Here is a 218,344-nt window from a genome sequence, read left to right as displayed (position 1 = left end):
TTTTTGAGACTACCGATATCGAGTTGCCTTTTCGGTTAACCGGACAGCTCTACTTCGGACCTGTAAGAACTTGCTGGTGCATGCGTTTTGAGGCTAAGCATAGCTATTTCAAACAGTTAGCTTTAAGAGTTGGAAATTTCAAAAACATTAATGCCACATTGGCACAAAGGCATCAAAACTTGCAGGCATACATCACATCGAGTGGTAATGATATTTTCAAAACCCATTCTGAGGTTCTAAAGAGCTCAAATGTAGCACTTGCATCACTTGATCCTAATGTAGGTCAAGCTTTGATGAACAAAGGTGTGTCAAAGAATGAGCAATATCTTTCAAAACTTGACAGAGTGAATTACAAAGGTCATTCATACAAACCAGGATGTTTTGTTGTCCATCATTATGAGAGTGATGACATTGTTTTGTCAAAGATTATTGCTATGTTTTCGCACAATTATCAGACATTACTGGTTGTGCAAATTTGTGACTCTGTTTATGAACCTCACTTCCGTGCATACAAAATCCTGAAAGTGGTTAAAGTTGAAGCTGTAAGATTTGATGAGATTTTAGATGTCTGTCCACTTGATCCATACAGACTAAACCAATTTGTGTATGTTGTACTAAAGCATTCAGTGCTTTTCAGATAGGCTGTAGTCTTTGTCATTTATCTGAAGATTACTCAAAATCAGGTTCAGTTACTAACATACAATGTCAAATATACACCAGTACAGTGTTATTTTTGGTGATCAAATTCAAAGCCGTCATTCAAAATCTGAAGCTTGTAAGTGTTTGAAATGGTATTGAAGGATTGAATCTTTTCACACACTGTAATGTTGACAACCTGATAATGCCCATTCTCTGAAAGCCATTTGAAAATTATGCATATATATCTTTGCTGCTTTAATCACCAGATGTAGATGAACAGTCATATCAGGAGAAACATCATTACTGGTCCAAAATTACCAGTCAAAAATTCAAGTTCATACAAACTGTATACCACAGATGTTCTAAGTGGACTTCAAGCCTAATTATGTTATCTAAGTTACAATTCATCCTTTATGAATAATTATAGCTCTCCCAGTTTTATTAATCCACTATTAGGCTATTAGCTCAGAAAAAGTTTACAACCTGATTAACTGACTCGCTATTTTTACTTCTGAGTTATATCCCATTCTTTTTTAGGTTATCTTTTGAAAGCCAAATTAAATTTTTTTCGTGGAATTAAATATGTATCTACTTAAAATCTTCAGTCAAGGTGTCTGCAGTATTTCTCCAGCAATGCCAACAAGCCCAAGGGGACAGCACATGAAATTAAGTCAAAAGTTGGGGGGGTGGGCTTATTACTGAACAAGAGCGTAAACATGGCCATCAATCTTGTCAACTTAAGTAGACCAAAAAATTCACTCTTTGGGAAAATACACACACCGACAGTGATGATGACATACTTCAAGAAACTCACCAAATTATCCTATTAAATTTAAATCTGTTTCTGGTAGCATTTGATTGTATATTAACATCGTAATCATCAAACCCCTGAGCTTGTGGTGAATTTTCCCTTTTTCAGTTTCATTTGACATTTCTATGACCTTATTTTACCTAAGAAACCTGTGCAGTGAAAGTTTGCTTTGATTCAGATACCATCACTGTATGTGAATGGATGTTGATATGGCTCTCAAATAGAGGCCCGGTACACTATGTACAGCATGAGACCGATTTGTCATTGATATGACTTGAGGAATCGTAAATTGTTATTTTTAGTAAAAATATTGTTTTCACAACTTTATTTAATACAGAAGGAAAATTTAAATGAAAATGTCCTCTTGATAAATATGTTTTAAAGCAACAAAAGACATATCAGTAGTTGTAATTTTCAACACCATTATAAGTTTTATAATTGCGGATTTTGCTCACTGGTTTTCGGAGTCGGCTATTAGTATTACCATACTGCACACAAGCCAATATGTAAACAGAAGTACGGTACAACTGACAGATTTAAAGTTGATATTACCCATGTAAGTTAAGCAATTGAAATTATCGCTTTCATTGCATTTTGGTTGTATTTCATTGTCGTCAGACAGGTGTTTAATTATCAGTCATAGCAAAATATTTCAACATAATAGGGGAATTGTAAACAGTGCAGGATAACAGGCATGTTCCATTAAACTGTTTTATGATATATATATTTGTGTGCAAAACTCGGAGTTTCAACAAATCTCTACACAGTTTCCCCAGGCTTGTTTGGTTTTATATACTACTATGTCAATTTTAGCTGTGTTCCCTTGAACTACTGTGTTTTGCAAATAACTGCCTTTTGGGTTTTACTTTTAACAAAACAAAACAAAAAAAAATTAAATTTTGATATTTTTGAGATGATCTCGACTCTCAGTTTTAAACCAAAATGAAATTCTTTCAAAATTTGTAAGGCTGGCTATATAATCATACCCTGATTTCATGTACAAGATTCCAAAAGAGCCTACAACATTTCATAATATTGAGTTACAAACTAATATTTTTGTGGTTATAGGGCTAAAAAGTTATCTCCCTTTTCAGCATTTCCTTTTTTTAATAATCTTGTCCAGATGTTCATCCCTCAATTTTGTCTTTGAGCTAATTTTTGAGAAAGTTGGAAGACTATAACTATAGTGTTTACAAAATTGTTTTTCTTATTTTTCAAACTATGTCTTTAAAACTTATACATCCAGTGATAAATCTACAATATATTTCACAAGTCTTTTTCAACTAGGTATTTTTAGAAATTCTTTGTTAATCATTCCCATCAGGATTCTTTCAGTACGTGGGACTTGGGACACGCATGTTGATTTTCATTGATGCTTTGCTTTATCATCAATTATTGCAGTTTCCCCTCATTGCAGTTCCATACATTCATTTCAGTAAGGAATTATTAATATATTTTGCAGTTATCTGGAACAGATCTATCATCAGTCTAACATTTATAATTTGGTCCAGCCAGTCCAGGGCCCTTTTGAAATATACTTTAATAATCAGTATGTCAATTTAATTAGGGCAATGCTTTCTGCTTCTAATTTTCAAATCAGTTGACAGTTGGATTTTCAAAAATCTTTTGCACTAGATATTGTGTATACATACATATTTAGAATCTATACACATGCTGTGCAATGTAATCAGGTTGTATTGGCACCTTAGCTGCAAGCTGATCACTAGATCTTACTTGAAAATAATTCATGAATAGAAGGAAAACATGACAATTGACTTGTTAAAATATTGATATTTTTATTAACAAAGAGAATCTTTTTCTTCAGAAATGGTGTTTCCATTTGCAAGTATTTATGTTGTTTTATGTGAAGATTTTGACTTGCTTGTTAAAATGAATGAGCTGTCCTCTTACACTGTTACCCATCACAGAAATGGGTTCTTATTTTCTTTTGATTGCTATTCATCATTTATCATATCAAAGTTGATACTGGAAGACAAGAAAACAATGTTCATTTGCTTTTGGTAAGTAAACTCTATACTTGTATGTAATGAATGGTCTTGCGATTACTGCCAATTAACTAAGAATGTTCCACTTCTATTGATTTAAATCATTATTAAGGGAATAATCCAATATCAGCTTCGCCATGTGTGTACATGTGATACAACTACCCAAACATGCGCTTTTTATATGCCCGTCAATTTGACGACGGGTATCCTAAACATTTTGTTTGTCTGCAGATCTGTTTAGTTTTCAACAAATTTCCTTCAAATATTGTTAGACATAAAAATAAACATTACCTTGTGATTTCCTGAAGGGCAGTTTGATTGGACCGTGTTTACTAGAGTTATGGTCATTTGGGTATTTGAATCTGGTACAATTACAGATAATTATAATATATCATGTAAATTATACAGAAAATGCTAGAACTTTTTAGTATATTTTCTTCAATTCTTCTCAAATTTGGTATGTTGCTTCACTAAGCAATGATTTTTAACATGTATTAAGGATTTTGTTGTACAGTCAAACCTGTGTATAAAGGACACTGGGGAAATGACAGAAGTGTCCTTTATATAGAGATCACTAACATTTTAAAATTAGTTATCAAATCAGATTCACAATTTTGATTCTTAGCCAATATGATAAAAATGAATGGTGTAAATTGTCATTGTTTACATACACCATGGTCACAGTAGAATTAATTAGTGTCAATGAAATTAAGAATTAAAGTGTCTCCATGCAGACACAAACCATACACACTTGTCTTCCACTTCAAGTAAGGCAGATATTAACTTATTGCTTTGATAGAATTTGTCATGTAGAAAAATACACAAAGTGGTTAGCTTAATAAATCAACAAAGATGAGATTAAAATAAAATGTAATATAAAATATATCAGGTTGTAATTAGATTTATCTTATACATGTACTATAATACTTCATTATGGACAGCCAGGATTTATTTCTGAGAGAAACTGTCTCCAAGTTTTGTATGGGTGTCCATTATGTAGAGGTTATCTTACATAGAAAATAGTGTTTCGGGAAATTTCTAAGTGTCCTTTATGGACAGGTGTCCTTTATAGAGAGTGTCCTTTATATAGAGGTAAATTATATAGTAAAACTTGTTGGGGGTTCCTGAGACTGTCCTTTATAGACAGGTGTCCTTTATATGGAGGTGTCATCTAAAGCAGGTTTGACTGTATATTCTCAACTTTCCGCATTAAACCTTTCGTTAGTTGCCAGTCTTGGGTATTGATATGAAGTTTTTGCCATTTTGTGCACAACTAGTCTACTCTTACAGTTTAGAATATTATTTAACCTGTTTTGCATTTACATTTGACATTGCTGCTTTAAATTAATCTGTGTAAATTTCTGCAAGGGCTATGATGGGCATATCATACATATGTGTCAGTGCTTCCAATTTCATAGTTGTAATTATGTCTACCCTTTGAATGAATGGAGACATTTTTTCAGTTCCTGGTTCTTGTTCTTGATCTTCTAGTCATCTTATCCTGGCCATAACTGCTAGTAAACCCTTAAAGATATCTTAATAAATCTTGAAATATGGGTACATCGCCTGAAGCCGGTGTGTGGTGTACTACTTTTAGATTCCTTTGACCTTGAGGTTCAAGGTAAAAAAAAGACTTTTTACAAGAGTTTTTTGTTTCGGCCTTAACCTCAAAACTTACATGATATTCTTAATGAAAGTTACTGTGCATCTTTATTCCCTAAAGCTGATGTACACTGTAATACCATTTGGGACTGCATTTGGTAACCTTAAAGTCTATGTGTAAAAATAAAGGTGAAATTTATAAGGCATATCCCAACTTGGAAGCCTTTCATACTCCAGTTGAAATAAGTTATGTTTTGGATTTCAGAGTTATTGTCCTTGGTGAGCAATGCATGCAAAGTTTCCTTATATTAATTATTGGCTAATAACTGCAGAGTTCAGGGTCTCAACTGTTATTGCCATAATACACCTGGATTATTATTTTATGCCATAAGTTACCTTTCATAGTATTTGTTGAATTATAATGTAAATATTTTTATCCTCTGCTGGGCACAGTTACTGATGGTTTGATGTTGAGCTCACATTATATCAAATCACACTCATCCTACTAAAAACAGAGGAGACGTGTGTTTTGTTCACCAGAACAAGTTTTTAGTTATTTCTGTAATACAGTTTGCATAGTTACCTTTATTCATGAATTTTTCAATTTCATGTACATTTTTTCTGAAAAGTAACTGACCTATTTGCGTGTCTTAAATATCTTGTTTGTATCTGTGTAATATGGAGTTTCTTCATGCTGAATGATGTTTTGTTGTATTTCTAAGTGAGAAAAATCTTTTTTTTTTTTTTTTTTTTTTTGCAACATGTACACATTTCTGATTGGTAGATAACCTGTACACATGAAGTGTTGGGATATGATTCTGACTTAATGTCTTACAGCTCAGTTTATTGTCATCTGACCCTTGGATTCTATTGGACTAAGATATACTCAATTGATTTCAGTTAGAAAAGTTTATTTAAAAAGGCACTGTATCATTCAGAAAGCATGTTAATTAAGGTCCATTACTGTGTATTCAGAAAGCATGATAATTAAGTTCCATATTATGCTGGTGCAAGATCCTAAATGAATAAAACCTCCAGGTGTATTCCTGTGAAATGATGATGGTCAATGTAAGAAAAGGTATCCAGATTGTTCAGTATGGTTTTGTTTAACAATACATGAAATGTACTTGTCAAATTTGCAATTGATACATGTACTTACATAATTTCAAAGAACATCACAGCTTCTAACATGTCATAAAGTATTGTTTAAATACAAGAAATTGTTTAAATTTTGACTATATTTGTGATTGCTGTTACTAATGGTATGCCATTTTACGAAGATTTGAATGTATATCGACTGCTTGTGAAAAAGTATTGTGTCAGTGGTGAAGTACCCTTTGTTTTTTTTCAGACATGGGTACCCCAGTTGATGTGTTAGTTTCTTTTGGCTTATCTAACAAAGTGTTGAGATTAAATGAAGAAGATGACATCAACAAGAAAGTAGCAGATGCATTCAATTTAGGAACTTCAAAACTGATTCTTCAACGTTATGACCAGGACTGGGAACAATATGTTGACTTCGAAGTAACAGAGGAAACACCAGTTAGGCACAAAGACAAACTGAAATGTCTGCAGATTTCTACACCTGTGAGCATTGCCAGTTCATCAGAAAATGACAGTTTTGTTGATAACATTTCTCAGTGTAGTAGCAGTGGCAGTTCATTGGACTTGAGTCCAATTGCATCTACCAGTAGCTGTTCATCAAGTGTGGATTCCAGTAATTTTAAGCAGTGGCCATTGGTATATTCCCTGCCCACACAAAATTTTTCACAAACTTTGCAAGTTGCACTTAAGTCCAAAAAAGACTTAAGTTGGTCATTAAAACACGAGTTTGTACAAATGGTGACAACTTCTATTCTGGAATATACGTACTACCCAACCAGTGCTCAACTTCAAGAGGTTGGCTTATGCATCATTCGTACATTCCCATACTTGAGAGAAACTATTGGTAGTGGATATGACGGTTGGAAAGAATCTGTTCGCAACCAGTTGAAGAATTTTAGAAGAAAATGTTCAGCTCCTGAAGTAACTGTAAGGAAATCAAAAAGGAAGTTGACAGAGGTGCAATCTCCTAGTGAAACTCCAAGAGAAAAAGTGCCAAATGAATCATCTGCAAATCGTCAAACTTACAGTGCACGTGGTATCAATTGGGCACCTTCAGTGTGTGATGAAAATGTAGTTGATTATAAAAAAAAGGCTGGAATACTTAAAGATGAAATGAAAAAGGTTCTCCGAGACAAAAAATTAGTTACTGATTTGATGGAAGAGACCTATGCCTTTCGCAGGTCATTTATCAATTCCGGTCCATCTATAGCTGATATTATATCAAGCTATCCTGCTCTTCAAGAAAACCAGGAGGTGCAACATGAAATGAAACGTCTGATGGGAAATGACTGCAGAGATGCATTCATGGAAAATGTCCACAAGTATGCTATAGCATTGATATCGCTTGCAAAAGAACGTAAAAAGAAATCATCCCACATGACACTTGTTCTTCTTGAATTGAAGGAGAAATTGGAGTCTGATCCAAATATTCTGGGAAGAGATGTTCATTACAACCAGTCCATTGCAGGCCTTCGTCTCCTTCCAGATCTTCTGGATGAGGATTTTGCTGAGTTTTTGACTGTTGTTCCAGTAAGTTTGATACTATATGTATACTAACTCTAAGAGGAACATGCAAGATGCATATTATCTATTCCCTGTCAATGAGAAAGGTCATTATGAATCTGTCAAGAGCTTGAAATTATGAAGTCCTGTAATTTTGTCACAACATATTTGATTTAGACCAAGCATATTATCAGTGTATATCTCTTCTTTGGTTTAATGTCTGTTGTCTTCCCATTAAAAAGCTTTTTCTTGAAACGGATAATTCTTGACAATTGAAGAGTAAGACCATCAATATTGATAGAAATTTGTGCTTGTTGAAATAGTGTTTTACTTTATAATGATATAGATAATATTTGGATTTTAATTATTTAAACAAATGGCTTGATTAGGCTCCTTATTCTCTAAGTTGGTTGGCTGATTAATGTCGATGATTGGCTGATTAATGTTTAGTTATTGCTGTAACAATTGTAGAAGTACAGTTGAGTGGTGAAAATAATCGGAATCTAATATGGTAGATCTAGCACATAATAGCTTATATCACTAGAGTGTTTACAGGTATCATTGTTACAAGTATTGCTTCATTCAGTTGCTTTATTTTCGTAACAACTTTAGATTTATGTGGTAGCTTTAACTTATCTTAAACTTTTAATTTTCTTTTTTAAAGGAATCTACAGACAAAGAAAGCCTTAAGAAAACAGGAGCTCCAGTACTTGTAGTTGTGGGGGACTTCCACTCTCGAAATTGTACATGCTACATTACAGGAGAAAGAGAATTCCTTTTGGACTCGGATGATGTTGTTGAGAGTATTTACCTTCTGATGTCATATTTTTTCATTTTAAACATCAAATACAAAAAGGAAGTTCAAAATACATTCTGCCTGATTGAAAACTTCTTCCATTTAAAATGCACCAAGCCAACAAGGAAAACCATCTCTCTCATGGAGAAACTAAAGAAAACCACAAAGATGTAAGTATATAATATATACATTTGAGTAAATCTTTATTTATACACTTGTATAAGTATTTGTTGAAAGTAATCAGCAAACTCCAAGGTTGAGCACACACAAACAAAAAATATATAACTCATGCAAGAAAATAATAGGGTTTTGATAGTCCAGGTGGCAGGGCCAGAATGGTATAAATTTTAGTTCACCTCCGGTAGAGAGAGGGAGCTATGTTGTTACCCTGGCATCACCATGGGTTACGGTATTGCTGCAAGTTGTTGAACATAGGACATAGTTCTTCATATCAACTGATGTAAAGGGACATTTTAATTTCTGATTGGGAAAATATGAACATGAAATTAGGAAAATACATAAAAATTCCTCTGGGGAAAGCAGCCTTTAGTTTATTCTCCCTAAACTTCAAACTTCACATGGTGCTTCCTCACCAAAAGTGTTTGCTTGGGATTGTTTTTCAGCTCCAAGGGTCAAAAGTCAAGGTCACTGTTACTATGAATAGAAAATAAGTTTTTTCATGATAACTTAAGTTCCCTGTGGCTCACCAGCTTAAAACTTCATAACCTGGTTCCTCACCAAAAGTTCATGCTTGCTATTCAGGTCCAAATGTCAAAGGTCAAGGTGACTGTTACTATAAATAGAAAAGGAGGTTTTTCGCGATAACTTAAGTTCCTTTTAGGCAATCAACTTCAAACTTCACATGGTGCTTTCTCACCTTGCTCTGTAGGCAACACATCCACTTCCGTGGAATTCTTGTTACTTGATAATAAATGCCAAATTTTAAATTGTATTTAATATTAAATTTGCTTTCACTTCCAGGTAACCCAAAGAAACATCTGTGAGCTACCTAGTGAAATCCTGGTATTGATATTCCGCAACCTTGGCCTTGTAGAGTTAATAAGAAATGTCACCCCAGTATGCAGCTTATTCCACAAAATTGTCCATGAAAACTCCACATTATGGCGCCATTTTCCGGGAGAAGACTTACTTAACAATGAGGAACCTCTGACATTTTCCCCAGAAACATTACAAATGGTGATGAAACATGCGCACATTTTTCATTGTGTAGAATTGCCTTTTTTGGTGTGGAACCATTCGGTACCTGAATTAGACTTATATCTCACCATTGGTCTTTCAAAGGCAAAATACATTGTGTGGTTAGATTTACATGGTGTGTGCTTGTCAACCTTAAGCTTTCTTGTGAACATGGAAAACCTTCACACCCTTATGTTGTCAAGCTGTGCCAATTTATGTAATGAAGATTTCACTGTATTGAGCAAATTGAGAAACTTGTTCATTCTTGATATTTCATATACACAGCTTACTGCAACATACATATGTGCCATTATGCCTCAAGGTATTGGCCACTTGGACTGTGCTGGAATAAAGTTCTGGCCAGATGAGTTGAGAATGTTGCTAGAAAAATTGTCTGACAGTCTTGTCTCTATCTCCCTGAGTGTTTATACAGAAGATTTTCTAGAGGCAGAATATAGGTCTTTACGCCGAGAGTATAATGAGACCATGATTTCTGTTTACCCTAGCTATTGGATAACGTAAAGAAGGTGTTAAATTGGAAGTTAAATGACACAAGACTATTCAAATTGAAATTGATCAAAATTTAGCACTTGGAAAGTGTAATAATTGTATTGAATATATTTTTTTTATAAATATGTGAGATGGATTAAGTATATCCTCAAGCATTTTATTCAAGTTTAACAGTTTGTCTTTTAAAAACTGGGATAAGCCTTGTGGTTCAATAATCTGGTATCATGTGCGATATTTTAATCCCCAACTTAGGCACTGAAGTTTTCTTCTCTGTCCATCTGCCTTTTATTTTCTGTTGATATTCATGCCAGGTGCAGTTATTATGAATGTATTTTTGTGATACAATGTGCATTTTTATTAAAGTTTATATAAGGCTCAACAAATGTTAAATGGATACAGTTACTGTATACCAGTATTGTATGTTGACTAACATGTACAATGGTAACTTTGTACTTGCTTTATTGTTTCATTTATCCCAATTCTGATATAAATTGATTTTATTGAATTTTGTTTTGTGGACATTTTTAATTGTTCTGGAAACAAAATTACGATCTGATGTGAAATATCTTTCACCGATCAATGCTTTTCACCAGTGTATACATGTATAATTCCTTAACTCCTTTAAATATGCCAACACCAGGCTGTTTGTTGTTTTTTATTGTTTAAGCTCTACATCATGAAGAATTTTAAGTTTCTAAAGTAACATGCTTGGGTATGCATTATAGGCCATAGGACAATTGATGAAGTAATCTTAGTTACTTTTGGTACCAAAATACTACAAAGAATCTGAATATTTAATAATGATAGATGTTTTCAGATATGAGAAGAAAAGGTCTTTTGACATAGATCTAATATTTCATTTTATTTGACTTTAAAAGTAAAAACGTTAGCCTGATTGCATTGAAAAACTATAGGATGTTAACATAATAATGGCAGTTTATTCCAGTGAAAATTTTTCACTTGTTTATATAATGTGCTGATTTTAGTTTCCAAAAATATTAGACTGGGTCTGTTTAGCTGCATAATTCTATCCAATAGTGAAATGTGCTTCTTGTTGTTAAATATTTGAATAATGGACTAAATAGTTTTAATACAAGCTGATTACATGCAGATGCTAGGTTGATAAATGAATGTCATATTGATAGAAATGTGGATACCAAATATCAGATGTGTTAAAAATCAATTAAGATACAATTTAATGTGTGATTTTTATTTTGCAATGATAATTCAAGAATTGAATTTTGTGTTTGTAGTAATTTTGTGATATTATTCTCCAGGATAAATTTCATTTTGTAGAACTTGGGTGACCATATTGGCTTTTGTGCCTCTTGTTATAAAAGATTTGAATAATGAACTATAAAATACAAGGAAATTACATTCTTTTGAAAGTTTTGAATATCATTTTGATTTAATTGGAGAAAATGTCCAAGATACTGGAAATCAAATGTGTTGTAATACAATTGAAAGTCGAATTTAAGAGAAGATGAAAGGTACAATTTCCTGTTTTATTTTTTGAAATTATGATTCAGTAATTGAATTTTGATTTGTAATAAATATGTGTAATTATATTCTGTATTTGTCATTGATGTTTATGGATTGGAAGGCAGGAACAAAACAACCAACTTTACACATACAGTACACTGTAGTTATCATGTAATGACTCTAGATGACCATTATTACTTGCTCAATGCTAATAGCTTTTAGGATAATGATACAGCAATATTCATAATAATTATATATAACATCAAACATTGCTTATCAGAACATATACAGTTGGAATATTGTTTGATAATAACATTGTATTAGCATATTTGGTTTTTTTTTCTGTTGTCAGGCAGCACATCTTTATCTAGTGCAATTTGATAACCCATTAGTGTACTTTTTTATTGGTTCAAATAGAGTGTACAAATAAATATACATAATGCAGTGTTCTAATACAAGTAATCGAGTGTATTTAGAACCAAATCAAGAAAAGGGGTGTTACATAAACCTTTATCTGGTGTATTTCTACACTGAAGAGGAGTTCTGTAAATCAGTGTCTGGTGTACATATTTATCTACACAAAAGAGGGTGTTACATAAATCCATATCTGGTGTATGTAAACACTGAAGATGGTGTTACATAAATCTAAATTAAGTGTACAGCTGCAATAACCAGTTAACACCATTTTTGGTGTTACGTGACGTGGTGTAAACTTCAACCTTTAGAGGTGGCAACTGGGTTGCCACCTTTTTTGGTGTAATCTCACTGATAATATTTTACAGTGTAAACAGGATGATTAATTCACACGTTTAGTACAAGTATAGAACGTTATGAAATGCTTCATGTACAAAGTTTATAAACTAGGCCGCACATCCACCTGGCGGAACTGGAGATAACCAGAGCCAGAGAGGACAAGACGTCCTAGTTAACAGGTAAGACAAGTAAGGCTAGGTTTCATGTTGACCTACATTGGGAGCCTCAAACCCATCAAGTGGGAAACAACATGAAAGTTCATGTCACTCATGACACCGGCCATTTCCATATGTATACTGCTGTGTTGTTCATTTCAGTAATCTTTCTGAAAGTTTATCTCGGACATCACGGAAGTCAGAATGAAACTTATTGATTTTTAGTTAATCTTATAGTGCCAGAAAGGTGGAAATCACATGGAATGAGTTTAATTGTGATATGATGATTATAATCCGATGTTAATTAACTTCGCATTGATCTCTTATTCAAATACAAAAGAAATCCTCCCTGACATTTCCTGTTTTAAAGATTCACATATGTAAGGTTTCAGAACTGGGAATTCCTTTTAACATTGTTTGAATAATCTCCTTTGCATTATTTTCTGTGTTCATCTCAATTTCCCTTAGCATTTTTTAAAAAGAAGCAATAATGGGTTTTTTTTTTTAAATAAAAGATATAAGACATGTATGATTTAACATTTGTGGCTTTGCGGGTGCTTGTTTCTATAGACATAAATCATTCATGTTGTATTTGAGATGAAAGATAAAGTGAAATTTCGTGTTTTACATACAGATTATCTTGTTCTGTCCTTTCATGAATTTGAAATCCTTCTAATTAGTTATAACAGGAAAATAGTGTACTGGCGCGCAAATGAAAGCACAAGTCAACATAAGATAGATGACACTAAGCCAAACAAAGAAGAAAGGAACAATACAGAAGGAAGCCATGGTAAACCAAGGAAATGCATAAGAATGACGGATATTACAGAAGACTACGTATGGTCGTTTCCTACTTTATTGAGGGTTCTGGCCTTTTAATCTCTAAGCACCAGGTGAAAGTGACGATAAACCGTGTGTTAATGTAGTATATACAATACGGGGATTAGTAGGTCCATCGATTACTTTTGTAATTCATAAAAACCCTGAAGAGTGATTGCTTTTATTTCCATTTTTTATACTTTTCTGTGTATAAGCAGCAAGAACGAAACTTTATGATTTAGGAGGTATCCTATAAGAAAATCAGCATGTCTTTGTGAAACATAAAATTACACAAAATTTTATTGCATGATATATACTTTCAACATATTTGTTAATCAAACCTTCATTGGACAATTAGAAAATAGAAACTGGAAGTTTTATTTCATCTTAAAAAAAACTGTGGCATAGTTTTAGGAATAGTGGAATCGTTTCTATCGAGAAGAATATCAATGATGTACACAGTTCCTGACAAGGTGTAGACTTCGGTGTGTTATATTTAACTCTATAGATTGATTATATATTCATTACAAGGAGACCAATGAAAAGTATAGGGAGAATAAGACCAGGTATTCCGGAAGAGTAAGCGTCTTCTGCTTCATCGAAGACACCCGCCTATTAAACCTTGATTAAACCAAGTAAGTAATGTCATGTTCTTAAATGAGAACTTGTATACAACAACGAGAACCAACAGGCAAACTAACGAGCATCAAACACGTCCAACTTCATATTGCGGAAATAAATAGAATATTAGAATATATGAGATCACTATGACGACCGTAACACTTCCTCTTAATTTCCATCAACTGCATTTTTTTTAAAACCCTGTGCTACGAGTTTGTCCGCCTGTTGACGACTTCTTGTGTGGAAATCATGATAACAGGCACAGGCCCTTGAATATCGAATCAACTTCGATTCGACATGTAAACACCATAGGTTGGTAATGAAGGAATGTAGCTATCCAGAAATGGAAAATTCACACAGAGAAATTGAAATCGTCAGGTGTATCATACAGCTTGGCGGAAAGCAGTCCATGTTGGTTACGTAGTAGTAAAAGTTCGTGATAAGCGCCTGATGAAGAAAAGTCAGCGCTGTTATGAATAAATCTACAATGAAGTCACTGTTTATCGATTTTTAAAGGTATTCAATATTATTTGCTACTTAAGGCCCTTTTTTCTGTCATTCTATTCGGACAACACATCTTCATTCTATTTCTAAAAAAAATTCTGTCGTAGCACGCTTTTTTCTCGAAAGTTGCCTTCCAACAAATTTTCATTTCAGAATAATTTTATTGCAAGGAGTTTCATGCAATAGGAATCGCGCAGCAGGCAAAGCCTATGAAAGATTGTTCGATAGAAAATTGAACTGAATACATATCTACTTATCTGTAAAAGCACACAAAGATAAATTAAGATAAATGTATAACTATTGTAGTATAGCATGTAATGATGAAATATTGAAAATGGAAAATGAAATAGGATTACTGAAGTTCTTGATCGTTATGTTTCATATTTAAAAAACAATCATATATGCTTCCACAAATTTTAATCTGTTGGTTAGTACAGAAAAAAACAGTCAATAAAATTCTACGATCTGTCCCGACCCATACTAAACAGTTGATAAATGGACCAAGCTTTGTGACAACATTTATATAAAAGTAATGATTTAATTTAAATGGTTTGTATCACTATTGAATCTCTGAACTTGTTTCACAATAGATATATTGGTGTTTTCATCAAGATTAGGACAGTCATATAGAAAGCTTTTAACTGTTAGTAGAGTAGCACCTATAAGAACAAAGAGGGAGTCATAGAGAAGTTGTTTTTGATTAGTACGAAGATGATACGGGAGGAAAGAAGTATGCAAAATCTTCTACAGAAAAACACATAAGTAGGCAGGGCTATCAGTAAGACAGGAATTAAAAAAATTAAATAACCTTAGTTAAATTTACCTGTATAGTTTCTTGGCGGACATGACGTCATATTAGCTCTTCTGACTCCATGGTAATTAAAGATATATAAACAATGTTAGTGGTCACTCGCATCAGGTTCATAAGGAAAAAACTGTCTGCTGAGCTCGAGTGAATGTCATTTTGGGAAACAGACAAGAAGGACTGTTCCACTCCGACATAAGTTCTGGAAAGGAGTTAGCAACATTAAGTGGAACAACAATCAATTATAACGATAATGATAGTTATCAATGGAAATATTGAGATAGAGTCGGATTGTTTAGAAGACGCGAGAACGACAATTATCAAGAAAGATCTTTAAAAATGCAATGTTTTAGTGTAAATGTCTTATTGTGTGTAGTTCAACAAGACAAGACTTTCTATATAAAATATGATGACTTGTTCCCTTTCTTCAGCCTGTAATTGTACGTGTTGCATCAAGCTGGATTAACTCCAACTTTAGTATGCATTGATCGGAATACATAAATATGATTATCATTCATAAAAATTCCCGCTACCTATACATTCCATTGGCGTAAAAATAAAACTCAATATGAAAAAAAAAACTAAAATATATTGATTTAGGCCCTTGTATACTTCGTAAAATAAGTAGGATACAATACCATAAGGTAAAAAAGAGGGGGGGAGGGGGGAGGGGGAGGGGGAGGGGGAATGTGCAATTAGGTATTTCCTTGTATCTTAGACAGGAATCTTAAACGAAACCATGAAAAAATCAAGCATATCACGTGATATACATTTTTAGCTCCCAGTACTTTCCGACGGGTTCTTAGCAATGTGTACGGGATTTTCTATAATAATGATATTTACTGTGTATAAGTAGAGACGACAGGTGATAACAAACAAGATGGTGGCGTGAAACACGAGGCGTCATTTGATTATTGTCTGTAGGGACACCATCGTCCTTTTAAATCAATGTGTTTCTATACGTCAAGTTTGATAGTAAATTACATTAATCGTTTTTAACCGATAATTATAGAACCACCGGTAAACATGATTTTCTCATATCCGCTCTGATATCAATTATATTCATGTTTCATGACAACCAATAAGTGTTAGATGTGATAATGGTGTGACAATCGAATGTCCTTGGTCATTCTTTATTTGGACACGAACGGCAAGTGCTCTCTTGTCATTACCTATGATGTACATGTTGTCGATATATAGCTGTAACGTTGTGTGATGATTGTATTTTATACTGAGGTGTTTATCACAAGTAGTGTGCCATTAGGCTAAAATATATATCTTTGAGTTGTATTTGTATTTTTGGAAAATGCACGAAATGCACATGTATTTGACGTATATTGATAACACGACGCTGTTGCATCGTCCGCCGTTAGACTTCAAAATGGTGTATTTCAGATCTGTCAAACAGTGGGAAAATATTCGGCTTTGCATTTTACTCAAACTTCCCGATATTTTTACCAACGCGTAGGAATGGATTATATTTACTAATAAGAGACAATGCCTCGTAATGAATACGTCGTTTGATAAAGACAACAAATGGGAATTATTTTTATTTCTTCTCATATAATCAGTTGATCTATTTTAGAAACAAACAGAAGTCAAAGAGAAATTTAACACCTTATTGAAGAAGCAATTGATTGGATGATCTAATCCGGTGATGAGAGCGATAAAATCTCGTGCACACAATGACATTTAAAGTGAGGTGAGAAGTCACGTGTACCGCGTCAGTGGACATAGACCAATAGAATCGTGTTACACAAATCCCTGTAGGTTAAACAATTTTAATGGAATTCTAATTCGGAAATTGATCACTGACACAAATATCTGTCCATTAGCTACATAGAAAAATCAATCTGATATTTAATTCTCTTAAAATTTTTATTTCTTTTTAAGATAAACATCCTTTCTATCACGTGTTTCCACGTTCGGTCAATATATCATTTTACATAATTTTCAGTTTTGTGAGGCAAAGTTTTTGTCGGCGTGTTGTCATCAATATTATTACACAGATACAAAAGTCTTCACGTGGGTTGTCACGTCTAAATTCAGCTGTATTACTTAAATTTTGTCTCGGGAGGTTGTAATCAAAAGAGCTGCCACGAAAACGAAGATATTTGATTCACATGATCTCATACCTGAAAGCATGTGTTATGTACTATTTCTGTTTTACTGATAATTGACTTTAATGAATTGAGAGTAAAAAGCTCTTAATAGAAGTATCTGTCATTCAATACTTTTGTAGTTTAAAAAAAAACGAATATGGGATTCGCCGAAGCTTTCGTGAACGAAGACCAGGTGATAATTAGGTTGTGAACAGTTTTAGGTTAACAATGCAATTCATATCTCAAATAACCAACAATTTCATTGGTTCGTATTTCAAAGGTTTTCGCACGAAGAAAAATAGAAAAATATCACGTGATCCCTCTTCAATTAAAAAAACAGAAAGAAAAAGCAAATGACGACAGGATTGAGGATTCGATCTAGGAACCTTTGGAGACGGGAGCAGGGATTTTACCATTGTGTTACCGTTACGTCATTGATTAAGTTTACCCATAAAAACGATCACCAACAATGGGGAATCCCCAGACATTTTACACATATGTAAAGCTGCTCACGGATATCAAGATATGTTTAAACTGTACATTTTCATAGTGTCAAATACATTCCAGTTTTCTTCATCAGAAAATCTGTCACCACTTATAATAGATCTGAACTGTTAATGAAACAGTGAAAATCTAAATTAATCGTGAAAGATTCAATATGACACGAAGTCTAATCCCCCTCCACTCTTACTTTGAAAAAGAGAAAGAGAGAGAGAAGAAAGAGAAAGAGAAAGATGGTGCGAGGGAGAGAGGGAGAAAGAAAGAAAGAAAGAGAGAGAGGGGGAGAGAGAGGGGGAGAGAGAGGGGGATAGAAAGAGAGGGAGCCAGAGAGAGAGGGAGAGAGAAAGAGAGAGAGAAGAAAGAAAAAGAGAGAGAGAGAGAAAGAGAGAGAGAGAGAGAGAGGGAGAGAGAGAGAGAGAGAGAGAGAGAGAGGGAGAGAGAGGGTGGAGCGAGAGAGAAAGAGAGTGAGAGAGAGTGAGAGAGAGAGAGAGTAGGAGAGGGAGAGAGTAGGAGAGAGAGACCTATAGAATCGAAATCGGAACAAATATGACACAATATTAAACATACAGGTAGTATGTAAAATTTATTATTTAAGGATGTAATATTATAATACACACTTGTGTACATATATTTTACTTCTACACTCTAACCATTCACACTCACCTTACTCGCATGAAAAACGAATCGCAGTAATATCCGTAACTCAGATCCAACAACATATGCAAGAGGATTTGACTTTGTAAAATATTTACGAAACAAAGCAACGTTTTGTCTGAAATAGTAATAGTTAAAGCTGTAGTTAATCTATTTCTTGATTGTAAAGTTTAAGAAAGACTTACTATCAACAAGACCTTCTCCAATTATCACTAAATCACGACGTTTGAAGATATAAAACCTGGCAACAGACATCAAGAAATTGATAAAAAAACATATTCGCGTGTTTATTTTTCTGTGACGAACCAAACAACGATAAAGTTTAAATTTTTTGTGAATTTAGGACATCGACATCTGCCCTTGAAAAATAGTCTCAATTAAATTTACATGATAATCAATAAACTGTTTTAACATGGGACACTCTAAGAAAAGATGAAAAATATCTTCAGTATGAAGCTGACAAAGAGGACAGAGATCACTATCCGACATCTTAGAGCGGTAGATTTTATCGCGAGTAAATATACAATTGTGATCAACTTTAAGATTTAATTCTACACAATATACATGTACAGTTTGAAAAAAATGTACAAACACGCGCCGCACGAGCAATTTGTAAATCTCACGTGTACTTCAGGCACGAACCGCGTGCCGGTCATGTTGATCATAACATGATGTGGTTGTAAACTGTTACGTGTGACAGGATTAACGTAACTTTTTAATGTTGAAACCCATAGTTGTGGTAAACATTCATTTATGGACAAATACATGTAGGATATTACATTTTTTTCTATATTGGGATTTACGTCACGTATACTCCCGTTTATCGCTGACATAGGAAGGTATCCGGGAACACATTCGCAAGTAAAATCTTTGAATTGCAATAAACCTGCTTCAACAAAATGACTGTAGTATAAAGTTTTACCATTTTTCACAATCATAGAATTACAAAATACTGGCTGACAATAAATATGTACAAATTCCCAATGTTCATGTCACCTACACTAGACAAATATATTTACATGTATCCTTCCACAAAGTGCATGAAATTTCAGCAGCATATAGTAATGCAGATTTAATTCTAAAAGCTTTTATCTTTAGGTCTATATCAGGACACTGTAATCCACCGTCACGCTTATCACCGATCATAATTTTATACGATACAAGATGCGATTTATTATTCCATAGAAAAATAATAAACGACTTTCTAAATTTATTTTTCATACCATCGGGTATACTCGTAACAGCAAGTGTGTACCAACATTTAGACAAAAACAAAGATGAGGTGACTGTAGCTCTTCCGTGTATAGTCAAATTTCACTGAGACCATAATTGTAAAAGTGTTTTAATTGGCTTAACTTTACCAATCCAGTTAAGCTCATCACAGAGAGCGTCACTTTTTCCCAGATGTACTCCGAGAATTAAAATAACATCTTTTAACAGTTTAAATTTATACAAGTTGCATTCATTTTCAGATATTTCTCCGCTACCAAGTAATTCATTATTTGATTTGTTAACTTTCTCACCAGACGATCGACTATATGTCTCCAAAACATTAAAATCTCCCTCAATAGATTTTTTGATTGAAAGGGTCAAAGTGGTATCATCAGCGTGTTGAAAGATTTTAGATTAATTCTCCGACATAGGAATACCACAAATAGCTTTATTCTTTAGTATTGTCTGTCCAAGAGGTTCAGCAACCAGGACGTATAGTAACGCAGATATTGGACAGCCCTGCCTTACTGAATTCCGGATCGCGAAAAAATTGGTTAAAAATCCGTTACACTTAACACTACTATAGATATCAGTACATATATTTAATACAATTTATGAAATTCGGGCCAAATCCAAACTTCTCTAACACTTTTAACAGATAACCATGGTGAACTTTTCCTGGTCATTTTAAAGAATATATCCTTCTAATTTATTCCTTTCAACCGAGTTAATAACGTCTCTTACACTGGTTATATTGTCCGCTATGTCTCTGCCCAATACACGACAACTTTGGAAAGGGGAGATAATTGAAGACAAAACCTGCTTAAGTCTATTTGATATGATTCTTGCTAGAATTTTATAATCAACGTTCAGCAGGCTAATAGGCCTCCAATATCTAAGGCAAGTTTTTTCACCCTTATTCTTATATAACTGACTTATAACACCCAGTTTTATTGATTTAGAAAGCTCCCCTTTTTCACGAATATTATCAAACAAATGCAAAAATATACTTTCAAAATCATCATAAAAATGTCTATAAAACTCTACAGTCAGTCCGTCTTTTCCCGGACTTTTATTATCAGACATTCCACTTAGAGCTGCTTCTATTTCCTCTCTACTAATAATATTATCACATGATAAACATTCACTTTCAGACAAATTTGTATCAATGCCTTGTAAAAAGGAATCAATTTCATATTCACAAACTTGTACACAAAAATACAAATCTCTGTAAAAGAAATATATTACATTTAGTAGTGAATCTGTATCAGGTCCTAAGTCACAATTTTTATTTGTGAAAAAATAGTTTTAAACCTTGTTTATACTTTTCCAGTCTTAAAAAAATAACTAGTATTCCTATCACCGTCAACCGCCCAGTTAGCCTTCTATCTCAAAATCGCCCCATTACACTTTTCTTTTTCCAACTTTTCGAACACCAGCAAGCTTAGCAGATAAATCACTTAATTCATTTTTAAGTCTATAGTATTCGGAATTAAATCTCTTCGTTCTGTTTTTACCATACAATTGTGAAACTTTTTAAATTTCATAATTTAGATTTTCCCACCAAATTATAGGGCAGGTGAAATACATTTCATTCTGTTTTTTTTATCAGATATAATATTTTTAATTTTAGACACAAACTCCGCTTCCAATAAAAATATGTTGTTAAGAATCTATAACCCTGGACCTTTCTCTACGTTAGTAAATTTTCAGTGACACAAACACATGGTCCCTGAAAAAAGTGTCATTATAGAACACATTTTGGATACAACTTAATCAGTTACGGGAAATAATCAATTCTACTTTGACACAAATTGTCTTTTCTGATTTGTTTGCGAGAAAAACAGAACAAACGTTATTTCTTCTTCTCCATACATCAGCTAAATTAAATGAATTCATTATATCATTCAACTTTCTAACACATTTATCAACAACATGACACGATGACCCAACTCTGTCTAAATGACTAAGAGTGGAATTAATATCTTCACCCAATATGATATTACCGTCCACATTACTCAACTTGGAGTTTACCAAATGAAAAAAAATTCAGATCTGTCATTTGGCGCGTAAATATTAAAAACATAGAACCATCAATATCAAATTTGACATGTAAAAACCGACCATCATAACCTTCAGAATTTATCACATGTTTTCTCACATTATCACTAATCAATATTGCTACACCCTGATGACCACTGTCGTTATTACAAGCATAAATTGTTCCATTCCTTTTGTCACTTCTCTGACTTACAAAAGTGTCAATCCAGTGCGTCTCTTGTAATAAAACAATATCACAATTTTCATTACACCAAGCAAACGTTTGTTGTATTTTAGTTATGTCTTTCAACCCATTACAGTTGAGAGATAACAAGTTAAACATAATCAATAATAATATATCAACGATATCTACTTTGTATACTTTTGAGAGGAAGTTCTGCGCCGTTTTCGCCGTGTTTGGACTTGTGAAGACGACGTTTGTGGTGGTCTTTTAATCTTTTTACTTCTTGACTTCTTTAATTTAAAAGATCATCCCTCTCACACTGGCTACTCTCCTCCGGACCAGGCATATCAGACTCACCCCCATTCCACAAACTTCAACCTCTCCACATTCTCATCATCTCCATCCATTGGCATCATCATCCTCGTCAAGAGCACGTGAGGCTTCAATAAAAGTTAATACTTGTATTACATGTATTACTAATTTCTGAGACTACTGTGTCCTCAACACGTGCATCAAAATTGTCCTGTAACACGTCCATGCTGTCACAGGGCTGTGCTATCTCATCCGTATCGGTCACGAGCTCGGGCTCGTCGGTAATCTGCAGGGTATCATTGCGATAGGGTGTTCCCGGAACGCATACACGTCCAGGACAATAGGTAGAAACATCAAAGGGAGGGTAATTATAGTCTGTTTCATATAGGTACGGTATTTACCTGATATATTTTACCTGTGGATCTACCTGTAATTTTTACTTTTACTGTAAAGTTACACGAAGGACATTAGTTACCAATATAAAAAAATTAATAACTTCACAGAAGAAACTTATTCATAGCACTAAAAGTTCCATTTAATGCTACACACAGTAGCGTATATGCTGATATGCTCTTAAGTCCACAGTTCAACCCAAGTGAAGTAGTTGGGATGCTGCATCGGCGTAGGTCATGATGTCGATGATGTTGTCCTCCAGTCTCTGTTTCAGAAGGGCAAGGCGAGCGTCAATGTTTCTGTACTTCTTGGGCCGAGATCGTTTGGTTCCTCGCGCGTCGCTGAAGTCTTGCGATCTCGTTGGTGGCCTGGATGTCCTTGAAAAATCTATAATGGTGAAGATGTTTGGATGGGCGTGGTGTACCAGCTTCTTAAGCTTCCCGTGCCAGGCCTCCAAGTGGTTTGCGTGGTCCGTCGGTGTCAAAGTGGTTCCACACTGGTCTGTCTCCGTCTATTCACTGGTCAACAACGTAGTCTGTAAATGGTATAACATCAGCTGGTAGGTCGGCGTGTTCAATGTCCTCTAGAGTTTGGAACCATACATCCTCAACTTGGTGCAGGGGTATAAGAGGCAAAACAGCTGCGCGGCGAACTAGTCTTCTGGTGTATTTGTTGTCACGGTAGGGAAGTTGCAGTCCAGTCGCCTGTGCCTTTCGCCATATGCATTGTGTAAAATGAAAAAAAAAACATCCTTTCATGCTGGTTCCAGGGAAGACGGTGCGTACGGCGTTGTGGACAGCTGTTTCGAAGTCGACGAATACAGTTGATGGCATCATGGGTATGTTGTTGTCGGTCATAAACGTCTGAAGAAGTGTGAAGAATCTGGTGTAGATGTGTTGGCTTTTCCCGGGTAGAAGGGCGTATACAACTGGGTACATGTATGGTTGTTACCCCCTTTTCTATTCCGGATGACTTCGGGCAAGCACAGATTAACTTGTCACAGTCAATACAACGCTCGTCGTCTACCTCATCGCCATCACATCGACAGTCAAAGGTACCACACGCGTCACACAGGGACATCTTACGGATAGTTTCTTCCTCTGCACGCTCAGGTGTAGACATTCCACACGGAAAATCGGCTCTGACGTCACCGCAGCGCTTGCCTGGCTCGGTCCGACAGTTACGAGCATAATGTCCCTGCCCCTTACACCTAAAACAGCGGAATTGTGGACAATCTCTGCATAGGTGGTCAATCAAATGGCACAGAGAACACATACGTTTCTGATTGTTGTGTACCACACGGTAATACGCGCTGTCCAACTTTACAGTATATGGTATGGACGGAAGTGTAGGCGGAAGCCTGACCTTGACAAATCTCGTGCCGTCCGCTATTTCAGTCCCAGGGTAATACCGTCTTTGGAATGGGGATAAAATCGCTACCTCTAAGCTAGTAAGCCTGACCTCAAGTTCACTGTCTTCAATCTAGGCAGGTATATGCAGAAAGGAGACAACAATCAAATATTTCACAACCTCCGACACATCACATTAACGTCCGTTAATGTTGACACCGTCTAACAATATCTGGGCCGACGCCCATAACCACCTCCCCCCACCCCCACTCCACACTCCCACTTTTGGGGGAGACAGGCAAATAGAGCACCTAAACCACAGTGATTGTCAACACAGTCAATAAAGTTCAAAGGCGTAATAACCTTGTTGTCACCAACATCGACAAAATAAGAACAGTCTTTCTTGTACGACCTGTCCTGGGTCCTGTTATGTCCGGGGCCGCCATTACGGCCAACGCCCTGGTCAGCTTCCATGTTAAGGAAATGGCAATGAAATACAGAAAATACTTCGCATTGTCAGTTTTCCCACTTTACAATGAAAACATCAATCAAATTATGGACAAATACGGTACACTTAGGCACCTGTGGGGCCAAAGAAGGCCATGATGACTTACGATTGAAGGTCCGCGATATGAACTACGTCCAATCCATCTCCGTCCTCACGCCAAGCCCCCGATCGGAGAACTTACCACTGTGCTATCGTTACACGTGAGGAATCAGAATTTTAAAACGTTATTACATGTGCAGTTCCCTCCAAATATTGAACACATTCGGTGTATTTGTGTGGAATTCGAAACATGTACCAAGGACACCATCAATGAAAACCATGTGTCCAGTATCTCCAGGACGACTTTCAGGTGTACAATAATTAATGATTATTGCTAACACCACAAAAATAAAAATATCTTTGTATTATCGAACACCACGTTTTAGACTAAACTTTCCCTAAAAGATATATACAAGTACGATCACATATCACTGAATGATAAAAAAAAACGGGCAAAATGGATTTTTTGGTATAATACCTTTTGTTCTTTCTCAGCTTCATAAAAAGGTATGATACCTTTTGAAGCATTTATTTTATCGGGTTCTACGTCCTCTATTACCACCTAACGGTCTTCCAGCGGACGAATCCTTTTGAGGCAAAACCACGCCCACCTTCCTTCCTTTAGTGTATTTCCTATACGGGTTTCATAAAGTCGTCTGTGTGGATAAACACAAATTTGCATACATGGTACAAAGTTTTACTTAAAATTCAATGCAGCTAATAAAACCAACCTATGGAGAGGTATTCGTGTTTAAAATAACCAACTATATGGCCAATTTTTTGCAAATAAAAACTGAAATATGGCGAGATTTTGAAGCTATTGGGTTTTGTTGTAGCGGATCTGTTTTACATACGTTCAATATACGTTACCTATACCGCGACACACAAAGGATATCAGGTAAAAATATTAAATAAAATTATCTAAACGGAGGTGAGGACCGAAATTTAATTCCACAATTTACAATATGTCATTCTCGACATCAGATAAGTATCTAATTTCCTTGATATTCTTAAATTAGTTCTAGTTGTATATATAGAATACAAAAGCATGTACTAAAACGTTTTCAGAGGAAGCCAAGTGTGATTTTCCTGGTCGTCCTTAATTGTCACATGAACAAAGTTCTCTCTAACTCATTCCTGATCCTAATTGCTTTTATGAATGCGCTCGTGCTACAGCGTACTTCCGTCATGGTACGCTGATGTATTATTCATCCATGCGGATCCTTGTAAACACATGGTAACAGTGTCTGTATTTGATATAATTTATTAGTGAATTTCCCTCATTTTCTGTGCATGAAATTAAACTATATGATATATGTGATTTCAACAGAGTATTTTAATCCGTTTATTTGACATTTAATTAATTTGTATGGAATGTATATGGACGTTAGAAGGCACCCGAGTCGACCAGTAATCGCTTAAGTTTCGCGGATGATATTTACCAGTGTCTTATTATTTCACGGATCGAATTTTCGCGACCAAGTTAATAGCTCGCAAAATGACAAAAACATCATTCCCATGAAAATAATCTACTAGACCAGTGTTAAGAGAGTTGTAAGTAATCATTTTGTTAACAATAGAATGATTATTTTAAATGTTTTGTAATCTATCTCCAGTTCACTCCTTCTAACGAAACATCATATACCACATCTTCTATCATAAAACAAAACAAAGCATGTTAAATCCCTCGATGCTGAATCGGATTTCAATTGTACACGCTATTGCAATTCAGAACTGAGATATCTGCTCATAAGGTGTCTCGAGACATATACCAATCAGGAAATATGATAGGACGACAGATTACTTGACAATAATCAAATGATTATGAAAGTAGAATTTATGTTTTCGGGATCATTCCTTTTAAAATGAAGATAATGAGTTTGAACGACTATCAACGAACGATGAAAGTAATTATGGCTTTCTAAAATAGCTTACGAAGCGGAATGCGCGATTGAGTTCGTAAATCATTTAGACATTGCATGACATTCTTATTTCATGTCTTATTTATCTGTTAAATGTGAATAATCAGGAGCACTAACCTCCCCAGCGAAAATTATATAGAGACAAATAACAGACAGACAGGCGGAGGAATAAAGAACCATACAGAGATAAATAACGAACGGACGAACAGACGAATAAAGTATATAGAGACAAATAACAGACAGACAGGCGGAGGAATAAAGAACCATACAGAGATAAATAACGAACGGACGAACAGACGAATAAAGTATATAGAGACAAATAACAGACAGACAGGCGGAGGAATAAAGAACCATACAGAGATAAATAACGAACGGACGAACAGACGAACAAAGTATATAGAGACAAATAACAGACAGGCAGGCGGAGGAATAAAGAACCATACAGAGATAAATAACGAACGGACGAACAGACGAATAAAGAATATTACTGAGACAAATAACGGACGAACGAACAGACTAATAGAGTATATAGATATAAAAAACGAACGGAGGAACAGACGAATAAAGAAATCGAACGGACGATTAAAAAACTATAATGAGACAAAAAAGACAGACAGACAGACAGACGGAGGAATAAAGAACTACATAGAGACAAATACCGAACGGACGAATAAAGAATTACGTTGAGACAAATAACGAGAAGACAAGCGAACGAATATAGTATAAAGAGACAAATAACGCACGGACGAACGGACGAATAAAAAAGTATAGACACAACAAAGAAACGAACAGACAGAAAACGGGGCGAATAAAGAAATAGACAGACAAAGAAACGAACAGACAGAAAACGGGGCGAATAAAGAAATAGACAGACAAAGAAACGAACAGACAGAAAACGGGGCGAATAAAGAAATAGACAAAGAAACGAACAGACAGAAAACGAGTTAGGCGTTATAAAGGCAAAACCGACAGACACAAAATATATAAACAAACAGACGAGTTAGGAGTTATAGAGGCAAAACCGACAAACTACAAGATATATAAACAGACAGACGAGTTAGGCGTTATAGAGGCAAAACCGAACAGACAAACTACAAAATATATAAACAAACAGACGAAACCGAATAAACAGGACGAGTTAAGAGGCAAAACAAAACAGACAAAACAACGATATATAAACAAACAGACGAGTTAGGAATAGACAAAACCGAAAACGAACATATATAAAAACGGTTAGGCGTTATAGAGGACAGACGAGTTAGGCGTTATAGAGGCAAAACCGAAATAGACAAACTACAACAGAACAGACGAGTATAGAAAACGGGGCAATAGAGGCAAAACCGAAGATATATAAACAGACAGACGAGTTAGGCGTTATAGAGGCAAAACCGAACAGACAAACTACAAAATATATAAACAAACAGACGAGTTAGGAGTTATAGAGGCAAAACCGACAAACTACAAAATATATAAACAAACAGACGAGTTAGGAGTTATAGAGGCAAAACCGAACAGACAAACTACAAGATATATAAACAGACAGACGAGTTAGGCGTTATAGAGGCAAAACCGACAAACTACAAAATATATAAACAAACAGACGAGTTAGGAGTTATAGAGGCAAAACCGACAAACTACAAAATATATAAACAAACAGACGAGTTAGGAGTTATAGAGGCAAAACCGAACAGACAAACTACAAAATATATAAACAAACAGACGAGTTAGGAGTTATAGAGGCAAAACCGACAAACTACAAGATATATAAACAGACAGACGAGTTAGGCGTTATAGAGGCAAAACCGACAAACTACAAAATATATAAACAAACAGACGAGTTAGGAGTTATAGAGGCAAAACCGAACAGACAAACTACAAAATATATAAACAAACAGACGAGTTAGGAGTTATAGAGGCAAAACCGAACAGACAAACTACAAAATATATAAACAAACAGACGAGTTAGGAGTTATAGAGGCAAAACCGAACAGACAAACTACAAGATATATAAACAGACAGACGAGTTAGGCGTTATAGAGGCAAAACCGACAAACTACAAAATATATAAACAGACAGACGAGTTAGGAGTTATAGAGGCAAAACCTACAAACTACAAAATATATAAACAAACAGACGAGTTAGGAGTTATAGAGGCAAAACCGACAAACTACAAAATATATAAACAAACAGACGAGTTAGGAGTTATAGAGGCAAAACCGACAAACTACAAAATATATAAACAGACAGACGAGTTAGGAGTTATAGAGGCAAAACCTACAAACTACAAAATATATAAACAAACAGACGAGTTAGGCGTTATAGAGGCAAAACCGACAAACTACAAAATATATAAACAAACAGACCAGTTAGGAGTTATAGAGGCTAAACCGAACAGACAAACTACAAAATATAGACAGACGGACGAACGACTGAATAAAGAAGACAAAATTGAGTTAATGATTTGATAAACGGACGAATTAATTAGTAAGTATTCAAAACACAGACGACAAAATGTAGAACATCAACCTAAATGATTTTATCTGTTATTAACTAATAAAAAAAATCACGTGCGTGTCGGACACCTGAAGGGATTCATACCACAAGTAATAAATATGCTGATGATTGCTATACTACTACAGATTCTTACTGTCACACAGTGACAACCAAAGTGCATTTCTCCCCTTCAAAGCAATTACTCCGATATATTACATCATATTGTCTACGGCATCTATCATGCAAGGAAACAGAATACATTCAATTTTGAAGTCGCAGCATTTAAATGGGAGATTTAGAATCTTCCATCTCCAACACAGTTTATTTTTAGAAATATTGAAAAGTTACATGTTCTGTCGTATATGTACTGAATAATGCAATTTCGACTGAGTTTATCAGATATACGATCTGTCTCGATTTGATTGATATTTTAGCCATTAAATGATAAGAAAATACAAATTAAAGAGTAAAAAAAATAATATATTTGATACATATATAATAATAATATAACGAACATCTAAAGTTTGGACCCGATTTCAGTGAAAATGGTTGTCAGTCAAAGTATACTTACTAGATTTTCCCCTCTGATTGTTAATTTACAAAGAAAACAAAAATTAAAAAAGAAATAATAAAAAAATAAGAAAACTTAATTGTAGTTACATGTATTCAACAAAAATCGGCCTTTAGATTGGCTATCAGTCCCCAGGTCTTTGGTTTTTGTACAGCTAAACCTGGAATTTAACCCCCCCCCCCCCAACCGCGCCCCTACCCTAGTCTGAAACTTAACACAAGACATATCCTAGTGATAAAACTAAAAACTCAATTTAATCTGTTATCTTAATATTTCAGAAACCGGGGACAGTCTACACTTTCTTTGAAGTGAAAAAGGTATCGATTTTTTTTCAAATAAATCTATTTACCATCACTAACAAGAAAATCCTAACGTTTAATGAAATCAAACGTACAAGCGATAAAACACTTAGATTTATATTTACTGTTTCATGATGTAATATAATATATAGATGTTCAATTTTATTAACAAATTTCTTCCGGTTTAGTACAGCAGAAACTACAACTATGAAAGAGTTCTACGCATTATATAAGAGTTGTCTCCCCTACGGATAAGCCCAGGAATACCCAGCTAGTGCCTATTATGTATGTTATACTGCAAACCTGCCCTTACATATTGAATGATGCGTATACGAATGAGACATTACAGAATCTTATAACAGAAAGCAGCAGTAGAGTTGTTTTTAAGGACTTGGGATGTATCGATAGAGATTTTATACTGCAGAAATCAAAACTTCTCAAAAAGATAGAAACACACATCAGAGAAATCCTGATACCAGAAACTGAGACCGATGTTAGGAAACAAATAGTGAATGGACAAGATAAATGTGTTTATTAATCTATGAACAACACATGTGTATAACCTATACAAAGTAATCGATTTCCTACACAACGAGACCAGTTAAAACCATTAGTGCCTGACATAACCAATTAACAGCGGAAAAACATTACAGTGCTAAAAGGTCGGTAAATGACGACTCGCCTTCGTGATAAAACGAAAGTCGATTCTAATGAAAAATTAAAGAAATCGTGAAAACTGACGGTACTATACAAATAAAGTTATGCAGTTAAATGCTTGTTTTGTCGAGGATCTATCAATAATTCTAAACTGTATTTTTTCATCTGCATAAAGTATATTGTTTAAAGGAATAATAGAAAAAAGTCGATGGCATCACAATGATTGATAATCCTGTGTTAGGGTTAAATTCGTCAGAAACAAAATGAGTAAAACGTTCATTGTGTTCTGTATGTTATCAGGTGTTTATAATTCGTGTTAAATGTTCATTGTGTTCTGTATGTTATCAGGTGTTTATAATTCGGGTAAAACGTTCATTGTGTTCTGTATGTTATCAGGTGTTTATAATTCGTGTTAAACGTTCATTGTGTTCTGTATGTTATCAGGTGTTTATAATTCGTGTTAAACGTTCATTGTGTTCTGTATGTTATCAGGTGTTTATAATTCGTGTTAAACGTTCATTGTGTTCTGTATGTTATCAGTTATCAGTGTTTATAATTCGTGTTAAATGTTCAGGTGTGTCTTCTGTATGTTATCAGGTGTTTATAATTCGTGTTAAATGTTCAGTGTTCTGTATGTTACCAGGTGTTTATAATTCGTGTGTTCATGTGTATATGTTATCAGGTGTTTATGATTCGTGTTAAATGTTCAGTGTCTTCTGTATGTTATCAGGTGTTTATAATTCGTGTTAAATGTTCAGTGTCTTCTGTATGTTATCAGGTGTTTATAATTCGTGTTAAATGCTCAGTGTCTGCTGTATGTTAGCAGGTGTTTATAATTCGTGTTAAATGTTCATTGTCTTCTGTATGTTATCAGGTGTTTATAATTCGTGTTAAATGTTCATTGTGTTCTGTATGTTATCAGGTGTTTATAATTCGTGTTAAATGTTCAGTGTGTTCTGTATGTTATCAGGTGTTTATAATTCGTGTTAAATGTTCATTGTGTTCTGTATGTTATCAGTTGTTTATAATTCGTGTTAAATGTTCAGTGTGTTCTGTATGTTATCAGGTGTTTATAATTCGTGTTAAACGTTCATTGTGTTCTGTATGTTATCAGGTGTTTATAATTCGTGTTAAATGTTCATTGTGTTCTGTATGTTATCAGGTGTTTATAATTCGTGTTAAATGTTCATTGTGTTCTGTATGTTATCAGGTGTTTATAATTCGTGTTAAATGTTCATTGTGTTCTGTATGTTATCAGTGTTTATAATTCGTTTATAACGTTCATTGTGTTCTGTATGTTAAGGTGTTTATAATTCGTGTTAAATGTTCAGTGTGTTCTGTATGTTATCAGGTGTTTATAATTCGTGTTAAATGTTCATTGTGTTCTGTATGTTATCAGGTGTTTATAATTCGTGTTAAACGTTCATTGTGTTCTGTATGTTATCAGTTGTTTATAATTCGTGTTAAATGCTCAGTGTCTTCTGTATGTTATCAGGTGTTTATAATTCGTGTTAAATGTTCATTGTGTTCTGTATGTTATCAGGTGTTTATAATTCGTGTTAAATGTTCAGTGTGTTCTGTTGGTTTGTATAGGGTGTTGTGTGAAACATAACCAGTCTTATATTGAATATTATCAACAAGTAAAAAAATGAAATACACTAGATTTACAACTCAGACAATTTAGATATCTCCAACATCAAAAACACACATTAAACATTGTCAATATCAACAACACACATTAAACATTGTCAATATCAACAACACACATTAACCAGTGTCAATATAAACAACACACATTAAACACTGTCAATATAAACAACACACATTAAACAGTGTCAATATAAACTACACACATTAAACACTGTCAATATAAACAGCACACATTAAACACTGTCAATCTCAACAACACACATTAAACTTTGTCAATATAAACTACACACATTAAACACTGTCAATATAAACAACACACATTAAACACTGTCAATATAAACTACACACATTAAACACTGTCAATATAAACAACACACATTAAACAGTGTCAATATAAACAACACACATTAAACACTGTCAATCTCAACAACAAACATTAAACACTGTCAATCTCAACAACAAACATTAAACACTGTCAATATAAACAACACACATTAAACACTGTCAATATAAACTACACACATTAAACACTGTCAATATAAACACCAAACATTAAACACTGTCAATATAAACTACACACATTAAACACTGTCAATATCAACAACACACATTAAACACTGTCAATAAAAACAACACACATTAAACACTGTCAATATCAAAAACACATTAAACACTGTCAATATCAACAACACTGTCAATATCAACAACACACATTAAACATTGTCAATATCAACAACAAACATTAAACACTGTCAATATAAACTACACACATTAAACACTGTCAATATAAACTACACACATTAAACACTGTCAATATCAACAACAAACATTAAACACTGTCAATATAAACTACACACATTAAACACTGTCAATATCACCTACACACATTAAACACTGTCAATATAAACAACACACATTAAACAGTGTCAATATCAACAACACACATTAAACATTGTCAATATCAACAACACACATTAAACAGTGTCAATATAAACAACACACATTAAACAGTGTCAATATCAACAACACACATTAAACATTGTCAATATCAACAACACACATTAAACATTGTCAATATCAACAACACACATTAAACATTGTCAATATCAACAACACACATTAAACACTGTCAATATAAACAACACACATTAAACACTGTCAATATAAACAACACACATTAAACAGTGTCAATATAAACAACACACATTAAACAGTGTCAATATCAACAACACACATTAAACACTGTCAATATCAACTACACACATTAAACACTGTCAATATAAACTACACACATTAAACACTGTCAATATAAACAACACACATTAAAAACTGTCAATATAAACAACACACATTAAACACTGTCAATATAAACACCAAACATTCAACACTGTCAATATAAACTACACACATTAAACATTGTCAATATCAACAACAAACATTAAACACTGTCAATATAAACTACACACATTAAACACTGTCAATATCAACAACACACATTAAACACTGTCAATATCAACAACAAACATTAAACACTGTCAATATAAACTACACACATTAAACACTGTCAATATCAACAACACACATTAACCAGTGTCAATATCAACAACACACATTAAACACTGTCAATATAAACACCAAACATTAAACACTGTCAATATAAACTACACACATTAAACACTGTCAATATCAACAACAAACATTAAACACTGTCAATATAAACAACGCACATTAAACACTGTCAATATCAAAAACACACATTAAACACTGTCAATATAAAAAACACACATTAAACACTGTCAATATCAACAACACACATTAAACAGTGTCAATATCAACAACACACATTAAACACTGTCAATATAAACACCAAACATTAAACACTGTCAATATAAACTACACACATTAAACACTGTCAATATCAACAACAAACATTAAACACTGTCAATATAAACTACACACATTAAACACTGTCAATATCAACAACAGACATTAAACACTGTCAATATAAACTACACACATTAAACACTGTCAATATCAACAACACACATTAAACATTGTCAATATCAACAACAAACATTAAACACTGTCAATATAAACTACACACATTAAACACTGTCAATATAAACTAACTAAACACTGTCAATATCAACAACAAACATTAAACACTGTCAATATAAACTACACACATTAAACACTGTCAATATCAACTACACACATTAAACACTGTCAATATAAACAACACACATTAAACAGTGTCAATATAAACAACACATTAAACATTGTCAATATCAACAACACACATTAAACACTGTCAATATCAACAACAAACATTAAACATTGTCAATATCAACAATACACATTAAACATTGTCAATATCAACAACACACATTAAACACTGTCAATATCAACAACACACATTAAACATTGTCAATATCAACAACACACATTAAACACTGTCAATATAAACAACACACATTAAACACTGTCAATATAAACAACACACATTAAACACTGTCAATATAAACAACGCACATTAAAAACTGTCAATATAAACAACACACATTAAACACTGTCAATATAAACAACGCACATTAAAAACTGTCAATATAAACAACACACATTAAAAACTGTCAATATAAACAACACACATTAAACACTGTCAATATAAACAACACACATTAAACACTGTCAATATAAACAACACACATTAAACACTGTCAATATAAACAACACACATTAAAAACTGTCAATATAAACAACACACATTAAACACTGTCAATATAAACAACACACATTAAACACTGTCAATATAAACAACACACATTAAACACTGTTAATATAAACTACACACATTAAACACTGTCAATATAAACAACACACATTAAACACTGTCAATATAAACAACACACATTAAACACTATCAATATAAACAACACACATTAAACATTGTCAATATCAACAACACACATTAAACAGTGTCAATATAAACAACACACATTAAAAACTGTCAATATCAACAACACACATTAAACACTGTCAATATAAAAAAACACACATTAAACACTGTCAATATCAAAAACACATTACAAAATGTCAATATCAAAAACACATATAAATTGTTGCAATGACAACAACACACGGTCAGTGACAGAAACGGACATTAAGACACTGGATGATAACATTTGGCCGCGGAATGCTTTATCCATAGGTAAAGGCCTTCAAATAAACATTATACAGGTTGCAAATTTTCAAAGACAAAAGTTGTACACGGTCTTCACTTGTGATTGACTTTGAGGAATGCCACAGGTTTAGAGAAAATGCAATGTTAACATAGCAAGTTGATACCCTAATCTAAAAATAGCCAAGCGATGTACAGGCAGCATTATCTATTTACAAACATAGCACACGATAAGATCCTGAGTCGCGCATATGGTCAACATCACCCAGGTAAACAACAGAGTAAACATCATACAGGTAAACAACAAAGTAAACATCATACAGGTAACCAACAAAGTAAACATCATACAGGTAAACAACACAGTATACATCATACAGGTAAGCAACAAAGTAAACATCATACAGGTAAACAACAAAGTAAACATCATACAGGTAACCAACAATGTATACATCATACAGGTAAACAATGAAGTAAACATCATACAGGTAAACAACATTGTATACATCATACAGGTAAATAACAAAGTAAACATCATACAGGTACAAAGTAAACATCATACAGGTAAACAACAAAGAAAACATCATACAGGTACAAATTAAACATCATACAGGTTAACAACAAAGTAAACATCATACAGGTACAAAGTATACATCATACAGGTAAACAATGAAATAAACATCATACAGGTAAACAACAAAGTAAACATCATACAGGTACAAAGTAAACATCACCCAGGTCGACAACAAAGTAAACATCATACAGGTAAACAACAATGTAAACATCATACAGGTACAAAGTAAACATCATACAGGTAAATAACAAAGTAAACATCATACAGGTAAACAACAAAGTAAACATCATACAGGTAGAAAGTAAACATCATACAGGTAAATAACAAAGTAAACATCATACAGGTAAACAACAAAGTAAACATCATACAGGTACAAAGTAAACATCATACAGGTAAACAACAAAGTAAACATCATACAGGTACAAAGTAAACATCATACAGGTAAACAACACAGTATACATCATACAGGTACAGATTAAACATCATACAAGTACAAAGTAAACATCATACAGGTAAACAACAAAGTAAACATCATACAGGTAACAAACAAAGTAAACATCATACAGGTAAACAACAATGTAAACATCATAAAGGTAACCAACAAAGAAAACATCATACAGGTGAACAACACAGTATATATCATACAGGTAAGCAACAAAGTAAACATCATACAGGTAAACAACAAAGTAAACATCATACAGGTAGACAACAAAGTAAACATCATACAGGTAAAAAGCAAAGTAAACATCATACAGGTAAACAGCAAAGTAAACATCATACAGGTAACCAACAAAGTAAACATCATACAGGTAAACAACACAGTATACATCATACAGGTAAACAACAAAGTAAACATCATAAAGGTACAAAGTAGATACTTCCCGATGGTAAATCAGACTACAAAGTCGTGAGAGAAATGACATGTACAATAAACCTTTGGAGGAAAACAACACTTAATATTCCAAGTCAATTTTATGTTTAAATTCCATATTTTCTCTTGATGCTTTTCCGCATCTACATAAAGAACCAAAATTAATTATTCCTTCTTGTCTTCAGTGTGCTCTTAAGCTCGACACTAAGGGGCGGCGCTAGTTAACCTCAAATGGAGATCCGGGGGGCGTGGTTCGACACTCCTCACATATAACAGTTTGTGACGTTTCCTTCTGTGCTGACATGGTTGTGTATTTTGGCAGTACGTTCCGGATGGCATGCGGGTTTTAAAATTAGTCTGTCTGATTACAAGGTGATAAACTCGGCTAACAGAGTGTCGTCGTTATGGTGTGACAGCCGTCTAAACGAGGAGACAAGATTTTTTTTTTCATTTTTTACACTTACGTCTAGAGAATCAATCAAGAAAGCGAAGTAATACAGGTATTTATTGTGCCATATGGTTCATTCATCTGTTTGTGAAATGTCGGAGAACATAAAAAGGGCTTCATTTTAAATCTAAATTCATTTTAGATTTAAATACGGTACTTGTTTTGATTCTAAAACTTAAATTCAGACTTCGACTTTGTCTGGTTTTATGATACAGAGGTAAGGTAAAGGTTAAAGAAAAATAAAAGATGTACGACAAAAACAAATGGCAAACACTTTATCAGGCTACAAGTGGGTCTTTGTTGACTCCACATGGGATGAAAATCACATCTGAAGCAGATATGATGCACCGAGACAATCAACAAGTACCTACTTGGGACAGACAGTCTGGCAGAAGAGTAAATCGCTTGTGACGTCAGATAATCACCATAACTACAAAGTCAGCAAGAATCTATTTAAAATATCAATAATTCGATACCAAAATCAAAACTAAGCAAACATCAGCTGCGCCATATGGTCATTCCGTCCACTTGAGAATCTTCCGGTCTATCAATGGGTAGAGAATGGGAATTCATATCGAGGTGAGCATGGTATAACACCTTAAGAGTCCGACACTAATTCTTGATTGTCACATGACTTCTAAGTTCAAGGCCAAGATTTAATAACTGAGAGGGAAACAAGTAGCACGTGACCTGTGGACTGTGACTTTAGACTTGGCATGGAATGTTAAACAAATATATAAACATGAAGAGGTTTTACTGTCACCATAGTGATATGTATCGTGAACTTTTAGAGTCACAGGTAGTGGTGATATGTATCGTGAACTTATAGAGACACAGGTAGTGGTGATGTGTATCGTGAACTTATAGAGACACAGGTAGTGGTGATGTGTATCGTGAACTTATAGAGACACAGGTAGTGGTGATATGTATCGTGAACTTATAGAGACACAGGTAGTGGTGATATGTATCGTGAAATTTTAGAGATACAGGTAGTGGTGATATGTATCGTGAACTTATAGAGACACAGGTAGTGGTGATATGTATCGTGAAATTTTAGAGATACAGGTAGTGGTGATATGTATCGTGAAATTTTAGAGATACAGGTAGTGGTGATATGTATCGTGAAATTTTAGAGATACAGGTAGTGGTGATATGTATCGTGAAATTTTAGAGATACAGGTAGTGGTGATATGTATCGTGAACTTATAGAGATACAGGTAGTGGTGATATGTATCGTGAAATTTTAGAGATACAGGTAGTGGTGATATGTATCAAATTTTAGAGATACAGGTAGTGGTGATATGTATCGTGAAATTTTAGAGATACAGGTAGTGGTGATATGTATCGTGAAATTTTAGAGATACAGGTAGTGGTGATATGTATCGTGAAATTTTAGAGATACAGGTAGTGGTGATATGTATCGTGAACTTATAGAGACACAGGTAGTGGTGATATGTATCGTGAAATTTTAGAGATACAGGTAGTGGTGATCGAGTCTATTACGATATTGTAAACATAAGATGACATATTTATAAACAATACTTTATTGACGGCCACGTGTAAATCTGTGTGATTCCAGACGTTTATTATATAAGTCTACTACGATGTGTGTGGCCAAGTCACATACATCACCTGAAGATGGTGGACAAGCTGCCAAGTTTCTTTATTTTGGTAAACAGTACATGGCTGCGTAAGAATGATAGCATTTGTATTTAAGGTCATTTGTAACGTCGCAACACGGCACTGTAGCTGCATAAAAGTAAACAAAACAAAATTTTAAATATTTCTCGAAAACAGACGTTTTTGTATATTTTGGTAAATCTATAGATTCGTAGTTAGGAAATACATCCTTTAAATGTAACACTGTGAAAATTAATCAGTCGTTATTTCAAATCTTTGGTTGTGTTTGATGTGGGCGTCGTTTATATCGGTAAACACCTGGGTGAATTATACGAGAACCAGCTGTGACGATAATATATGTTTGTGTGTTTATTTACGGACAGGAACGTTGTGCATTTCACCTGAAGGCAGATTAAATCAAATTCAAATACGATATATTAGAATGTAAATCAAAACATTCTTCCTTATGTATTTTTCTCTCCAGTACTGTTAAATCGTTCATTTTCGTGATATTTTTATTTTCGGTGACTTATATATATATATAATCTTAACACGTGAATTTAAATGTCCACGAAATGATCAACAACTAAGTGGCATGACTAGTACACTCAGCACTCGTTATAGGCTGTCCATATTAATGAAACCAAGTACCAGAAAATTACATGTTTTATCACCCGTAATCAGAGCATAACAAATGAATCGACATTCTTGACACATTATTTGGGTTAAATTAACCGTGCAATTATATACTCCTGTAAATACCACGTGATGCGGTACTCAGCTACCATAATACAAAAACCACAGGCTACATGTAAATATTTTATATTATATGAAGATATTATTATCAGGAAACAATGAAATATAATTTACATATTATAATGATATAAATTTTATATAATTGCGCTGGAAATGAATCAGAACAGATTACTTCAATGTTTTGATGGTGATTACATCTGATTGAAATCTTCTTTTATTAGCACGAATGTAAGTCAATTCAAATTATATACGAAAACTACCACATGTTGATACATTCATTTAAAAGGTTTTGGTCATGGTTTTTGGTTTTTGTTAAAATCTGTGACATCGTAATTCAAATATCTCCGATATAGCGCTATTCAAATATGTCATGTTAGCTACATGAGTGCGAAATTTAATGAGGTGACCTGTCACGTGGTACATGTGATGCCGATGAGTTAGTTCGACTGATCAGGTCTTATAACGCTTCCCGTATGTTCCCATTTTTTCGCAATACACTTGATTGACAGTGAAATATTCTCCGGTATCCAAGATGTAAGCAAACGTCTGTGTTAACATCCATGTTACAATTCTATTTGTAATAACAGCGCTTAATGTAATGATTATTACATTAAGCGTTCCGACTGGCAACGCTTAATGTAATAAACATTTTATTATATTCAGCGATGCAACTGACCCGCTTAATGTAATAATTTTGTTTTATTGCAATAAACGTGGAAATAGCAACGCTTAATGTAATAATTGTTACATTAAGCGTTGTTATTTCACTAAGAGTTCCAACACATCCACCAGTAAAAGACCTGGGAGACATTCTTAATATTTGTATGAGTTCCATCGTCCATATATCACTGATGGTAAGACACTTCTTTCTAAAATAACACTTAAATAAAAGATACAGACACTATGGCCTATTAACTTTAAATTAAATTTAGAAACATCTTCATTTAATGTTACATAATATACACTTGTTTATCAAATTAACGACGTTTTTCATTACGGTTAAAGCAATTTTCCATTTGATGAGAGTGATTTAATCTTAGATCGCTACACAGAGGACAATCGTACACTTGCTCAGTCTGCTTTCCATTCTATCGGAAATTACCCCCTCACCTTCACCCTCCACACTCAGTCTGCTTTCCATTCTATCGGAAATTACCCCCTCACCTTCACCCCTCCACACTCAGTCTGCTTTCCATTCTATCGGAAATTATCCCCTCACCTTCACCCTCCACACTCAGTCTGCTTTCCATTCTATCGGAAATTACCCCCTCACCTTCACCCTCCACACTCAGTCTGCTTTCCATTCTATCGGAAATTATCCCCTCACCTTCACCCCTCCACACTCAGTCTGCTTTCCATTCTATGGGAAATTATCCCCTCACCTTCACCCTCCACACTCAGTCTGCTTTCCATTCTATCGGAAATTACCCCCTCACCTTCACCCTCCACACTCAGTCTGCTTTCCATTCTATCGGAAATTATCCCCTCACCTTCACCCCTCCACACTCAGTCTGCTTTCCATTCTATCGGAAATTACCCCCTCACCTTCACCCTCCACACTCAGTCTGCTTTCCATTCTATCGGAAATTACCCCCTCACCTTCACCCTCCACACTCAGTCTGCTTTCCATTCTATCGGAAATTACCCCCTCACCTTCACCCCTCCACACTCAGTCTGCTTTCCATTCTATCGGAAATTACCCCCTCACCTTCACCCCTCCACACTCAGTCTGCTTTCCATTCTATCGGGTCTGCTTTCCATTCTATCGGAAATTCTGCTTTCCCTCACCTTCACCCTCCACACTCAGTCTGCTTTCCATTCTATCGGAAATTACCCCCTCACCTTCACCCCTCCACACTCAGTCTGCTTTCCATTCTATCGGAAATTACCCCCTCACCTTCATCCCTCCACACTCAGTCTGCTTTCCATTTTATCGGAAATTATCCCCTCACCTTCACCCCTCCACACTCAGTCTGCTTTCCATTCTATCGGAAATTACCCCCTCACCTTCACCCTCCACACTCAGTCTGCTTTCCATTCTATCGGAAATTATCCCCTCACCTTCACCCTCCACACTCAGTCTGCTTTCCATTCTATCGGAAATTATCCCCTCACCTTCACCCTCCACACTCAGTCTGCTTTCCATTCTATCGGAAATTATCCCCTCACCTTCATCCCTCCACACTCAGTCTGCTTTCTATTCTTCCTGAGATTACCCCTTCTTCTTCACCCCTCTTCAGTCATTCACCTCCCCATCCTACTTGTAACTATCTCTCTCCTTCTTCGCCTCCCCATTCTACCGGCAACTATCTCTCTCCTCCTTTGCCTTCCTGTCCTACTTGTAACTATTTCTCTCTTCCTTCGCCTCCCCATTTTACCAGCAACTATCTCTCTCCTCCTTCGTCTCCCCATCCTACCAGCAACTATCTCTCTCCTCCTTCGTCTCCCCATCCTACCGACAACTATCTCTCTCCTCCTTCGCCTTCCTGTCCTACTTGTAACTATTTCTCTCCTCCTTCGCCTCCCCGTCCTACCGGCAACTATCTCTCTCCTTCGCCTCCCCGGCCTACCGGCAACTATCTCCCTCCTCCTTCGCCTCCCCATCCTACCGGTAATTGTGTGTCTCCTCCTTCGCCTCCCCATCCTACCGACAACTATCTCTCTCCTCCTTCGTCTCCCCATCCTACCGACAACTGTCTCTCTCCTCCTTCGCCTCCCCATCCTACCGACAACTATCTCCCTCCTCCTTCGCCTCCCCATCCTACCGACAACTATCTCTCTCCTTCTTCGCCTTCCTGTCCTACTTGTAACTATTTCTCTCCTCCTTCGCCTCCCCATCCTACCGACAACTATCTATCTCCTCCTTCGTCTCCCCATCCTACCGGTAACTGTGTGTCTCCTCCTTCGTCTCTCCATCCTACCGACAACTATCTCTCTCCTCCTTCGTCTCCCCATCCTACCGACAACTGTCTCTCTCCTCCTTCGCCTCCCCATCCTACCGACAACTATCTCCCTCCTCCTTCGCCTCCCCGTCCTACCGACAACTATCTCCCTCCTCCTTCGCCTCCCCATCCTACCAACAACTATCTCTCTCCTCCTTCGCCTTCCTGTCCTACTTGTAACTATTTCTCTCCTCCTTCGCCTCCCCGTCCTACCGGCAACTATCTCTCTCCTTCGCCTCCCCGGCCTACCGGCAACTATCTCCCTCCTCCTTCGCCTCCCCATCCTACCGGTAACTGTGTGTCTCCTCCTTCGCCTCCCCATCCTACCGACAACTATCTCCCTCCTCCTTCGCCTCCCCATCCTACCGACAACTATCTCTCTCCTCCTTCGCCTCCCCATCCTACCGACAACTATCTATCTCCTCCTTCGCCTCCCCATCCTACCGACAACTATCTCTCTCCTCCTTCGCCTCCCCATCCTACCGACAACTATCTCTCTCCTCCTTCGCCTTCCTGTCCTACTTGTAACTATTTCTCTCCTCCTTCGTCTCCCCGTCCTACCGGCAACTATCTCTCTCCTTCGCCTCCCGGGCCTACCGGCAACTATCTCCCTCCTCCTTCGCCTCCCCATCCTACCGGTAACTGTGTGTCTCCTCCTTCGCCTCCCCATCCTACCGACAACTATCTCCCTCCTCCTTCGCCTCCCCATCCTATCGACAACTATCTCCCTCCTCCTTCGCCTCCCCATCCTACCGACAACTATCTCTCTCCTTTTTCGCCTTCCTGTCCTACTTGTAACTATTTCTCTCCTCCTTCGCCTCCCCATCCTACCGACAACTGTCTCTCTCCTCCTTCGCCTCCCCATCCTACCGACAACTGTCTCTCTCCTCCTTCGCCTCCCCATCCTACCGACAACTATCTCTCTCCTCCTTCGCCTCCCCGTCCTACCTGCAACTATCTCTCTCTTTCGCCTCCCCACCCTACCGACAACTATCTCTCTCCTCCTTCGTCTCCCCATCCTACCGACAACTATCTCTCTCCTCCTTCGTCTCTCCAACCTACCGACAACTATCTCTCTCCTCCTTCATCTCCCCATCCTACCGACAACTGTCTCTCTCCTCCTTCGCCTCCCCATCCTACCGACAACTGTCTCTCTCCTCCTTCGCCTCCCCATCCTACCGACAACTATCTCTCTCCTTCTTCGCCTTCCTGTCCTACTTGTAACTATTCTCTCTCTCCTTCGCCTCCTCCTACGCAACTATCTCTCTCTCCTCCTTCGCCTCTCTCTCCTCCTTCGTACCTACCGACAACTATCTCTCTCCTCCTTCGTCTCCCCATCCTACCGACAACTATCTCTCTCCTCCTTCGTCTCTCCATCCTACCGACAACTGGCTCTCTCCTCCTTCGCCTCCTATCCTACCGACAACTATCTCCCTCCTCCTTCGCCTCCCCATCCTACCGACAACTGTCTCTCTCCTCCTTCGCCTCCCCGTCCTACCGACAACCTCCTCCGTCCTCCTCCTTCGCCTCCCCACAACTATCTCTCTCCCCCATCCTTCCCTCTCTCTCCTCCTACCGACAACTATCTCTCTCCTCCTTCGCCTTCCTTTCCTACTTGTAACTATTTATCTCCTCCTTCGCCTCCCCGTCCTACCGGCAACTATCTCTCTCCTCCTTCGTCTCCCCATCCTACCGACAACTGTCTCTCTCCTCCTTCGCCTCCCCATCTCTCTCCTCCTTCGCCTCCCCATCCTACCGGTAACTGTGTCCTCCTTCGCCTCCCCATCCTCCTTCGCCTCCCCCTTCAACTGTCTCTCCTCCTCCTCCTACCGACAACTATCTCTCTCCTCCTTCGCCTTCCTGTCCTCCTACGCCTCCCCATCCTACCGACAACTACTTCTCTCCTTCGCCTCCCCATCCTACCGACAACTATCTCTCTCCTCCTTCGTCTCCCCATCCTACCGACAACTATCTCTCTCCTCCTTCGCCTCCCTACCGGGCCTACCTACCGACAACTATCTCTCTCCTCCTCCTCCCCGTCGCCTCTCCCCTTCGCCTCCCCATCCTACCGGTAACTGTGTGTCTCCTCCTTCGCCTCCCCATCCTACCGACAACTATCTCTCTCCTCCTTCGCCTCCCCATCCTACCGACAACTATCTCTCTCCTCCTTCGTCTCCCCATCCTACCGACAACTGTCTCTCTCCTCCTTCGCCTCCCCATCCTACCGACAACTATCTCTCTCCTCCTTCGTCTCCCCATCCTACCGACAACTATCTCTCTCCTCCTTCGCCTCCCCATCCTACCGACAACTATCCTCCTTCGCCTCCCCATCCTCTCTCTCTCCTTCTTCGCCTTCCTGTCCTACTTGTAACTATTTCTCTCCTCCTTCGTCTCCCCATCCTACCGACAACTGAATCTCTCCTCCTTTGCCGCCCTCTCCTACTTGTAACTATCTCTCTCCTCCTTCGCCTCCCCATCCTACCGTGAAGTATCCATCTCCTTTTCCTTCTCTCCCATCCTCCCACTAACTAGCTCCTTCATCCTGCTTATCCCTCCTGGAACCCCTCCCCCCGCCTCCTCCCCCATCCTCCCAGTTACTAGCTCCTTCCTCCTCCTTGTCCCTCCTGGAACCCCCCTCTCCCCTCCTGCACCATTACCCTTATCAAAGTTCCACGCACGCTTTATTCACTAGGCAATAGATAAGAATGAAAATACACTCATATGCACCTGCCCGAAAGTAGAACACACAAAACTATTTCATCAGACATAATGATGTATTCATTGTTTATAGTGGTTTATAACATAAAAGAAACCAAACTTTCTTTATCTGAAACTAGAGAATACCATCGCTGGTGATTATTGAGTGCTCAGAATTTCTGACCTTAAAGTGAGGGTTCGACATCACCGGGAAAGCCATGAAATCCTATCAAGTAGGGACTTCATTAAAGGGTAAGTTATTGTTTGGATATTCGCCCCACGACCTTATTTTGTAGCCATATCGGCACTCTACTGCATTAATCCTCGTAATGGACATCTTGTCTGGAGAAACGAACATCATGTAATGTCTATTTCACACGCAAACTGATTGCTTTCATTACGTATGTTTAGCCTGTGCTTTTCCCTCAGAAAAAAAGATGATAGATCATTATGTGTTAATAGTCAATTTGTCATTTGTTTATATCATATCTTCTCATCCTTACATAATGAGATTGGCTACTGAATTCGGTGTGTTTTGACATCACACGGGTTAACATTTGAAGCTGTTCAGAATAAAGACAGCTTTGACACAATGTATACCGTTGTTGTGGCTTAAATTATAATATATCACAATGAGAGAAATTCTAAGAGCTCCGGGTAAATGAAAGATTAATATTTTAAAAGTGGACACAATCCTGTTTGTTCGTACACAATTTCTTTGACGGAAATATCTCGAGAGTGTTTTTTGTCTTGGAGACTGGTGGGTAAATCCTGGTGAAGGAATCTAGACACAAGTTTGCTTGAACCTGCATAGCAAGTTTGAATCTTCATGAATTGGTCCATAGCTTTGTTCAAACATATATACCTGACATTCTTTTAAAATCTAAAATTTCTTGATTCATTGAATATGAGATTTTAGATTATGATTTAAATTTGGTTTTATAAGTTTTTGTAAGTATTCCAGTCTCGTCTTCTGGGTACGACTTAAGGTCACCAGCATCCCTGATGAGTTCTAGCAGTATAAAACCACTGTATGGAGTTTACAGGTACTTGTTTGACACATACTCTACCTAATTCTATTATTTATCTAATGATGATCACGTGATGATATCCATGGTTTCTTTCCATTAATACATCTAATTAATAAATAAAGAAGTAAGAGATATAAAGATATATTGACAAGATTTCCTTAAAAACTTCGATAATATTATCAAAGACTGTGTTTCCCTAAATAAAAAAATAAAAAAAGATCACTATATTCTTAGCTACAATAGTATGATTCTGAAACAGAAGCAACAGCCGAGATCATACGCCTGGTTGTACCGCGTAGTTTTATGTTTATCGAGGAGTTTATAGACGTAATGTACCACTTAAGTAGATTAAAGCTTTCCATGACAGAAAATACCCACCAAGGGATTGAACGGTAACGTAGTTTACTCAGAAATTTTAGAAATTGGGAAAAAACGAGTCAAAAAGACAAAAAACCGTGATGTGAGTTTTGTTTGGGTTATCGGAGTCTCGTAAAGAAATGAGTCTCTTAGGTAATTAACCGTGATGTGAGTTTTGTGTGGGTTATCGGAGTCTAGATTAGAAATGAGTCTCTTAGGTAATTAACCGTGATGTGAGTTTTGTTTGGGTTATCGGAGTCTCGTAAAGAAATGAGTCTCTTAGGTAATTAACCGTGATGTGAGTTTTGTGTGGGTTATCGGAGTCTAGATTAGAAATGAGTCTCTTAGGTAATTAACCGTGATGTGAGTTTTGTTTGGGTTATCGGATTCTTGGGAAGAAACGATACTTAAAACGAAATTAAGTATCATTCTAGCGCTAGCATAGCCCTTTACAGAAACTAAAGTCTGGAATGTGTCAACACTGTAAGAGCATGTGAAAAAATGAGTTATTAGGAAAGATTTGGTGTAGTTTTACACTGTCCTTTAATAAAGTATGTTACAGAGCAGAGTCTCTGAGGCTCTTAACCCCGGTACAATTATGTCGTGATTAATAAAGAGACAGAGATGAGTCACTGAGGGTCCTACCCCGGGTATAGTTATGTCGTGATTAATAAAGAAACACAGACGAGTCACTGAGGGTCCTACCCCTGGTATAGCTATGTCGTGATTTATAAAGTATGAGACAGAGATGAGTCACTGAGGGTCCTAACCCCGGTATGATTATGTCATGATCAATAAAGTATGAGACACAGATGAGTCACTGAGGGTCCTAACCCTAGTATAGTTATGTCGTAATTAATAATGTATGAGAAAGAGAGACAAGTGTAAATGTAGAGTATTTGAGATGGTGCATAACCTGTTCATTTTTTTATTGGTATGAGACAGAAGATGAGTGATCGTTGCTCTAACCCTATGCAGGTTACGTACAGTATGTTGGAGGCTAGGACAGATATGAGTCATTTTGGGGTATATATATAGCGTACAAAACAGAATAACTCCGGAACATCAGCTGCCTTTGTCGTAGTCTGTAACAGTGGCCAATACCTGTACCAAATCATCGACTTCTAAAGCTAGGAAAAAAATGCCCACACTACATTATTATCTTAACGAATTTGAACTCGTTCCTCCCCATCAAGCTTCGTTAGAAACACACGTGCATAATTAAGTCACGAGTCCGCGGCCGCTACAAATTGCTGGAGCATGGTTTGGTTTTGGACCCGGATATCAAAATACATACTGATGGAGTTAGGATTAAGTTTACCATTGGAATTGGTGTGTGTTGGCATATGGTCAATGGGAGGTTGTCGAAGGTTAAACCTCTAGACTGGACTACTCTGGTTTGTTAGCTTGCTTACATAAATATTTGTATAAACAATTATTAACTCTACCGGTTTTTAATTATAAGCATTGTTACAACGACGCCGAGAAGGACGCATAATACTTACTGATCGCGATGATATAAAAAAATTGTGATATTTCTCGCATTCTGTTTGGTAAGTCGCTATAAACATAAGTAATGGTTTGTTAGATTGGATCGTGGACCGATAAATATATAAACCTATTATTACCCACACATTCATTTAAAACTTGGAAGGTTGGAAGACGCCACCTCGGCTCATACCACCCATGTAACAGAAGCAGCATCAGCAGCTAACACAGGTAGACCTGACGTAATGACACTGGCTGAGATCACGACCAGTGAAACACGGATTTTATTCTTGTAGTAATTACTGGCTGCCCTCAACAGAAGAGAGAGAAAAAACACAGTTTACAAACAGATCTCATTGTTCTGTGGCATTGCAGGCCGCGCAGCAACATGGCCCTATAATATGATATTAGTGAGTGATAAAATGTTATCAATAAAATTAGTACCGGACTGACGACAGATATTGCCGGGACACAGTGTCATACGTCGGCACGCGGGGGTTCCAAGCATCAATATAAGCGTGTGGAGCGCGCGCGACATCTATACTTGTCTCTGGAGCTGATCAACAGTCGATCGATGCGAGTTCGATATCGAAATCTATATACATATACCGTTGTCGCTGTGACAGCGACACAGGGACAAGAACAGTGAGACTTGTATCTCGTATCTCTGTCTTAGTGTGTGATAGGGCAAATGAATTAGAAAAGTCGTCTCTGTGATCGAGACACGAAAACTGTAACGATCGATGGTTGGAAAACACAGCGTTCATCTGTTAACTCTAAACCAGTGCGTTGACGACAAAGGAGCACACGAGACGTGTGTCATTACAATGATGGAGACGAGTGTAGAGGACAATGATGACAAGGGATTCACATCGTTTGATTGTCGGGCTTTGTTTACCTGCATCACGTGTTTTACACGCGCCTGACACTATTTCGGCATTCGTCGTAGTCAGTTCTAAATCAGTGGTTTTTGCAGCACATATATTTCATCGGTAGAGGAGAGTTTTTTTGTTTGTTTGGATTTTTTTGCCAACAACCTTTACCTTGTACAACCGCAAAAATGTGTGATTTTATGGAAAGCACGTGCGTTTGTTTATATTTGGTATAGTGCAATAGTGTGAGGATGACGAACCGGAAGGGATTTTTAGCTCAACAAAATACATTTTTGGATACCATAGCAACCCGGTTCGACGGTACACGTAAGTAAATTATTGTTTACTATTTCCTTTTGTCCTCTCGGAGTGTTTTTAAAGCAATGCAAGTCATCATGCTTTGTAAGTCAGTGAACATGAAACCGAAACATATCACGGTAAGTCTCGCCACATGTGAAGTGATCTATTACGCCTAAAGTGAACGCACGTGCGTTTTTATAAACTATGGTGCAAAGGCTTTTAGCCAGCACAAATACTCCTATACTATTGATTAAAAACGAAAATGATTCTATAGCAGATAATGAAAATTCTCATGATATCACGTGCGGTGTATAAATAGGAATGACAGAGATATGTATCTGACGTGCATCTATTTAGAATCTGACAACAGTTTGAAAATAGATTTTGATTGTTTTGTGTAAATAATTATCGTTTACCGAGAAAACGTGTATATGACTACTTCTACAATTCTGATTGGTTGTTCAGCGTTGTTGATAAGAAATCATTGTGAACCATCAACTATTTTTACACATTAAACAGAGCTGTGTTACCTTAACGTATCAGACATCAACACAGTGTTATCAAATCTTGAAACAGAAGACAATAAATCGGAACAAAGGCTACTTTACACCTACATCATTCACGTCTTCTCAAAATATATGGCTGCCTTGTGAGAATTTGTCATTTACGTAATAACATGATTTATCATTAACCACATAACAAAGGAAAAATGCGGTATTATGACCCTATTAATTTTCTGTATACACTGCACGCGGGATGCCCGTGTAATGAAAACGAAAGTGTTAGTAGATCTTAGGTTTTATTCGTTTATTTAGGGTACGAAAGTAACCCATCAAATATCAAAATACTGCAAACGCCTTACGATACGGCTTATTAGATGCTTCATGATCATTCAAATACAATGTCACTTGGCGAGAATTATAACGTATTTCTGCTGGAGACATTTTCCATTTTCGTTCTATTCCTCCAGACATTAAAGTATCGTGATTTCGCCTTATTATACACTGTTAGGTTATACATCAGTCCTCCCTTGCACGTGAGGCTCATCTAGTCCTGAGTTACATACAGCAGTCGCCACGGATATCACCAACACATACAATCTATATACACTTGTCATCTGTCAGCCTGGAAATAGCCTCAATAATTCAGATTTGGTCTCATGTTTGAAGTCTAGCTGTCGTTTTAGTCTTGAATAATTCCATTATTTGCAATATGTGTAATCTACCAGTGTAAGCTTGTATGCTACATATCAGTAAATATCGTTTGTCCACAGTATCATTTATTAAGGTCTTTATATTTTTAAAGCCTATACAATTCCATATACAACATGTGTGTATGTCATTACCTATATACTTTCGTATATCTAGCCATCCAGTGCATTACATATGATTAATGCAAATGACCAATTAAACGTAATTATAAGTAAAAAAATTCTATAAACGTAAACGTACACCGTGTTTACATTACATAGACGCTCTTGTTCCTCTTTACTGGAGTCAAACCCCATCCCCGTCATATCCCTACCCCATCCCCGCCCCATCTTTGTCCCTACGCCGCTGCATCCCCGACCCATCCCTGCCCATTGCCGCCCCATCCATACCCAATCCCTGCCCCATCCCCGCACCATCCCCGTCCCATCGCCGCCCCATCCCTGCCCTGCCCAAAGGCGCCCCATCCCCGCCCTACCCCTACCCCATCCCTGCTCCATCCCCGCCTCATCCCCGCCCCATCCCTGTCAATCGCCGCCCACTCCCTACCTCATCCCTGCCCCATCCCCGTCCCATCGCCCCCCCCCCCCCCCCCCATCCCTGCCCAAAGGCGCCCCATTCCCGCCATACCCCTGCCCCATCCCTGCCCCATCCCCGTCTCATCCCTGCCTCATTCCCCAAATTACTGTCACAATAGCTTTACACCATTCTATGTATGCTTTACACCATTCTATGTATGATATAGATGGCTGTTTCAATATAAATGTTCCTGTATGTAAAATACTAAATTAGTGATGCTTTCTATATGTACAGAGCATCATACTGTTTCATATTCCGGTATCTCCTTTACCAATGTCGAGAAACAAAATTCATATAAAGTAATTCTGTACGGATTAATGACGATTGAAAATCAGTGTCTAATTAGAATAAAACGAAGCAAGCGTCGGTCTACCAGGCTGACGGGAACACACATTACTCAGACATAATCCGCAAGTAACGACATTTCGGCGACAGTTAGATGTTTTAAGCCCTTTTCCACCAGAGACTCCATTTGGTTCTGCTGAAATTAGATTTTGCATTGGAAACCTTCGATATTGATATGCGATACCGTCACTCGCCTTGACAGAAAACCATACCTCATAGGAACACTGTTTCTGGCCTTCTGTCAAAATGACACATGGTATAAATTGACAAAAACTCTTTCTATGTCAGGCATTGAAATTTTTAGCGTTATGTAATGGAATAAAATTTGATATTAATTTTTTTTTTTTAAATCACGCAACTTTTAAGGCACCATTCCATATCGCCTCATGACATTAGTGACTAGAATAAACTGAGATACACTTCAAAAACAAAACAAGCTGCATTTCTGATCAACGGGATGTAATACCGAAGTATTTCAAAATGTTTCTTTTGTGTGATAAACTCCTAAACACGTGTTGGGACACACGACGGATCCTGTATATATTTCAGCATCTGTCTCACACCAAACTGTTGAGTGATAAACAATACGGTGTAGTCATTGTATATGACTTAGGCTAATTAAAGTACGCAATAAATACGTAACCTATCGGAGGATCAGTCAAACGCCACCTGTCGCTGCAAACTGTCTCCCGGTACGTGCCTGATGCATCAGTTTGATTAATTCCGGCGCTAGAAGTCAGAAATACATAATATTTAAATACATGTATAACGATTAGACCTGAAAAAGATAACGACATAGGTTTTAATGGGAAGTTTTAATGAACTTTTTCTATGTGATCACGTAGTAACTAGACAGACAGACAGACAGACAGACAGACAGACAGACAGACATTCTCTATTTCCTCTTATTACAAGAGAGTTTGTCAATCAATCAATACATAGATGTGTTACATTTCAATGTATACATATATATTTTCTCAATCAAACATCGAAGTGTGACCCCGTAGTAACTAGATATATAACCTTTTCTGTGTGACCCCGTAGTAACTAGATATATAACCTTTTCTGTGTGACCCCGTAGTAACTAGATATATAACCTTTTCTAAGTTACCCTGTAGTACATAAGTGCCAGAAAGTTCGATGATATAACAGCCAATTGTTGTATTTGATAATAGTTAATTTGTAACTTCAATTTCTTCTCCTTCATTTTCTTTCGATCGTTCTGCCAAGTTCAGCATAAATGGGAAATTATCTGACTTCTATAATTGGTTTATTGCTGTCTTGGTCGGCCAATACAGGGTCCTGTATCCGTTCTGATCCTGACAGTAACCTGTATATATAGTAACTCCGCTAAATCCTACTTCCATCGCGTTGTAATGAGGTTGCATATCAACGAATCTGCATTCAACCGTAGGGAGAGCTCACCATGTAATTAGCAAATGGTTCGTAACGAGCTTCTGTGTGTGCTTCAGCGAATGAGAAATGCGTGTATTTATGTGTAGTATGCTGTATAACATAATCGATTGACCAATTTTTGTTCTCGTAATTACAATCTTTAATACATATTGTTTCATGTCTCTAATTGATTCGTATTTGAATCACGTTTTGTCAGCTAGGTTTCTCTTTCATTAAGACTTGCTTTATTTCGTAATCATGTTTTCTTTGGAGGGGGTGGATGGAAGAATAGGTCTTAACAGTCATATTTAAATTTACCTGTGATCTTCGGAATCCGACAATATACCTCCGATACGAATTTTATCTGTTAAATATGCAGTGTACAACAATCCCATATATATATAATTTGTAGATTCTGTCCTGACGCGATTGTGTCTAATGGCTTTGGGTGGCATGAATATGGCCTTCCGTTTATTGTTTAAGAACACAGTAGCAGCTAATACAAAGAGACAACGCCTCGAAAATGATCCTGTAGACAGTTCACGAGACAATAAGCCCGGAAACACATAGCATTATACATATCGTACCGCCATGAATATGATGGATATTCAATAAATACGATTGTTTTAATATATTTTACATTTTTTTTAAATATTGTTCAATCCTGTTAAATGTAGGGCTAGTTCACGTATTTACACAAAACGTACATTTTCTGTACATGTTACAGACAGGTAGCGATAGCCTGATCGAAGGATCGAGCGGTGACAATATTCCGTCCAGATAAAATCAATGTTTAACCGGGGAGACACGTAGCGATAGCCTGATCGAAGGATCGAGCGGTGACAATATTCCGTCCAGATAAAGTCAATGTTTAACCGGGGAGACACGTAGCGATAGCCTGATCGAAGGATCGAGCGGAGACAATATTCCGTCCAGATAAAATCAATGTTTAACTGGGAATAGTTGTAAAGCAGCGTGGCAACATCAAGTCACTTCCATGCATAATTCACCAAGTTTCCCTACATATTTCTGGTGTGAGAGGTCAATAGACCATGACATGCATAATCGCATTGTTAGTGATAATTAGTGATCTGTGACATTGTAACAAACCTGGTTTATACAAGGAAATATAGGTTGTCCGTTGGAACTTCTAACCGGTCGATACAGTCCCTGGAATGTTTTCCGGAATCTAAAGAGAGATTCAACTATCGAACGGAAATTGTTGCAATTATCCATATATATCATGAATATAATATTAAAATTACCCCAGAAAAATCGAAATAAATAGGGTCACGTGATGATGACACGATATGTAAATGTATATACTTGTGGTCAGGTAATTAACTGTGACTAAGTTACAATGTACAGAAATGTGGTCTTAATGATACCATTTAGTAATAGACATTTGATTACCATTAATAAGATAACCTTTCCACTCTCCACACTTGCGGGACAATGATTGATCGATGAAGGATTGGACTAGCCAACTTTGATTATTCCTGGCTGATTTGTATTTCAAGACACTAAGCCAACGGATCGTTCTATACCGTCAAGTTTGTGTCCATGGGCAAGTCATTTTGATAACATGCGATGAGCCTTCCGTATTGTGTTAATAGAGATAACACCAGTTACTACAAAAGGAATTTTCTCAAAATGATACTCTATCATGCTTGTCCGTCCAAACAAAATTTTAACGTAAGTGTTATGTATGTTAAGGCTGCTCGGTCCGTCCTTCATGTTTTGGACAATTTCAGACTGCCGTTCAATCTGCTTTGTCGTCTTTTGGGTATTACATTAAAATACATATCATGACAGCATGAAAGATGGCGTGGTCATTTGTATATCAGTTCAATACATAAGTTAATCTCGCTGGTGATGTACTTATTGATGGCGAGTGCTTGGTCATAGATCTAAACAGTGTATCTGATTGCGACGATCACGCGCAGGACATTCACAGAACGGATATGGCGACCTGGGATTATCATAAGTGTATTGATTTTACGACAGAGTGCGACGATTGGTCAGATTACCAAACGTAAGGGAAAAACAAACATTTTAGTAATCATTGTTGGTAACCAATTTTCTATCACTGTTTAAAGTCAAAATTTAAAATTACTTCAAATATTTTTTTAGAATCAAACCATGCACCAAAACAAGAAATGATACACATACTTTATCTGTTGATAACTTGAAAACTGTTGATATTTTTTTTTACTTTTGTAACATGAGTGTAACTAAGTGTATGACATAGAAATAATCACGTACTATTTGTTGTAATGCTGTATCTACACAAATGATTGGATTGGCAATACCGGCGCCCTATTTTCTGATAATATAAACCATTATTTTTAGAATAACTTTAATAATTTCCAATGTCAGTGACATGATATCGGCACATTTAAGGTCAAAATTTCAAACCGAGACGATGTCATCTTTTTTTCCTGTTTCCATGTAATTTGATCATCTCGATTAATTCCGTCAAGGTTCAGATTATAACCCAGCCTTCACGAAGTAGACCTAGATGTTCCGACTGACCACGATGTATCACGAGAACGACCAGAAAGGATTTACCTCTTATCTTTAATATCGACATTAACGTACCTTATGAGTTTTATGTCCGTACGTTCGGAACGCCTCGTTTGTACTCACCTGTTAATAACAGACTATTCAGCAGGGAATCTGCTATTGACTCCAATTCAAACATTCATCCTTAAATGAGATACAGTCCATTGTTTATTGTAAAACATTGCAAGCTGCAAAAGTAAACACTAGTCTGTGAGGTTTAATGAATGGTTAATCTAGTTTGTTTTAAGTTCCACCCGCATGTTTGAGCTAAACATACAGTTTATCAATAATGTCCTTGGTTATTAACCCTAATGGAATGTCACATATCGTTGTAGGTGGAATGTATAGGCGTTTTAACAGTCAAATCATACCTCTATAGAAAATAACGTGTTTGATAAGGAATACCTTCCCTTATACGTGTTACAGCATTCACTATATCATTTAACAATTTGGATATTTGAGATAAAAGTTATCTGTCAAGAAAAGTGACTTGTCTGGTGTAACCTGTTATCTGACCAGAAATCTGAATTGTCTGGTATAATCTGTTATCTTACCGGGAAAGTTACTTGTTTGGACTAACCAGTCATACGATGAGAAAAATGAATTTTCCTTTCCAGCCAATCATATTTTGACAAAAAAATCATAGTTACAGAGATTTGTTTTAAAGTGGCAACGATCTTTAAGATATTATAACTGTACATTATGCATGACGTGATCATTATGACGGAAATGATTTGATTATCAAAATAATTGATATGCTAAATGTACATTCAAGAAGATTTAATTTTGGGAGAGATCGAATTATACATATTTTCAGTATTTTGATTAATTTGCTCTTTAGATCCATCAATGAAGTGCCATTAGGGTTGATGCCAGTTTCGAATTCAAAATTCCGACAGGAAACATTCTAATGCACTGGTGTCGTATTCCTGTTATACAGACAGGTTTCAATATAGATTCTATACTTTACTCGTCCGGAAAGAATCCACATGCTAATGTTCTATAAATCAAGCCAGGAATGGACATACCTACACTCCAAATTAATTATTCACCACTAATCCTATGATGAACCACAGACATTCATATTCCTACAAGTATTATCAGCTTTGTGAATCAAAAGCAATTTGACAACTCATTCTTCTTTTTTTTCTAAGTCAATGACATAAACATAGATGTCAGCTGTAGGATTCAGTGTGTTCTCCGTAACATTGCATGTATACAAGCTATTTTTGGAGTGAAATTGAAACGCAGTTGATGTTTACTGATAAATGTGGCTCTACACACATATATAATGCATATTTTGTCGAGTTCACGTATTAACAAAACAGATCGGCCAATAGATAAACCTATCATCATCATCATCATCATCATCATCATCATCATCATCATCATCATCAAGGGTGCCGTTTACAAAATTTCATTTTTAAACAACTTTACAATAAAACTCATCTTGGGTAAGCAACAGTGATGGTATATATTCAACAAGCTTTAAGCTTGTATACTCTTTCTTGTTGGCGCCCGATTGACGAGCAAAAACACCCCAAACAACGGCCTGACAGAAAGGCGAAGCCAGTTATATTACTGCAGCAAATTAAAACACTCCATACAACAGCCCGACAGTAGGGCGAAGCCAGTTAAATCACCGCAGCCAATTAAAAAACTCCATACAACGGCCCGACAGTAGGGCGAAGTCAGTTAGATCACCGCAGCCAATTAAAAAACTCCATACAACGGCCCGACAGTAGGGCGAAGATTTAGATTACGGCAGCCAATTAAAAATCTCCTTACAACAGCCCGACAGTAGGTCGAAGTCAGTTAGATCACCGCAGCCAATTAAAACATTCCATACAACAGCCCGACAGTAGGCGAAGTCAGTTCAATCACCGCAGCCAATTAAAACATTCCATACAACGGCCCGACAGTAGGGCGAAGTCAGTTAAATCACCGCAGCCAATTAAAACATTCCATACAACAGCCCGACAGTAGGGCGAAGTCAGTTAAATTACCGCAGCCAATTAAAACACTCCATACAACAGCCCGATGGACATTACAAATACTGACACAGTGCAATCTCTCGCGACCGTCGTTTGTTCGATATCAAACAGTTTTGAAGTCAGGTTTGGGTTCAAGTAAATGTGTGTTTGAAATCAGACAAAGACAACTGATCGATAAAAACGGTTTTATTTTACAATTCTGTTTGATGTGATTTGTTAACGGGACAAGGTTATAAAGGACAAAACAGTTTGAATACGATAACGCATAGTTTTGTGACAGTAAAGATATCAGTGTTGAAGTGCAGTAAGGGCGAATATCATTACAACTTATTTTAGACCTGTTTGATATTAAGACCTAGCAAACAGGCGAGCCTCTAATGGAAGGCAATTTTTTCTCTATTGAAACATTCAGATAAAAGAGACAGAGTTTTTTCCATATGTGTTATGTTTAAATGTAGGTCTCAATTGTATATGTTCGCTTGGTCGGGGTTTACAACTACGGTCATATGTCAGGATGTCAAGGGAGACACTTACAGCCGGGGTCGTACGTGGACCGGCGTTACTAGTGAGACACTTACAGGCATGGCCGTACGTGGACGGGTGTTACTAGTGAGACACTTACAGGCATGGTCGTACGTGGACGGGTGTGACTAGTGAGACACTTACATGCATGGTCGTACGTGGACCGGTGTTACTAGTGAGACACTTACAGGCATGGTCGTACGTGGACGGGTGTTACTAGTGAGACACTTACAGCCGGGGTCGTACGTGGACCGCTGTTACTAGTGAGACACTTACAGCCGGGGTCGTACGTGGACCGGTGTTACTAGTGAGACACTTACAGGCAGTGTCGCACGTGGACGGGTGTTACTAGTGAGACTCTTACAGGCATGGTCGTACGTGGACGGGTGTTGCTAGTGAGACACTTACAGGCATGGTCGTACGTGGACGGGTGTTGCTAGTGAGACACTTACAGCCGGGGTCGTACGTGGACCGCTGTTACTAGTGAGACACTTACAGGCATGGCCGTACGTGGACGGGTGTTACTAGTGAGACACTTACAGGCATGGTCGTACGTGGACGGGTGTTGCTAGTGAGACACTTACAGCCGGGGTCGTACGTGGACCGGTGTTACTAGTGAGACACTTACAGGCATGGTCGTACGTGGACGGGTGTTGCTAGTGAGACACTTACAGCCGGGGTCGTACGTGGACCGGTGTTACTAGTGAAACACTTACAGGCATGGTCGTACGTGGACGGGTGTTACTAGTGAGACACTTGCATGCATGGTCGTACGTGGACCGGTGTTACTAGTGAGACACTTACAGCCGGGGTCGTACGTGGACGGGTGTTACTAGTGAGACACTTACAGGCATGGCCGTATGTGGACCGGTGTTACTAGTGAGACACTTACAGCCGGGGTCGTACGTTGACTGGTGTTACTAGTGAGACACTTACAGCCGGGGTCGTACGTGGACCGGTGTTACTAGTGAGACACTTACAGGCAGTGTCGCACGTGGACGGGTGTTACTAGTGAGACTCTTACAGCCATGGTCGTACGTGGACGGGTGTTGCTAGTGAGACACTTACAGGCATGGTCGTACGTGGACGGGTGTTGCTAGTGAGACACTTACAGCCGGGGTCGTACGTGGACCGCTGTTACTAGTGAGACACTTACAGGCATGGCCGTACGTGGACGGGTGTTACTAGTGAGACACTTACAGGCATGGTCGTACGTGGACGGGTGTTGCTAGTGAGACACTTACAGCCGGGGTCGTACGTGGACCGGTGTTACTAGTGAGACACTTACAGGCATGGTCGTACGTGGACGGGTGTTGCTAGTGAGACACTTACAGCCGGGGTCGTACGTGGGCCGGTGTTACTAGTGAAACACTTACAGGCATGGTCGTACGTGGACGGGTGTTACTAGTGAGACACTTGCATGCATGGTCGTACGTGGACCGGTGTTACTAGTGAGACACTTACAGGCATGGTCGTACGTGGACGGGTGTTGCTAGTGAGACACTTACAGCCGGGGTCGTACGTGGACCGGTGTTACTAGTGAAACACTTACAGGCATGGTCGTACGTGGACGGGTGTTACTAGTGAGACACTTGCATGCATGGTCGTACGTGGACCGGTGTTACTAGTGAGACACTTACAGGCATGGCCGTACGTGGACCGGTGTTACTAGTGAGACACTTACAGCCGGGGTCGTACGTGGACCGGTGTTACTAGTGAGACACTTATAGGCAGTGTCGTACGTTGACTGGTGTTACTAGTGAGACACTTACAGCCGGGGTCGTACGTGGACCGGTGTTACTAGTGAGACACTTACAGGCAGTGTCTTACGTGGACGGGTGTTACTAGTGAGACACTTACAGGCAGGGTCGTACGTTGAAGGGTGTTACTATTGAGACATTTACAGCCGGGGTCGTACGCGGAGGGCCGTTACTAGTGAGATACCAACTGAAGACAATGCCTCTTACGACACACAGTGTTATACCGCAGGCGTGTTATACCTCCTTTCCGCACGTGCTTCATGCGTATAAGTAGTAACCCGTCACAGTATGTATTATATGTTACTTCAGTAGGTTAATTGATATGTTAATCTGTCTATACAATGACAGTCTTAAGAAACCTGTGGAAATGTGGAAGATTATAATTCCAATTTATCTTAGTGAGTTTCAACATCAAATGATAAATATCCTAGCGTAATTGCACCTGGCACTAGGCGGAAATTGACCTAATTATGACTGACATATAAAAAAAGACAATAGGCATTGTTTCAATGTCGAAAAGATAAAGCTGAAGCTGTCTCCTGTGTGGATCGTTGGATGTCATATGATGCGATACCTGATTAAATGAGTCATCGTTCAAGGTTAAAACATTACAACAGGACTTTCTGTAGCTTACATGGTGACCTTTGCCCTCTGTGTTGATATCTCCATAGTTACGTATTTAATAGGAGGGAGAGATGTCGCTGTGAGAGTTTGGCGTACATAAAACAAAGATGAGGTCAATTTCGCCCTTTTTCTGCACGTTATAATGAATTTGTATTTAAGTATTTTTGCACAAAGTGAATGTGTGTGTGTACAAATGTTGTTATCTGCGATTAAGTTAAACTGAGTAATTATATATTACAGCTTTCATCACACTCTCTGGCAGAAACTTTTGGTCCAGATAACTTATCAATTATTGCCGACATCATCAGAAAATGTTATGACGTGAACAAGGAATGAAGTTTGCAGCCCTTACGCCGCTTGATTTACAGCACACTTTTATCGTGGTGATTTACTATCAAAATAAATCATGTCCGCCGATGTTGCTGATTCCGGAAATATATTGACGCAATAAAAATGTTCATAGAAAACTTGATTAGGATTAAAAACATGTGATAATCGATTTTTTTTTCTTTTTAAAAAAAAATCCCGTATTCGCTGTTTATGATATTCTAATGATATTTTATAATAATCATGAAACACGGACAAGACACATTTGAGATCATAAACATCTCGATCATGCAATCAAACCCACGTTAGTGTTGTTTCACGATAGGTACATTGTATATACAAACCAACCACCATTCATTCACGGAGCCTAATAATAACCTGACGATGTTACGTCAGATCCTCAGTGGCTTTGTAAGTTCATTTCATGTACGTAGAAACTGCAGTTCAAAGCCTTAGCACAAAACTATATTTCTCCTTAATATAATAATTATGTAACCTTTTTGATGGTTCTTATCGCGCAATGCTATTTTGAACGCTAGTTAATTTATTTCTCAAGTATTACCAACCTACATCCAAATGAACGTAGTCATACCTTTCACGAGAGGAGGCCCGAAAATGACAGATAAGGCCAATATAAGGACATATTAATTGACATTGAATTGAACCGAATTTACCTGCTGTGAAGCTTAACACACCACTAACACGCAGGTGTCATGCAACCATGACCGGATCACTAAGCCGCAAATGTCATTCAACCGTGATCATATCACTAAGCTGCGAATGTCAGTAAACCGTGACCATACATGTTTAATACATATATTGTAACACTGTTAACAGGAAGGTAATGTATTATGAAGGACATAATCTACTGTAATATCTTTAGTATACAACCTGGAGCTATCGCAGAAATGTTACGGTGAAAAGTCGGGATACTCGCGTGGGGTGTGAAGTCACAGGGACGTGATCATTGTTATATTCATGGTCACCGGAAGTAAACACAGGACCTCGTAATTGTTAATTCATATTCACGTGAAGTGATTGTACAGTGTAAGATCACAGGGACTTGGGAATTTGTAACATTTACGGTAGAGAGGAAGTAAAAATATCTGTATTTCATGATTAATTTGGACCTGCCCTGATAGAAACAGAATTTAATATGTAAGTTAACAGGTATAATGGGAAAAGGTTGAGCGCAGAAAACAAACAAACAAACAAACAAACGAGAAAGAGATGATGGGATGGATAGGTTAATGATAAGGAATCCCAATTTAAACCGATCGCTATAATATCACAGAAAACATAATATTTTTAGAAATCCTACAAATAGATAAAAAAAATCTTACAGAAGTACGGTAGAGTAAAATATAGAGCTACTGTGTAATGAGACATCAGAAAGTTGTTATATATATGTGGAGGTTGATGACCAATCAAGACACCAGAACCTGTAAGGATTCCTACCAATCAGAGTAGTTTGCAATCTTGAGAAATATCACCGACGCACGTGTACCTGGCATGTATACCATTGTGCTTTAGTACCATGACGTGCAGCCTTCTAAATAATTTTCTATTAAGTATGTGGCATAGCTGAAAATTTGCGAGCTAGTGCTCAATGCAGCTTAGAATATTACATCTGCTTTACTAAGCTCACAACGTAAAAGATTTTTGCAATTACAGCGAAATTATATGATTTGTATCATGCAATTACTTGTCAAGTATTGTGAAATCGAAACTAAACGTCCAACTTAGCACGCGGCTGAACAGTTCTAATAGAACGCAGAAAAATGAGGTAATTAGCGAGGATCGATCGGCGGGATCTTTTGGGTAATATCGTTAACGCACTACATTGTTCACCTGAACTTTACTCCAAAGATGAAATGGTCTAATTAGAGAATATTTAACCTGACGATTTTCGTGTAGTGAATGGAAGACAGTGGGAAGACAGGGGGTGGTATTGAATCAAAATGTAGAGTTAAAAATAAACGTCATACATTATGTATCATTTAACGTGAGGCGTTTAGGAAGAGACGTTATGAAAGATACAACCAGAAAGGTCGTTATGAAAGAATGAATGGGAAAGAGACATGATGAGGACAATAAAAAAGAGATGCTGTGATGGAGACAACGAGAAAAAGACATCGTGGAATAGACAATGAGAAAGAGATATGATGAAAGAGACAATGAGAAAGAGATGTTATGAAAGAGACAACGAGAAGGAGATGTTATGAAAGAGACAACGAGAAAGAGATGTTATGAAAGAGACAACGAGAAAAAGATGTTATGAAAGAGACAATGAGAAAGAGATGTTATGAAAGAGACAACGAGAAAGAGATGTTATGAAAGAGACAACGAGAAGGAGATGTTATGAAAGAGACAACGAGAAAGAGATGTTATGAAAGAGACAACGAGAAAGAGATGTTATGAAAGAGACAATGAGAAAGAGATGTTATGAAAGAGACAACGAGAAAGAGATGTTATGAAAGAGACAACGAGAAAGAGATATTATGAAAGAGACAATGAGAAAGAGACGTTATGAAAGAGACAATGAGAAAAAGATGTTATGAAAGAGACAATGAGAAAGAGACGTTATGAAAGAGACAACCAAGACGAGACGTTGGGAAAGAGACAACCAGGATGAGACTTTATGACGGAGACATTATAACAAACAACGATGTGGGACTTTAAGATAGAAGACCGAGAAGGAAACAACGTGAAAGAGAATTAAGTGTGAGACATTGGGAGGTTGTCAGAAAAATGGCCTCATAAAAACGGATTTGACAGAGAAGTGAAAAATAACAGATATTACAGAAGAGACGTTAAAAAAGAACACTGAAAGGGGTGTCAAGTAAGACACGTCGTGAGAATTGTTGTTGTATAAGGCTTTATAAGAGAACATTTATAAACAGATGTAGTGAGAGAGGCGGTTAAAGCAAGATATTGTGAAAGATATTCAAACGATGAGGTATCCAGAAAAAACAACGTTTAAACGTTAAAATTTAAGACGCTTAGAGGAGACACTGCGAAAGGAGCGTTAAAATGAAACGTTGTGAAAGCAACATAGAAAGGTAGATATCGTAAGACATGAGTAAAGCTTACGACGTAATATATGAGAGGATGACAATCAAATACATTAATAGTAAGATGACGTGATGACCAGATGTTTAGATGAAATAAAGGAATCGACAAGCTTCGAGGAAAGATTGATGACTGTTGACATTAGCGATATGTAACAACGACTGGGAACGACTTACAAGAATTCTATATCTTATGATATAAACCGAATTATGTATCATATGATATAAACCGAAATATATATTTAATGATATAAACCGAATTATGTTTCTTATGATATAAACCGAAATATATATTTAATGATATAAACCGAATTATGTTTCTTATGATATAAACTGAATTATATATCATATGATATAAACTGAATTATATATCTAATGATATAAATCGAATTATATATCATATGATATTAACCGAATTATATATCTTATGATGTTAACCGAATTATATATCATATGATATAAACCGAATTATATATCTAATGATATAAACCGAATTATATATCTAATGATATAAACCGAATTATATATCATATGATATAAACCGAATTATGTATCTAATGATATAAACCGAATTATATATCTTATGATATAAACCGAAATATATATCTTATGATATAAACCGAATTATATATCTAATGATATAAACCGAATTATATATCTTATGATATAAACCGAATTATATATCTAATGATATAAACCGAATTATGTATCTTATGATATAAACCGAATTATGTATCTTATGATATAAACTGAATTATATATCTTATGATATTAACCGAATTATATATCATATGAAATAAACCGAATTATATATCTAATGATATAAACCGAATTATATATCTAATGATATAAACCGAATTATATATCTAATGATATAAACCGAATTATATATCATATGATATAAACCGAATTATGTATCTTATGATATAAACCGAATTATATATCTTATGATATAAACCGAAATATATATCTTATGATATTAACCGAATTATATATCTAATGATATAAACCGAATTATATATCTTATGATATAAACCGAATTATATATCTAATGATATAAACCGAATTATGTATCTTATGATATAAACCGAATTATGTATCTTATGATATAAACTGAATTATATATCATATGATATAAACTGAATTATATATCTAATGATATAAATCGAATTATATATCATATGATATTAACCGAATTATATATCTTATGATATTAACCGAATTATATATCTAATGATATAAACCGAATTATATATCTTATGATATAAACCGAATTATATATCTAATGATATAAACCGAATTATGTATCTTATGATATAAACCGAATTATGTATCTTATGATATAAACTGAATTATATATCATATGATATAAACTGAATTATATATCTAATGATATAAATCGAATTATATATCATATGATATTAACCGAATTATATATCTTATGATGTTAACCGAATTATATATCATATGATATAAACCGAATTATATATCTAATGATATAAACCGAATTATATATCTTATGATATAAACCGAATTATATATCTAATGATATAAACCGAATTATGTATCTTATGATATAAACCGAATTATATATCTTATGATATAAACCGAAATATATATCTTATGATATTAACCGAATTATATATCTAATGATATTAACCGAATTATATATCTTATGATATTAACCGAATTATATATCTAATGATATAAACCGAATTATATATCTTATGATATAAACCGAATTATGTATCTTATGATATAAACTGAATTATATATCTTATGATATTAACCGAATTATATATCATATGAAATAAACCGAATTATATATCTAATGATATAAACCGAATTATATATCTAATGATATAAACCGAATTATATATCTAATGATATAAACCGAATTATATATCATATGATATAAACCGAATTATGTATCTTATGATATAAACCGAATTATATATCTTATGATATAAACCGAAATATATATCTTATGATATTAACCGAATTATATATCTAATGATATAAACCGAATTATATATCTTATGATATTAACCGAATTATATATCTAATGATATAAACCGAATTATGTATCTTATGATATAAACCGAATTATGTATCTTATGATATAAACTGAATTATATATCTTATGATATTAACCGAATTATATATCATATGATATTAACCGAATTATATATCTTATGATATTAACCGAATTATATATCTAATGATATAAACCGAATTATATACATATGATATAAACATAATTACATATCAAATGATATAAAGTATCTATTTACAACAATTTGGAAACAAGTTCTAAGTTTATATCAGTCACTTTTCTTGGCTCGGATCAAAGTGCTGTAGGAAGAATACTAAAAAAAACTCACGAGGTCGGACAGTGATCCCGTTTAAATTTTGACTTTTCTTTCGATCAGTTTGGCTTTTTCCTCCGTCACATCCTTGGCTTCACTAACAAGTACTAGAAGACGGAGGCAGCTGTATGATGCAGTTTAATTAACTGTTTGACTCTAGTGTATCTAACCCTAAATTGTATTTAAAAGTGCTATTCACTTGTGTGTCTTTTGTACAATCCTTCGAGAACAAATCATTGATGAAGAAAGCCGAAATTGTTGAAACCAGGGAGACGAATGCGGAGAATTAAATCTGTCCAAAAATATAAACGAGAGGGTGTAACAATCCAATTATGCTATGAATTTAATTATCTTATTGTACTGGTGGTTCCTAATTAAAGTCAATACATGTGTTTATACTTAACCTAGTTATGGTATAAAAGGTTTTAAACAATAAATTTGCCGAAAAAAGTTACAATAAGGAAGAGGTGGCGTGACAATAGTGAAGGGTAGAGAGGCAACTATTGAGAACATGAAGTGAAAATTAAAGTGACAATTAACAATTTTAGAACGACTGAAGTATTTTTGTCTTTAATGGAGATTGCCCGGATGCTAATATATATATATAGATGTCATTCTCTAGGTGAGTAATGTTTAGTATCAGAATAACGGTAGTCAATATGAAATGCCAACAGTATAACAGCATCAATAAGTCCAAGCGGAAGAATAATAATACAAAAATGTGTAAACCGCCGACATTGCAGAAAGAAAGTAGTCCAGTTTGACACGTAAATACATCATCATAGAAAAAAACTAAACAGCGTGAAACCACGCTCGCGGTAGCCATTAAACTTGTAGCGAGATATTGGGAACTCTTCTATGTGGGATGTTAAACAGCAGTTTATAGCCTCAGCAAATTGACGTTTTCTCCCAACTCCGAAATTATGAATGATACTTAATAGTGATTTAATGAACAATTAAGCAATATCGTGTAATTGCTGTAAAAGTTTTCTTCTGTTGATATAAGATATTTAGTTGGCGTTGTAATACACTTGGATTACACTGGCGTGGCGGTACAAAACACAACATTACAGCCGAGTAGAGGAAAACCACGGGGAAGGTTGTCGACAATCGAGAGGTGGGCTGTAATGTTCTGTGTTCAGCCTTAATGTGTAGGAGTATTTAATTAACCGGGACCTAGGACGTCTACTTGGTATCAATATATATATCAATTATCTTATTAGGAAGAGATGGTTCCTAATAACAGCCAGTATCTATGTCAGTTGGTAAAAGTCCAGACTGGGAATAGGCAATCGCTCAGCCTCTCTCATTCTGTCTGTCTGTCCGTCTGTCTGGTGTCTGTCAGTCTGTTTGGTGTATGCCTGTCTGGTGTCTGTCTGTCTGTCTGGCTGCAAATTTGTCTGTCTGTCACTACAAATATTGTGAGCAGTCAGAACAATTGTATGACAAGAATTCGATGAAACAGAAGACACTTGCTCTTCCGGAACACCTGGTCTTTTTTCTCCTTTAATTTTTTCAGGAATCCCGGCGTATTTTGATATTCCCATTTTATGTTGAATATGATTCTGTTCATATGTTGGTATTTTTTTTGTTTTGTTTTGAGTATTGTTTATTGAAATTACCATGGGACCTGCAAATACACCGGATATAAAGAAAATATATCAATAAACAAAAGCTTGCACTGTTTATTTCCTCACCAAATTTATTTTTCATTCTTCTTTCATATTTTTGTTTATTTACTTTTTCATGTTTATCCAACAGGAATATTAAACTGACACCTTATTATCTGATTTCTACATATTTAGATATTACATTCATGTATTAGTTTGTATCTGTTTTGACAATTAAGTCGTTAAAGGATTCTACATGTAACAGTTTAATTGATTTGATTGATTCTGGAGAGATTCCAATGACAAATTACTTAACGTATCCTTTTACGAATAAGGAAAAAGGACCAATCAACATTAACATTTGTTGTATTTTAAATAGCCTCATTGTGTCTCTATTTCATCAAGATAAACGATCTGTATACCGCCGTTTGTCTCTATAAGTACGCAGAAGTGCTGCAACAGCATTTTAGATTGAAACCAATAATTCAAATTTGAAAGACATGTAATTGTCTAAAAATCTGCTTTGTATTGATTTAGCTGATCTATTTGATTGATCATAGTGATATTTTATCGTAATATTGGTAGAATGCAACCAAATGTCCGTTGTTATTATACGGATGACTTGTGACTGGAAATGGCTGTGACAGAGGCAATTTGTAGACGCCGTTATGCAAGGCTATTTAGAAATTACAAGGTGGCACTGGAAATGTTTTAAAATAAAAACTCGAAAGACAAATGACGAATAACTAATGTCAGTTTTCGGGCTTGGATTCAATGCGTTAAAATGAGAATATCGCTCAGTTTTTCAAATTCATATTGATGGTTTCTGTTTAAAGTTGGCAATCCATTTTAACACCATAAAAGAATAAATTCATAGCAATTATATTGTGTAGATAATGAATGTAAAATGCATTGTCAATGGTAATTCATATTAATGATAAACTAGGAAATAAGAGGCACATACATATTCATACCCTAAAAGCATTGTAAAGAATTAGATATCTGAGAGCATAAATGTGTCAAAAGCATCTATAAGACCAAATTTGTGGAGTTGTTTCCCCTCTTTTTACCAGCATTCTTTACGACTTCCCAAAACTAGAAATAATGATTCTATTTGATATTCTTGTCAATTTGGAAACGGTTTCCTTTTTTTCCTGGATTTTCGTTCTAGTGAACAGTTTTCTTCAAATTTATCGCAATCATCTTTAAGTGCACATATTTAATTAGATTAACATTTCAAGGCTAAGGCATTTATCGTGATCTAAAATGTTTTGATTTAATTTTCTCTCCAGGGGTAATTGATTTAGTCTTCACTGAACTGTAATAAACTTGCAATTTACTGTTGAGGCTACTTTTTCACCTGTACTGCTGTTTTTATATTATCTTATGAGACTGTCGTCAACTCCATAACTGCATTAGCGTTTTGGTTTGCAAATTAGTCGAAAGAACATCAAACGAGATATGCATGCTAAAACACTGAAATATTTTGTGGAGTTTTAAAAATTACATTACATCGCCTCCATGATGTTCAGCCATGAGAGATCCAGCTGTTTGGAACAGAGAAAAAAAACACTCTTTAGAGGCGCGTGTCGTTCAGCATTGAAATTTGCCAAATACGGAATGCTTGATATTGACAAAATGAAAATGAACGTTTCTGAATTATTGATACTGAAAACTTGTCTCGATATCAATTATTTCGAAATTAATTATCTAAATAAATACACCAACAAATATTTATCAGTTTTACGGATGCGTTTATGATTTTTATGCCTATTAAAACTATTGAACATGTAAACTATATTTACTGTTGTAACTGTCCAGGCTATCACACATGTACTGGTCTAAACAATACAATTCCGTTACAATCAGTCGACTTTGACAAAAAATCAACACTAATTATTCTTCCATCTCCAATTGTGATAGACACTAATGCAAATTAAATAATGCAATTATCTCCCTTCTGAAGCACTCTTTATCACATCCGCTTTGGGAATTATGCGCAGTAGGAACTGTTCAAAATCCCATTACGCGATACTAATGTTAGATGACATTTGAAACTGACGTGGACGAGAGGAAAATGGCTCATTCTGTATCACTGAAGTGCAGGATATGGATTTTTACATTATTAAAAGATAATATTTTAATCTCAGAATTTGATTACATTGTTAACGAAAGGAAATTATCATTTAAGCAATAAGACGATTTTCATTATGATATTGTAAGCGATTAATATGTCCTTTAGATCAATGTATAAATAAACGGTAAGGTTTAGGTTGTTGGAATTTATCAATGTGGAAAATATAAAGAAATATTGAATATATGACGTAAGTGAAATTCTTACATATAAGCACATATATACTAAGAAAGTTGTTTATATCAATCGCTCAGATTTTCGCTTCTAACCAAACTTTTTGTATTTCTGTCTGAAGGTCTTGGAACTTCTCTGTTAACTTCGTGCATCAATCACAGTCATTTCACGGTAATATCCTCGTGAATGGCGATCAATAGAACCCGCGGACAGCTATATCAATGTAGCTAAGATGGTTTCATCTGAAGTACATAATTGTTACTGTTTATGTTCACATAAGAACATTGGGTTCCACCTAATTGCAGTATATGTTTGAGAAATCCGTGGTTGTGCGGTGTTAACTGTATTAGATGTTCCTTTGTTTGACTGTCTAATGTTTACGGTAGTTAAATCATACCTGGACATATACTGGGGCTTGATGAAAGCAGAATCCCTTAGTCGGTAGAGTATCGAAATTATTTAGGGATTTTTGGTGTTCCCCTTAATCACCGTTCAGGGCGGTTTGTGTTTCTGGGATTAGATCAAAGACTGTCATGTGATGTTGCTGGTAATACCTTTTTCCGAATTCGATGACGTGTGACGGGCCTCCCATATGTTGTTCAGTCATGTACTCACCAGTTATTATCGGTTCTTATGTACCAAACCGTCACAAATGACTTCTGTTGTTGATGGGTCAGTGCAGATTTTTTTTCTACAAACGCAGTAAACAAGGAAACGCCACAAAGAATATAAAATGCAAAAAGAAACAAAAATCGATCAATTTCATATGAGATGGAAACCTACGAAGGATCCAATTATCTGCATTCCTAAGTCATTGAGTGCTTGGTTTCTTGTTGATTCACTGTTTACAGGCGAACTGGCCCCATATCAAGACAAAACACTAATGAAGTGCTTCATTACGTACATTAGTATTTATACATAAAAACCAATCACTTAGATAGCTGTACTAACAACTACTCAATGTTAACTCGTTTATACTCTATTTCTGTTTGAACTCTTTCCTGTTTGATCAGACTCGCGGGGTGTCCGCGGCATGTAAACACTCATTCTATAGTATGGCTTCATGGAAGCGTTGGTCTGCAACAACCACAAATCAGTTCTACACGACCTACTAGCATCCTGCTGAATTTGATATCAACAGCGAAAACAAATACAGTGTATTGATCCGAGATAAATCGCTCCTCCATGTTAAACTGAAATTCCACCTGCGATCAGTTGACTTAATACAAATCTGTGGTTAACACGGGAACATTAAATGAATCGTTGACCGTTCATTCGGAAGGCATACCCATACATCTTGTGATAAAAGTGTAATGTGGTACGCGTCATTATGCAATCACATGACCTTTCAACGCGTTTTATAAAACGTAAATAATACCCTGATTTGTAATATAAGATAGCTGGTTTTCAATGAGGTGAATTTAAGTATTGATTAAATTAGAGGTTGTGATATTAACCGAAGTAGGTCAATCACAGTTCGTTGAAGCTAAATACTATAAAATAGTATAATACCTTGTAAAGACAAAACTACGATATAAAAGGTGGATGCTTTGTTTAGCACTGGACAACGACATTACCATCTAATTCTGCGTCGATAAACAGATATTGACTTCTTGTGAGTTCGTTACTGCAGCAATTTCACCAAACACGTGACGTGCCTCATCGATATAGGAACGGCATCAGTCATATAAATATTCATGGATATTAAAAGTTGGTATAAGATATGCAACGTTGTTTTAAACCTTTCCTGTATGGCATGCTATGTTTACATAAATCAAAGATCACAGACTTTTATAAACTAAATGGTTTCGTGTTCTAAAACATGAACTGTAAAATGCATCATAAGGCGACTGGAGATTCTCTCTAATTCCATATTCTTATCGGTATGTTGTCAAAATCTTTGAAATTCGAAATTCCAATTTAAATTTGGTAAAATAAGGACAACTCTTGAAAAAAAGAAAACTTTCGAGACAAAGTAAATAAGACCAGGTGTTCCAGAATAGTCATCACTTCTGCTTTATCGGCGACACACGCCTATTAAATACAAGTAAGTAATGTCACGCTCCTAAAGGGGAACCACGTTTATAACGACAAAATCACCAGGCATGCTAAAATTATACATCATATTTAGCTTTATATTAAAATGGAAATTGAGTATTTCCTTAAGGCATACCCCTACAATTCACAAGTGATCTAGGAAACTTGAACAGAAAACAAAATCAAGATGAGAATTGACAACAAGAGGTTTGCTCGAATTGTGATGTCTATCACAAATCAGTTCCATAATTGTGATTAAGACTATCGGTAACCATGACGGGATATTACAATAAATGCTGAACATACAAAAGTAATTTACACAGTTGTGTCCCTTGTTTGACTTTGCTTTCTGATACCCTAAGTGATTTATGGTGTAAGGATGTGTCTCCGTTAATGCTGATTACATATAAACGGTAATTAAGAAGTATCAGAGGTAAAACATTATAGACAAATATATAAAGATACATGCGGTTAGACTAAAACGTCAATCAGCCAATTACAAAGCCACAAGACTGCCTTTTTAGAAGCTGTTTGATGTATCTTTGTACCGGGTTGTTTGTGTGGGTTGTGTGATTAAGGTATGTTTTTATTACGATGATGTGTTTAAACTACATGCATTTCTACAATATGATTGACGGAGATGTGAACCAGATTTCTTGTCTATGTAGTACACAGGTACACCCAGATGTATATGTAATATGAAGGCTTTCCTAGTTTTGTAATATTCATTAGGCTTAATTACACTATGTCACATAGACATCGATGTGGAATGCTAATATCTGGTATTGTTAGTTTTTGGTTGAAACATTAATGTAGGTCAAAGTGGAACAAACTCAATCGGCTTTGTCAGGATTCGGTATTGAATATCATATTACCACTAACAGCTGATATTTCTAATCGTGTAATGTATCTTCTTTGTTAGAAGTTGTGTAGATTTATATCGCCAGTGTTTGGACACACACAGCATATCATTTATCCTAGCCTATTATCCTTATATCAGGAATACAATAGACAACAAATCGGGCAACATAATCAACCACGAATATATTTGAATGTTTTATTTTTTATTTTCAAAAAAGAATAAATTTGATGAAAATATCTAGCGGAGAAAAATGCTCACATGATTATTGGTTAAGGATCTTTATCCTTGCAATTTTTATTTATCGACCAAAGAAAGATCAGTATGTCTATCAAGCCATGAAATAATGACCAGCTTAATGAAATATGAAGTTAACAAAAGTGTTTAAGGTAACAAAGACTCGATCTACTGATAACAATAGGTTGATAAAAATTGTGGAGAAGTTTTATGGTCGCCAAAGTGATTTCATTGAGAAATATTATATTTCTTCGTGTTTTATACTCATTAGTTTTCCTGTGGTTTACGTTGTTGTATACATTGTTCTCATTTGAGAACGTGACATTACTTACTTGGATTGACCAAGGTTTATATGGCGGGTGTCATCGATGAAGCAGAAGACGCTTACTCTTCCGGAACATATGGTCTTATTCTCCTTGTACTTTTTTCATGCTAATGTAAATCGGCCTTTTGTTCATATCCTGTCCTAGTTCTAGGGACTTCGAGTTTGAATTATGTTTATTGCAAGGCTACCTAGGATTACGAAGACTCGGAAAATAGAATCATATTTATTGGAATTTCACAAAATGCAGCCTAAAGGCATGCAGTAACAATATTTAAGCTTATAATGCTTAGGGAAAAATCTAGAGTGCTAAGATCGATATTTTGCTTCAATAATCGTTTCGCAAACCCGCTCATGTCCGTTTTGATTGCCTTATGTAACACAATCACAACAGAAATCTAGAAAATTAAAACACAAAACTACGCTTTATGATGAGTGTAAGATTGCACAAACACGAGTGAATATAACGAATCTCTACTATAAAGAACATATGATGGCCCATACGTGCAATACGTTGTGAATTCATACCGTAAGGATATACACGTATTTAGAAATCTTCATGGTTCGGCGTTTTCTTGACACTCCTTTCCAACTTATCAAATTCTGTAGATTTTCAGCACTTGTTCTGTTCATTGTGGTAAAAGATTGGTAGATTTTCAGCACTTGTTGAGGTAATAGCAGGTAGATTTTTAGCAATCGTTCTGTTTATTGTGGTAAAAGATTGGTAGATTTTCAGTACATGTTGAGGTAATAGAAGGTAGATTTTTAGCAATTGTTCTGTTCATTATTTTGATAGATTGGTAGATTTTCAGCACTTGTTCTGTTCATTATGGTACAAGATTGGTAGATTTTCAGCACTTGTTGAGCAATCGTTCTGTTTATTGTGGTAAAAGATTGGTAGATTTTCAGCACTTGTTCTGTTCATTGTGGTAAAAGATTGGAAGATTTTCAGCACTTGTTCTGTTCATTGTGGTACAAGATTGGTAGATTTTCAGCACTTGTTGAGGTAACAGAAGGTAGATTTTTAGCAATCGTTCTGTTTATTGTGGTAAAAGATTGGTAGATTTTCAGCACTTGTTTTGTTCATTGTGGTAATAGAAGGTAGATTTTCAGCACTTGTTTTGTCCATTGTGGTAATAGAAGGTAGATTTTCAGCACTTGTTCTGTTCATTGTGGTACAAGATTGGTATATTTTCAGCACTTGTTCTGTTCATTGTGGTAAAAGATTGGTATATTTTCAGCACTTGTTGAGGAAATAGAAGATAGATTTGCTTTGTTATAAGGATTTTTTTCCACATTTTCTGAGAGTGTAAAAAGCGGAAAAAGATAACATGAAAATGGTTTTAAAACTGAAAATTGTAGATTGTTTCTAACGTAAACAATGCATCTCCGTATCAGAGGAAATGTTCATTTACAGTTTTCATCACACAATTAATCCATCAAGTTATATATCGTCCATGTCACTAGTTAAGATACCCTAGATCTTTTTTATTGGATGCGCAAGACTGAAATTGATTATGCTATCGTAATATAGACAATGACGGTACGTCATCAATTGAAAATGGCAGACTAAGATGGCCGCCTCCGTTTGTTTTTTCCCTCTACAGTTTTTACTTTAAAACCTTTTCGAAAAAAATGTTTGTGTAATGTGATAATTTTTAAATGTTGGTTTCAAGTATGATTTCATAAAACTCGTCTTGAAGTCTTCTAAGACTCGTATCACAGAATATCACATGAAATAAACACTCAGTTAAGATCCCATATCAATTTCATAATGGTATTGATGATATCATTAGCGTAAACGCACATAAGCCGAACAGTTTGAAAATCCTTTATATTTAATGCAGTGCAGAAATAGAAGTAACAAGAAAGAAATTGACTGCAGTGCAATAGTGTCATCAGGTGTAAAAAGTATTCTTTAATCAAGTCTAACTTCACTTTCCCATAAGTAACCAAGAAACGTTGTATCCACAAAGATTGTTTTTACAAACTCGGCTTATTATGTACAAAACGTTACTTCTAACCATGTCTTTTCATCCACCGATACAAACGTTTGGTTTTTAATATTATTATTGAACTACACTTTAATCTCATTGGCCAGAAACATTAGATGAGAAAGAATATGTAATTGATGTAATTTATGCATGTGCATTTGTTTTTTGTTTTAATATGTGCTGCGTACTCGTGCACAAATATCAAAGTTTCCACGCCACGAGATAAAATATAACTCATACCCATCAAGGAACAAAACAATCATCCTCTATTTGTGTATCTTTTAGTCCCGGGATCATCCAAGTAAAATAACATTCTTGCCAAAACGATATTACAGTGCACTTAAGCTCTCTCACTCCCCCTCACTCTGTGTGTGTCCCTCTCACTCACTCTCTCTCTCTCTCTCCCTCCTTCCCTCTCTGTCTCTAGCTCTCTGTCTGTCTATCTTTCTCCATTGCAGCACTACAGGAGATGTACCATAAGTATAATATATCGTAATGTTATTGTTCTTTTTTTTTTAAATTGGGTCGTTTATCATATATTGAAACAAAACTGGGACTTGATATTGGAACATGTATATCTTCAATTCTTGAGACAAGAGAAAAGACCCCTCTCAAGTCTTTTGTTAAGAATTAATACCAATAGTGAAAATCTGTGTTAGGAAGCCTAGGAGACACCAGTGGAAAACGAAGAGATCAACAGAAATGTCAAAATCTAGATGGGAAGGGGAGGTGCACAAGGTCCACAATTAAATAAATTTTGTTATTTTTGAACATCAGATAATTTTATAAGAATGTCAAGTACATGTGTATATCCTAAACAGTGCCATTATTCGAGTGAATTCAAACGAGGCGTGCTAGTTATAGCAAATCTCGGGGACTAAAAGTCCACCAGCAGTGTCTAAAAATAGATATAAACATAATTGTGATACCCGTGTTCAAGGGAAGACGTTCACATTGACGTGTTTAGACGTCTTACGAAATTTGGATTAAAAGTGAAGGTCTCCTCCTACTCGCCTCTTGAACATCCGCATTAAAGATTTGTAGCATCAAGTCCTTAAGAGGAAGAAACTGTGATAATAATGATAATAATAATAATAATAATAATAGTCTTTATTTATACTTGATAACAAATTTGAGTCAATGACTTGTATTACAATTTGGTCAAGTAAAAAAAATGCAATATCTACAAAAGTGTGATGCTGTTGTATTCCTTTCCGATAAAAATGTGTCTGTTACCAAAATCGTACTGAAGTGTGATACTCACCTGTGTCTTGTATACACACCTCAACTTCATATATCCGTGTTAAGAGTTCACAGTTTTAGATAAGGTCAGAGGTCACAGTCAGATTCATCCAAATAGTTACGAGAGATTTTCATCGATCACAAGGACTAATTTAATGGCTCGCAGATAAAACATACTCTTTGAAAATGAAGTTTATTCTTATTTAATCAACGACTACGTTAAAGTGATGGGTTTCTAGCACGATAGAAAGTAATTAAAACTAGCAATATGTGTGTAGTGTACCACTTTGGTGAAGTATCTGGACGTTTATTGCATCGCACGGTCTTAACACAGCTCAGATCATTACTGAAATTTAGATAGGATCCAACACTTCAGTTATCCTACCAGTAAGTGTGGTTAAAACCAAATTATTTCACTAAACTGCGATGAAATATACTTGAAAAAACAACAATGAAAATTGTACTGCATTCCCAATTTAACGTATGAATAATTTCGCTTGACATAAGTGATTAATTTGTTTTTATTTGCATTACTTTGTGAAATATTGGAATGCCACATTTTGCTTGTTATGTTGATATGGACACTATACCGCTTATGGATGACAACCTTGCAGCAAGGAATTACATTTTGACACCATAGGTTTTTCAGTTACATTATATCTTGTCAAAATCCGTCACACGTGACTTGAATATTTGGCGGAAAGAGATTAAGATAAGCTTCCCGATCAATGCGATAAGTTTAAGGTGAGAAGAATGTTAGAATAATTAAAACAAAACACTTTGAAAAGTCGTACTCTATTTTACTGTCGTCTTACGTGTGATAGCATAAACATCATTTGTTCTTCAGGCAACAAAATAGATATACAACATGTATTTAACGTAATTTGATAATTGGAAAGGACAAGTGCCTGGTGTAACGTAATTCAACATTAATTTGTGTTTGCAAATTTTACTGATGGTAATGGAAATTTGCGTACGTGTGAAAAAATCCGAGTTGATAATACAGACTTTTTTGTTTACCTTGTTCTTACTTAAACACAACACCTACAGGTATATTTAGATTAATCAAGATTTAGGTTTTACAATTCTGGAATAACGTGTCTTATTTCTCTTCTTCGTTGTCAAACGTATCCTTGCAAATATTTTATTTGTTGATGTTTTTGCTTCGTTTTCAGTCTAGTTTAAATGTCTTTACCCCTGCCACTATTTCCAACTTTATGTTATTTTTTTTGCACGTGGGTTTCATTGCCAACATGTGAAATGGTACCGGTTGAAAAAATTTCTACGTTCTGATTTATCCTGTGATATATCAGAGTGACTAGAAACGGGCTCCACAAAAGGGAATATATTTCATACTAAACTTGCTGGATTTGCAGAAATTTAATTCCATCTGTTGAACTCTTGTACAGCTCATGTCAAAACTCCATAAATGTTATTACAAAGTTATCCCAAAGTTGAAATATTTCGCAATCAAAGACCAACCGAAGCTATCAATTTTCTTATCAATTCTAATAACTTCAGTAACTTCACAAAAACTGCAGAAATACTTCCCCAGAAAAAGGATGATAGAAATATTTTCATTTCTTCGCCAACATACATCATGTGGGGCAATATCAATTTTACAAAGTTCAGTTTCTCAAGCTGTCAATTCTAATGCTATGCAATGTTTGTTTCCATTAGGTTCAGAAAGAAATTATTGTTTTTGTGTACTGAATGCAACATTTGTTGGGCTGTTCCTACCTTAAACATGTTTGCAATGTTAGAAATAATTTGACCTCGATAACATTTGAAATAACTTGAATATAATGTCAAAATATATGTAAATTTACCAGAGATATTATCTACCAACACGTCAAAAACAGCAAAGAAAAACCCTAAATGTCAACAAAATCACAATAAAAATCTACATAAAAGAACTCGAGCAACTTATAAATGAAAAGGTAGAATAAGACCAGGTGTTCATGGAAAGTAATTATCTTCCTTATCGACGACCCCTACCATGTAAATCTTAATCAATGTAAGTATTGTAATGCCACGTTCCCAAATTAGAACAAGGTCGACAACAACAAAAGCATTTAGCAACTAATGAGTATGAAAATATAGAAAATACAAACATGTCAACATAATCATAATCCGAATTCATATTCCATAAAACTATGGCAAAATATTAACAAAAACGATTTAAACAGAGACTCCTAGAAAAATACAAGGTGATTAAGATCGTGTGTTCAGGAAGAGTAAGCGTTTTCTGCTTCATCGGCAACACCCGCCATGTGAACCTTGGTCAATCCAAGTAATTTCTTATTCTCAATTGAAAACAAGGTTTACAAAAAGGAGACCACCAGACAATTAGAATTATGATTCATATCGAAAAATGAAATAGAACATTGTTCCAAGAGGTCATCTTGACAACCGTCTAAAACAAATGTAAAATATCAAAAGATTTAACTTTTTTATTTATCTTTTGATATTTTGTATTCGTATAATAATAATAAGTAATCATGAATTTCTACAATAAAGATGATACATGATCATTCACCAGCGCAGATAGCACTCAACGGATCAAACCTTTACTTAAAGCCAAGATGATAAAGAGAAGTACCGAACATGTAGAATATTAACTATCTCATACTTGTATTGTGTTTCACTCAAAAAAGAATTGACGGTATGCCGGCAATATGGTTTTAATTTTAGAACACTCGCGAGAAACATAAGAAAATCCGAACGATTGGGTCAGAGCCTTCATGTTAAAAAAAACACACTAGTCATGTACGTTATACACACATGACTATAATGGGTTACACGTGAAAACACGTGAAGTTGTATTACAAGTGTTCTTAACGGCACTTACCTACGGAAATGTCAAATAAGTTGGTTTATGAAAGTGAATACCTGAAATAAAGACGCTAGAATTTGACACGAGTGTTTAACACGATTTCCATGTCAAATCCTACAGTTCTTTCCTCTATTTGACAGGTTGGAATCGCAATAAACATTGTAAATATTTCTTCATTATCTCCAAATATAATGGCGTTTTTGTGGAGATAATCATGAACACATGGAAGTTTAAACTCTAGAGGATAACCTTGTTTGAAGGATATAGACTTAGAATAATGGAATTCCGCTGGAATGCTTTGAAGAGTTGTTAAACTGAGTTAAAATACATGTTTTGAAATAGATAATGTTTTGGTGTATTTCTTAATACGTCTTCAACAACTTAGCAGAAAATACATTAAGTAGTAATGTGTAATGGTTCGGGCTGGTTTTATTCTGACGATTGTCTGTGATCTTGACGATTGTAACGTTGGACGCTCGGTCGACAGCTGAGAGATCACAGGACGATATGTTATGCTATATTTACAAGTTTATTTACCAACGTTATATACCTTCATATGCATATGAAATAAATTCAAAATTATGTACACAAACTTGCGATCACACTCTCATGCATTCAAAGCTAAATGCCATTTTCCACATAAGTTGGTATCACAGCTGTCATGTGGTGCGCAACACATTTACTTGATGTCAGTAGATCAAACACATTCAGTTCCTCTTGGGGCCTTTACCATGTCACATTTCTACATTCCAATTCCGATGATTATGGTGCAAACGTACCCAGCATACCCTCCGCAGAAGGGGACAGCACTGATGTGCTGGAATGCGACCTCTGGCTCCGTAGATGACCTGAGGACCGCCACCTCACTGACAATTGTTGTCAGCGTTATACCGAGCCATCTTCTGTATATCTTGTGGACTGATTCAATTTATCAGTGTCTCCTTCATTTCTCTAACCAGCCCTTTCATGGAAATCTATAAGTGATGGCAAAGATACCTACATACTATTGCCCAAACTCTCAAGAAAAAAAGAACCTAGTTATGTCATGCCTCCTTAAATCATAATAGTTATCCAACCTGAATATATGTCTATATCTATATGATAGTTTGCAATGCCACCATCTGTGCACGTATTCAATCAATAATTAGCATAGGATATAATTACATATAACATAGTATATAGGGTTTATGTAATAAGAGATAACAAATATATATTATACTATTAACCTTTTATCGTATAATGGTAATTATAAGGAGTATCATTCACAATCATAAGATAGCTATCAACAGTAACGAACATCTACCGTAATTGTTACACAATGTGCCTCGCGCTTATTTGTAAAACCACCGATGTGTAACGCCTATGCATACCTATGACAGTGTTATCTTAATTACCTCAATAGATATATATAACGCACAAGAACTAGATCTATATAACATATACATGAACTAAATATTGATATTTGTGTACTATACTGGAGTTCTAGCTCAAATTTTACTACATACAGCATATGTAAACAAAAACGTTCCGCATGAACGAACCGCACCTTTATACTCAAGATAAACAGTACGTGCGCACAATAATTAGCATATTGCGGTCATTCACCAGAAGTTTTACAAAAGTATTGTGTATATGACTAAAAGTCAAATGGATACAATAACTACTTACCGCAACTCATGTATGTATGCGCCTGCTTCCGGACGGATTCTAACGGTAAGAGACATACACGGCCATTTTGATTTGCCGCATTCTCGTGTAGTCCCGTTTCTAATCACGTACGCTCTCGAACACGAATACTTACCTTTATTAACACGGGAATATTCAAAACTGACATGTCCATAGGTGAATGATAGAACAATGTACACTTCATAGTTATTACACATATAACAAAATAATGATAGTCCTGAATCCATATGCGATGGTGACACCGATTATATATTTCAGTCAAGCATATCTGAATAAAAACTCGTTCAATGTCTCCTATGTGATCGGCCAAAATGGTGAAAGTCGAATAGAAGACACAGAGGTGCTAATTAAGAATTGGATACAGTGTAGACTGATAATTAATACGTCCAATTATATAGCTGTTTCTTCCTTCTAGGAAACGATATCGATGCTCAGAGCCGAATTCTTTAAACTTAAAAGGACTCTGATAAAACCAAAAATGATATAGAGTAATGTCAAAATCTAAAGGGGGTTGGGTTGGGTGGGGTTGGGGGTCGGGGATTGCACTAGTACTGGTATATATATATATCTGATATTTTTAAAGAACGACAAAGGCATGTGTACATTTCTTGTCACTATTCGATAATAAATCAACACGTACACAAAACAAGTATATTGTGGGGATGGGGGTAGGGGTGAGGTTGTGGGGGGTGGAAGGGGGGAAGGTGATGCCCAGGGTTGGCTTGTTTTTTTATGTACATGTGAGTAATTACTGTTTCAGCAAATAGCTTACTTTTTGTGTGTTGAATTTGCTAAGATACTAACATTAAGCTATACTATTTTGTGAAGATATTGTGAACATTGCTGTGCATGTTTGCGATTATAACAACTAAAAATCAAGGTTTGGAAAACACTTGGCAAATGATGAGTGCACTAGTATCAAAGAAATGTGTTAATGGCTCCGTAATTTCACATTGTTAAAATCGAAGTGCTAGCGGCTGTGTATTGCCCGTTGGCGATTTATGAAAAAAATATAACAATATCGATTTTTGTATTCAAAGAACAGAAGGTGAAATCGTTAATGAGGATAGGTAATGAAAAACAACTTATCAGACAAATGGTTTTTCAATATTATCAAAATAGTTTACTTACTTTTTGTGATTATATTACAAAAATACTAAGCTAGTGATTAACAACATCTCTTAAATATTTTCACGTCCAATGATCGTTTTAACTATCGCGTAGTTGTAAGTTATTTCTGTATGTTCAATCTACAGAAACATGTCCATGGACGAACCTTGAAGAGATGACGGATTGTTCTCCAAAAATATCGTCATTACTCTATAACTGAAGCCAGAGTTTATTTCTCAATCTACACCGGCTGCTTTCCAGATGCGTCTGTGTTTTTAAGTAGGAATTATTATTTATATAGAAACATGGACCTGCCCCTAGACCCTGCAGTGATGTATAACCAGACCTCCACAGGACAGCTGTTTCCGATGAGACCGGGCTCACATAAACAAACATAGCCCTTTAAAATGCTTTTCTTCTTTTTTTGATGACTTCGGAGAGAATTTAGGAAGCCGATCATGTGTGTGGTATCATTGTTTGCTTCTGTGTCAGAATTGATCATATACATTCTACATTAAACTCGACGTTAAAATAGTACTATGTTCCTCTTAATGAACCAGGTTCGTTGAGCATCACGTGTCTCATGCATCACGTGAGCACACGTGCAATATAAGCACATTTCCCTGCTTCCGCACTTTTCTGTTTATTGTTGTTTAAGATTGATTTCAAGCTACCATTCGCTACGGTTTCTTATCAGTTTGATGTTTCACATAGTTTGACGTTTAAATGTTAGTTACAAAGCTGTCTTTTGTCTTGATTTCTCTTTCCAAATTCTAATTCTTGACACACACAGAAACCTACAACCCACTCAAGATGTGGTACATCTGACGTCAGGTATTCTGATAGCCTCCCTCGATTGATAATTACTGCTGTGTCTGCTAACCTCCCCTACGCTTTCTTAGTCGCTTAAGTATAAGTGCTATAAGTACCAGGGTGATAAAATCCTATTTTGCACGCATCGGCAAGTTGTATCAGTAAATTGCCTTGAATTAATCTGATACACAAAATTAACTGGGACCTAACAAAGATGGCAACTTAGATGCATGTGAGCTTGATAGATTAAACGGAAATGACGTCAGATCAATATATACTTTATTTGCCTAATTAAGTAGCCGTTCTATATTTAGTTTGGTTTGTATGGTTACACAGTACATATAGTTGCTGCTCCGTTGTACCAGCTTGATTCGAAATCAGTTTTGACGCTGCTGTACTCGATTCTTACATGCGTCTAGGTGATTCTGATCGCCTCATTGCACACTTCCGGTGTGGATTATTGCAGTAAACATTAGCTTTGAAGTCGCTGTCCTGATGACCTTCATCTGGAAGCCATGTCAACGTTATCAGAATGACACGAACTTTTTATACATTCAGTCAATATATACATTTATCAGTCGTTTTCATTGAAATTAAGGCCATTTCTATTTGTGTCTGTTAACAGTTTTTTTTTCAAATGTTGCTAAACGGTTTATTTATTTCCTCTTGACACACATGCGCCAACCCTTATTTCTTACTGATATAGAAAACGATTAGCATAACTACTCAAGCGTCATACATTGTATGTATTTCATATTATGCAATTATAGAGAACAAACGCTCTGATGACTGTGATACTTTGCATAATGAATTTGATGTGATTGCATTCCTTTCGCAATAAAAAAACGAATTTTCCTTCTGACTGGATTTCGCTTTTCATTTTTTTATTTAGTTAAAAAGCTGATGTTAATGGGTTTGTTGTCTTTGTGGGATAGAAGACGATGTTCATCTTCTACAAAAATTATATATTACTTGGATCTTCTATTATAAAGATACGTCTTATATATTGAATTGTCGTAGCGTGTAAGTATATTGATACAATGTGTTACCAGTATCGATTCGTTTTCCCGCAAACAACTACATGTATGGTATGTTTACCGTATTTTATTCTGAATTTCAATTTCGTGCAAAGTATCAAAAGCTGACGGATACCGTCACAGCAAGGGACCTCTCTACAGATGCAAGTTGATCAAAACCAGCAAAAAAATACCAAAATGTCAACACAATCCAAACTCTAATTCAATAAACCTAGAGCAAATATGAACAAAATAGGATTCACAAGGAGACTCCTGAAAAAGTTCAAGGATAATGAGATGAAATATTCCGAAAGAGTAAGCGTCTTCTGCTTTAAAAACCTTTGTCAATCAAAGTAAGTAATGTCACGTTCTCAAATGAGAACAAGGTTAACAACAACGAAACGAACTGATTACGTAAAACTTCCCCATAATTTCCATCAGCTTGCATCTATTGAAACCCTGTGTTACGAGTTTGTGCGTCTGTTGACGACTTCTTACACTAAAAATTACAGGAAAAGCACGGTCTTCATAATGATATAATTGGGAAATATTCTTTTTTTTCCTTCATTTTAATGGCTTCCAATGTCTTGCGGGCCTTAAGAACAATATTATATCCGACTCTTACACATATTCGTTTGCCTTCTCTAACAGTTCGACGTGCGACCTGTTCTATCCTCATTAGTATCGCTTTTGCTTTCATTGTCACTAGCTCGGTTCTCTTTTTGACGGCTTTGCGGTACTTTAACTTCATTTTAACTTACATGAGGATTGTCATCGATGCAGAAGACTATTTTTCTAAGTTTTCCTTGTTTAAATCCATGTTAATTTCCGTGTAGGCTGGTGTTGTGTTCAGTAAACGTTAATCATTCAATGCATGTAGTCAGTTAAGGTGTAAATTAGATCGAAATAACCTGTGCTTTTTTTCATTGAACTGTATATCTGTATCTACGTCTTCACTGCTTGTGTAAGAACATTAAAGTTTTCGATTTCGTAAAAACATACAGCTTAGCGACATTATAAAATGTCTTTTCTAATCCCAAATTAATGACTTTTTTACTTTCTTTGGCCGCAGAGTCGAAATCTATCGTCAAGTAAAGGTGAAATGGACAAGAAAATCCATTAAATTCATCTTAAATGTCGAAATGGAAATAAAGAAATCATGCTCGCGTGACCTAGATAAAAATTGAAACTGTACGTCATTTAATATCTTTCCACATTGCTATACGAATGTGCTTGACATTGTGTACATAAAACCTTAATGACATAGACACCGCCTTAATAGCTTCAATAAACGTCACGAAAACAAAGGTTAAAACACATCTTATGCAAGATACAAGATTTGTGTTGATAACTTTGTTGATCTAGGTCACACCATTCTGGAATCCATATTTATATAACATATTTCTGAGACTTTTCGGCGAGTTTTCTTGTTTACTATAGTAATATTGTTATAAAGGTCAGTTTGCCAATCCATCGTTTGTAAATGAGAACTAGCTTTTTATGAAATAGTTAAGTAATGTAAAGGATTTTTTAATCAAAGATGTAAATAAAAACAAAAAATGTCAAAAATGTCAACATAAAATCATAATTTCAAACTCAAATTCAATAAAACTAAGACAAAATAGGAACAGAAAATAACAAGGAACTACCAACATGTCAACAATAATCCTAAATTAAACAGAATAAATTATGATAAAAAGAAAGATTTACACGTAGACTCCTGAAAATGTACAAGAAAATTGGATGTGTTCATTATATATGGGAACTATTTCTTTATACAAAAAGGGTCCAAACATCTCTCTCTACAACAGCTAGTGTCTCCGATGTTCTAAAGGGATCCCTTAAGCTTACAGTATTTTTTTTATATGAGAGAACTCAATCCGACATGAAGTGCCTCATCAATGCTTTTAACAGAAACTACAGGACATGCCTGATATATATGGTGACATGACCTTAATTCCAAATATGTTTCTCTGCAATATATTTCCCTTTCCACACTTTCATTTCACTAAAGTGCTATGTGATTAGTAAAGAATCGACTGACTTTATTCTAAATAAAAGGCACAGTTAAAATGGCTGTTTGAAAGAAAGCCTAAGATATGTTGTATATTGATGGTGTGGACATGTTTGTTACATTTCACAGAAGAAAGGAGGCATCCGCAAAAGCTTACGTGAATTTATCAAAGATTTCACCAATATACATAAAGAGAGAATAAAAAAGAGAATAAAAGAAACAAATAATTGGATGACCATGTCATCAACGTTGCAGTATTTCCGGTTCCGGTGCCGTTTTCAGAAGCCAGTAACATACCTTTCCGTGCATAGCCAATACGACCAGGTCTGAAACTCGTCACTCATATTATTGAGATTTGGCAGGAATTGGATTTCTGGCGATAAGCAAATGATATTACCTAAACATTAAAGAAAGTTGCATTATTTCTTGAAATTATTGAGACAGAGAGAGAAAAAAGAAAGAAAGAAAAAACCCTCACAAACTCACATTACATGCATTGATGTAACTGTATAGGATTAATCGCTTAATATTATATTAAATCAATAACTGCTATACGTTTATTTCTGTGCTCAACTTTCGATAATCTATTCAATGTTTTGAAATGACTACAATATTAACATTCCATTAACGTACATTAGTGGTAACATGTACCACGTTGTACATGTATATTTTACCGTCTGTTACACTGTATGGATTTTGCTATAAAACCCTGTTACGTGGCGTAAGAATAGACAAACGAAGCGATATCAACACTTTTGATACATAAATGTTCATACATGTAAAACTAGCTATAACAGCTACAGGCTATAAAACAGTAATTTGACATAGAAGGTCTCCCATGCGACGCCATAGTAGTTTTAAAAAGCTTATGACGTCACAATACTCACTTGTATTACAACATAATAAGTACATATCTTTCAAATTATAACTGCCATGCACTTTTCATCAATCCTCTATGGGATCAGAAAGCTTTTGTATATTTCAATAATGTTATTTTAACGAGATATAAAGGGTCATTCGATATAGCACGTGTCCTTTTGAGTAGTCAAGACTTAGGGATTTATAAAACGGCTAAAGTATATGTTTAGTTTATTGAGGCTTTGCGTCCTATCAACAGCCAAAGGCATACTTCGCAGGATTGGGTGGTGGAGGAAAAACAGAATTCCCAGAGAAAAGAAACCACCGACCTGTGGCCAGCACATTTTGACTGCCCCACCTCCAGAGGTGGAGGGCTAGTGGTAAGGACGCTCAGAGGATTTTTTCCCCTTGAAGAGTTGTCCAACTCAGAGGCTAATATCAATCATTATGAAGATAGCACAGGTAACCGTGTAGTTATAGAAATGTTACACTTAAATCTTCTTCTGGTTATAAGAACTTCTATTCTATCGACAATACCAACCCAGATAACACTTTTGTATCTTTGTATTGGAGAACAATGCATTTGTACCTAAAAACACATGAACTGCATTAATCTTTAGTGGAAAATCACGAGTTTTTCTATAAACAGAGAACATTTCAGGATCATATACAAACCAAATAAAACATTGAAATTGACATAAAGATAGTTTCTATATCTTAACATATACACATCCGATGACTTTCACCCAGGAGTTTATTGGTTGTACCGGTCAGAAATCGATTGTGATGTCATAATGTGGACAATGATATTACGTCATGAATTGGAAATGGTCCAACAAAATGGCTGCCTTCATTTGATTTTGTCCTCCACATTTAACTTTTAAAACTTGTCAAAATTTTATTTTTGATTAAAGTGATGAGATTTATTTATCAACAATTAAAACTTCGTGACGTGTTTCATAACTTCTCATATGAAGCGAAAACTCATTTTAGATTTTACCATTATGTATGTATTTAGATACAGACGTGTGTAAAATATACGTATGACCAAGGTCAGAGTGACTCGTCATCTGCTTTCTAAAATTCCAATGTGATACTCACTGCAGTCGTGTTGATTCTCCTTTGTAATCGAGACTATTACGGGTAGACGTATTTAGGCGAAATAAGTGTTAAACAAGACGAAACTGTACAATACAATGACATGATCTGATATAAACATTCTCTTCACACATCTATTGAATAGAATACTGACAAATAATCAAAAGTAATTTTCATTGAAAATTGATAAACCGAATATAGATATCTACAAACACTGCTGTTGGCGATTTGACACAGTGTTAAGATTAGACGTTCCGGAACGTTTTAAAAGACGGGATAAAAATCCAAATCGGAGTCGTATATAATTCGTAAAACAGAATTTAGTGTCAAACACAGAACACGCATGCCAGCATAGCGCCATCTTGGGTGATCTAGCTTTCTGGTAATGAGTTAATGTCACGAACACTAATTAATGATTACATAGCTACTAAAATAATTATGATAGTGATTTCAATACAAGTATTCAGTTTCATGTCATGTAAATAAATCCAACAAATAAATCATACAGAACAAAGGTAAAGTCATTACGACAATATGACGCATTCAGCAAATTCATGTACTGTAATACAAATCCCTCTCCCTACAAACGTCCTTTATAAATATTGAAATATGTAACTCCTATTTCACTTTAGTACTGAGAAATGTTGATTGTGCCCACTACCAAACGCATTACATAATCCACGTAGGCGGAACAGTTTGATGATGATATACATTCGTTAGATTGCCTGCCTTTACAATGTCAGCCCATATCCCATGAGACTGCAGCGGAGTTGAATTTTGCTTGCCTTCCATTGTGCGTCATGAACGGAGTGACCGAAGTCAATGTCCGCCATACATCAATACACGCTAACGAAGATAAAGGCTACATCTGTACTACTCGGTGTGTGTATATATTACATATAAGGGGTCTACAAGGCATTTATTTGAAGGTCATGCGAACTTATACTGTGACCTTGACATTATGATGTCGTCAATAGCAACAATGCCTACATCGGCAATAGTTTGAATTAAGATAACACAACACTGTTTTGTAATATTGGTCTTTGAAACAGATTTTCACAAAGAAAAAGAAAAAAAAAAGACTGTAATTCATTCATAAACACATTGATAATACCCATTGTATATTAGGTTATAATAAATAAGCTCATTAATAACTATATGGCTTCTAGGAACCAACATATTGGAAGGTTGGGAATAATTCTGCAACACATGAATTTCGATTTAATGAATAACACAGTACAGTACCATAACCATTGTGTTCCATATTCCAGTATTTTAAGAATCTTTGCTATGACTAGGTTCAGCCATATAAAGATGGTCTAATTTTTTTAAGATGTTGTTGAATACATGACTTTTGTACATTGAATTTGAAAGATATATCATACTTTTATGATAATTTCGTGAAGACTTAAATAGTTGATGAAAGATTACCACTACGTTGTTAAAGAATATTATCGATATATTCCGAGTCTCATCATACGTGTTTTGAAAAAGTTGAGATACCCTTAAAAGCCAGAGAGGTTCGAAAGTACCTCGGTAGATAATGTCTAGACAGTCTCCATTAACAGTAATAAACTCGCGGGATGATAGAACTACAGCACGCTCTGGTGTTCCCGTGATGTCGTCTACTGACTACCATGCAATATGTACTATATTCCTTAAGGGGAAAAAAGACGACCGTTATCGAAATTCTGATCAATGGGTTTTTCCACTTTTATCAGGCCTACAAGGCATTTTATAATCCTGTTTCTGTCATGAGCAAAGATGAGTTTACAACGAGATGGGGATGTTAAGGAAACATTTGTATGTTCTTCTGTTTGATAATATGGAGGTTGTATGGAATAACGTGTATTTTATATCTAAGTAACGGTTCTAATGTTACATTATTCAACGTGTAAAATAAAGCAAAAGACGCTTACCCCTCTAAAACACGTGGTCCCTTCTTCCCATACCTTGTCTAGGGTCACCTGCGTTTTTCCTATTCTAAATAGTGTTTCATCGATTTTGGGTTTGAAATGATATGTTGTCAATATGCTTTCTTGTTTTTGTATAATTGAAGAGAACATTTATCGCGATGTATTCACTTTTCCACGTTGTTGTATAGCTTATGCTAATCGCAAGGGTCTTAATATTGTTAAATACGAGAATATTTAGTTGGATAAATCATTGCTGAAGGTTTAATTCAAACAACGTAAGGAGTCCTATTGGTTTAATATCTTGTCATTGTTATGTCCGGATGCTTGTCACAACCTTATCCCACAGGTTTCTCACTGTGGCGGTGTACTTAAATAACATATGTTTCCAAAAAGAAATAAACGATACATGCACATCTAAAACTATGTCAAATATTTTTTGTAGCTATGATATGTTGTTCATTTCAAGAATTTTTGTTTATTTAAAACAATAGTATTACATTGTTTTATCGTTTGTATTCACATAAACTCTACAAAAGGCACGGTTGAATAGCTCTTTAATACAAATTTGGAATTAAAAACAGTTGAACCTAGTGATAAATTCATTTACATCATACAGCAGATGTGTTCTTCTGGGAAACCTCAAAATAAAACAATGGGTCTATTTCATAATACATGGTTTCCAATGGATACCAGAAAGCTAATTTCTAGAATTAACCATTCTCAACGCTTGTACACACGAATATCAGTGTAAAATGTGATTTAGTTTGAAGCAAGAAAGCGATGTCCCATGGCCAATTTGTAATCACAGATGTAGTTTGTGAATGTATGTCTTCAGTTGGCCAGAAGTTATATACACACTGTATAATTTGACGACTGAGTAAATCACATGGCTACCTGGCTCCCATTTTCTAGTATTCTGAAGATTAAAACTTGCTAAATTAAGATCACCAACCTGTAGTTTTTATACAGTTGTGGGACTGCAAAACGTTTTTGTTCACATTTTGCACTAGCTGGATTGAATCAAAGTTTAGGTAATGATTCTGTTGACATGTTGGTATTTTCTTGTTTTTGTTTTTGAAAATACGATATCTGAATATTTACAGATATTACATGAAGCAGAAGAAGCCTACTCTTCCACAACACCTGGTCGTATTCTTCTTGTACTTTTTCAGGAGTCTCCCTTTCAGTCTTTCTTTTGTTCATGTTTTGCTCTAGTTTTATGGAATTTAAATAATGATTATGTTGCCATGTTAATCAGTTCTTTCTTTACACTAGTTCAATGAAGGATTTTTACATAACAAGATTCCGCTCCCAAAAGATTTCGGAATAATGTTAACGCAACGAGGTACTGGAATAATTGACACCACCTTTATATATATACATATACATATATATAAATGTACTTAACAAATAGATTGTCTGTAAAATGTCCCTTGTGGTGTGTTGTGTATATAGTCACACACGTTACGTATCATCCGAATCTGAGATCGCTAGACAAGATACTTCTTTATTATACAGAGTTGTACAATGTTGCGAGATCCAGTAAGATCATGTATCTATATAATCAATACAGGTAATAGAATATGTGGAGGGGATGGGCGGGGGAGGGGTGGGTTGGGGGGAGGGGCGGGGAGAGGGGGGTGGGGTGGGGCTAACATGATGTGCCGAATCAATGTATTAGAAAGTGGTATAGAACTTGTTTGGTTGAAAATTTTGATAAAATTACATTTGTGATATCAAAACGTAAGGCAGATTTTCAGTTATATCTTTGTTGGAAAAAGCAGCGTGTCCTACACTCTTTTAAACTTGGTGACACTGCTTACTTAGATTGGCAAATCTTTACATGGCAGTTGTATTCGAAGAAGCATCAGACAGTTTCCCTTCCAGAACCCCTGGTCTTATTTCTACATCTTTTTATCATGTTGATGCCCTAGTTCTGTCCAAGTTTGAATTATGATTTTGTTGACATGTCGATATTTGTATAGTGGTCCGCGAGAAATAATCAACATCAAGTGAGGATAGATCAGTATGTTTTTATGTGTTTATTACTGACAGTCTTGTGATACAGCTGTCGTGCCATCGCTGCAGACACTTCATCTTAAATATGCGACAGACATCACACATGACATTTATTTGTCATTTAACGATGTTGCAACGGAAACAAATACAGATAAGATGATATGCACTTTTTTTTTCAATCTGAGAGTTAATTTCAGTTACGTTAGTTTCATTTCTTTACCAAGAACATGTGACCAAACCAGGATGGGAAGACTTTGAAAATTGCCTATATATCTCCTGTTTAAGGTAGTATATGAACCTCACTAATTATCTGGTAATCAAACACAAACACCAATCTCTACAGCTGATTACATGTATGTAACAAACATTGCCTGTATACATTTATTTCTAACAGAAAACAATGTCGACCATACTTCAAGCATCCTATATGACGTCCCATCACACCATCATTTATCTATGATAGATAAAAAACTGTATCATGCATTTTGAATCTATTTTCGAAATACACTGTGTCTATATGTAATTCGTATCTAACGGTAATATTCTAAGACTGGTAAATCTTTTATTCTCCTTGTGTTCCGTGTAAAGTTTCCTCATTTCCATCTTTCGCCCTAGTTTTATTGGATATAAGTTTGGATTATGCTGGCGTGTGGATATCTTCTTTTTATTTTTATACAGTCCTTTATGCTTGTCATGACGTCACTTTTATGTGCACGTGCATGTACCACTAAGTGAGAGAAAGCACATATGTAAGCTACTTCATACTTCAGAATACCCTGAGAATGACTTGAATGTAGAACTATTTTCCATGGACGATGTCCGGTAACCAAATAACATGTATCTACTGAAAGAGCAAGAAGATAGATGCTTTCCTTTATGCGTCTATTTTTTAAAGCCCGATCCTTTCCAGTTAAGTTTACTCTCGTTTAATAATTTAACTGTTATGTCATTCTGTTACGGCGTTTTTTTCAAGTCTTGATGTTCAACTTTTCAATACCCTGACAATTTTTATGCTCATTTTGTATGGAGTGATTTCAAAACTGTGGCATTTGTGTTTCTGAAAGGAAGGGTTGTAAACGACTTTCAACATATTCACTGTCCTGTCACAGATAGCAAAAGACAATACGGTTGTTATGTTATTGCTCTTCCTTGACATAGCCCATGGCAAAGAGCATGCGTCATAACACAAAAACACGCAAACAGATATGCAGGGTTACTTAAACGCTTGCCTCATGGCCATCATGATCTGTCAAATGCTTCCTCTAGACGAGGTCGAGTTACCCGTGATCGTGACAACCACATCTAGTGACCGATGGTTAATCGATAATTCAAACGTTCAAAGAATATATATATATACTTTGTTCTGCTTAACAACATTGTTTTTGCCAGAAGAGACGTGCAGTCAGGGTCGCATGAATGCTCTACTGACATTTTTGTACTCACTATACCGTTAGAAAGGACTGCTTTGATTGATTTTTTCGCGTCACAGATTGAAATGTAATTGTAGTGACGCTCGTCATTCTTCTGGACCAACCTTGAGTAACGCGTTTATGATAAACCTTTCTATATGTTGTAATAAAACGGAAATAGATGTTTATCGGAGAGGCCAATTCTTGTCAAATTATTTTCCTTGTAAAAGCAAAACCAAGCAATTTGATAGTATCCTCATTGATCCGCTTTTCTGTGAAAATGTTTGGTGATCTAAGGAGTGTCTTCAGATGGTTCCATTGTCCATCCAACATTTGTCATTGGTTTAGAGACTACAGAATATCGTCCTTACTCCGTAAACTGCCAAGAATCATTTTGAGGCGGGGATTTTGTCATAGTCACTAGCTTCTTCACTTACCAGCATAAATATGGCCCGTAGAATGACATCCACGAGTAACTAAACTATTTTGTTTATACAACCAGGACACATACATCGGTCATATCTTGTTCTCAGCAACCAGATGAAAATCTCCTCGGACTGGAATCGAACCTGCTAACCTTGGAGCTCCAGCCGAAGTTGCAGAGTAGCGATCCTGGTGTCAGAATATGGGCTGTGACATTTAACAGGTGCTCTAGTATAACCTGACATTGATTGATGTCAATCACTAAGTAATTCAGAGAAAACATTGCAGTGTTATTTGTTGTTGAAATCTAAGAAAAGAAAAAGCACACCTAGTTATTACAAATGCAACATTCAAATATCACTTATTAACACAGATCAACAGTGTAACCATCACCACGTTTTCAATGATCTTGAGATAAATTTTGAATTTTCGCCACTAACGCTTTTAAACCTGTTTTATGTATGTATGTATGTATGTATGTATGTATGTATGTGTGTGTGTATGTGTGTATGTGCGCATGTGTGTGTGTGTGCGCGCGCGCGTGCGTATATATGAATGTATGAGAAAAATGAACAAACTTCAATATTAACAGTTATGGTAACGATAATATTTCTGCAGAATTTAATTTCGCAGATGCGTTACGGCTGTAAGTGATACACTTGCGTTGGAGTGATTGATCTATAAAAAAACACATCGTAAGTCCATCAAACCGTTAACCCAATAATGACGTCATCCCTGCGGTTTTAAAACGCCGTGACATTCCTTACCGTATGTTTCCTGTATCGTCGACAACATTTCGTAAAATCGGTCAAATCATGAAAACAAACTGTGAACAAGTATACAATTTATACTCTATATCAATCACTGTTAATTATCGCGGACTTTGAGAAGCGAGTAATTCAGTGTTTCCGGTAGGATCGGGGATGGTTCATTTGATGTGCCTTACATGGTATCACTCAATAGTTCAATGTGTATTCTATATCACTGTAACGTAATTACCGACACAGAAGTATACTGCGTGTGCCAGCAATGAGACATTAGTGAGGCCGGAATAATTTCCCTCAACTTGTACTACATTTCGGATTTTTGTGTTATGTATTTTCTATTTTATTTTGTTTTATTTTTGACCATATTTTTTTTATCTATTTTTGCTTAATTAGAGTTTTTATTATGATAATGTTGGTATTTTCTTACTTAGTTTAAGTATATCTATCTGTTTCCTCACATCCTAATGGAGAACGCCGTTCTCATATCACCGTTGCTCGAGAAAATGATCATAATGAAAAAGTGAAAGTGAAAATTTGTAGATACTTTTGTAAAAAAAAAAAAAAAAAAAGCCAGAATGATAAGAGCATGTATTCCGGAAGATAATTTTGTTATCCTCAATTGGGATATCACCGCATAAATATTGACAAAGTAAGAAATGCTGCTTTTGCAAACAAAAATAGGATTTAAAAAAAAAACACAATTTTTTTTTTTAAAAATCATTTTGCGTTCAATGTACGAGCACCGTACACATCTAACTTGATATCCAACATACCGTCATTTCAAATATATCAGTCTGGTGGCTCGGAGTGCCCGTCACAAAACCTTATTTACTAACCAAGGTTTACTTGGTGGTTATCGTCGCTGAAGTAAAAGACGCTTACTTTTTCGTAACACTCGGTCTTATTATCATACAACACAACGTTTAAGTAGCTGCATACTACGAAAAACTTCCGGAAAGTTTAATTGCCATAAATCCTGTAGGATCTCTTTAGAAAATATTTAAGGATTAACTTCAAAGAAAAAAAAGCAATTAATTTTTTAAAATTTTATTTTATTTTGTTATTTACCTTTTGATTTTGGACATAATTACAGCGAAGTTCATCATGACTTAGCATTACATATTTCTATTATTATACGACCATGGCACAGTTACACATTGCTGAGGTGGTGATGGGACCGCTTGACCAGCTGATAGGGATAAAGAGGAAATCTAAAGAAAACCATTTTGTACAAAGTTGGACTAATCCATATTGTCTTAAGTAAACGTGCGGCCATGAAACGTTGAAATATCCGCTTTACGTGACTGAAAAACAGCAGGAACATTCAAATGGAATTAGACATGCATATCTTTATTGGATGATATGGATACAACACTGGTGACAATCATTTGAGACGTTTCCAACCATTTTCGAGACTGCCAAGAGCAAAGTCTTAAACATTTTTAAGTTTATCTTTTCTGTTAGTTTTGAAATTGTCTATTACTTGTTTTTTCGTCTCTCTTTTCTTTCTAAAAATTATCTATTGCTATCTTTAGATATAGGATCAGACATTTACACTTCCAAATGACGTATCTTATCGCTAAATTTTATCCTTCTCTGATATTTTCGAAAAAGTAGTTCTGTTTACATTTATGTCAGTTATCGGGTAAATATTGATAATCATACACAGTTGTTTTGGTAGGTTTAATCAAGAGATACGTGTAAATTTTTCACTTTGTGGTTTAATATCAAATAAGAAGTAATGATGCTTATGCGTATAGCTGACGGTATCTGTATTGACTCGGCTCTCACTGTAAGAACATGACATTATTTAGTAGAAGAGGACGCTTACCCTCCAAAATTACCTCTTCATATTATCCATGTACATTCGCAAAGGATACATTTGAACTGAAAAGTAAAGTGCTCTTGGTCTACAGCAGCAAAGCAGACCTTAAAGAACCGCGCTCACTGTCGGCAGAGCTTCTTGTTATTAGGTCTGTTGAAGGACTTCAATAAATGAGATGTTTATTTTGATCTACCTTTCTACATTGGTGGAAGGATGCCTCAGGCGTTTTTATGACACTAGAAGCTAGATTTTTGCATATTCATCATTATTTTTAATTTTTATGTGTTTAAGGGGTATATATCCATCGAAAAGATTTTATGCATAAGATATTTGATTTTGTGGTCACTAAAGTTGGCTTTGTAATTAGTTTTGTTGTTGAAGTTAATATGTTCAAAGAGTTAAAATCACATTATGTGTTTCATAATTAGAACTATCATGGTTTTAGTGACCTAAAGTTGTCAATTTGTGTCTTAAGATGTCTGCGTTCGAGAGAATTAATTGACGCGCTGACGTAAAACATATTAAACGTTTTTTTTGTTAATTTGCCTAGATGTAAATTTCTACCTGAATTGAGATTAGAAGAGCGTAATTTAGAAAAAAATTCGAAGAAACTAAATTACCATCACTTAGAGTGAAAACATGTAACACGCTTGCATGCCACAGAATATTGGTTATTTGGAAATGTATAAAGGAAACATTCATATTCTTATTAAAACAGAACATGCACTTTACAATATAAAACACCAACTATAAATTTGCTGAAATGAATTTCACTGATGGATCTTCTGTGTACATATCAATATTCATTTGACGCTTTCCTGTTTTTCCTACTTTGTCGCCTACTGTATCAAAATCTTACAAAAAGAGGGGTTTACGTGAACAAGATATCTTAAAAGGCTATTATTGAAGTAATAAACAAATTCGTGTTTCAGGTTTTCAGTCCTACAGCTTAAATAACATGAAATGCTCTGAAAATTCTGTTTTGTCAGGAGTTCATATTCCTTTGCACGCGCTGTTGTAACATGCCACACTTTTATCTATTTACTAAAAATGGTTTTATCGTCTTCCTTTGCTTTAAGTAACTCTGAAACCAAGAAGGATATCAGCGAGTTTGTACAAGTAAACTCTGTTATCATCTTGTTTTCACTAGATGTTCTTCACCCAAAATGTTCCTCCATCCGAATACATTTCGCATGACAAGCTTCATGTGTTCTATATAGCTTCAGCCGATGAACAGCGATGTATTATCTCTATTCAGGTCAGGCTATTGATGAACAGATCCTTGAATGTGTTTAAACCTATATATTTCACCTATGAATTAGTATTTAGATCTGTGAAAATAAAACATTGTCTCAGTACAAATTGATATATTATCTATCTTAGTAGAAAAAGCCAAATATATCCGTATGTTACGTGCACGATGATAAATATAGCATGACAAGGGATGCAAAGCCGAATATAGATGTTTTCTACTGGTTTTCTCTTTTTATGTGGCAAAATCCAATTCCGGATTTCAATAACGAATTCGTCTCGAGACGCTAGTCACCGCCGTCAATTTCCACTCGCGTTTCCTGTTATTGTAGTTCCACGAACCATGTATAAATTGGTAATCCTATATGTTTGTTTCTATAAACCGGCATAGATGTATTTCGTCAGAACTCTGTACATGTAGAATGCAGCAAAATAAGGTTTTATAACAAAGCGTAAAAAGATGTGCTACTTTGACGTGAAAATTACGTCATTTTACTTCGTAAAAAAGCAGAGAAAAAGTTATTTCATTTCGATAACAAAATTTTAAAAAAGGTTGTTACATGAATGCTTTATGGTGAATTTGAATTAAAAGTGGTGCAGATTTGAAATCCATATACAGCGTCAAAATGAGAATCAGGGATGACAGGAGTTATTCACTCGATTTGATATGAGAGTGTTTCGTACGCCAGCATGAGCGAGTTTCAGGTTGACAACATCTTCGTCGAGTATTGTGGTAAGGTCTTCGAACAGATTATTTGCATACCTTTGGGATCTGGTTGCTCCCTTCAGTTGGCTGACTTGTTTGTGTTTACATCCAAGGCTGAATTTATTGAAGATCTTATCAAAACAGGTTGAAAAGACATTGCTAAGTCGTTTAATTTCACCTTCAGATATATTGCTGACGTCTTGTATTTACTTAACAAGCAATTTATTGAATACGTCCATCGTATTTATACACTAGAACTGGAAATCAAAGATACGACAGATTCTTCTACGCCAGCCTTATCTCGAACATTTCCTACAACACGGGCAACTTTCCATCAAGCTGTATGATAAACATGATAATTCCAGTTTTCTCTGTTGTAAATTTTCCATTTCTGGATAGGAACTACCCGGCATCACCATTCTATTTTATTTACATGTCACAGCTCATTCAATATTCAAGGGCTTGATCTCATTATCACGATTTCCGTGCAAGAAGTCGTCAGTTAACTGACAAATTCGTAACACAAGGCTTCAAAAGATGCAGGTTAATGTCAACTATGGGCAAGTGTTATGGTTGCCATAGTGATCTCATCAAGAAATATTATATTGGTTCCGTTGTTGTATACCTTGTTCTTATTTGAGAACGTGACATTACTTACTTGGATTGACCAAGGTTAACATGTCGTATGTCGTTGTTGAACCAGATGACTTCCAGGTCTTATTCTCTTTGTACTTTTACAGGAGTTCATCCTTTTTTGTTTCCCCCTATTTTTAGTTATCTTGAGTGTAGATTAGGGTTATGTTCACGTGTTGATGTTTTCTTGTTTTAACCATTCCTGATTACCCACAATTCCCCGCATCTAATATTGATTGACCAAACTCAACACTATGGCTTTTTCGTTTTTACATGTACCCAGTAAACACGCTCTAGCTAAAATGATGTTCCTTATAAAATTATTCTAATGAACTTTGATGAACTTATGTCCAGCAAAGGTCATTCTCATCAAGTAACAGAAAACAGCCCGCCTATGTTTTTTGTCTTAACCTTATTCTAACACCATTGCATTCCTCTATTAGAAGCATTGATGGAATAGTCGCATCTGATTGTTTTTAACACAACTTTTTTCACTAATAAACATCATCATAAAACCAAGAGACAACGATGTAAACAAGAAGAGAAGCCCTTACGCACGAGTTTAAATCTAATTGCCTCGTCGATCATTCGTAATGTGCCATTGAGATCGACTTCCATCTCCTGAACAATATCGTATTTCGCGGAGATCGATGACTAGGATTAACATGTAAAATCGTTATGTTGAGGCCGTAATGTATCAATTTCATCATTTTTAAGTGGCGATTCCACCAATTTGTCGTTTTTCTTGAGTTATCTGTCGGCGTAATATCTCTCCTAACACCGGAGCCGACACTGGGGAATACAAACTACTCGTGTTACAAAACAGTTACATTTAATCAGATTGTCATCAAATCCGGGAACATTTCTTTGGCTCAAGCTTTTGTACAATATATAAATATATATCTTCTATATCAGTTTTTTATTTTCATTTTTATATCCGCGTTAAAACTAACATCTGCCTATGAGAAAATACAAGAATCACGCCAATGAAAAAAGGAAAACACCGACATGCCAACAAAATCTTCAGTCATTCTTAAGTTCGATAAAACTAGAACAAACTATGAAATTTAAAAAAAAAAAAAAAAAAAAAACAGATAGGCTTGCACGGACCACATTGAAAAAGTACAAGAAGACAAGGTCATGCAGAGTGTAAGCATCTTCTGATTTATCGAACAAGTGCACTTTGTTAATCTTTGTCAATCCATGTTAGTAATGTCACGTTCCCAAATAGCAACAAGATAAATATTGACGGAACCACCAGGCATACCAACAAACATTACACACATCCAAACAAGGAAATCAAATATTCCTCAAATAATGATCTTTATCTTCGTCAAGCTGTATCTCTCCAAACCCTGTGTTGTAAGTTTGTCAGTCGCCGATATCCTGTGCGGACATCTTTATACATGGAACAAACAACGTGACCATCATGTGATTTCACGTTTCTACAAACATTAACTTCAATCGAATATGCACCGGTCTTGGATATATACATGTATTAAAAGTTCTCCTTAGCTTCTCACACATGTGAAAATTGCAAAATTTATTGAATTATGGCTCTTATGCACCTCCCTATTTAGACTTTGACATTTGTTCCGGTCACTTTGGATTTTCTTCGGTTACCTCCTAGACTTCAAAATTATTACATGTCCTCGAATGACGAAACAGCTGTATTGTGAAGATTAATTGATTGATTTGCTCTACTGTATCTATATTTGTTTTAAATTCATTTGTGTGTCCTTTGTGCAATCTTTTTCGGCATCAGTTCTACGATGCTGTTCATATTCATATTTTGGCACTACTGTATCTAATTCTGAATTTGTATGATTAGATGTCATTCACTTGTGGGTTTATTTGCACAATCTTAAATATATTTCAAACATGAAGACAAAGGTATATATGAGGATAAAGATAGAAGTAAACACTATCATTGCCATTTGTCATTTTAAGATATTGCATTGCAAAATATAAGAAATTGAGCAAAACTTTCACTTGCCCTTTCCATAACCTTAAGTTATTACTTATGATCCGCACTGTCGTAAAACCCTATCCATATCGTTGTCATATGACATGAGCCGATAAGAATTCTCGTATATACTGCCGTCTACATATGTATTAACTTCACTTTTATCAAAACTAAAAAAAAAATATGAAAATGATATATCATGGGTTTGTGAACTTAACTAATCGTGCGTTGATGTTCAGACATGTGATTTGGTGGTTTGGTTACCATATGTCGCCTTCTAGAATTTAATATCTTGGCTTCCAGAGCATCACAGGCAAGATCAAGAACGAAACAATTATGCGGGACATTTCAATTTGTTATTGGGTAACCTGTGATGGACTTTAAATTTGTACTGAGAATGTAAAGTCATTTTTGTATACTTTACGCTACCCATAGATTCATTGATGACCCTTTGTAAAGAATGAACTATCACAATTGTATTTGACTCTATAGATCCGTATGGAATATATCTCAGTAAATCACAACATGGTTATTATACTCCTCTAAATTGCATGGTCATGGTGGTTATGCAGTTCAATGTCTTAACATAGTGATATACAGCCTAGGAGCACTTTACTCTAAATGAGTGTAAATCACGCATGCGCTAATGTTCTAAATATGTTTCCGCGTCAAAGCTGCCATACGTTTAACACTAGATGTGACCGTTGATACTCGGAACATCTCTTCCGTCTCCATTACCGGAACATTTGTTGCCCATGATGGATAGGCCTGCCACTTTAGATGTGGCAAATTGGAGGACTTCTCAGTGCTGCCTTTTGATTCTGATAATGAATAGTCCACTGGGAGGAGTCGAGCACGCCCTGGACGTGTGACCGGTGTAGTGACGACAATTTCACATCAATCAATTTACGAAATGTGACGATTCAACACAAGTCTCCACATCGATTATGCAGTTTGCTTCTCCGGAAAATAAATGACATTTGTGATGGAAAATTTTGAAAATACAATTAAAAACTATTTACTGAAGAAACACTAAAATATCATATATAGAATTTCTTAAACAAAACACATATAAAAAAGCTGTTGAAGGTTTTTGAATTGTATCGTTATTAGGATTTCTGAAGCAGCATTTTCATTTTAAATCTTTAAATCTGTAATATAACACATTGTTATATTCGTATTTTGATAAGATATCAACAAACCTATCCCTAAAACCAGGCATTCCGGAAGAGTACTGTTTTTCTGCTTCATCGACGTCATTCTCCATGCAAATCTTGACCAAGTCAATAATGTCACGTTAACGGAACCAACATGCAAACTAAAGAGTGCCAAGCACATTCAGTTCTCAATGAGATTACCAGAACTTCCGTAATGCTTCCCTGTAATTTTCACCAACCTTCATCTTTTGAAACCCTGCGCAGCACAGTATATTTTGACCAAATATTAGACTTGGCATTAAAAATATCAATGATTTACATATATCATCTTAAAGGAAATTGATTCACCTGATCTGGCTAATCCGTCAGAGTAACAACCATTACATTGAAAGTGAATGTGAATGATTACCTCACTAATGCCTAAGATATATGACTGTAAGCTGACTATTTATTTCCAAACAAATCCGTATAAAAAGCACACATTAGTGAAACCAGGTATTTTTTGTTTCGAAGAAAAAGTTTAAAGATGTGGAACTGATTTGTTGGAAAAGGACAATTACTCTGCATGGGTTCACACTGGGACATACGCCAAACGCCATACGCTGGTATTGTTAAAAGTGAGGAAAATCGCACATCAGAAAGCATCTGTGACAGTGGCTAAGTTAAGTAGTCCATCAGTGGCCGGTTTGGACACCAGATCGATGGTTGCGTTCCAATGTGACAAAAACAAGACGTGTATAAAGGTTTTAGGTATCATGAAGTCCCCAGCACCTCTCCCATCACGCTGACATAATTAATAGCTACAGAGATTTATAAAAGCACGGCGTGTCGAAAAAGTCTCATAGTGACGAAAACAAAAATCTGAGGCACTCATCAATGTGCCATTGTTGCTAACATAACCGAAGATTAATTTACTTCGAGTGTCTGTTTCCAATTATGGAGTCTTTCCCTCTTACGGAAGTATAGCAGAGATATTTCAACCAGGAGGGCGAACATTCGTGAACGTATATTACTATTCAAGGATCACGACCCTCGATTTGAAATGTTTATCGCAACATCAAGAAAATACCAACATGTCAACATAATCAATCCAAACTCCAACTCCACAAAGAACGATTTACATGGAAACTTCTAAAACAAATATGAGGAGAATAAGACCAGGTATTCCGGAAGAGTAATCATTTTCTGCTTTATCGAGGACACCCGCCATGTAAACCTTGGTCAATCCGATTAAGTAATGTCACGTTCTCAAATGCGAACAAGGTTACTAATGATTTTATCAAATTTTCCGAAATGTTTTCCTTACTACGTCACACGTTCCTTGCAGAAAACTATTTGGATTTTGTTGTACATTTACTGTTGGCGTTCTGAATATAACCATACAATAACACATTACAAAGTAGAGTTTCAATGAGTAGTGAATAACACCATGCTATTTACAAGGAGATGTAGCCGGAAAGATATAACATGTTCAAATAATATCATAGAGTAAAGAAACGCTATTTTGATCATTTATATGTGTGTCACAGGTTAGGAGTTTGTCGGCACACCTTGTACTAATCGGTTACAGTGAATCTAGAAGAACTTGCAAAATGACCACGTGAACGGTAAGGATTCATCATCATTATGACACATCGAGAGATTCATAAAAAATCAAATTCGTGTCACTGTTGATTTGTTAATAAAATGATGAAGGGTCTAATAGAGATGAGGTGAATGTCGATTTTAATTGGAACTTGTTTTAACGCATTTACGGAACACAGTTACAATGTCGAGCACGTAATTTGCAGAGCCGAACATCCGCCAGAATTTGTATGCGATACTCTGTCGTCATACATGGATTTAATGTTACACAAAAAAAAACCCTTCATTTGATTAACAAGAGATCGGAAAACAGGAAACTGGAAATTCACCTCGGGCTTAAGAACCGAAAAGCGAAAAGTACATACCGAATACCAGCTTGTCAATCGAATAAGGAACATTAAATCAACGTAAACTTCAATAGCAGTGCCAAGGATATTTCACTACGGTTTCACCTATAAAACAAAATCTTGTTTTTCTATTAAGAATCAATAGTCTTCTATAGATAAAATAGTAGGGTTAAATAGAGGATTGTAGACAGGTATATAGATGTAGCATGTTATTTATAAAAACTTTAAATCAAAACTTGTATGCAAACGACGGACAGCATGTCATTACTTGTAACGCCAAAACGTACATATCCAATTAAACAGAGTGTAATATTGTCTAGATTTTGACATTTTCAAACTACCACTTTCCTACATTGCCTCCTTTAGGTTTCAAAAGTTAGGGTCTTAGCATCACCAACAAGTCTTGGAAGGACGGAACAGCTATAAGTTGCAGTTTTTTTCAGCGTTTAGTGCTGCTGTATCTAATTCCTGTGTTAAAATGTGCCATTTACTTGTATTTTTTGTTCAATATTTTCAAGGCGAAAAATATGATTTCAATCAAAATTGTTTTAAAGTCGTGAAACAGAAAAAGAGAGATGTGATGCCAACAATTTCTGGTATGATATTAGTTCTACATTAATGGCGTAGCAACAATGGACGGAGTTATTTCCCTTCATTACGATCTAGAGATCAGTTTGACAGCCGAGTTGAGAGGAGAGACCGTTTTAAGTTTGAATGTGAATCCCCCCCCTCCACCCACTTTCATATTAAATGTTTTTCTAATCGATACATATTAACATCTCATATGCCAACTTTAAGGCCATTGTTTCTGATTTTGTTTCTGATACATGCAAAATGTATTTCACGTGTCGATTGTACTTTTCAAACTCTCATGCATATTGTATTGTGATTGTGAAAAATTTAGAGTAAAGTAATACTCATCTGACAACACCACCCTCGTAACTCCTAGTTGTTGTTGTTTTTTGATAACTGTAGCGATGTGTAACTACTGGTGAAACCAAATCATGCATTGTTTCTCCGAAAAGAGTGCATGCTCTGAGCGCAGTCTTTTGTTCAGTAAATAAAGAGCACACTACAAAGCAAACAAAACTCCTGATTTTTAACAACAGAAAACAGTGTCAATAATTCATGCGAAACAGTATTTTATATACTGTTGTAAAACGACACCTTAAACTTCGTGTTTATCATGCGATTACAACATTTGCATACTGCACATATATTAACATAGGTGTTCATGCTGACAAGAAAAGGGTATCTATCTAAAGGGAGATAAGAGTAAGCATTTTAGATATACAATTTAATATGATAAAACAATAATACTACTAAATATTCTTTCAGCAACAGATATTCAAAAACGGGATTTTTAATGCAAGTTAAGTCTTCAGTTAATCAAAAAATCTGTATGGTTGCTTATCGTTTCTGTATATATTTATCAAGTAACTGTAAAGTGCTCACCTTTAGTTTTGATTTTCAATAATGCTGTCCAAAAAGATAACAAGCAAACTAAATAATAAAAAAATTAAAAAGCTACAAAAAAAAAAAAAAAAAAAAAAAACCAGCAAATATCAATACACTAAATACTCCAAATAGATGTGAACAAAAACGAGATCAACATTTACGTGTTATCTATTCCTACAACACTATCTAAACACAGGAAAAGGTTCTCGAAAAAAAATACATGGATTCTGTAATGGCCACCATTCCGTCTGCAGAACGGAAATAATTAAGAGTGCCAGGAGGTCGAACCTCTTCTAATTTAATTTTGAAACAGCGAAATTAAGAACAAACCTTCCGTATGAAGGAATGATATTTCGTGAAACTTTAATATCAGTCTGGTTTTTGTTTTCAGATTGCAAAAACACTTGGATAGGAACAAGAACTAAAACTGGGTGTATCGAATTATCTTTGTGCTCTAAGCTCCATGTTTGTCAGATGCGATATTTCCTCTCCAACTCTTATTGTCCGAGCTAATGAATCTAACATTGTAAATTACATGTTGCTACTTGGCTAACTGTACATAATTACAAAATAAGTCAAAGAACAAGAGTTTGGCTCGAAAATTATTTTTTACAAAACTGTGCAAGCTGCTACCCAAGGTTTAACCGATATTGCTAATTAAAATTTAGCCTCCTTAATCCCCTCTTACTGTCTTGCTTGCTATACTTCGTTCTCTGACACTTGTCCTTTATCAGGCACTGGTAGATAGCTGTCTGAAAGGTCTATAGTCTTCGGCAGCCGCAAGTGTCGATGGTTAACATTCTCCGATCGACATAGGCCCACAGTGTACATGTGCTGTCCATGAGGACAAAATTCGTAAATAATCCATTACAATAGCAGTATCATTTTATCTATTGCATAATTGTCGAAAGATAAAGTCTTACTTCAGACGAAATTACTCAAGAATTAGAAATGTATCAGTTTCATTTCACAAAATTATTCAAGAATACATCTATAACTGAAATGTGGGAACTGTGTAATTGTTTTGTTATCATCAACTAAATCTGACAAGATAATCCGTTTCTCTTGTCAGTAAGTATTTTACGCTAAATTGTGTTTGTTCTAATTCCTAACAAAGGTAAAGCAAACACACAAATCATCGGAAGTTCAGATCCCACAGTTATGTAAACAAAACATTCTTCAGGACCGCATTTTCTATCACTTTCCCCTTTTATCTCATCCAGCTTTAAAGTAAAACATTCTTCTCAGTACATGAACCAATCAAATTATTTTCCAGTGGAAGTGTGTTAGTAATTTGTTAATTAGGGAACACGTTTCCTGCTGTGTTTTCACTGTAGTCATGCAAAAATACTCGACATTTCCAGGAACCGTTCCGCATTATTTCCTGAAAACCTAATACAAATTAGAATTTACCTTTAGCACGACGAGGGCTTCTCTTTATCAATCTAAGTTCCATTTTTTTCCTTTTTTCTTTCCATTTTTTAAACGAATTTAGAAATTTAGTATTAGAAACAGTTGAACCATTTAATACTAAACAAATGTGCATCATTCTGATTTTTGTCCTTCTAGGAGTCGTCAGTGTTAATAAGTAAGGACCTAAATATTTGGAAATCGGGAAGGTAACTTAAAACTTTGAAAGAAACTAAAGGAAAAAAAACAATAAAAATAAGAAAAGAATAATAAATAAAGGAGAAAAAGAAGTTGTCTCACGAAATCTATCATGACTTGCTTGGTTAAATTTTAATGTCCACGAATCAAATGGGTCATTTTTATGGATGATGCCTTCACAAGCTTTTGTTGGTATAGTGTCATCACACTGAAATTTTATGATAAGGACACGGTAGCAGGACACTTCCATCCAATCACCTGATACTTACAACGGCTTAACAGTCCTTTCACATCCCATTATATGCTGAGGTACAAGCAGATCACGAGCAGGAGTTCGAGAATAAAGTTATCCTGCAACTGGCGCTGCCATTGTCGAAATACGCCTGCCACATATATTTTTGCTGTATTCGGCAGTGACGGAAATCGGCTGTATTTTAGCACATGCGTGAATTCACGAAACTGATTTCTCAATTTACTTTTAAGTTACGTTTAATGATATAAAGACCTGTTGCAATAAATGATTTTATATGTTGTAATGAATAAGCTTATTTACGAAAAATTATGAAAGTGCTGTCATATCCGTTTTATTTGGAACTACATTTCTGCACGGAGCGATCATTTTGGCGTGCGTCAACAGGTAAAATTATCGTAGCATAAACGTTAAGAAAACAAAGATTGAATAAAAAAAAACTGCTGAAAATTTGATTGTCTAATTTTGAATCAATGTTGCAGGAAAATACATGTTCAGCGTCTTAAAATATAAGCTCCATTTTGGATTTATCTCATGCAATACACTATACTTGCTGAATATACTTTAATCAGTTACAATTAGTTTGAATTAAAAGAGGACGGAAGTGCACTAGTGTTTATATAAGATGGAAGTTACACTGTTTGTGAGTCTCCATGCAACTCTCGTTTGTTTGTTCATATTCAAACCTGGTTTAATTAAATTTGAGTGTGGATTATGATAACGTTGACAGGTGGGTATTTCCACGTGGTTTTCGTAGTCAGACAAGTGTTATTTTTATTTTCGTGTTTCTTTTACCGGGTTTAACATCCATTCAACAGTCAGGTTCTGATGAGGACGGTAATTACAAGTACACCAGAGCAGGTGATCTCAATATCTAGTGTTCTTGCGTTATTATTGTGTTGTTGGATAAGGAAACCCCGCAGCCGCTTTTTATGTAATGTGAATCCGTTTTCTCTGTGCCATTCCGACACCCTGCTGTTTATATCATTAAATCGTTCAACCGCATCAAGAATGCTATACCTTCAATTAGAAAGGCAATATATTAGTTCAATCAGCAATACATTTGCTTTAGGTAATCTCATAGGTCTTAATGCTTACACATGTAGTTGATTAAAATATTCGTTTTATTGGCAGGTTTTTCTTCTGTTTCAAAATGTAGAACCAGCAATATAATGATATACAGCTGATTATTGTGTACGAAACTGAGGCAGGCAATGGTTGATACGAATGACTCGCCTGTGATATTAACACGTCAATAGATAATTGTTTTATTTTCTGTCACTAGTCCCGACTGACACCAGACTATTCGCCTGTCTGGTGTTAATAAATATTATATGATTTCCGTGTTGAATATACTAGCATTGTTTCGAATATTTATGGCGATATTTGAGTTTAATGTACATAACAATGGACTGAATTCTGTGTAATGTATACTAAAATGTCACGAAACAGGCACACTGGCTTTTCTCTTAATCATCTGGGAAATATTACTCATTCAATTCTATGTAATAATAACGTATTGGTTTTATTTATTACTCTAAGGATAACGTATTTTGATGGATCTATTTGGTTCCAGCCTGATTAATTAGAATAACAAATAAGATTATATGCGCCTTGATATGCTCCAATCATGTTAAAATGAATTTCATTTGATCTGGTGCATCATGTATACACACGTTAATTATACAGAATGTAAATATATTTTATCAATATTTATCTTTTCGTTGAAATTATCATTCCCTTATTCTGTATTGCCTCACCATCACGACACCTCAGTGGCGAGGCTGCCGAGTTTGTTTCAATAGTCTATAACAATTGTCTGTTCCATTTGATACCTGCATTATATTCTGTGTTTTTTTTATGTCCTTAAATTCTTCAAAGCAGGTCTTCTCATTTCACATCAAAACGTATATTTCCTAAATAGTACAAATGACTTATTTCGTGAACTTCTTACTAGCAACTCTCAGACAAAATGGAGAAGTTATCAAAGGGTTTTTAAAAAGAGAGAATGTTTTGCGTGGGATGCCATTGAAAAACATATCATAGATAGACTCTTAGAATACACGAAGTAGTTGCATCCAAACTATTTGGCCCAATATTACCAACATCTTACACAACGAATGATAGAAATTGTTAATTGAACTTGTAAGTAGTCGATATTTTTCATGTAAATTCATAGCACTGGGAACAACACCCTAAACAATTAAAGGAGATATGATGTGCATATGGCGTATCTTGGGAAGCTGGAATGTTGCTATCGAACGCCATTTCCATAGACAAAATGTTGGTCATCAAATAATATTTCAAAGTTAAATTTCATGCTGACATACACCATGCTCAAATCAAAAATGTTCAATTGATTTTTCATGTCTCTGAAAATATAAATAAAAGAACTTTGTATTTGTCAGTTATGTCAAAATCCCAGGATCAGATATGTTCAATAACTTGAGAGTTTCTGCATAATGACCACACATAACTTTGTATTCAAAGGTGATATTCACTTACGTGTCTTTCGGACAATTTTACCATGTTCATTTGACACAACAACCATTTGATGCCGAATTCCGGGTTCAAACTCACAGGCATTTGAACATTGTAGTTTTTTTTCTGAAATAATAATAACTCTCTGTCGCTGCTGGCAATGAACGATACTTGATATTGAAAAAAAAGTTACTGTCCAAGTTCTTGGTTGCTATGCAACGTACGATACGTTGTTGTCAGATAGCGTAGAGTATAGATATGCATCGCTATCTAACAATTTCTATTTAAAACAATATGTGAAGTTAGAAGTTATCTTTAAATTGTTGTGTTATCAATGCGGAGTTTAGCTTTTAAATGCCAATATTATCCATCTTTCAATGAGATGAGCCTTTGTTAAGAACTTAAAAGCGATATCCAACATGATAAAGGTGGTATCTGACATTAACTGATCTATTAAACAACAGTCAGATACATGTACTCAGTTTTTATGCTGGTCAAGAAGTGCTGACCAGTCTTTTAACAAATGTTTTTATAGTGTATCTGAGATCTTTTCTGTTGATCGAGAGGTCTTTGGCTTGTGAATTAAGTGTCAACTTACTAAAACCTTAATTACAAAAATTATTTCTATGCAAATGAAAACAAAACAAACACCAGTATAAGGTGTAGGAATGTTTATTGAAAATAAAAACAACAAAAACAAACAAATTATCAAACAACAAAAGCAATCGTGAAATAATACTGATGACAAAACCTCGTAAAGAATTCCCATTCTCACTCTCCAATTACTACTTCACCGATTTGCCCCTTTAAGAAGAAGGAAAGAACTATGCTACAGTTGGCAGATCTAGGCCGACGACTTCATCGTAGTTATTTGTCTATACGCAGCCATACGTCGTTATCATTCAATCAGTGAGAAAGACGGGGTATGGTAATGGGAAATCGACATTTATATTATTGGCTATAATTAACTTATTGCTGAATAACGTCTAGGTATGGAACCATATAGTTTACAAACACCAACAATAGGTCTGGTTTTAGGAATTGTTTTATTTATTAGAATGTAGTGATTTAGACGGAGCAATGATAAAAGTCTGTTTCAGAAGTCAATAGTTCTGTCTTCCGTTGATTCATTTATTTTTTTTTTAATCCATGATCATATTTAAAACATATTCAAAAACAAGTACCAGAGAAAATCAATTTCATTTGTCGAAACCAACACTTAACAACCTCAACATTATATACTGTACAAGTCTAAGAGTCATATATTCAACATATATCCTTTTACTAATCCCTATATCCAATATGGAGCCACTCTGTCTATCTCCCAGTTCCACTATTATGTCGTTTCTGTTACAAATTCAAACTGATGTTTAACACTATAACAAATTTCCTAAAAATATCTTTTAACACGTAAAAGCTGAGTATTTTGTGAAAATGAAGACATATATCGCATATTACACTCTCATTTAAGTTAATATCTAAAAAATGCTGAAATTAAAACTCAGTTTTTTTAAAACAAATGTTTGGTTTATTTTGTATTGCATTGAAAGTTACACGTATACTTTGTTATATGTGTAATGGTAAATACCATTACTATACAATTATAGTAATGGTAATATCGATTAACTACTACGGTGTTAAGTGTCTGTTGACTACAATCAGCAGAAATAGACACGGAGCAACCCCTAGAGCCAATATTCCATATAATATCCGATAAAACTGGGCATAAAGATTTGAAGTGACACGCCTTGTCAGCTTTGTTATTTTTCCACCCAAATTAACAAAGAAATTTGTCTCTTATAAATCCATTTTTTAATTGTTTTGATAGGAGCGGGAAAAGACAACATAACCATCACGTATTTCGAAAATAAACTTTTGCATACGCCGAAACAAATTGTTTCTAGTGAGCTTAATGTGGTCTAAAACCAACCCCGGTGTGAAAACCCGTAACGCACACTTTATCACATATTGGGTTGTATTATGCATTGACCCGCCTTAAGCTGACAATGATAAGGTTCATTGACACATTAATTCCCTTTTGATGGCATGCAATGTAAGGTCTGTTATATTTGTTACTGGGACACAGTATATCTGCAGTTGATATGCATCTCATTCTCATCAGCAACTACTTGGACAGAAACGTAATGCGATAGATTGGTTTTCACTGCATTATCCGACACATACATGCAACGTTGTGGTGATATCAATAGAATTAATGAACTCGCCCTTTAAAATGAAAGTCGCATCCTATTCTAGACAAACGTCCCCTTTGATATGGCATTTTAATTAAGTAAACAAATCTCACCTGCCGTTCAAAACAATCTTTTAATGTTGTTTCTACTTACAATCAATACTCAATCTGATTTTGCCTTCTTATTTGGGGTTTGAGCAACTTACTTTTAGAAACTTGCATAATTGAAACCTGCTTTAAATTTAAGAATGTTGTTGAAGGAGAACAATCCCTGTAAAGTTAAACTCTATTATCGGAAATTAAACATCAAAACAGCCGAGTGTTAAAAGATGATAATGATATATATATATATATATATATATATATATATATATATTCGTATACATCAAACACACAAGACTTTTTAATTGAAATTTCTTTCTTCCACTTTTAGAGCTCTTCTAGACAGGTATAATTGGAATAATTTGGTGTAAAGTGCAAATAACTTTGAATAGCCCACAGAATGTGAATGCGTAGAGTTGTCAGTTGACTAATTTAGAAAGAGGTCAATTGGGATTAGATCTAAATGAGAAACCTCTTCAGCTACTTAGTTTATTGCAAATGGTGGTCTAAGTTTAGATCTTGCTTTAAAACACTTTCACATGGAAAACACACAAGACAGAGTAAAGCGGCCGTTTTTGCAACGAATTTGTTAGTTTAGTAATCTTAATTGTTTTGCTAATGCGAAAGGACTTAACCTCTTGATATCATTTGCAAATGTGTTAGTGCTTGCGTACAATTTACACTGAAAGAAGGATAAAAGTGCATATATCAAGGAAAGGTTGAAAAATCACAGATTTAATGTATAAACTCTTTCACGACTCTATTCTTTATTAATGTTGATTATTTTGTGTTATTGGTATTTTCCCTATTTTTGATCGCTAAGGTTTGTTTAGTTTTTCACATGTATCCGTATTTCCATCACAGGTACATTCAACTGAAATTCAAGCAGTCCTGTGTTTCAACATGTAGTCTTCAATTAAGATTGAAATTACCCTGAAACAAAAATAATCATTCAGCTAAATACCATATCGCTTGTTACCTTCCTAATCACTTCGTAATTGAAAGTGCATTGGTTGACAGCACTTTAAAATGTCAGTACATCAGCATACAGTGAAAGCCCCCATTCCTGTCAAGCACAATGTCGGATTTCTGAAAAAAATATCATTTTGCGGGCACGTGGCTACATTGATGAAAGATACCACAGAAATGAAATATCTGCAAAATGCCACGTCAATCACGAATTCATTAGATTAAGAAAATTGATGATTTCAAAGCATACATATAGTAAAAGTTTGAGATACTCTATAGACCTGGTTTTTCCTTACCCTTTTTCAGGATTATCCGTGTAAATTTTTCTTTTGTTCATATTTTCCTTAGTTTTATTGAATTTGAATTGGATTATGATAATGATGGCATGTTGTTATTTTCTTGAATACTTCAATTTGATATCGCTTTAAATAAGGAAATAAAGGCCCGTTCTCATTAAGAGTGTCTAATTATTTAATATGAGAAATCTCTTTTGATTGTATTTTTATCTCGATTCCCACATTTAATAAAAAAAAACAATAAAACGCGAAAGACAAGCTGAGATACTGAAACACATTCAAGGTCAGTTTAGATCGATGTAACGACCACCAAAGCGACAGCCTGAGATAAGGAGAACAATGTAGTGTAGTCGAATTAAGAGCCAGTGATGGAATTAGCTATTCCGGAAGAAGCCCGGATTGCTTTCTGCACCACGTTTGCCATCGTTTGCTGGAAGATGAATATAGGTCAACATCTTCTTAATAAGTTCACATTGACAATCGTTACTCATCTTTAACATACACATATCTTAGTTTTGATGATGAAGTCTCCTGCTAGCGGAACGAGGAATGTGTTAAATAATCATAGTTTGACTCCCTCCAAACGTTACATCAAATATCCCCATCAGATATTTAAAAAATACTTTATGTAAATTCACGTGTTTTAATAAATGTCCATGTGCCTACATACATTTTGATGATGACCGCGGGAGTTGGTGTTTACTGTAAGGGTTCCAACAGTTATTTGAACATAATTATTAGTATATTTTGACTGTTTCCTCTACTAGTTAATTATTAAACTAAACTACAGCTCACTTTTCAGTAAAAGAAATCCATTCAGATACCATAATGCAGTTGAAAACCGCCCTAAAGGAAAGAGCCGACGATGCATTGGACTAAATCTATATTAGATTTCAGTTAAAATATCAATCACTATGTAATATGCATTATCGTTTACAATATGTTTAAATATTGAATTTTGAATTATGTTTCAAATTCATAAAAAGGCACAATTCATTTCAATTCGATATGAATAATACATAATTCATAATGAAAAATTAATTTATTTCAACCTGATCAAGTGGTTCATGAAGAGTAATAATTCTTTATCCGCCATAAAAAAAAGATATATGCCTTTCTTTCAAATACCTTTTCAAAAACAATCAATGCATCTGGTATTGATGATTTCGTATATGACGATGTATGAATTTGTTATAACAAAAAATTGACAACGAGCATATTGGAATGAATGATATTTAGTGAAAAGGCCTGCTTTCAGGTTATCTGCATCGTCGTATGGTGAATGTGATCGAAATGAAAAGAACTATTCCATCAGAGCTAAGGATTCCGCTGCTTTACTTCCAAAGCATCCTGCTGCAAAGTTTGATTTTGGTTTTAAGCATAGCACGATTTGTCTTGGATTTATGAATTTTTTTTTTCTGTTAGAAATACAAAAGAAATTAACAAGCCTGGGTCTGTAGTATTGTATTGTAAAGTATTCAAGACCAAATACTATCTAGATATGTTGATGTGTGTTTCACTTTTTATCGTTGAAGAAGGAGAGATAGTATTTAGAAAGCATTTGTGAAGCTGAGTAAGCTTGGTTGCTATTGCTAATAACGCTGGAGCAATGATGTATCGGTTGCGCAGGCTTTGGCAAGGAGACGAAGCACATTTCTATTATGCTTGAGCGAAATAAATGACGAAAGAGGATAAAACGCATACAAACACAAAACGCTTACGTTAGGTTTTATTAAACTCCAGTATCGTATATCCTACTTAGTTATATGGAGAAAGAATTCCAGCAAAGCTTTAAATTGAAAACGGTGCGAAGATTTATCCTTATATAGCCTCGAAAACTGCAAATACAGAAAGTAGGCAGTGTAATATAAATGCATAGTTTGCCCTCTTCACTTAGAGAAATCAGTCTTAAAACATCCCTTAATCTTTTTTTTTACAAAATCATTAAAGCTTTGCATAAGAACAAAATAAATCGGGAACATTATTCTTAAGTTTTTTAATGCAACAGAAAAGAAGTTTTCGTATACTAATAATGTAAAATGGACACCAGTACTCTATTAACTAGAAAAAAACCTGACATGATATTTTTACAGAATCATTAAAGCTTTGCATAAGAACAAAATAAATTGGGAACATTATTCTACAGTTTTTTAACGCTACAGAAAAGAAGTTTTCGTATACTACTAATGTAAAATGGACACCAGCACTCTATTAACTAGAAATAAAACCTGGCACGATATTTTTTCGAAACATGTGTAACTAGTTGAATAGTTGACCTTTGAACTTAAGGTGTCATAAAATTTGGTCTAGGAAATAGTTTTTTTCACTTTGTTGTATCGAGGAATAATTGTCAATTGAGGTTTTCGAAACTACGTGGGAAGGTAAAAATCACACATGTCAGTGTGGTTGAAGGTTGTATTAGTAAGTTTCCAGAATCAGTCATTTGATAGTGATGATGGCGGTCAGTACCAGCATGAATGTCTTACTATTCGTTTTGTTTCGTTGTATATTTGACTTTTGATTTTCTTTAAGTCGACTATTTTATCATTGGTCAAGTACACATTCGTAAAACCTTCACAGATATAAGCTAAATATCGACCTATGATGTGCCCTGTTTATTTTGTATGACATCACAATATATACACTACTTATCGCACGAGCCTCATTTAACATGTATCACTATGGTGCTTTACAGACGTTCTTGCATTGAATGACTTGATATAACTTTCACAGGAAAGAAGATTACTATGTATTACAATATTCTATTTGTGTGCAGGGGTATGAATATTTCTCATTTTTTGTTTAGACGTTAATGCATAAGAACAATACTTCTGTAGTTTGTACAAGAAGCCTTGATAGTAAGTGTAATATCACAAACATTCTTTAATGTATCTTTACACCAACGAGAACTAAACCTGCATAATGTGTATGTTATATCTGTTATAGCGATGGACTCAATTGAAGGTGAGTAAACTGCACTAACCGTCTACAAGAAATGTTCAGTGGAGTCCGTTCTACACTACCTTGTATAGAAAAATCGTGTTGTTAAATCTACGTAACGTTACACTGTCTCAACAATGAATTGTTTATTAGTAAACTTAATGCACTTGATAAAATCTTTGAGTTAATCATTATACAAATGGCAGTATGTATGTTTGTTTTTTTAGACTTTCCCCAAATATAGATTTGGTCGTCTGTTAAAGGAGAAGGTCGACCATGGAATACCCTTAATGTTTTATGCATTATTGTGTAAAACAATTGCTCAATAATCATATGCAATAATCACTCTGCTATCTCTCAAAAGTTATTGTTTTTCACCAGTTCGCATTTCAAGTGTACATTTTCACTTATTATTTCAGTTTCAGTTCTATTTCGTTGTACACTATTGTGTTTGTAAAGTCAAGCACTGCGTAAATTGACAGAACAATCATAATAAGATTCATTCACATGTATATTCAATGCAATAATAGTTAAACTGTTTTTCATTTATGTTTATGCGATAAGGATCACTCATTTACCTCAATTTCGTATATATATGAATTTGTGGTTATATCTACGTTATTTTATTATAATCATTCACACAGTGTAATAAAATGATATCACAATGCCAATCATGTCATGGCAAGGAAACAAAAAATGATATCACAACAGATATTGATTTACACATAAGGTAAAGTTGTATTTTGATAATATATCATGGCAAGGAAACAAAATAATATCACAACAGAGATGAAAAGCCACTCTATAAACACCAAAAGTAAAGTTGCACCCTAGCATAACTTACCAAACATATACCATGTTATAGGTGTAAAACATATAATCTTACACAAAAGAGTTATACAAATGTATCAAGTTATGCCGTATTACAGGAGAAATATTTGTCAGTAAGAATCATCTCACAACCGAGATCATTTAGCATTGTATCAACACAAAATGTTGCTTTTACAACCGAGTTGAGACATATATAGCCACGGAACAGACCCATGTAAGACTGAATTCTTTTATGGTAGAAAAACTTGTTGGATGTGGAATAGTCATTATAACACAATCAGTAACTGTTGGTTAGAGATGTAGGTAAAGATTTTATCAACCTGACATATACTCTTAAAACTAAAAAAAAAATCAAGGTTTATTTTTTTGATAGTGAGTAATTACAAATTTGTTTAGGAAGCAAATGCATAATTAAGTCATTCAGGATTTTATTGGGTGAGGAGTATAGCATATATATATATGATAAGCAATACATTGTTAAAGATAGATATGTGTCTTTAATAACATATTGCTTATTTCGGTAAGAATACAAATGCATAATTAACAATTACAATAATTCACTAATGACAAAATTTTAAGAAATAATACACAAAGTCATACATGTTTCGATTGGTTTATTGATAGAATTTAAAACGAATGCTTGAAACAGATTTCAAAATTCGTTTAGAGTAGAAATAAAAACTATTGATATTAAGGCTAGTTTCTATAGAAATATAGTGGACTATTTTGCACATTGGTAGTTTTCTGTTCAGCTGTCATCACAAAAACATGGTATGTGAGTTCATTTGGTAGAGACAGATGAGATACGTAAACGTGCGATGGCCGTTTGAGCCTTGTCTAGTCTTGACCTTGCTTTCTATAGGATCCATCCGTCTACCAAGGGTTTTATATCATCCACACACCGTCATTAACAACACTTATAAAGCATAAAAGCCACTTGAGACTCGGATCAGGAATAAAGAGTCTGAGAGATTCAGATCGATGAACATTTACAAACACGCAAGGTAATCAGATCAATCATTTTTTGTTCATATCTGATCCTATTAATAGACACCATATTTACCTCCAACGACCTCCAGACGACGGAGAGTGATAGAAATATTTAACTTATCGATTGGTATAAAAAGTGGTGTGAAATATTAATTTACTATCGTCTTTGTGGTGAAACGTTTAAGACAATGCATTATTTAATCAGATTTGTGCATTCTGTCCCCATTTGATATTCCTTAGCTCCCTTTGGACTAAAATATTTTACCCTTAACATTACTGATAACCATTTAAAGATAAAATGAATCTTTCATATCTGTTTAAGTTATTATAACATGTTTTTTACTAATTGCATTTCTTACTATAGCGCAATAAGGTATATTAATATACAAATCCCGTTCTTTTATTTATGATACCAAAATACTAAAACAAAAGAGTTCAATGCGTATACTGTACCTTTCATACGATGAGTGATGTCTGACGTTGATTATAACTTAATGCAAACTAAAATAAGTCGTTATCGACAGTGTAATCTATCAAATAGAACAGCCATTTTGACGTGGAACTATCGACGTTCTTATGCCTACATTACTGGCGTCATAATGATCACGTGATGTATGTCATTTCTGGTATCTTAAATTATATTTCTTTCTAGTTAGTTTATATAATGGCATTGTCGTGCGAACGTGAATACACACTGTAGTAAAGAGTAATCAAATGTTGGCTATCTGACAAGTCCTGTCTATCTGAACCTGAAATCCTATATACAACACTTCGACTCCTGAATGGCTCACTAGTTCATGGACTCCATTACGCTCGACAACTATCCAATTGGATGTCATTTCCGAGCTGTCGAGAATCTCCGATTTGCCGGACGGATGCTGATGGGACGGAGTAACAGACTTCTTATTTGTTCTTTTCAGTATGCGAAATTCTGCTTATCTCCTTACTGTACGGAGCAATTGGAAAATGTGGACTTAACACGCCGTGTGAAACGTATATACGAACCGTGAGGGGAATATAAATGACTAGAAATCGTGTAGGGAATAGTTTATCAGTAAATTGCGCGTGCTTGTGATTCCTAATATCGCTTCGATAAAGCCACTGAAAAGGGACGAAATAAGAAGACTGTTTCGCTAATGATTTTACATGTAAATGAACCTATAACACGATGAATACTAATATGTTGATGTAACTAACGAAACATGAAATAAAAACAAATATTCCATAGTATTAAGATTACATCATTAGTGATGGACATAAATGGTTTTTAGCTGCCAAAAGCTATTTTTTCCTCACAGATTTCCGACTTAAAATCATGAAACGATATTCATATTTCAAAATAAATCATAAAATATATTATGAATTAGATTTGTTGCCATGCTTTAAATGACATACATTGTTTCTAAGTCGCCTCCTAAGTTTCAAAATATTAGTCCATTAGCATCAATAACGAGTCCTAGAGAGAGGTGCTTTAATGATATTTTGTCTATTGTGAAAGCACCTTTTTATCAATGCTCAAACACCGTTGCTATTTCAAACAAATCTGTTTTAATCAGAAACATGACAAAGCGATTGTATTTAATTCATAATCATTATGATTTTTTGATCTGATTATTTTTCCGATAATATTGAAAAGTATATTTACAATTTGAATCAACGCAGTTGATCTAAGACAAAAGTATCACTCGAAATTTCAGATATTGACTGCCTCCTTTTGATACCAGAGATAGTTTCTTTTAGATGAAGTCAATTACGTGACAGAATTAAAGAGAACATTCCGTCGATGAATGTTAATCTCCAATACCAGCAGCGACGGCAAGATACACGGGACATAAAAAAGTACGCAATGAGATCTCTCATCTCCAGGTCTGATGCTAGCGTGTCACCGCGCAATCCAGCTCTCCGCTGACACCTCTAGTCTTTATGTAATGCATTGTTAGATTGACGATGGGAAAATATCGTACTTAAAGGAAAGCGACATTATTATTATTATTATTTGAAAATTACAAAAGCAAATTATTTCAATATCGTTGCGTTATTCATTCGGTTGTTTTTGTATACAAATTACACCCTTGTGAACATACTTACAGGTGTTTTATGAAATATGTAAGGAAATATAAGATTAGGATATTTTACCACAAGTTTAATTATAATTTTTTTGATGATATCATGGTATAGTGTTCAGCAGGTGGAGACATTTTTGACTAGTCATTTTGATGCCACAGACTCTTAGGTATGGACAAGAAACGAGTCAAATCGTGTTTCTCCTTGGCATCTGTATTGTTGTGCTGTATAAGATATTGAAATATAGGTGCAATATATAATATAGATATACTTATATTGATCTCAAATATTATAATGTGATCTCATGTAAATGCTAAAACATTACACTTCATCATCACTGCGCCAAATATTTATTTTTTTTAATAATACTGAACAGTTATTCTAGAACCTTCAATTTAAAGCATATGACTTGTATTTATAATAGTTTATCATTAAGTATGAATCTGTCGAATAGTGGTCAAGGTATATACTATATTGTCAAGATATACAGATATCGTCACTAGAGATTGTAGTGAGCAGGATCTCTTACTTGATTATTGGCCTCACAAGCATTTGTATTGAATTATCCCAAAGTTTTCTAATTATTTTTTTTCTAACTATGCCTATAGTTTTCTGATTTTTCTCATACTTTCTTATCATTCCCATAGTTTTGCTGATTATTACAATAATTTCCTGATTGCGGTGTTCGTTCATATTACCTTATACCTTAAAGCCTGTAAACTTTTGTGCAAATCACAATTTTCCCAATACGACGTTATTCAAATTGTTTTTTGTTACCGATATTTCAACAACTCCTTTCGTTGAGAAAATACTTCTTCAAGGTTAACTGTAAAATATAGGTGTTATTGTAGGGTAAGCTACAAGTATATCATAAATCTACTGTAGCGATGCCATTGGTGTAATTCTTACCTTACGGGAGTTTAACAAAAAGACATAGACAATAGAATCCTGTAAATTAAACCCATTTCCAACTCAAATCAATGACACAGAACATCTCTGAAGAACACAAAGAGTGCCGTGTTGTATCTGAAAATGAATGAACATAATAATACCATGATATTTAAGGACTGTAAGCGTAGTATATAGTAGGCACATTTGTCTTACGCATTATGGTCTTATTCACATGCATTTGAAAAACGAGATCTAGGTTGTGAACAAATGACATATTTACATTATAGAGAGAAGGGTAAAATACATTTCCTCAAAAAAACCGACAGGTTTGAGAATCAAATTCGATCAAATCAATGCAAAGTATCAAAATGACTAATTTACATGGAATTCCTTAAAACAGTGATAATGGAGTCATTTTTTACGAAGAAATAAGAATTTTCTGCCTTGTTCCAAACTTTTTCATTGTTGGCCATTCCAACGACGAAACAATTATCGCTTACGAGAATCGAAAGCTTCTGACTTCATATCACACCAAGGAAAGTAATATTTTCCAATGAGATCATGATAATGACCATAAGACTCGCCCCCTGTATCATTCTGCATACTGAAAACTCTGTGTTGTGAGTTAACTGATCAGATTCGACAGTTTCCAAAGGAAACTTCTGTAATGAGAATGAGCCTCTAGATATCAAATCAACAGTGACATGCAAAAAACGTCTATATGTGTACGTTATGGAACATGGATGTTACTTTCGAGCAAACAAAACTTCAGAGCAGGCAAATCCAAATATTTTCACTTTTTATCATATAACTTGCTGAAAAAGGTGCCCCAGTAGGTATAGCAGTAGGTAAATATCGATTAATATGGCAGACTAAGAGTCTGGTGCTTCCTTTTAATTTTCAAATCATGTCGGTGGTTAGATATGATGAACATTGTCAAACCTCACCGTTCTTCCTCCGTTATTCCGAAATGCCTATATCTATCGTATAATTCAACTATATTTTTTTCAAACGCTTCAAAGTCTATTGTAAAGACTTTTCGACCTTTCAGCAAACATCGCATGTTTTAAAACCACTCGAGTAGGTATTTATTGATTGCTAGTTATCTCTTGATTTATAAGGTATTGTCGATACAACAAATGTTCACTAAGTAAGTCCATAATGATAAAATCCACGAGTACGTTTCAACAGAACATATCTGAGATAAAGTTCATGTAAGGTGAATAAATAATGCATGGAAAGCAATTCTTCTTCTTTTGAACAACAATGTGTGTTTAGCACGCGTCTTAGATTATAGGGCAATAACTCTATAATAACGTCTTATTTAAGCAAATGAAGTAATCTGAATATCAGGCCTCGGTTATTATCATGAAGAAAACTAGGTTGGCTTGTCGTGATAAAGTATTAGTTTCAACACTGTTATTGCTTTCACAAGCCGTCGTTCACCTGTTAATGAAGTGATACGGTGCGTTTAGGTTATAAAGATCAGAAACCAAAAATTCGACATATCGTACAGGTAAGAATGTATATAACGTTGGCATGTTTCATGTCAACGTACGCAACATCCCACTAACTCTTTAATAAAACGAGAAAATTTCCAAAACACAGGTTTCGACGAAAAGTGTTTTTGATTTATGATTATGATGCATCAAATAGATAATTACTGACGTCGCTGTTACGATATTTGTGCTATTTTTGATATTTGATGAAAGAATGTAGTCGAAAAGAGAAATGGAACAAATTGAGAATTTTGACGTACGATTTGTAAAGAAAACTTCAATTCATTTTATGGAGGAGCTACACTGAGTGTGTACTTAACCTACACAAGATCTGTACCTTTGATTGCGTAAATAACGAAAGGCTAAATGCAGACATTGCCTGCGCTACTCTTACTCGTTTACCCCTGGGGGAAATCTGTTCAATAGTGACCGATGGAGGCCTCTACTCGGCAGAGCAAAACACAAACACAACTGTTAATAGTGTGCTATTGAACAGATATATTACGTTAAAACATCGCTTCATTTCGTTTCTTTATTTCAGCAATCATCAATACCAATGGAAGTGTTAAAGACAGCGTGGTCGAATTGACAAGATGACTTATTATCATCTTAAGTATATGTCGGAATGTTTGGTCTATACTCTGTTTACCAGTTTGGCACACTATTTCCGACCTTAGTGTACATAGGATCATAGTACTGCCAAAAAATTTGGTCGACTCCTTACCATCTCGTACACTACGAACGTCAATGCTAGAACGCTCCACACTTGCCATTTGTCGGATGAACGTGACCGTGTAGTCATCTAAACGTCACACTCTCAACTTCTTCTGGTTGTGTTATAAGAACTTATACAACAGTACAAACCATACAGGGTTGCATACTTTGCGGAAAACATACATTCCAGTAATTTTAACTGTGGGAATAAAATACGGGATAGTTATCTTGTTGAATGAATACTGCACAGGGATACATTTCAGTTACAGCTTCTATTTCATAATCAGGAAGTATACTAAAAGTCTCCTGCGAGACATTCCGAAACACGTCATAAATAGTATAGACATAAACCTGAAGAATATTTTAGAGCATCAGGGCAATGTCAATTTGGTATGTGTCTTGGCGGAATCGGAAGCAATTTAAGTCGATGTCCGATTGGATAGGAGACATACGCTAAACACGTACAGACTTTTCCTAACGCATCTGATAGAATATGTTATCTCGTGGTTTCCGTAAAAACCAATAAACCCAGACAGATTCCAAGACAGATGCCGAGTCCCCGAGCTTTAACAGCTAGGGTTAAAGATATTGACAATAGTGTTAGACATTGTATCGGAAACTGTTTACCAATATAGATATTTTGAATCCAAATAGGATATATCTGGACTAGTAGTAAATACCTCACGTATTTGGATTCGGCAGCAATGAGTTACATCTATCTTACGTGTCATTGCCAAGTACATGTTTTCCTACGAGAGGTCACTGTGCTGCACTAACGAATCATATCTATGATATGTTGATGATATGTTGGACATTCTATTAATGTATTCAGGTACTGAAATATTTACTCATTATGAATATGAATTTGAAAAATTGTGTTTTTTTTTTTTTTACAAATTTAACAGCAGAATTTGAATGCTACTTACAATACTTATTTTCGTGTTGACCAATGTCCATGGTCTTTCAAAAGTACCCTTAGGTAAACATTTGATTTTGTGAATAAAGATACGCGAGAAACATACTCCAAACAAATATTCTTGTAATAGATTTAAAAGGTCGTGGGTATATAAATTCGTGGACTAAGAGTAGCCGTGAAATCAATTGAAATAAATACATGACGAAACTTCATGGTTTTACAGTATTGTAAAAGTCGACGCGGAATGAAAATTCTGCTTCAATATAAGATGATTATTAATCTTCCGATTTCAACAAACCAAGGTTAAAATAAAACATTCTGAATATGTTATCACATAAATCTTGAAAAATATAATTTTATTGGTTAAAATCTTGACTTACGTGAATATTATTTGAAATCTGCATCAAGATATGGGACGATAAGGATTCCGTTATTTCGGGAAGGTCGTTAGAAACCGAAGAGCCTTGTATAAATAAAAAGAAACATAAATGTCGGCTCTAATACTACAGACTGGACCTCCAATCAGTCATGGAAATCACAGCAATCTGATAATATTAGGCCTGGGACTATACGATAAGTTTCTGAATCGTATCTAGATCCGAAAATACACACGATCGATTTCAGATTGCGGGTCCCTGATCTAGTGCGGCGCAGATTCCGATTAGCGACAGAACAATCGAGGCAACACGTAATTGTCAACAGCGCCGTGCCATTAGCGGGAAGCTTGAGATAGTGTGTTTTCAATGGTCGGATAATGGTAGGTGGAACTTTTGGGTCACTAACTCCACCACAAGCTCGCATACAATAACAAATAAAACAAGAGTCTCGTACCTAATAGGTTTGTGGATAGGATTAGCTGGGGCACGACTTAATTAGTGTCGGTATATGTTGGAATTCCTTGATAAGAACTCTTAGAAAACAGATATGTCTATGAAATGTCATTAACTAACCCATCAGGTTGTAGAAAGCGACTGCCCGCAGACGGCAATTTGTCTTTTTCTTTCCTTTTTCTCTTTTTTTTTGTATCGAGGAAAGAAGATATAAATTTTGAAAATTAATGTAATTTTAAGTTATTCTAGTCTGATCAGGTGGATGTCTTTCTCTATTTCGTCATCCTAATGTTTTGTTTATTTACTAAGTCGACGACATCAAACCTTAAATCAGAATCATTACTCTTTGCAGTGTATGCTTGTCCATCTCCCCGTCTTGGTTTGATTTTTCTTTCGGTCACTTTGGATTTTCTTCAGTCGCCTCCTAGGCTTCAACATGCATGCTCATGGCATCACAGACGAGTCCTAGAAGGACAATAAATAATTATACAATATGTTGACGTGTTAATCATATGCTCTATTTATCTAACTCCAAATTTGTATTTAAATGTGCTATTCACTTATGTGTCTTTTGTATAATCTTCGAGATTGCTGGTAGTAGACATTGCTGACAAAATATTAGTTCTGGAGGTTTGTCCTAACCTACATGCCTCGTTTAATTTCATTCGAATAGTTGCACGAATCAGAATGCACATATATATTTGACTTCGTTATAAATTGATCAGCCATATGGAAATGACGTGTTTTATCGAATTGTAGGTCTTGTGCATCTCTACGTCTATATTTTGACTGTTCTTTCAGTTACTGTTAATTTTCTTCAGTCGCCTCCTAGGCTGTACAGTTTAGGCTCTTAGCATCACTGACGAGTCCTAGAAGGACAAAACATCTGTATGGTGTAGTTTTAATCATTGTTCTGTTGTAATATATCTGACTCTGTAGTATTTAAAAGTGCTCTTTACTTTTGTGTCTTTTGAACAATCATATCACGACCGGACGTCATCAAAGCGGTTAGATTGTGCTGCCTTTTACAATTTTTTAGATATCTTTTGTTCATATTTTGTCCCAATTTCATCGAATTCAAGTGTTACATAAATATTATGTTGACATGTTGGTATTCTCTCTTTGTTATTATTGACATGTAGGTATTTTTGTAGTCTATGATAAACGTAACATAAATGTTCAGATGACACATATATATGACGTCACAAAGGCGGAAATTATGTTTTTGTTTAATTGTTCATAGATTTGCTTTGATTTAATAAGAATATGTATGATACAGAAATGGGGTTCAGAAATGTATATAGGAGAATTGAAGCTATTCTGAATTGCATTAGTGGCTATTTTAACGACACCACAAAAGTTTACGTATATTTTGCATCTTAGAGATATTTCTTTGTCCTGTTGTGAATTTCATAGCGATATGAATGCCATACATATAGCAAAACATTTTATTCCTGAGATAATTACACAACCTCAGTGGACTAACAACGAAACGTTTGGGGTAAATTTCAATTAAAGTTATTTGACCATTACTCATTAAAGCTACTAAATAAATACTACAATTTTATATTATAAAATTCACTTAAGAATAAAATTTCCAGATTGTGTAGTATTGACTTAGTGTTGACAATATACCAAAGAACAACAAGAAAGTACTAACATGTTAACATCATCATAGTGCAAACTCCAATTTACTAAACCTACAGCTAAATATAAACAGAAGAAAAAGACGGACTATCCTGATAACACCTGGTCTTATGTTCCTTTTACTTTTTCAGGAGTCTCCATGTAAATCTTCCTTTTGTTCACATTTTGCCCTATTTTAATTGATTGTGAGTTTGGATTATGATTATGTTGACATGTTGGTATTTTGTGGTTTCTGCCCTAGTTTTATTTAAACTGAGTTTGGATTATGATTATGTTGACATGTTGGTATTTTGTGGTTTCTGCCCTAGTTTTATTTAAACTGAGTTTGGATTATGATTATGTTGACATGTTGGTATTTTGTGGTTTCTGCCCTAGTTTTATTTAAACTGAGTTTGGATTATGATTATGTTGACATGTTGGTATTTTGTGGTTTCTGCCCTAGTTTTATTTAAACTGAGTTTGGATTATGATTATGTTGATGTAGACATGTTGGTATTTTGTTGTTTCTGCCCTAGTTTTATTTAAACTGAGTTTGGATTATGATTATGTTGACATGTTGGTATTTTGTGGTTTCTGTCCTAGTTTTATTGAATGTGAGTTTGGATTATGATTATGTTGACATGTTGGTATTTTGTGGTTTCTGCCCTAGTTTTATTTAAACTGAGTTTGGATTATGTTGGTATTTTGTGGTTTCTGCCCTAGTTTTATTTAAACTGTTTGGATTATGATTATGTTGACATGTTGGTATTTTGTGGTTTCTGCCCTTTTTATTTAAACCAGGAGTTTGGATTATGATGTTGGTATTTTGTTGTCTCTTCCCTAGTTTTACTGAATGTGAGTTTGGATTATGATTATGTAGACATGTTGGTATTTTGTGGTTTCTGCCCTAGTTTTATTTAAACTGAGTTTGGATTATGATTATGTTGACATGTTGGTATTTTGTGGTTTCTAGTTTTATTTAAACTGAGTTTGGATTATGATTATGTTGACATGTTGGTATTTTGTGGTTTCTGCCCTAGTTTTATTGAATGTGAGTTTTGGTTATGATTATGTTGACATGTTGGTAATTTTCAGGCCTCTACTCAATATTGTTTTCCAGGAGTTATGACATTCTATCTTCTTTTTTTTTGTTTTTTGTTTTTTGTTTTTTTTTTTTTTTTATTATTATTGTTTTTTGTCTTTGTAACGCTTACTTAAAGTCAATTTGACTGATTCTTAAAACTTGTTTTATCTTTTGAACTATGTTATATATCAAAGAACATTATAGAATAAGTAATAGTATAATGCTAAATTACATTTGGCATATTCATGAAGAGGTACGGCCCTGGTGTCGAGCTAATTATAACTAATGACAATAAATCCTTTCTCGGTGTCGGTTTACTCATAGTGGGCTCTCAGTAGGACCATTAAAATGCCGTTAAATATGCATTGCAGCTCATTTGTGCGTCGCACTCGCAGTCATGGCTCAGTGTGTCTATTCTTCAGAGATCAAGCTTAGATATAAATGTCTAAGTTAGGAATTCCATGGCTTGTTCTGTTTGGTTTAACAAAGCCGGACAGAAGTAAAATTTGACAGTTTCAATACGCTAGGCGAACATGACTGCTCCCTAATGCAATCAAAATGGCTAACGTCGATAGGATCGGGAAAGTACGCGTTAAACCTTTGTGAATGGAGAACAGTGACTTGTTAACTCACAACTTAGATATTAGAGGACACGACACACGATTAAAGTATTAGTACAATGTAATCCATTTTTGACAAAAAGGACTTAGGAAAGCAAGTCTTGTGCAATAACAACGTGAATCTCATCATGAATTGACTGATGTTCAGGAAAATGGAAACTGGCACTTTGTCTATGTCGTTAAAATGTCATCACTCCCATGGTAATGAATGCATGTTTTAAAGCCATGTTGTCAACAGTGTGCAATATTCATGTAATCCTTGGGGTGTAAAATTATCATGATGAACGACTTTTCTGTTTATTGCTGTTTATTGCTGTCATTAACATTCAACGCCTTGCGAAGATAAAAAAGACACTGTATGTAAACAAAATATATTTATGTGAAAATCACACGTTTGTTACAATTCTGTGTATTTCATTGGCACTTAAAGGGAAGTGAAGTTGAATGCACACTATGACCAAATCGGTGAATCGGGAACACGTAGGCTTTAGCGACGAATGATTTTGTTGAAAATTGAGTTGGTTGCAGAATCTAACGAAAGTGATTTAACCTGACAAAAAAAGTCACAGCGATCTAGTACGATACTATATATACTACAGGTGAATCAAGTGACATGTTATATATATCATTCACATTATTCTGTTTCCACGTTTATGTTCGCTAGTATACCTGAACATTTCATCGTTGTCTTCTTGTCGTGAACATGATAACATCGCTAAGTCGGGTTGACCAATATTTATATAGCAGGTGTCATGGAATAAGCAGTAGACGCGTATCCTTATTGAACACATGGGTTGTTTCTAGTTGAACCGTTTTTCATGTGTGTCCGTTGCTCAAGCTTCGTAGATTTTGAATTTGAATTATGATTCTGTTGTCTTGGTTTTATTTTTTATCTTGTTGACAAGTTTCATAAAGTTGTATCAAATCGAATTGAGATTAAGCTCCGAAAATATTTATAGGCTTGTGACATCGTCTCAAATCCACCACGGTATATATGTACGTATCGTTATTCATTTTCAAACATTGCCGGGTTGGCAAAAAAAAAGAAGAAGAAAAAAAACAAACAAAAAACAGAAAATACCAGCATGTCAATATTTTTTACAACCGAAACTCATATTCAATGAATCAAGGGCAAAATAACAAAGAAAAGACTTATACAGAGACTCGTGAAAAAGTACAAGAAGAATAAGACCATCTGTTCTGGAAGAGTAAGCGTCTTCTGCTTCATCGACGACACCCGCCATGTAAATATTAGTCTATCTCAAATGACACAAAGGTATACAACAACGGGAAAGCAATAGAAAAATATAGGTCACCAAATGAATAAGGTTGAAAATATCAATAAAATACGGGTAGAAAAAGTGTGTCCCGATAATATGTACATAATCACATGATGTAATACATCAAACGATTGTAGATGTCCAGAAATCCAGCAATGGTATAACACCGTTCTGTTGAAGCAGCTGGCTGATGGAAGAAAGGACATGAACATACAGTAGTAACAAAATATAGGTCGTTATTCGGAAGCACAAGACGTACTTAGAATGGCGTTGAGTGATGGAAGATTATTTAGTTACATGACGCTTTATTTTATAAAGCAGATGGATTCCCAGAATGTCAGATAGCAGACGACCTAAGTCACGTGCAAATACGTCATCAGCGCCGCATGTCAGCTTCGAAGATTATTGTCAGCTTGACTAACTACATAAAAAATAATTTGATTTTTCTATCCGAAATGTAATGTACAAAATGTGTATGGAATATATGAATGTAGATGGGTCAGTATTTCACTTCTTTTTTGTAAAGAGAATAAAATACTATTGATACCTTTATACTTTTACTAGACACAAATGTGACAGACATGCGCACGGTTCGCACTTTTACAATACACCTATGTGACAGACATGCGCACTTTTCACAGTTCTACGAGATACGAATGGGAGAGACATGCGCATTTATCAAATTTTTACATGCCCTAGACACGAACATGCGCACATATCACACTTTGATTAGACACTAATGTTACGGACATGCGCACACAACAATTCTTTTAATAGATACAAAGACAAAAGCAATGTGATTTTTAAACATTTAAATATACACGAATGCGATGGGTATGCGCATTTACTATCTAACCATATTTAAACCGTCTAGAACCGAATCGGCGTGAATACTAACGATTTATAAGTTGAAATAACTTGTGCCCAGTCCATTTACAACTTTGTCGAATAAAACAGTTTTAAACTAAACTAAACTAACCATACTTTGGAAGAGTAGAGACGTGATTTGTTGGATTGAGTGCTATGTAATATTCACCAGAACACGCTGCCAGGTTGTGTCAACAATGCCAAACATCTCCGTCTGAGAAAGGACGAGGTGGTCATGACCACATAACAGCACACTTGTATTTCAAACGAAATTAGCTGAGCGCAATCCAATTAGATCGGTCCCGAATCGCAAGGAAGAATAAGGTCAAGTTATTTTTAGATATGAAAATAGAACAGTACGGAAATAAAATAGATTCAATTTAGATGTTGATTTGATGGTCGCCTTCTGTGGCCATACTGCTCAAATATCAGAAGAACAATATGGCGTTTTGTTTGGTTTGGTTTTATCTTGTTTAACTTCTATCAACATTATTTAAGGACGGCCTCAAGTTGTATGATGAAAGTGACAGTGTAGTCATCACATCGTCACATTTAAATCTCTACTGTTATTAGATGAATGTGACAGTGTAGTCATCAAAACGTCACATTTAAATCTCTACTGTTATGAGATGAATGTGATAATGCAGTCATCGAAACGACACAGTTAAATATCTACTGGCTGTGTTACATTTGTGTTAGATGAATGTGAAAGTGTAGTCATCAATGTGACAATATAGTCATCAAAACGTCACATTAACATCATCTGGTTGTGGTATATACACTTTTATCATGTGTATGTGCTTTAAGAAGACTACGATGTCTTTTTGTAAAAGTTCGGAACCTTAGTCGACTTTACAGTAGTACCAACACTGAACAACAAGAAAATGTCAACACAATCATAATCCAAATCCGCATTGAATAAATCTAAGCAAAATATGAACAAAGAAACACAGAAATTCATGAAAAGTACAAAGATAATAAAACCAAGTATTCCTGAAATGTAAGCGTCTTCTGCTTCATCGACGACAGGCGACTTACAAATATTGATCAATCCAAGGAAATATTGGTTATGTTCTAAATGAGAACAAGTACCACAGCAACGAGACCAGGCATATCACCGAGCATCATAACCGTCCTGTTGTATATAACACAAAAACAGATGACGTTTATTTCCCATTACTTCCCAGCAAGGCTCCCGATTGGTCACTTTATACACTACTTTGATGCTTAACGTTATACAGGAAGTAGTAACTACCATTTTATATAGACATATCTCAACCAAGGGAAAAATGTAAAGCCTAACAATGACAAACGCTCATATAAAACGTAAAAAAAATGCTGTATGTAGGGAGACGTTTAGAAGATTAAAGATCGTTAGAAGAGAATATAACGGACAGACAAATTATATGTATAAAAAACATTAGTCAATCTTAACCGGCAACAGCGGTCTCTTTAAAAGAATTTTTCGAGTGAAAAAAATAACAATAACCATCACATGCTACTAGATTCAATATTAGATCCATCTGTGATGGTTAGAATTATTTTTAATGTGATGAAATTCTGGTGGAATCACACATTTCTCACAAATCCTTGTGAGGAAATGAGTTTAAGATACCATTGACCTAACACATTTACTCGGGTCGTGATTCTCACAAATAACAGAAAAGTCGAGAGGAGGTCATATTTAAGACATGTTTGATCAATAAGTTATTCTTACGAAGAAATTGTCTTTATTTCCTATAAAAGAGATTCGTTGCTGGAATGACAGAAATGGAGTGAATGTACAAACATATGTTCGGAGAATAAGGTTGATCAAGTGAGTGAAAGGGGGTCAACAGGTTATAGTGGATTACTGCCTTTCATTTCATTGATGAATTTACAATATATTTGCAATATTTGGGTCAGATATTTGCTTAAGCAAACATTCATTAGAAGGGTCATTGTTCTGAGCGAACATTGCACCGTATAACTATATATGCATAATAATGACTTTCGGCGGAGTCCGTTATATTTAGAAACATGAATCGACCTTGATCAAACACGGTTTCTTCTGAACAAGCAAGAGATTACTTCATCTCTTTGGGGGGACTAATAATCGGAATTTAAAATTAACTCTCAGGAGACTTTCCGTCAATAACCTAGTTTGTTATGTTTGTTAACTGTGAATGTATGCAGGGATTGAGGACAGTGTTTTCTTTACAATCACCATGAATGATTGAGTTTGAAACCAAATCGCTTTGACAGAATAAATGAAAGCATCTCTGCGTTAGGAGAAGTGATAATCTCTATGATGTTTAACAAGCCTATCGAATAGGCAATATACATTCTCAACCAAGCCTGCCGTTTCCGTAATATTGAATACGGATTTAGTGGGCATAAACTCATCAATAACAGAAGATGAAACTCAATATAAAGACCAAATAACTAGTGGTGTCTTTGACAATCTACAAAGAAATTAAAATCGTTTTCTTTTAACGATCTTATATATGGCTATACAGTCGAACTTCGTCATTCCGAAGTCGGCGAGACCGTCGTAATATATTATCAAAGTATTCGAGTAAGGTCGAAGGTATGGTGAAAAATTTGCCCGGGGCATACCAAATACTTCGAATTAAACGGGGTCTTCGTGTTTGAGATAACAAGGTTCGACTGTAGTTGAAAATTAGACACTTAGTGTATGTAAGAGATGTCACTGTATGATAGTGTGACCTGAAATCATTGATGGGGGGGGGGGGGGGGGGGTGGAGGGCTGTATTGGGGAGTATTACACTACGATAAACAGAGTATTAATGAATGGAGTACTATCAACGAAATATAGTTCTAATGAACTAGTATACAAAAATGTGTTGGGAATTCGTTGAATGAACAAAAAATTGTCACGAGTGATTAATTTTGCGGTATGTGTCTTTTGTATACATTTCAGTAAAAATATATATATATATATATACCATTTATACAGATATATTAATCCATTACACAAATCTGTGTTAGAGACACGTGTATCAATATATACACTTAAGATATCCCATACCGGAACTAATAACAGCATCCCCGCTCCTATCACCAATCCAACATGTAAACCCTGTAGGCCACGTCAGTCAAGGACGTCTTGAAACAATTCAGATTTCGTAACCTTTAATGTCGTAATTGATTTTGAAGTTTGGCATTTCATTAAATCAACTACTAAAATGCCGCAAATTGGAAGGATTTCAAAAGGTTTGGGTACGAGTCGGCTTGGATTACCGATCTCAACATATAATCAACATGGTGTCACTTCACAAATGTCTCAAGTAAGAGAAACACACAGAATTGTTTACAAAATCTACCGACAACGAATTATATCTGTCCAGGTGTTTCACATTTGGAACACCATTCAATATTTCGTGGAAAACATTTGGACAGAAAACAAATGTTTTCGCGTAATCAATGCCAAATTCAGGGCATTTAAAAATAAAACTGTTCGTTGGACATCAATCGTATGAATTTAGATCTACTAAACATGAGATGTTTTGTTTGCTTTAAATTTCTTATTCCGTTGTATTGACAGGTTGGTATTGACAGGTTGGTATTGATAGGTTGATGTTGAAAGGTTGATGTTGACAGGTTGGTGTTGACAGGTTGGTGTTGACAGGTTGGTATTGACAGGTTGGTATTGACAGGTTGATGTTGACAGGTTGATATTGACAGGTTGGTGTTGACAGGTTGGTATTGACGGGTTGGTGTTGACAGGTTGTATTGACAGGTTGTATTGACAGGTTGGTATTGACAGGTTGGTATTGACAGGTTGGTATTGACAGGTTGATATTGACAGGTTGGTATTGGCAGGTTGGTATTGGCAGGTTGTATTGACAGGATGGTATTGGCAGGTTGTATTGACAGGTTGGTGTTGACAGGTTAGTGTTGACAGGTTGTATTGACAGGTTGATATTGACAGGTTGGTGTCGACAACTTGTATTGACAGGTTGGTGTTGACAGATTGGCATTGACAGGTTGGTGTTGACAGGTTGTATTGACAGGTTGGTATTGACAAGTTGGTATTGACAGGTTGTATTGACAGGTTGGTGTTGACAGGTTGTATTGACAGGTTGGTATTGGCAGATTGGTATTGACAGGTTGTATTGACAAGTTGGTGGTGACAGGTTGTATTGACAGGTTGGTATTGGCAGGTTGGTATTGGCAGGTTGGTATTGACAGGTTGTATTGACAGTTTAGTGTTGACAGGTTGCTAATGACAGGTTGATATTAACAGTTTGGTGTTGACAAGATACATTTCCGATTGTTTTAAATTTCAAATTAAAAAAAACTACTTAAAAGTACTTAATTTCGCGCAAAAACGTTTATCGCAATTCTTTCAGTGCGAAAAGCGCTAAAATACCACTAAAATAGGTATGTTTTCAGTATTTCATTGACAACTGATTTGAAATTGAACCTGTATATTTCGGGAACATATAAATTCCTGCATTATAAGGTACTCTTTTATCATGAAATATGTATTATATATTCAGTATGTGTTTGCTACCATGGTATAATTGTTTACGGAAGAAAATGTTCCTAAGTTGTATAACAATTGAATTTTCAAATATAATATGTTTAAACTGCGGTACATGCAAAATCGACACAAATAACATTACCACGAAAACATATTTTTGTCATTATAGCGGAGGCTGATGTTTCCTTGTTCATCAACCCAACGCTTCCTATAAGACTAGTAGTTTGAAAACACTCTATCACGTCATCAATGTCACGTTATCAATGTCATGTCATCAGCGTCACGTCATCAGTGTCACGTCATCAATGTCACGTTATTAATGTCACGTCATCAATGTAACGTCATCAGCGTCACGTCATCAGTGTCACGTCATCAATGCCACGGTATCAATGTCACTTTATTATTGTCACGTCATCAGCGTCACGTCATCAGTGTCACGTCATCAATGCCACGTTATCAATGTCACGTCATCAATGCCAAGTTATCAATGTTACGTCATCTGTGTCACGTCATCAGTGTCACGTTATCAATACCAATACGAAAAGGGAATGATTATTGTTTCTAAATATTCAAAATATTTCGGTTCTCCTTGGACCAGAAGCAGCTAATCACCATTGTTGTAATTTCAATGTGACTACTTACATACACTGATATTCGACACCTACATGAATTTACGAATGATTTCGTAGCTAATTATTATTTTTGGGTTCGGCGGCCATCATGCATGTTTGAAAAGAATTCTTGAGGTTGTCTTGTGATCATACTTTTAAATTATCGATGAATTATCATTAGATTAAAATCACGAATCATCTCAACATTTACAGTTAAACATGTATCGTGTTATCGGACAGAACACACAATGATATTGTACAATTTGTAACTAACAAGGATATTTACACTATTGACAAACCCAATGACAGATTACGGACAATGCACTCACTATGTCACAAATAAAAACCTCTTTCAATTGAAAAAAAAAAAACTCAATGTTAGGTGAAACCAATATTTAGTAGAGTAAAACACCTGATAATTCCACCGATAAAAAGTAATTGGTGACAGCTATTATCAGCTTGTCGGTGACGTGTTTTTTACTTGCGAGTGAACACACGTGTCCGGCGCGAGCAACAGATGATGTTACAGCGGTTGCCATCCCTACAACAGTAGTAAGGTATCTCTTATGTTATGCATGGTGTATCATTAACATCAAACGTTGACAGGGATGTAGAATTCAAATATTTTACAAAATCAATATTTGAAGACGAAATATTCACGTGGATGAGACACATGACTGCACGTGATATAATTAGCTTGTTATGGATATGTACGGTTTCTGATGGAAGTTAATGAGGCATTTGCTTGCCATTACTGTGAGGGTACTTACATATTCCTGATCGACATCCGACTCCGGTTAATCCCGCGATAACATTGTTATATGTCAGATGCGCGGATTTTGCCTCAGTTCATCAAGGTCATTGTTCATGTGCTTTTCAAGGTTATTTGGGACACACAAAGATGTAGTTCTATGAGTTCAAGTGCATTTACGTCAGAGTAGGCATGCATAATTTCAACAGACATTGTATTAGCCCATTTATGCTTCTTACATAGTTTATTGCTTCAGGTGTTCAGGTCTTCTAAAAATACCATGGTCCAAGATATATTCAACGTTAAGAGAGCATCAGAAAAAGACGTTAAAAAACATAATGACATACCAGGAAATGAGTTTCACAGACAGATCATACGTCCTGGATGCAGTTTTACAAAAGTCTATTGACACGTTCTGGAGGCAGTTTTACAAAAGTCTATTGACACGTCCTGGATGCAGTTTTACAAAAGTCTATTGACACGTCCTGGAGGCAGTTTTACAAAAGTCTATTGACACGTCCTGGAGGCAGTTTTACAAAAGCCTATTGACACGTCCTGGGGGCAGGTTTACAAAAGTCTATTGACACGTCCTGGAGGCAGTTTTACAAAAGTCTATTGACACGTCCTGGAGGCATTTTTACAAAAGCCTATTGACACGTCCTGGAGGCAGTTTCACAAAAGTCTATTGACACGTCCTGGGGGCAGTTTTACAAAAGTCTATTGACACGTCCTGGATGTAGTCTTAAAAAAGTCTATTGACACGTCCTGGAGGGAGTCTTATCAAATTCTATTGACACGTCCTGAAGGGAGTCTTATCAAAGTCTATTGACACGTCATTGAGGGAATCTTACAAAAGTCTGTTGACACATCCTGGATGGAGTCTTATCAAATTATATTGACAGATCCTGGAGGGAGTCTTATCAAAGTCTATTGACACGTCCTGGAGGGAGTCTTACAAAAGTCTATTGACACGTCCTGGAGGGAATCTTACAAAAGTCTGTTGATACGTCCTGGAGGCAGTCTTATCAAATAATATTGACAGATCCTGGAGGGAGTCTTATCTGTTGATACGTCCTGGAGGCAGTCTTACAAACTTCTACTGACACGTCCCGGAGGGAGTCTTACAAAAGTATATTGACACGTCCTGGAGGGAATCTTACAAACGTCTATTGACACGTCCCGGAGGGAGTCTCACAAACATCTATTGACATATCCTGGAGGGAATCTTACAAACGTCTATTGACACGTCCTGGTGGGAATCTTACAAAAGCCTATTGACACGTCCTGGAGGCAGTCCTACAAACGTCTATTGACACGTCCTGGAGGGAGTCTTACAAACGTCTATTGACACGTCATTGAGGGAGTCTTACAAAAGCCTATTGACACGTCATTGAGGGAGTCTTACAAAAGCCTATTGACATGTTCTAGAGGGAGTCTTACAAAAGTCTATTGACACGTTCTGGAGGGAGTCTTGTAAAATTACAGAAGCTCAGTGACAGGACTTTTTCTAAAAAGCTATTGGTTTAGCGGTTGCGTTTTAAAAGAAACAACCTTCTGATTCGTCAGGGGACGGATGGAAGGGTTCAATAGCGTCGGAATTACAGAGGGAGTTTACGAACACGTAGGAGAGGATCCAGCAGATATGCCTTACTCAGTAGGAGGATGTAACTGAAATATCTGTTAGCATCAGAAGTGATTCATCAATTCTCATACAATTGAATTTCATTCGTTAATATCTTTGCTCACAGTATTTAAGAGAAAACACCCAGGACTGGTAACTAACAGGGATTTCCGAACGCACGGAAGTCCCGAAGGAAAAGCCCAATTGAGTGATACAGTTGTAGAGGTTAGCTAGCGGACATTTGTGCTCAGTATTTGATAACGGGAAATCTGATTTCTGTATAAGTACAATGAATCAGTCAAACAGTAAAGTAAAAAAGCAGTGGGCATTGTGTTTTTTTATCATTGCTGCCCGATATAAAGGTACGTCTGGATGTTTAAGGCACAAGTGGTCAAGGCTATGTAATTACACTTACAAGCATCGTTGTCCTGGTCTGTTGAGTGTTTATAACAGATAGACAGACGACATCATACAAAATCACGTGTAGTATACCGTTGATTGATATTTTCTCGGGCTAATTTCTGTCTACCAGCTTTATGTTTCTATAGCCATTCACGTATACCTCATCAACTGAATGGAGGGAAAAGCATGATACCACATCCGGTTCCAGTTAGAGCTCACATACCGGAACACCAGTTTGACATACCGATATGTCAATGTCTGTAGTGATGTATTTCCGGCTCCAGGTATAGAAGCCGAGTTTACCCAGACTAACGATTGACTAAACGTCTAGTCAAATCGATCCTATAGACAAGTTAGTTAAAGCTAGAATGAAGACTTGTTTACCTAGGTGTCAATTTAAATGCGTTATACACTATTTACAGTCGTCTAGTGCAAACACCACTTTCTTCAGTGTGTACGCTGTTTTCCACTGTCTGTAACGGTATTGACATGATAAATTGATTTTTGTCCTTCAGTGTCGTTTGTTTAACGACCCCAATTGATGTCTACGAATGCTTGTATAATTAAGTTAGGACTGATTGAGACTGCCTTTCAATGAGATACGAGAATAATGTGTTTCGAGCCATGTTAGATAATTGAAGTTGAAATAGCTAACTTTCTGTTGTTAAACACGACAACAAAGTAACCCCCCCCCTAACGTATAATACAACTTTCTGTTGTTAAACACGACAACACAGTGACCCCTCCTCCCGTATAATACAACTTTCTGTTGTCAAACACGACAACACAGTGACCCCCTCCTTCCCGTATAATACAACTTTCTGTTGTTAAACACGACAACACAGTAACCCCCTCCTCCCCGTATAGTACAACTTTCTGTTGTTAAACACGACAACACAGTAACCCTCTCCTCCCGTATAATACAACTTTCTGTTGTTAAACACGACAACACAGTGACCCCTCCTCCCGTATAATACAACTTTCTGTTGTCAAACACGACAACACAGTGACCCCTCCTCCCGTATAATACAACTTTCTGTTGTCAAACACGACAACACAGTGACCCCCTCCTTCCCGTATAATACAACTTTCTGTTGTTAAACACGACAACACAGTAACCCCCTCCTCCCCGTATAGTACAACTTTCTGTTGTTAAACACGACAACACAGTAACCCTCTCCTCCCGTATAATACAACTTTCTGTTGTCAAACACGACAACACAGTGACATAATACAACTTTCTGTTGTTAAACCGACAACACAGTCCTCCTCCCGTATAATACAACTTTCTGTTGTTAAACACGACAACACAGTAACCCCCTCCTCCCCGTATAGTACAACTTTCTGTTGTTAAACACGACAACACAGTGACCTCTCCTTCCCGTATAATACAACTTTCTTTTGTTAAACACGACAACACAGTGAACCCCCTCCTTCCCGTATAATACAACTTTCTGTTGTTAAACACGACAACACAGTGACCTCTCCTTCCCGTATAATACAACTTTCTTTTGTTAAACACGACAACACAGTAACCCTCTCCTCCCGTATAATACAACTTTCTGTATAATACAACTTTCTGTTGTTAAACACGACAACACAGTAACCCCTCCTAACGTATAATACAACTTTCTGTTGTTAAACACGACAACACAGTAACCCTCTCCTCCCGTATAATACAACTTTCTGTTGTTAAACACGACAACACAGTAACCCCTCCTAACGTATAATACAACTTTCTGTTGTTAAACACGACAACACAGTAACCCTCTCCTCCCGTATAATACAACTTTCTGTTGTTAAACACGACAACACAGTAACCCCTCCTAACGTATAATACAACTTTCTTTTGTTAAACACGACAACACAGTAACCCTCTCCTCCCGTATAATACAACTTTCTGTTGTTAAACACGACAACACAGTAACCCCTCCTAACGTATAATACAACTTTCTTTTGTTAAACACGACAACACAGTAACCCTCTCCTCCCGTATAATACAACTTTCTGTTGTTAAACACGACAACACAGTAACCCCTCCTAACGTATAATACAACTTTCTGTTGTTAAACACGACAACACAGTAAACCTCTCCTCCCGTATAATATACAACTTTCTGTTGTTAAACACGACAACACAGTAACCCCTCCTAACGTATAATTCTACTTTCTGTTGTTAAACACGACAACACAGTAACCCTCTCCTTCCCGTATAATAAAACTTTCTGTTGTTAAACACGACAACACAGTAACCCCTCCTAACGTATAATTCTACTTTCTGTTGTTAAACACGACAACACAGTAACCCCTCCTAACGTATAATTCTACTTTCTGTTGTTAAACACGACAACACAAGGACCATCTGCTTCCCGTATAATACAACTTTCTGTTGTTAAACACGACAACACAGTGACCTCTCCTTCCCGTATAATACAACTTTCTGTTGTTAAACACGACAACACAAGGACCCCCTGCTTCCCATATAATACAACTTTCTGTTGTTAAACACGACAACACAGTGACCCCCTCTGTCCTTAATGATATAATATACAGACCAATTGTACTTTCAAAAACGTAACAACAACTTCTTTTTTCTTCTAAATCATCTCGCTAACGTCAACGATTACTAATCAAATCACCTGTTCTACTCATACGAAATGGAAATAAGGCGTTAAACGTCACCGTATAACACAGGCATTAAGGCGGACACGTACAAAGTAACCACACATATCTATGTGATTAGTGGATGGGTGGAGGTTTGTACAGTAACATTCATAATAATTTGAATTGATTAATCCAGTGTAAATTTTATTACAACAACCTTTTGGAACACTCTCATCCCTGTTCACTATATTGTGTTTCTGAACACGAAACGTCTCACTGAAAAAAGCAAAACATGAAAAGTGGTCGTAAAATCTGTGTCAAGGTGGTCCTTCAAGTTAGTATCGTGTTGAGGAATAAAGAAGAGACAACAAACTTGAAAGGGAAACAGTTTCCATAACTCAATTACGGTGCGTCTTGTCGACATTGCCGGAGATTAGATATGTGGTCTGCGGCGCCCAGTCTCTTTCTGAAGAGTTATTATTCTGTCAATACATCGCAAGACATCATATAATTTGCCGAGCGAGATCATTTCCATGAAAGGTTTACAGCCTTCTTCGTCAGCATGTGTTGCTTTTTTAACATCAATTTCGCCATGAAGATTTTTATTGGAACTGGCAATACTCAGCAATTCTGAGATAATAATTGTAATTACGCGCAATTAACCTCTCTATTGTATCCTTCAAACTGTTCACAGCGCGAGCTGTGATTAAGTAAACCGTCAGATTTATGTGTTGGATAAACCGGAAAAAGCCAAACTGGGACACTGCCACTCACTGGACATAACTGCTAGTCTAGGATTTACTTCTTTTTATTGAATATAATTAAATACACACATGACAGCAACGTAACAATATCTTTAAAGAACATAGACTTTCAAACCCGGCCTATAAAGCTCAGACGTATATCGTCCCTTTTTGGCAGGTTGTATCGGCGGCAAGTAGTCAAGAAACCACAGACATGTTGCCGGAATGAAAACGGAGAGAGAGAGGGGGGGATAAAATCGGATATTATATAACTTAGTTATGACGCTACCTTTCCCACATTTAAATACTTTAAGTGATATTACCATACCGAGCTACATACATGCTCTAGTGAAGTAAGTAAGATTGAATCTTTACTTTTCATGTAAATACAGTGTTAACCAAACAACTGGTCAGTTGCATTCACTACAGTGTTTATATTCGTGTTCGCGGGTATGAGATGGGACAGATCAGTTTTGTAATATTTCTATATATCTAGAATTTTCTTTCCCTCAACACCTAACCTGCTGGTTTTAGTAAACGTTAATTACTTAGATTGACCAATCATTACAAGGCCGGTGTCGTCAATGAAGCAAAAGACGCTTTACCTCCGGAACACAGTTTCATTACTCTTACACAATTTTCAAGGTCAAGGCTTTCCGTGTACTTGTTCCTTCTGTTGATATTTTGTCCTACACGTATAGTTCTAATGACTTTGAATTCGACCTACGATTTCCTTAACATGTTTATATTCGTTAATAATCATATTCCATCGTAGATGTTTTATCTTATTGTTTTCATCTACAGTATTTTACATTGGTTTTTGTCTTTATCGTAATGGACACATGCAATTTACTATTTAAGGCTAAAGGGAGATAACTCGCGTTGCATGTACATAAATCGTTATTTGTTTTACCTGATCCTGAAACCGAAGCTATACATCTAAGTATTTTCCAAAGGATAAAAAAAAAAGAAAAAAAAATAGAATAAAGAAATTGTCACAGTCTCTTTCCAAATAAGTTCAATAAGTTAAATGTTAAAATGTATATTAACTGTATGATAATCTGTATTACAGACAGTAACTTCGTGCTCGGTAACGCCCAGGCAACAGGCTGTCCAATTGTTTACTGTTCCGACGGTTTCTGCGAACTGACTGGATACTCCAGAGCGCACGTGATGGGGAAAAGCTGTTCCTGTAAATTTCTCCGGGGACCGAAGACGAATGAAACTGAAAAGGAAAAGATCGACAAGGCACTGGAAAACATCGAAGAAATTAAAACAGAAATCTTACTTTATCGCAAAGGAGGTAAGCATTGAAAAAATAGCAAACTCATAATTTCAGCTAAAGGTGTCGGTTTTACTGTTTTGCATCATAAAATCAGAAATGGACCATTTACTTTGTCACACGGACGATTCACTTTGTCATACGGACGATTCATTATGTTACACGGACGATTCACTTTGTCACACGGACGATTCACTTTGTCTCACGGACGATTCATTACGTCACACGGACGATTCATTTTGTCACACGGACGATTCACTTTGTCACACGGACGATTCATTACGTCACACGGACGATTCACTTTGTCACACGGACGATTCATTACGTCACACGGACGATTCATTTTGTCACACGGACGATTCACTTTGTCACACGGACGATTCACTTTGTCACACGGACGATTCACTTTGTCATACGGACGATTCATTATGTTACACGGACGATTCACTTTGTCACACGGACGATTCACTTTGTCTCACGGACGATTCATTACGTCACACGGACGATTCATTTTGTCACACGGACGATTCACTTTGTCACACGGACGATTCATTACGTCACACGGACGATTCACTTTGTCACACGGACGATTCATTATGTTACACGGACGACTAATCGTTTCACACAGACGATTCGCTTTGTCACAGTACATGTACCTCTATGATTAAGACACCGTTTTTACACTTTACAAGAGGTTTCAATTATTCAGAAATCAGATGATTGTTATCCCAATTGTACCCCCGCCCGACACCACAATCTTAAGTGTTGGAGAAAACATCCTATATGCGTAGTGTATGTAAAATGTTCATAGCATGTGTGTTGAGGTCACGCGATCATGGCTGCCACACTTAATTGTATAATATACTTTTTATATCGATTCAGGGATGACATTTTGGTGTTTGTTGGACATCATACCTATCAAGAATGAAAAGAGTCAGATAGTGTTATTCTTGGTATCCTATAAAGACATCAGCCGAGATCGATCTTCGTCTACCGATGTACCGGAAAAGGAGAGTAGTGATGAAGAGGACAGCGACGGTAGGTTGACGCGTTAAATGTACACACGATGAAATACGATGGCAACAAACATACTTCACCATGTGTATAGTTTCTATCAACTTTAGATGTTAGACAAAAGTGGTGTACATCGTCCTCGTTCTTCTTCTGTAGTACAGCAGTAATGCACTACTCATCATATATCATACGCTTCTCCTCTTTCTATGGTCATGGCCTCCTCCTACAGTCAGGCGCTCCTCTTTCTCCTACAGTCATGCCCTCATCCTTCTCCTACAGTCATGCACATCCTTCTCCTACAGTCATGCACTCATCCTTCTCCTACAGTCATGCCCTCATCCTTCTCCTACAGTCATGCACTCATCCTTCTCCTACAGTCATGTCCTCATCCTTCTCCTACAGTCATGTCCTCATCCTTCTCCTACAGTCATGCACTCATCCTTCTTCTACAGTCATGCCCTCATCATTCTCCTACAGTCATGCCCTCATCCTTCTTCTTTAGTCATGTCATCATCCTTCTCCTACAGTCATGCCCTCATCCTTCTCCTACAGTTTCTATCAACTTTAGATGTTAGACAAAAGTGGTGTACATCGTCCTAGTACAGCAGTAATGCACTACTCATCATATATCATACGCTTCTCCTCTTTCTATGGTCATGGCCTCCTCCTACAGTCAGGCGCTCCTCTTTCTCCTACAGTCATGCCCTCATCCTTCTCCTACAGTCATGCACTCATCCTTCTCCTACAGTCATGCACTCATCCTTCTCCTACAGTCATGCCCTCATCCTTCTCCTACAGTCATGCACTCATCCTTCTCCTACAGTCATGTCCTCATCCTTCTCCTACAGTCATGTCCTCATCCTTCTCCTACAGTCATGCACTCATCCTTCTTCTACAGTCATGCCCTCATCATTCTCCTACAGTCATGCCCTCATCCTTCTTCTTTAGTCATGTCATCATCCTTCTCCTACAGTCATGCCCTCATCCTTCTCCTACAGTTTCTATCAACTTTAGATGTTAGACAAAAGTGGTGTACATCGTCCTCGTTCTTCTTCTGTAGTACAGCAGTAATGCACTACTCATCATATATCATACGCTTCTCCTCTTTCTATGGTCATGGCCTCCTCCTACAGTCAGGCGCTCCTCTTTCTCCTACAGTCATGCCCTCATCCTTCTCCTACAGTCATGCACTCATCCTTCTCCTACAGTCATGCCCTCATCCTTCTCCTACAGTCATGCCCTCATCCTTCTCCTACAGTCATGCACTCATCCTTCTCCTACAGTCATGCCCTCATCCTTCTTCTTTAGTCATGTCATCATCCTTCTCCTACAGTCATGCCCTCATCCTTCTCCTACAGTCATGCCCTCGTCCTTCTCCTACAACTCTTGACATTTCAATTTTCGATTTTTATGATATAGAAATACTTGATTCTGTTGTAGCAGTAAAAGACAGTGCTATCATGATAAATAGTGTCACGTAAGATCTGTTTTATATAACACAGGGATTCAACACAATTGTTCAACACCGCGGTACATATTCTGCTATACAATGTAGGGACTGTGGAGTTGAAATTCGCTGCCAAGTCCCTGTGGTATAAGGTTATGTCAGAAATTTAAAGCATGTCTGTAGACTTATATAGAAATGGCATGTCAAATTGTTGTCGAGTTGAAATGTTTGGAGCATTGTCAGCATATCAAGGTAACCTTAATCAAAATCCACATAGCTGATTTTATGGCAAACTTTAAAAACAACCACTCATTTTTTTCTAATCAGAGAACTTTAAAATTAATTAATATTGATATCCCGAAATGTTTTGAAATAAAACAGCGATATCAGTTATTGGAAGCTGGTGCAAGTTTCCTTAAAACAATACCTTGACCTTTCACAAACTGTGCGATATCGTGTCCTACTTAGACCCGGAAACTGACTGACGTGAAGGACTAAGCTTTTGATAGTGTTCTTTTCTTTAAGCCGTAAATGATTAGATGAAAAGTCGATAATTTAAAGGCGAAGATCTTTTTTACTTTAGATTTAAAAAGCAGACGAATGAATTAAACTAATCAATGGGTATATTGATTTGCGTGTAGTTTTATTTTCAAGAAATATTAAGACTACCTAATTATGCATTGTTTGTAGTCGGCACTGATGTGATATAGAATTGATATAAAATCAATACTATATCTTTTTCTTTTCTTTTCTTTCTATCCTATGATAGCATCTTTTCCTCCTTTTTTGACAAATCATTTAAACTTACAATTGTACGTCTACGAATTACTTATCTTCATGTTTATAGTATAAATATGTGTCACGTGCAGTATATTAATTATTTGTAATTTTATTTATGGAGAAGAATTCCTAGAACTTGTCATTTTTCCATTTACCTGCTACTGATAACAAAATATGTTTAAATCAAACATTAAGAAAATGAAGATTGCCCATTTAAACTGAAGTTGAAATAAAAAAGAAGACAACCAATAATGTACCTGTTACTATTTTTAACCATTTATCATATGTTTATGTAGATTTAATTTCTTCAGCCTTCCCGAGCTGTTATTGAATAATTGAAGCAATTCACACGTTCAGTATATTTCTTTTATCATAAACAATAATTATACTGAATATAAATGTGGACTTCTTAAACCGTACGTTCATACAATCACTTGAAATTTTATCCATGACACACATTCAATGTTTCAACTTAAAGAAAAAATAATCAGATTGAGAGAGAAGATTCGATCTGTACAGGAATTCAGTACATAATGCAAGGAGCTATTTGAAGTAAAATCCATTGTTGCGGGTCGCCTCACTATAGACCTATACCAATGGTATTCTCTAGTACACGAGGCAGTAGTTGTATGAAAAATACAAGTTTAAATTTAAGACATATCAGGTGAGGAACTAGCAGTGGTGATAGACAGAGTGTTCCGAATATCCTTACAAAATGATGACGTCTTACTGTGCGAAATAAGATTAACTTAGCATTTTCAGAATATTGAACAAAACGTACAAGGATATAGTGATTGTTGATATTTGAACTTCCGGTTTAAATTCCTTTACTTTTGCCAACAGATGACCTCGACGAAAATTTTCGTCCGCCAAATGTGCGATGTCGGGCAGACATGCCGTCCAACTGCAACTATCAGCGGAGAAGAAGCAGAGCAGTTCTTTATCATCTGTCAGGACAATTTGAGAAACAAAACAAAGCCAAAAGTAAACTTCAAAAACTCAATAAGGTACGTGGATTACTGAAATTCTCACGGTACTTGTGTATCAGCGATTTTTTCCTTTTCCTCAATGGGCAACACATTCTCAAAAAAAGTATTGTTATATTACACCAACGAAGAAATTTCTATTAAATAATCTGCTGTTATTGCTTGGCCAAAATTCACGAAATCTGTTAATGCTAGAATCTTTTTGAAATCAGTAAGATCTGTCAGTGGTGACAGTGAATCCATTGTAAACGCTATGTTTCTGTTAGTAAAATAACCACTTTTATGTTTCACAGCTCACAGAATCCATTTCCGGTAAAATGCCAGAATACAAAGTTCAGGAAGTGAAGAAATCCCGTTATGTGATTTCGCATTATGGGATATTTAAGATCGGCTGGGATTGGCTGATCCTGTTGTGTACATTCTACACCGCTATCATGGTGCCATATAACGCTGCTTTTACCCGCGAGGACAACTACAGAAGCTCCATACCGTCCGACGTTACCGTGGAAGTTCTCTTTATGATTGGTAAGTCAAACGTCTCAGTATCTTTCCGTGGATTTAAAACTATTTACACCAAGATGTCATCGATGAAGGGAAAGACGCTTACCTCTCTGGGATATCTGGTCTTATTTTTCTTGTACTTTCTCCACTTAGAATATTTCTTTTGTTCTGTTTCTGTCCATGTTTTATTATCAATGCAGTGTTTACGTGTTGTTATATTCCGGTTGCCATGGAACTATTTCTTATCCTTTTCGAAAACAGCAAGAAAAGACCAACATATGAACCTAATCATTATTCTGGCTCAAATTCAATAAATGAATAAATTCAGGCAAAATATGAACAACAGAAAGATTCATACGGAGATTCCTGACAAAAATACAGGAAGAAAAAGACCAGATGTTCAACAAATATGAACGTCTTTTGATTCATTGACGACACCCACCATGTAAATCTCCGTCAATCCAAGGAAGCGATTCACATTCCCAAATAAGAACACGGTGTACGGAATATAGTGTTTCTATATCTATGTTTAGAAGATTGTTTTCCTTTCAGCTTTCTGTTTGGTAATTTTGAAACGATTCGTTACGTGACAATTCTACACTTCTAACAACAAAAAAACCGTGATAAGTGGGTATCTAAACAAAAAGTAAAGTACATATTATGAATCGTGCCACATACAAATAACTCAATCTAGTGTCTTCAGTAACACTGAATTATGTATGAAAAAAATCAGGCCAAAGCACCAATGAGAAAAGACGAAAGGACGCTAAACTGAGGTAAAAATGATGCCATTTTCACTTTACATTGAGACGGTTTGGTTTTTACCTCGGTTGAGGTCTTTTCGTTACTTCGCTTTGGCGGGTTTTCGTCTTTTTGTTATTTCGTGTTATCTCCCGTCGTCTTTTCGCGGGAAACAAACATAAACGAAAATATGATACATCAGCTATATGCCACCATGCATACAGGTCCCGAGGCTCCTAATGGAAATATACAGATGAAGCTTTTTGTAACTTGATCACCTTTCCCCGTGGGCTTCCATAGTTTTATGTAGCGTGACGTCATATATATTAGAGGTAAACCAATCACACACGCCACTCCAACGTCTTAACCCTAGAATGAGAGACAAGGAAATCTCACACAGGTAATACACCTGTTCAGGGTAGGAAAATTGTGTTTCCACAAGTGAAACACCGGATGAAATAAGTACACATATAATATTGTACCTTTTTGTCAGTGTCAAATAACATACGCTATTACGGAAATTGTTCTCGTATTTATCAAACGAAATAGAACGCATTTCTCTTCCAAATGTTTTGAGATTTTTTTTTATCTTTTAAAATTTTTTTCAACAGATATTGGGTTAAACTTCCGGACCTCCTTCGTTAGCAAGAGCGGTCAGATTGTATATGACGGCCGCATGGTGGCGCTTAACTACATCCGGGGCTGGTTCGTGCTTGATCTCCTGGCTGCTATTCCATTCGATTTTTTATATACAATTGATATTAGTACCGTAAGTAAATTTTGACTCTTAGGCTTGGATAGCTATTCATACTTGTTACGATCGTCGTTTTTAATGTTAACGTTCCTACAGAGACTATTGATCAAGACAGAAATATTTTCTTTAATTTATGGTACATTACTTGTAGAAAACTACCAACAAAGTATTTATGAAAAAAAATAGAACAATATGAATAAAAATGATGTTCAATGAATCTGTTGAAGATAACTATAAGTCCGTGGCGATGTGCGATTTCCCAGTATCTGCTATACCCAAAGTCTTGTGTCTATATTACCGGTTTAGCCTCCAATATTTTCTGATGTTAATATCAATATTTTAGCTACTTTTTGACTGCTATTCTAAATAACATCTTTATTTACAGAATACTCCAGTACATTTGCTCAAGGTCGCCCGTTTGCTCCGACTTGCCCGTTTACTCCAGAAAATTGATCGTTATTCTCAGTACAGCGCTATCGTTATCGCTTTACTTATGCTTCTATTCGCTCTCACCGCTCATTGGCTGGCTTGTATCTGGTACGCCATCGGTTTCCAGGAACTTCTACACAGTTCCCCACAATGGACGACAGGTAAGTCAGTCGTTTGCGGGAAATTCGCAGATATTACAACAAGCTAATTCCGGACATAACGTGTTCTAAATTATACCGTCTTTACGTTATAATCTCCTTCCCGGTAATCACAACATGACATATGTTTCTGGGTATATTATCTGTACCAAGAACAACAAAGAAAGACATATATCCAGTTATATAATTTTATCAATTGACGAATAACAGGGTAGGCATGGTAACAATAATATCAACAATTTTGTATAAACATGTTTATCACATAAACAGTATCATCATTAAAGCCAGAAAGGTGTAAAACATATAAGTACGATACATGACTGACATTCTGTTTATCATAGCAGTTCAGCACCATCCCAAGTTATGACTCTAGAGAGACGTATGGATAAGCCTACAATATGTATGTTGATTAGATATGAGTTATTCTTATAGTGAACAGTTCAATTAGGCCTACGTATGATGAAATCTATCAGGTCTTAGTGTATCAGACTATTGTTATATCTCATAATATCAATTATAATGAAAGGGAAGAATAAAACATTATATATGTTCCTATTTGGACTATTGACTGAACACACTAGAACTGTCTTATCAGTTGTCACAATTTTCAAATCAGTCGGGACGGTTAGGTATGGCCAAAGCACGTGACCATGCATCTTCTGATGGTTGAAGTTTGTAAGGAATGGTAAATCTCCTGTTGTAATCAAATGTCAATGTGATGGTTGGAAAATAACATAAGATGGAAAATGATGTAAACATTTATGTTAATATTACAAATTGGGAAATGGTTCATATACAGAGGTAAATGTGACGCACTCGCCGATGTTCCGATCGGACTTGAAGAAGGTATGGTGGCAACATTTTCCAAGTGTTCAATTCCTTCTTATTACTCTGAGGTTTGACAGCCGATGGAGTCAGGAATTTCGGACACCTGTCCGATCACTTTTGGTCTAAGGAATTCTGGTTTTCCTTTCACTGTTTGCCCCTTTGGGCACTATCATTCACGCTATCAAGAGTGATTAATATAAGACAATATATCTTGTTTCACAATTGTTAAAATATCTATATATGATTATTTATTTCTTTAATTAACATACTTGTACTTGTTCTTGTCCTAATGCTTAGGCTGGCTGTTTGAGCTGAGTGAACGTCTTGACAACCCAATCAACGCAAACAAGACCAACAGACCCGGGTTAATGACGGCGTATATATCTGCTCTTTATTTCACCTGCAGTAGTTTGACAAGTGTAGGATTTGGGAACGTCTCCGCTAATACCAACGCCGAGAAAATCTTTTCTGTGTGTGCCATGCTTGTTGGTGGTAAGTTGATTTCGAAATGTCTTTGATATTTTTGTTCAATAGTTCTTCATTCCTCCTTCTAGTACTGTTCATGCTGAACACCAACTATTGCAAAGACGTTTTTGTCTTTAAAACTGCTACTATACGTGTAAAATGCCAATTTGAGAAATTTTATTTGTGTGATAATACATGTTATTTGCCCCTAGCTATGCTCCACGCCGTCGTATTCGGTAACGTCACAGCTATCATACAGAGGATGTACGCCCGTCGAGCCACCTACCATTCCAGAACGAAAGACCTGAAGGATTTTTTCCGCACCCATCACATCCCGAAACCTCTTAAACATCGTATGCAGGAATATTTCCAGACCATGTGGTCCATGAATAATGGCATGGAGGCAGGGGAGGTAACTGGAATTGATATACCTACTTATATAATAGTTGAATATTGTATACTATGTTTCAGAGTTAATTAAGATGACGTCATGTCTCAAATTGATAGGTGTATATCCGTGTTAATGTTCTCTCGTAGATCGCTGACACATCGGGGCTATACCGTGGCTATACCAGGGCAAAATTTGTCGATTTCTGACGACGGTACTAACACTGATATGTACATGTTCTCCCACACCGCTACGGTTGTCCATTTTGCGGTGGCGCCCGTTATAACATAAAAATGCTTAGGTGTCAGCAACGTTGTATTTGTTACACATCATCACTTACATCGGTAGAGCAGCGTAGAACACTGGTATCACTACCAGAACAGAGTCATTTTTCAAGTCCCATTCCATCGACGATCGACCGATTTCATGTGCTCTAGTTTATTCCTCGTGAGGTTTATCAGTAGTGCGGGACACGGTTTTTATCCAACACTGTTCTGAATATATACTGGAAATTCTTCATTGGCATTTCGAAGCCTTTGTCATAATGATATTCCTCGGCATTTGTGTAAGTAGCCATGCTGTATTTCCATTATCTAACAGTCCGAGATGTTATAAGCTTGAGTCAATGATACGGTATAAGATCATAAAGTTATAGGTATTTTAAGTGACGTCTATAGATTCGGTATATAATATCTTTAGAATAGTTTGTAATGTTTTTACTATTTTGGTGATAGAAACATTGGAATCCTTTCTTAAACAGAATCAGAAGATCGATGATATAGATGTATACACTATAAAACATGTTCCAAGCTGTTATAAAACATGATTAATAAGTAAAAAAAAAAACAAAAACAAAAGAAAAAAAACAAAAACAAAAAACAAACAAAAAAGAACCCCAAAAAACAAATAAATAAAAACGAAGAAAAAAAGAAAAATGCAAATGCTACAATTCACACACAAACACACACACACACACACACACACACAAACACACACACATACATCACCACCACCCACCCACACACACACACACACCACCACCACCACCACCACCACCACCACACCCACACACACCCACACAAATGAATCCTAAAAAAGCTTATTTGGTTTTTTGCAGATCCTGAAAGATTTCCCAGACGAAATGAGAGGCGAAATTTCATTACATCTACATAAAGACCTACTGTCTCTTGCCATATTTGAGAACGCGACACAGGGTTGTCTAAAGGCCATCTCCCTGCATACCCGTAGAGCATTCTCCGCCCCCGGGGAGTTTATCATTCACAAAGGAGACACTATCAATTACGTGTATTTGCTGTGTAGCGGTTCCATGGAGGTCCTCAAGACAGAAATGGTTGTGGCGATACTCGGTACGGAGACAGTGATAACAATTTTGTTATATTTCAATTTCTTCTCATTTACATGTTGCGATCAATAAAAAATGCTGTTTCCAGTCTCATTTATCAATTTTCAGTTTAAATTCGATTTGTCCAGGCCAAATTGAATATATGACAAAATGAATCCTATGATTGTAAAACATGCAGCTAAAGATTTCGAGAGATGCAATTTGATGAAGCTTAGAGTAGTTTTGTAACGTGATAATATCGTATTTCCTTCTGGTAAGTGTATATATTCCGTGCTCACGTCTGATATGGGCTGTTTTACAACGTCTGTCTTTTTAGAATGTGATATTGCTTATATCGATTAGGTGTTGTCAATTAAGTAGATAACGCGTAACTTCTGATCTTGTTCTCGTCAAAATTTTACACTATTCTAATTTTATCTATCTCTACAATGTACCATCTTTATAGGTCCATAAACTTCGGCTGCTGTGGGTCTAAGGAAGTCATATTACCAACATCAAACAGTTTCACGTACAAGATGTCTGATTTTCTATACATTGTTATATAACCTTAAGTTTGCATGTTGGTTCCGTTGTTGTTTACACTGTTCTTATTTGAGAACGTGACATTACTACTTGGTATGACTAAAATTTATACGGCGGGGTTCATTGATGAAACAAAAGACGCTTACTCCTCCATAACATCTGGTCTTATTCTCCTTGTACTTTTCCAATGATTCTCCGATATTCATCATACATTTAATTATGTGGTACCCAATTCTCTTCGACTTTGTACTTTTTATTATTATTCTCAAATGTTCATCATTATTTTGTTCCTATTTTGCCCCAATTACCTTAAACTTTGAGTTTGATCAAAAATCATGTTGCCATGTAGGTATTTTCAGTGTTTACCTGTTCAATGGTTAGTAAGCTTGATAAAGGGGCATATCAGCTTAGACATTTACAATGAACAATGTCCGTCATCATTATTCTTCCTGTTATATGTGTTTCACAATAAAACACAACCTATATATTCATTGATATCCTAACCGTACGTAGGATTAAATCATTAATTACATTGTTTTTATAGGAAAGGGCGATTTATTCGGGACAGATATTAACCTGGAGGACCCGATTGGGATATCGTGCTGTGACGTCAGATCGTTGACGTATTGTGAACTTCAGGGAATCAATGTTAAAGGTTTAGCTGAGGTCCTTAATCTATATCCAGACTTTGCTGAAAAGTTTTCTCAGGATATCCGCCACGATCTCACCTACAATTTGAAGGAAGGAACTGACGAATCCGACGTAAGTGGATATAAATATCTTATAACAACTTGTTGGGAACCGATCATTTCCAAAACTAGTCATTTCTGATATTATCAAATTACTTAGTGACGTCACTGTTATACTTTATGACGTCACTGATAGATTGTATGACGTCATTACCGGCATTATCAGATGTATATGTAAGTTAGATAACTGATCATGTTAAAATGACGTGGTATCAACGTCACCAGTTACTCAGACTTCTAGTTTAGTAACGTCCTTTAATTACACTTTTTCAGCGACCTGTTCTCAACGTGTGTACTTTAATTTTTGTGATTTGGTTATTATATTACATCGTGAAGACATCATTGTTTGTGTTTTATTTTAAAATGTAATTTACTTTTGAACATAACTGTGATTGACAATTAATCAATTTTTCTGAAATGATAAAGGTACATTGTATGATTGGTTACGTCATAAATAACAATTAACAGTTCGTTTTATTCTATGTTTAAACCGAAAAAAAAATTAAAAATAATAAACAAATAAATCGGTAAAGCGACACACATGAGTTTGACGTCAGCGCCAGTCATGCATCTAAATCGCAATTCTGCCAGCTTTAGAAACATTGCCACCGAAGGTCACCGCGTGACGTCAACTGTCAAATGACATAATAATTGTATGTTTACAAAAGTGTCATTCATTGTTTATCACCCTGGAATATTCTCATCATGAGTTTAAATTACAAGTCTTGTCATTGATTGTATTGGTAGTCAAAACAGAAACACAATCAGTATTCTATTCAATGATTACTTATACTTAATCATTTCAGGTTTACAGGGTGAATATGTTTGTATTTACTGGGTGAATATGTTTATATTTACATGGTGAATATGTTTGTATTTACTGGGTGAATATGTTTATACTTACAGGATGAATATGTTTATACTTACAGGGGGAATATGTTTATATTTACAGGGTGAATATGTTTGTATTTACAGGGGAATATGTTTGTACATACAGGGGGAATATGTTTATATTTACAGGGTGAATATGTTTGTATTTACAGGGTGAATATGTCTATACTTACAGGGTGAATATGTTTATATTTACAGGATAAATATGTTTATACTTAGAGGGGGAATATGTTTATATTTACAGGGTGAATATGTTTGTATTTACAGGGGAATATGTTTGTACATACAGGGTGAATATGTTTATACTTACAGGGTGAATATGTTTATATTTACAGGGTGAATATGATTGAATATGTTTATATTTACAGGGTGAATATGTTTGTATTTACAGGGTGAATATGAAGAGAAGTTACCCATTACTAGGGTAATGACTTTACCTTCGATATCAGAAGATGATGAGGAGACAGATAGTGATCACGTGTTCCATCGGGCAGATAACTCCAGCAGTCCTAACTCGCAGAGAGATGGTGGCCGCGAGTCCAGTCCCTCCTCTCCACTATTAGCCGACAAATCCTTTACGTTCACTATACCAAATGGAGACATAGATAAGCTCAGCAGGTATACAGAATACTTACTCCGCGGTATATGTGATTTATCAGTTTAGTTTATACAGATGTGTTATGTCATTTATCTTGTCTGTATGATCAGCGAAATCATCTCAGTTATAGTTTAATTCCTGGAGCTACTGATGATTTGTGTTGTTATTATAAAAGCAAGGACAGTGAAGGGGAGACAACTCGTTGATTTACTCTGGTATCTAAGTACTTATGAACAAGAGTCAATGTTAATATGAATAGTTATATTGATATATAATGAATGATAAGTATTCCTTATGTTTTCTTTAGTGTGGTACACAGAGATCTGACGAGTCCCCCATCAATCAAGAGAGGCCACGTCACGAGTTCCAGTCCCGCAACAAAGCGGAATTACAGCACACCATTCCGTCGATCTTCGCTCAGGAAGCAACGTAACCTCGCCAACGCGGGTAATCCTGTGTTCTTTTCGTAAAAATAGGTGGAACCACTGTCCGAATTATTCTGTAGGGACCGCGGTGGTCGAGTAGTCAAGACGTCTGACTTTAACCCCAACCCTGCGAGGCCCTATTACTTGGACATTAACTTATGATTTCAAAAAAGATGTCTGACCTATTTATCACTAGACCTCCACTAGTTTTAGACCTACCTGGTGTAGCTGACAGGTGCCGAGGTCGGTGATTTTTCTCCTGAAATCCAAGCTTTTCTCCAACATCCAAACCTGGCACGTCCTTTAACGACACTGGCTGTTGATAGGACGTAAAGCCAATAACAAACTAACCAAGCATTTGTATACTGTTGTAGAGTCGATATATAATCTTCTGTCTCAAACTTTTAGTCTGTTTCAGGTGTGTTTCCTCTTTATATAACTGTGAAATTTAGATTCGGTTTCTGAAGATCTTAAGAAAGAAAATAAGATATCCGACATCATCAGTTTATCAAGGAGAAAAGATTCGTCATGCAGTACTAGGTGACACCTTGGTGATAAATAATCTGTATTATATTTGAATTCTAGACACCAGATACGTTTATAATATCAGACAAAATGTTACTTAAGTAAGACAGAGCTAAATATAGTTCATTTTCTAGAATATTAAATATGTTTTTTTTTCTGTTTTTGATTTTTCATGAGTTTCTAATGTTCTGTTTCATTATATAACAATTCAAGTGTAAATGAGGTTAGACCTATAACTATTCTGACTACTTTATTTTCCAATTTGTCCGAATCTACATAGCTACAACCATCTAAGACTTCTCTCCCATATTCCAAACAAGATCTTAGGATTACAATATGTAATTCAGACTTAATTCTCTATTTAATGTCAGTTCCAATTTAAGTTGAAGAGACAAATACGTTTAAGCTGAGATTTCAACATTTAAGATATACATTTCCCAGTTTTATGTTTCGGTCTTAGTCCTATTTGTTTATGAATAGCCTTGCTCGTTAACACTGTGTTACATCATCATGTCTGGTATCTGTCGCTTCTATGTCATCATCATATGTATTAACCCCACGATTTTTTTTTCCTTTTTAATTTCGTATATCTGATAACTTTTGAAGAACGTCAAGAACATCTTTATTTTTTAAATAACATGTTTTCAAATGATATTTGAATATTAGACTGGATAAATTAAATTTGAAGTTATATTACGTTGAATGTTTTTGTTTACGAACTGATATCTTTATGTATCGAATAAGTTCGAATAAAATATGACACATCATAAAATGCATTTTATGACTAACTCTCGCCCTCAAATGACATTGGGTATGAATTTTAGTCAAAGACTCTTATAAGATTGGGATTGAGTTTTGTAAAGCATCAGAATCCAGTTCTTTGCAATGAGTGTGCCATATTTGACAGTAGACACTGCATTATATAGTACAGAATAAGCGGGAAATGGATAGATGACGTAATTTTATTTCTTACTGTAAGAATACATATATTACTACCAATTATTGTTGTTTTCTTCTTTTCGTTTTCAGCTGAAAAGGGTACCGGTTTAGAAACACTATCAACTTCATTGCAAAACCTACAGACGGATTTCGAAGGCACGAAATCGAATATTTTCCAGATAGAAAGGAAGGTGGATACAATAGGAAGTGAATTATCACATATGGATGAACGATTGAAATCTCTAATCGAAATTCTCACTCCAAATCCAAGTGTTCATTCGGAATCTCCTCCAAATACACCTTTTACACCTTATACAAAACCCAAATTTTCCTTCGGATCTCCAACGTCTGAAGATAATGTGATAGATATGCCCAGTCACCAGAGAGGGTGTACACTAGACGTGCCTTGCTCTTCCGGTAAGAAGGCCAACTCCCAAGGAACAAAGACTAGAACTTCGTTGTTTCCCAAAATTCATTTAGACAACATTCCTTCCAATAATAGTGATGACTGGCGTGCAAAAGCCAACAAGAGTTGTGATAATATTTACCTTAATAATAGTGAACACCAAATTTTGGAACGTCGCCATAGTGACGGTCCTCCAGACCGTAGATTACAGAAAGAACTCAACGGAAGTGTCTATGTTCCCCCAGAGTCACTTCCTCCTCATGTACAATGTCAATTTGAGAAACAACCGAAACTAATAGGTGGTTCAGCTCATGTTCTTCCTTCACACCCGGGTCATTCCTATCGTCTGCCACAGGCACATCCGGGTCATTCCTCTAGTCCACCGCATTCCCACGAGGGTCGCTTACAAAGTCCCGTTAAGAAACTTCCAAATAATTCTTTTGGCCATCCTCCATCTCTCAGTTCTCTCGAATTTGTTTGTGATATAGACACAAAAAAGTTACAGCGAATGAACTCGGTTGAGAGTGAGTATAAACCTCCTACAGGTGACACACAGACAGTACACACCATAAGCACAGGAGATTGTAGCAAACCTCCAAGAACTGTCAGAAGAATACCAAGGAGTATAGTGCTTCAAGGTCAACATCTTCCCAGTGCTAAAAATGTCCTAGAAACAACCGACTTATAGGCAAAACATCTCAAACTTATACCATATAAAGAAAAATTCCAGTGAAGGGAGATAACTACGTCATTACTCTCGCTCACAGTATTAATGCATCGGCGATGTGTTAGCATGCTTTTTACCGTAGAGAAATATACAGTATTGCTGTGAAGGTTCGAGCCTCAAATTACTAATATACACATGCATTTTAACATGGTAATATTGGTATCAAAATATCATTAAATATCGATGCGCATTTTTCGCAATGATAATTTCATTAAAAACATTTAAGGTAATTTACCAAAACGTTTAATTTGTTTGTTACTTTAACTATTCAAAATAAAATCTGATGTCATTGATTACCGTCAGAACACTTTCAGGAAAGACCTTCAACGTATAAAGCTTTCGAACTGAAAATCGATAACCAAGCTGTCAGCGACTGTGATTTTTTTATATCAGTTTTGAAATGATAAAAGCTTTATTTATCGTGTTGATAATCAGCACTCGTGTATACTCTGTTTGTCGCAACCATTATAATAAATCAATCTATTTTGTTTGCATTCTGAAAACGTTTTGATGACTGATACACTCTATGGAGATAAGAAAAAAAATACAAATCTATTTTACATTGCCAAGTGTTCGTTCTCGATTTTATAATTTTAACATTCTGCTGGCAGTTACAATTAGAAAAGTAGATACTTCTAAAAGAATTCAGCAGAATCTTCAAACATCACCTGACATTGATACTGGTTAGGTTTAACATGTTTTAATCATGAACGAAACTTAATTTCATATCGTTGATCAATCTGTAAGTAAGCTAGGGAGCACACCCTACACAGTTCGTTTTGGAAGTTTTGGAATGCTTATATGCGATATGTAATACAGCTTATGAATATCAGTGTCATTTCATGATCCCGATCATTTTCTGAAATGTCTGCTGTATTTTATTTATTTATTTTGTTTTAGCATTTGAATCTTCTGTTCTGAAATGTCCCGTATACATAGATTAGCATAACACGATCTAAAACACATTAAAATGTGGAGAGTGTTTCCAGATGATATATACAGAGTTTGATATTTGACTATTAAATACTGTTTTTAGGTTGATAAAGATCTCAGATTTGTCTTATATGTAAAAGTATTTAACAATTTTTGCTTTTAGTTTTTTATCTACATCTTACAGAGAAGCTAGATATGACAGCGATATTCGCAAATTTATTCAACATATATGTATTTCAGGAAATCATTTTGGCGAGGATTTGTTTGTCAAAGGATTTCATCTTCAAATGTTGTTACAAAAATGCCTGTCTTGATGTATTATTCATATATGAATACTTAACATGCGTACATTTATCAAAGATTGCACGAGTATACAGCTTTGTCCACGTGTCATATCTTACATCAATAGCGTCTAAAAATAACCAATAGATTTCCATGAAAATCAACCAATCTATGTACAGTCATTGTAATATAGGTGTGTAGTTGTTACTAATATTTCCAGAAAGCGTAGAAATTACAATGTGTTACTATTTTCATTTTGTCTTTAATGACAAGAGTAAATGTTTTAAGCAAATAGGGAAATAATTTAATATATTGTCATGTATGCATTATTCTACAAAGTTTACAAATTTGAAATCTAAAGACAGTGTAATGTTGTGTATCTGCACTTTTCTAAGAAGCTATGAAAGACAAATCTAATTACGCTGTACGATTAGAAAGTGAAATAAAATTTAGTTTAATATGATAGGAAAATAAAATAATATAAAATATTCAAGTATGTTGTAGTTGGTAAGATAGATGACACGATGATTATGTCATGTGTGCTGTGATGGGTTTGAGAGATATTAAATTCGTAGTGGACTGTGATTTGTACAGTAAAATATAAACTATTTAACATTTAGTGAAACTGCACTTGATCGTTTGAAATGACACTAGATTAATGAATATTAAAATTTTAAAATGTTTGTCAATTGTCATTAGTATGGAATTGACATAATACGACTGACCCCGGACCCACGTCATAATCGCAATATCGGTTACATTCTCCTGGGCACTTGTGCTGCATCTTCTAAGCATCTTCAGATATTCATAGCCAATTGAAAGACGACATGTAAGTTATAGAAACTCTTCTGTGAACGAAAGCAAATAATTTTCAGCGAAAACTGTTTTTGAAACGACAATCTTGATCGAGTCTAAATTCTTCTCCGCCTCTTGTGGAACAAATCAAATAAGTGGTGACTTTTATCATTTTAGACGATAACGCCCTCGTCTCGTACGCATGGGAAAATAAGCGATAGATGTTTTTAAAGTGTGATTAGATAACCACTTAAGTGTGATTAGATAACCACTTAATTGTGATTAGATAACCACTTAATTGTGATGAGATGACAACTTAAGTGTGATTAGATAACCACTTAATTGTGATTAGATGACCACTAAAGTGCGATGAGATGACTACTTAAGTGCGATGAGATGACCACTAAAGTGCGATGAGATGACAACTTAATTGTGATTAGATAACCACATAATTGTGATGAGATGACAACTTAAGTGTGATTAGATAACCACTTAATTGTGATTAGATGACCACTAAAGTGCGATGAGATGACTACTTAAGTGCGATGAGATGACCACTAAAGTGCGATGAGATGACAACTTAATTGTGATTAGATAACCACTTAATTGTGATTAGATGACCACTAAAGTGTGATGAGATAACCACTTAAGTGTGATTAGATAACCACTTAATTGTGATGAGATGACAACTTAAGTGCGATGAGATGACCACTAAAGTGCGATGAGATGACAACTTAAGTGCGATGAGATGACCACTAAAGTGCGATGAGATGACAACTTAAGTGCGATGAGATGACCACTAAAGTGCGATGAGATGACAACGTAAGTGCGATGAGATGACCACTAAAGTGCGATGAGATGACAACTTAAGTGCGATGAGATGACCACTAAAGTGCGATGAGATGACTACTAAAGTGCGATGAGATGACAAATAAAGTGCGATGAGATGACAACTAAAGTGCGATGAGATGACCACTAAAGTATAATGAGATGACAACTAAAGTGCGATGAGATCACAAATAAAGTGAGATGAGATGACAACTTAAGTATGATGAGATGACCACTAAAGTATAATGAGATGACAACTAAAGTGAGATGAGATGACAACTTAAGTGCAATGAGATGACCTCTAAAGTGCGATGAGATGACAACTTAAGTGTGATGAGATGACCACTACAGTGCGATGAGATGACTACTAAAGTGCGATGAGATGACAACTTAAATGCGATGAGATGACAACTTAAATGCGATGAGATGATAAATAAAGTGCGATGAGATGACCACTAAAGTGCGATGAGATGACAACTTAATTGCGATGAGATGACAACTTAAGTGCGATGAGATGACAACTTAAGTGCGATGAGATGACAAATAAAGTGCGATAAGATGACCACTAAAGTGCGATGAGATCACAAATAAAGTGTGATGAGATGACAAATAAAGTGCGATGAGATCACAAATAAAGTGTGATGAGATGACAAATAAAGTGCGATGAGATGACATCTAAAGTGAGATGAGATGACTACTAAAGTGAGACAAAATGACCATTAAAGTGCGATGAGATGACCACTAAAGTATGATGAGATGACCACTTAAGTGAGACAAAATGACCATTAAAGTGCGATAAAATGACCACTAAAGTATGATGAGATGACAACTAAAGTGAGATGAGATGACCACTAAAGTGTGTTGAGATGACCACTAAAGTGAGATGAGATTACGACTAAAGTGCGATGAGATGACCATTAAGTGTGTTGAGATGACCACTAAAGTGAGATAAGATGACCACTAAAGTGCGATGAGATGACAACTAAAGTGTGATAAGATGACCACTTAAGTGTGATAAGATGACCACTTAAGTGAGACGAAATGACCACTAAATTGCGATGAGATGACCACTAAAGTGTGTTGAGATGACCTCTGATATAAGAAACGTTTCGTGATCAATATGTTTGGTAAAAGAAATAACATTGTACCAATGATTACTTGAATGCTTTGTTAAATGCTTTGATTGATCAGATAAAAAAAAAACTTTTTATGAATTATCCGTGACATGTACAAAGTTAAGTGAACTTTGATTGACGGAAGAGATGACCTTGGGTAATTGTTTTTAAAATATAATTGGTATGAGGAAAAGCTTGTATAAATGCTTTTGAAACTATGACCAGGTAATATAAACAAAGTTGTATAAATGTTTGATGAGGTGACTGCATACAAATGTCTAATAAACTAGTATTGGTAAGTGAGATAACATGACCTTGTATGCACGTGTAGTGAGCTGTAGTTGGTAAGTGAGATAACATGACCTTGTATGGAGGTGTAGTGAGCTGTAGTTGGTAAGTGAGATAACATGACCTTGTATGCATGTGTAGTGAGCTGTAGTTGGTAAGTGAGATAACATGACCTTGTATGGATGTGTAGTGAGCTGTAGTTGGTAAGTGAGATAACATGACCTTGTATGCATGTGTAGTGAGCTGTAGTTGGTAAGTGAGATAACATGACCTTGTATGCATGTGTAGTGAGCTGTAGTTGGTAAGTGAGATAACATGACCTTGCATGCATGTGTAGTGAACTGTAGTTGGTAAGTGAGATAACATGACCATGTATGGATGTGTAGTGAGCTGTAGTTGGGAAGTGAGATAACATGACCTTGTATGCATGTGTAGTGAGCTGTAGTTGGTAAGTGAGATAACATGACCTTGTATGGATGTGTAGTGAGCTGTAGTTGGTAAGTGAGATAACATGACCTTGTATGGATGTGTAGTGAACTGCAGTAGGTAAGTGAGATAACATGACCTTGTATGCATGTGTAGTGAACTGTAGTTGGTAAGTGAGATAACATGACCTTGTATGGATGTGTAGTGAACTGTAGTTGGTAAGTGAGATAACATGACCTTGTATGCATGTGTAGTGAACTGTAGATGGTAAGTGAGATAACGTGACCTTGTATGCATGTGTAGTGAACTGTAGTTGGTAAGTGAGATAACATGACCTTGTATGGATGTGTAGTGAACTGTAGTTGGTGAGATAACATGACCTTGTATGCATGTGTAGTGAGCTGTAGTTGGTAAGTGAGATAACATGACCTTGTATGCATGTGTAGTGAACTGTAGTAGGTAAGTGAGATAACATGACCTTGTATGCATGTGTAGTGAGCTGTAGTTGGTAAGTGAGATAACATGACCTTGTATGGATGTGTAGTGAGCTGTAGTTGGTAAGTGAGTTAACATGACTTGTATGCATGTGTAGTGAACTGTAGTAGGTAAGTGAGATAACATGACCTTGTATGGATGTGTAGTGAACTGTAGTTGGTAAGTGAGATAACATGACCTTGTATGCATGTGTAGTGAGCTGTAGTTGGTAAGTGAGATAACATGACCTTGTATGGATGTGTAGTGAACTGTAGTTGGTAAGTGAGATAACATGACATTGTATGCATGTTTAGTGAGATGTGGTTGGTAAGTGAGATGACCTTGTATACAGGTTTAGCGTACTGTGATTGGAAATTGAGATGACCGTGTACACGTGTACATGTGCTTTAACCTAAAGTTATCTCAATCAATCATGTGTGTTTCTACCCTGATGTGTTCATTATAAATGTAATGGTATACTGTCTTTCTCTGTGCCCTGTTACTTCTCTAAAGAAACAAGGTTGATGTATACTTGCCAAGATGATAATACAATATATATTTGTTAACTAACAAAGAAAAAGTACATTTCACGAGTGAAGTTGGTGTTTTGAATTTGATATTTTCACTAGTATGAAGCACAAGTGTTTCTCCTTTCAGATTTGATATATAATCATATCTTCCGAGAAAGCAAGAACCGTTTTATCAAGAATTTTTTTCTGTATAGATGTATTATGTATTAACTTTAGAGTAAATCACTACATGAAACAGTATAAGAACCCTGTGGTACATCACTAACGTAATAAGTCAGAACTATCATAACATGACATATAACAATGCTGATGGTCTATTATCATTAACAGTAAACCATGTTCAATTTTGCGGTCAATCGTCAATTTAAAACGGCAATATTTCCACAATGATTTTTCGCACTTGTGTGTCACTGGTGTTTAAGGTAAATTGATAACTACTTTTAATCGCTGTTCATTAGTTTCTTAGTTTTAAATCGGATTTTGTATACATTGTATTTACTGAAATTTTTTTTGTCTTCCAGAGAAATTATCACTTGAAAAAAATGGCTGAGGTTTGAATGCATTTTGGCACCGAATGGAATGCTGACGAAATTTGTAACATTTGCAGTCCATTTTTTATAGATCTCTCGTTTAAGAGATCTGTTTTATTTTTTTGCAAATCAATAGTCAATATATTCTATGTGAGATGACAAATTAATGCTTGCCGGTAGTTTTATTTGTAATCAAGCATGCTTTGTTTTCATTGGAAACTACAGAAGGGCGCAGAATACATAGTTATCGATTGATCAATCCGAATAATAATTTATGTTTTACTTGGAATGCTTTATCAGTAGATGTGTATTACAATGGATAACGAGAGGAAACATTGATACCAGAGCAAAATGTCCAGATAAATTGTACAGAAAATCTTTTTTTTTCATTTTATTAATTTTCATACAATGATTATTGAAAATGATATATAAGAATGAATTTAAGCAAGCAAGCTACAAAATGTTCTTCGACGCTGCATGGATCTTATATCACAGAAATAGGAAATCTTTTAAGTAAAACAATTCTGTTTAATATACTATGTTCATTAACCTCGTAATTTCTGATGATATTTTGGAACATCTCTTTGGGAATACGATGGTTTAAAAAGATCAAAAGGCTTGTAATCAACAGACACGGGACTTAGTTTTACTGTTATCAGAACTCGGCGATAATTTGTAACAGATTTGTCGTATACTGAATTTGATTTTATTTCGTTTTAAATGTAGACAATTAGTATTTTTATTATGTAAACAGTTTTCCACATTCCAAGATCTTATTTGTGAATATCTTGATTTTCCAGATGAAACGATACTCATTTTTGTTGTGATCAGTAAAAGTCTGCAGTCGTTTTCTTGTGATCTGTAAAAGTCTGCAGTCGTTTTCTTGTGATCAGTAAAAGTCTGCAGTCGTTTTGTTGTGATCAGTAAAAGTCAGCAGTCGTTTTGTTGTGATCAGTAAAAGTCTGCAGTCGTTTTCTTGTGATCAGTAAAAGTCTGCAGTCGTTTTGTTGTGATCAGTAAAAGTCAGCAGTCGTTTTGTTGTGATCAGTAAAAGTGATCAGTAAAAGTCTGCAGTCGTTTTGTTGTGATCAGTAAAAGTCTGCAGTCGTTTTGTTGTGATCAGTAAAAGTCTGCAGTCGTTTTGATGTGATCAGTAAAAGTGATCATTAAAAGTCTGCAGTCGTTTTGTTGTGATCAGTAAAAGTCAGCAGTCGTTTTGTTGTGATCAGTAAAAGTCTGCAGTCGTTTTGTTGTGATCAGTAAAAGTCTGCAGTCGTTTTGATGTGATCAGTAAAAGTCTGCAGTCGTTTTGTTGTGATCAGTAAAAGTGATCATTAAAAGTCTTCAGACGTTTTGGTGTGATCAGTAAAAGTCAGCAGTCGTTTTGTTGTGATCAGTAAAAGTGATCAGTAAAAGTCTACAGTCGTTTGGTGTCATCAGTAAAAGTCAGCAGTCGTTTTGTTGTGATCAGTAAAAGTGATCAGTAAAAGTCTACAGTCGTTTTGGTGTCATCAGTAAAAGTCAGCAGTCGTTTTGCTGTGGTCAGTAAAAGTCTGCAGTCGTTTTCTTGTGATCAGTAAAAGTCTGCAGTCGTTTTATTGTGATCAATAAAAGTCTGAAGTGGTTTTGTTGTGATCAGTAAAAGTGATCAGTAAAAGTCTGCAATCGTTTTCTTGTGATCAGTAAAAGTCAGCAGTCGTTTTGCTGTGATCAGTAAAAGTCAGCAGTCGTTTTGTTGTGATCAGTAAAAGTCTGCAGTCGTTTTGCTATGATCAGTAAAAGTCTGCAGTCGTTTTGTTGTGATCAGTAAAAGTCAGCAGTCGTTTTGCTGTGGTCAGTAAAAGTCTGCAGTCGTTTTCTTGTGATCTGTAAAAGTCTGCAGTCGTTTTGTTGTGATCAGTAAAAGTCAGCAGTCGTTTTGCTGTGGTCAGTAAAAGTCTGCAGTCGTTTTCTTGTGATCAGTAAAAGTCTGCAGTCGTTTTGTTGTGATCAGTAAAAGTCTGCAGTCGTTTTGTTGTGTTCAAAAAATGATAAAAAAATCTTCAGACGTTTTTTTGTGATCAGTAAAAGTCAGCAGTCGTTTTGTTGTGATCAGTAAAAGTGACCATTAAAAGTCTTCAGACGTTTTGTTGTGATCAATAAAAGTGATCAGTAAAAGTCTGCAGTCGTTTTGTTGTGATCAGTAAAAGTCTGCAGTCGTTTTGTTGTGATCAGTAAAAGTGACCATTAAAAGTCTTCAGACGTTTTGGTGTGATCAGTAAAAGTCAGCAGTCGTTTTGTTGTGATCAGTAAAAGTGATCAGTAAAAGTCTACAGTCGTTTGGTGTCATCAGTAAAAGTCAGCAGTCGTTTTGTTGTGATCAGTAAAAGTGATCAGTAAAAGTCTACAGTCGTTTTGGTGTCATCAGTAAAAGTCAGCAGTCGTTTTGTTGTGATCAGTAAAAGTGATCGGTAAAAGTCTGCAGTCGTTTTGTTGTGATCAGTAAAAGTCAGCAGTCGTTTTGTTGTGATCAGTAAAAGTGATCAGTAAAAGTCTACAGTCGTTTTGTTTTGATCAGTAAAAGTGATCAGTAAAAGTCTGCAGTCGTTTTGTTGTGATCAGTAAAAGTAAGCAGTCGTTTTGTTGTGATCAGTAAAAGTCAGCAGTCGTTTTGTTGTGATCAGTAAAAGTCAGCAGTCGTTTTGTTGTGATCAGTAAAAGTCTGCAGTCGTTTTGTTGTGATCAGTAAAAGTCAGCAGTCGTTTTGTTGTGATCAGTAAAAGTGACCAGTAAAAGTCTGCAGTCGTTTTGGTGTCATCAGTAAAAGTCAGCAGTCGTTTTGTTGTGATCAGTAAAAGTGATCAGTAAAAGTCTGCAGTCGTTTTCTTGTGATCAGTAAAAGTCAGCAGTCGTTTTGTTGTGGTCAGTAAAAGTCTGCAGTCGTTTTGGTGTTATCAGTAAAAGTCTGCAGTCGTTTTGTTGTGATCAGTAAAAGTGATCAGTAAAAGTCTGCAGTCGTTTTGATGTTATCAGTAAAAGTCTGAAGTGGTTTTGTTGTGATCAGTTAAAGTGATCAGTAAAAGTCTGCAGTCGTTTTGTTGTGATCAGTAAAGGGCTGATGTCGTTTTGTTGTGATCAGTAAAAGTGATCAGTAAAAGTCTGCAATCGTTTTGCTGTGATCAGTAAAAGTCAGCAGTCGTTTTGGTGTGGTCAGTAAAAGTCTGCAGTCGTTTTGCTGTGATCAGTAAAAGTCTGCAGTCGTTTTGTTGTGATCAGTAAAAGTCTGCAGTCGTTTTGCTGTGGTCAGTAAAAGTCTGCAGTCGTTTTGCTGTGATCATTAAAAGTCTGCAGTCGTTTTGCTGTGATCAGTAAAAGTGATCATTAAAAGTCAGCAGTCGTTTTGCTGTGATCAGTAAAAGTCAGCAGTCGTTTTGCTGTGATCAGTAGAAATCAGCAGTCGTTTTGTTGTGGTCAGTAAAAGTCAGCAGTCGTTTTGGTGTAATCATTAAAAGTCAGCAGTCGTTTTGGTGTGATCTGTAAAAGTGACCAGTAAAAGTCAGCAGTCGTTTTGGTGTTATCAGTAAAAGTCAGCAGTCGTTTTGGTGTAATCATTAAAAGTCTGCAGTCGTTTTGGTTTCATCAGTAAAAGTCAGTAGGCGTTTTGTTGTGATCAGTAAAAGTCAGCAGGCGTTTTGTTGTGATTAGTAAAAGTCAGCAGTCGTAGCTTTCTCTATACAAACCATGCAGTGATTGTATATTCTTTTGAAAAATCTGTAATTACCCATGTACAGTTCAGTTTTTATTTGGCACTTAGTTGTAAATAAGAATTTCTATTGATTCCTGTATTAATGCTATAACGATATTTCAACGATTGGGCTCACAAAATTAACATTATAATCAATCGATGTGTTTTGATGAGCAAGTTGGGTAATATTAAATAAAAAAGGCATATTAGGATTATCAAACAGGGAATGTTGATGTGAAGGAAGATGGATTATTATTAAAATGCATAAAGTAGATACAGATTATCGATATACCGTACGATTGGCTATTTTCGCTGGGATGATATGTTTGCTATTTTACGGTACATTATAATAATCGCGATAATTTAATCCGTGCAATAATGAGACACGTGTATGAGATTCCTCTTATAAACAGATCCCGATATTGTACTTTTTGACCCGTGACAATGACCACCTATATGGTTAACACAGAGAACAGAAGTGTGAATGAATGTCTTATATATCTGACCAGTATTCATTTGGGAAGTCATTTAAATGTCGTCATGTTTTCCAGTTATACCGAATCTTGTTTTTCATATTGTATATCCTCTTAATATTTTCGTGTATATTAATATTTTACTAGAATGTCGTATTTCTAGTACTGTTCCAGTATATTGAAATTTTAATGAGATTTTTTAAGTATAATTATATAATCTTTGCGACAGTATGAAATTGTTCCGTGGTTGGATAAGATCTTCGTTATCATTACATTGTATATATATTCTACATAACATGTAGCCTGTTAATCGACCCGTTCGGTTTATTGTCTCTCTTTTGTTACACTTGTTAATACAATAAAACTTTATTCAAACTTAATCGTGTTAAAATTTTATTGCTGTGTCTACAGACTGTTCAACCATAAGCATTGTTTATATGGCATCAGCCTAAATCAATAAACAGTGTTCTTGACCATTAACTGCCTTGTGAATCATATTTATGTATTGAAATTATCTACTAAAATATGATTTACTTCAAACATGAAAAAATAAACGATAACTAAGAAAATCTCGCCTATTTTCATGCGTCTAGCAGAATTATTTATATAATTGATGGTCACATGAAAATTACCTGATAATGAAATGTTAACGTTATGCTATTTGCATGATTAATCTTCGTTTAAAAAGAAAACTGTCACGGTTATAATTGCTTTATTTTAGAAATACAATCTCAATGGGTTAGATATTTACATTTTATTTAATTTTTAAAAAGATTTATATTCGGAAATAATATCTAGTGTTTTTAGTTACGTCTCCTTCATATTTAGTTCGTGTTAAAGTAATGTGTAATGTTTGAGTATGACTAATATTAATACCATGAAATAAAGTTAGACTATGAAACACTTTGTTTACAAGTAATGTAAGCATGTTATCATTCAAAACAGGATCTAATAAGTCTTAATATCCGATTGTCCTACAGTTATCACCATCGACATCTGGTTTGAAATAAGTTGTGACGGGAAATTGCCCATTTTATACCAGCCGGAAAACATTTTTACGTTACAGCTATAAATAAAAATATGAACAATATATGCTTTGAAGTACTACTAAATTTTGGTGGGGCTAAATTTCCGAGGTTTTTCAAAAAAAAAAAAAAAATTAATAATAAAAAAATATTTTGGCCACTTGTGAATTAATATATATAAATAGGTCCAAAGATCCTCTTATACTCATTATTAAAGGTCCTAGACCTATAGATTCGTGGATCCATACAGGTAAATAGATCTATGGATCAACTAATGCTAATTATTACAGTTCATAGACATAAATTCGTGGATTAAGATATCCAACAAAATCAAGGAAAAGTAATAACGTGGCGCAAATCAATTATCTTACAGATACAATATTTTAAATGGATCAACATATCAAGAGTTTAGTGTCTTCTTTATTTCTGTATAAACACCTTTTCTCGGTATGGTATTTTCCGGGGTTTATATGGTTTTTCTTGTGTTTGAGACTGAATATACTCCTGCTCTATAGAACATTGAAAATAAAACAAAAATAGAAAAAAATAACTTTGTTTCATGACTTAAGTAAAAACGAAAAAGAAAATCTCGAAAAGCCAACAGAATATCTTGTGAAAAATTCTGTTACTACTGATTCGGAATTATTCCTTGACAACAGCGCAGAAAATTCAACTCCAATAAAACTAGGACACTCTATGAACACACGATTTACAAGGTTAACTTTAAAAAAGTTTAAAGAGAAAAATATCAGAGTTGTGGTAGAACAAATGTGTTCTGTGTCGTCCATGATACCCTCCGTGTTATTAAATCCTGGCTCAATTTTGGTAAATAAAGTAACGTTCCAAAATGAGAGCAAGATAGAACACCACGGAATTAAGTCTCATAAAAATAAATAGAACATTTCTCAAAAAGATAACTATTTCGACCGTCAAACTTTCCCATGTCTTTTCATCATCCTGCATCTTTCGAACTTCTTCGTAGTGAGTGTGTCTGCCAGTTGTCTGCGCCTTGAATGAAGTACAGTGCGGCAGTTAACCAAAGTTAAATCACAGTATGATAATAAGTATTTAATCAGCTTCGATATCATGACCGCCAGTTTACAGTTATCGGTTTAACTCCAACTACATAGAGATTTTACATTGCACATGACCTTGCAGAAATGTGATTGGCTGAATTATTGCCATTGTGACGTCATAAAGAAATAGGATCTTACCTTCGTTTTATTTCGTATGAATATTACAATTTATGCAACTCGTCATGAAAGTATCTTGTTACCTCACAATCCATGATGAGTTACATCAATCCCATATAGATAGGAACTCATATGGCATGCCGTCAACATTTTCATGTTATCTGATAGCTTAACTGCTAATACAGCTGGAAGTGTTGATCAAATTTGCAAAGTTCAAGCACAGTTTTAAACACCTCCCAATATAAAAGCAAACCCTGTCTTAATCGGGAATCATGTAATTATTGTATGTAATACCTGATACATCCTGAAACAGGAATACAGAAAACAGTTAACAATTGTTAAACGTGAACTCAATGTACACTCTAATGACACCACACAAGAAGACACAGGGACGGGATACAAGAGCTTGTTACCAGGAAGACAACAACGAATTATCAGTTTTAAACACACACGATCGCTGTTGATATGAAGTGTTTCATACATATATATATATATATAATGCATGTATGTCACTGGTATGCACTTACACAGTTTGTTTATATATAAAAGTGCTCTCATCCCATTGTATATACACCATCACTGGCATTCAATCGATATACCACCCAACACGACATCCGAACACCAGGAAAAGGCAACAGGTAGGTACAGCTTAAATGTTTATCTATGGTGTTTTTTTGTTTTTGTCGACTGGAAAAATCTTAATGAGACATGTAGTGTTTTTTATTAATTCATTTGTTGACTTTTTCATTAACAAATACTGATATTTATTGTTACAATTTGAGTTCAAAATACATAAACCAGGATCAAAAATTCAAAAAGTAAAAAGGAAAAGTTCCTTAAAAAAGATGATATTGAAATAAAACTGAATAAAAAGACATATTATTAAATATATGAAAACTGATTATTATGTTATAATATTGAAAGCGGTCACTATAAGTCAGATTCGACAAAAATATACTTAACGATACTTAACACAGATGGCTCAACAAAACAGCAACTCGGCTAAATCTATTCCTGTGAGAGAACTATTTTGAACGGGACAGTTGCTTAGATATCCTGAACCGTTCTCTTGTTAGAATTAATTAAACGTAGTATACATGTTATAACAAATCTTAGGAAATTAATATTAACTAGAAGTATCTACCGTCCCTAATCTCAAAGCTTGTACAAGAGACACAGAAATTAATTGTATTTTATGACAAAAAAATGAATAAAATACTGTAGAGCCAAATACTTAACAAAACCGCATGATAAAGCGGTTCTAAGACTCGTTAGATATATTGAGGACCTTAATTGTTGAACATTAGGAGAAAACCAAGCTATATCTTAAACAAAGTTATCAACAGGCAAAACAGGCACGAGAAAGATGTATAATGGAACATGGAATGTCTGGCGAGAACATTCAATTTCAATCTCTTTTCGGTTGGCCGTGTGATGAACCGTTTTTATTAGAATATTCAAATATGTAGGAAGAATGGATTTAAAAATAATTCATTTGATATATATTTAAAGAAATCTGACAGCGTTTCTCCAATTCGAATACTGTGCAATGGAATCTATTTTCAACACTGTTATTTCCGAGTGAAAGTCTCTTTTACGTGTGGAAATATAATTACATAGTTCAGTTGTTAAAATCAATTTTATTAACAATGTAAGTGAAATATATTGATTTGGATTACACATGATTTCACATGTTCTAATAAAAAGGCATTGACGGATGGTATTTTTGTTATAGTGACCATGAGTACGATGAGCTATTTGCACTCCAATGCAACAACACCTAACCAGTATTGCAGTATCAATGACATCATCAAGAGGAATGCAAGAACCAGCTCTGACACAGAAGCATTCATCTACCGCCGTGCCGATGGATCTCGAGAGACCATCACTTTCCTTGATCTCTTTGAGAAGGCGAAATGTGTGGCAAGGTATCTTATTGCTTCCGGTGTACAGAGGCTGGATAATGTTGGGTTGTTTGGTCCAAATACCATATCTAGAATAGTGGCGGAATTTGGTATCCTCCTGGCTGGAGCTGTCGTCTTGCAACTCAATAGCGACGCGAAAAATTCCAGCGACCTTGTTGAATTTTTAGAAAAAACTGATTGTCGAATTGTCTTTGCCGATCCTGGCGTCGATGATGTTTTACTTCCGATCGTTCGAAATCTGGAAAACAAACCTGGCAATGGAATTCAACAGAAGTATAAATATATCTTTTTAAGGAAATCAACATCAAATATCGTGCACACTCTCCTTGACGATGTCCAAATTGCATCTAGTTCATCCGCAGAATTGCCGGAAGTATACCCTGAAGATGACGCCTTGATATTTACTACTTCCGGCAGTACTGGTAAACCCAAAATGGTTGTTCATAGCCACTTTAATTTCACTGGTGGCTATTTATCTAACAATGATAAGGCGAAAACGATGAAGCGATACTACAATGACCGCCCGTTTTGCTGGATTGGTGGATCAGTAGCTACGCCAACGGTGTTAGGAGGTACTGTAGTTTTCACAGACTCCAAATTAGGAACAACGGGAAAAGCGATAAATGAAATTTGGAAAATCCTAGCAGAAGAAAATATTGACTGTGCTATGCTGTTTCCTTATCATCTGTTCGACCTTATTGACAAACAAAACATTATAGCAGACGACGGGTTTCGGTTAAAAGTTATTACGACCAGCGGACAAATTATAAACAGTTGTTACACTCAGGTTATAGACAGATTCTGCAAAATGCTGTTCGTCGGATACGGGTCAACAGAAGTCCTCGCCATATCGAATAAATCTCTTCATCGTGGAGATTGCTTCGAAACCGGCAATGTGGGAAAACCCTCAACCGGTGTTGAAGTGAGGATTGTCAGCGAAAATGGAAGAGTTGTACCGATCGGCGAGGAAGGAGAAATTCAGGTCAGATGTTGCTCTTTGATGAAACGTTATTATGGTGACGAAACTATGACAAATTCGGCATTTACCACGGATAGACCTAACTGGTTCAGGACAGGAGATATTGGTTCGATTACCTCATCTGGTGATCTGGTCGTGCATGGGAAAATCAAGGAAAATATCTCTCGTGGAGGACGGAAGGTGCTGCCAGGAATGGTGGATGACGTCATAAAGACTCTCGACGGTATACGACATGTAGCTACGGTGGCGGTTCCAGATGTCCGGCTGTTTGAAGAAGTGTGTGTATGCTATGTATCAAAAGATGGAGTGGATCTGACTTCATCAGATGTTCAACGTCACTGTGAAAATAGTTTTTCTTCAGAAGAATCTTCGGACGCAGTTGGGTCAATGCCCAAGTATTTCCTAAGGTTTGACGAGTTTCCGATGCTTTTCAATGGAAAGATTGATAAACAAGAGCTTAAACGACAGGCGGCAAAGCAATTAAATCTTTCTTGAGGTTAATGTAAAATGTTCAACATGAAGAAGGTTTCATGCTCTATAGAATAACTCCTAAAGAAAACATTGATGATAGCAATCACAAGAAAAACATTATCCGATATGTATATATTTTAAATTTACGTCGTCACAATAAGAATATAACCAAGAATAAAAACAGCTTCCTTAAGACTATGTGAAGAATTGTGACTTTTGAAGCAATATTTTATGTATACAGTTTCTAACCATGGAAAAGGAGCCAGGAAGACGATTTAAAGTCATCAATTTGTGTATTGAGTATATAATGATTTAAGAGTGATTCAACGATAGAAACAGTAACGGAGAAACATAACATCACCGATAACTCTAAACGACTAGCATAGTGTAACAGAATATGGCTTACAATCATTCATCTTTACACGCCTGTTTTAGCCTTAGTATGCTTATATATACATTTTTTTTCTATTTTTAATTTGAATCTGTTATCTTAAGTTTTTTATAAACTATGTTATTATATATATGTATATAGTTATCGTAGGCATGAGATATCGGGATTCTGACTGATAAACCAACTGGAGAACATAAACAAGTGTCAGATAGTACTGGTGTGTGTGGCACGTATGAGATAGGGCTGGTGTGTGTGGCACGTGTCAGATAGTACTGGTGTGTGTGACACGTGTCAGATAGTACTGGTATGTGTGATACGTGTCAGATAGTACTGGTGTGTGTGACACTTATCGGATAGTACTGGTGTGTGTGGCACGTGTCAGATAGTACTGGTGTGTGTGACACGTGTCAGATAGTACTGGCGTGTGTGACACGTGTCAGATAGTACTGTGTGGCACGTATGAGATAGGGCTGGTGTGTGTGGCACGTGTCAGATAGTACTGGTGTGTGTGACACGTGTCAGATAGTACTGGTGTGTGTGGCACGTGTCAGATAGTACTGGTGTGTGTGACACGTGTCAGATAGTACTGGTGTGTGTGACACTTATCGGATAGTACTGGTGTGTGTGGCACGTGTCAGATTGTACTGGTGTGTGTGACACGTGTCAGATAGTACTGGTATGTGTGACACGTGTCAGATAGTACTGGTGTGTGTGGCACGTATGAGATAGGGCTGGTGTGTGTGGCACGTGTCAGATAGTACTGGTGTGTGTGACACGTGTCAGATAGTACTGGTGTGTGTGACACGTGTCAGATAGTACTGGTATGTGTGACACGTGTCAGATAGTACTGGTGTGTGTGGCACGTGTCAGATAGTACTGGTGTGTGTGGCACGTGTCAGATAATATTTATGTGTGTGACACGTGTCAGATAGTACTGGTGTGTGTGACACGTGTCAGATAGGACTGGTGTGTGTGGCACGTGTCAGATAGTACTGGTGTGTGTGATACGTGTCTGATAGTACTGGTGAGTGTGGTACGTGTATGTTAGGACTGGTGTGTGTGGCATGAGTCAGATAGGGCTGGTGTGTGTGGCACGTGTCTGATAGTACTGGTGAGTGTGGTACGTGTATGTTAGGACTGGTGTGTGTGGCACGTGCCAGATAGTACTGGTGTGTGTGGCATATGTCAAATAGTACTGGTGTGTGTGATACGTGCCAGATAGCACTGGTGTGTGTGGCACGTGTCAGATAGGGCTGGTGTGTGTGACACGTGTCAGATAGTACTGGTGTGTGTGGCACGTGCCAGATAGTACTGGTGTGTGTGACACGTGTCAGATAGGACTGGTGTGTGTGGCACGTGTCAGATAGGGCTGGTGTGTGTAGCACGTGTCAGATAGTACTGGTGTGTGTTATACATTGTATGTGTGTCATCTACTTAAACAACACACCGAGTAAATATTTCAATGTAAAATCTTTTTTCATCATGAACGTTTCATATAAAAATAACTTAGATCTGATTATAGTGAATGAACGGTGAGGCCCTGTAAAACAAATATTTGTCTGAAATCATTGAAACAATATCAGATTAATCAATATGTATTAGGATTTAATTTTGTATCCTTTCGTGGAGGATTTTGATGAATCATTACGTTTTTCACATATATTATCCTCTCTAAGTATACGTTATACACATTTGCTTCTCTTAATAGTTCGTTTTAGTTCCTTATATTCGAGTTCAAGATTACACTTGATTTCTTCTCAAATCACTCAGTATTGAAAACTATCAAATGTATATCGTTTTGGAAATAAATTCATCTTCCGATCAGGTCATTTCGAACAATTATGGTTTTACTTAGTCGCTTGTTACGTTTCAACAATTTATGACTGTAACATAATTTCCAGAACAACGAACTATATGTATGTTGGAGTTTGATCCCGTGGCGTTACAATATCGAATTTTAATTTTTGATTAAAAGAAAGAATTGATTTGAGTGTTTTGTACAATAGTGATAGTTTGATAAATAACTGAAGCGATAAATAGATATTCTGTATGTACCGTCACGTTTGTTGATATCAAATGTCAAAAATAAATTGATGCATAGGGACATAACCTGACATTACTTAGTTGGATTGACCAAGATTTACATGACGCATGTCGCCGATGAAGCAGAGGTCGCTTACTCTTCCGGAACACCTAGTCACTTTTTACTTTTCCAGAAGTCTCAATCTCAATCTTACTTTTTTATTTTGTCCTAATTTTACTTTGATTGTCTTGACATGTTGGTTATTTTTTATCAGACCATATGATTAACCATTAAAGAGATGATAGCGTATGAGATTTTTGTTTTTTTGTTTTTTTTATGTCTGGACGTCATCTAACGCTCTTATTTAAAAGATCATGCAGCAATACTATTAGTCACTGCATAAATCTAATGAAATATTTAAAAACGTTACAACAAACATGAACACATTGTGGAAATCGACACAATGGTTAGGGATGGAAATTAACATAATGGTTAGGGGTGGAAATCAACACCATAGTTAGGGGTGGAAATCAACACAATAGTTAGGGGCGGAAATCAACACAATAGTTAGGGGTGGAAATCAAACACAATAGTTAGGGGCGGAAATCGACACAATAGTTAGGGGCGGAAATCGACACAATAGTTAGGGGTGGAAATCGACATAATGGTTAGGGGTGGAAATCGACATAATGGTTAGGGATGGAAATCGACATAATGGTTAGGGGTGGAAATCGACACAATAGTTAGGTGTAGATACGATAGTAACTATAAAGGCATATGGATCATGGATACAAAACATAATCTGTTGATGTTGAGCTAAAACACGTCATTTAGGATATTCTATAAAAATGTCGCAGTTTGAAGCCTTAGTGTATTCGGTGTGCAGGCATGTTGTCATATACTATGTCCTTTTTATTATCTTAATGCTGTTCCTTCTGGTGTTCTGCGACGATTCAGTTCTGCATCATGTAACGTTGATAAAAAAAAAACAGAAACATGCATGCAAGCTCCTCCTAAACACTTCTTTTTCTCTGTAATATCCTTGCAGTCTCTCATTGTTATCAGTGCAAGATTTGTAATTTTATATAACTTGTAATCTTCAAAACCTCTTTTGGATAAAATCACGATTCGATTTCATTAACACACAAATTGCAGGATATCATACGGTTTCGATATAAAACATGAGATTAATGTTTGTGAAGCGATAACTTTTTCAGTATTCAGTTTCCTCAAATTACCTAACAGCATAAACAAAATAGAAAATTAAACATTAAACGTAATTTGATTTTTTTTCATCATTTCGTACAATGTTAGTAAGTTACTCTGGTTAGCAAAGACCTCTATCACTGAAAGCTGTTTCGTCCTTGTAGGACTCCTCAGCGATGTCATGGGTTTTAAGGTTTAAGACAAGGAGGCGACTGAGGGACATCTAAGGTGATCGAAATGATGGGGAAGTGTACTGGCTGAGAAGATATAAATCACAATGACATTATATTTCTGCTTCCGGTGTTCTCGTTGGCTTGTTTTTCAGTAGACTGTTGTAGCAAATACTCTTAAGAAGGAATTGTTGGCAAATATTATAAAAAGTTTATTCGATCGAAATTGGAAACACTTAACCCATTATATCAATTAGATCTTTGGTCCCTACTTGGCATTGTAATAAATGTGTGATCTAAACATAGATTTCTAAATATGAAATGAAAACAAATATACAATATAGACAAAAATATAGGTAAAAAATGGAGGACAGTTAGTAAGAAAGAAATTTCCTTTGAAGATTAAAACAACACCCCAAAACGGTAAACATTGGATTGATTTTCAATTTTACAACAACTGTGTTAAAGTGAAAAATAAAAGTGCGATATAAAACCTTTTTGTTTATTTGAATTTTTTAAGTAAACATACTTAATGATTTATTCATTCAAAATAAATATTTGTGACAAGTCTTGCTTTGTTAACTTATTTTGGTTATTATACTTCTACCAATTGATCTTCACTCAGCTAACATTTATAAATGTTTAATGAATGAGTAAGGTGGGAGGTCAAATACCTCTACTCAATCACTGATGACTTGAACATGAATGTAGGTGTATACTCAACAGACGAAGACAATATTTGATTAAGAAAAGAAAAAAATGGCACAAAACATGTTCTACACCTTGTGACCTCCGTAGAGAAATATAACAAAGACAACCACTGGCCGGTTTTGTTGAGGTGATTAACAGCTGTTTGTTTTACACCGAGGGATTTTGCTATAAAATGTTATTATATATATGCCAATTCTACAGTTTCGAGTATGGAATATCGTGAATTTTTTAACCATAAAAAAATAAACAAAAAGACGTTTATAATAGGAATCCCTCGTAATGTTATTGTCTACTGTTGCTATGACACAGACTACGAAAGACAATTCAACCTCAGTTGTGGGCGTATTAAGTGAAATCAATAAAAGATATATATGGGTTGGAGACTTTTTCCTATGATTAGGAAAACAGAAAACAAAATCGTTACACTTTTGACGACATTTTTTTTATTTCACTAAAATGTGAAGAGAAACAAATTGACTCTAATTCCATACAACAACGTTAGTTATGGAGACAATAGCATTGGCCCTACAATTACTCGTGAATGTACGATGACGGTGAAGATTAATTTAAAACAGCGGTAGGATATAGCTTCAGTATATGTGTAAAGGGAAAAGTTTAAAAGAGCATAGCATCTGCTTACTCATTACACGAATCACTTAATCCGAACGAGAATTAGGACTTAAACATATCATCAACAAAGAAAAGAAGTTATATATTTCAGAATTGATTGGGTGATAGGCGAAATACCGTTTAACCAGTTATTTTTGCGGGAATGGTATTTTCGCTTCTTCGCGCTACATTAAAATGATCGCGAAAATTTAGTCCATCAAAAAAGAGACGCGTGCGTAAGATATCCTTTAAAGTCCAGAACGCGACAGTTAGGTTTGTTAAAATATAATTCGATCGTTTTAAAAGGAATCGCGAAAATTTTGTCTCGCAAAGTTAACCAGCTATGATATCTCTTTGTATGTATTACTTATTCTCACAGACAGAAGATAAAGTTACGTTGATAATTATGTACTAAATATTGAAATACAGCGTAATCCAAATCCAAATCAATATATGTATTTTCAGATTGAATATAAACTTTTCTTCCGATATCAGAAAAAAAGACATTCTGATATCATTAAATACAGTGGAGATATAGCCTATGGGCTTCATTAAACATCTGTGGCACGCTGTAGCTCTATAGGAATAGAAAATGTTTTCTCACTCTTACAAGAATGATAAAATATATCCATCTTGAAACAATATTATTGCCTTTCAAATGTGAGTGAAAACTAAAAACTTAATCTCAATATCTACATTTTTTTTCTATCACATGATTTCAATTAATCTCCATCACCAAATGCTTCCTTAATTCATTTAATTGATCGAACGATATTATCTATCTGCTTTAGTACTGCTTCCGGTTTCCAGACCATCAAAATATAAAGGCAACAAGTGTGAAAAGGGAAGTAACTCTGTCAAGTTTCTTATTTGAATTCTCAAATTCCGATCTTAATAGAGTGTCGTCGGGCGCATGATTGAAATCAGAACCAAATCATAATTTTTTTGTCAGCCTCCTTACCATACCTTAAAATTATAAACCCAGGTGTACATGGATAATAAGACCAGGTGTTGAGGAAGTATAAAGCGTCTCTTGCTTCATCAACAACACCATCAATGTAAATTTTGGTCAATCTAAAAGAGAACAAGACTAACAAGGAAGGAACCACATCACACAGTAACTAACCCTTTTAGTGATGATCATCTATTATAAAATCATCACCATGTGAATCCCGGTCAAATCAAGTAAAAATGTCAAGTTCCCAAAACGAGAACAAGGGGAACAATATCGAAACCACCAAGCATATAACGTGTTTCAGACACTTACAACTCCACGTCTCCCAAAACCATGTGTTTTAAATATCATTTAACAGTCGTAACTATTTATTTTATAGATAATCCAACTAATCATAGTTTCGTGGTGATTCTAAATTCTATGTTGTATTCAGTCTAATCGATTTACAACACATTTTAATTGATTATAAAACCTGTACTTTTCCTGAGCACCCCATGTGCAGACACGGATCATTTACAATGAAATGACACCGATCCGTGCTAAACTGACATGAAACACTGATCTACATCAAAAAGCTTGTAATGTTATGCAATAATTTCCTGAAATTTAATCCGTTGAAGTTGAAAGGTGTAGATATAATTTCTGATTATTTATCCCTCAATAGATACTCCCTTGGCCTACATTTATATGCCACAATTTATCTCTAATATACACACAAAAGTGTCTTGGACTTGGACGATATCATTCCCAACCTTGCTGCCTGTCTCCCGTCACACCATAGCTATTTCACAGATGAAAGAGGAGACAGTGGTTGCAACATCAATGCCATCACCCCACCGGAATCCTTGGTCTGGAACGAGGAAAATAAAATCTTCGTCGTCCAAGTGGTTGTTGGGTTCTGAGCCATACCAGTTGACGTATGACAAATCCGTGCCGTCCTCAAATTTAAATGTCCCCTCGCTGTTGCGGTCTGACCCTTGAATCAGTATTACAAAATGGCAGGTGGCATCAGCTGTAAACCAAAGGAATGATTAGGAAAATGTTCTTCCGGGTTTTTATGTTTGCCGGGTTTTTATGTTTTCCGGGTTTTTATGTTCTCTCTTTTTTATTTTTTTGTATTTTTGTCATTTTCTGCTGAGATTAACGTATTACATAAAGAGCTTATGGAATAATTTTGTCTGTCTGAAATATCATTCCTGTTCAATCTTATTCACTTATACAGCACCTATATACTTTAACGCTCAGTATCGATGTGGCAATATTGATACGCATCGATGTTAGCATATGCATACATTATAGTAGAAAGTATGTCTTCAAAGAGTTTAAAGACCACAAAAGTGTTATTATATGAGTAGGCAAACAATGAGAGTTGTTCCATTCTCACTTGAGTTTTATCAAGTAGACAAACAATGTGAAAAAAATAACCGCAGTTGTATCCTTGTCATTCGAGTTTTGTCAAGGAGGAAAACAAATCCCGCAGTTGAATCCTGTCACTTGAGGTTTATGCGTCGGTATTAAATCAATAATTCAACTTCTGTTTTCTATGACTACCACAGCTGTATTTCAAGAGTAACATATTTAGTTTCTAACATAATTTAATTCAACTTAACTTTAATTTAATAATTTAACTCATTTAAAATTTATCAATTTCATACATTCTTCTAATAGTCTTACATTTTTTTTTCTGTAACCTTTATTCATTTAAAAAAAACAATTGCGAAGCAAATTATGTCAGGTTATATTCATCCAGAAGGAAACACACGAGAGGTGTTGCTATGGAGACAAACCAAGTAACAAGGAAAAGCGATTTTATCAGAAAGGTGACCTTGTATCTAGGATCTTGAATGAACTGCAGTGGCCTCAGTGGGAGGCGAGATGATCACCACTGTACAGCTCGACCACTTCATGCTGTTACTCCGACGTGTACATTATTTACTGAAATGGCGTTGGAATGGATTTTCAATCGCTTTATCACAAAGAATAACTTCTACTTTTTTGAAAGCCATCCCAGACAAAAGATGATCAGGACTGATCTCAGAATAATGTCGATCGTGTCTCCTTTTAAGACATATATCGTTGCCGGCAGCTTAGGATGAATGTTTCATAAATCAATATTAAAACGTCGTTTTTGCTGTCAAAGCAAATAAAGGTGGGACACTTCTAATATATGAATATTTTCAATCGGTTTGCTACACACGCGCGTTCTAAGAACTAGCTACATCAATCGGCATATACACGTCACAATGACCTGCTTCTGGTGCGTTTGTCATGATTTTTAAAGCCATGTCAACATCAATACCACATTTCATAAAACAAAGTAAGTTTAAATTGATGCAGACATATGTACAATGTAGATATATATATATAGTAAAATCTCGATATACATGTAGGTACGTTGTCTCTGTGTCACTATGTGTATAACGTAATCAATAGCAATGCCAGGCTGTTTATTCCCCGCATCTTTTGTTTATGAAAGATCTTATGATTTAGGGTCAAATTGGGCGAAACTATTGCTAAGACTTAAAAACGGTTGTGTTATCAAATACGAAAGTTTTTAACGGTATACAGGATGATCCTGTAATACTACAGATACAGTCGTCTCTAACGGTATACAGGATGATCCTGTAATACTACAGATACAGTCGTCTCTAACGGTATACAGGATGATCCTGTAATACTACAGATACAGTCGTCTCTAACGGTATACAGGATTATCCTGTAATACTACAGATACAGTCGTCTCTAACGGTATACAGGATGATCCTGTAATACTACAGATACAGTCGTCTCTAACGGTATACAGGATTATCCTGTAATACTACAGATACAGTCGTCTCTAACAGTATACAGGATGATCCTGTAATACTACAGATACAGTCGTCTCTAACGGTATACAGGATGATCCTGTAATACTACATATACAGTCGTCTCTAACGGTATACAGTATGATCCTGTAATACTACTGATACATATACAGTCGTCTCTAACGGTATACAGGATTATCCTGTAATACTACAGATACAGCTGTCTCTAACGATATACAGGATGATCCTCTAATACTCCAGATACAGATACAGTCGTCTCTAACGGTATACAGGATGATCCTGTAATACTACAGATACAGTCGTCTCTAACGGTATACAGGATTATCCTGTAATACTACAGATACAGTCGTCTCTAGCGGTATACAGGGTGATCCTGTAATACTACAGATACAGATACAGTCGTCTCTAACGATATACAGGATTATCCTGTAATACCACAGATACAGTCGTCTCTAACGGTATACAGGATGATCCTGTAATACTACAGATACAGTCGTCTCTAACGGTATACAGTGTGATCCTGTAATACTACAGATACAGATACAGTCGTCTCTAACGGTATACAGGATGATCCTGTAATACTACATATACAGTCGTCTCTAACGATATACAGTATGATCCTGTAATACTACAGATACAGCTGTCTCTAACGATATACAGGATTATCCTGTAATACTACAGATACAGTCGTCTCTAACGGTATACAGGATGATCCTGTAATACTACAGATACAGATACAGTCGTCTCTAACGGTATACAGGATAATCCTGTAATACTACAGATACAGATACAGTCGTCTCTAACGGTATACAGGATGATCCTGTAATACTACATATACAGTTGTCTCTAACGGTATACAGTATGATCCTGTAATACTACAGATACAGATACAGTCGTCTCTAACGGTATACAGGATTATCCTGTAATACTACAGATACAGCTGTCTCTAACGATATACAGGATGATCCTGTAATACTCCAGATACAGATACAGTCGTCTCTAACGGTATACAGGATGATCCTGTAATACTACAGATACAGTCGTCTCTAACGGTATACAGGATTATCCTGTAATACTACAGATACAGATACAGTCGTCTCTAACGGTATACAGGATGATCCTGTAATACTACATATACAGTCGTCTCTAACGGTATACAGGATTATCCTGTAATACTACAGATACAGTCGTCTCTAACGATATACAGGATGATCCTGTAATACTACAGATACAGATACAGTCGTCTCTAACGGTATACAGGATGATCCTGTAATACTACAGATACAGTCGTCTCTAACGATATACAGGATGATCATGTAATACTACAGATACAGATACAGTCGTCTCTAACGGTATACAGGATGATCGTCTCTAACGGTATACAGGATTATCCTGTAATACTACAGATACAGTCGTCTCTAACGATATACAGGATGATCATGTAATACCACAGATACAGATACAGTCGTCTCTAACGGTATACAGGATGATCCTGTAATACTACATATACAGTCGTCTCTAACGGTATACAGGATGATCCTGTAATACTACAGATACAGTCGTCTCTAGCGGTATACAGGGTGATCCTGTAATACTACAGATACAGTCGTCTCTAACGGTATACAGGATGATCCTGTAATACTACAGATACAGTCGTCTCTAACGGTATACAGGATGGTATACAGTATGATCCTGTACTACTACAGATACAGTAGTCTCTAACGGTATACAGTATGATCCTGTAATACTACAGATACAGTCGTCTCTAACGATATACAGGATGATCCTGTAATACTACATTTACAGTCGTCTCTAACGATATACAGGATGATCCTGTAATACTACATTTACAGTAGTCTCTAACGGTATACAGTATGATCCTGTAATACTACAGATACAGTCGTCTCTAACGATATACGGGATAATCCTGTAATACTACAGATACAGTCGTCTCCAACGGTATACAGTATGATCCTGTAATACTACAGATACAGTCGTCTCTAACAGTATACAGGATGATCCTGTAATACTACAGATACAGTAGTCTCTAACGGTATACAGGATTATCCTGTAATACTACAGATACATATACAGTCGCCTCTAACGGTATACAGGATGATCCTGTAATACTACAGATATAGTCGTCTCTAACGGTATACAGGATGATCCTGTAATACTACAGATACATATACAGTCGTCTCTAACGATATACAGGATTGTCCTGTAATACTACAGATACAGTCGTCTCTAACTGTATACAGTATGATCCTGTAATACTACAGATACAGTCGTCTCTAAGGATATACAGGATGATCCTGTAATACTACAGATACATATACAGTCGTCTCTAACGATATACAGGATTATCCTGTAATACTACAGATACAGTCGTCTCTAACGGTATACAGGATGATCCTGTAATACTACAGATACAGTCGTCTCTAACGGTATACAGTATGATCCTGTAATACTACAGATACAGTAGTCTCTAACGGTATACAGGATGATCCTGTAATACTACATATACAGTCGTCTCTAACGGTATACAGGATTATCCTGTAATACTACAGATACTGTCGTCTCTAACGGTATACAGGATGATCCTGTAATACTACATATACAGTCGTCTCTAACGGTATACAGGATTATCCTGTAATACTACAGATACAGTCGTCTCTAACGATATACAGGATGATCCTGTAATACTACATATACAGTCGTCTCTAACGGTATACAGGATGATCCTGTAATACTACAGATACAGTCGTCTCTAACGGTATACAGTACGATCCTGTAATACTACAGATACATATACAGTCGTCTCTAACGCTATACAGGATGATCCTGTAATACTACAGATACATATACAGTCGTCTCTAACGGTATACAGGATTATCCTGTAATACTACAGATACAGTCGTCTCTAAGGATATACAGGATGAACCTGTAATACTACAGATACAGTAGTCTCTAACGGTATACAGGATGATCCTGTAATACTACAGATACAGTCGTCTCTAACGGTATACAGTATGATCCTGTAATACTACATATACAGTCGTCTCTAACGGTATACAGGTTGATCCTGTAATACTACATATACAGTCGTCTCTAACGGTATACAGGATTATCCTGTAATACTACAGATACAGTCGTCTCTAACGGTATACAGGATGATCCTGTAATACTACAGATACAGTCGTCTCTAACGGTATACAGTATGATCCTGTAATACTACAGATACAGTCGTCTCTAAGGATATACAGGATGATCCTGTAATACTACAGATACAGTAGTCTCTAACGGTATACAGGATGATCCTGTAATACTTCAGATACAGTCGTCTCTAACGGTATACAGTATGATCCTGTAATACTACAGATACTGTCGTCTCTAACGGTATACAGGATGATCCTGTAATACTACATATACAGTCGTCTCTAACGGTATACAGGATTATTTTGTAATACTACAGATACAGTCGTCTCTAACGGTATACAGGATTATCCTGTAATACTACAGATACAGTCGTCTCTAACGATATACAGGATGATCCTGTAATACTACATATACAGTCGTCTCTAACGGTATACAGGATGATCCTGTAATACTACAGATACAGTCGTCTCTAACGGTATACAGTACGATCCTGTAATACTACAGATACATATACAGTCGTCTCTAACGGTATACAGGATGATCCTGTAATACTACAGATACATATACATTCGTCTCTAACGGTATACAGGATTATCCTGTAATACTACAGATACAGTCGTCTCTAAGGATATACAGGATGATCCTGTAATACTACAGATACAGTAGTCTCTAACGGTATACAGGATGATCTTGTAATACTACAGATACAGTCGTCTCTAACGATATACAGGATTATCCTGTAATACTACAGATACAGTCGTCTCTAACGGTATACAGGATTATCCTGTAATACTACAGATACAGTCGTCTCTAACGATATACAGGATGATCATGTAATACTACAGATACAGTCGTCTCTAACGGTATACAGGATGATCCTGTAATACTACAGATACAGATACAGTCGTCTCTAACGGTATACAGGATGATCCTGTAATACTACAGATACAGTCGTCTCTAACGGTATACAGGATGATCCTGTAATACTACAGATACAGTCGTCTCTAACGGTATACAGGATGATCCTGTAATACTACATATACAGTCGTCTCTAACGGGATACAGGATGATCCTGTAATACTACAGATACAGATACAGTCGTCTCTAACGGTATACAGGATGATTCTGTAATACTACAGATACAGTCGTCTCTAACGGTATACAGTATCATCCTGTAATACTACATACACAGTCGTCTCTAAGGATATACAGGATGATCCTGTAATACTACAGATACAGTCGTCTCTAACGGTATACAGGATGATCCTGTAATACTACATATACAGTCGTCTCTAACGGTATACAGTATGATCCTGTAATACTACAGATACAGTCGTCTCTAACGGTATACAGGATGATCCTGTAATACTACAGATACAGTCGTCTCTAACGGTATACAGGATGATCCTGTAATACTACATATACAGTCGTCTCTAACGATATACGGGATAATCCGTCTCTAACGGTATACAGGATGATCCTGTAATACTACAGATACAGTCGTCTCTAACGATATACAGGATAATCCTGTAATACTACAGATACAGTCGTCTCTAACGGTATACAGGATGATCATGTAATACTACAGATATAGTCGTCTCTAACGGTATACAGGATGATCCTGTAATACTACAGATACATATACAGTCGTCTCTAACGGTATACAGGATGATCCTGTAATACTACAGATACAATCGTCTCTTACGGTATACAGGATGATCCTGTAATACTACAGATACAGTCGTCTCTAACGGTATACAGTATGATCCTGTAATACTACATATACAGTCGTCTCTAACGGTATACAGGATTATTTTGTAATACTACAGATACAGTCGTCTCTAACGGTATACAGGATTATCCTGTAATACTACAGATACAGTCGTCTCTAACGATATACAGGATGATCCTGTAATACTACATATACAGTCGTCTCTAACGGTATACAGGATGATCCTGTAATACTACAGATACAATCGTCTCTAACGGTATACAGTACGATCCTGTAATACTACAGATACATATACAGTCGTCTCTAACGGTATACAGGATGATCCTGTAATACTACAGATACTGTCGTCTCTAACGATATACAGGATGATCCTGTAATACTACAGATACAGTCGTCTCTAACGGTATACAGTATGATCCTGTAATACTACAGATACAGATACAGTCGTCTCTAACGATATACAGGATGATCCTGTAATACTACAGATACAGTAGTCTCTAACGGTATACAGGATGATCCTGTAATACTACAGATACAGTCGTCTCTAACGGTATACAGGATTATCCTGTAATACTACATATACAGTCGTCTCTAACGGTATACAGGATGATCCTGTAATACTACAGATACAGTCGTCTCTAACGGTATACAGTACGATCCTGTAATACTACAGATACATATACAGTCGTCTCTAACGATGTACAGGATGATCCTGTAATACTACAGATACAGTCGTCTCTAACGATATACAGGATGATCCTGTAATACTACAGATACAGTCGTCTCTAACGGTATACAGGATGATCCTGTAATACTACAGATACAGTCGTCTCTAACGGTATACAGGATTATCCTGTAATACTACAGATACAGTCGACTCTAACGATATACAGGATAATCCTGTAATACTACAGATACAGTCGTCTCTAACGGTATACAGGATGATCCTGTAATACTACAGATACAGTCGTCTCTAACGGTATACAGTACGATCCTGTAATACTACAGATACATATACAGTCGTCTCTAACGATGTACAGGATGATCCTGTAATACTACAGATACAGTCGTCTCTAACGATATACAGGATGATCCTGTAATACTACAGATACAGTCGTCTCTAACGGTATACAGGATGATCCTGTAATACTACATATACAGTAGTCTCCAACGGTATACAGAATGACCCTGTAATACTACAGATACAGTCGTCTCTAACGGTATACAGGATGATCTCAGCATGACCCTGAAATGATACAGATAAATGTACGTTGGACTTAAAATTAACTTGAAAGAGAATCATACTTAAGAAATCGGCGATGTGATCCTGTATTTCCTGGGATGTGATCCGCAGTAATTCTCCGCCTTCTGATTGACATGTCGACATAAAATCATACGAGTTTCTCACTCCTCCAAGGTGTAGTTTGTAGCACAGTCCTAATTGTCTGTTGTGTATATAGCCGGCATGGAATGGACAGCCCTCTAAAGAAAATGTACAGTATTAAATTGCTCCATAACACAACAATGAATGTAGGAAGAGAGTTATTTTGCACCTCGTCATGAGACAGGCATTAAGAACAATATTAAGGTTGACATACAAATGTGCATATTTCGTCTTTTGAAAACATAATTTCAAAACAAGTGAGGTTACGGCTATATATGCATAATATGCATGCAGACTCCTGAGAAACTAAAGAAAAATGACATGCTCAAGGAGATGTACGTTTTATCAATGATCCCTGACATATATATCCTGATAAATAAAAAATGCTAGTGTTTTATTTTCAGATAGATCGGCAAGAAGTAAAACATTATGTGGTATATTTACCTGCACTGAACACAACAAAAGATCCATGATACATTTGCTTCTACTTCAGTGTAGATTCCAGGGATGTAGATTTTAACATTAAGGAAGTATTATTGTTATTTATGTTACGAGTTTTCATTAAAGGTATTATGAGGATTAAAGTACTCAACTATACAAGTTAAACTGCGTCATACAACTGTTTCGTCTTTCTAGACGAAACAAACTCGTTGGACATTTAGTATCCGAGGTTTGCTGTAAACCTACATACTACATTTTAATTCTGTCGAACAGTGGCACATATACACCTGTACTTGACGCTGGTCAGATTTATAAAAATTGCGAAATTTAATAAATCTTGGGACTTGTTTTAGACTTCCTGTCGATAACATTTGATTTCCCCCAGTCGGCAAATATGCCTCGAAATTGAACAATGTAACTTTGTGTAATTATTGGTAAGAAATATATCAATTAATGTCAAATTAATCGTATAATTCGAAAAAAAATCTAGAAATAATGTGAAGGAGATCTGGAGTCACAAGAAAAAGAAATCTAGAAATAATGTGAAGGAGATCTGGAGTCACAAGAAAAAGAAATCTAGAAATAATGTGAAGGAGATCTGGAGTCAAGAAAAAGAAATGAAGATCTGGAGAAAAGAAATAATGTGAAGGAGATCTAGAAATCTAGAAATAATGTGAAGGAGATCTGGAGTCATGTGAAGGAGATCTGGAGTCACGAGAAAAAGAAATCTAGAAATAATGTGAAGGAGATCTGGAGTCACGAGAAAAAGAAATCTAGAAATAATGTGAAGGAGATCTGGAGTCACGAGAAAAAAAATCTAGAAATAATGTGAAGGAGATCTGGAGTCACGAGAAAAAGAAATCTAGAAATAATGTGAAGGAGATCTGGAGTCACAAGAAAAAGAAATCTAGAAATAATGTGAAGGAGATCTGGAGTCACGAGAAAAAGAAATCTAGAAATAATGTGAAGGAGATCTGGAGTCACGAGAAAAAGAAATCTAGAAATAATGTGAAGGAGATCTGGAGTCACGAGAAAAAAAATGCGAAAAAGAAATCTAAAATAATGTGAAGGAGATCTGTTCTAGAAATAATGTGAAGGAGATAAATAAAAAAAATCTGAAACAAGTTTGTTAGAATCTGATGTAATTATACTCGGGCTGTAAATAGTTAAATTATATGATAACTAAATCTATATAATCTTAATATTCGTAATGTTTTGAAAATAAATACATCATAGAAACTTAATTTGGTTAAAAGGAGGTCTTCCGAAGGATGGAACAAAAAAACCCCATAAAAAACAAAACAAACAAACAAAAAAGACAAAGTTAGAATTGATAGGAGTATTCGTTTATTCTATGATATTGTAATACATAACGGTACAGTTACATGCTAATGGGACTGTCATTCCATCATATCAATTATAAAGAAACTGAGAAGGACAAAACTCGAAAGAAATTTTGTGCCACGAAGTTGATATAATTGTGTTATCGACAAGATTACTGAAATAAGATATGTATATCGGTACCTGTATAAACATTGTGAAACATCCATCCAGGGTCGGGGGATAGTACAGTGTTGTCCACGAATCCGCCATGGAAATGATGACACTGACCAGATTTAGTAAATATGGACATACAGTTGATATTTTGTCCACAGAGTAATAAACACACAAACATGGATGTATTCCCTGACACCACAAAGTCAGCAGTAGTCAGCGGATACATGTCCGTTATACCATTAGTGGTAAATCCGTAGTAGGATGTGGAGCTAGTGACCAGTCGGAAAAAAAGGAACATCCGACACACTGCACCTACTTCACGGTTGGCATTAAACCTCATTTTGCTGGATTATACAGTTAAAATTTAAAAATCTACAATAAGTTTAAAATCAAATTACTTGATAGTTTTCTAAAGTCACTGAAATGATTTCTGTAATTCCTATGGTGTATAAAACACAATTACTGTTAGTTTATAGAACCGTGTTAATATATCTACCTCCCTCTAATTACGTATAACACCAGAACTTAGGCATTATGTTATCATTAACACAAGGGAGTGACGAGTGAACACAGACACTTGTAATCAGAGAGTAAACTATTAAACCAAACTTCCAGGATTTTCCAATACTCGTGAAGTTGCAATCGTTTAAGCAAATATATCAAATTAGTCCTAATCCCTTTACCTAATAAATGATTTGAAACAACACATGTAATTATATGAAATCGCCAACTGTCCTATAAACCTTTCATGGATTGAAACTTATAGAAGTAAAAAATGCTGCAAAATTGATCGTCAATTTGAAAACCTTAATCTCCGATAGTACCCTGACCGGCAAGACAACTGAGAGAGAGCGCGCAGTCACACCTGATCGTCAGTTTGAAAACCTTAATCTCCGATAGTACCCTGACCGGCAAGACAACTGAGAGAGAGCGCGCAGTCACACCTGATGGTCATTTTGAAAACCTTATCCTCCGATAGTACCCTGACCGGTAAGAGAGCGCTGTCTAACTTAGCTTGGTAACATCGCTCGATATTCCACTTCGACTAAATACATTTTGTATTTCAACAAGATTTCCATGCAGCCATATGATACATACCCCATATAATTATGACTCATTGCGTCGAACTAAAAGCTGATCTGTTCATTTACAACATGTTGTAAACACATGAAGCAGACAAACACATTACTTTGACTCGCTTCTAATATGCCACTGCTACAATATAATGTTGTAAACACATGAAGCAGACAAGCATTACTTTGACTCGCTTCTGATATGCCACTGCTACAATATATTAATATATATTATGTGAAAGCCACTTAAAGCAAACATGTATTGCATTAAATCTGCATTACATGGACAATCTTAACGCTCGTATTGACTGCTTTTTAACAATCTTTTACCATCGTCTGCCTGATGCTGATCCCAACAGAGGGGTGTATGTTTGCACTGAAACGAAATAGGACTTTAAGAGAAACGTATATCTAATGCTGTTAATAAACATTAAAAACGTAAGTTTTCACGAGGAAGAACGCTCTTCATATTAGACAGAAACACAAGACATACGATTTGCTTTTCTCTTCCGAATACCTTGATGGTATGGCTTGAACATTCCCGCCATGGCTAAGGTATCACATTTCAGCCGATTTCCGTATAAAAAAAATTGTAAAACACTGAGTTCTTTTTTGTATTTTTTTCTATTTTATGCGTGTTGCTGAGGCTGAAAAATGCCATGCTAGGTGATAATATTCATAATTCAAGGAGATAAACAGATCTACGTTAGACAAATTGCTGTCTTTTACTTAACAAGGAAGGAATATTATTTTATTAGGAATATCAAAGAGATAAAAAAAAAAATCAAAATGGTTTTACCTTTTGCTGATTGTAAAACTTCAAAGTTTAGATGACCAGCAATCATTTCTTTGTCATATTTCATTAATATTTTGTCTAATCGTACAAAAGCATCGTATATATGCGTCATAATTTATAGCAGGTGTTTTTTATAAGAACCTACTCATGGTCACTTCATGACTTATGGAACATCCCATGACAATGGGACTCCACCTCAACAAACTCTGTATCATCTCGACTTTAAATACGAATGTTTTAATATACATACGCCGTCGCCCTAAACCTTTCCTCGTTTCTAAAACCTCTGAAGCTAGGCACCTTTTGATCTGTTAAAAGTGTCATCAAGTTTACTTTCAGCTTTAAAGAAAATGGCCATCATAGGGAACGGAACATCTATAAATCTGTTTTTTACAGAATCTCCTCATATCACACAATTTCTGGAAGGCTTTGCAGACTTTATCTATCTATCCGGACATATTTGCAGTCGGAAACGACCCTATGAAAAGGTCCCGCTTAGTGCGAAATGTTCCTTTGGTAATGTATATTGCATTTGTGAGGTCACGAACGATGTTAAAAAGGAAGGGTGCAGTTTTTGCAAAATAAATATAACTTTTGAGTTTCTGAGTACATCATATAAGACTCTTTTCTATATGGGTATGTATTTACCATATTTTGTGATCCCGAGGGTGGAATATCCCTATCCTACATACCCATATAGAAAAGAGTTTTTTTCTCCCATTTCTAATCTCATATTATCAAATATTTGCACTCACCTCGCGGTAGCCATCTCTGGACGCCGCCATTTTTCATATTTCTATTTTTTTCCTTGGGCCATATACATTAAAAAAATGCTGAAATAGATTCTCCATCCCCGAATTTTGCAAACTATGTTTGCGGTCGAAAACATAATATGGACTGTGAATGTAAACATCCAACGTCAGTGTTTAACTGTTTTTTCTTCAAGCGGGCTGGGTCAAATACCCTGTCAAATATGTCACCCAGAGACATGCGTATGCGTTCAAATATAGTGCCTTAAAACACGCAATAAAACAACACTTTTCTTTTTAATATTTACTATTGCTCAATGTATAATATATCAAAAACACTTTTTACATCTTTGAACATGTTGGTCAAGTTATTAATACTACTTCACTGTCAATAGTAATCTTACAAATCTTACACATTTATGAATGGAATTCTTGGTTTGCTTGTGAGATGACGTCACTTACGTCACACATTTCGCGCCACACCGACAGGAGGAAAGTTAGTCATTGTCACTTTCAATCACACGTGGACGACGGCGGAAAGGCCGAGTCCCCTGGGTTGGTGATGTTGATATTTATAAAACAGTTTTGTTAATACGAGCCTGCAAACAATGACTCCAATCGACTATGCGTGTTTGTGGATGAAGCGGATGACGAGGACATAGTCGACTACATGGCCACCTTCATCTTATAACACAACCAGTAGAAGATTAGAATGTGACAGTTCGATGAATACATGGCCACCTTCATCAGACAAATGACCAGTGTGGAGCTTACCAGCACTGATGTACGTAGTGTACGAGATGGTACGGAATCAACGATCTTTTTCGGCTGTACTATAATCCTATGTACACTAAATAGTGTGACGAGATGGTAAACAACTATTGGTTGTGTTATCAGTAAATGTTCCAAAAATAAAAACATGAAAATAAAAACAAATTACCGTTGATTTGTATATTAAACGTTTTTGGCCACCCATGGTTAATAGTTCCTTATTTTTACTTATGGTCGAAAACGTTTCTACTGTCTATGTGCTGAAAGACCATATTACTTGATGGATAGAACAATGTGAAAAGAATCATCATATTCATCCAAGATGTAGAAACAAACTGATGAGCTGGTTGCTCTTCTCTATATATGTTGAAATACACTTCGCTAACGTGGCCTTCGCTCAGCAAGATCAATGTATAAACACGTAGAACCTAACGAAAGGATTTCTTGTAATTTTGTTTGTAACTCATTTACTTTTGATATTTACAAATCAGTTTGATAAATGCACTTTATCAGTCCCATTTTAATGTCTATATCTTATATTTTCTAATATTCAAAATATTATGTAAAACACTAAACTTTATCTGTCCCATTGTGTTCATTACTTAAAAAAGAGAAATTCGTCCTATCCATGCCATTCTACTGTGTTATGTTCATATTTGGAAATTCTGAAATTTATTGAATTATTCATCCATCTTCCATCTAGATGAAAACAATACCTTTCGACTAATTTTGATTTCTCTTAGTCACCCCCTCGGTTTCATCACTCAAGTCCCTTGGCATCACTAAATAGACATAGAAAGACAAAAAACGCTGTTTGATTTAGCCAATTGTAGTTTATTGGTTTGAGATTTGTATTTAAACTTGATATAGGGCATGTGCTTTGTTCTATCCTTTCAGATTGCAGGTGATAAAAACTGCTGGCGAACTGTAATCTCCGGGGTTTACTGTAACCTGCATGACACGTTTTAATTCGTATGAATAGAGGCGAAGGAAAATACAAATACTTCGATGAATGGAAATCCATTGACTTAAACACCTTCTCATTCTGAATTTGATATCTTTTGACCAAACCTGATTTCTTTTTTCAGTCGGCTCTTGGCCCTTTGACATCAATGACGACTTACAAAGACGAACAATCTGTATGATGCAGTCCACTTAATTCTTTGGGTCGATATATTCAAAACATGTATTTAGATAATATTAATTGTATATCTAAATGTCTTTATCACGTATGTCCTACTTTTAAGTTAACCATTAGGCTTTCCATATTTTAAATTAAAGCTATTACTCTGTTGTGATTCTATTATACGTCATTAGGTTCTGATGATTTTTCGTCTTCGTTCTAATTTGGTGTTATCATTCCTATGTATTAATTAGTATTAACATGGGATATTTAATATTTTTTCTCTTATCAAAGCCTACCTATGTTATCAATATTTTTTTCTCTTCTAAAATCATTTTAAATCCTCACTTCTTTCCTTGATATTTTTTTGTTTTGATTTAAGTAACTTATTCCTCCGGATACACATGTTTACTGTCTCACTGTTGTTTCCTTTCAACCGTGTTATCATTCTCGTTAGTCTGTTCTTCATGTAAAAAAATTCAAATAATCGTCTTTATTATTCAATATTATAGTTAATTGTTACTTTTCATCCTCCATCTGTTTTCTCTTAATTATTTTGACTAATTTGGACCTTCCTTGCCTTGGTCGTTTCCTCAGTTTCAACAATATCGACCCTTAACATCACCGAAGAGTCCTGGAAGGACGCACCAGCTGTATCACGCAGATAGATCTTTAATTATAGTTTTGCTCTGTTGTGTTATACCTACAATACTCTATCAACAATCTATATTATCATATCTTGTTATTTGGGGGTTTTTCATTAGTTTTTTTCTAATCCACTCGTTGTTGACTGGTTACATTTTAATACAAAACATTGCGTTCTGTAGGTTTTTTCCCATGAAGCCTTTCATTACTAATGCGCATGCTTTAATTCGATCGCAAGATATTGAATGCACCACCTGATACGGAAACAAATATAGTTAAAACTTATACGGAAGTCTTCCGGTCTGTTGCAGATGAATACGTGGTTTCTGTTTGTTAGTTGAAAACATGACAACATCATAGATCAATTACGGATTACATACAAATAACACAATACATGTTGCATCCGTTGGTGAGCGCAACAGGAAACATCTCTTAAAACACGTGAAATCAAAGCATTGGTCATGGTCATCAATGTTTAGTGTGTAAGCACTGAAATCATGAATGTTGTCACAAAAAACCATTGTTACACTTAATGTGAAAATTTCTTTTTTAATGTCAAAAGATTTTTTTTAAATCTGGTGTGTGCGAAGGATTAATATTTTACTGTATTTTTGTTTAATCAAAGCATAAAGCCTTCTGATGAATCCATATTAATGAAATTGCAGGAATAAAATGGAAGAGGTTATATATTGATATCAACTGATATCAATTGAAACTAAAATATTTTAGATTTTTCATAAAAGTTTTAATATACTCTAAAACAAAATCCTGTATCGTTGTAGTGTAGGCCTTAGTCATGTCTGGAGAGTGTTCTGGTGCGTGGTTCGACTCTCCATATTTGCGACGGTTTGTTTTATTCCAGGAGGCTGGGGAATGGACAGGTCATGGTTGTATCTTTGACAAAATACGTACTTCTCTGGTTGCCTTTTGTATGTTGTTCAGTGAGATAGTCGCTAGCTATATGCTCTAGCTCCTTTCGATTTAGATCTTAGCTGTTCACAGGGCAAAATATCCAACACAAATCATAAAATTGTAACGTAAAAATACACCGTACATACATGTATGCGGGTTTTGTTGTTTTATTTTATTTTTTTATATATTAATTATTTTTGGTGTGGTTTTCTTGCAAGGAAACCAACGTGGACTACTTTCCACCAAGTTGTATAATAAACGTGATGATTTCAATATTCCTAATGTGGGTTTTCCATTTCTGAATAGTAACATGCCTGCATCTCCAACCTATGGTGTTTGCATGTCGCAGGTGATTCGATATTCAAGGACATGTTCCTGCTATAACGATTTTCTTGCTAGAAGTTGTCAAATGACGGACGAACGTGTAATACAGTTTCAAAAGATGCAGGTTGATTGCAATGTACAACCCAAGCTATTAAAACAAACACTGAAATTGACAGGATATACACTTACATAATGTGTGTAAAAGTGATAAATTGCCTAAATATTCTTAATTGTGAAATGCTTCAAATGATATACAAGACTACAAAAGCTACACTCTGACTATTCATATTAAGGTAGATAAATATCAGGAGGTAACGAATGTATTCAGATAATTAGCGATAAACATGTTCTACAACGGATAAATCTTTAACGTTATTGTTTTTACTGGATACTGAGAATGCAATAGGTGATGAAGAAATTTACCATTAAATAATATCTAATCAGATTCCTATTTCATATGTTATCATACATAATCACTTTCCTACTATAAAAATGGAAGAAACTGGTAAGAAGGGTTTTTCCACAGTTTAAAAGTAACATGAAGCCGTTAATTTTTGTAAAATGCCTTTAATCATCCATTCAAAATTTTAACCTTTTATCTGATATTTTTCTCTTTATGTTCGCCATAGTGATCTCATTGAGAAATATTCTATTTCCTTGTGCAGGACGTATCTGATGCTCGTTCGTTTGCCTGTTGTTTCCGATGTTGTAAACTTTATTCTCATCTGAGAATATGATATTATTAAGTTGGATTTACCAAGGTTTACATGGCGTGTGTCGTCGATTAAGCAGAAGACGCTTACTCTTCCGAACACCTGGTCTTATTTTCATTGTTACTTTTTCAGGCAGGCATCTCAGTGTAAATATTTCTCTCGTTCATATTTTGCCGTAGTTTTATGCAATTTGGGTTTAAATTGTGATTATGTTGCCATTTTGGTATCTTCTTGATTTTTTTCCTAATACATTTAACCATAGGTGTGACGCCAATTTTCACATATTAACTTTTGACCTTATGCCATGTCAGTTCTTAAACACCAATGTTTGACCTAATGTCAGTTCTTACACTTCAGCCTAGAACATTATGTCGGACCCTAAAATTCAATCTTTGAAACTTAATATCAGTTCTTAGCTTCAAACTTCGTCCATATGTCAGTAACCAGACTTTCCACCATAAGGCTGATATCAGTTTTTTTTTATTTCATCCTTTGACTTTACGTCACTTCCCACATTTTCAACCGACGGGCTAATAGCATCGATAGCTGACTCATGAATCTCCTGTGTTTATATATAAAATGAAGAAACTTGGATATCAGCATATTACTTTGGTACTGGAAACGATAAATTATTTGTCGGTCAGCCATCAGCCGGTGTGTGCTGCCACCAATCCGTTTACTAAAGGATGATTTTTTTTCGTTTGTTATTTTTTCGTTTTTTGTTTTTAATGAATTTCTTTAAATGCTTCAACTACTTAGCGACCATAAGATGTTTTTTCTCCGATGTCTGACATTCAATAAACAAAACAAGAACGGGATTCTCTTTTCATTAAACGCATAAGTATATTTACTGAGTAAATACTCATGACGTTTCAATTATTGGATTATTTTTTCAATAAATAAGCTTATACATCCCATTTCCTGATCCGTTTGCCTTAAAATTGAACAAAAGACACACAAGTAAATGGCACCTCTTTTTCATATCTTTATATAAGTTCAATTCATAAATATCTATTCATTTATGTTTTGTGGGTGATGAAATTCGTCCATATTAGCCTATTCCAATAGAATGAAACATTACCTGAATTCCATTTTAGTTGTGCCTAAAGGATGTGTAAACAGGTCGATACCAATGCAATAAACGATCTAAAAAAATCGATTCATTTCACCTTACTTTAGGCTGAACTCCTCTGTGAAGTATTGAAAATCCATACTTTAACTCTTGTTTTTGTAGGTGATTTTTTGAAAGGTTTGATTGTAGGAAGAAGATTAAAAATCAATATGTTGCTGCACTACTTCTTCCAGTACAGATGTCAGAATATAAGTAACAGGGAATAATTAATTTCCATATATTATTCTTTTTACCTGATTAACATCCATTCTCTGGTTATTTCTTGCCAACATTTAAAAAATAGTTTTTCGTTTTTCGTTACAAAGTAAGCTTTAAACTGCAAAGCAACAAAAAACAAAAGTAAAGTTCCAAAATGACATAAACCTGCTTCTAGTAATTTAAACTTTGAAGATTTATAGTTTTGATCGAAAAAAAATCAAGGATACTTTTCATGATTATAAAGAGGGGGTCGTTGCGTCTTTTAGAATTTTCATCCAAGAAACAAGCTGAAATATATATGTTAACCATGTAAGTACAAGGTCAGACAATGACATCGGTTCGAAATGTTCCTCAGTTTGTCATAGAAAATTTAAATACACTGAACTTTGGCCACAGTCCCGTCCTTTTCCTTCTATATTGTCATGCAAATTTAGGTAATCAAGATGTACCCTTTGGACTAGCACACTTGTTGGCAGTAGTTTCCCTCAATAATCCTTACAGAACGAACAAAACTATTAATCAATATTTACATTTCCGGTGTGTATCCTCTATATAGACCTACCAACGAAATTGACGTTCACACTTCGGTAAACCTTACGCGTATGAATACATTGGCCTTCAGTAACTTGAAAGCAAGCACACTTGGCAGTGCGCATTGATTTTTTTCTTCAAAGTTCTAACATTTAATAAACCTTTATTAAAGTAAATATGTTTAATAAACATAAGTATAATGATAAAAGGAAAAAAATGTTGTAAATTTAGATAGGAAATAATTCAAATAAATGATGCTATATTGTGAAACTATATTTGCTTACGTCTTGTGTATGACAATTGTTCTCGCCAAATTGGAGTCAGCTGTTCGGCTATTCCATCAGATGTCGGGTATTCTCGCCTTAGCATGTAATGTCCAAACAATTGAAACCGGAATTTTTTAATGCGGTATTCTCAAAGAGGAAACCAAAAAATGTAAATTTTATTTTTTTGTTGTTTACTGGTGTGTAAACTGCATTTTTTTACAGATATCTTAACAAGACGCGCTAACGCATATGATTTTAGGCCAAATTTGAGTGAAAACTGGTAGTTTCCACGCCGACAGGTGGCATCTAGTGATTTGTGACCGTACTTTAACTTAAGCTTGGTCACATCGCTCGATACTCCTCTTGACTGAATACGTTTTGTATTTTAACATAAGTTAAATGCGGCCATATAATACATACCCAATATACTTACTCATTGCGTCAAACTAAAAAGCTCGTATTGACTGCTTTTTAACAATTTTTTACCAGCGTCTGCCTTAATGCTGACCCCAACAGAGGGATGTATGTGTACACTGAAACGAGATAGGACTTCAGGAGAAACGTATAACTAATGCTGTTAATAAACATTAAAAACGTAAGTTTTCACGAGGAAGAATGTTCTTCATATGAGACAGAAACACAAGACATACGATTTGCTTTGCTCTCTCGAATACCTTGATTGTATGGGTATCGTATTTATACCGTTTAGGAGCATGGCGTTCTTCACTTGTTGTAAATGGATTAATGTCACGCATTAGAAAACATAGTTTTTCTTACCTTTAGAAAATTTCTAAAATGTGTGATGAAGAATATTTAAGTTCATGCAGTCCAGATTAATTTTATGAAAATAGGAAAATCTGAAGAGGTTGATTTAATGGAAACGATTGGTTTCTATGCAATTTCCCTTGAGTTTCTTCTATGTAAAAACGATGTTTCCTACAAACATGTTTTCGTCATTTCACTTACTTTACCAGTGACCAAGCCGTTAGAAATTAAGCGAAACTGTCTAGAAGGACACACTTCTTTGCATTGCAGTGATTTAAGGAAATCGCACGCCTTAATAGGCCAGTTAGTCAGGGGAATATATATATAAAACATGTTTAGATTTCTGTGCTCTCCCTTTTATTGAAGACAATATACAACAAAACATTAATGGAAAGAACATGCAGTGATCAACCAAATTGTTATGTACATGATGCTCAATAGTTGCATTCATGAAAACATGGTTGAGGTTGATGTGGCACAAAAACATCATGTCTCATAATGAAAAAGTACATAATTAAAACACTAAATTAACGAAAGCAAATGCAAAAAAATCAAGACATTACAACAAAATCAAAACAGAAACAAAGAGAGAGAGGAACAAAAAATCAAAAGGCAAGTTCTGAAGCAGCACTTATATTAATGATGAAAAAAATTACACAAACAAGAAACATCAAGAAAACACCAACACAACAACATCATCATAATTCAAACTCAAATTCCATAAAACTAGGGCAAAATATGCAAAAATAAAGATTAACACGAAGAATCTGGAAAAGTACAAGGAAAATAGAACCAGGTGTTCAGGAAGAGTAAGCGTCTTCTGCTTCATCGATGACGCCCTCCATGTTAACCTTGGTCAATAAAATTAAATAATGTAAAACTAAGTAGATATGTCACTGGCACATAATTTGCAGTCTTAATTTCTGCAGACCAGCATGCAAAACTACCTTACTGTATATGCTGAAATACACATAGCTCATGTTGTCTTTACTCACCGAAACCAATGTATAAACACGAAGAATCTAACGCATGTATCTGCTATAATTTTATTTGTAACTTATTTACCTTTGATCTTTACAATTCAGTTTGATAAATACACATTCTCCGTCCAAATTTAATATCTATAACTTATATTATCAAATATTCAAAATGTTATTTAAAGCACTGATTTTTTTTATCCAATCGTGTTTATTGCTTAAAAAAGAGAAGTTCGACCTATCCATTACATCCTTCTGTGTTCATATTTGGAAATTCTGAAATTTATTAAATTATTCATCCATCTTCCATCTAGATGAAAACAATACCTTTCGACCATTTTTTATTTCTCTTAGTCACCCCCTAGGTTTTATCACTCAAGTCCTTTGGCATCACTAAATAGACATAGAAAGACAAAAACACTGTTTGATTTAGCCAATTGTAGTTTATTGGTTTGAGATTTGTATTTAAACTTGATATAGGGCATGTGCTTTGTTCTATCCTTTCAGATTGCAGGTGATAAAAACTGCTGGCGAACTGTAATCTCCGGGGTTTACTGTAACCTGCATGACACGTTTTAATTCGTATGAATAGAGGCGAAGGAAAATATAAATACTTCGATGAATGGAAATACATTTACTTAAACACCTTCTCATTCTGAATTTGATATCTTTTGACCAAACCTGATTTCTTTTTTCAGTCGCCTCTTCAACACATTAGCCCCTTAGCTGAACCAGACGAACAATCTGTATGATGTAGTCCACTTAATTCTTTGACTCGACTTTATCGCATTAAAAATATGTATTTAGATAATATTAATTGTATATCTAAATGTCTTTATCACGTATGTCCTACTTTTAAGGTATTCATTAGGCTTTCCTTATTTCAAATTAAAGTTATTACTCTGTTGTGATTCTATTATACGTCATTAGGTTCTGATGATTTTTCGTCTTCGTTCTAATTTGGTGTTATCATTCCTATGTATCAAGAAGTGTTAACATGGGATATTTAATAATGTTTCTCTTATCTAAGCCAAGTATGCGGGTTTTCGCTCCATCTTTGTATGTAAATAATACGTTGCTGTATTCATCCTAACTATGTTACCAATGTTTTTCTGTTCTAAAATCATTTGAAATCCTCACTTCTTTCCTTGGTATCGTTTTTTTGTTTTTTTTTTTTTTTTGTTCTTGCTTTGATTTTGATTTAAGTAACTTATTCCTCCGGATACACATGTTTACTATCTCACTGTTGTTTCCTTTCAACCGTGTTATGATTCTATTTAGTATGTTCTTCATGTATTTGTATTTCATAAAAAATTCAAATAATCGTAATAATAATAATATTATAGTTAATTGTTACTTTTCATCCTCCATCTGTTTTCTCTTAATTATTTTGACTAATTTGGACCTTCCTTGCCTTGGTCGCTTCCTCAATTTCAACAATTTCGACCCTTAACATCACTGAAGAATCCTGGAAGGACGCAACAGCTGTATGACGCACACAGATCTTTAATTATAGTTTTGCTCAGTTGTATCCAATTTGAATTAAGTATTAAAAGGTATTTTCCGTTAATGAGTCTTTTGTGTTATACCTACAATACTTTATTAACAATCTATATAATTATATCGTGTTATTTGGGGTTTTTTTATTAGTTTTTTCTAATCCATTCATTGTTGACTGGTTACATTTTAATACAAAACATTGCGTACTGTAGGTTTTTTCCCATGAAGCCTTTCATTACTAATGCGCATGCTTTAATTCGATCGGAACATATTGAATGCACCACCTGATACGGAAACAAATATAGTTAAAACTTATACGGAGGTCTTCCGGTCTGTTGCAGATGAAAACGTGGTTTCTGTTTGTTAGTTGAAAACATGACAACATCATAGATCAATTACGGATTACATACAAATAACACAATACGTGTTGTATCCGTTAGTGAGCGCAACAGGAAACATCTCTTAAAACACGTGAAATCAAAGCATTGGTCATGGTCATCACGTTAAGTGTGTAAGCAATGAAATCATGAATGATGTCACGAAAAACCGTCGTTACACTTAATGTGAAAATTTCTTTTTTAATGTCAAAATATTTTTTTTAATCTGGTGTGTGCGAAGGATTAATATTTCACTGTATTTACGTTTGATCATTAAAGCATAAAGCCTTCTGATGAATACATATTCGTAAAATTGCAGGAATAAAATGGAAATTGTTATATATTGATATCAACTGATATCAACTAAAGCTAACATCTTTTATTTTTTTCATAAAAAGATTCAATCTACTCGAATACAAAATCCTGTATCGTTGTAGTGTAGGCCTTAGTCATGTCTGGAGAGTGTTCTGGTGCGTGGTTCGACTCTCCACACTTGCGGCGGTTTGTTTTATTCCAGGAAGCTGGGAAATGGACAGGTCATGGTTGTGTCTTTGACAAAATACGTACTGCTCTGGTTGCCTTTTGTATGTTGTTCAGTGAGATAGTCGCTAGCTACATGCTCTAGCTCCTTTCGATTTAGATCTTAGCTGTTCACAGGGCAAAATATCCAATACAAATCATGAAATTGTAACGTAAAAATACACCGTACATACAGGTGTGCGGGTTTGTTTATACATTGATTAAGTTTGGTGTGGTTTTCTTGCAAGGAAACCAACGTGGACTTCTTTCCACCAAGTTGTATAATAAACGTGATGATTTCAATATTCCTAATGTGGGTTTTCCATTTCTGGATAGCAACATGCCTGCATCCCCAACCTATGATGTATACATGCCGCAGCTTATTCGATATTCAAGGCCCTGTTACCGTTATTACGATTTTCGTGCAAGAGGTCGTAAAATGACAGACGAACTTGTAACACGAAGTTTCAAAAGCTGCAGGTTGATTGCAATGTGCAACCCATGCTTAAAAAACAAACACTGAAATTGACAGGATATACACTTACGTAATATGTGTAAAAATGAGACAATGATGTCAGGAATAGACATAGTAAGCTCCTATCGCTACAACGAAATAATTGGTTTTTAATAGCATTATGTGAGATGTTCCTTTCTGTCATTCTATTGCACTAATTGACATGATTGATTTCAAAAGGGACAACTCTTACTGACAGTAAGGTGTGTATAGAGATCACAAGAGCAGGCCTGAGTATACCAGTTGTTGAGCAGACAACCTCTAACTATCAGCTAAGCTAAGGTCATATAGTAGACTATTCCAAACCTGGATCACCGTAAAACAAAAGGGTCTATTTCCATGTGTGTAGGTGTTCACCTTTAAAATCTTCACTAGGTTACTTATATTGTCTAATACATAAAAACACTTTCCTTTTCCATATGCATTTTCTAAAATATGAAGTGATCGGATTTGTACATTTTTCCATTCCTAGTATTTGTTATTGTGCAAAAACGCATGACATTCGGCAATTATCAAGATTAGAAAAATTAAAAGTTGTCCATTTCACTCCCGTTAAGTTTGGTCAAATAAGCCAAACTAGGAACCAAGAGAACAAATTTGAAACCCAGTCTGAAAATACTGAACCCTTACCTGAAATTGTCAATGATTGTCCTCACTCTATAAATAATGTTGTGATTACTCAACAAGATGTTAAGGATCAATTATTAATATCAATATTATCAATATTAATCATTTATGTGAAAAGGTTTTATTACATGGTTGTGTTCTTTGTAATGATATACAAAATAGAGTCATCCTATCTCATGTTTCAGATTTTATTTCACGTTCTAAGAGATTCCCATTTTTCAATGCATAATGTACAATCATTCTAATGATACATGACTTTATTTCCAATACGAAGAATTATCTAATTCCTATTTATCAATTAAACCCCCAAGTTGACTACTACTATAGCAGTACTACACATACCTGATGTATTATTATGAATTATCATCTCTTACATTTTCCCTCTTATACTAGAATTAAATACAATGTAAGCCTGGTCTGTGCAGCTAAGATGGCTATTTTCACTTAAGTAACTATATGAAGTAATTCCTTCTTATTTAAAAAAAACAATCCTCATATTATAAATAGCACTTGTTGTAACCTTACTTACAAACTATGTATATCTATTTGTTGAAATTGGGTTTTAAACCCAAATAGTTTGGCCAGTGTGTTGTGCATATGGACTTTATGTGGCCTTATCTGCTGGGAGAAAAATCTAATTTCTACAAATATTTGAACTCATCAAGCCAAAATTAAGACTATGAAACTATCTCAGACGAGATGATCTTGATTAATGCTCAAACTCAATAGTCATAACATTGGGTTACTTCCAGATATAATCCTGAACTAGTTTGTTTACAATAAGGAGTTACTTCCCCTTTCTTTAACAAAATTATATATATATATATATATATGTTTGTTTGTTTACCTCAGGTTGTCACCTGAAGGAGAGGACTTAAATAGGCAATGAGTGATGTCCAATTCCTTTTGACATTTGTCAATAAAATTTGTTGAAATTGAACCCAATCCAGAACTTATCATGAACTAGCGATAAGTATTTACAACTGTCGGAATCAAAGATGGCCACTTGTGGGACATTTTGTTAATTTAATCAATCCCATCATGGACAATGTATGAGGATAGCAATTTGAAACAAAGTGTAATGTTGTAACCTGTCGACCATTTCATTGTTATTTTTTCTTCAGTTTTTGGTACACAACTAAGAAAATAAGCCGGAAAAAAGAAAGACCAAGTACCTCAACAAGAAAAAAACGATGTTAAACTTTCATAATTCAATATGGCCACCTGTCAGTCATTTTCGTTTTCTGATTCCTTACAAAACTTATCACGCACATCTAAGGATCAAACGTGTCTTCTCAAGAAATAAAGACAATAAAAGGTATAAAAGAACGGACGATGGACCACGGAGGAAAAGTGATTTAAACAGTGCACACAAACTAATGACAACACAGGATTTCCAACATCTCAAAATCTTTTCAATTAGGAGTTTTTGCAAATGTATTATAGCATCAAATTTTTTCTCGCACAGTCACAGACATTACATAAAGGTTATAACAAAGCTGAAACAATACAGAAACTATTTGAAAGCCTTCCTGATACTCTTTTGAAAAGTTATTTGCCAACATTTTTTTTAAATCGATTTAAAATTATTGACAATATCATCCTAGACATTTAATCAATGATTCCGAATAGGAATGTAAATTGATTATGCCTGTAACAGAAGTTTCAACAAAGAACCAAGAGACATTATACATAAATAACACCCTATATATATCACAACAGTGTGAAAGAAATGTATCTCTTGAATGTAAAATTAAACAATACGGTATACGAATGCTTTTTTCTCTTGAACAAGTAATTTCAACAACAAAAACGCAATTTTGAACATATTGTATCCTCCCAAAACACATATTGTTTGTTATGTTACCGCACTACGTTACCTATAACATTGATAGAAGTGTTAAGTTACCACACTACGTTACCTATAACATTGATAGAAGTGTTAAGTTACCGCACTACGTTACCTATAACATTGATAGAAGTGTTAAGTTACTACACTACGTTACCTATAACATTGATAGAAGTGTTAAGTTACTACACTACGTTACCTATAACATTGATAGAAGTGTTAAGTTACCACACTACGTTACCTATAACATTGATAGAAGTGTTAAGTTACCACACTACGTTACCTATAACATTGATAGAAGTGTTAAGTTACTACACTACGTTACCTATAACATTGATAGAAGTGTTAAGTTACCGCACTACGTTACCTATAACATTGATAGAAGTGTTAAGTTACCGCACTACGTTACCTATAACATTGATAGAAGTGTTAAGTTACCGCACTACGTTACCTATAGCATTGATAGAAGTGTTAAGTTACCGCACTACGTTACCTATAACATTGATAGAAGTGTTAAGTTACCACACTACGTTACCTATAACATTGATAGAAGTGTTAAGTTACCGCACTACGTTACCTATAACATTGATAGAAGTGTTAAGTTACTACACTACGTTACCTATAACATTGATAGAAGTGTTAAGTTACTACACTACGTTACCTATAACATTGATAGAAGTGTTAAGTTACCACACTACGTTACCTATAACATTGATAGAAGTGTTAAGTTACCACACTACGTTACCTATAACATTGATAGAAGTGTTAAGTTACTACACTACGTTACCTATAACATTGATAGAAGTGTTAAGTTACTACACTACGTTACCTATAACATTGATAGAAGTGTTAAGTTACCGCACTACGTTACCTATAACATTGATAGAAGTGTTAAGTTACCGCACTACGTTACCTATAACATTGATAGAAGTGTTAAGTTACCGCACTACGTTACCTATAGCATTGATAGAAGTGTTAAGTTACCGCACTACGTTACCTATAACATTGATAGAAGTGTTAAGTAACCGCACTACGTTACCTATTACATTGATAGAGGTGTTAAGTTACCGCACTACGTTACCTATAACATTGATAGAAGTGTTAAATTACCGCACTACGTTACCTATAACATTGATAGAAGTGTTAAGTTACTACACTGAGTTACCTATAACATTGATAGAAGTGTTAAGTTACTACACTACGTTACCTATAACATTGATAGAAGTGTTAAGTTACCGCACTACGTTACCTATAACATTGATAGAAGTGTTAAGTTACTACACTACGTTACCTATAACATTGATAGAAGTGTTAAGTTACCGCACTACGTTACCTATAACATTGATAGAAGTGTTAAGTTACTACACTACGTTACCTATAACATTGATAGAAGTGTTAAGTTACCGCACTACGTTACCTATAACATTGATAGAAGTGTTAAGTTACCGCACTACGTTACCTATAACATTGATAGAAGTGTTAAGTTACCGCACAACGTTACCTATAACATTGATAGAAGTGTTAAATTACTACACTACGTTACCTATAACATTGATAGAAGTGTTAAGTTACCGCACTACGTTACCTATAACATTGATAGAAGTGTTAAGTTACCGCACTACGTTACCTATAACATTGATAGAAGTGTTAAGTTACCGCACAACGTTACCTATAACATTGATAGAAGTGTTAAGTTACCGCACTACGTTACCTATAACATTGATAGAAGCGTTAAGTTACTACACTACGTTACCTATAACATTGATAGAAGTGTTAAGTTACTACACTACGTTACCTATAACATTGATAGAAGTGTTAAGTTACCGCACTACGTTACCTATAACATTGATAGAAGTGTTAAGTTACTACACTACGTTACCTATAACATTGATAGAAGTGTTGAGTTACCGCACTACGTTACCTATAACATTGATAGAAGTGTTGAGTTACCGCACTACGTTACCTATAACATTGATAGAAGTGTTAAGTTACCGCACTACGTTACCTATAACATTGATAGAAGTGTTAAGTTACTACACTACGTTACCTATAACATTGATAGAAGTGTTGAGTTACCGCACTACGTTACCTATAACATTGATAGAAGTGTTAAGTTACCGCACTACGTTACCTATAACATTGATAGAAGTGTTGAGTTACCGCACTACGTTACCTATAACATTGATAGAAGTGTTAAGTTACCGCACTACGTTACCTATAACATTGATAGAAGTGTTAAGTTACCGCACTACGTTACCTATAACATTGATAGAAGTGTTAAGTTACCGCACTACGTTACCTATAACATTGATAGAAGTGTTAAGTTACTACACTACGTTACCTATAACATTGATAGAAGTGTTAAGTTACCGCACTACGTTACCTATAACATTGATAGAAGTGTTAAGTTACTACACTACGTTACCTATAACATTGATATAAGTGTTAAGTTACCGCACTACGTTACCTATAACATTGATAGAAGTGTTAAGTTACCGCACAACGTTACCTATAACATTGATATAAGTGTTAAGTTACCGCACTACGTTACCTATAACATTGATAGAAGTGTTAAGTTACCGCACTACGTTACCTATAACATTGATAGAAGTGTTAAGTTACCGCACTACGTTACCTATAACATTGATAGAAGTGTTAAGTTACTACACTACGTTACCTATAACATTGATAGAAGTGTTAAGTTACTACACTACGTTACCTATAACATTGATAGAAGTGTTAAGTTACCGCACTACGTTACCTATAACATTGATAGAAGTGTTAAGTTACCGCACTACGTTACCTATAACATTGATAGAAGTGTTAAGTTACTACACTACGTTACCTATAACATTGATAGAAGTGTTAAGTTACCGCACTACGTTACCTATAACATTGATAGAAGTGTTAAGTTACTACACTACGTTACCTATAACATTGATAGAAGTGTTAAGTTACCGCACAACGTTTCCTATAACATTGATAGAAGTGTTAAGTTACTACACTACGTTACCTATAACATTGATAGAAGTGTTAAGTTACCGCACAACGTTACCTATAACATTGATAGAAGTGTTAAGTTACTACACTACGTTACCTATAACATTGATAGAAGTGTTAAGTTACTACACTACGTTACCTATAACATTGATAGAAGTGTTAAGTTACCGCACTACGTTACCTATAACATTGATAGAAGTGTTAAGTTACCGCACTACGTTACCTATAACATTGATAGAAGTGTTAAGTTACTACACTACGTTACCTATAACATTGATAGAAGTGTTAAGTTACTACACTACGTTACCTATAACATTGATAGAAGTGTTAAGTTACTACACTTCGTTACCTATAACATTGATAGAAGTGTTAAGTTACTACACTACGTTACCTATAACATTGATATAAGTGTTAAGTTATCGCACTACGTTACCTATAACATTGATAGAAGTGTTAAGTTACCGCACTACGTTACCTATAACATTGATAGAAGTTTTAAGTTACCGCACTACGTTACCTATAGCATTGATAGAAGTGTTAAGTTACTACACTACGTTACCTATAACATTGATAGAAGTGTTAAGTAACCGCACTACGTTACCTATTACATTGATAGAGGTGTTAAGTTACCGCACTATTATCTTTGATATAAGTTATTTTGAAAATGTTAAATAAACTCAGATATAAAGCACCACATCTGTCCACAGAATTACGGTTTGTTTGGATAATATTGTGTAACGTTGTAACAGCAGCTAGGTTTATTTACGGACGGCCTGGTGGTGTATCCGAAGTGATTACATGCGTTTTGGAAGACTGCGATATGATTGCAATAGCCTCCCTTTGGTACACCAACTTAATAGTGTTATCTCATTGAAACATCCTGCCATACTGACGACAGCATAGAACATGATATCCAATCCGGACAACGGCAAAAACGATTGTAAAATATACAAACAAACAGACCCAGGGAAATTTAATTGAATGCTTTTTTATTTGCCTCGACAATTATTGGGCATTATTAAGATAAATAGAAATCTAGAATCTAGAAATGTAGAATGATGTTTTGAGAATATTAGTTTTAATTCTTACCTGTCATGCAAATCCTGTGATATAACTAAAACATAAAGACTGTGTAAGTTTATCATTAAACAGGCCTACACCAGGTTCATCATTCAATGTTTTGGGTTACTATGACAACACAGGAGGCGGGACACATGTATGTATAGTCTACTGATACACCTGAAATCACGAGATCATATAAGCCTACTTAACTACCAACACCTTAACATAAACACACAGTGGAAAAACAGAAGATAATCAATTGAAGTATGTCGTAACTTGTGTGGTATATTTTAATTCCTTCGGATAGTGGTATATCTTAGAATCTACACATGTACTTGGTGTTCTTCTAAAAATGATAAAATATATAAAAATCACGAAGTTTATTGAGATATCGGACTAGTGCACCTCACAATATAGCGTTTAATATTTCATTTGATCACTTTGGATTTGCTGCAGCCCCCTCCAAAGCTTGGAAATGTAGGTCGTCAGTAGCAATGGCGAGTCCTAGAACGTCGAAACACCTGTTTGATACAATGTAAATCATTTTGACTTTAGCTTAATCCATACTATAACGTGATATTCAATCTCGTGTCTTTTGTGCCATCTCCTGGTGATGTCGTCTTAATCATGTCGAAAGTTACCTTATTCAAAATTACATCAAACGCTTGGAACTATGAACCGATCTAAGTTTTGAGAAAATGGTTTTTAAGTCATAATTTTCCTCAACAGACACGAGCGACAATAAAACAAACATTTCACGTGTGAACATGAGCAGTCGTTTGAGTATAGTGCCTGTCAATGTAGTAATGGTCGTTTTCCGTTTCGGATTAGTAAACAAGGACGGCAGAAATCAAAGCGATTTATATTAACATCTTTATATACACTGCCTTATAAACAAGAAATCTAACGATCATATTTCAATATTGCGGTCTTTTATTATTGATCTTATCAGAAAACATTTGTTCGTGTATAGAATGTATAAAGCTTCCAACATATTAAGTCTTTGAATTAGATTTTGTACCCAATCATATTCCTAAAATAAATGCACAATAGTTTCCATTTGAGAGTTACAGAGGCTGTAAAGAGGACAATGTACTTGATTTACTTAAGAGTTTGTAGCTAAATTCGGTGGAAGTTTACATATTGCAAAGGTTTGAAACTGTTCCATTACCTTTTACAGAAAACTAATTTCAAAGTTGTTATTTTAAATATTCCGTCATAAGAGAAACCTGTTCTTGTTTTAAAATCACAACTTTGTTGATGTCTGTTTTATACCATCAGGGATAAATTACTGACTTACAAAAGGATATCGATCTGTCGTACAGGTTTTTATAAGAGTTAGCTCCCTTTACATGCTTTTAGCAAGCCCCTCGTACATTTTTTCTGAAAATTGTATAACATTTCTTTTAGCATAACTATTTTGTAAAGTTTTATGTCTAATAGTTCAATAATTTCACCAAAAGAGGATATTAGATGCCTAAAGACAGGTAATCAAAGAATCAACAAAGATTTGGACATCAATCATTGAAAATTATTCAGGATGCATTCTTTAAAAACTTGTGATATCTCTCTATTAACTTTATTAAATCAATTATCCAACGATTTTTAGCAGCTCTGTGACAAAAAGAATTGAATCAGTATACCTATAATAAATGACATTCCGTAAAACCTATCATCGATGAATGGTCTTCATGCTATAAAGACAACCACCGAGACGATGTTGTCCTTGCCCGTCTCCGGATGGGCCTAACTTGCCTTACACAATCATTAATATTGAAAGGCGAAGATAATCATCGCTTCATAGAACGTGACGAGCCATTCACCATTAAACATTTTTTTTATTGAACTGCAATGGCCTGTCTACTCGAGATAATTTTTATCGTAACGTCACAAGTCCAAACATCCTTTTTGAAATTGTTCAGATTTATAAAATTCTAGGTTATCTGAAAGATGTTTGTCTATATAATAGAACATGACTTACCATTTTAATCTTTTGTGATAATATTACCATATACTATTTTTAGCATTTGTCTTTTACCATTTAGTTTGTTTGATGTTATTTCCTTCTGGATCGCCGTATCTTTCACCGGTTGATCACCCTAATGACCTTTGATGTGTTGACGGGCCGTTAAGATTTGATAATGATAATTATTTTTAACATTTACTTTCCTATTCCACTGACAATATAATACTATATTCATAGGTACAGAAATAAATAGATTATTTAAATAACAAGAAAATGCCAACATGTGAACATTCCAAACTGAAAACAAAAACAATCAGGACAAAACATTTACGAATGAGAGATTGATAAGGAGACTCGTGAACACGTACAAGGAGAATAAGACCAGGTGTTTCAGAGTAGTAACCATCATCTTCTTCATCGACTATACGTCTCCAAATGAGAACAAGTTATACAACAACGGAATTAACAAGCAAACTAACGAGCATCAAACACGTCCAGTTGTATATCTCACAAAGATATATATATGTTTTTAATAAGATCACTATGACGAGTTTAACCCTCTCCTCTAAAACTTCCGTCAATCTTCCCTCGAAACTCGATGGTTTGAGTTTGCCAAAAGTTTTCGACATCTTGAACGAAAATGGGGTAACGGCAAAATGTCAAATCAACTGCGACTTGTAAACAATAAAGGTTGGGTATTCGGGTATGTTGTCATCTAGAAATGGAAAATTGAATCCTTACGTTTATCATACACTCCGTGTAAGTTTCGTAATTGGAAAAGATCGTGATAAAATTGCTCTGATAAACACAACAAATAATAGCAAATTAAGCATTAAAAGCATGAATGATTTTTTTTTAATTATATTCAGTGAAACATTTTAGGTCAGATTCAGGTAATCATTTGCAGGTCTGATTCAGGTAATCATTTGTAGGTCTCATTCAGGTAATCATTTGTAGGACTGACTCAGGTAATCATTTGTAGGTCTGATTCAGGTAATCATTTGTAGGACTGACTCAGGTAATCATTTGTAGGTCTGATTCAGGTAATCATTTGTAGGTCTGACTTAGGTAATCATTTGTAGGTCTGATTCAGGTAATCATTTGTAGGACTGATTCAGGTAATCATTTGTAGGTCTGATTCAGGTAATCATTTGTAGGTCTGATTCAGGTAATCATTTGTAGGTCTGATTCAGGTAATCATTTGTAGGTCTGATTCAGGTAATCATTTGTAGGTCTGATTCAGGTAATCATTTGTAGGTCTGACTTCGGTAATCATTTGTAGGTCTGACTTCGGTAATCATTTGTAGGTCTCATTCAGGTAATCATTTGTAGGTCTGACTTCGGTAATCATTTGTAGGTCTGATTCAGGTAATCATTTGTATGTCAGATTCAGGTAATCATTTTAGGTCAGATTCAGGTAATCATTTGTATGTCAGATTCAGGTAATCATTTGTAGGACTGACTTAGGTAATCATTTGTAGGTCTGATTCAGGTAATCATTTGTAGGTCTCATTCAGGTAATGATTTTTAGGACTGATTCAGGTAATCATTTGTAGGTCTGATTCAGGTAATCATTTTTAGGTTTGACTTACGTAATCATTTGTAGGTCTGATTCAGGTAATCATTTGTAGGTCTCATTCAGGTAATCATTTGTAGGTCTGACTTCGGTAATCATTTGTAGGTCTGACTTAGGTAATAGGTCTGACTTCGGTAATCATTTGTAGGTCTGACTTCGGTAATCATTTGTAGGTCTGACTTCGGTAATCATTTGTAGGTCTCATTCAAGTAATGATTTGTAGGTCTGACTTCGGTAATCATTTTTAGGACTGATTCAGGTAATCATTTGTAGGTCTGACTTCGGTAATCATTTGTAGGTCTGACTTCGGTAATCATTTGTAGGTCTGATTCAGGTAATCATTTGTAGGTCAGATTCAGGTAATCATTTGTATGTCAGATTCAGGTAATCATTTTAGGTCAGATTCAGGTAATCATTTGTAGGTCAGATTCAGGTAATCATTTGTAGGTCTGATTCAGGTAATCATTTGTAAGTCTGATTCAGGTAATCATTTGTAGGTCAGATTCAGGTAATCATTTGTAGGTCAGATTCAGGTAATCATTTGTAGGTCAGATTCAGGTAATTATTTGTAGGTCTGATTCAGGTAATCATTTGTAGGTCTGATTCAGGTAATCATTTGTAGGTCTGATTCAGGTAATCATTTGTAGGTCTGATTCAGGTAATCATTTGTAGGTCTGACTTCGGTAATCATTTGTAGGTCTGACTTCGGTAATCATTTGTAGGTCTCATTCAGGTAATCATTTGTAGGTCTGACTTCGGTAATCATTTGTAGGTCTGATTCAGGTAATCATTTGTATGTCAGATTCAGGTAATCATTTTAGGTCAGATTCAGGTAATCATTTGTATGTCAGATTCAGGTAATCATTTGTAGGTCTGACTTAGGTAATCATTTGTAGGTCTGATTCAGGTAATCATTTGTAGGTCTCATTCAGGTAATGATTTGTAGGTCTGACTTCGGTAATCATTTGTAGGTCTGATTCAGGTAATCATTTTTAGGTTTGACTTACGTAATCATTTGTAGGTCTGATTCAGGTAATCATTTGTAGGTCTCATTCAGGTAATCATTTGTAGGTCTGACTTCGGTAATCATTTGTAGGTCTGACTTCGGTAATAGGTCTGACTTCGGTAATCATTTGTAGGTCTGACTTCGGTAATCATTTGTAGGTCTGACTTCGGTAATCATTTGTAGGTCTCATTCAGGTAATGATTTGTAGGTCTGACTTCGGTAATCATTTTTAGGACTGATTCAGGTAATCATTTGTAGGTCTGACTTCGGTAATCATTTGTAGGTCTGACTTCGGTAATCATTTGTAGGTCTGATTCAGGTAATCATTTGTAGGTCAGATTCAGGTAATCATTTGTATGTCAGATTCAGGTAATCATTTTAGGTCAGATTCAGGTAATCATTTGTAGGTCAGATTCAGGTAATCATTTGTAGGTCTGATTCAGGTAATCATTTGTAAGTCTGATTCAGGTAATCATTTGTAGGTCAGATTCAGGTAATCATTTGTAGGTCAGATTCAGGTAATCATTTGTAGGTCAGATTCAGGTAATTATTTGTAGGTCTGATTCAGGTAATCATTTGTATGTCAGATTCAGGTAATCATTTTAGGTCAGATTCAGGTAATCATTTGTATGTCAGATTCAGGTAATCATTTTAGGTCAGATTCAGGTAATCATTTGTAGGTCAGATTCAGGTAATCATTTGTAGGTCTGATTCAGGTAATCATTTGTAAGTCTGATTCAGGTAATCATTTGTAGGTCAGATTCAGGTAATCATTTTAGGTCAGATTCAGGTAATCATTTGTAGGTCAGATTCAGGTAATCATTTGTAGGTCTGATTCAGGTAATCATTTGTATGTCAGATTCAGGTAATCATTTGTAGGTCAGATTCAGGTAATCATTTGTAGGTCTGATTCAGGTAATCATTTGTAGGTCTGATTCAGGTAATCATTTGTAGGTCAGATTCAGGTGTAGGTCTGATTCAGGTTATCATTTGTAGGTCTGATTCAGGTAATCATTTGTAGGTCTGATTCAGGTAATCATTTTAGGTCAGATTCAGGTAATCATTTGTAGGTCAGATTCAGGTAATCATTTGTAGGTCTGATTCAGGTAATCATTTGTATGTCAGATTCAGGTAATCATTTGTAGGTCAGATTCAGGTAATCATTTGTAGGTCTGATTCAGGTAATCATTTGTAGGTCTGATTCAGGTAATTATTTGCAGGTCTGATTTAGGTAATCATTTGTATGTCAGATTCAGTGAAGCATTTTAGGTCAGATTCAGGTAATCATTTGTAGGTCAGATTCAGGTAATCATTTGTATGTCAGATTCAGGTAATCATTTTAGGTCAGATTCAGGTAATCATTTGTAGGTCTGATTCAGGTAATCATTTGTAGGTCTGATTCAGGTAATCATTTGCAAGTCTGATTCAGGTAATGATTTGTAAGTCTGATTCAGGTAATCATTTGTAGGTCTGATTCAGGTAATCATTTGTAGGTCTGATTCAGGTTA

The 218,344-nt window shown here is 35.5% G+C and overlaps 2 protein-coding genes across 2 annotated transcripts; both read left to right on the top strand.

Moving 5' to 3' along the window:
- Positions 1–49,275: 49,275 nt before the first annotated feature.
- Positions 49,276–158,884, top strand: LOC132549660 (potassium voltage-gated channel subfamily H member 8-like). The gene is made up of 14 exons (XM_060213613.1): positions 49,276–49,351; positions 142,926–143,156; positions 144,018–144,173; positions 147,220–147,383; positions 147,656–147,887; positions 149,216–149,373; positions 149,744–149,948; positions 151,071–151,265; positions 151,451–151,650; positions 152,744–152,993; positions 154,056–154,273; positions 155,543–155,769; positions 156,057–156,196; positions 157,729–158,884. The coding sequence occupies exons 1-14, from the start codon at positions 49,276–49,278 to the stop codon at positions 158,730–158,732; spliced, it is 3,456 nt and encodes a 1,151-aa protein (XP_060069596.1). The 3' UTR covers positions 158,733–158,884.
- A 13,092-nt stretch (positions 158,885–171,976) lies between these two features.
- LOC132549658 (medium-chain acyl-CoA ligase ACSF2, mitochondrial-like) lies at positions 171,977–175,193 on the top strand. Its single transcript, XM_060213612.1, has 2 exons — positions 171,977–172,025; positions 173,123–175,193. The coding sequence occupies exon 2, from the start codon at positions 173,128–173,130 to the stop codon at positions 174,784–174,786; it is 1,659 nt and encodes a 552-aa protein (XP_060069595.1). The 5' UTR covers positions 171,977–172,025; positions 173,123–173,127; the 3' UTR covers positions 174,787–175,193.
- Positions 175,194–218,344: the final 43,151 nt, after the last annotated feature.

Source organism: Ylistrum balloti, unplaced genomic scaffold (genome assembly GCF_031769215.1).
Source record: "Ylistrum balloti isolate Yb309-2 unplaced genomic scaffold, AGI_CSIRO_Ybal_v1 Utg370074, whole genome shotgun sequence".
Taxonomy (NCBI): domain Eukaryota; kingdom Metazoa; phylum Mollusca; class Bivalvia; order Pectinida; family Pectinidae; genus Ylistrum; species Ylistrum balloti.
This window is presented reverse-complemented; position numbering and strand designations above follow the sequence as displayed.

Excerpts from the sequence above, each read along its gene's own strand:
- LOC132549660 (XM_060213613.1), top strand. The coding sequence starts at position 49,276 with ATGACGAACCGGAAGGGATTTTTAGCTCAACAAAATACATTTTTGGAT. Across the intron at positions 149,949-151,070 it reads TTCCCCACAATGGACGACAG|GCTGGCTGTTTGAGCTGAGT; the intron begins GTAAGTCAGTCG and ends CCTAATGCTTAG. Across the intron at positions 151,651-152,743 it reads ATGGCATGGAGGCAGGGGAG|ATCCTGAAAGATTTCCCAGA; the intron begins GTAACTGGAATT and ends GGTTTTTTGCAG.
- LOC132549658 (XM_060213612.1), top strand. The coding sequence starts at position 173,128 with ATGAGTACGATGAGCTATTTGCACTCCAATGCAACAACACCTAACCAG.